Below are 288,358 nucleotides of genomic sequence, written 5' to 3' on the forward strand. Positions count from 1 at the left end.
GGGAAGGAGTAAAGAAAGAGAGCAGAGTCTGAACCAACCACAGCTCTATCCTTTCACTGTTTCCATTCCTTATAACTGGCACAGTGGATAGAACACTAGGTCTGGAGTCAGGTTACAAGCTGTGTGACACTAGGTAAGTCACTTAGCCTGTCTGCCTCAGTTTCCTCAACTGTAAAATGGGAATCATAAATAGCACCTGGCTTACAGAATTGCTGTAAGGATCAAAGAAGATTATATATGTGTGTGTGCATGTGTGTGTGTGTGTGTGCATGTGTGTACATATACATATATATATATATATATATATATCACTTAGAACAATGCCTGGCACATAGTAAATGCTTAATAAATGGTTATTCTTTCCCTATCCTCATCCCCTTCTTAACAAGTTCCTCTAATGAAATAGAAAGCCCATCATAATATTATGACATGAGTACAGCAATCATTGTCATCTTGGAATCCAAGTTGCCTGCAAATCTGACGTTCGATAACATCTCGGTTGAGGCTGCCAGTAGCACAGAAGAGCCCACAAGGTTCCAGGTCATAGCCCAAGTGTGCTCAAATGGCCAATGTGCTAAAGAAACATTTCTGTCCACAGCTATGCCAAAAAGTGGTATCAGAATGATTTAACCTTGAAGCCACTGAGGAATAATAGCAGATATATTTTTATCCTCATTAAATAACAACTTTATTCCTCCCCCACCTAACCCCCAATGACTTTTTTCCCAAAACAGAGTTTAGATCAGTTTCTTTGTTTTGTGGGTGGGTGTGAGCAGACTGCAACACATTAGCAATGAGAAGAGATATTTTTTTTTTGATGGCATCAAAAGAATGTACAGAAGGATTGAAAAAGAAGGGCTGGTCACATGGAAGGAATGATGGATAATAAAGAAGAGCCATGATGCTGTAAAGATAATAAAGGAAGGCCCTACACACATCAATTCTGCTCTTGCCCTCAACCTTCCTACCCTCCCATGGCAAATTTATAGGACTACATGGACAGGAGCTGAACAGGATCATCTGCAATCTACAGAGGGAATGCCCAAATCAAAGAGATCACAAATCCTTTAGAGTATAGAATTTAGTGAAGTTAAACTGCATCAATGTAGATGTCAGAGAAAAATTCACCAATCTTTGCTACCACGATAGATATCCGAAATAATCACTTAAGTCACCCAGTGATAATTTATTTCAGTGGTTTTTTTTGTAGAAATAATTATATACTATTATTCAATTCCACGAGAAAAGTATAAACTTTAACATTTATGAAAGTCTGAGATGTATGTGATAAGGACTGTTTTCATAGCATCCATTATGAACAGGAAACATTCATGGGGAGTATAGCATGTCTGTGGTTCACTGTGCCATTTAACTGGTAATATCAACTTGGTAGGACCAATTAAGAAGGGTAAATGGGGTGTTACACATTTTGAATAAAATTAGATTTACTCTTAGTGCTTAAATAAACTTTTTAAAATCTGCTTTTTTAATTTCCAAGGGAAAGTAGGAATGGAAATATTAAATTAAGTCCCAGAGAAAGATGACCCATCTTACCTGCTCCCAGTTAGCAAACAAGTAGAAGAGTGCTTTTGGACAAAGAGCTTACCTCTTATGTTAAGGAAGTTTTAAGACTAAAACATAACGTATAGTGTGTAGAGGTAATTTTGTCTGGAGAATGAAATGGAAACCAATGATCATGGATTATGTTTCCACTGATACTCATGAATTATTGCAATATTCGTGCAATTTGGTAAGATAGCACATAGTAGCAGACCTGCTTTACAAATGGGGAAATTACACAATAACTGGTAGGGTTTGAGCTAGGAGGAAAAACAAAGTGGAATCATTCTGTTTCCCTTGTCCATTGCTGCTCATGTTCATCAAAACCCATCCCTGGACTACATCACCACAGCTCTATTATACCAACAGCCTTATCCGTTTCAATTTGAGTCATACTGAACACTACACAAGAAAGTGGCACCACAGATTTATGCAACTTAATTTCAACTGGGCACTCACTGCTTCAAGGTGATCCTTTCACTCTTCCTCAGTTGAGTCTGTTGCATGCCCCAAAAAAGCTATATCAAATCTCTCACACTCTCCTCAACTGCTTTTCTATACCATTCTTTACTTGATCCTTCCCACCATAGAACCTTGTCTCCAATTTTACTGGGGAACAAAAGTCACCCATCATTACAAAACTGCTCTGTACAATCCCTGATTCTCTCATCCTTTGCTTCAGAGAATGCTCCGAAAAAGAGATGGACCTTCTGCTTACATAGGCCAACTACTCTACATGTGCCCTTGCCTCTCTTGACTTCTCTGTGAGCCTTTCCTCTTTGATGATCTTCTCTCACTCTCCTCTTCAGTCTCCTTTTATCTACAGCCCCATCCCTTTCTGCCTACAAACTTGTCAGGACTCCATCCTAGGCAACATAATGCTAGAATTGAGCCTCCTAGAAAAGAAGGGAAATTTACTGGGCAACCAGCTTTAAAAGTTGCTTTGTGAATAGCTTTAAATTCAAGAGTTCCTGAGTTCAAGAGTTTGGACACTGGAACTTTTAGAGAATATTCCTTGATGCATCTTCTTCCTTAGAGAAAGAAGAGCACAGTGCATATGATTCTCAGGCAGTGTCCAACTTGGAGAACAAAGACAGGGAGCAACTCAGACTGTGCAGGTCCAATGAAAAGGAGTTTGAGTGTTAGGCGACCTCCAAAGGATACAGTGTTTACCCTTTCAGGGGGTCTAAACCACCTGGTGGTACCATAAGTTTTAGGAGACTGCATTATGTTCTTGGAGAAAGAGAAACTCACCAGAAAGACAGAGGGTTGCCCTGACAACGAGCCCAAGTTCATTTTTCGTTTTTGATGGGGACCTGATGGGCTTTTCTCATGCTTTCCTTTTCTGTATTTGTCCATGTATTCCTGTGGATCCTTACTATCTTATGCCTTTTCAGTGGCATGAAATAAAGACTATCTTAAACCCGATAACCATATGGTACATTAAATGTCCTGACAGGTTTTATGGACCCTGCCATACACATTTAGGGCAACCTAGTATTGAGCTATATTTTAAGTTTTATTTTGGAGTCTTTTCTGGACTAAACCCAGGTGGAAGCAATGAGCCAAAAAAATAAAAATTGTCCCTTTAGGGTCAATTGTCCAGGATCAGACCTAGTTTTTGTAAACCTATAGAATTTGGGGGATTACAGAGGAAACCCTAACTCTGACTGGTAAGACCCAAGGAATCTGAGCATGTTAAAATTTATTACAATGAACTTACATACATCATATAAGGCAAATCACTTTAATCCATATTAATCCTACACAGACAATAAAGTCCAATACAGAATATGCCCTCAGACTTCTATTTATTTCTTATACATGACATTATATATTTCCTCCCTTTCTTTGTACACGTAGTTTCCCACATTTGGAATGCAACTCCTCTTCACCTCTGCATCATAGAATTACTTCCCTCTTTCAAGGCAGAGGTCCAACATGAGACTTTCTTGATCCTTCCAGCTATTACCATATTCATAATCTCTCTCTCTCTCTCTCTCTCTCTCTCTCTCTCTCTCCCTATCTCTCTCCTTACTTATATACATTTTATATCCCCTTCTAGCAGAATGTAAGCTCCTTGAGGGCAGATACATTTTTATTTGTGTCTTTGTATTCCCAATGTCCTTGGGATTAGAATTGGGACTGGACCTGTAACTTCACTGGTATAGGGAATGCTTGGATAAGAAAACTCCTGCCTGTGCATGCTGGCATCTTCTCTGCAGCTTAAGAGTTTCCTGGAGCACAGAGAGGTTACATGACTTGTTCAGAGTCACACAGTCAGTATGTGTCAGAGGCAAGACTTAAACCTGGTTCTTCCTGCCTCTGAGGTCAGTTTTCTATCCATTATTCCACAGTGTCTCTCACCTTAAACAGAGTAGGTGCTTAATAAATGTTTATTGAATTAAGAAATCTTGACCTGACCCTAAAATGTCCTCAAGTATTGGTCCTACATCCTTCTCTCTTTTCAAGCAGTCCTTAAATGTCTACTATGGTCTTGTGCTAGGCACTGTGCTTAGGTTCTGGGGATACAAAGACAAAACCAAAATAATCTCTGTCCTCAAGGGTCTTGCATTTTAATAGGGCAGTGAACATTGACATACATGGGTATATACAAAACATATACAAGGTAACTTTGGTGGGGGGAGTAGTTGGAGGGAGCAGAAAAGGACTCTTACAGAAGGTGGTCTCGAAGGAAATCTGGGGATTCCAAAAGGAAGAAAGAAGGAAGGAGAACTTTCTAGTCATGAGAAACAATGCAAAGGTGTGGAGATGGGAGATCAATGTCATGTGTGAAGAACAGCAAAAAGACCAGTATGACTGGACCAAAGAGTACAGAGGGGAGAGGAGTGTATAGTAAGGCTGGAAACTTTGGCTGGGGCTCACTCCACTCTGCATCTGCTGCTGTGTCTGATTTCAACTTCAAAAACAAGATGTTCCTCAGGTGGAACCCATCACCTCTAATCTCATCACCAGGTTGTTAACTCAAGCCTTGACTGATACTACTTTCCTCAGCTTCCTCTTTTCTCTGATTGGAGGGCTAGAGTAGAGTACCAAATTCCTCCCAATGCCTTTCTTTATAGAGGGGAGAAACTGGACTTTTGGTCTCGTCTCACTCTCCTTTGCATCTGCTGTTCTGACTGGTTTCAGCTCCATGGAACAACATGCCCCCATGCCATCCTCCCTTTACTGCCTCTTTTTGTGTATTGTCTGCCCCCCCCCCCCCCCCGGAGAATGTAAAGCTCTTTGAGGGCAAGAATTGCCTTTTTATTAATTTAATTGTATCCTCAGGGCTTAGCACAGTTCTTGGCACATAGTAGTTCCTAATAAATGATTTGGTCCAGGTTGCTATGAGCTTTAAAAATCAAAGAGAGGAATTTATATTTGATCCTGAGGTAATAAAAGTCACTGGAGTTCACTGGTTCCTTCTTTCCCCTCTTTCTTCCCTCCTATAGGGGGATGGCATGGTCAGATCTTTGCTCTGGGAAAATCACTTTGGCAGCAGTGTGGAGAATAGATTGGAAAGGTGAGAGACTTGAGGCAGGGGAGACCAATTAGGAAACTATAGCAACAATCCAGATGGAGGTGAAAAGCTGTGGTGCTAAGGGAGTCATAGCCTAACTCCTAGAAAAAGCCTTCCACACTTTGCCCAAGGGGTTAGAAAAATGTGCATACCCTTTGACCCAGCAGTACCACCTCTAGGGCTGCATCCCAAAGAGATCGTACAAGTGGGAAAAGGACCCTTATGTATAAAATGTTCATAGCAGCTCTTTTTGTAGTGGCAAAAAACTGGAAATCTAGGAGATGCCCATCAATTGGGGAATGGCTAAACAAGTTGTGGTATATGAATGTAATGGAATACTACTGTGCTATAAGAAATGAGGAGCAGACAGACTTCATAATAACCTCGAAAGACTTATATGAATTGATGCTGAGTGAGGGGAGCAGAACCAGGAGAACATTATACAAATTTACAGATACATTGTATCTGTGATGAATAACTTTGATAGACTTGGCTCTTCTCAGCAATGCAAGGTTCTAAGATAACTCCAAAAGACTCATGATGGAAAAAGCAATTTGTATCCAGAGAAAGAATTGCAGAGTGTGAATGCAGATTGAAGCAAACCATTGACTCTCTTTTGTTGTTGTTGTTTTTGCTTTTGTTTCTGTTTTGTTTCATCTTTCTCATGGTTCATTCCATTGGTTATAATTCTTCTTTACAACTTGACTATTGTGAAAATAAGTTTAGTGTGAAAGTCATATGTAGAACCTGTAGCCGATTGCATGCCTTCTTGGGAGGGGAGGGGGAAAGAGAGGGAGGGAGAGAAAATGTGAAACTCAAAAACTTGAGAAACTGAATGCTATACCTAAAAATAAATGAATAAAAAAATTTAAAAGGAAAAAAAAAAGAATGAGCCTTCCACACCAGTTTCTCCATTTCCTTACCTGTCACTTCGCAACTCCTTGTAATTTGGCTTCCTGTTCTACCACTCAAGTATTCCTTAATTATTAACTAGGAAATTATCAATAAATATGAACATTTTCATGTATTAAAAAGGTCAGGAAAAGAGTATTTGCAACCATGAATCTATTATTACATGAACCTTATTTTTAAAGTATATAAAATTTAATTTAGTAGTACCAACATTTCCTTATTTGTCTGTGTTTCCCTCTGAACTTTCTTCTGCTCTTTTCTGTGTATTTAAAGAAAATATTTCTTTCAAAGATCTTTTTACTCCTAAATCTTCACTCAGTTTTCATTCTGCTCCACCTTTCTGTAGCTTTTGCAAGCCTCCCCTCGTGGATATTTTTCTTCCATTAGTTTTTTTGACACTTTCCCCCTCTCCTGTTTATTCTCTGGTCTGTAGGACCATTTCTTCTTAGACTCATTTGTGGGATCTTCATCCATCTCTCATACAGTATTCACCCAGCAAGTGTGGGTATCTTCTGAGGCTTTGTAGGATACTCTTCACTCTTCTTTATTTTTACCCTTTAGATCAGGCCTGCACAGCATACAGCCTGTGGGCCGTTTGTGGCCCACCAAAGGATTTCAGGCAGTCAGAGAAAAATGTAGGGTTGCTGTTGCATACTCTCCTTTTTGTCGTGTGAAATAGTGACAACCAATCGTCATCAGTCTGTCTTTAGTCTAATCTATCTGCTGGCTGAAGAAATTTGCAAGTTGTGCAGGTCTGCTTTAGGTGATCTCATCAATCCGCTTGAGTTCAATTATTATCTCTATGCAGGTGATTTCCAAATCAATCCTGATCTTTAATCCCATATAACCAATTTCATGATGGCAATTTCCACTTAGTTATCCCACAACCACCCCAAATTCATTATATCTCTAAAAAGAACTGATTATCTTCTCTCTTAAACTCACATCTTGATGAGCAGGCAGATTTCAGAAAAACCTGGAAAGACTTATATGAACTGATACAAAGTGAAGTGAGCAGAACCAGGAGAACATTGTACACAGTAATAGTAACATTGTACAATAATCAGCTGTGAATGACTTAGCTATTCTCAGCAATACGATGGTCTAAGACAATTCCAAAGGACTCATAATTAAAAATGCTATCCTCCTATAAAGAAAGAACTAACGAAGTTTGAATTCAAATCGAAGTATATTATTTTTCACTTTCTATATTTTTTATGGCTTTTTTCCCTTTGAATCTGTGTCTTCTTTTACAACATGACTAATATAATAATGTTTTGCATGATTGAACATGCATAACCTATATAACAAATTGCTCACTGCCTCAGAGAGGGAGGAGGTGAAGGAGAGAGAAAGAAAATTTGAACTCAAAATTTTTTAAATGAATCTTAAAATACATGTAACTGAGGGGGAAATATAATATTATTAAAAAACAAGAACCTCAAATCTCTTCCAGATTTCATATTCTATTTAGGATATCACTTTTCTTCCAGTCACCAGGGTGATTTTGGAACCATCCTTGATTTTTCCTTCACTATATACATTTAGTTGACAAGTGTTGTTGATTTTACTTCCACAACTTCTCTTACTTCTGTCCCCTTCTTTCTTCATATAGGCCCCCACCTTAGTTCAGGCCTCTTGTCTGGACTGTTATTATAGGCCCCTAATTGGTCTTTCTGCTTCTGGTCTTTCATTTCTCCAATCTAGTTTCCGCACAGCTGCTGAAATAATCTTCCTAATGCACAGGTCTGTCTACATCATTCTCTTAGTGAGATTTTTTAGTGGCTTCCTATAGCCTTTCGCATAAAATGGAAACTTCTCAGCTTAGCATTTAAAGCCCTTCACAGTTTGGCTCCAATCTACCTTTGCAGACACTTCATATCACTCCCTTTCCCACGTGTTGCAATCCAGCTAAACTGGCCTACTTGCTGTTACCTAAACTCAGCATTCTCCTTCTGTGGCTTACCAGTGCGGGTGTCCTGTATGCCTGATTGTACTCCCTCCTCTTCCTACTCTTTGATTCTCTAGGTTTCTTCAAGATTCAGCTCAAGTCTCATTGGATCAGAAACCTCTTGGTATTTTCCTCCTCAAACTCTCTTGTATTTGCTTATCCCTTTATATGTACATTGTATCCCCTAGTAGAATGCAAGTTCCTTGAAAGCAATGACTGTTTTTTATTTTTGGTTTTTTATTCCTAGTGACAAGCAAGCTTTTTGTGCATAAAAGGAGCTTAATAAATGCTCTTTGAATAACTATGCTTCCTAAATAATGTAAAATGATTTTTATATGAAATTTGGGAGTTAGGCAAATGTAAGAATTTTGCTTTTGGTTATCCTAGGATTTAGAGCTGGAAGAGACCTAAGAGATCATCTGGTCCAACCCTTTCATTTTACAGATGAGGAAACAGAGGCCCAGAAGAGTTAAGTAGCAGGTAATAAGTAGCAGAGCTGGGATTTGAACCAAGTCCAATGTTCTTTCCACTACATTATGCTGCCTTTCATCATCTTCTATATCCCACAGATTAATGTCTGCACGGAAAAAGGAATATACATAGATAGCCCAATATGTATGGCCTTCCCTATGGCATGTTCTATATAGCTCTTTGGAATGATAAAATGGATATCAGGGTGACCTGAACTATGCCTTTTCTTTCTCATGAGACAAGAAAGTTAATTTATCTGTTAATAATGATCATGCAAGTGGTACTTTTCCTTTTGAAAGCATTTTTCAAATATTAAATTTTGTCTTTTTCATTCATCAGTGTAAATAGGGTCCTGTAGGGTGCATACATGGAGGTGGGAGTTTTATTCAATTGGACAGAAAATAAAGATTTCCTTTTCAGGGAGTATTTCCCAGCTGTTCTATGCATACAGCTTTTAAAAGGAGCCCCATTGAGCTGATTTGCTTTCAGGAAGAAACATCTAATCCTACCAAGGGAGGCAAAAAATAGTGATCAAGGAAAAATAAGAATTCAATATAGCCTTCTTTTTGCTCTAATAGGACATCTGCCTCCTACTTGCTCTAGATGTCTCCTCTCTTTATTGGTGCCAGCAGGGGAAGTGCTTATTACTGCAGGGTGAGATGGAGGGCAGTACACAATCTGGCAAACTGTTTAAAACAGCCTTTGGGAACAAGTGTTTTGGAGATTCGTATTTAGATAAGAATTGAAATGTTAGTTAGGAGTTAGGATAAACCCCCGTTCATGATGACTTGGTTCATTTCACTAATTTTTGTAAAAAGAGAAGAGTAGAATAAGGCATTTTTCCTTGATCCCTAAGTTTCCCTGTTAGATCACAGCATGGAAACCTCCGGAAAGAAATGTTGAAAGTTAAGAGGAGGGTGATCAAATTCACAACATGGGAAAAGTGGCTGTAGTGTAATTTCAGAAGGCTTTCCCAGAATACTTGTCAAAGGCACAAAATAAAATAATAATCCCACAATGGGTTTTATCATGGACCATCCAGCCATTGTTGTTTAAAAACTCAGAAACGACAAGAGATGTCTTTGATGCAGTGTGGTACGGTGGATAGGATTCTGAGCTTGGAGTCAGGAAGAGTCAAATTCCAATTCTAACTCTGATACTAGCTCTCTGACCTTGAGGAAATCGTCTAAACTCTCTGAGCTTCAGTATCCTCATTTACGAAAATGGAAATAGTGGTATTTGTGTTACCCACTTCATAGAGTTGTTGTGAGGATCAAATGAAATATTCTTTGAGAAATACTTTGCTAACCTTAGAGTACTATATAAAGCTCAGTTATTCTTAACATTATAAATAAAATGAGAGAAAGGATGAACCTTCAATTCTCACAAGGTTATACTCTGGACCTCTCTATCATTTTCTAGAAGCCTCTTGGAAGATCACTTCTCCTCAAGTACTCTCTACCCCTGAGGTCCTTCCCTTGGATGGTTCTTCCCAGAAGCTCCATTTAAGAAGGATGCTAAGGCCAACTACCTCTTCATTTCTCACCAGGCTGCTCTCCAGACTTCTCTAAGATGTTCCCATTACGGGTACCTTTGTGTCCTAGTCCCCTTCCCTTTAAGCTTCCCTTTGTATGTTATTTTCCCCCATTAGAACATAAGCTTTTTAAAAATGATATTCTATTTTTTCAATTACATGTAAAGACAATTTTCAACATTCATTTTTAAAATAAGATTTTGAGTTCCAAATTTTTCTCTCTTCCTCCTGTGTCCCCTCCCCAACACAGCAAGCAATCTGATATAGACTATACATGTGCAATCATATAAAGCGTATTTTCACATCAGTCATGTTGTGAAAGAAGAAATATAACAAAAGGAAAAAATCATGAAAAAATAAAACAAAGTGAAAATAGTATGCTTCAATTTGCATTCAGACTCTATCAGTTCTTTCTCTGGATGTAGATAGCATTTTCCCTCATTAGTCCTTTGGAATTGTCTTGGATCATTGTATTGCTGAGAAGAGCTAAGTCAATCATAGTGGATCATCACACAACATTGCTGTTAATGTGTACATTGTTCTCCTGGTTCTGCTCACTTCACTCAGCATCAAGAACATAAGCTTCTTGAGGGCAGGGGCTATCTTCATTTTTGCTTATGTTTATTTTTCTGATACTTAGCACAGTTCATTGAACATAAATAAGCTTATAAGTACTTTTTGATTGACCTGATTAAAATGTAGATCCTATTCGAACTGAAAGTGTGATTGGATCAAAATGTTGAGTTCTAATTTGTTTGGTTCCATGACAATTCTGTGAAATGGGACCTTATATGTATTAAATGCATCCTGTTAGGATGGTTTTGTGCAAATATCTAGTTGGTTTGGTGTTATTGTTGACTGTTCAGAAGTCGGGTATACGATTTGAGTATTTGTTTCCCCAAATTACAAAACACTCATGCCTGTTCAATAATTGGATGATTGAAACTATTCACATTAGTATATTGCAGACATATAACTAGATCACTTGGGAGTAATCATGAATTAAAGATATGAAAAGCCCGAGAGGTTAGAAAGAGCCTTTTCCTAAGGGAGAAGGGATGGATGTAAAGTAAGATGGAATAAGAAATACAGAAATCTGATGTGATGGGGACTTGATAAATGAAATTGTATTATAGAATGCTAGTATATAATAATAATAATAATAATGATAGCTCAGTTTTGCATGGCACTTTACAAAATGGCATTTTACAAAATGATTTACATGCATTGTCTTATTGGATCCTCATAATGACCCATGACTTAGCCACTATTATTATCCCCATTTTAAAGAGAAGGAAACTGAAGCTGAGAAAGATAAAGTGACTGCTTGTGGTCATACAGCTAGTAAATGTATTGATGCAACATTTGAACCTAGGTCCTCCTGACTTCAAGTCCAATGCTCTATCTATTTTGCCATTTCTAGCTACCCATTTTTAAAATTTATTTTTTATTATTTAATATTTTTAGTTTTCAACACTGATTTCCACAAGATTTTTAGTTACAAATTTTCTCCCCATTTCTACCCTTCCTCCACACCAAGATGGCATATATTCTGATCGCCCCTTTCCCCAGTCTGCCCTCCCTTCTGTCACTCCACTCCCCGCCCCACCTTATCCCTTTCCCCCTTACTTTCTTGTAGGGCAAGATAGATTTCTATACCCCATTGCCTGTATATCTTATTTCCCAGTTACATGTAAAAACAACATTTTTTTGAACATTTGTTCTCTCCTTTCTTCCCTTCCCACCCACCCTCCTTGAGAAGGCAAGCAATTCAACATAGGCCACGCATGTATTACTAGCTACCCATTTTTAAAAGTAAGAACTGGGTCTCGAATTCTTCATGATTCTGAGGACTACATTAAGTTTATCCTAAAGTGAGATGTCCCACAAACCTTAAATCATTAAGGAAAAGATTGTCCAAGAAAATGGAATAATGATGTTTAGAACATTTCTCCAACCTCCCTTCAGTTGAAATGGTCTCCATTCCAGATGTAACTATTAAGTAATATGGAAAATACTTCAGAATTATGTGATATAGTATACTGCCAAAGGAAGATGTGAACATTGGCTAAGGAAGTTATTTATAAGGCCTGACTTTGGGTGAAATCATGAAATAGTTATAATTTGTTTTAAACTTATTCCTCCCGTTCCTGTGCCTTTTCAATGCCCAGCACCCCTTTGTTCCCCCTCCCTTTAGACATCTAGTACATTCTTGCTCTAACTCAGTTCTTCTTAATGTCATCACAAGATCTAAATCAATACCTTGTCTATTTCAAAGCTCTTTGAATATCTAGCCTTATCTCTTTTTGTGGAATGAAAAGATTGTCTCCTATTAAAAGAATGTGAGAAATCATCAATGGGGGGAGGGATGGAGATTTGTAGTGGGAGTAGTGGAAGGGAAGCTTTCCACACCTCTTTACCAAGCCAGTCTTAAAGACTCCTTGTTACAACAAAAGTTTCTTTGGGGGACAAAATGCAGAATATCTATTGTCCCTGCTACTGAGGAAGCTGAGGCTAATGGATTGCTTGAGTTCAGGAGTTTATGAGTTGCAGTAGGGATAAAGCTGTTAGTTGTCCTCATTAAGTCCACACTAATATGATGGACCCTAAAGTAGAGTAGAGTAGTGGGGGTGTGTACAGCCTAAAGCAGTTCAATACCTAAGGAGGGGTGAACAAGAGTAGGTCAGATCAAAGATTACCCTAAGTAAGATAGGGAGACTGAGTCTCATAAAAAATCACTAGGTGAGTTTGATGTAACTTGGGTCTGAGTGTTAGCTCCATCACTTACTGAATAGTGTGATTTTATCAAATTGATTAACTTTTCCAAGTTTCAGTTTTCTCATCTGTCAAATAGAGATAATATTTACACTATCTACTTTACAGGATTGTCATGTTACAAAAATAACATTCTGGGCAGGGATTCAGATCAAGTCCAATTTGACTCTCTTTCTCAACCAGTAATTTCCTGGATCTTTTTTATTTAACCCATATGGTAAACAGATACAAATTTCTCAGAGAGGAGGATAGTTAATGAAGACTAGCAGGTACATGGACTGAAATTTCTGGCCCAAAATAAATATGCAAAATTTATCATATATAACATTTATGAATTGAGAATATAATTTTTAAAAATAATGCAAAAATACAGCTACACAAATGAGCCTGCAGAAAGGATGGAATTAGGTTATAAACCAGTAGCCCTTCCAGGCCCTACTAGGCTTACTTGACAGAAGTCATGCAGCCTGCTAGTTCCAAACTACAATTATAAAGAATCAAAGATGGAGGGAGAAAAAAAAGTAATAGAATTTGAAATGTGTGACTCATTGAATTAGCAGGGAGGGCGACAGAGAGAAACAGCTGAGGGTTCTTGCCCTGGTAGGGAAAGACAAAGTGATTGAAATGTGGTCTGACTACACCAGAGAGAGCAAGATAACAAGCAGAGCATCACTTCAGACAAGGTAAAAAGGCAGGAAGAAAGACTTGTGTACATTTCTCTTGCAGTCTTCCTGATATTTCTGGCGTAGTGAGATCATGCCTGACAAAAGTTACCTTCTTTGCTAAGGTCTGCTCTCTTCAAGAAATGGAGACAAAAGCACACCTTTTGTAGTCCTAACCCTTTGTCAGAACTGAGAGCTAGTGACTTCATTTTGGGGGTGCTGCCCCCCCTTTAAAGAAAATTTCAGCTGCAAATAGAAGTCGCTTTTGTTTAGCAAGAGAAAGTCATTGCTTCAATCCAGTTACATGAGCCACACTGCTCCCTCATTCTCTGAGCAAGACCTATTGTTCAGATGGGGCAGCAAGGGAAGGATGGGTGAGAGGAGGAGAGCACATTATTACTTCTCCATTCCAAAGAGCAAGAAAGTAATGAAATGTCAAGCAATAATTATGGCACCTAATTTTGCATAATTTTGACAGCTAATTTAAGCATTCTAGAATTTTTTTTTGAGGAGAGGAACTGGACCTGTGGTTTTAATGCTGTAGGGATTTCCCAGTGAGCCAAATCCCTTTATTAATGCAGGCAGGCAACTGTTCTGCATCTTGTAGTCTTAATTCTTAACCTGGGGTCTGTGAACTAAAAGAAAAAAAAATTTATAACTACTTCTTTTCTTGTTTGTTTAGTTTTTATTTCATAACCATAAACTTAACTGCGGTCTAGCCTGGCTTGTGGAAGAAAAAGGGAAATGTAATCCAAAGAAAAGTACAGCAAGTAAGAGCACAAAGATTATAGAGAAGGATTGGGGTTGGGGGGCAGTCCTCAGGTATAGAGAAATGGATTGGTGCCTAAAACAGTAAAATCCCCACCCAAATCAAAAAACTTGCCACAGTTATTCTCAGCAGCAAAGGTGTTCTTTTTGCTGGTCTTTGCCATTCCAAAACCTAAGGCATTTTCTGGCTTCTGTGATGTACATGCTTTCTGTCACCTGGATAAAGACTATATGAAGGACATTCTCTAACACAAGAGCAAATAAACACCGTTGGTGATCATACATCTTTCTATTATTGATAATCATAAGATTATTAAATAGTTATCTGTGTGATTGCATCCATCAAAGAATCTGAATGATGGTGACCTTGGTAGAGGAGAACCTTTATGACTGTGTTTGGCTCAATTATACCAAATGCCATTTTTTTGAATAGTATAAATATGGAACAATAAACACAATGGAATTCAGCTTTCAGTCAATTGTGTGTCCATGAAGATATGGTCTGCTATAGAAAATAATGGTCTATGAAGATTTGTCTGTTATTTTCTTATTTTTATTAAATTTAATCCCTATATACTTGTATAGATCTTTCTCATAAAGACTTTATAGAGATGAGAAAGTTAAGTACGTAGTCAGTAATTGTTCTTAATCTCCTTTTAAGGGAGGAGGTAATAATGCTTTCTGTGATTATTTTTGTAATTGTTAGGTATCTTTTTCTCCTTAAAATATATTGAAAATGGATCCCTGGGTACCCAAAAAACTGCATTACCTTAAGCATGGATTTTTTTTTCATGTATACTTGTACTGGGAATCAAAACAATAGCCCAAATTAGTAAAAACTATCATCTGTTAGTTCTGGTGGTCTGAGAGTAATGTATTTACAAGAGCATACCTCTGTACAGAGTTCAAGTAAGGCCAAAATGTTTGTGAATACACAAACACAAGCACATATATAACAATACATTTGCTTGCTTGTTGCATTCCTAACGGGGCTTCACCTTACAAGGCCTCTTGCCTTATAGAATTTTGAGATAACAAATGGGTATACTGGAGCTCAGACTTTCAAGAGTTGATTGTTAAAATTTCAGTGTGGGCCAGCTAGGTGGCGCAGTGAGTTGAGCATCGGCCCTGGAGTCAGGAGGACCTGAGTTCAAATCCAGCCTCAGACACTTGGCACATTTACTAGCTGTGCGACCTTGGGCAAGTCACTTAACCCCAATTGCCCTGCCTTCCCCCCCCTCCAAAACTAAAAACCAAAAAAAAAAAAACCAAAAACCAAAAACCAGACCTTTAGAGTAAGCACTTATACCCCCCCGCAAATGCTAAAAATCAAGACTTGTTGTTTGTCTAGACTTAAGAAAGTGATGGAGAAAATGTTAATTATGCAGATTAAACTTAAAAGTGTACCATGTATATATTTTTGGAGGGATGGGGAGGAGAAGATTGTTAAACATTTACCTGCACACCCCTGGATAACAATTATTTGGCAAGCTATGTAAAGCAATTATCTTCATACATGTGCTGTGTATGATTCAGCTTTAAGGCAGAACATAAGGTGGTATACTCCACTTTTTTGACCCTCAACAAACAGTTGTAATGCCCAAAGTTGGCAGAGTTCATTTTATTTTATGTCCCAAGGGAAGAAGAGACATTATTTTCTGCGATATCTGATCATCTCATATTGCACTACTCGTTATAGACATTTGCAGAATGACTACCATGAAAATAATTAGAATTTAGGCAATGACGTTGGTTGCTGAGGATGAAACAGAAATTTTACTAAAAACCTAACATAGCCCTCAAAATTAAATCAACATATACGCTTATACTCGGTGACTTCAATGCAAAGGTAGGAAATGGTGAAGATGATAAGAAATATACGGCAAAGTATAGTCCAGGAATAAAGAATGACTTAGAGGAGTTATAGTGAGTTATAAGTTAGAAAGCATTACAGATTACACAGAAGCTTCATACTTTTATAGTGGGAACACTTTCTTCTGTCTGACATTTAACATTCTTCATAACCTGGCCCCTTCTAACCTTTCCAGTCTTTTTACACTCAACTCTCCTCTGTGTATTCTATGATCCAGCAAGGCTAACCTGCTAATAGTTTCTCAAACACAAGATTCCATTGTCCGATTCCTACCTCCGTGGCTTTGAACTGGCAGTCCCCATGCTCGGTCTCCTCAGGTCCACTTCTTAATTTCTTTGGTTTCCTTCAAGACTCAGCTCTAATCAACGACCTTTGGAGGGAGACCTTTCCCGGTTCTACCAGTTGCCGATGCCTTCCTCTCTCAGATTGCCCTCCATGCACTCTACACTTTTCTTATATGTACCAAAATTATTTACATATCGCCTCTCTCACTAGAATGTGAGTATCTTCAGAGGAAGAGCTGCTTTTGCCTTTATTTGTATCCCTAGCACTTACCGCAGTGAATAGCACATAGTAAACACTTAACAAATGGCTGTTGACTGAAAAAAAAAGAATTGATAGGCACTGGAAATAGAGAATAGCAAATAATCTTGCAAAGGTGAAATATATTAGGAAATGCAGGATTGGCCAATGAGGGCCCAGTCAATAAGAGACACGGATTTTGGGGGAAATTTTAGACATGTTGAGTTAAGATGCCTCTATGACACTGTGGTAATGATATTCAATAGGCATTTGGTTACTTTGCACTGGCGTTTGGGATCAGGGGTGCCCTATGTAAATTTAGGAATCCTCAACAATGAAATGATAATTAAATGTTTGGTAATTGATGTGATGAACAAGAAAAAGTATAGAAAGACAATGAAAGAAAGCCCAGGAAAGAGACCAGGGAGACATTCATGCTTAGGTGTAACATGAATGCTGATCCAAAGGATCCGAAGTAGAACTGAGAGAGAGTAGCATAATAGAACCCAAGGGAGGAAAGTGTGTAGAGAAGAAGAGAATAGAGGTCAAAGCGTCAAAAGCCCAAGTGAGCTCAAGTAGAATAAGGACAGAGTAAAGGCCACTGGCTTTAACGTTAAGAAATTGTTGGCAACTTTTGAGAAAGTCAGTTTGGTCAAGTGGTAGAATTATAATAACAGACTGTGAGAGACTGAGAAGTAAGTGAGAGGAGGGGAATGAAGGTGATAAGTATAAACACCCTTCCAAATGATGATAATTATTATATTTGAACTACCTTCTTCATAGGGTTGTTATGATAGTGTTAGTGAGATATTTAGGCAGAACCTTGATCTCATCAGAGTAGGTAACAGCCTCCACAAATAGGGATTTCAACCCTTCTAGGTCTTCTCATTCTGTGTAATTCTTCTCTAAATCTTTCAATGAATCTTTCATTAAGAATCCATTCAGTGTGCTTTGTTTTGTTTTGTTCAGTAGTTTCAGGCATGTCCAAGTCCTTGGGGCCCCATTTTTGGGAGTTTTCTTGGCAAAGATACTGGAGTAGGTTACTATTTCCTCCTCTAGCTCTTTTTTTTAAACAGAAAAGGACCTGAGGCAAACAGAGTTAAATGACTTGCCCAGGGTCACATAACCTGTAAGTGTCTGAAGCCAGATTTGAACTCATGGAGATGAGTCTTCCTGATTCCAAGACTAGTGCTTTATCCACTGTGCCACCTAGCTGCCCTATTCAGTGTGCTGGAAGCCTTCAATTCATCAGATTAAATTCAATAAATATTTATTAAGGGCCTACCATATATATTTAATTCTGCTATTGTGGGGTTGAAAATACAAAAATGAAATAATTTTTACTATCATGGAGTTCATATGGGGCACCAGTGTAGTATTTAAGCTGTCATCTACCTCCTACCCATCATTCACCTCATGTTGGCTGACCTTTTCAAGACTCTTAATGATGTATACAACAGAACTAAATATTCCCAGTATGACTTGGGATAATCACTTAATCTCTGATCTCTCCTTTGCTGCTCCTTATTTATACTTGCCATGTTCCTTTCCCCTGCTCCTTGGGTCATCTCAGCTTTGATTCTTCTGAGGTCATGGTAGTCTGGGATTACTAGTCACATAGCATCACTAGGAGAATATTGATTCTAAGAGATGGGGCTTTCATGAAAGTGAGCAGAGCGGGATATTTGAAAACACTTTGCAATTTCCCCAGTATAATACAGCCTTATATACTCCTCCTAGTCAATTCTGGGTCCAGGTCATTTCTGTGCCTTTCTAAGATGTATACATATGCCTGAAAAACTGAATGACTGCCCATTGAATTGCATACTGCAATTTGCATTATATGTATTTCTATTAGTATTGTTTTTATGGTGTATTTTAATAGGCCATTCTTTTTCTGATGACAATGGATTTTTTTTTTTTGCATTTTGCTTTATGTTACAGGCATTGATAGCATCTGTATATTGTTATCTTCAAAGAAGCATTTAGATAACTTTGCCATGGATAAGGAAGACTTCCATTTGGATTGTATATAAGAAATTCTCTGGGACACTGCAGAATGCCTTAGGCAAGTACCTGTCATCTTGTTTTGTGCCTAATTTGATGTTGATATTCAATAGGTTGTTGAATAAAGTTACCTGTCATAGCATTGGATCCTGCAGGGAGATGATGGGAAAGCCTTTCCTGGGGCTGAGGAGTCTGGGTCACAGTCAGGATCAGAGCAGAAATAACCTGAAAATTGGGGTTATCACCAGAGTACCTGTGGAGTGGCAAAATCCAAGAGGATGACATTATAATAGGAGGCTGGTTATCAAGCTGAGCTTCAATCTAGTAACGGAATGGAAAGCAATGGAAAAGCATTTAGTAGGTGCTTAATATTTGCTAGATGCTATTAAGCATTAAGAATACAAATAGAAAATTGAGATCACCCCTGCTTTCAAGGAAGTCCCATTTTAATCAGGGAGACAACACGTAAAGGGATGACAAGCATTTATTAAGAAGCTACTACGTGCCAGGCACTGTGCTAATAGCTCTACAAATATTAGCTCTTTCGATCATCTCTTTTGACCCTGGGAGGTAGGTGCTACTATATATGTGTATATATGTACATACATATATCATATCATATCATATATCATATCACATCATATCACATTGTGTTATGTTATGTTATATTATAATTTACATTTGAGGAAACTGAAACACACAGGGATTAAGTGACTTTCCTAGGGTCACATAGCTAGTTTCTGAGGCTGGATCTGAACTCAGTCTTCCTGAATCCAAGCCCAGCACTCTACCCACTACATGGCAGTTAGAGAGACCAGTTATTACTTAGGTTTTGGCATGGAAAGTATCAGGGCAAATGGCAAAGATTAGAGGATCTTGGGGAGCAAAGGCCAGGCAAATGGTCCCCAACAAAGAGAATGGGGTTCCAAGGGTCAGAGTGGAGTAGGCTCTGGGATACTTCCATCAAGGCTTGCATCCAGCTGACAGTATGTATCTGCTGTTGGTCAGAAGAGCAAAAAGCTATGAGGGGTGGGTTGAGGAAAGGAAAGGTCCACAGTTCCTCCCAGTGGTAGCAGGTGGTATTGGCCAATCTTTGGGCTACCTGTTGGTGGTCTGGGATAGGGGAAGGGAAGACAATATCGGGATAGGAAAGCAAAATTCAGGGAATGCCATGGAGTTGATAATTTGGGCAAATCAACCTAAATGTCCACAACTTTTATCTTTTTGCTACATATGCATTCTTTCCCTGTCCCCAGATGCTTTTTAGGTGTCAGTGTGGCACTGGTTCAGGCAATCTCTTTATTTGGCCCATTCTGCTGGGGTCGTGAGCATGTATACTGTTCCTCCTGAAGAATGCTACTGTAGGAAAGACCATGTACTGTGGGATAGATATGGAATAAGGAACATAGCCTCAGTTGTCAGGTCACTGAACTGGTCACCAGAGAGACTGGAGAAAGGCCTTTACCTGAAGAACCATGGAAAGAGCAGTAGAAAGAACCCTAATTAAAAGTAATGTAGAGAATGTCAACGGAGAAAGATAATTTATTTCAGGAAGCCATGCATGGCCTTAGCCATGGTGGAAGGTCCAAGGAAGTAAATGAACCATCTTGGTCAAGATATCAACTACTATATGGGTGGCATTGTATCACTCATATGTGGACAAGTCAGGCATATGATCTGATGTTACTGCTACGCAGAGATTGCAAAGATTCCAGCAAGCCTGCTGGTCAGATCATTGGGTTTTGGCCTAGGTATATATTGTCCTTCAGCCTTTAATTCCATACCAACTTGTTCTACCATTATTCATACCCCGTCAATTTTTGACTCTATGTAACTCTTACCATCCACTAAAAATTCATAGTTTTCAATTTCAATTAGACCCTCAGAGCTATAGGAAAATCTATTTATTCTTATTATAAATCATAGGTTTAGAGTTGGGAAGGAACTTAGGAGTCATTTAATCCAAATCCTCATTTTACAGATGAGGAAATTGAGTCTGAGAGTGGTTAAGTGACTTATCTAAGGTCATATAACTAGTGTCAAAGGTAGGATTTGAACCCAGGTCCTCAGCTGCAAGTCCAGAACTATACCATGCTTCCCTTTATGTACTGATTCTGTAGATTGCTCTTGAGCAGTTGTTCCAAATCTCTTTCGTCTTCACATCCTATATGCTACCACCATCCTTCTCCATATCAAGAGAGCATTGTCTCCTGCTTTTGCTGAGAATATTATGATATTATGAACTCCCTCATCTCTCCTACTCTAAAATTCAAGACCCTTCCACTTTGTCACCCATGTTCACTTCCTTTACTCCAATATCTGAGAAAGAAGTACTCCTTACTTGCAATAAACCTCTACTCACATCTTCCTTTCTCCTCTAAAGGCTTTCCACATTAATCTCTCTCTCTCTCTCTCTCTCTGTCTCTCCCTCCCTCCCTCTCCCCCTTTCTCCCTCTCCTCTCCAACTCCAAACTTCTAGGGAAAAAAAACAACTACACTTGCTTTTCTGTCCTATCTTTTCTGTCCCTTGTAATTTGGGTTCTTTCCCTCTCTTGACTACTAAGTGTGAATGGTCTCTGGGGCTCTGTCCTGGGCCCTTTTTCCTATCTGTATCCTCTCTCTCAGTGATCACCTGAGTTCTTTTGGGTTTGATTGTAATCTCTTTGGAGAAGATTCCAATATGCATCCAATCATAATCTCCTGAATTTCTGTCTCTTACCATCAATTATTTGTTGAACATCTTCTGCTGTATGCCCTAACTAGTAATTTAATTCAATGTGTCCAAAACCTAACTGTCTTTTCCTCTAACCTTCCCTTCCCCCAAACTCTGCTGTTGTCTGTTCAGGATGCCACTGTCCTCCAGAGTCAACTTTTACCCTTCCTTCTCCCTTACCTCCATATCCCATCACTTGCCAAACCCTGTTGATTCTATCTCTATAATATCTCCTGGATCTGTTCCCCTTTCTCTACTTACATGACCACCTCCCTAGTGTAGGCCATCATCACCTCATTCAGATTGCTGTAATAGCCTCCCAATTATTCTACCTGCTTCCAGTCTCTCCTCTGCCTAATCCATTCTTCACACAGCTGCCAGAATAATCTTCTCTCTGGTGAGCCCTACATTCTCCAAGGACCTATGCAGTCTTCCAGATTTATAATACTGCCCTGTAGTTAATCCTCTTCTTCCCTCCACGCACATAAACAGCAAGTGGGGAAAAGAATCAGCATTCTTAGAGAGTTGATCTCTTTCCCTGTACTTGTGCTATTCACATATTTTAGTACCAGTGAAAGGCAAAGATCTACTCCACCTACTTGTAGCTCTACGCCTTGTTACCCATCTTGTCCTGACCCCCACTTGGTCCAGGAATTGGTTGATGTGCTCTAGAAACTCCTTGACTGGGCCCAGGAAGTACTCTGCTATTCAAAGATTCCTATAGCTCCCGACAGTGCAAGAACTAATTGCCACTTAATCCCTTCCTGCTATCTCTAGAGCTAGAGGAATACGTGGTTCTATGGAGGAATCATGTAGCTGTGAAGGCTTCCTTCTAGGGAAGCAGGTCCATGTATGTTCAGATGATTCTCTCTTCACAACCTCCCACATCTAGCTCCCGTTTTCTAGGTCCATGTCTCAGTGTCACAGCTTTTTCTTTTTAAGGTTAAGGCCAAGATTAAATGAATTGGCTATGAATCAGTCATCCTTAATATGATATCAAGGAAGCCAGGACAAGGCAAGTTCATAAACCAATTCTCTAAATTGTGAAAGATGTGATATCAATGCTAGAGCAAAGTTCTAGCATTGGACAATGCTAGACAGTGGACAATGGGGACCTTTATATGTTGGACAGGGAGATGTCATCAAGTGGTAGAACAAAGTCTTAACCAGGAGAAAATGAGGATCCAGGAAAATTCCTGGGTGCACCCAGTATTTTTTAAGTGCAAACGGTTAAAGTGATGTTTGTTGACACTCTAAAACCATGTGATTTTTAGTACCCATTCCCTGATTTTCTGCCACTCTGCCATCATCCCTGCTGAAGGGGAAGGGTGCTCACTGTTATAGGACTGAGGACCATATTCTGCTTTTATCTCACATCTTTTTTATAGGCTGCCATGGTCCCAAATTTTCATCATCTAATGACCACCCTTCTAGCTGGGAGCTTCTCCATGTTTTGTTAAGCTTGTCCTTAGATATCAGAAACAGTTTCTCACAGAATACATACCTTCCTAGGCTTGTTAGAACCAACACGAACTTGTAATTCTCATATCCATGACAATTTGAGGTATCCAAGAATGATTTCTATAGAAAACTATTTAAAATTTAAAGTGTGTGTGTGTGCGTGTGTGTGTGTGAACGTACGTGTGTGTGTGTGGGTGCATGTGTGAGAGGGAGGGAGGAGAGAGAGAGAGAGAGAGAGAGAGAGAGAGAGAGAGAGAGAGAGAGAGAGAGAGAATTATTATTAGGATTATTATCATAGTCTTAGAGTTGGAAGGTGCCTCAAGAAATCATCCAATTTTTTTTAGTTTTTTCAATTAACAAACATTTATCTTCTTTCCCTCCCACCCCTTCCCCATTTAAATTTTTTTTTAAAAAGGAAAGGAAAACAAAACCTGTAACAAATATTCACAATCAAGAAAAACAAATCCCCACATTGTCTATGTCCAAAATATATGATGTCTTTATCTACAGCTTTAATCCATCACCAGGTAGGTGGTACCATGAATAGAGTAGAGTGCTGGGTCTAAAGTTAGGAAGACCTGGGTTCAAATCCAGCCTCGGATACTTACTAGTTATGTGACTCTGGGCAAGTCACTTATATTCTATTTGCCTGAGTTTCCTCAACTGTATAGTGGATGTAATAACAGCATCTTCCTCACAGGGTTGTTGTGAGGATTAAATAAGATGATATTCATAAAGTACTTAGGATATTACATAGTAAGTGCCCAATATATGCTTGTTCCCTCCTTTCCTCCCTCCCTCCCCCTTTCTTCTTTTTTTCTTCCTTCCTTCCTTCCTTCTTTTCTTCCTTCCTTCCTTCCTTCCTTTCTTCCTTCCTTCCTTCCTTCCTTCCTGCCTTCCTGCCTTCCTGCCTTCCTTCCTTCCTTCCTTCTTTCCTGCCTTCCTGCCTTCCTTTCTTCCTTCCTCCCTCCCTCCCTTTCTCCTCTCCTTCCTTCTTTCTTTCATCTGTCAGAAGGTAGGTAGAATAGTTCAGCATTAGTCCCCTGGAAGCCTGGCTGGTCATAACTTCAATTGGAGATCCTAAGTCTTTTGAAGTTATCTATACAATGTTGGTATTGTATGCATTATCCTTCTGGTTCTGCTTAAGATGTTGTTTAGTTTAATACTTACTTGTAATACAGATCCTGCCTCCAACATCTCAAACATGTGGTCACATAACTTCCGTCTGAAAACTCACAGTGATGAGCAAGTCACCACTTACTAAGAGGGATCTAATAATTACTTTTTCCTTTCTGAGGCAAAGTCTGGTACCCTAGAATTTCAATCCATTGGTTCCAGCCCTCCCCTTAAGGGTCAAGTGGAACAAATTTTATTCCTCTTCCACTTAAGAACTATTTCAATATCTGAAGACTGTTTTTATATCTTCGTCTGTCTTCTCTTCTAGGCTATGTATCTCTCAGTTTCTTCAACTGATCTTTGTATGACATGGTCTTTAGTTTCTTGGCCACTCTGGTTACCCTCTTCCGTATGTGCTTTAGCTTTCCAAGGTTCTTTCTCACATAGAGGACGCAACGACTTCCTCATTGGTGGCTCTACCTCAAGTCCACCCCCACTCTAATCCATCCTTCCCATAGCTGCTGAAGAGATTTTCCTTGAGTGCATATGTCACTTCTGTTACTTCCCTACTCAATCAACTGCCATAGCTCCCTGTTGCCATTAGGATAAAATATAAACTCCCCTGTTTGGTGAAAGCCTTTCAAAACCTGGACGCATCCCATCTTTCTGGCTTTGTTACATTTGTTACTTCCTATCTATACTTTCTGTGGTCCAGACTAATTGGCCTTCTCTCTGTTCCTCACATAAGACACTGTATCTCCCATCTCCACACTTTTTCACTGACTATCCCCCATGCCTGGAAGTCACTCCCTCTTCACCTCTGGCTTGTAGAATCATGGTTTGCTTCAAGATAAAGTTTAAGCACTGCCTTTTACCTAAAGCCTTTCCTAGTCTGCCTCCCTTCTTAGTACCCTCTCTCCTTATTGTGTTTATTTTGTATTTTATATGCTTATATGTACATTTCTATTTATATATTTCTATGTATTATATGTATACATATGTGTCTTTACTTCCCCAATAGAATGTAAATTTTTTTGAGTAGTGATTGTTTCCTTTTTAAAAAATTATTATTATTAATTTTTTTGTTATCACTATCCCTACTTTTACCATAGTACCTATGATACAGGAAATACTTAATAAATACTTACTGAATGATTAATTTGAAAATGTGAGTCTCATAATTGAAGTAGTCCTCCATATATGATTGACTAGTATGTGTCAGTTACCTGCTTCATTCTGGATACTACTTATCTGGATTCTATTTACCCAGTCCCAGATTGAATTAGATTTTTTTCATGGTCACATTCCACTGTGGATTCATAATGAATTATCAGTAGTACACTTGATCCTCGTGGCCTTTTTTTTCTTGCCTTCTTAGTAATACTGGGGATCAGCGGACTGGCATAAAATCCATCTATCCTGTGAATCTCCTTTTGGTCTCACCCAAGTCTAGAGTTTTGTTGTTCCTCCCACTATATTTATGTTCAGTCAGCCTTTCCTTATGTTTGCTTTTGGTCCAGAGGTGTATACCCTTGAACTTGTCTTTCTTCATATTCGTTCTTCCATCTAGCAGTGTACCTTGCACATAGTGGGCACTTAATAAATGCTTGTTGAATTGAAATGAATTTCCTTTTAATACCATTTCCCCCTTCAATTTATCGAGTCATTTCAAGTTAATTTGTTATTAAAATATTAGCCATATACTTGTGACAAATATTTTAAAATTTTGGGTTATATCCCTGGAAGCAATTATTTGTGCTGAGAAAAAATTCCAAAGTCTGTTTTAAACTGTCCTCTGTGGTCCCCTCGTCCTTTTTTTATGGACCCTTCTTTTGACTTTTTTAGTAAAAGGAACTTCCAGTGGGACAGTTTCTTCTATTAATGCAGATGAATACCCACATGTAATTTATATTGTCAAAGAAGGCACTTATTAAGTACATGCTGATTATTACATTAGAGAGTTGCCTGGGGGCACTGAGAGGTTAAGTGACTTGAACAGCATCACATACTCAGTATGTATGAGAATCTGGATTTGAACCCACGTCTTTCTGACTCCCAGGTTAGTGTGCTTTCTACTAGGTTATGCTGCTTCTCATGTAATCCCTTCTGTGATCTATTATAGATAACCATTTAAAATATTTTTAGGCTTAAATATTCATAAATCACAATGCTGGTTGTGAAAGCTTCTCTAAAAACATTTAGTTTTAAAAATAGGGCCTCGCTTCCTTCCTGCATGGCACTACTGAGTAAAGATCTCAGTTAGTCAATAAGCATTTATTAAGTGCCTGCTATGTGCCAGGCACTGTGCTAAATACTGTATGATTGAGTCTATAGAGACTGGTTATTTGGAGTCTATGCAACACTGATAGGGTCTAAATCTTTTCATCTTGCATAATAGGAGGCTGTATCTTCTCAAATTGCTGGCTTAATCCTGCCATAGCCTGTTAAAAAGGAGCCTGATCTAGAGTTTAGAGGGCTTTTTGTTTGTTTCTTAAGTGTGGCATCTTCAAAATGAGAGAGCCGCATTTTTTAAAAAAAGAATCAAGTGTATATTATGTTCAACAAAAGATCTATAACAAACCAAGGGGTATACCTTAAAAATAATGACTTCTTCCTGCACCAGAGTCCACAAAACTACTGTATATTCCTATTGTTCAAGGTACATTGCCTAGCAACAAAATGCGGGTAATCCTTGAACAGATTATTCCTAACTGCAGGCCATAAGAAAGCCGTCTGATGACATGCTGATGTGTGTGCTGTGAGTGGGAAGCCAGCTTTATCACCTCTATTCTAGGCTAGACAGTATGTGCAAATGAAGCAGACAGTTTTGGAGTTGTTAGGCCTTAGGTTTCCACGCCACTAACAAAGGTTATGTAACCGGGACCTCTGTCTACTGGGCTTTGGGACAGGCAAGAAGAATGTGATATTTTCACCCTGGAAATGTTGAGAGAATCTCAGAGCTCATTACCAAAAATAAACTGACTCCCAATCAGTTTATAGCTATGTAACAAATTTAAATTTTTTATTTTTATTCCTTCTCAGCAAAACTAGATGATATTTGTTTAGAATTACATTGCATTTGACAGATCGAAGCATATTTTTTTAAACTTTATTTTTCTTGGAGTTTTTTTTTTGGTCTATGTTTTCTTTTATAACATGACTAATATGGAAATATGTTTTGCATGACTACATATGTATAACCTATACCAAATTGCTTGCATTCTCAATGGGTGGGAGGAAGGAGGGAGAGAATTTGGAACTCAGTATTTAAAAACAAATGCTAAAAATTGTTTTTACATGTGATTGGGGAAAAATAAAATACTAAGTAAATAATTTAAAATCCCCTCTGTAAAAAAATTATCTCACTTTTGGGAAAACCATAAACTATTCCTATGGCCAAGGTTTATTTTATGACCTATCAACTATCCTGGTTAAAATCTAACCACTACTTATTGTAATCCTGCTTAAGCCATTCTGGAAAAGCAACTTTTTGAAATTAAAAATTTTCAATCAACAGAAATTTATTTTCTTTTCCTTTTACCCTATCCCATTAGAAAAAAGAAAAAAACTGGCAACAAACCGACAAAAATAAGCAAAACATATCCTTTCATTGGCTATGCCCAAAATATGTCTTCTTCTGCACCCAAAGTCTATTAGCTTCACATCAAGAAGTGGCTAGCATGCTTCAAAAGCTGTTCTCTGAAAAGGAATTTGGAATTATATTAAGAAAGGACCTGCAATATCTATACCTTTCTATCCAGAAATCCCACTGCTAGGTATATAGCTCAAGAGGTCAAAGACAGAAAGATCCTATATACACTAAAATATCCTTAGTAGCACCTTTTTTTCGTTAATAGTGAAGAACTTGGAAACAAAGTAGACATGACTATCATTTGGGGAATGGCTGAATAAATCGTGGTACATGGATATAAAATGGCATATTGGTGCCCTGTAAAATGAGGAATGAGAAGAATTCAGAGAAATATGGGAAGGCATCTATGAAATAATGTAGGATGAAATAATCAGAACCAGGAAGGCAGTATACATATTGACTACAACAAAATCAATAACAATGCAACTGAATGCTGTGTAATTGTAATGACCAAGACTGGTCCTGAAGAAGAGATAGGAAATTCACATCCATCCCTTCCTTGAAGAGATGGAGGCCTATGGGTGTGGGGCATTTCATATCCTACCCCGCTTCATTGACTTCTTGGTTAGTTTTGCTAAAGATCTTTTTACCTCCTCTTTAAAAAAATTCTTTGTTATAAGTATTGCTCATTTAATGGATGGGAGGAGAGATGTGAGATATGTTTGGGAACAAAAGTGAAGGATGTAAAAATGAAAGATATCAATAAACTTAAAAAAATCACAAGAAAGAAAAGAATTGACCAAGAATACCGCATGTAAATCAGACAGGGTAAAAAATGTCAAAAGCCAAAAACCATGGTGAAGGACGTTGCACAAATGGTAGTGTGAATTGAACTCTCATAGGAAAGAAAAATCACAAATAAGCAGAAAATCTGACATTGAGTTAATAAATCCACACAGCAACATAAATCAAAATAACAACATGGTCTTCTGGTTTTCAAGAATTTAATTGCCCCAATAAAACCTGGAGCATAAAGGTCAGCACCAAGGTTTGAAGGAGGAAAAGTAAGGTGATGGTGTGTGTAAGCAGAAACAACACCCCTGGTTATAAGAAAATAAGCTGAAAAAAGCCAGGCAAGTTCTTAAATATTTGGAGATGCTGACATTTTTCAAAGGATCTCACAACCAGTCAGTCAGTCAGTCAACAAGCATTTATTAAATGCTTACTTTTGCTAAACAGTGTGTTAAGTGCTAGTAATACAAATAAAAGCAAAAAGAAAAATAGTCCCTGCCCTGAAGGAGCTTATATTCTACTGGAGACAATACATAAAGGGAAGACAAAAAGTGGGGTGGGGGGTGGAGTTAAAGAAGGTACCCAACCCTGGGGCAAAATGGATAAGTTGGGAGGATGAAAAAAATTTCTGCCAATCACTAACCATTTATTAAATACTTACTTTGTGGTCTGCACCAAGCTAAGCATTGGTGATTTAAAAAGTACAGTCCCTGATCTCAGGGAACTCTTAGTTTCATGGGGAGACAATATGAAAACAACTGCACAAACAAGATATAAACAGGATAAATTGGAGATAATCTACTGATTAACATTAAGGGGGACCAGGAAAGGCTTCTTGAAGAAGATGGGATTTTAGCTGGGACTTGAAGAAAGCCGGGGAAGGCAGGAGCTGGAGATGGAGGAAGAATATTCCAGACATGGTGAACAGCTGGTGAAAACATCTAGGAACTGATGATGCAGAGTCTTGTGCAAGGAATATCATGGAAGCTTGTGTCACTGGATTGCAGAGTACGTGGCAGGGGAGGGGAAGGGAGAGGAAGATTCAAAAAGACTGGAAAGGTAAGAAGGGCTTCAGTCAGTCAGGAATTTTGAATGCCAAACAGAAGATTTTATGTTTGATTCTGGAGGTGATATGGAGCTACTGAAGTTTATTGAATAATGTGTGTGTGTTGGGAGTGGGCAAGGGGTGACAGTGACATGGTCAGAGCTCCACTTTAGGAGGATTAATTTAACAGTTGAATGGAGGATGGACTGGAATGGAGAGAAACTGAAGGCAGAGAGAGCAACCAGAAAGCTATTATAATAGTCCAGGCATGAGGCTGCTGGCAGTGTTAGAAGAGAAAAGGGGACACGTACAAAAATATTACAAAAATAGTTCTTACACCCATTCCTGTTAAAAACACCAGAAAGCATAGGAATAAACAAAGCCTTCACTAAAATTATAAATAGCATCTACCTAAAACCATCAGCAAGCATTATATGTAATGGAGATAAGCTAGATGCATTCCCAATAAGATCAGGGGTGAAACAAGGATGTCCATTATCACACCTACTGTTCAATTTGGTACTAGAAATGTTAGCTGTAGCAGTAAGAGAAGAAAAAGAAATTGAAGGAATTAAAATAGGCAGAGTAGAAACTAAATTATCACTTTTTGCAGATGATATGATGATTTACTTAGAGAATCCTAGAGAATCAAGTAAAAAACTACTTGAAATAATGAAAAACTTTAGCAAAGTTGCAGGATATAAAATAAATCCACATAAATCCTCAGCAATCCTATATATTACTAACAAAGCCCAACAACAAGAGGTAGAAAGAGAAATTCCATTTAAAGTTACTGTAGACACTATAAAATATTTGGTAGTCTATCTGCCAAGACAAACCCAGGACCTACATGAACATAATTACAAAACACTTTTCACACAAACAAAGTCAGATCTAAATAAATGGAATAACTTCAGTTGCTCATGGTTAGGCCAAGCTAATATAATAAAAACGACAATTTTACCTAAATTTACTTATTCAGTGCCACACAAATCAAATTACCAAAAAATTATTTTACAGAGCTGGATAAAATAATAACAAAATTCATCTGGAAGAACAAAAGGTCCAGAATATCAAGGGAATTAATGAAAAGAAATGCTAGGGAAGGTGGCCTAGGCATGCCAGATGTCAACCTATACTATAAAGCAGCAGTCACCAAAACTACCAGGTACTGGCTAAGAAACAGAGCTGTGGATCAGTGGAATAGGTTAGATACGCAAGATGAAATAGTAAATGACTATAGCAATCTACCCTTTGATAAACCCAAAGAATCCAGCTTCTGGGCTAAGAATTCACTATTCTACAAAAACTGCTGGGGAAATTGGAAAATGGTATGGCAGAAACTGGACGTAGACCTGTATCTTACATCATATACCAAAATAAAGTCAAAATGGGTTCATGATTTAGAAATAAGGGCAGATACTATAAGCAATTTGGGAGACCATGGAATAGTTATCAGATTTATGGGAAAGGGAAGAATTCATGACCCAACAAGAGATAGAGACAGCATTACAAAATGCAAAATGGATAATTTTGATTATGTTAAATTGAAAAGATTTTGCATAAACAAAGCCAATGCAATAAAGATTAGGAGGGAAGAAGAAAATTGGGAGAAAAATCTTTATGACCAGTGTTTCTGATAAAGGCCTCATATCTAAAATATACAGGGAACTGAGCCAAATTTATAGGAATACAAGTCATTCCCCAATTGAGAAATGGTCAAAGGATATGAACAGGCAGTTTTCAGAGGAAGTAATTAAAGATATCTGTAAGCATATGAAAACATGCTCTAAGTCACTATTAATTAGAGAAATGCAAATCAAAACAACTCTTAGTTATCATATCTCTCCTATCAGATTAGCTAACATGACATAACAGGAAAATAATAAATGCTGGAGAGGTGGTGGGAAAATTGGAACATTAATACATTGTTGGTAGAGTTGTGAACAGACCCAACCATTCTGGAGAGCAATTTGGAACTATACCCAAAGGGCTTTAAAAATGTGCATACCCTTTGACCCAGCAATACCACTCCTAGGGCGATATCCCAAAGAGATCACACAAGTGGGAAAGGGACCTGTATGTACAAAAATATTTATAGCAGCTCTTTTTATGGTAGCAAAGAATTGGAAATCAAGGGGATGCCCATCAATTGGGGAATGTTTGAACAATTGTGATCTATGAATGTAATGGAATACCATTGTGCTATAAGAAATGGGGAAGATACGGACTTCATAATAACCTGGAAAGACCTACATAATCTGATGCTGAGTGAGAGGAGCAGAACCAGGAGAACATTGTCCACAACCACAGACATATTGATTCTGTGTTGACTAACTTTGATAGACTTGGCTCTTCTCAGCAACACAAGGCTCAAAGACAGCTCCACAGGACTCATGATGGAAAGAGCTATCTACATCCAGACAAAGAACTATGGAGTCTGAATGTAGATTGAGGCAAACAATTTGCTCTCTTTTTTTCTCTTGTTTTTTTGGTTTTATTTCTTCTCTCTCATGATTCATTCTATTGGTCATAATTCTTCTTTACAACTTGACTTGTGTAAATAAGTTTAATGCGAAGGTATATATAGAATCTATATCAGACTGCATGCCATCCTGGGTGGGGAGAGGGAAGGGGAGGAAAGGGAAGAAAATTTGAAACTCAAGAACATGTAGAACTGAGTGTTGTAAACTAAAAATAAAACATCTAACTAAAAAAAGTAACAAAAATATAGTTCTTAACCTTTTTCTATGTAACGGAGGCTTTTGGCAGTCTAATGAAGCCTATAGACTCCTTCTCAGAATAAAATTTTTCAGTGACAAGAACAAAATACAAAGGAAGCTAATTACATGCAGATTGTCATAAAGCATTTCTTAAAAGTCACAGACCATAGGCGAAGACTCCCTGTTCTGGGTAGATTGCCATTGGGCAAGGGATGGAGTCTATAATAAGCAAGATGTGTGCAGGGGACAAAGAATTATTCTTTTGAGACATGGAATTTAAGTAGAGGAAGAGAAGAAAGAGAGTTGAGATACGATAGACGGGACATAAGTTTATGGAATATTTTGAAGAATCACTCAAGGGCTCTACATTTGGTGTGTTAAATATTTTTAGGAGGGGAATAAGCTACTGAAGACATTTTAAAAAAAGAAGACGGTCACTATAGCATTTTAAAATAATTCACAGAAAAGAACAGAAGGAGATTCATAAGAAGATACAGAGAAGCTGAATGATTTTAAAACTAATGAGTGAAATTTATTATATTCTTTTTTTAAAAATGCAAGTTGTCATAAAGATTCATTGTTTCACGTGTGGGCTTCGTTTTCTGTTCTTCTGTATGTATGTGAATGCTCATGTTTATTGGTAATTGTGAGGTTCAGAATTAACAAAAAAGAAAAATGGAAATGGATGAAAAAGGGACTATTTAAGAATGATGATGAAAGCTTAAGTACATATAACCTGTTCAGATTTGCAAAGTGTTTAACATTCTCCATGCCATTTGAAGCTCACAACGACCCTGTGAGGTAGGTACTACAGGTATCTAGCTACATTTCAAAGATTAGGATCAAAAGACCATAGACTTCAGTCTCTCTCCCTTCAATTACTGGATCAGGTAGTAAAAATACTTGGAGCTTATTAGAGAACCCTAAATCATTTTAGAATTCCTATTCTTTTACTTCCTTTCATAGCTTTACTTCTTGAACAATGGTCAGCCACTAGTCTCCACATTTACTTACCCCACTACATTTTTGACTCATTGCAATCTAATTCTTCCCCTATCACTCCACCGAAATGGCTCTATTATTTATTACCTTCTGGACAAGTAGAATGTGGTCTTTTCTCAGTTTCTATCTTTCTTGAGCATTTTTAAAAAATTGGACATTAATCAGCCCACTGTGATTCTATACCATTATACTCTTCTGATTTCCCTTTTTGCTTTCTCTTCAATGATTCCATTTCTAGTGATCAGTCTGCTACAGTTCTGTACCTTTATATTCTCCTGATTTCCCTTCTTTCTTTCCCGTACATGGTTCCTTTTCTTCCGCCTATCCCATACTAATGAATACCCTTCAAAGTTTTGTCCTCCATCCCCCCCCTTAATATTCTTCCAGAGCCTATGTATTCTTTCTCAAATTTTCAATTCTGCAACTATATTGCCAGCTCTGACACCTCATCCTTATACTTCCAGGTATCTCTTTGGACATCATGATGTTACCTCAAACTCAGCATAAATATCCTAAAAATTCTAATTTGTCCAGGTTTGCCAATGGCACAGCCACTCATTCTACTATCTCTGGCTCCAACCTGAGACTTAGTTTATTTATCAAATCCCCCAGATTCTTTTTCTATGACTCTTAAATTTGAGACTTTCTCTACATTTTCACAAAATCTATCCTAGACCAGGCTCTCATTGATTTACTTTGACAACCCTTTAGGTGGTCCCTCAACATCTAATTTATCCCTACTTCAATGTACTCTGAACATTTCCTTTCATTACAGGACTACACTATCTTGTTCAATAACTTACATACCGATCTACATTCTTCAGTTAGTGTTTCAAGGACCAACATTAGCCAAACCAATCCAGCCTTCTTTTTTCACTACTCTGATACATGCTACTCTGCTGTAGCCAGTCTAGCCTCCTTACTGTGCCTTGCATAACTCCTGATTGTTTTGATCTTTGCTCAAACTACTTCTCTGACATGAAATGCTCTTCACCTTCCTTTCTGGCCAGCCAAATCCAATGCATGTCTTTCAAGGACTGACATATCAATTTCTCCAAGAAGTCTTTATTAAATAGCATACTCTACTTTGAATTGTCTCAGTATTTTAAAAATAAAATCTAGTACTTGCATTGTACATTTACATTGCCTTGTAATTCTTTGGTAGCTCTGAAATGTATTTTCCACCTTTCTAGCTAGACTTTTAAGCTACATGGGAGTTATGTTTTCCATTTTTTATTTTTGCATTTCCTACAGCAATTTGTTTAGTGCTGGGGACACTGTAATAGCTTAATAAATGTTTGTTGAATGAAAAATTAAAACAATTGAGGTTCCCACACCATAAGCACAACTGGTGTGTTGAAACTCCAGGATGAGAATGTGAGTACGTCTTTAACAATTTTTATCTAACTAATATAACTTATTCAAACCTCGAAAGAACAAAGAGAAATTTTCCTGACCAAGTCTTCTATACAGTACCTAGCTGATATTGAATTTAACTGTATTTTTTTCAAAAACAAAATATTGGAGATCTAAAAGATTATATTTAAAGTCCTGCAGTAGAGAGCAATTGTGGGGATCACTGTTGAAGAGAAAAGATATATATTTAAAAAGATAAGTAGTAATACCAGGTAACATTAATTCAGTCAACAAACTTTAAGTGCTTACTATGTGGTAGACACTATGCTAAGCACTGGAGACACAAGTCAAAAGTGAAAACAGTTCCTTCCCTCAAGATGCTTATATTTCAAAGGCAGAGATAACACATAAATGCATACATACATACACACGTGTGTGTGTGTGTATGTATGCAAGATATGTTCAGATAATCTGAATCTGGGGATGAGGACTGATTTGTCAATGTGTGATGGAGTTGGGATAGTCACCTCAACACATGTGCTGCATAGGTACAGTAGACAGCTAATGCACAGAATGGGATGGGAGGGATGGGAGATGAAACATGATATGTGAGGAACAAGAAGTATGCCAGTACTTCAATAATTCAAAACATCTGTGATTTTGTCCTTCTGCCAATGCAAGTTTCAATCTTCCCCTAGTTTAATAAATAGGGTGGTTATGGTCAACCTTTTGGTCTCTGAATTCAACTTCATTGTCCCTTAGATAACAGACACATTGTCCATCACTTGACCTATACTGGAAGTTTTTCCAGCTTGGTAGAACCAGCAAGAGCTTGCATCTACTTGGCTAAGTCTTCAAATATCCATGATCATCTCTGTTCCTGATGAGGTAAGTGTCTGAGTAGGACACTGGTTATGAAGGGAATTGGGCTGCACATCCCTATTCATTAATTAAAATTCCAAACTTAATAAACACCAAACAAAATAAGCACTTCCCATATTTGCAGTAGAACAGAAAAAAAGGATCAATATGAAATTATAAATCTCTACTATGCACAGCTTGCATTTTAAAAAAATATAGTACATATAAGCAATAATTATAAGAAAATAAAAGAGAAATACAATGAAATATTACATATTACCAACATTTTGTTGTAATAGATTATAATCATTTCTCTTTATATTCTTCTCTAAAAGTTCTTTCCATGCACTGCCTTATGTCAGTTGTATGTTCTATATATACACACGCACATAAACAAAATGTATGTGTATATGTATGTATATCCCTACTCTATCTAATGAAATCATGCGCCATCAGTATTTTTCAATTTCGTCAGCTCTGACTGATGGAAAGGCAGAATATGTATTTTTGAAGGGTATGGTAACATATGTGATAGTGTCAGCATAGTTTTTATTGTCCAAAATTACTAGATCCAGTCATGAAGCACGTCCATATCCTGGAAATTTCAAGTTTATCCACACCTCAATTGTCTCTGGCACTCTAATGGCTTTAACTAATCCATTTAAAATAGTATCATGCCATTGGGTAATAGCTCCACTCATTTGAGGACCACAATGGCAGTTGAGAATACCAGGAATGAGTTAACACAGCCAGTGAGTCTCATTAAAATCTGTACCACAGTGGTTAGTAAAAGCAGGTGACAGCAGATTAAAACTGGGGTTTCACACAAGTCATCACTCCTCAATATTTGTAGGTGGCTTGACGTATCAATTCAGAATCAGAAGCACACAAATAAAATTGGGAATCAATAAAACCAGGGCCATGTAAATACATAAAACACACACACACACACACACAAACATACACCTGCACATACACTCTTAATCTAAGCCAAAAGGCCTAAAAGCAAACAGCTTGCTTTCTTTTATAAACAAGTGTACAGCTTGCTTTTCTTTTAAAGTATATAACAAATTCAACAAGTAATTTTCAAAGCTATTTTGCTTATCTGTAATTCTTTTGCACCTTCTGTTCTGAGTATTTAAAAATGCTTCAGTGACCATCTTTTCTTTTTCTTTTTTTAAATTTGGCTACACTGGCCCCTTAATCCCTCCACAAAATGGAAAAAAATCCTTGTAGTAAATATACATACAAAACAACTTTTCACATTGGCCAGGTCAGAAATTGTAGGTCTTATTCTGCATCTGAAGTTCATCATCTTTCTACCAGAAGGTGAATAGCATGCTTCGTCATCAGTTCTCTGTTGAGCCATTGTACTGATAAGAGTGCTTAAGTCTTTCACAGATGGTTCCCTTTATAATGTTGTACAAATTATTTTCCTGGTTCTGTTCATTTCATTCTGTATCAGTACTTATAAATCTTCCCAGGTTTCTTATTCACAATAATATTCCATTATCATATATCACTACTATTCTGTCATATTCTATTATATTGATTACTTATAATATTCCATTATGCATAAGAGTAATATTCCATTACCATTCCATATCCCATAATTTATTTAGCCATTCCCTGGTTGATGGGCACTGCTTTAGTTTCCAGTTCTTTGCTATAACAAAAAGAAATACCATACATATTTCCCTCTCTCTTTGATCAATTTTGTAATATAGTAGTGGTATCACTAGGTCGAAGCAAACAAACAGTCTAGTTACTTCGGGGGCATACTTCCAAATTGCTTTCCCTATTGGGTAGACCAATTCATAGCTCCACTAACAGTATATTAATATATTTATTTTCCCTCAACCTCTCCAAAAATTGTTATTTTCTTTTTTCTTTTTGGTCAACTTTGCCAATCTAATGACTATGAGGTGGAGCCTCATAAAATTTATGTTCCATTAAATTTCTCTAATAATGGATTTCTCTAACTGAAATTCTCTAATAATTTTCCACATGCTTGTTGCATGTGCTGAAAGACAGGGATTTGCCATTTCCTTTGCCAGCTCATTTTACAGATGAGGAAACTGAGGCAAACAGGGATGAGTGACTCGCCCAGCTAGTAAGTGTCTGAGGCTGGATTTGAACTTCAAGTCTCCCAGACTCCAGTACCTCCACTGCACCACCTAGCTGCTCCAGGCTAGTATTTATCTAGTACTTAAAGGTTTGCAAACTACTTTATATGTTATCTCATTTGATTCTCACAATCATTGGACAGAGATTCTTGCAGGCCATGTAGTGACTTAGTTTTCAAATGCAATGTTATTTATGTTTCATTGTGTTTTTATTTTTATATTTTTAAATTCTCAATTACATTTTAATTGGGTTCAAATGGCATTTGGGAGTTGTTTGACACCTCTACTCTCAACAACCTTGTGAGGTAGGTACTGTTGTTATCCCAATTTTGCAGATGAAGAAACTGAGAAATTAAGTGACTTGTCCAGGGTCGTGCAACTAGCATGTATCTTCTGAGGTAGAATTTGAACTCAGATGTTCCTGATTCCAAATCTAATACTCCATCCACTGTGCCACCTAGCAATGAGCATATGTGAGCTTACAAAGTAAAAGATGAATAGCATTGGTTTAAAATTTTAATAACATAGTCTAGTAATTAAAGTGTCATAATGCTAATGTACTTGCACCTTACTCTGTAGAAACCTTTGTTTTCTTATGCTAAATATTTATTAAATACAGATTGCCAGGTGAGTATTCTTGACTGAGGTTCTTAAAAATGAATGACTTTTAATCACTACCCAAAAAGTTCAGTGTAGTTGGACCATATTAGTAAAATGAGTGGAAAATACCAGTATAAAACTATAAAACTAGCTATAAAATGAATTTTGAGAATTCAAATCTTAAGTCTGAGAAAGGTAAAGTTCTCTTTTAGTCCAGTAAAAATGATTTTGACCAACAGACATTTGAAGCAAGAATTTTCCAGAATACTTAGCCCATATTACAAGAAGGTATCAGTTTGCTGAATGGGTGCAAATGAGGGCTTTATGTATGCCAAATCAGCTTAATATGTACCAATATTCTGTTAAAATGGCCATTTATAAAGGTGATTTGAACTAAATGAAGCTGTTTCTATGCTGGTAAAATGAAAACATTTGCAAAACTACTACTAACATAATACTTTCTCCACAGAGAACATATTCTTTGAAAAAAATTAGAGAACATATTATATATGCAGAAGAAAAAGTCTCTGTAGGGAAAACATCATATACCATCAGGTACTTTCGCAAAAAAAAAAAATTTTTACTTTGTCAGCAGAGAACAAAGGACCATGGGGTTGCATATTCCATAACATTATGTGTCCCTAAACCTAGGAACATGTTTAGTAACTCTTTAACTGAAGTTAATACAAAACAACCTACAATGGATGGATTGGGAAGTCTATGGACACAGGCAGGAAATGCACATTCCTTCAGAAGCAGAAATATAACAGATGATCATGCTGCCACTGCATTCGACTGGATTATCCAACAAAAGGAATTACAGGCATTGAGAAAGGTAGCAATGTATTATAGAAAGATGGCTGAATTTTTCTATCCTGCTGCATATCCTACTCACAATTGAGGATCAATTGAAATAATATTTGTAAAGCACTTAGCACAGTGCCTGATAGATAGTAGGTGTTTAATAAGTACTTGGTCCCTCCCTACCCTATCTCAATCACTCTAAGCCTATTCTTCATCTCATACTCCCTTTGATTCAGCTCTAGTCTCCTGATTCATCTCTTCACACTGTCCCCCCCCTTTACTTTTCTCCATAGCTACCCTTGACCCAACATGTAGACCCTTTGTTTCACTGGCTACCAATCCTAGAATCCTTTTTCTTCCTGACTTTCTCTCATCCCAGATCTGTGAAACCTCATCCATGGTTAATATCTTTTCCTGCAATATCCTTTAGGACAAATGCTGGAGAAACTTGCAAAATCAAGTTCATTTTTCCTATTAGAAATTCATGGAACATAATAGATGGTACCCTTGTTGTTGCTCGGTAGTCCTTCTGCTCTTCCCTTACTGATCCCTCATCTCATTCAGCACAAAGACTGTCCCAACTTTTCTCCTCCCAATTCCCCATTGTACCCTCAACTCTCCACGCTCAAAAAGGATGTCTATCAAAGCTTCCTATTTCTATTAATTAGTATTAATTTATTAAGCACCTACTATGTGCCAGGTACTTTGTTAGGCACTGAGAATACAGTGACCAAAATGAAACGTTCTGCCCTCAAGGAACTTACATTTTACCAAGGTGGAAAACATAAATATATAAGTGTGTACAAGACATTCCTGGGGAAGGTACTAGCAGATAAGAGTTCAGTAAAGGTTTCTTGTAGAAAGTAAAATTTGACTTGTTTTAAAGGAAATAAGGTATTCTAATAGAGGTGAGGAGAGAGTACATTTCAGGCAGGAGAGATAGTTGGGGTGAAGGCATGGAAACAGGAAATAGAGGGCAGTGTGTGAGGAACAGTAAGAAGCCTATTCTGGAGAGCTCTCAGAATGTGTAGATGTTTTATTTTTCAAGGAATTTAATCAAGAAAAGGAGGAGAAATATAGAATAATAGCTTTTTTGTCTAGTAGGATGTAGTAAAGGTTTTTTTTTTATCAGAATGGGGGAGATATAGACCTATTTGTGGGGCAGCTAAGTGGCTCAGTTGATAAAGTGCCAGACCTGAAGTCAGGAAGACTCATCTTCATGAGTTTAAATCTAGCCTCAGACATTTACTAGCTATGTGACCCTGGGCAAGTCACTTAACCCTGTTTGCCTCAGTTTCATCATCTGTAAAATGAGCTGGAGAAGGAAATGGCAAATCACTCCAGCATCTTTGCCAAGAAAACCCCACATGCAGTCATGAAGAGTTGAACGTGATTGAATGAACAACAGTGACAACAGACCTATTTGTAGGCAGCAAAGAAGGAACCTTTAGATATGGTGAGATTGAAATATAAGGAAGGAGGGAGAGAGGAAGAAAGAGAGAGAGAGAAGAGAAGAGAAGAAGAGGATAGTGGGGGAATTTTGTTGGAGAAGATGGGAGAGGTTGGGAATCAAGAGAAGTCAGCCTTGGTAAGTTGAGGTTAGCCTAGGCAAGTTGAAGGGTTACTTCATCACCAGAGAGTAGAATGAAGGAGCAGATAATATTAGAGGGTTGTAAGGTATCAGGGAGTGGTAAGCTGAAGAGGTTCATTGAACAAGGTTATTTATGTAGTTAAATCTTTCAAGAGATATCATTTGATTTTGACAAAGAATGAAAGACACCTTACTGGAGGAGAACCTTTAAGGTAATTTTTTTACTGCAGCAAATGCTTTTTTTATAGTCAACAAACAATAAGTACAGTAGGATCTTGTATTCTCTCTACCTTTTAGCCTATCGTATAAAGACATAGTCTGCTATAGAATATCGCTTGCAAAAGCCTGCTTTAGCATTTTGCTTGGAATTCAAGTCCAACTCAGTCTCTGTCTTTGTCTCTCTGTCTGTCCCTGTCTCTTCTGCTCCCTCCTTAAATTGGTACATTTACCTCTAGTCCTGTGTAATCTCTTCTATTCTTCAGAGACTTTCAAGGATCACTGACAGTCAGAGTCACTGACATTCTTCAGGGACTTTCAAAGATCACTGATGGTCAGAAATCATATTCACCAGCTGTTTCTGTCCACTAGGATCTAGTTCATCTGTGCCAGGTGATTTGTATTTATCAAGGATATCAAGGACACATACACATAAATACATGTCCAACATGTGCGTATACATGAGAATTATTCTGAATGGAAAGAACTGGGAACAACCTAAATGTCCATCAGTCAGTGGCTCTCTTATGAGCTCCTCACTTATTTTGGGGATTGACTCCTATTAACACAGTCCTTTCCAGTCCAAAGGTCATTTCTCTTAGCGGAGAAAGCAGAAATATGATAATTGAGCAGCTCTGCTTTCTTTTTGCTTTAACAGAGCTTCTCAACCCTGAACAATGGCCCAATGCCCTCTTTTATCCTGTTGATTTCCTCAACATAGCTAAAGAAAACCTTGTCATTGGAAGCTTTCATCACCAGCCTTAGCTCATTCTGTCTGGGCTTTAGCATTCCTGACACAATCTTATAGTACTATAATGTTTTTGTATTCATCTCTTATCTACCCTTGTTTTTATATTCTGTATATTATTTTTAAAAATCTAAATTGGTGAATTTCCTATTGATCCACAAGTCTCTTTGGAGAATCATTTCCCTTTGAATTGTTTGAATTTATTTTTGATAGTTTCTCATTCTGCTTGGGCTGACTTCTCTGGTAGGATTTTAATCCGTGGGATCCTATTTATTCCTTCTCTCAAATTCTTAAGAACTGATTCCTCAGAATTCTCAAAATTGTGTTGCCACAAGCACCAGACCCCCCCTCCCCATTTAGTTAAGTTCAGCTGCTTTGCCTTGTTTTGCTTTCTTTGGCACTATTTCTACTTCCTCATGTAGCATATTCAGGACTTTGAGGTTAAATTCTAAATGTATTGCGTAGAGGCTAAATTACTTTCTTAGATTCATACAATCTATGTTATTTTCAGTTGTGTCTGACTCTTTGTGACTCCATTTGTGGTTTTCTTGGCAAAGATACTGGAGTGCTTTGCCACTTCCTTTTCCAGTATATTTTACACATGAGGAAACTGAGGCAAACAGGGTTAAGTGACTTGCCCAGGATCACAGAGCTAGTAAGTATCTGAGACCAGATTTGTATTCAGGAAAATGAGTCTTCCTGACTCTAGGCCAGGCACTCTATCCAATGTGCCACCTAGCTGCCCCTGGATCACACAATCAGTAAATGTCAAAATCAGGATTTGAGCCCAGGTCTCCCTAACTTCAACTCCAGGACTCTGTCCCTTATACCCTGCTGCTTCTTATTGGAAAGGATATTAAAAGTTAATTTGAAGAAAGAAAAGTGTATTAAAGTAGATTTGGTTTTCTAGAGTACAAAATATAGTTTTAATGTGAACTGCTTTATACTATCTGGTTCTGGGCAAAAACAGAAAAAATGATGGGGAAATAAATTCAAGGAAAAGAACTAAATACAAACAAAATATTAGTGTTTGATAAACCTATAGTTAACAACTAGGGAAACAATTCATTATTTAATAAATGTTATTGGAAAACTGATTAGCAACATTGCAAAAAATATATTGATTCATACCATATTCCATAATAAACTCCAAGTGGATCACAAAATTAAATATGAGAAAATGATCTATTAAAAATTGGGAAAAAAGATAAAACATTTATCTTAGCTGTGGAGAATTGCAAATTAGTAAAATCTTTTTGAAGAACAATCTGGCAGTCTACAAATAGTCAAGAATAGAATCATTCCCTCTGATTCAATTCAATCCTATTATTGGGAATGTACCCTAAGAGTGCCTCTATAAAGAAAATAGAGATATCTCTTCACACACACACAAACATGTCAGACATATATGCATATATATGAGTTGTTGTAAGTGGAAAGAACTGAGAACAACTTAAATGTCCAGCAGTTGGTGAATGACTAAATAAACTACAGTATATCAATGTAATGGAATTTACTACAATGCCATTAAAATGATAAATAGGAATATAAAGATATTTGGAAAGACATATGAAGTCATTTGAAGCAAAGAAAGCAGAGACCAGAAAAATAGCATGCATACTGACATTGACTAAAAACAAAGAACAAAGGACAAAACAAATAAACAGAGAAAAACCGAACAGAATGGAAAGGGATGCAGTGAGAGTAATTATATCATTGTGGATATATTACACATAGAAATTCATTTAAAGTACAAATAGTTGTAAATGTATGCTTTTTTCCTGTTAATGTTAAGTGCATAATAAATTGTTGCAGGTTTTTTTTTAAGGAAACAAAAATTGTGTTGCTCAAGAAAGTGGGTAATAATGGAAGGGTTGATCCCAGGAAGGGATACATGTTAACAGACTCTGAAGAGGTGGCAAGTGTCCCAAGACAAAGGTCTCCTTAGACTATAAGAGATCACGAGGACTTTCTCCTGATTCTCTTAATCAGTAGAATAGATGTGATAGAAAGTTAGTTGTATTCCCTGGACAGCTACTTGTCCTTCCCTGAGATTCTCAACTTTGTTTTTGGGCCAATAGACATGATTGTAGCATAAGTGATATTTAAACTCCTACGACTGATGTAATATAATCTTAACAATGAGTGGAGTTCAGGCCACTGTAGTTTTCACAGGCAAGATTTGACTGGATAGGACCCAGAAGATACTCCAGAACTTCCACTTTGATTGTGGTCCATTACCTTAATGGACAGTGGAAGGAATTTTTACTAAGTGCCAAGACCTATTGGCAAGCTTTAGTAATGACTACATCTGTAATGATTACCTCTGTACCATAATTACAGTGCCTAGATACATTCCCTCTCCACTGAATTTTATTCCAATTCCTCATTCTTGCATGGGTTAAGTTACAAGCTAAGTAAGTGGTACACAGAGGCATTAGTATAAGTGTATCTGAAGAACTGTTAGGTTTTTCAAGTGTCCTTTTGTTGTTTCAAACAAAGAAGGGAAGTTTGACCTCTGTATTGATTACTGAGGCATGAATGAGAGTACCACTGGAACCAAACGATTTTAGTTTCTTTTGGACATTTTGGCTAGAGCTCAGGAAACGAGGCTCTATTTCATGTTTCTCCTGTAAGAACCATACCTTTTAGAAGTTGTTTGGACATTTTAAAAAGATCATTTCTTTTATGTTAGTTCATTTAGAGCCATCCAATTAAATTTAACAAGAAGTCATTAAGTGCTTTGATGAGTATGGCAATAGTCAGTGTGCATATTGGACAGAGTGCCAGGCTTGGAGCCAGGAAAACCTGGCTTTGAGTCCTGCCTTTGACATATTTAAGGTGTGTGATCATGGACAAGACAGTTGATCTCTCAGGCATCGCCCAGGCCACTATCTAAGACTTTAAGTTGCAGAAATATTGCTGTTCTGCACAAGGGGACAAAGTTCCTATACTAGGAGTGCTCTGTAAGGTTAAAATTATAAGTCCTGTCTTCCCCTTACAAAAAAGGTTGGGGATACAAAGATAAAATATTATACAGACCTTGCCCTTATAGGCTTCTGGGGGCAGGGGATAAAACATGTTTAAAGATAAGTATAACAAAAAAAGGCATCTTGAAGGCAAAGGAGGTATTCAGAAAAAATGATCTAGGAATAATTGAAATGGGAGAGGGAGTACATTCCAACAGTTGATTAATGAGATTTTGGCAGATTTTCTTGATCAATATACTGTAGCCAGTTTGGACGAAATTCTGATTTTTTCTCAATAAGAGCAGGAACACATTATGCAGGTTTGAGAAGTACTCCCCCAGTCGCTTCTCAATGGTTCTCTTATAAGTCTATCTTCTACCAGAGCCAAGAAACCTTGTTCAAATTTTTCTTGAATCCAGAAGGATTATAAATCGTCCCAACAGGTACAGGTCATACAAGACTGGATTCTGCCAGCAGGAATTAAAGCCCTGTAGAGTTCCCTCAGGATGATGAAATTTTACACGGAGTTCATTCCAAAGTACTCAAGTTGACAGAACCCTTCACATAATTTACTGAGAAAGGAAATATTACTCAAGAGAAATGTGGGGCAGGAGGAGGGGATCTTTCTACACTTAAGAGAGCCTTCATGACTATGTTCTTGCTAAGACATCCTAAACCAGGTTGCTTTTTTGTGGTGACAGATACCACCAGGTGGCTATTGAGGTACTGCTGATTTACAATTTGCTGGAAAAGGAGAATGTTCAGAGACTGAGGCTTTAGACTTTCTAGTCACATATTGCTTTCATTAGTTGCCTCAGTAGAAAGGAAATAAACCTTGATGGACTAAGGACTGCTTGATATGAATCCTGCCTTGGAGATTTGGTGACATTATTTGGAGGGTGCTAAGCTTCTAGTTATGGTTCTAACAGTGCTGGCAGAAAGTGAGTGCTTAATAAATGTTTGTTCATTCGTTCACTCATTCACTTTGATTCATTTAGTAAGAAGTTGTAAAAGTTCAGCTTATTTCAGGGAGGCTTACCTCATCCAGTGGCATCATTGTTGTTGTTCGGTCTTTTCATTTGTGTCTGAGTCTTCATGATTCCATTGAGGTTTTTCTTGGCGAAGATAGTGGAGTGGTTTGCCATTTCCTTCTCCCGATTATTTTACAGATGAGAAAACTGAGGCAAGCAGGGTTAAGTGACTTGCCCAGGTTTATATAACTAGTAAGTGTCTGAAGCCAGATTTGTACTCAGGAAGATGAGACTTCCTGACTCCAAACCCCACGCTCTATCCTCTGAAACATCAAATGGCATCATACCCCATTGGTATCATTATTTTCAGCCTTTTTTCCTGGTTCATTCATGTGTCTGGAATGAGAAATGTCCTAGCTGATACACTGGTTCAAGATTTGGGACCTGAAGAGGAAGCAGCTTAGTATCAACTGTCATGTCTCCTGGATGTGTATATCATTAGTAAGGAAGCAGAAAGTGATCACACTGTGATTCTTCAGGGAATGAGTTGGAATTGTCACTACACTATCAAGAGAAGGCATTGTAGCCTCATCATGGTAATTTCTTGAATGGACATCTGAAAAACATGAGAACCCAAAATGGAACCCGATAGCATCAATGGTGCCCTAACTGGGCACAGGACATTTGACATAACGTCTGAATCTGTGATTGTCACAAATCTGTGAAGAGATTCTGGTAGAAACCATAGACATTCCTACACTCATAAGTAGTCCCTCCTTAATCATGATTTTATAACTGAATTACCACCATTGATGGAGGATTACTACCATCCTCAATGTAGTGGAGAACTTCTTCAAAATGCTCCCCTTGATCCTGTTTCCCAAGTTGCCCTCTGTGTCATAGCTGGTATGTTTTCCCTTTTCTTAAACAAGTTTTTATTGATGACTTCTGTTTCTTACATCATCAGTTATCCCAAGTATCCCTTCCATTCCCCTTCCAAGAGAGCCATCCCATATAGCAAAGTTGTATTTTTTTAAGAGAGGGGGAAAATCAGCATCATTGATCACTACATTGAAAAAGTCCCAAAACATGTGTGATGTGAAACACCTGTGTACCTCCCTCCTCCATGAAGGGTGGGGCTGGGGCTGTTTTCTCGTATCTCTTTGTTTGAGTCCTACTGGATCTTTGTAATTTTATTACATCGGCTTTTGATTCTTTTACTATGTAGTGGTTCTTTCTATTTATCTTGTAGCATGGTATTTTCTAAAGGTCATTTACCTATATGGGATCCTCATACATATTTTCTTAGAGTGGGAATCATGGTTCACATTCTGGGTAATACTTCAAAAAAAAGTTAAGCATTAATCTCCTGCTTACTACAGCTTAACATCGATAGAGCAGTGGGCACAAGAATATAATAATGACAACAATAATAGCTAAGATTTATGTAGAATTTTTGAGGTTTGTGAAGCACTTTACAAATATCTTATTTTATCTTTGCAATAACCCTGGGAGATAGGCGCTATCATTATCCCCATTTTTTACAGGAAACTGAGGCAGATAGAGGTTAAGTAATTTGCCCAGGGTCACATAAGTGCCTAATCCTTCTGACCCCAGGTCCAGCACTCTATCCGCTGCACCAGCTAGTATCTATGTTGTTACACTATACACTTATGGTAGTACTGGGCCTGATTCCTATTGACATAGAGTTTTCCAAGAATAATGCAATGCAGATGTCTTCAGTCTTTGGGAGCTCACCTTCTGGCCTATGGATTTTATCCATATATGCAATTTGCAGACATATGAGAGCCACAACAAATGCTAGACTTTATGAATTGGGAATGACATTTGAAAAGGAGATCTGGGCCACTCATCACACATTAAAGAGGAACAGAATCATGGAAGGCAGCAGGGGGATTCAACAAAGAACAAAGACTCCACTGTGGAAAAAACCCACGTCTGGCTCTATCACGTGCATTTCCCCGTATATCATCCATCCTGGCTCCAAAAGTCTTTATTCAGGCTCATTCACCACTTTTTTCAGATTGAATGAGGTAAATAATTGCTTAGGACTACCATGAACTTGACCTATTCACTCACAAATCTCACCTCAAAATCATACTCTCCAGCCCATCCTAGCACTTTGTGGGCAAGATTAGAAGATGAGTTTGGGGTTTGGGAAATTTTGGATTACTGACAGATATAGAAGTAGTGATGGTATTTTATTGTTTGGAAAGTGTATACCCAAGAGGAGTTGAAGCTATTCACATTCCTCACCTAGTTAGGTTTCCCTAGTGGAACTAGCTCAGACCACCTTCCTCAGGGGTAAGTAGAAAGGAGCTATGGGAGGAACATAATGACAAGACCATGACTAGGTCAAATGGTTGGGCTCTGGTTAAACTTGGTCAGTCTCACAGGATGGAAAAACAATGGAAGGGGCTGCAGTGCTTTCTGTGTTTAGAGTTCTAACATGGAGCTGAAGGGGATAAAATCTCAAGACATTTGCTATATCAAAAATGTTGCCTGGGGTTTCTCAGAAGATATTTTCATCATAGAATCATGGATACTTGAAGGCAGATGCTTAGCCAGTGGAGAAGTGGCAAGTTCAGTCAAACTCCAAAAGATGTCCAGGGATAGAGGAAGTACAAATGCCAAACATGGCTTTTCTAGGTCCCTGCCCTTTGCAAGAGAAAGAGGGAGAGGGAAGAGTAATGTTCATATTGGAGAAGGTTCCTGAGTATTGCAAAAAATGCAGGTGAGCCATTCCCAAACCTTTACATCAGGGGTTATTTACCTAGAGTCCATAAATGCCATAAGGGGTTTTTGGATAAATTTTAGAGATCCCAGGAACTTAGATGAGGAAAATTACATCTTTATTTTCATAAATCTGAATTTTATTTTGAGTCACTGAAATTTATCATTTCCCTCATTCATGACTATAGGCAATAAACTACAATAGCATTAGTAGTACATATGATTTTGTGACCAATAGAAATTACAGATAGTTTCATATGACATTACAAATGTTGCAGATATCTTGAAACCTTTTCTGTGCTGACCACTACTTCAAAATTACTGTCATTATTAGACTTGCTTCTAGATCACACGTGATTGTAGTCTGTCTACAGATGTACAAGCTATGTAGCTGGTCAACTGTTGAGGAGTTCTGAGCCTTGTAAGTTATTGAGCCACCAAACAGTGAAGTCCAATATTCTCATGGGAGAAGATCGAATATTGGTAACATGGACATCAGTGTTGTTTTCCAATATTCACCTGTTGTTTGCTAATTAATACATGGAAGGAGGTTTTTGTTGTTCAATCATTTCAGTCATGACCCCATTTGGGGTTTTCTCGGCAGATACTGAAGTGATTTGCCATTTCCTTCTCCAGGTCACTTTATAGATGAGGAAACTGAGGTAAGTAGGGTTAAGAGACTTGCCCAGTGTCAAATAGCTTTTAAATGTCTGAAGCTGGATTTGAATTCAGGAATATGAGTCTTCCTGACTCCAGGCCCAGTACACTATCCACCGTGCCACCTAGTTGTTCCAAAGGAGGTTAGTTGTTTTCATTTTTGCTAATGTTTTGTAAAAACCAGGCAGTTCAAATGAATTTATAGTAAAGGGGCATAGAATTTTGCATTATATGTACATAGGTTACAGTGTAGACCAGGCAAGTTCAGACACATCTGATAGTGAAAATAACTATTGAAATGTATTATTTAAAGTAAATTCTTATTTTTGCTAACAAATTTCATGATACAAATTGATACAAATCACAGATTTATAAGTTCTTTAAGTTGAATTGTTCTTTTGTTTTTTTCTCTTCGTATTGTTTTTGTACATTGTGTTATGGAGTAAAGGCATATGTTGTAAAACACAGTATGTTGTAAAAGTAATGTTTATGTATTAATATTTGATGAAAATGCCACAAATTTTAAAAATGACTTTACAAGGAAACTACAAACAATATTAGAAATGAGAACCATTATGTATTGTAGGGTACAGACAGTCACATGTAACAATAGCTGAATTCCAGGAAGGACATAACTCTTGAACTACCACTGTAAGCTACTTGTCTATACAAAAATTGTTGTTCAGTCAGTTCAATCATTTCAGTCACGTCACACCCTTCATGAGCCTGTTTGGGGCTTTCTTGGGAAAGATATTAGGGTGGTTTGCCATTTCCTTCTCCAGAGAGAAGAATTAAAAGCCAATAAAAGTGTTAGAACTTTGGATAAATTGTAACACCTGCCTTATTTTACCTACTTGTCATACACATTTCTTAATTTTACTTACTTACTACACTTTATTTAATTAACATATATAAATGTCTATTTTCTAAGCAGATTTATCAAAAATATTCTTTGAAAATATTAGTAGGATCAAACATTTTATTTTAGCTTTATTTTATTGGGTCTTTTTAAATTTGGTCTTATAAAATTGGGTCTTAGACCCAATTTAAAGTGGAATTTTGAAGAAAAGAAAATATGATGAAAATTATGTATCAATTGGATGCATTTACATTAACAAAAATGACAGGACACAAAAGCTACAGTGTTTTTTTATGCCAAAAATTTCTCGTGAATAGAAGTACAAAAAACTGAGAATACCTCATCTATCCATACCAAAAATAGTGATAACTACTATCTATATAGTGTTTTAAGGTTTGCAAAGCACTTTACAATTAGTATCTCATTTTTAATCCTTTCATCTACTTTGGGACATAGGTGATATTATTAGCTCCTTTTTACAGATGAAGAAATTTGAGTATGACAGGGGAGGGAATAAGCACTTATACAGCACCTAGTATATTCCAGACACTATACTAAGTACTTTTACAAATATTAGATCATTTGATCCTCACAATAACCTTAAAGAGTAGGTGCTATTATTATCCCCATTTTATAGATGGGGAAACTGAGGCAAACAGAAGTTCAGTGATTTGCCCAGGGTCACACAGCTATTAAGTATCTGAGAGGATTCCAACCCAGATCTAGATCTTTTCATGTGAAGAAAAGGTAATTTGAAAAAGCTAGGACACTTTCAAATTTGGATTTGCCTTAAAATAACCTTTTTCTTGAAGTATTCTGTAAAATCGCTTACTACAAAAGAAAGCCATTCACTATTGGGGAGACTTTAGTAAAGCCATATGCACTGGAAATCTGATCTGATTTGTGGACTGGAACAGAGGAAAAAACTGGAAGTGGTTCCACTGTTAATTGATGTGATTGATAAGTTCTAGAATAGTTATTTCTTTCAACATTATGAAAGAGGTCCTCAAGGAATCAGTAGCCTCACCATTCTCCTTTAGTATACAATTGAATGGAACTACAGATATCTTTCACTGTAGGTAGATCCTTATTTTTATTTACTTAGTGCCTGCTGATGCTATGAAAGAATTCTTATTTTGTGAGTCCTCTTTGGAGATTCAAAAGGCAGTTGAAATTTTGGAAACAGTGAACTTATTTTTTTTGAAACAAAACTTTGGGAAGAAGATTTCATACTCTATGTACAGATGGAGCTCCTCCTGTGACAATAATACATCACATTTTACTATTTTTTCTAGAAAATTAATTTTTAAATAATTTATCTGATAAATCACATAAATAATGCCTACTTCCATAGGAAATTTCTTCTAAACAAAATTTCCAATATTTCCTTACAGAATTGCTCTACACAATGGTTAGTATTACAATGTGTCTTATCTTTTCTATTAGACAGTTAGAATGACTTTGAATATAACAGGGATTCTATAAATGGCATATAATTGTACCCTCAAAGATATGTCACATATAAAGAGAAAAAGAGAAATTGAAAACAAGATTTTCAGTTTAGATTCTTATTTATGTAAGATAAATTATAAAAAAAGACCTCCTGAAGTTCCATTTCCTCAATGAATCATCATTCCTGAAACGGAAGTAAGACAACAATTTCTATGACCTCAAGCAGCAATGGACAATTTCCCTTTCCATCAAACAAAAAAGCAACATTAATGCCCATACTGTAAAGCTATTTAATGCTCTGGATAGCACAGGTATATTTCACCATACAACTGTTCCAGAAAAGTTATGTAAAAACCAAATTACACTTATTAGAAGCTACCATGCAATCTGAAAAATTTGGATTGGCAGTTGACAAGACCACAGTTATAATCCTGGTTCTGCTCCTTACTCTGTGGCTTGGGCTGAATCTGAGCCTTGGTTTCTGTAGCCATAAAACCTTCAGTTCTAATGGACTATGATTCCAAAAAATCTTTTGAGATATAATGTGTTAAAATTTATCTGCTAAAATTCAGATTTTTATATATATTGAGCTTTCTTAAAGGCATACCTGCATACCATCTCCTTGAATTTTTTGCATATGTTTGGTTTCCAATCCATATACCAATTTATATTCATGTAAAGAATCTGAGTTTATTTTTTCACATGTACAACGCTGAAATGTTTAGATTAGATAATTGGAAGTCATTCAAAGGAATTAGGATTATTTGGCCTCAGAAGACATTAGCTGATGACAATGGTGATAAGTTCTTCTCCACCTCTGAGAATCAAGACCAACAAAGTTCCTTTGGAGAACCTGATGCAAAGAATAAACACCCATCTGTGGGATGGCTTACAAACGTGTCTCTGCAGGAGCTTTTGAAGTTCACTTTAGAATTCTGCAATGCTAGCATAGTTTCATATGCTCCATTATTGCAAGTAAGATTATCTTCCAAGGTATCCACTCTCCAAAATAATTATCTGTCTGTCTATCTAACTATCTATCTATAAAAGGGAAGAAGAATGGAAATAGTCCAAGCCACATATATAAAAAATTTAAAATGTTATTTTCCAAATAATGTCAAAATGATTGTCCATTTAATATCAATATCCAAACTTCACAACTGATATGCTTTCTAAGAAGGACATCAGATTCAAAGAAACATAGGGATAAAAGAGACAATGAGCTGTGGGTAGTCTATGTTTATTCTCAGGAAGAATTTAAAGCAAAGCATTATAAGGCATTGTAAGACATTTGCCATCCTCAAAGCTTATTATTATCGTTGACATTCACCAAGCAGCTATGGGGGAAAATCCCCAATTTTCTAGAAAAGAGTATTTAGACAAACCATCACTTGTATTAGAATTAAATGTTTCTTGGCTGGTATAGATGTGTTTTCTTTGGGACACTTATGATCAACCTACTACCAAATAAATGTAATTATTTAAAAAAGAAATCTATGAAGATAATTTACGACCATAAATATATGTTACATGGATCTCAATTGCTAAACATTCATTACATGCTAGAAAAGTAATAATTTTGCTGTATGCAAAAATATTTCCCCAATAAAGTCCAACTGATGCCTTATCAATGCAAGTGATCCTGAGTCCTGCAAGGTTATGCCAGCTAGTTCAGGCAAGGCTTATTGACAGAGTATGCCTGTTCTGACCACCAGACTAACCATGCTTAGAAAGGTTCACTACTAGAAGGAAGCCACCAGAGGACAAAATTATTTTGGCCACAGTCATTCAAAAATACTGTTTACTCTGGCACAAAGAGGGGTGTTCAATATGAATTAATAGGGGATATATCCGTAGTGATGGTTTCATTAATACATTAAGTATTGATATGTTGACATACCACATTTCTTATATTTTTCTTAACTACGTATATTGTGACATTTCTTAAGAAAAACTGTTTTTTAAACAAAATAATATACAGTTTTTTAAAAAAGGTTGAAAAATATGGAGAGTTGACCCTCTAATCTGTTGTTTTGACTGCCCTAACATCAAATTTGGTTGGCTCCCTTTGAACAGTAAGATACCAACATTTTTCACTTTTTCAAGGACAAAGACCTAGTTATATGTAATCCCATGTTACTTTTGCTTTCCCAAGTCTTCTTTGTTTCAAGCCCCCATGCAAGTTTCTTCTTTTTTTAAAGCCCCCTGTGAAGTTTGAGCATCTTTTTTTTAGCTTCTACAAAGTTGCAGCAAGCAACAGCTTTGGCAATTTTTGCTCCAAGCTCCTGAGTAGCTAACCTTTTACTTAGTTCTTCAGCCTTCTCAATATCCCCTTCAGCCAAGATTTGTTGATGTGCACTTCAAGTCCTGACTTCAGAAGAGCCCTATTACTTATGAGGGGTTCAAACTCATCATTTATTCCAAAATACTGAGTAAGCTCCTTCCACGGGGCTTTATTTGAAGACTGTTGACTGTCAGACTCCTTTTTATTCTTCTGGGATGTTTTCTTTCACTCCCCCTTGCTTGTAGAAATTGTTAAGGCTTTTGGTTCAGAATGTTTTTTTATGTAATTCTTGAAACTTATTCCACATATTTAGGAGAACTCCAGATGGACACTTTGGCAGCATTTTTTTGCATTTGTCTCTGCCCATCAGTATGGAAAACAGAGAACCTGACTTCTTCAATCACACAACTCCCTTATCTTCCTTCGAACTAAGTTCTAAGATTTTCAGTGTGGTCTCATCCTCAGAATCAACTCAATATCGCTTTCATTCATCCCAGGAGGTAACAGTTCACTCCTCATCTTCTTTTCTGACCCTGTGATCCAGGCCATTTTTTTGCATTTTACTACTTTAATGAAGAAAAGAAGCTCCTTGCATTGTTGTCACTCATTGCTTTTTATGCAAACATGCAGCAGACCAAGACTCTTCCAACCACCCTGAAAGATTTTTCCCTCATCTTAAGAGTCATCTGATTTAACAGCAGCAGTTCTCTGAATCCACACATTTTTAGAAAATATTGTCAAGAAATGGGAACAGAATATAAAGCTCTTCATTACCACACAGAAGTTCACTGGCTTTCAAGAAGACAAATCTTGAAGCATTTGTTCAAACTAAGGACATAAGTTTCACTTTTTCTGAAAAAAAAAAGGAAAAAAGAAAAGAAAACTTGCTCTTGGAACACTTTGAAAGTAAAGATTTTATTCAGTGGTTGGCCTACCTGGCAGATGTTTTTAACCATATGAATGAAATGAAATTTTCAATTCAAGGTCTTACAGTCACTATTATGGATGCTACTGAAAAATTACAAGCCTTTTTTGGGCTGATATGGAAAAAGAGAGTAGAGGCCGATATACTTGTAGACTTTCAAATTTCAAATGTTAGAGGAAGTGCTTTCCCAAGGTAGAGTTCAGACAAAAAAATTCTCAGCTTCTTTGAAAAGATAAATTCATGAACTCCTGGAAACACTTCAGAATGCTTTAAAAAGGCATTTCTATCTTGATGCCAGGACCATGGATTTGGAATCCCTTTCTTTCTGATATGTTACACTAAAGATGTTGACCCAGTTGAAGATAAATTCATTGATTTTAGGGAAAAAATGGAGTCTAACTCAAAAAGCCTAAGTGAATTTTGGTATTCCTTGAAAGAAGCTATTCTTTGAAAGAAGTTAATCCTTTCTCTGTCAACGGGAGCTATGAAAGTTGTCATTCCATTTGTAACAACAAATCTCTGCAAATTGGGATTTCCAACACTTATAGCATCAATACAAACAAAAAAAAAACTCAAAATCAATTGGATGTTCAGAATGACGTGTGTTGCCTTTTCAAAGACAGTCTCACAATCTGATTTTTTTTCAAGCTAAGCAACAGTAGCCTTCACACAGCATATCTTTTAAAAATAAAATTGAACTTCAACTTGCCTATATTTAAAGCATAATATCTTGCTTTTAACATGTTAATAATGAAGTAATACATTACTATGTATTTTGATAACTACATTTCATTTCTCCTGTTATCCTAGGTATTTTATTTTATGCATTTGAAAGCATTTTTCTTAAAAGAGGTCGATAGGCTGCACCAAACTATTAAAGGAGAACTTGACACTAAAATGGTTAAAAATGCCTATCATATAGTGTTGCTTGGGTATTAATCACTGCAAAAAAGCAAATTTGCCACAGGGCTTCACAATGACTGTTCATTTTTTGCTAGCAGCGATAGTATTTATCCTTTCTTCTCCCTGATTATATGATACCCCAAACAATATGATAATGGCACAAAGCATCTCATTTATCCCTCTTCTTTGCTCAACTTTTTGCTTTCAACTTTGCTACTGCTCTAGAGGAAGACATTGATATTGAGCTCCATTACAATGAAGTTCTGATGTGTGTGGAGTTAGAAAATTTAAGTTGGATAGAGAGTAGCGGCTGCTCATAGAGGACAATTAGACTGGAGGTAGGAACAGGGTGTGTGTGTGTGTGTGTGTGTATGTCTATTTGATGGTTTGAGAGGGGAGATTCAGATATAGGTAAGAATTTTTTGTTATTGTGTTATTTCAGTCACGTTGGACTCTTTGTGTCCCCATTTAGGGTTTTTTTTTGGCAAAGATACTGGAGTGATTTACCAGTTCCTTCTCCAGTTCATTTAACAGATAAGGAAACTGAGGCAAGAAGGGGTAAGTGACTTGCCTAGGTCACACAGTGTCTGAGGCCGGTTTCACACTCAGGAAGATTCCAGGCCCAGTGTTCTGTCTACTACATGATGTCTTGAACTCAAAAAGGATATGACTTATATTGTCTGGTATTCCTGGGAGATTTCTCTTAGGTATGGTCATACTATGTATCTCTCCTTGTATACTGATCCTCAGGGAAGCAAACCTGAAAATAGGGTATTGTATTTCTGTATTTCCATCCCCCTCAAGCATCTTATGTGATGTGATTACCCTTTGCAATCTTGCTAAGAGTTGGGGTCAGCCACCAGAGTTTTATTCTACCAGGGAGGCTGGAATGAGTGGACTCGGGGCTGTTAGTCACAGTAGTCCAAGTATCCTGAGGCAACTCAGATTATCTGAGGTTCTCTGCAGCTTAGTCCATGGAGTGCTTCTATCCTAACTAAGGAGTATTGCCTGGCTTGGATAAAGAAAGCTTTCTTATTTCCATTTAGTCTGGGGTTGGGGAATACTGAAAACTAGGGCAAAAGGCAACATCTTGAATAAGACAGGTAATCAGCACAGCCTGTATTCCCCCAAATTTTCTCTTCTTAAGAGGGGAGTAATACAGCATTTTTTTTGTTTTTATTTTCCTGAGAATGAATGTACCATAGCATAAAGCTCTGGGTTTATATTTAAGAACATTTATCTTCAGTTTCTGTCTTTGACATGTACGGGCTGCATGACCCCAGGCAAATCATTTGTTCTCTATGTTTTTTGTCAGTCAACTTCCTAGGACTGTGATCTGCATGACGGAGAGCATTATCACAGTAAGAATTTCCTGCATTGACAGAATCATAGTTTCCTTAGTTTATTTGTATGTAGTTATTCTGGAATTTTTTTAATCCATCACAAAATAGTTTTGATAGTTAATGCTTTGTAGTATAATTTGAAGGCTCAAAACACAAGTCCCTTTCCTTCTATTATTTCTTTTCTTTTTATTATTAATTTGAAATTCATCAACAAATAAAAACATTTTAATATTTATAAGAGAAGAAAGAGTACAGAACTAAAATTGTGGATTTATTATGCACAGTTTTTAAAGTATATCTATTAAATTTAACTAGCTAGTAACAAAATTACTCTGTGATCTTTTCTGAGCTTTTTTTGGTTTTATTTTGAGCATATAAGATATTTTATTGATGCCTTTTTTGCATATATATCACCACCCACTAAGTTACTCCTTTCCCCTCAAATAGAATCCCTTTACTATATATGCCTCTACATAGTCTTATAGTCATGCAAAGCAAAGTAACCACATGGCATGTCTGAAAATTTATGTTTTGTTTTGCATCTCTAGACCACATCCTTTCTGAGATGGGGTGGGAAGTTTCACCATCAGTCTTCTGAAACCATGATAAGTTGCTACATTGATCAGTGTCGTAGTATTTTTCATATTGCTTTGTTTTAGATTATTATTGCCATCTTTTTGTAAGTCGTTTTCTTTTTCACAATTTCCTTAATGTTATAGACATTTTGTCCTTCCATATGAATTTTGTTATATTATGCCAAATTATGTAAATCATTAGAATTTTGATAAGTATAGCATAAATCTAAAGGTTAATTTGAGAAGTATTATAATACTATGTTATTACAGTATATAATATGACTTATAATATCATTATATATAATGCTATATTGTAGATGTTACATCATGAACAATGAAGATCTTTTTAAAAAAATGTTTCTTGACATGCCAATTATTTAATTCTCTATTTCTCAAAAATTGTGGTATAGTTAACCATAAAATTCCTACTTTTAGCATCATAGGTTAATTCCCAGATGTTTAATATATTTTGTCTTTATTTTAAATATTATTTTTCTATCATCTTTTCCTGCTTTATATTGGTGCTTTATAGAAATGTTGATGATTTGGGGCGCGAAGTCGTGGTGGTTGTCTCATACCCTGCTATTGTACTGAATTTACCTATTACTTAATGTAATATTTTAGTTTACTTTTTTTGGATTTTCTACATATAACATCATGCCACCTGAAAGTGGCAATATTCTAGCTATATCTTTACATATAGGAGGAGCAGTATGAGGAACTTGAAGATGAAAGAGACAGGGACATGATAGCAATGTGGAAAGGAATACTTAGTGTGCCTGATCCTGCAGCAAAGGAGTCAGGATACCTGTTCCTTTAATCTACAGTCATTCAGACATGATCAATACCCTTGCATGAACAGGGGAGGTGGGTGACTCTAACTAACCATACTTGGGAGGTGTGACTAGCTTAAGAACAAGGTAACTCAGGGTGCTCAGATTGTGATAACCAGTGCACACTATACTGTTCAGCAAGAATGAAAAGGTACTTTAAGTAGCAGAAACTGTTGATGAGAATAAATCAGAAATGCTCACTTTTTTCACTTAGGTTTTTTAAAAGAATATTTTGTTTTTCCCCCTACTACATGTAAAAACAATTTTTAACCTTTAAAAAAAGTTTTGAGTTCCAAATTTTATCCCTTCCTTCCTTCCTTCGTCTCCTTTCCCTGACATGATAAGCAATCTGATGTAGGTTATATTTGTGCAATCATGTAAAACATTTTGGTATTAGTCATTGTGTACAAGAAGACTCAAACAAAAAAGAAAGAAAATGAAAAATAGTGTACTTAAGTATCCAGACAACATCAGTTCTTTCTGTGGAGAAAGAACTCCACAAACTGCCAAGAACTTTTTTTTTATCATGAGTACTTTGGGATTGTCTTGAATCATCATATTGCTGAGAATAACTGTTATTCACAGTTCTTCATTGTATAATATTGCCATTACAGTGTATAATGTTCTTCTGATTTAGTTCATTTCACTCTGCATCAGTTCAGAAAAGTCTTTCCAGATTTTTTGGAATTCATCTTGCTTGTTATTTCTTATAGCACAATAATATTCCATTAAAATTACATACCACAACATATTCAACCATTTCCAAATTGATGGGTATCCTCTTAATTTCCAATTCTTAGCCACCACAAAAAGAGCTAATCATATATATCTTTATCACAAATAGGTCATTTTCCCTTTAAAAATCTCTTTGGGATACAGACCTAGCAGTGGTATTGCTGGATCAAAGAGTATGCACAGTTTTATAGCTCATTGGGCATAGTTCCAAATTGCTCTCCAAGATTGTTGGATCAATTCACAACTCCACCAATAGTGCATTAGCGCCCCACTTTCCCCACATCCCCTCCAACATTTGTCATTTTCCTTTTTTTGCCATCTTAGCCAATCTTATAGGTATGAGGTAGTACTTCAGAGTTGTTTTAATTTGTATTCCTCTAATAAATAGAGTTTTATATTCCATCTGATTATAGATAGTTTTGATTTCTCTGAAAACTGCCTGTTCATATCCTTTGACCTGACTTGTATCGTTATAAATTTGACTCAGTTCTCTACATATTTGAGAAATAAGGCATTTGTCAGAGATACTTGCTATAAAAATTTCCCCCCAGTTTTCTGCTTTCCTTCTAATTTTAGTTGCATTGGTTTTGTTTGTGCAAAAACTTTTTAATTTTATAAATTCAAAACTGTCCATTTTATATTTTGTAATGCTCTCTATATCTTGTTTGGTCTTAAATTCTTCTTCACTTATCCACAGATCTGACAGGTAAACTACTCCATCTTCTCCTAATTTTTGCTTATGGTATATTTCTTTATGTCTAAATCATGTACCCATTTTGACCTTATCTTAGAATACAGTGTGAGATGTTGGTCTATATCTAGTTTCTGTCATACTGTTTTCCAGTTTTCCCAGCAACTTTTGTCAAATAACAAGTTTTGTCCCAAAAGTCTGGATCTTTGGGTTTATCAAACACTAGATTACTATGATCATTTATTACAATGTATTGTGTACCTGATCTATTCCACTGATTTACCATTTACTTCTTAACCAGTACCAGATGGTTTTGATAATTACTGCTTTATGATACATTTTGAGATCTGGTACAGCTAGGCTACCTTCCTTCACATTTTTTAATATTCCCTTGATATTCTTGACTTTTTGTTCCAATAGATGAATTTTGTTATTATAATTTCTTGGTAGTTTGATTGGTTTGGCCCTGAATAAATAGATTAATTTAGGTGGAATTGTCATTTTTATTATATTGGCTTGGCCTACCCACGAGCAATTGATGTTTTTCCAATTGTTTAGATATGACTTTATTTGTTTGAAAAGTATTTTGTAATTGTGTTCATATAGTTCCTAGTTTTGTCTTAGCTGGTAGGCTTCCAAGTATTTTGTGTTGTCTAGTTATTTCAAAGGAAATTTCTCTTTCGATTTCTTGCTGCTGGACTTTGTTGATAATATATAGATTTGCTGATGATTTATATGGGTTTATTTGTATCCTGTAACTTTGCTAAAGTTGCTAATTATTTCAACTAATTAGTTGAATTAGTTCATTCTCTAGGATTCTCTAAGCATACCATAATTTCATCTGCAAAAAGTTATAATTTTGCTTCCTCATTGCCTATTCTAATTCCTTCCATTTTTCTTCTGTTATTGCTACAGTTAGCATTTCTGGTATAATATTGAATAATAGTGGTGATAGTGGACATCCTTGCTTCACCCCTCATTTTTCTGGGAAAGCTTCTAGCTTATCCCAATTACAGATAACACTTGCTTATGATTTTAGATCAATATTATTTATCATATCAAGGTAAGCTCCATTTATTGCTATGCTATCTAGTGTTTTCAATAGGCATGATTTTGTATTTTGTCAGAGGCTTTTTCTGCATCTCTTGAGATAATGAAATGATTTCTGTTGGTTTTGTTATTGATATTATTGCTGATAGTTTTCCTAATATCGAATCAGCCCTGCATTCCTGGTATAACTCCCACCAATGATCCTTGTGAAATACTGCTGTAATCTCCTTGCTAGTATTATATTTTAAAATTTTGCATCAATATTCATTAGGGAAATTGGTCTATCATTTTCCTTTTCTGTTTTCTTTCTTCCTGGTTTAGGTATTAGCACCACATTTGTGTCATAAAAGGAATTTGGTAGGACTCCTTAAACTATTTTTCCAAATAGTTTATATAGTATTGGGATTCATTATTCTTTAAATGTTTGGTAGAATTTGCTTGTGAGTCCATCTGGCCCTGGGAATTTTTCTTAGGGAGTTCATTGATAGCTTATTCAATTTCCTTTTCTAAGTATTCTATTTCCTCTTCTGTTATTCTAGGCAACTCACATTTTTGTAAATATTCATCCATTTCATTTAGATTGTCAGATTTGTTGGCATATGATTGCACAAACAGCTCCTAATAATTGTTTTAAATTCTTCTTCATTAGTGATGAATTCACCCCTTTCATTTTTTATATTGGTAATTTTATTTTATTCTTTCCTTTTAAAAAATCAAATTAGCCAATGATTTGTCTATTTTACTGGGTTTTTTTTTTTTTACGATAAAACCAACTTCTACTTTTATTTAACAGTTTAGTGGTTTCCTTACTTTTAATTTTATTCATGTCCTTTAATTTTCAAAATTTCCAATTTGTTGTTTAATTGGGGGATTTTTAATTTGTTCTTTTTCTAGTTATTTTTTACTTGCATGCCAAATTCATAAATTTGGCTTTTTTTCTATTTTATTGATGTAAGCATTTAAAGATATGAATTTTTCCCTTTTACTGCTTTGGCTGCATCCCATAAATTTTTTTATGTTGTCTCTTGTTGTCATTTTCTTTAATGCTATTATTGTTTCTATGATTTATTCTTTGATCTACTCATTCTTCAGGATTAGATTATTTAGTTTCCAATTAATTTTTAATCTATCTTTCCACTGCCATTTATTTAACATCGTTTTTATTGCATTATGATCTGAAGAGGATGCATTTAATATTTCTACTTTTCTGTATTTGGTTGTGAGGTTTTTATACCCTATGCTATATACTGCTGAGAAAAGGCATATTCCTTTCTATTCCCATTAAATTTTCTCCAGAGAGCTAGGATATCTGACTAGTATTGATATTACTTCATTGTCTATGATACCTTTTAGCAAGACATAATTTCCTCTCTTATCTCTTTTAATTCGATCTGTTTTTCCTTTTGCTTTATCTGAGATCAGGATTACTATCCCTGGTTGTTTTTTAACTTCAGCTGAAGCATAATATATTCTGCTCCAGCCCTTTGCTTTTACTCTCTGTGTATCTCTGTGCATCAAATGTGTTTCTTGTAAACAACATATTGTAGGATTCTGGTTTTTAATCCACTCTGCTATCTGCTTCCATTTTATGGGTGAGTTCATCCCATTCACATTTATAATTATGATAACTGTGTATTTCCTTCCATTCTATTTCCCCCCTTTTCCCTTCTCTCTTTTTTTACCTTTCACCCTGTCCATTCTCACAAATGTTTTACTACTGATCACCATCTCCCTGAATCTGACCTCCCTTCTATCAGCCCCACCCCCTATCCCCATTCCTTTTTACTTCCCTATAAAGATAGATTTCTATACCCAATTGAGTGTGTATGCTATTCCCTCTTTGAGCCAAGTAAGATTCACTGCTGCCCACTACCACCTTCCCCCCTTCCCCTCCACTGCAATAGCTCTTTCACAATTCTTTTATGTAGATAATTTATACCATTCTATCTCTCCCATCCTCTTCTCCCAGTGCATTCTTCTTTCTTACCCCTTAATTTGGGGTTCTTTTTGGATATAATTGCATCACAATCCTCTCATACCTGCACCCTCTGTCTATGTATACTCCCAATTGCCCTTATAGTGGTAAAGTTCTTAAGAGTTACAAATATCATCTTGCCCTGGAGGAATATAAAAAGTTTAACCTTATTGAATCTCTTATGTTTTCTCTTTCTTATTTCTTTTTTTACCTTTTTATGTTCCTCTTGAGTCTTGTATTTGAAAATCAAATTTTTTTAAGTCAGTTCTTTTAATTAGGACTACTTGAAAGTACTCTATTTCATTGAGTATCCATTCCCCCCTCCCCCCCCCCCGAGGGATTATACTCAGTTTTGCAAGGCAGGTGATTCTTGGATGTAATCCTAATTCCTTTGCTTTCCAGAATATCATATTCCAAACCCTTCAGTTCTTTAATGGAGGAACTGCAAAATTCTGTGTAACCCTGACTGTGGCTGCACAATATTTGAATTGTTTCCTTTACTGCTTGCAGTAGTTTCTTCTTGATCTGGGAGATCTGGAATTTGGCTATGATATTCCTGGGAGTTTTCATTTTGGGATCTCTCTCAGGCGGTGATTGGTAGATTCCTCCAATTTCTATTTTGCCCTCTGGTTCTAGAATATCAAGGCAGTTTTTCTTGATACTTTATCAAAATATGATGTCCAGGCTCTTTTTAAAAATCATGGTTTTAGGCAATCAGTTTTTAAGTAGTAATTCTTAAATTATCTCTCCTAGATCTATTTTCCAGGTCAGTTATTTTTCCAATGAGAAATATCACAATTTCTTCTTTTTTTAAAATTCTTTTCAATTTGCTTTATTGTTTCTTGATGTCTCATGGAGTCATTAGCTTCCACTTTCCCAATTCTAATTTTTGAACAATTACCTTCTTCAGTGAGCTTTTGTACCTCCTTTTCCATTTGGTCAATTCTATTTTTAAGGAGTTATTTTCTTTGGTGAATTTTTGTATCTCTTTTTCCATTTTTAATGTTTCTTCTACTAAACTGTTGACTTTTTCCCCATGATTCTCTCACATTACTCTTGTTTCTTTTCCCAATTGTCCTATTACTTATTTTATTTGCTTTTTAAAAGTTTTTGAAAGTTCTTCCAGGAGTTCTTTTGGGGTCTGAGACAAATTTACATTTTTGAGGCTTCTTAAGTATGCTTTTTGACACTGTTGTCCTCTTTTAAGTTTGTGCCTTGATCCTCCCTGTCACCATAGTAGGTTTCTATAATTAAGTTCTTTATTTGATCATATTTTCTCTCTATTTTATGACTTTGTACTTTTATATAAGAGTTGGGCTCTATTCCTGCAGTGTCCCAACCTTCTTGCATCAGGGGTGGGGTGGAGGTGGGGGCCTGGGGCTTTGTGGTTGACTTTCACTGGGCCTCAATGTCCAGAGCTGCTTGCCTTAAACCAATCAAAAAGTGAGAGCTGTCCCCTGATACAGAGCATGGGGGTGTCACTGTTTGACTCAAAGGAAGGCAGAAGAGATATCTCCAGTTCCCTTTTCCTCTGACCTTCTCAAATAGTGACTTGATAAGGGGAAGAGGCAAGAAGAAGGGGAAGCAGGAAGTGAAGGTCAGAAGTTTTGGCCATTCTGCTCTACTCTGAGAGAGGCGGTATTGGGATAGAATTACATCTGCTCTCTTAAATATTAATAGTCTAAGGGATATGATTTTCAGGTTCAAGCTAATTTCTGATCGCTATTTCATTACTGGGCTAAGTAGGACTTCAAACACTTTATACATCTGGCCAATAGGCATGAGTTTACGGCAGTTTGCCTGGGATAAAGTCAGAACCAACCCTGGGAGAAATTATCTACCTGGGACTTTAAATTTTGGATACTCTAGTTTTTGAGATTCTAGAGAAATTGGCAAAAAATAGTATACATTCTATTTGTATATTATAATTGTACAGACATTTTTTTCTGCTGTGTGATCTCTCACAAGTTGGTTCCATTGTTGTAATTTTGTAAGCTTTGCATTTTTTGAATGTTTAGACACTGATACTTATTCCATTATTGAATCCTGATAAGTATTGACTTTTTAGTCTAATGTGAGAAAAATGGAGATTAAATGACTAGAATGTTGCTGCCTAGTAGAAATGTTCATATTTTTCTTTTTGCATTTAAACAAATCAAGACTGCTTGCCAGATTGTGAGAGCAATATACCCTGCAACTTCATAGGGTAAGGTTTGCCTGTGCCTAGAAACTAAAAGTATCTGACTTTCTTTGCTACTTCTCTAAGTCTATTTGTCTTGTCAGATGAATTTGCAATTCTATATTGATTATCCATTCATCAGCAGATATCCACTGGGGGAAATTTTAGGTGCCCTTTGGAATAAGGAACCAGAAGAAATTTGCTTGACTTCTAAGGAGGTCCCTTGACCTGTAGAGAAATGTTGGTATATCCTATGTAGAAAGAGACATCTGACAATTTTATTCAGACCCCTATTGAATGGCTTTGTGAACTGAGTGAATTATGGAAAAGACAACTTTCTCATCTGAGTAAGGGGGTGATGCCTGATCATATTTAGGTCCCAAATCCCTGTTCTGGGAGTTCATTGTAGTTTATAAATCTCAGCACGGACTAATCTGAAACAGGAAGACAATTTTCCTTGCCTTTGTCTTTCTGTTTGCTTGTGGGTTAAAGAGGGTCATTAAATCAACCTTTTATCACTTGTTGAATACTAAAGAAGCAAGTAAATTTTATGAAATGTTCCTTGTTTATTGAATTGGAAAAACTTTGTAATTGGGGATAATTGGGATTATTGCCTGTACATGTGGGACTGCATAAAATCATGCCACATTAACTGTCTTGATGGTCTTTTATGTCTGGTACTAGGGAAGAAAGTGAAAGGATAATGCTTATGCCTCCTGGGAAACCCCCAGAGGACTGTTCTGGACTGGGTTCATGGAGAGTGTATTCAAAATGTAAGTCTGCCTATTTGCCAGGGGTAGGAGTTTTTCAAATGGGAGTGTGTATAAAGGGGGTTTGGCATGTGCTTAGGTCACCTAAGATAGAGTCAACAGCATAGAAGATACAAGGTACTTCCTAGGAGAACTGGCATGTGAGTGGACATTCTGACTTGGCCTACCACGTGTTTGGGAGTAGCCTTTTTTATTGGCTGTGTAACTGGAATTATCTGACTCTTTAAAATTACCAGCACAGTTGAGGCTCTTTTCCTTGAATTAGTAAAGGGTAAAGGACTCTTTGACTCATAGCATGTGACACTATTTGGTAAGGGATACACTCCCTCCTCCACATTAAGTCAAGTTGCTCTACGCTATGGACTTGGGATTTTGTTCTTCTTTCATTTGTTCTCTAGTTAGTAGGTAGTAGGTCTCTAGGCAGGTGGTAGAGTCTGCCACCTGGGAGCTCCAGTCATGGGAATCTAGGAGGCCAGGAATCCAGGCCAAGTATGGCAGCCAGTCCAACAGTGAAACTCTAAGGAGCAACATTGAGGTTTTAGTCCAAGTAGCAAAGTCCAGGACGGCTTTGGGCTTGTACTTGGTGTAATTACTACTGTGTAAGATCTGCGTTAAACTGTGAGTCGAACACTCTGAGGTGTTGGGAGTCCTACTTGTATGTCTGTTTTTACTATTCTTTTGAAGTAAAAGTTTTGTTGTTGTTCAGTCATTTCAGTCATGTCCAGCTCTTTGTGACCCCATTTAGGGTTCTCTTGGCAAAGATACTAGAGCGGTTTGCCATTTCCTTCTCCAGGTCATTTTACAGATGAGGAAAGTGAGGTGTACAGAATTAAGTGACTTGCCTAGAGTCACACAGATATTAGGTAGTTGAGGCCAAATCTAAACTCAAGAAGATGAGTCTTCATGGCTTCAGGCCTGGCACTCAATCCACTGTACCACCTAGCTTCACCGAAAAGGTTATCCAATATTAACTGTTAAGTGGAACCGGTGTGCTTGTCATTAGACCCTAAATAGAGGATAACCTAATCAGTGAGAGTTCTAGCTCATAGCAAAACAGAGACTCTTCAGCCCATTTAGGGTACCAGATGATCTTGGGCAGAGGGGTGGTAAAATGTAACAGACCTGCCCCTCAGAGAGTGGGGGCAGAGCAAATCCATGTTCCAGCTGAATGACCACTTCATTGGGTATGCTGTAGAGGGGATTTTTTTTGTTTATGTATGGGTTGGACTGGAAGGTCCTCACATCTTTTCTAAATCTGAGATTCTGTGATTCTTTATAAAACAATTTGCTGGACATACTCTTTAATACCTGACTTCTTATCCTGTCTATCTACAGTACAGCCATCACAAGGAGTAAGGTGTACTTATCCATTACATTTATTTCAGTGTTATAAGCACAGCTGTGAAGAAAACATCATAACAACTGAATAAATCTCAAACACATCTAGTTTACTCAACAATTCTATCCTTTGCTTATCATGCAATCAAATGAACAATATCATAGATATCACATTGTAAGTGCACAGTCTATAACAATGTACAAAATATATTACAAATGTAAGTTTACCCCATCATTTGAGACCACTAGAGATTACAATAATGACTCTGGATTTTTGCTCATGCTAAGTAATATTCATGATAATTCCCCCATGTAGTTCTTTACCCCATTCCTTAAGGAAAGTTTAGATCATAACATCCCCACCATTTCATAACTTTTATGTATGCTTAATCCTGAATAACTTTTATATGAATCCTCTTCTATTGATTTAATGAGTCAGAATTTCATCAGAAGTTCATCATTGATTTGCACATAAATTTTCCCCAAGTAGCATGGTCTTTACAGGAATTACCTGGAGGTTTGTTCTTGGGCTAATTTGCACATCAAAGGCTCCTACCAGGTTTTATTATTTTTTTTTCTGGTAAAAATACTTGGAAATGTTTTGGGAAATCAAAAATATATTTTTACCTTCATGTATTATTTCTAGTTTAGCTAGATAGAATATTTTGAGGGTGAAGTTCAATTTCCCTTGATGGTCTATAAATCATGTTTCAACTTTTTCCTGTGATGGGAGAATCATGTTATGTGGTTCTAACTGAGTGTCTTAATAGGCAACATTTCTTCTTAGCTGCTTGTACAATCCTTTATTGATAAAGTTGTGGAATTTGATGGCAATTGTCTGGGTGAGCTGAATATGACATTTCTCTCTAAAGGTGTTCAAAGATTTCTACAAATCTAGCAGTCTTAGTAGTTCTAGGAAAGTTTCTTTAGTGATTTCACTAAAATATAATGGTTAGAGGCTTGTTCTTTGAATTTCAAATGAGGCATTTACATCATCAAGCTGATGGTTATTAGATGACCTTTTTAAACTCTAGCCTCCAGTTCACTTAACAGTGGCATGGTAGCTAGATTAGAGCCAGGAAAATCTAGGGTCAAATCTTGCCTCTCACTGTGTGACTATGGAATATGACAATTTTTCTAAGTTTCTGCATCTGTAAAATGGGGATAATAATACATTTTGTACTTTCCTCAGGGGTTGTTATGAGGATCAAATGAGGTAATACATGTAAAGCACTTTTAAAAGCTTAAAGCACTGTGTAAATATTAGCTATTATTAGTTCCATTAATTTTGCTTACATTTTCTTCAAACCTTTTTCCAATTGAATCTTCTTTTGATCCTGTTTTGCTGCATTTTAAACTGCTTTTGTCAATTTGTCTTCCAGGCTGAACATTTCTATTTTATATTAATTCCATCCCTTTATTCAGACTTTCCATCATTTCCCTCATGTTGGTGACTTTTATAAATTTCTCCCATTCTTTGCTTACTAATGATCTGTCTTTTCCCCCTCTCCCCTGCACCTGGCCCCACATTAGTCTTGTTGTGAATGAAGAAACAGAACAAAAGGAGGAAACCACAAAAAACAAACAAAGAAACAAAGTGAAAGTAGTATGCTTCAATCTGCATTCAGACTCCATAGTTCTTTATCTGGATGTAGATAGCATTTTCCATCATGAGACTTTTGGAATTACCTTGCAGCATTGTATTGCTGAGGAGAGCTAAGTCTATCATAGTTGATCATTGCACAATGTTGCTGTTACTGTGTACAATGTTCTACCGTTTCTGTTCACTTCACTCAGAATAATGATAGGTCTTTAACTAGAGATTCCAGACCTTTCTTCAGTGACACTAACTCTGTCTTTCCTAATATCATTTCACTAAGGCTACAACAGCTCAATTACTGAACTGTAGTGGAAGAAGTGGGCAACGGGATTCCTTTTTATTACTCTATTGGAGTTAAGATTAATAAAATTGTTACTGACAGGCATATTTAATTAACTAATCACTTTTCCAAGCTAACTGTATTTTATATTTAAAATTTCATACAACAGTTGGAGGCAACATGGTGCAGTGAACAGGGTGAGGAAGATATGTTGAAATCCTACCTTCTTATACCAGCTAGGTGAACACAGACTAATTACCTACCTCCCCTGGGCAAAACTCCTTAACGCTGATCTACTAGGTTTTAGATAAGCTGCAGTTTATGTTGGTAGAGGGAGTCTTTTTCATACCATCAGGATCATAACCATATGGTATATTGAGTGACATACACCTCTCCAAAAAAGCCACTTCTCACTGAAGTATTAGAGATGACACTATTTTCCACTACTACACCAGTAAAGTGTGAACCTTAGCAGGTCCTACTAAAGTAGAAAGGTTTCGACTCTAGGGATGAACTATATCTTCATTGTCTAAGGACCAGCTTACCTAAATTCAGAGAGGCTCATCATCAGAAGATTAGGTAATCATGATAAATTTTACTGTCTACTAAGGTACCTTTGTCATTGTTTAGTTGTTTTCAGTCTTGTCTGACTCTTTGTGACCCCATTTGGGATTTTCTTGGCAAAGATACTGGAGTGGTTTGCCATTTCTTACTCCAGCTCATTTTACAGATGAAGAAACTGAAGCAAACAGGGTTAAATGACTTGCCCAGTCTTACAAAGCTAATAAATAGCTGAGGCCAGATTTGAAGTCAGAAAGATGAGTTTTCCTGGCTCCATGCCCACCACTCTATCCCCTATAGGGAGGCTATAATCTGTGTTGGTAGTTGGGGTTCTCACACTAGTGAAATAATAAATACAGTACCTGAAGTTTTTTTAAGTGAGTTATGTTAGGTAGGTTATTTTTTGTAGATTCAGAGGCATTTTTGAAGGGATTATTTAGTTGTTGAAAGCTCAAAGACCATTATTTCAAGTATTCTACATTATTATCAGGCAAAATTTCTCAATAAATTGACTTTTAAAAAGTAGAAATGCTATAGTCAAGCCTATTTAAACACAAAGATCTGTTTATCAGACCTTTTCTTTGATCATTAGATTTCAGTAGAGCAAACAGTACTATAGGAACTATGACTACAGAACTATTAAGTCATTTGCACAAAATTTGCAAGATAATTTGTATATTAATCTGGTTATGGCATTAACCCTGTGATTCAAGACTATGAATACCCTAAACACACAGAGGGAACATCACACAAGCTTAGCTGTGCTTTATGTGTTTAGGATTATTGCCTGATCTGGGTTTCCATTTCTCCTTTGCCAGTTAGTCAACATTGATTGAGTTTCCACTGTGTGCAGAGCAGATTTATATTTATTGAGAAGGGGTGAGTTACAAAGTAAAATCCAGAGACTGGAAGATAAGCCCCCTATTTATATTCCACTCCAGCTTTGCAAGAGAGTTGGGAGGTGACCCACCTGGGTCCTGATCTGTATCCTCATTTATGTCAAAGACGTTCAACATTCAAAGACTTTGTAGAATAGTTACTAAAGTCAGCCTTATGGAAGCAAACCTTCCATTTCAGTGTATTGGCTGACTGAGCTTGAAGAAGACCATGACAATGGATGAGATAAGGATCAGTAAACTACCTTGTGCTTTTCAAAGGGTATAGTAGGGGAATGTATGGTGTGGTTGGCTGAACACTGGCATTGAAATGGGAAGACTGGGGTGTGAATCCTGGTTCTACCACTACATGTGTGTCTTTGAACTTTACTGCTCAGGGCTTCAGTCTCTCCATCTGCAAAGTGAAAGTGTTGGACTTTGTGACCTTTAAGGTGCTTTCCAGTTCTAAAATCCTATAATCCTATGAGACATCTCTTATTATAAGTAAATGTAATATGAGGAATTTCAAATTCATAGAATCTATTAAATAGAAAACAAATTAGCTTTTTAACTCAGGCTTTTCCTGTTGTATAGCATGTATTGTTAGACAGGAGGACCCTGGCTGTTGTTTTTCAGTCATGTCCTACTCTTCATGACTCCATTTGGGGTTTTCTTGGCAGAGATACTGGAGTGATTTGCCATTTCCTTCTCCAGCCACAGTTCTGAACTCAGGGACATGAGTCTTCCTGACTCCAGGTCTAGTGCTCTACTCAGTGCTCCACATAGGGTTAAATTACACTATTGCTGCCTAGTTATAGTATGAGTCAGCTGTTGTTTGTCCTTTGTTCATGAAGAGGACCATGATATGCAAATGAATTGGATTTAAGTGAGGGAGAGCTGTGCAAAGCCACCAGCCTCACTATATCCTCTGGAGCCATTTGGGTCCAGTGACAAGATATAGATCAGGGCTGTCCAAAATGCGACCCGCAGGGTGATTTATGCGGCCTAACTACAAGCATAGAAATTTACATAAATGCTTTAGTAAAGGAAGTCGAGCTACCGCAGAGCTCTCACTAAAATGGCAAATCAAAATATATTGTCTATTGTTTCAATAAAAACCTAAGGCTGGACAGCCCTGATATAGATCATGATGGCTGGAGAGATGGCAGTGGGTGACCTTAGTCTTTTTAAGCTAAGGTCTTTCCCAGGTCTCAGTTTGACTGAGGCAACCCTCATTCAGTGATTAAGGCCGGGTAAGAAATGAGGCGGAAAATAGCCTTTTTTCCCTAGTTAAAAAAAAAAAAACAATCTGGGAGAGGAAGACCCTCATAGTTTCTGGCTAAAACAGAAACAATTGCTATTTATAGTTTCTCTGAGTCAATCAGGGCCCAAAAAATGACCAAGTGGTCTTGGGCTGGGACCTGTTGGAGTCTAATAGCCAACCCTTACAGAAGGAGAAGGAAACAAGCGAATTTCTACAACCTTGTGTGTGAAGCCTGATTTTATGAATGCCTTTCTCCATATCTGTTAAGTTTCTCTTGGTGTATCATTAGGAAGAGTCTCATGTCCTACCAGCTGCTAGGTATTTCAAGGCACAGGTCAAGTCAATATTTATTAAGTACCTACAACGTGCCAAGTACAAGCTCAGTGCTGTGGATACGAAGAAAGGCCGGAAAAGGGCCCCATATGCAAAGAGCTCATAGTCTAACGGGCATGACAACATGAAAACAACCATGTAAAAAGAAGATATTTACAATATAAACAGGAGGTAATCTGAGAGGGAAGATACTAGCGTTAAAAGGGATTGGGAAAGGATTCTTGAAGAAGGTCGGATGTTTTGCTGGGACTTGAAAGCTCTAGGGAACTCAGGAAGTGGAGACGAAGAGGTAGAGAATTCCAGGCATGGGGGATAGCCGGTGAAAATGCATGGAATTGGGAGATGGGGTGTTTTTAGTGAAAGACAGCAAGGAACAGTGTCATTAGACTATAGTAAAATAGTAAAGTATAAGAAGACTGGAAAGGTAGGAAAGTATCAGGATACGAAGAGGTCTTATAGTTGATCCTGGTTGTAATAAGGGAGTCACTAGAATTTACTGAATATGGAGGTGACATAATCAAACTTGTACTTTTAGAAGGTCAATTCGATGGCTGAGTGGAGGATAGACTGGAGACAGGAAGATTGATTGCAACCATTTTACCAATTGTTACACACAGATGCTCATCCTCTTTTAGAGAATGTTCAGGAGATTTTCATGGAGAGCTTTGGTGCACTCTGTGATCCCCAAATATGATCTAGCTATGTACCACAGTGGCTGGAGCCCTAGGCTTGGTGTCTAAAGACTAGAGGTTGAATCTTGATTCAGATGCTTCCTACCTGTGTGGGCCACACAGCTTCTCAGCCTCAGTTTTCTCATCTGTAGAGCGGGATAATAAATAGCACCTATCTCACAGAGTTGTTGTAAGGATCACATTAGATAAAAATGTAAGTTTTAAAGCACTGTTTAACTGTTAGCTATTTTTTATTATTATGAGCTTGGGACTCTATGGGGAAAGAAGGAGAAGGGATTTCCTATTAGGTTAGAAAAGGACATAGGAAGTATCTTAAATTCCTTAGGGAGTAATTAGGATTTCTAGCATATAGCCTCAAGAATTAGAGAAGGAATAGGAGAGGGGGAGGGTTGGAGTTGGAATGTTTTCCCTGGTATCCGATTGAGATAACAACTACTAATATTTATGTAGCACTTTAAGCTTTGCAAATCACTGTACCATATGTTACCTCATATGATACCTCATCTGAGATACTGAGTTTGATGCCCTGAAAAATGAAGAGTAGTATAGGTAATTGCAGTGGTGGGGATCTCTCGTTGTCCCCAGAATTATTTCAGATCTCTTTCCTTTGAAGGATCATCTGTCTGTAGGAGTGTGTGCAAAGGGCTGGGGATTGAGATAGGATTACTTCTCCGACACCTGTGTCCCATCCTTTGTATATACCAGAATGTAGTCAGAATTAATGAAGGGTTGTAAAATTCAGTTCTGTTTGGCACAATATGCCCAAATCATGGATGCCTGAGCTCCCCCTATTTTCCATTGTGGTAAGTACCGAGGTGACCCGCACCATAGGGCTGCTGAACTTATGGGAATGGGAGATAGGGAATGGGGTAACTAGCTGCCTTTTTCCATCTTCAAAGTGAGGGCAATCCCAGATGTAGAAGACTGCAATGTCTATGTCAGCTAGGTAGGGTGCATGTTCCCTGGGATGATTTGACTTGATAATAGACACATGGCTCCAAGATATCTAAGGGGGGCAGGAATAGCCTTTGGTAAGTAATTTCCACGGATACAGGCCCTGTCCTTCTACCTTAGACTGAATCATTTACTTTAAATCCCCAAGACTGAGGTATCTTCATCGGTACAGAACCTTTCATCTGTATTTCCCACTTATGTTGTAGCTCCCTTTATACAAGGTGGGGAAGGGGTGCTACATTTTCTATCCTGCAGTCCTCTTCTATTAGCAAATTCTTCATGTTTTTTTTTAGCTCTGTTGTTTACACCCAAGTGAGTAAAGTTTAAAGGCTAAGTAGCTTACATAACTTTTCTCAGACTGTAGCATGTCATCATTATATCACAAATTTGTGCTCTTGATTTCTCATGGCAGGGAAAGAGACATCCCTATATTCTTGTTTTTAATCTATTTACTTTTCTCCATCTTCTCGACCTTGTATATATTTCTCTTATTGTTTCTGCCTGGCTTTGAAAAAAAATAGTTATATGGCTGCCATTCAGAAATGCTCTTTTTCGTAATTTGCTTGCCAATTAATTTTGATTGTATAGAACATTATAGATTTTCTATTTTGTTTATTTTATATGTAAACATGAGTTGTTTGTTTAAAGAATAATTATAAAAAAGCTATGAATATATCATTCAAGGGCCAAAAGGCATAATGGAGGAAAGATATACATCCCAGGAATTATATCCTGTCAAATCTTGTAAATGGATGCAGCATGCATATTATTGCTAGGCCTAGTTCGTTTTAGCCTGAATTGAATCTTGGTTAGAATTCTGTCCTAACATCGCTAGCTTGGACAGTGTGGCCTGCATTTTTTAGTCTAGTCTCCTCTAAAGACCTTCAAATAAACAGTAATCTAGGCATCATTAAGTTTAAGGGTACACGTTATATGTAGCAAAGGTCTCCTCATGCTTTCTGTCAGTGCTTCCATTTTTCTACACTGGGGTCTTTCACTCCTATGACAATAAGCTTTAGCTAAGGTCCCACCCAATGTCTGCGGCCCTGGAACAGTTGCTATATTTTCAGAGAATATCCATAGATTCTTTTCTTAAAATATAATTTTTATCATTCTTAACTTGGCAAACATCAATGAACGTAACATTTCCTTAAATAAAGAATAGAAAAATAAGATTGCATGTAAAACTCTGTCTCCATTACATGGCACTTATCTTCCTCTGTTCCATTCTGTTAATGTGGTTATTTTATATTTCTGCAAATGTGCATCAATGTTACTTAAGTTATTTGGTTTATTGGCATATAATTCAGAATTTAAAAAAAAATTTAGTCAATTTGATGTGTATCATTTTTCATTTTTGATACTGGAAATTTGATTTTTTTCTATTTTTCTTAATCAGACTCAATGGTTTATCTATTTTGTTTTTTTCTCCCCCAAAAGACCAAATCCTAGCTTTATTTATACTTTATTGGGATTGTGGTTGTTGTTTACTTTTGATTTTGTTGATCTCATGTTTGTTTTTCAGAACACCTATTTTTGTGTTTACTTTAGGTTTTTTTAATTTGTGACTTCTCTAAGTTTCTATTTTGTTGCTAATTTATAAATCTGGTCTTTTTCCCTTTTGTTGATGAAAGTATTTGCAGATATAAATTTCCCTTTAAGCACTGTTTTAGCTACTTACTCTCTTGCATCATTAATGTCATTTTCTGTGATAGAATTATCTATTATTTTTATGATTTAATCTTGGGCTCACAAATTCTTTAGGACTAAATCAACTACTCTCTAGATTTTAATTTTTTGTCAATGGCTTTTTTATTACAACCTTAATTGTTTTATTTTTCTTAATTAAGAAGTATTTTCTAAAATTAATCTCTCCCTTTCACTATTTCCCTACCCTCATTGAGGAAATTTAAAAGCAAAACAGAAAGAACCTTGAAAAACCAGCCCTCTGTACATAGCTACATAAACTGGCAAAAGCAATTCCCACATTAACCATGTCCGAAAATGTGTTTCTTTCCACATTTAAAGTTTATCAGTTCTCTTTTAGGAGAGTAGCATGTTTCATCTTTATTCTTTTATCTTATCAATTTGTTGATCAGAGTTCTAAAGCCTTTCAAAATTGTTTTCTCTATAATATTGTTGCCATAATATAAAATGGTCTCCTAGTTCTGCTCACTTCTCTCTACTTCAGTTCATGTAGATCTTCTCAGTTTCCTTGGAAAATATCCACTTCATAGTTTCTTGCAGCATATTAAAATCCCATATATCATAATTTGTTTGGCCATTCCTTGGACAGAAGGAAGACCTTCCCTACTTTCTAATTTTTGTTTATTACAAAATAACTATGACTACTACTACTATTATTTTTATATAGAGATCCTTTTCTTTTTTTATTTCTTTGGGGTTTAGGCCTAATAGTGGGATTCAGTTTCTCCTACAGCTCCACATGCATGACATCAGCTTGAGAGAAATAAAGCATGCATACAACCTAATTATGTTTGTCTTTCTTAGACCAAACTCTGGGGTTGACAACATTTACCTTTATAGGTGTATCTTGACTCCTGTGTTTCAATTTCAAAGTTTCTACTCAGTTTTGGTCTTTTCTCCAGGAATGCTTCTATTATATTCCCCTAGTTTCCCTCCACAGGATTATGTTTAGTTTTCTAAGGTAAGTTATTTTTGATTATAAGTCTTTATCTTTCAACATTTAGAATAGTGTATTCTAAAATCTCTTTTCCTTAATAATACTAACTGCTAAGTCTTATGTGATGGAATTGCGGTTTCCTGATACTTGAATACTTTTTTGACCTAGAAGTTCTGAATTTTAGCTATTTATATTCCTAAGAGTTTTCATTTTGAGGTTTCTTTTAAGACGTGTTCTGTGGATTCTCTTGATTTTAATTTTGTCTTGTGGTTCTAGTGAATGTGGGCAGTTTTAATTTATGATTTTTTCAAAAATGGTATCCAGGTTTTTCTTTTGGTCATAGATCTTAGGTATTCCAATGGTTCTTAGATTATCTCTCTTTGATCTATTTCTAGGTCAGTTGTTGCTGTTTTAGGAGATACTTTATGTTTTCTTCTATTTTTTCAATTTTTTGATATTTAAAGCATTTCTTATTTCATGGAATTATTGATCTTTGTTAGATACATTTTTAGTTTTTAGGGAGTCCATTTCTTGTGTAAGGTTTCCTGCCTTCTGTTCAAAGCTATCAATTCTTCCAAGTCTTTCCTCCACAATTGTAATTTGCTCTCTAATTTCAGCTTCATTACTTTTCAGTTCTCTTGGCGTCCTTATGGTCAAGCTATTTTCTTCTATGAGGATATTTTTGTAGTTCTTGCCTACTTATTCTCCTCTTATGGGTTTTCCCGTTGGACAGTTCTTGATCCACAAAATTATAATGTTGGATGTCTTTTTTTTAAAGCACACATCAAGCCTTAGTTCTTAGATTTGGTATTTGGTGCCAGGTTCAGTGAATTCTACTCCATCCAGCATTCTTGGATGGAATGGTCAGATCCTATTGGTCTTTCCTAGGTTCTTTCTGCTGGCTTCTAGTGTCTTGAGTCAGAGCTCTGAGGTTAGCTGTCTCTGATCAGCTTACTGGGTTATCTTCTGTTCCATCGGAGGCTTTCTTGAACAGGGACTGGGTGGGTTCTATCTCTTTTAAAGTCTTCTTTTTTCTTTTCTACTTCTCCTCCTCCTTCTTCTTTCATCCATCCATCCATTTATCTCCTCCTCCTCCTCTTCATCCTCTTCATACTCATCCTCGTCATTTAATAGTACCAGTGTTTGGTGAGTAGACACACTGGAACTGGGAAGATGATTTGGGAAGGTCCATGTAGTGACACTAGGAGTTTATCTAGGTAGATGATTGGTTTTCTGTTCCATGTAGCCCTGCTTAGGATGAAGCATAGATAAAAGTTTCCAGGTAGAGAACTACCTGCCCACTGTGACAGAGCCATCTTGGGCATCAATAGGAACTAGTGTAGAGTACAGAGGTTCAGGAGCAAAATGCTTCTCCGTAAAAGGAAGCACAGTTAAAAGCAGCTACAGATCAACTAAATACTTGCAGATATCAACCAGACACTTGCAGTGTTGTTGTTCAGTCATTTCAGTCATGTCCAACTCTTTGTGACCCCATTTGGGGTTTTCTTCGTAAAGATATTTGAGTGGTTTGCCATTTCCTTCTGTAGCTCATTGGGGTCTGTAGCTCAAACAGGGTTAAGTGACTTGCCCAGGGTCACACAGCTACTAAGTGTCTGAGACCAGATTTGAACTGAGAAAGATGTGTTTTCCTGGCTCCAGGCCATGCACTCTATCCACTGTGCCACCCAGCTGCCCTAAGACAGAGAGGGGTCCAAACAAAATTAGGATATAATTTCAAGGTAACAGGTATTGTCATTATACACCTACACTCCCTCAAAATAGTTAAAATGATGACTTAAGCCACTTTTGGTGCCCTCCCTGCAATGTCTACACTGAAGAAGCCTGGCAAAATTCTCTCTCAAAAGCCCCTCCCACAGAGACTATGGATACTATAGCTGTATCTTTCAGAGAATAGAATCTTGAGAGACTGACAGTTTAACAGCTATTCCCTCAACATTCTATTCTCTATTAAAGATGCAGTAACAATATCTATAGTCTTTGCAGGGAAGGCCATTGAAACTGGTATTACACATACTTACATTCACTCACACAAATACAAGTTTGAATATGATTATCTGCCTGAGTATTTCACCCTGTGATTTGCTTGAGCTACCCCTCCCCACCACTAATTATCCAGGTAACCAAGGAGATCTTTATAAAGACTAGCTGTATTAACTAAGAAGCAGAAGGGCTTGACGTATCAACAATCCTTTGCAGTGGTCGAGAGTAAACCCAGGTAGATGTGTAGAAAATCAACAACTCTGAAGCCAATTATGATTATACCAGCTTTGAAGCAGATTCTGAGCTGTTTGGTGGTTTATGGACCTTCAAGAGACATCCTACATTCAAAGCTTTCCTGACTGCAGGTTATGAGACTATAGACATATCCTGTTTTATGCCTTTTGGAGACAATGTCATTTCTAGAGACTTCTCTAACTTTGGTTATGGGGATCTAGGAATACCCTATTTTTGGATACATCTCCTTATCAAGTCTTGAACTATGGACTGCTTATCACCAAGGTTGCCTTCTGATTTGTGTATCAAAGGGCCAAAGCTCTGACACCTCGAATTACCCTCTCTCCCTACCAACCCCTTGGGTGGTGAGACTCACTGACTCATTCTTTTCTAAGCCCACCTTTTCCCCCAAAGTCCTTACCTTCCTTTGTTTAAGATATATAAACTTCCCAACTATTACATGCTGTCCTGTTCACTACAGGCTAGACAGCACCCATGTGCATGCTTTTTTCTTCCCTGTTTAATAAAAACCTTTCTTTAATTTCACAGGCATTGTCTTTTTCTGGATTTTTTCCTTTTACGAAAGAGGGGGAATTTAAATCTTGAGAACTGGCCTTTGCGTTTTCTGGGCATCTTCCCTTTGGGGGAAAGAGAGATCTAAATTCCCTCAAGAGAGCATTTGCCTCAGTTTATAATCCCTTTAGGAAAATTCTTACCTATATATATATTAGGTTGATATAATTTGTTAAAAAAGTCAGTATTGGGCAGAGCCAAGATGGCGGCTAGAAAGCAGGGACTTGTGTGAGCTCCCCACCAGGTCCCTCCAAAAACCTATAAAAATGGCTCTGAACAAATTCTAGAACTGCAGAACCCACAAAATAGCAGAGGGAAGCAGGGATCCAGCCCAGGACAGCCTGGATGATCACTGGATGAGGTCTATCGCACACAGAGCTGGGATTGGAGGGGAGCAGAGCCCAGTGTGGGCAGCAGCAGCAGGACCAACCAGACCGGGAGCTGGGCGGAACAGACCCTAGCACCCTGAATCAGTGAGTTGTGGCAGTTACCAGACTTCTCAATCCACAAACACCAAAGACAACAGAGAAGGTTAGTGGGAAAAGCTGCAGGGACAGAGTGAAATGAGTTCGTGGTTTGGCCACCACCCTGGAGGGAGCGGGGGGGGGGGTGCAGCTACAGAACTACAGCTGCACTTGCTTCAGGCCCCAGGCCCACCTGGTGGGAGGAATTAAGTGGCGGATCAGAGCAGGAGTGCAGAGCCAGCTTAAGACCTGAGTTAGGTCCAGGCTGGTGGTTCTTGAGGAAGGAGGAGTGCTGGTGTGGCAGAGCTGGCTGTATAGAAATAGCTCTGAAATCAACGGTGCATCCCCTCGAGTTTGGAACAAAGTACTCTTTACTCTACAAGCAGTCATATCCCGACAAAAAACTCAAGGGTCAAGTAAGTTGGCTGGGAACATGGCCGGGCAGCGAAAATGCACTCAGATTCAGTCTCAGACTTTGGAATCTTTCTTTGGTGACAAAGAAGACCAAAACATATAGCCAGAAGAAGTCAACAAAGTCAAAGAGCCTACAACAAAAGTCTCCAAGAAAAACATGAACTGGTGTCAGGCCATGGAAGAGCTCAAAAAGGATTTGGAAAAGCAAGTTAGAGAAGTAGAGGAAAAATTGGGAAGAGAAATGAGAATGATATGAGAAAAACATGAAAAACAAGTCAATGACTTGCTAAAGGAGACCCAAAAAAATACTGAAAAAAATGTTGAAGAAAACAACACTTTAAAAAATAGACTAACTCAAATGGCAAAAGAGCTCCAAAAAGCCAATGAGGAAAAGAATGCCTTGAAGGGCAGAATTAGCCAAATGGAAATGGAGGTCCAAAAGACCACTGAAGAAAATACTACCTTAAAAGTTAGATTGGAGCAAGTGGAAGCTAGTGACTATATGAGAAATCAAAATATTATAAAACAGAACCAAAGGAATGAAAAAGTGGAAGACAATGTGAAATATCTCATTGGAAAAACCACTGACCTGCAAAATAGATCCAGGAGAGATAATCTAAAAATGATTGGACTACCTGAAAGCCATGATCAAAAAAAGAGCCTAGATATCATCTTTCAAGAAATTATCAAGGAGAACTGCCCTCACAGGAAAGAAGGAGGAAGAAGATAAAAAAGGGGGGACGTCAGAAGGGAGGGCAGACAGGGGGAGGAGGTATTCAAAACCAAATACTTTCGAAAAGGGACAGGGTCAAGGGAGATAATTCAATAAAGGGGGATAGGTTAGGAAGGAGCAAAACATAGTCTTTCACAACATGAGTATTGTGGAAGGGTTTTACATAATGATACGCGTGTGGCCAATGTTGAATTGCTTGCCTTCTTAGGGAGGGTAGAAGGGGTGGGAAGAGGGGAGAGAATTTGGAACTCAAAGTTTTAAAAACAGACATTCAAAAAACAAACAAACAAAAAGCTTTTGCATGCAACTGGGAAATAAGATACACAGGCAATGGGGCATAGAAATTTATCTTGCCCTACAAGAGAAGAAGGGAAAGGGGGATGGGAGGGGAGTGGGGTGACAGAAAGGAGGGCTGACTGAGGAACGGGGCAACCAGAATATACGCCATCTTGGAGTGGGCGGGAGGATAGAAATGGGGAGAAATTTGTAATTCAAACTCTTGTGAAAATCAATGCTGAAAACTAAGTATATTAAATAAATTTTAAAAAAGTCAGTATTGTAAAAAGCATACAGAATTTTATAGTCCCTGCTAACATAAGCTAAAGTGAAAAGTATAAACAGATGGGCAGCCAAAATACCATCAATATTAAAGGTTATATAATTTCCCAGAAAAATAACATGATATGACAGAAGAAGCAACATTTTAATTAATAGTAACATAACAACCGCATTTTACTCTAAGAACTTTGAGAATTAATAGATTGTTATATTTAAATAATCATATTCTTCAGCAAACATAGTCTTTAATGCTAAATAAAATTGCTACATGAAAGACAAAGGTCAGAACTAACTTTATATATATGTATAACCCTATGTGACATGAATACATATTGTAGGGCAAGGGATCACCTGGCTCTCCTCCCCTGCTTTCTCTCTCTCTTCTTTCTGTCTTCATTGTTCTATGTCTAGATGAAGCTTGCAAGGCCCAGGAGACACTGATTCTCATGAAAAAATCCAGGCTAAGTCACTCTTTATACTCAGTATTTAAAAGTCTGTTCCAAAGGTTTAATAATTTCTTGAGCAAATTACACACACACACACACACACACACACACACACACATAAAATCATAGAATTTTAGAGTTGGAAAGGTGTTCAAGGCCACCAAGTATGACCAGTTCCTCAATAAGTAACACTTTATGATATACAGTGAGGAGAAACCCATTACCTCCCCAGACAGTCCATTCCACTTTTGCAGAACTGTAATTGTTAGGAAGTTTTTCCTCACATCAATCTTACAATTTGCCTCTTAATAATTTCTAAGTGGGCAGCTAGGTGGCACAGTAGATAGAGTGCTGGTCCTGAAGATGGGCAGATTCATCTTCCTGAATTCAAATCTGGTCTCAGATACTTATTATTTGTGTGATTTTAGGCAAGTCACTTAACACTGATTGCCTCAGTTCCTCATGTATAAAATGAACTGGAGCAGGAAATGGCAAATCACTCCAGTATCTTTGACAAGAAAGCCCAAAATAAGGTCACAAAGAGTCAGATGCGACTGAAATGACCTACCAATAGCAACAACAAAACCTATATAGAAGGCACCTAGGTGGCTCAATGGATAAGGTGCTGGGTCTGGAGTCTGGAAGACCTGAGTTCAAATCCAGCCTCAGATACTCACTAGCTATGTGACCCTGGGCAAGTCACGTAAGCTCTGTTTTGGGCATCTAGTTGGCTCAGTGGATAGAATGACAGGCCTGGAATCAGGAAGATTCATCTTCTGAGTTCAAATATGACATCAACACAATGTCTATGTGACCCTGGGCAAATTGTTTAACCCTGTTTACCTCAGTTTCTTCACCTATAAAATGAGCTGGAGAAGAAAATGGCGAACCACTCTAGTATCTCTGCCAAGAAAACCCCAAATGGGGTCACAGAGAGTTAGAGATGACTGAAATGACTGAACAACAACAAAAATTCTAACCATTCCTTCTAATCACGGCCCCTGGGACCAAGCAAAATAGGTCTAATCCATCTTCTGTGTGATAGCCTTTCAGATATTTAAAAATAGCTATCATGTTTCATCATCATCATCATCATCATCATCAACAAGCATTTATTAAGCACTTATTGTGTTACTACTCATTATGCTAAGCACTGAGGATACCAAAAAAAGGCAAAAAAAGTTCCTCACCCTCAAGAGATCACATTTTAATGGGGAAGACAACATGCAAACATCTATTTATATGTGAGATATAAAGAGTAGATGATATTTCCGCTATGTCTTCTCTTCTTCTTCTTTTATTTTTTTTGCTTTTTGGCAGGGCAATTGGGGTTAAGTGACTTGCCCAAGGTCACACGGCCAGTACATGTGTCAAGTGTCTGAGGCTGCATTTGAACTCAGATCCTCCTGACTCCACGGCTGGTGCTCTACCCCTGTGTCTTCTCTTCTAAGCTAAGCTAAGCGTTTGCAGGTCTTTTTATGATATAACCTTGAGGCTCTTTATCATGCTTATCATGTTTGTTTTCCAGCTTATCATTGCATTTCCTAAAACGTGGTGCTCAGTACTGAACACAAAACTGTAGAGGTTGTCCGAGAAGGGAAGAATACAGTGGGATTGGAACCTCCTTAGCCCTAGAAACTGCCTCTCTTAATAAGATCTAGAATTTCATAAGCTTTTTTGGGTGCCATATTATGCTGTGGACTCACTTTGAGCTTGTAGTACACTAAAATCTCTGCCATCTCCACACCAAGCCACCACTCCAGCATTCATTGTTATCTCCTCCTCACCAGAAACTTAGACTCTGTCCCTTGGAATCTCACTGGGGCTCTGATAAATTGGTTTTTACTTTATATGATCAGATCTGGGTCTTTTCTTCACTCACTTACCGTACTGCTTTCCCTCAGACTCTATTCCTGGAACTACCCTGGGCTCTGAGAAGTGGGGTTTGGCTTTGTATTGCCCAGAACCTGGCCTTTGCTTCACATCCTAGACATCTCCAGATCACACTGCCTCCACTCTAGGCTTCATGGCAGTTCCCAGAAATTTGGAATCCACCTGTGAAACCACTTCCCACCCTTATTCCTCCTGGCTATCTCCAGACTATTCCTCCATAAGTGTACATTCTTTGCATCTAGCACCCCCTTGTTGTCTTCTTTAGGAACAGAGGTTCTTTTGTTTGTTTTTTGGCGAGGCAATCAGGGTTAAGTGGCTTGCCCGAGGTCACATAGCTAGTAAGTGTCAAGTGTCTGAGGCTAGATTTGAACTCAGGTCCTCCTGACTCCTGAGCCAGTACTCTATCCACCGTGCCACTTAGCTGCCCCTAGAACTGAGGTTTTTAACCTTTTCTTGTATTATAGACTCTGTTAGCAGTTTGGTGAAACTTAGGTTTTTAAATTCATAAAATAAACTACATAGGACTACAAGGGAAATCAATTTTATTGAAATATATTTATTAATTTTTTGAAAAGTTCTTAGGTCCTTGGTTAAGAATCCTTGATCCAAAAGGTAAGGTCCTTGAGGGCAGGGACTATCTTGATTTTTGTATTTGTATTACTAGAGCTTAGTCTGGTGTTTGAAAAACAGAATGAATGTATGAAGCAATAATCCAGTGTTTACTATGTGCAAAGCACTGTGCTAAATGCTGGGGATAAAAACACAAAAATAAAACAGTCTCTGTGCTCAAGGAGCTCAAATTTCAGTGGGGGAGACAATACCTAAGGCAGGTTTCAGCTACAAGTCATCTGGGAAAGGTCCCATTTATGGTTATTAGGGTTATTATTTGCAGCAACAAAGCAGAAGGTAATGCTTCTTCTTTAAAGTAATTTCCATTGATAAAGTTCTATCTATTTCTGATGTTGAACTGTTTGACAGTGTCAAAGACTTTGGTGATGAAACTTTCTTTTCTGAGTCTTCAGTAGCTGCTGGAGCAATTGTCAGGCTGCCATCTCCACAGGGCTTGCTTCCCAGAATGATGGTGGAGGGCACTGGGCTAGAAGCATTGTTATTCCCAGGTTCTTGGGTTTAGGGTCCTGGGCTTTATCAAGTTGGGTCTGGGGGGGATGGTGGTCAAGATGATGGTAGTAGTTTGACTTGTCTGGAACATTCTGCCTCTGCTCTCTTCCTTAGGGTGCCTTACTGCTTCAGCTAGGCTAGCTTGTTTGTTCAGTGCGTGGCAATTGGCTGGCAGTTATTGGGGATGGCTGGCTTCTCTCCACAGGATCTGCTTCCCTGGGTGATGACTGTGAGGGATGGGCTAGAAGCAGAGCTAATGGAGATGTTGCTGATTCCCACATCTCTTGTACCTGTCTGATTGCTGGTGACATTTGTTTAGAGTTGTTAATGGTCACGATGAGAAGGGCAGCCCCCTCCCCAGAAAGGTTTCTCCCTCAATGATGGCCTGGAAGAAGTGGTGGCTGGGGGGACATTGCTGTTCTCAAGCTCTTGGGATCAGGTTTTTGGGCTATCTCAAATCATGGATTAAAGGGGGGTGGACAAGACAGCAGTTGTAGTTTGACATGACTGACACATACTACCTCCTGTCTCTTCCTAGGCTAGGCTGGCTCACCTTTTTGCCTGTCATATAGTACTGAACAAATACTTTATCTAACTACTATATCTATCTATAATCTGTCTATCTATCTGTCTGTCTATCTATCTATCTATCTATCTATCTATCTATCTATCTATCTATCTATCTATCTATCTATCTATCTATCAAATACTCTGTAGAACAGGCCAGCACAACATACAGCCCACAGGCCACCTGTAGTCTGCTGAAGGATTTCAGGTGGCTGTCAAACGACCCGTGGCTACCAACCATCAAGCAGGCTGTATGCCTGCTCTAGAAGTATATTGCAGATTCATTCTATCTATCTATCTATCTATCTATCTATCTATCTATCTATCTATCTAGATATCTCTTTTGCAGAAAGTAATTATCTTGTCCTATCTTTCCAGCTTTTACTTACAAAGGATTCAAGTATAAGATTTTCCTTTTTAAAACTTTTTGTTGATATCATCACCTCCATTTTACAACATGCCCTCTTCCTTTCCCCTAGACTTTACTTTTATGTTTGAGACTGTAAAGATATTTCTGAAGTCTCACTTTATCATCTAATATATTAACCATTACTTCAGTTTTATGTCATATGCAAATTGGATAAGCATGTCTTCTGTGCCTTATCCAAGTCACCAATCAAAATATTTACCAGCACAGTCAAACACAGATCCCTGGGGCATATCACTAGAGATGTCTATCCAAGTAAACATCAAACCATCAACAACTGTTCTTTAGTTCCAGCTATAAATCCACCTAACTGAATTATTGTTCAGCCTGTTTCTCTCTTTTACAAAAGGAAAACATGAGACATTTTATCAAAAGTGATGCTAAAATCTAAATAAACTATCTTTATAGTGTTTTCCTTATCTACCTGGCTAGAAATCACATTAAAAAAAGAAATGAGATTAGTATGACAAAAAGCACTGCTCATTCACTAACCATCTCTTTAAAAATGCTCTCTAGAACAGGCCTGCACAACATATAGCACATGGGCCACCCGTGGTCTGCCAAAAAGGATTTTTAGGTGTCTGGCACGTGACCCGTGGCAACCAACCATCAAGCAGGCTTGTGCAGGCCTGCTCTAGAATTATATCATACATTCCATTCTACATTCTCTCCCTTTTAAAAATCAAACAATTACCCTTCTTCAGTCCTCAATTCAGGGACTGGGAAAGGGGAGGGAAGGGAGGGGAAGGGGAGGGGAGGGGAAGGGAGGGAAGGGAAGGGGATATTTGCTAGTTCATTTAATTTCTCCTACTTATATAGGAATCAATTCCCCGTTAGCCATTTTTGTTCTGTCTTTAGACCAAAAGATCAGTCTCCTTGCTAGAAAAATCAGAAACAAAATAAGAATTGAGCCCTCTGTCCTCTCTCTGAAACATTTTCATTACCCCATTCTTTACAAGCAGTAATCTCATCCTTTCTTCAGTCTGCACTTTCCCCAAATAGACCTGTAAAGACCTCTTTCTGTTGTTCTTCGCATTGTTCACCAACCTCAGTTTATTTCAAGATTTAACACTCCTGACACTATTCTTACGAGACCTCACCACACTATTTTTTCACCCTCTGTTACCTTATGCTACCTCTAACCTCTGTGCTTGACTTTTGAAAATCTAAGTTGGTCAGTGAGCTCCCTTTTCACTGACATTGGTTTCTTATATGGCCTCTCCTTTTCTTCCTCAACAGAATCATTCTTCTTTGGAGTGTCATACTTGAGTTTCCTGTTCTTCCTGGTTCCTAGTTGAAAAACACTGAACTGGGAATCAAGAAGACCTGGGTTCAAATTCCACCATTGATACTTATTAACTATATGAATTTGGGCAAGTCACTAAGCTTTTATGAGCCTGTTTCCTCCTCAATAAAATGGGTGGGATTGTTATGAGGCTTAAGTAGAATAATGAGCATAAAATGTTTTATAAAGTTCAACAGTGGTTACTCCCCCACCCACTGCCTAAATGCCAAGTATGTTGCATTTCACTCCTCCCCTGGGATCTTGGTACCCTTAGTGGAACTGGTGTCTCTCACCTCTGACATTAGCTCAAGTCACCAACAATTGTGTTCTCCTAATTTTAGAAGTCCCTAGTAGTCCCGGTCCATTTAACCACTTAACTATCTGACTAGCTTTTACAAAGAAATATTTACACATGTGATTCCCCAACTGATAAATGGTCAAAGGACATGAACAGGTAGTTTTCAGAGGAAGAAATTAAAGCTATCTACATAGTCATATGGAAAAATGCTCTAAATCACTATTTATTAGAGAAATTCAAATTAAAATAGCTCTGAGGTACCACCTCACACCTATCAGATTAGTTAATATAACAAAAAGGAAAATTATATATGTTGGAGAAGATGTGGGAAAATTGGGATACTAATGCATTGTTGGTGGAGTTGTGAACTGCTCCAACCATTCTGGAGAGCAATTTGGAACTATGCCCAAAGGGCTATAAAACTGTGTATATCCTTTGATCCAGCAATACCATTACTAGGTCTATTCCCCAAAAAGATCATAAAAAAGGGGAAAGGACCCACATGTACAAAAATATTTTATAGCAGCTCTTTTTGTGGTGGCAAAGATTTAGAAATTGCGGAGATGACCATCAATTGGGGAATGGCTGAACAAGTTGTGGTATATGAATGTAATGGAATACTATTGTTCCATAAGAAATGATGAACAGGCAGATTTCAGAAAAACCTGGAAAGACTTACATGAATTGATGATGAGTGAAGTGAGCAGAACTAGGAGAACATTGTATACTATAACAGCAACATTGTGCAGTGATCAACAGTATACTTAGCTCTTCTGAGCATTGAAATGATCTAAGAAAATTGCAAAAGACTCATGAAGGAAAATTCTATCCACATCCAGAGAAAGAACTATGGAGTCTGAATGAGGATCAAAGCATACTATTTTCTCTCTCTTTTTTCTTTCTTTGGTTTTCCCCTTTTGTTCTGATTCTTCTTTCACAACATGATTGATGTGGAAATATGTTTAATCTGATTATACATGTGTAGCCTATATCAGATTGCATGCTGACTTGGGGAAGGCGAAGGAAGAGGAAAAATTTAGAACTCAAAATCTTATAAAAGTGAATGTTGAAAATTAAAAATGAATAAATAATTTTTTAAAAGTAAAAAAAAAACCCAAAAGGAATATTTACTTTAAAAGTATAACAGTAATATGAAAACATCCCCCACCCCCAACACCTTAGAAAACAATTTCCTCTACAATCCTTTGGTCTCCAAGGGAGATTAGGTTCATTACTTAGTTCCTATATAGCATAAGTCCCACTAATTTCCAAGCCCAGAGTTACCCTGCGCTTATGTCCCAGGACTCTGGCGTCTCAGGGTTTCCCGGATGGGCTGACAGTAACATCCAATTTGGAATCTTGGCTCTAAGGTCATCATAGCTTCACTTTCCATGTATGGGACTGAAAAAATATCTCTGTTGAAAAAAGACCAACAAAATAGACCCAAACTTTGAGCCTGTTTCTTGGAGCCATGGGACCTAAGGGGGAAGGGACCCAGCTTACTTACTTCATTGCTATATTGTTCAGTCTTTTTTTTTTTGGTTGGGTCCAACTCTTCATGACCCTACTTGGGGTTTTCTTGGCAAAATTACTGGAGTGGTTTGCCATTTCCTCCTCCAGCTCATTTTCTAGATGAGGAAACTGAGTTAAACAGGGTTAAGTGACTTGTCCAGGGTCACACAGCTCAATTATCTGAAGGCAGATTTGAACTCAGGAAGATGAGTCTTCCTGGCTTCAGGCCTGACACTCTAACCTCTGTGCCACCTTGCTGCCCATGCTGTGGGTAAAAGAAACCTTCACTCCCAGATGCCACCAGATAGATCTATTGTGCCCTAAATTAGGTAGATTTAAAGATGAAGCTAGTTATGCCTATGCAGTCAATGGCAAGAGGCTTGTCTCACTCACATGGTAGGAGAACACTGAATATCTTCTCCCAGGGGCAGGTCCTTACTATCTCCCATGTGGGTGCTTTGCTCTCAGGTGTTCTAGCTCTGTTATAAAAGTTTAAAACACTACGTAAGGGTCAGTTATCATCATCACCCATCATCATCATCATCATCGTTGTTGTCACTGTTATCATCACCATATGATTTGGCAAGCTTTGGAAGGTCTTCTGTCACACTATATATGTCTTTAAATGGATTTTTTCTTCTTTCTTTGAGCTCTTTGAGCGTACATGTTTAGTAGTAATGCTATATCAAACGGTATGTACAGTTTAGTGAGTTTTGTGGGACAGTTCCAAACCGCTTTCCAAAATAGTTGGGTACTCATCTTCCTATAGATCCTGTAACAGCTGTCATTTTCCTTTCTTGTCATCTGTGCCCATATGACAGGTGTAAGTTGGAACTGCAGTGTTATTTTAATTTGAATTTCTTTTATTAGTAGTAAATTGGAACATTTTTTATATGGTTGTTGACAATTTGACTTTCTTCTTTTGAAAACTGCCTTGAGTATCTTCATCTGGGGAGAGAGGGAGGGAGGAAGAGAGAGGGGGGAAAGGGAGAAAGAGAGAGAAAGAAGTATGGGGGAGGGAGGGAAAGAAGGAGGGAGAGAGAAACTGCCTATTCATATCCTGTGAACATTAATTTACTGAGCAATGAATATTTGTTATCATATGTGCATCAGTTCACTATATATCTTGGATATCAGATGTTTATCAGGGAAATTGATGTCAAACATTTCTTCCCTAGTGAACTGTTTCCATTCTAATTCTCACTGCATTGATTTTATCTGTGCATGAGCTTTTCAATTTTATGCAATCAAAACTATCCATGATATCTTCTGTGACCTTCTGTTCCTCCTATGATCAAGAACTCTTCCACATTTATAGCCGTGAAAGATATTTCCTTTACTGTTCCTCTGATCTGTTTATGATGAGAAGTCTTATGCCTCAATCCTATATGCTTTTGGAGTTTGTTGTATTGTATGAGATGTTGGTTTAAACCAAGCCTGCACAACCTGCAGCCCACCAAAGGATTTCGGACTGACTGTGAAAAATGTAGAGGAAACATTTTTTTGTGGCCCACCTAAAATCCTTTGGTGGGCTGCAAGTTGTGCCGGCCTGGTCTAAACTCTGAATGCATTCTAGTTTTCCCAGACATCTTTGTTGAATAAACAAATCCTTATCTGAATATTTAGAGTTTTTGGATTTAGCAAACATTGCTATTATGTTCAATTCGTTCTGGTTCTTATATACCTAATCGGTTTCACTGATCAACTTTTCCATTTAAAAAAAAAACTAGTACAAGATAATTGATGATTGTTGCTTTGTGGTAAAGTTTGATATCTAGCACTACTTGCTTCCTTCCAGTTTTTCATTCGGTTTTCTTTTCTCATTTTTAAATCAGATTTTCCAACAGTTTTATCTTTATTTAAATATCTACTTGTTTTACTTGTCAATCATATATATAATATGTACATATATATATATATATATATTTAGTTTCTATATTCCTTATCTCTTCTTTCCTTTAGAGGATTTTGTTTTACTGCTCAATTGACTTTTTTTCATTTGTTGCTTTTCTAGGCCTTACATTTCAATGTCCAATTCATTAATTTTTTCTTTCTTTTTTGATTCAAGTACTTAGTACAATTCCCCTAGAAACTATTTGGCCACATTCCAAAAATTTTGCTAAATTATTGTCATTTTTTTGAATGAAATTGTGGTTTATTCTTTGTTCCATATCCTACTTATTTTGCCTGTATTTAGATTTGAATAATTTTTTCAGATTCTTTTTATTTATCATAATCTTCACATTTTGGTCAGTGAGTGATATGTTTAATTTTTCTGCCTTTCTGCATTGGTTTATGAAGTTTTATGCCCTAGTATATGGTCAAATTTGTAACAGTGCCATTCATACCTGAGAAATGTGTATATTTCTTTCTATTTGTATTCAGGAATCAGCATACTCCTGTTGATCAGATAGCTATTATATTTAACTTTTCAAAACTTCTTTTCAGGAGCTTACTTTTGATCTTGTTTATATTTTAACTAAATTTATCTAATTCTGTAAGGGGCATAGTAAATTCCCCAAATATTGTAATTTTGATAATTCTCATAATTTGATTAATTTTCCTTTAAGTATTTTAAAGTTACATCATTTGGTGCATCTATAAATAAATGCTGATATTTCATTATGGCATTTTAAATCATAATGTAGTTTCCTGGCTTATCTCTTTTAATCATATATGTTTTTTACTGTTGCATTAACTGAGAAATTGATTATTATCCCTGCTTTTAAAATGTCTCTGAAGCATAGTAAATTCTTCTCCATTCTCTTACTTTTACTCTGTGTAAACATTTATGTTCTAAGGGTGGTTTTTTTTGTGTAAACCGTTATTAGGATCTGCTTTCTAATCTATTCTGTTACCCTTTCCCACATTATGGATGAGTTCATTCCATTTATTTTCATGATTGTCATTGCTAATTGTGAACTTCCCTCCATCATCTCCTCATATATGTTTTCTTTTCTTTTCTTCTCCCTCTTTCTTTCCAAAGAAGGAGGTAGAGAAAGAGAAGGAATCTGATTAACACTAATAATCTATCATTGAAATTATCTATTCTTACTTCCCTTTTCCTGCTCTCTTTCACAAAAACCAAACCGGTCCCTTGTTCTTACACTCTCTTTCTCTTTTCTTAAATGTCCTTTTATATCAACCCTCTGTAGGTTTTTTTTCCTTGTGATTATTTTCTTACCTGTTCTTCACTCTTGAATTCTCTTCCCTCTGTTTGTTTATTGTATTTCTACACAAAACTCTTTGTGAATTTATGTCCATGTGTCTGTGTGCCAGTTATGCCCTTCTTTGTTTATTTTGGTTGTATGTGAAGTTCATGAGATGTCCACTCTCTCCATTTCTTTCTTTGTGTTCGTATACTTTTCTCAAACATCCCAATTAAGCAAAATAGTGGGTCCTGTTCTCTTCTTCTAGATGCTGCAAGATGGTACAATGGATTCACTGTTGGAATTGGTGTAAAGAAGACCCGAGTTAAAATCCTGCCTTATACAATTAACTAAAATTGTGAAAAATCAAGTAACCTCTCTGAACTTCATTTTCCTCATCTGCAAAATAACCATCATAACATCACTTTCCTCCCAGTATTGTTGTGAGAATCAAATGAGATAACATATGTAAAGAACTTCATAAACCTTAAAGCATTATGTAAGCACTTCTTATAATAGCACTAATATAATTGGAATTATTATTCCTCACCTCTTCTCTAGCATATTTCTTTTTCATTCCCTTTTCTTTCTTATGTTAATACCAAAAAAACCACTACCAAGAAATAAAACAAAAACAACAACAAAATCACACCCAGGCCATCTTTGCCTTATTTAACTCCCTCTGTGACTTTTAAAGACCTTAGGATTCAGAAGGGATATTTTTCTCTTCTCCTTCTATTACAAAATAACCACTTTATCATCATTTAGTTCTTTCCAATTTGGCTTAAGCATTTACCTCTCTAGGTTTCTCTTGATTTGGTTTGCATTTCAGAGTTTCTCCACAGCTTTGATCTTTTCATTCAGGAAAGGTTGAAAAACTTCTATTAAATATCCCTTTTCATCATGGTGGTATTGTTTTCAATTTTGCAAGGTAAATTATTCTTGCTTCTAAGTCTTTTTTGCCTTTGGAATATTGTATTCCCCTCCATAGGAATTCATAGAACCATAGATATAGAACTGCAATAGACATTAGAAGCCATCTAGTCCAACTGTAGCATATTCATATGTAATCTTGAGTATATTTCAATCTAGCTGTTTGTATTGCTTTTTCTTAGACTTGGAAACTCTAGATATTGGCTATGACCTTCATGGGTAATTTCAAATTGTGGGTTTTTTTCAGGTGATGATTAGTGGAGTCTTTCTATTTTCACATTGTCTTATAGTTCTAATATATCTCGGAAGATTTCTTTTATGATGTTTTGAAATGTGATATCCATTTTTTTTCCTTTTGGTCATTTTTCAGGTAGTCTGGTGATTTTTAAATTATCTCTTCTGTTACTCTCTTCCAGATATATTATCTGTCCTAATAAACACCTTTAGAGATCAGGTGATACAAGGAGGAAGGCTTTGGAATATGAAAAGGTTTTCTTGGGTTTTGGTTGACCAGTTGTCTCTTTTGCCTGGGTATAGAAAAGGGAAGCATGGAAAAGGTGCCTAAAGATAATCTTCTAGGGTTTTGCCTCACTAATTTTGGTGTCGGTGAGATGAAGAATAAATGGGAAAAGTGTTTTTAAAGGAAAGCCCCCAGGAGTAGCTTTACTACATTTGTGTGAGAACTCACTCTCACCAACAGGATAACTGAAGTAACTTATCTTCACCAACAGGGTAACTGAAGAAAATTTAGGGATCCTGGGAATGAATGAATAGCTCCATATGCTATACCACTTCTCATGACAGATACCTATCAAGTTGGGAATTATACCATGAAAAATGATCTTTATAAGAAAAATCAATTCTGGAATTATATAGAGCTAGATTGCAGAGATTTTGGCATGAAAATGATATGGGCCAGACTTGGTAGGATCCTGTGTATGTGTTGTAGAAACTTTTCAATGTATCTCTAGGGAACATGATCATCATCTGGAAAAGTCACTGACATTCAATAGTCCACACTTATACAGCCCACAATGATTATTCTTCCATAGATATAATCACAGAATTAGCTAGGATGGGCCTCAGTGGCTCAGAAATAGCTAGAATGGACCTCAGTGGCAATCTAGTACATCTTTAGGGCTAAACTAAAACATCTGAAGCACCATATTTGTCCCTGAGGAAGAAGAGATCACCAGAAAAGAATGGAGAGTTGCTGTTATTATTTAAGGGTTTGGTCATTGCATTTTTTTTTGGAATAACTAAATCCTGTCTTATAATGGATGTTATATTAGCCTGAAGACTAATGCATTGGAAATGTCACCCAAATAGTGGTTGTTGTTTTTGCTGTTGTTTTTTTTTAGCACATTGACTCTGCAAATGTACTTCTAATATTACTGTAATGACAAGTTTGATACTCTGTTGATGGCACTTCAGGAATTCCCATACAATGCAAGACAGGAAGGCATCTCTTTGGGAATTCCAACTTGATTCCAACCAAAAAGTCATGAGGCAAGTAAGATGAGCTGCAGGCTATGTTTTCTACTTGTTTAATATTTGATAAAAAGTGTGGAAACTGACAGATGGTCAACAGGCATTGCTTAAGTACCTATCATGTGCCAGGCACTGTAATGGTTAAACTGGCTAAAGTGTGAGGGAAATATGAAGAGGGGGTTAGTTTATGTTTAAATGTAAAGTTAAAGGTCCCTTAAGAGTATTACAATAACCTTGTTGGCTTTTGAAAAAGACTATCTTCATGCAAGCACTGTATTTCAGAGATGCACAAGAGGACAAACATAGGGAAAAATGGGGGAGGGATTCTTTATTCTTAGCAGCATGGATTCTTTAAGAACTAAGAGGAGGAAGCTATTTAGCTACAGTAAAATCACAGAAATGCATAGTCTGTGGAGAGACAGTCTTCAGGATGAACTGATTATCAATACATATGTGTAATAGGGCTATTGATATGCCCGATGATGTTGATGTGTGTCTGTGATATTGTAACAAGAGTAAACAGTAACAGAGGTAAGACATTTAGGATGAATGTTTGCATAGTGTTTGGAGGAGAGAGAGGAGGCAAGCGTCATTGATATGGGAGAAGAGTGGGATATGGCTTACCGAACAAGCAGTCCTATATCCAGAGGGGAATTGGCTAGGGACTACGTATGCACAGCAGAAATCATTCTTCATAGCTTTTACCTAGATTTGAGGCAGCAGTATTTAGGTAAATCCAGGTTTCTTTTATGTTACTCTCGACCCCAATAGCCATAGTGGAATGGAGGGTCAAGGAGCAACAATACTCTAGGAAATATATACACATATGCATACATATGTACATACACATATGTTTACATGAATGTATATATTTGAATAGATACGCTGGGATTTAAATTGGATAGGAACTAGAAAAAAGGAGAAAAAGATGTAAGGGGAGTTTCAAAGTAAAAAATGAAATCTATTGAAAGGTTGTCTCTGTTCAAATCCTTGATTATTATGAGGGTCTGGATCCTATGTCAATTAACTCAACTGCAATCAGTCTTTGACTCATTTTCTTCTTGAAAATGAGTATCAGTAATAAATTTCAGTAATTATCAGTAATAAATTTCATTTTTAGGTATATATGTATCTTCTTACACTTCAGAAAATTAAAAATAATTTTGTCATCAAAATAATTTTGTCATCAAAATACTTCAGTACTGAAGTATTTATGTGGTTGAAAATGATATTTTAAAATTAAATAATTAATATTTTATTGTTATCTCAGTCCGATGACTTGGTTTGCAAATGAAGTTCCTGATAAAATGACCTTTTTTAGATGCAAACATCCTTATGCATCAAAATTTGCACATATACGTGTGTGTGTGTAAAATTAATGGATTTTTTTCAATCCTTCACATCAAATATAATGTAGCAGACTAGTTTAAGTAGTAGATGACAAGATAAAGTAAATAAAGTAAACAGGACTTCAGTATATTGGCTTTCACTGTATATGATTTAATGTATTAAAATTAGTGAATGGAAAAAAAAGAATACTTAGCTGATACAAAGTTGGCTTAAAATATTTTATTGTAAAAACAGTTTCTTCAGGTTTCCAAGTTATCTATTTAATACACATACTGGGAGACCTCATCTTGTACAAGCTTAAGAGAAAGTTTAATACTATATACACACAGTGCTCTGGCTATATTTTAGGAAATATAATAATAATAATAATAGTTAGCACTTACATAGTACTTTAAGCATTGCAAATGTTTTATACATATTATCTCATTTGAGACCCACAACAACCCTATATGATAGTACTGTAATTATCCCTGTTTTACAGGTGAATAAACTGAGGCTGAGAGATCAAGTGACTTGCCCAGGGTCACATAGCTAAGTAAGCATCTAAGGCAAAATTTGGACTCAGAGATTCCTGACTCCAAGTCCAGTGCTCTATCCACTGTGCTGAAGAGCTTTTAAGAGCCTAGAGTAGCAAGAGGACCAAAGAATGAAGTTGAAAGACAAAAAATTATGTTGCATTTGTTATAAGCTAAAATCATAGAATAACCAACAACACTGAGGTTGTTGAAAAATTTCTGGAAACTAATTATGTATTCTAGTATCTTATCATAATCACATATACATTTCACCCTGGAAATTTTTCTTCTTAAATGACCTTTACATCAACAGATACAATCTTATCTATGAATCATTCTTTTAGCCAATAAGTTATTTTCTTTACTTGTTGGGCAGCTGTGTTTACTTTTTTATATTATAGGGATATAACTCAATAATTTACCTTGTCAGTATATTTACTCCCATAGATCTATCGATATGTACTAGAAAAATTTAGAACCACAGGTAAGTCACTTAGTGTCACAGTGCCATAGATAATTCTCTAAGACTATAACTTGCAGACATGTTTCAGATCTGCATCTATACAGGGAATTTCTGTCAGGAATTCTTTATGTCAATGAACTCACAGACTGGGACAAAACAAAATATCAAAGTCATATTCCCATTAAATTTGAGAAGAATGCTGTCTAGTGGATAATTTACTATGGTAGAAGTAAGGAGAATTGACCTGTTGATTAATGTCAGATGAGCAAGCCACAGGAATAAGTCTCTTCTCATTTTCCTTCTCTCCAAAATAGATATTTCCCATCTTTCTTCTCTGACATGTTAAAAAGATAATTGAGTTACAATTTTGTAAAGCACTTGAAAAATTTCATAAGAAAAGTGCCCAAGAAACCTGAGCCATTAGTTTCATAGAAGGTTTAAAATTTTATTATTAAAACATGTTCTGAGGGCAAGGGATAGCTGATTATTTAAAATTTTCTTAGTTATGTTAATCCATTTTGAATGTGAAATAGGAGTAATCTCTCATCTTCCATGCTCAAATCTGTAAAATCTTATTCCTCAGGGAATCCTATAAGTTATGGAATCTGTTAGAAGAACCTTGCCAAACTGGTTAGACAGTGCCATACTCAAAGAAAATTAAGTTTTATGAAGGATTAATGTGCCAAAATATCTTTTTAATAAAGATAGATTTTCTTAAAAGTTGATATTTTTGTCTTTAAACATTTTTAAAAGAAAATATTCAGAAATAAAAGTCTGGGAGATGTATTTGATAATGACTGAAGGGAGGTTGGAAAAAGAAAAAAGTGGAGATTTGTGAAGGCTGGATTCATCTATGATATCAATAGCTAATAATTTACAAAGTAGTATGCTCCACGCCTGAGAAGACACTATTTCATTAAAAGTCTAAAGGAGCATTCATTTCATATTAACCAGAATTATGTTTGCATATTTTCTAGTGCTTAATAATTTCTATCAGTTATGAACTATTATGTCTTTCAAGGTTTTTACTTGTCCCTTCCTTTATTCAAAGCATGTAAACTCTTCCACCAAAAAACATAAGGCAAAAATATTTTTTAGAAAAGTATGATTGGTTGAGTGCCTTTTGCTCAAAGAACAGAAAATAGACCAGATAACGCCCTTAAGGTCCACATGAATTATAATTAATTGATCTAGATTTTTTTTTATGGAGAGAAGCTATGTCCTGTGAACAAGTCACATTTGGAAACTGCATTAAGTCTTTTTAGGCCACTAGGATATCATTCAGAAAGTTCAGGTCGGTAAATGACCTCACTCCCAGGATCCACTAAGTTACTAAAGGATACTCTATTTTACTAAATTAGAATGGTAATTTACAAAATTGTACCAAAGTAGTAATTACTAAATGGCACCCTAGTGGCTTGAAAAAGCTATTACCTCTTCCAAAACTAACTTACATATAGGACATAGCTCATTCACCAAGGGAATCAGACTCTGTGATTTTCTTGTTTTGGCTTCCAAGACCACACAGTTTCTAGTTCTCCTCATATCTCTCTAGCAGTTCCTTCTCAATCTCCTTCTCTGACTTCTCATCCCTTCCCAAATCTTTAAGGTAGCTGTTCACCAAGGTCCCATCCTTAGGTTTCTTCCCCTCCCCTCCCCTTACCTCATCTTCCTTTCCTTCCTTTCCTTTTACCTCCCCTCCCTCTCATCCCTTCTCTTTCTCTTTTTAGAATGAGAAAGATGCTTTTTCTGACTTCATTTCTTTGTGCAATTAATTGTATTTAAGATACGTTTTATAAAAGACATGAAAACAGATCCAAAGATGTGTGTCTTAGGTTTGTGTCCAAATCATTTATTTGGTTTGGCTTCCCTTTGGTTACTTTCCCTTTCCTTCTTTCTCTCCTTTTCCACTCCCCTCCCTTGATTCCTTTCTCTCCCCTCCTTCTTCTCTCTCCCCTCTTGTCTGACTTTTAGACTCACATCCCAGGTCCAGATATGACTCTGGTAAGGTTACTTAACCTCTCCAGTCTCAGTTTCTGCATCTGCAAAATGAGAATGTTGGACTAGCTAGCTTTATACTCTTCCCATCAGCTGCAAGTCTAGGATTCCGTAATATCCAGCTCATTATAGAACAAGAAGCAGCTCAAAATCAGCACCACCAAAACAGAGCTCATTAGTTTTTCATCTTTTTTTGCTATACCCATTTCTCCTCTGACTTGACTATTTCTGTCAGTGGCAACACCATTTACTCATGCTAGAAACCTTGGTGTTATTTTCTCCTTCACTTGTCATACCAATCAATCACTTACCAAGTCCTGCCAATGAAGCTTTGGGTAATAGAAAGAGTACTATTGCACTTGGAGTCAAGAGAGACATAGTTTCAAATCCTGCCTTTGACACTTACTAGCTGGGCAAGTAACTTAAGCTCTCTGAACCTCAATTACTTTATTGATAAAGTGAAGACAACACAGTTTGCACTACCTCACCAGATTGTTGGAAGGATCAAATGTATTGTTGTTCCTGTTCAGTCGTGTCAGTTGTGTCTGATTCTTTGTGACCCTGTTTGGGGTTTTTCTGGCAAAGATACTGGAGTGATTTGCCATTTCCTTCTGCAGCTCATTTTACAGATAAGGAAACTAAGGCAAATGGGGTAAGTGACTTGCCCAGGGTTATACAACTAGTGTCTGAAGTCAGATTTGAACTCAGGAAGATGAATGTCCCTGACTTTAGGCCTTTTTACTTTATTCACCACGCCACCTAGCTGCCCGTATCAAATGTATAGCAAATTCTTTTCTGGAAAATTCTAGTTATCTCTATGTCAACTTCCCAATTCCTGTTCCCTTCTCTATTCCTTCTGTTTCTATTCTACTGCAACAGACTCCTAATAGATTTGCCTTTAATACATTCTTCATGTCACTGCCAAAATAATCTTCCTGCTATACAGACCTGGTCCTATCACTGCTCTGCTCAAAAATTCTGAAAAGCTAAATCACTTTTGCCTGATATTCAAAGCCCTCCACAATCTGTTACCGCCCTTACTTTTACATACTTCTTTACAGATTGTAAAGTGCTTTACATATACATATGTCTGTATCTACTTAGGATCCCCTATATGTTTTCACTATTATGATTTCACTCATTCTCTATCCTGTCCTTGGAATATTTCTCCTTCTCTCTTCATCTATTGAATTCTTTTATTTGAAGGGACAGCTAATAGTAATATGTGATTTCATTGGCATAGGTAACTCGCAGCCAGAATATCCATATCCATATCTATAGATCCATTGAAGAAATATTATATATTATATACACTTATTTACTAAACTAGACTGTAACCTCCATGAGGATAGGAATAATGCTTTATCTAAGTTTTTCTTTCTATAAATGGCCAGAAAATTGATCTCCCTAGAGAAGATACATGACTAACATTTGCCGTATTGAATTGACATCTACCAAGGGATTTTATAAGAAATTCATTGTCAATGGACTTGGAAAATGGGAGGCAGAAATCAAGTGACTTAAGTGTCAAAAACGTAGCGTATAGAGAAATACAAAGTTATAGTTACCCTGGTTCTGTTTTTTTTTTCCTACAAGACCAAACTGGAAATTTAAGACATATTTGGGGAGGAAAGGTACGTAGCTGACTGATGATGTTTGCTTTACAAGGAGTTGTACTTTTTCTTTCTATGAGCCCTTTTTGTAATTTGTTTTTTAAGGAAGAAGGTAAGATCATGGGCAGAATTATATTGCAACCTAACATGTTTTCAGAAACTGGATAATGGAAAGAAATTCTGTGAAAATTAGATGGATGATAATCTGAGGTTATATGATGAATAAGCAGTTCACTTCTAAAGAACTGTGTATCTCCAATGGCGGAGCTAGTAAATGTCAGTGTTTCAAAGGCTACAAATGTAGATGAGGGTCAAGTTGAAAGAGATCTTGATTTTCATAATTATGATTTCCTTCCATTAGATAATGGTCGGGCTCTGTTAAATACCGTGTGGAAGATAATGAGCAAACACCTCCATTAACGAAGGAAGATAAGGACAAGTATCTTCCATGAAAATGGCACCTAGGTGTTTGCTGCAGAGCTAGGGGTGACCAACTACAGATGATAAGCAGACAGAATTGTCCTGTCTGGAAACTTTTATTGATGTATTGGCACAAAGGTTGCAGCTAAAGTACCAGTTAGAATTTGGATGAGGGAGGGATGTTATTTTTCACCTGTAATTACAACTGAGCACCATTATTAAGAATCTACTTACTTGCATGAGAACAGTAGAAAAAGTACAGTCCAGTTCTTTGCCACCATAAAGAGAGCTGCTATAAATATTATAGAACATATAGGTTCTTTTCCTTTTTTTCCTAATCATCTTTGGAAATAGACCTAGTAGTGGTATTCCTAGGTCAAAGGGTATAGGCAGTTTAATAACCCTTTTGGCATAATTCCAGATTGCTCTCCAAAATCGTTGGAACAGTTCAAAATTCCACCAACAATGAATTAGTGTCTCAATTTTTCTACATCCCCTCCAACATGTCACTTTCCCATCCAATCATTTTAGCCAATATGATAGGTGTAAAATAATATCTCAAGGTTGTTTTAATTTGCATTTCCCTAATCAATAACAATTTAGAGCACATTTTCATATGGCTATAAATTGTTTTGATTTCTTCATTGGAAAACTGTCTGTTCATATCCTTTGACCATCTATCAACTGGGGAATGACTCTTATTATAGACTTGACAAAGTTCTTTACTTATTTGAGGTGTGAGACCTTTATCTGAGAAACTCTCTATACAATTCTCCCCACTCCCCAATTTTCTGCTTTCCTTCTGATCTTGGCTTCATTTATTTGTACAAAACCTCTTTGTTTATTCATAAATTGCTTATTTCCATAAGTCTGATAAGTAATGTTTCATGTTCTTCAAATTTTCTTATAATATCTCTCTTTATATTTAGGGTCATGCATTCATTTTGACTTTATCTTGGTAAGGGAAAAATTGGTCTATGCTCAGTTTCTGCCATACTGCTTTCCAGTTTTCCCAACAATTTTTTTAACCAAGTAATGAATTCTTATCCCAAATGTTTTTACACTTTTCAAATACAACGTTACTTTATTTGCTGCTGTAAATTGTATGTCTACTCTGTTCCATTGATTTATCTTTCTATTTCTTAGCCAGTACCAGATATTTTTGATAATTTCTGCCTTATAGTTAAAGATTTCGTAATGCTAAACTCCTTCCTATACATTTTTTAAAAAATTAATTCCTTTGATAGTCTTGACTTTTTGTTCTTCCAAAAGAATTCAGTTATTATTTTTTCTGATTTGGTAAAATAATTTTGGTAATTTAATTGGGATGGCATTGGATAAATTAGATTAGGTAACCTTGTCATTTTTAATATATTGGCCCTGCCTACCCATGAATTTCTCTAATTATTTAAATCTGATTTTGTTTTTATAAATTTTTAAAATAATTTTGCTTATATAGTTCTTGGGGTTGTTTTGGCAGTGTACTTCTTGGTATTTTATACAGTCTCGAGTTATTTTAAGTGGGGTATCTCTTCCTATCTCTTGTGATATATAGGAATGCTGATGGTTTATATGGATTTACTTCATATCTGCAGCTTTGCTAAAATTCTTAATCATTTCAACTAACATTTTAGTTGATTTTTTGGGATTTTCCAAATATATCATCATATCATTGCAAAAAGAGATAGTTTTATTACCTCATTCCCTATTCTGATTCCCTCTATTTCTTTTTCTTCTCTTATTGCCATTTCTAGGATTTCAAAGACAATATTGAATATTATTATTATAAGAATAAAATAATAACTCCATATTCTTTCAGCAAATTAAACAGGTATATGAAATACAAATACTAAAATAAAATTAACAAATATTTATTGTCTATGATGTGTATACAGGAATTGTAGGTGATACTTTCAAGAGGATTCAAAGATTTTTCAATGAAGTCAGGGAGACAAGATGCAAACATAAAAATTAAATAACAAAGATTCACACACATATGTATACACATACACACACACATATACGGACACATATATGTATGAATTCAAGACAACAACTGATGTCACAAGGCAGTAGTTAATTGGCAGGAATTAAGAGGAAGGAGAGAGAGAGATTCATGCTGAGATGGTCAATGTCAAACTACCTCTGTCTCTGGTCAGGTATGTTGTATACTTAGCCCTACCAATACAGATTCTATTTCTGGCTGTAAGAAAGTGATATACCTCTGAATCACTGGGTTGCTTTTAAAGCTGGTTCCTCAAAAGTCAGCCTATACACCTTGATCACACCTTGGCCTGACTTGGACTTCTGGACTAATCTTACTTCTTATCTCTCTATGACCTGGGAGGTTTTAATAGAGGTAGTGAGATTTGAGCTAGATCTTGAAATACGAGGGTTTAGGTAGAAAGGAGTTCCAGAGGATAGAACAGTGTAAGCCAAAGCACAGAACAGGAAAGGCACAAGGTATATTCATGGGACTGAGAAAAAAAAATCAACTTGGTTAGAATGGAGGGTTTGGAAAAATAACGGGAAATAAGACTAAGAAAATAAAATGGAGTCAGACTGTGAAGGGCCTTGGTCCACCACAAGAGGCAAACCTTTATGGGATCTTGATACTAGCTCACTTTTCATTACTTATGATGATTACTATTTACTGAAAGAATTTCATTTGTAAGTAATTTGCTATTAGGTAGAAATGATTGCAGTAACATTAACTCTGGATCATAGATTTTTAGAATTGTAATTTTAGACATTTAATATTTATATTGACAAAGACTTTTTGGAGGGACAGCCACTGTTTTAGTTTTTTCCTTAAAAAAGTTAGACAAGGAGTTCTGGTTGAAGGTGAACCTCATAATTCAAAAACCAAATGATAAATCTGGCTCCATTTTTCCTCTTAAACTGATGGATGAGAATAATGCACATCCCGTGTACATGATTCATAACTCTAGTACTTTTTCCCTAAAGGTAAAACATTTCTTTCATGTATTATTTTATTAGTATCATTGTGTATGCATATGAATAGCTGCTTATTTTTTATATCGAATCATTAAAATATGCAAGTCTGCAAAAATGCTGGTAGAATTAATGTAAGTAGATTTTTTCTCACACACTCATTGTCCTCCCTGAATAATCCAGAATGATTTGTTGGCTTTAATCAGGTGGTTCTCACAAATGTAAAATAATATTTATAAATGCTGATAAATAAGCCTCTTGAGAAAAGAGCCAAACAAGCAACTTTGGACCCCCTGAAATGAATTAATGGTCTAATATAAACTCATTCTAAGTGACAGAAATATCTTTCACAGTTATTTTAAAATACCGAGGCCTACATGGTCTTTTCTTAATTACTTTCAAAATGTTTGATATGAATAACTATTTGAACTTCATCTTCCTAAATTTGCTATATTTTTATTATGTAATCAACATTATTCCAAGAATTTATAAATATGTCCTTAGTTATTAAGTTAGTTCATACACTGTTACTTTCTACTAGATTATATAACTTTGAGGATAGAGACCATGTATTATTTATCTTTGGCCTTCCCTAGGAAATAGTCAAAAATCATTTATTAAGCACTTACTATATACCACACATTATGTAAAGCATTAAGGATAGACAAAAATAAATGGGGAAAAAAGTCCCTGCCCTTAAGGAACTCATTCTAATAGATAATGCAACATGTAAATATCTAAGCATATACACAATATCTATATCGATCTATCTATCCATCCACGCATGTATCTAGAGAGTATATGGAAGGCAATCTCAGAGGGAAATGCACTAGCAGCTGGGGAAGACTAGGAAGTCTAGGAAGCTGTAGTTAAGATTTGAGTATACTGAAGATATTCAACAAATCTTCAATGAATCAATTTTCCAATATAGGTAATAAACTGGTGAAAGTTTCAATTGTGGATAAAGTTCTTCTTCTACTCTTCAGTTCCTAAAACAAAATTTCACAATTTCACAAATTTAGAGTGGGCCCTCTAACATAGAATCACCCCAACCACTTTTCCTATGAAGCAAAAGCCTCTTGTTTCATTAGCTCTCAAATACTCACTGCAGAACTGCTGTCTGAGTAATAGGCCTGTGGGTGGCAAGTAATAACAGGAAGTTCTCTTTCCTTCCGTCCCTCTGAGAAGGATAGATACTGTATTTATAAACAACTCATAAAGTTGTTTCCTGAACTGGTTGAAAGCCAGAAAAAAAAGTGACACTAATGAAGTAATTTCCATCGAAGAGGGATCTTTACTATTCTGATTTCCAAGTCTTAGAGCTCTCTAAGAATAGGATAAGGAGGTTCAAGAGACAGTGTTCCTTTGCTCACCTGCTGGAAATAATTAGTGAGGTTTTAAATTTATTTGAAATATAACTAACAATAACGATACATTTATATGGTATTTTAAGGTTTGTAGAGCACTTCACTGACTATCCCTATGAGTTTATGAAAGTATTAGATCCATTTTACAGATGAAGAAATCAAGGCTCTGAAAGACTCCTATGTGTTGGAGAGGAAGCCTGATTACAAATACAGAGTCCGAATTCAAAACAGAAGTTCAGATCTAGAGATTTCTGAAGGAGAGGCCACAGCCTTCTTTGGAATTCCAGTACAGTGGACCCTATCTGGAAATTCTTTCTTACACTTATATCTGGTAGTTCAAGCTAGTTTTCTATTATTTTGATCTCAATGAAGATAAGCCAAGAGATAATGATAGCTTATATTTAGATAGTGCTTGGTGGTTTACAAAGTGAGTTTGGATACAACTTCCTTCTTTCTTGTGCCCTCAAATTCTATAGTAGTTGCCTATTCCATTTACACTTAAAGGTGGTCCTTATTAATGGCCATGGAACACTGTTTGGTAGACTATCTTTACTTTCTATATACTTCCACTATCCCATGGTGACCTTTGTATTTAAAGGTAAGGTCAAATCAGTAATGTAGTCTTGCAAGTACAATAATTTATTTATATAACACTTTACAAAGTGCCTTCCTGATGAACTTGTAAATGCAAATAATATCCCCACTTTATAGAGGATGAAAATGAATTTTGGGAAGTGTCTTACCTATACTAACACAGCTTGCATAGATTTCAATATAATATTTTGAAAAGTCATGTTCAATTATTTTTATATGCACAGGCCTACAAAATACATCCCAAGCTCCCCCAAAAGAAGATTCTAAAATATATACCTTAACCTAAGGTAACTATAATCTCTTTTAAAAAGATATGCTGACAGTAGAGTAGATGACTTGGTGTTCTTATCAGAGCATTACGATTTTATTTATTTTAATACTCTTGACACTGTTAGAAGGCGAACTTTTTATTTCAAGTAAAAGCCCTGCTTGTGAAAGTCATATAAACAGATGTCTTATACCTCAAGGGGCATACTGAAAAAAAAAAAATTAATACACATACTCTCAGAGAGGAGCTCTGGTGAGGCTGTCTGCGAAATTCTGAACCAGTCGAATAAATATCTTGCATTTTATAAGATTACCCTTCTAAGAAATGAGTAATTTGGGGGAGGAAGCTTTAGCACGTAGTTCTCTGCTTGTCTAGATTGCTAATTAAAATTACTCCATGGACCAGAGTTTTCCTCAAATCTGCCGTATTACATTAAATATAGCCCACCATTTGACATTTAACACTGGTCTGAGTCAGGGCATAAGAAATGTTGTATCTCTTACCTTCCTAATTTAATTCTCTTATTAAAAAAAAAACCGAAAACTCTTCTCTCCTTGATCGTTTGCTCTTTTCTTACTCCTACCCCGAGGGATCTCCCCTCCCCCACCCGTTTTTATCCATGTTTGCTTTACCCCAGTCAAAGCAGCTTCTTCCCTTTCCACAGTTTCAAACAGGGCTTAACTAAAAAGCCTCTTTGGCGAGGAGACTCCAGTCAAGCCCAGCTTGGAAGTCACCTCGTCCACCTTTCAGAAGAGGATCCATTGTGAGCTCGGGAACCAGAGCGCAGAGCGCACCGCCTACCCGGGCCTCCGGGCCAGCTCGGAAAGGAGACAGTCCAACCCGCTTTAGAGCTCGGGACGGCTCCGAAAGCTCAGCCGCAGCCCCCAACCCCTAGTCCGCAAAGCCACCCCCAGCCTGGGCTACGGAGTTTCAGGGGCCTGTTTGGTCACCCTACTTGCTCCTGTCTTGTGGAGACGGATTCCCGGCCCAGTGTTAGTCAACATAGTCTAGAAGGAATCGGGTCACTGCCGAGACCCAGACGCCTTCCGCGTCCCCAGGGCTCCCATCTCGCCCCCGTCTCTCAGCGGGAGCCGCTGCCCTTGATTTTTCTTGCTCGTGGAGGCTGCTCGTTCTCCCCCTGGAGGCGGCGGTGGCTCTTCCTGCAGCCTCCCGCCCCTTCTCCTGTAAACACCCTCGTCCACCCCCTACTCCCCAAACCAGACTCTCGCTCCCGAGGGGCCGGCGCCTCCGCAGCTTCACCGAAGCGCGAGCGAGCGTGGAGGAGACTCCGGCTCTGCTCTCCTCTCTTCTCCCCGGCGGTACCGCAGCTTATCCTGCGGAGCTAGCCCCGGACTGGCCCGGCCGCAGCACCTGTGCCACCACCAGCGCCTGCTGCCTTTCTCCTTCCCTCCTCTGCCCCCAGCCCCTCCTCGAGCCTGGGGCCGCCGAGTGCACATCCGGGCGGCGGCTCGCGCACGCGAGCGTCTGGCTGGCTGGCCCGGGTGCGGGGGGCGCGGGGCTGCTCGCGCCCGTGCCCGAGTGTGCGGAGCCGGCTCTGGAGGCGCCGCGCACCGGCGGGGGGCGGGGGAAGCGGTGGAGCTGAGTGTGTGCGTATGTGCGAGTGTGTGTGTGAGGGAAAGGGAGAGGAGAGAAAGCGAGAGGGAAAGAGGGAGATCTAGAGCGCATCCGTGATGCACGAGGCTGTGTAACCCGCCCTCCACTGGAGCCGCGGCAGCGGCCGCGGCGGCTCCCGCCAGCCTGCGGGATGGGGTTGCCCACGCTTGCTTCTCTTCTTCACCTTCTTGCCCGCGGGCGGCGTGCAGCGCCAGGGGACCCACCTGCCCTAGCATCCCCCACCAGAGGACATCCCCGACTGAAGCTCAACTTGCCGCGGACTCTCTTGAAGGAGCGGGGGAGCAAAGCGCCCTGAGCTGCGTGCCTGGGGGCCGGAGTCCCCTCTTCGGCCGCAGAGGCACCGGGGCAACCGCCGCTCTTGCCCGAGCTCCAGCCGCTGCGGACGCGGAGACGCAGGGACCGAGGGACTGTTTGCGTCCAGGCAGAAGCGGCACTGGGTTCCCGAGCTGAAGGTCCCAGCTGCGCATCAGCAGAGGACGAAGACGAAGCGGTGTCAGCGCCTGAGGAGCTGCGGCCCCGCCCGGAGCCCGCAGAGCGCCCGGGATGCCGCCGGCCGTGGCCGGGGGTGGCTCGGGCTTGGCGGTGGCGGGCCCCCGCTCGCTGAGCCCCGCCGCCCTGTCCCGCAGCCTATCCCGCCTGCGCGAGTACCGGACCCGCTCCCGGATCATGCTGGCTCTCGGGGTCACGCAGATGGTGCTCGGATGCCTCATCGTGGCGGTCAGCTTCGCGGCGCTGGCCCTGACCACCTCAGCGAGGGTCCGACACTCCTGCCCCTTCTGGGCTGGCTTCTCGGTAAGTGTTATCAATCTCCTTTCCCTTCTCTTAGCCTTTTCATCCCTGGTCCTTGCTTCTCCCCCGGTGGCACCTCGGACACTGAGCACCCAGAAAGTTGGCAGCTGAAACTTGCGACATGCATAAGTGAGGATGGGGGTTCAAAGTATGGGAGCAGATGGACTTGCGAATAGCGCCTGGCCCCGTGGTGATCTTCTGGAGGTGTCGGGCCATGCTCAGCAAGACACACACTTGGGAAAGATGCGCCCGCTCTTGGTCATTCTTAATAAGGGGCAATTACTATAGAACCCCAGGAACTTCATAGCCCCTAAATTCAGTGGAAAGGATACCGATGTCTGCTTTTTCTTGGGGGGGGCGGGGGGGGCGGCTAGTGCATTAGAAAGACCTAGGGGAAATTGCTGCTAAACTGCAAAACTGGGAATTTTAAAAAGAATTGCCGTTTTCATATTCCAACACTAGCTATAATTACACTCTTCTAAAACAAACACCTAATCTGTATTGATTGGGCAAGCTATTGAACAACATAACCTTGTTAGTTATCTTACAGATGCCAGTCAGCCAAACATTCGGGCTTTCTGCCAGTTACCTGTAGAAATCACAATGTGATGAAGATTGTAATGGCATGTTAGTTGTTCGTAGGAAATTGGTCCTGAAAAATTTAGCTGTAGTTATGCAATAGGTGATTTATCTGTGCCCTTGTCCATGCAGAATTTTCAGAAGTTGGGTCCCAAATCCCACAGATGGGTGTTTAATTATATCCATGAATAGAACAGTTTGTCTTGGATTTTCAGCTGAAAGCTTTCCTTGGTCAATTGACTAAACTCTTCCCCATAAGGGTGGTTATTGCTAAGTTTTAATGTGACTTTTTCGAAATGATTTGCTTTCATGCATGGAACTTTGTCTTACAAAACCGAGTAGACTCATATGCTTCATAGGTCCTTGAGATGAGATTAGGATTTTGGTACAAATTTAATTACCAGACAGGTTGTGTTGGAGGTAATAAAATGAGATTAGAACAGTAGGCACAGATTGCAATGCACACATGCAAAGCAAAAATCCTCACAATTGCAGAGAGCAACAAATGGGACTGCTCCATTGGGAGATATATGCTTCTTTGCTCTTAGCTCGCCACCACATTTGCTGAGTGAGGAGATTTGTGACAGTTAACTGCCATAGTTTTCAATATGAAAATTGAAAAGCCTGTGAATAGGTATGCTTGATCTAAGCCTTTCGCCCTCTAAATAATATTTTTTTTTCTTTACACAGGATGATGTGGAATTAGCCTTCATTTGACTCCACTTTTGCCTATCATGTACACATATATTTCCATTTCCACACGTGGTGGTATGCCATATTTATTTTTGGGAAAATATTATATGGACATGTAACATATTTGTAGCATGTTCTTCCTGAATTCCCGAATTGGGTGGACAGGTTTTAAAGTTTGTGTGTGTGTGTGTGTGTGTGTGTATTTTCCCATGGACTGAAACAGGAGATGTTTCCAGGGTAACATCACAGAGGGTTCTGTGAGGAGGTCTTGCTTCCTTTAATAGATTGTTGCTGAGAGTTAATTTTTGGAATTTTCTATAATGTCTTTTTAAAAATGAAAATATAATGCACCTGTAGCTATTAAAAATTAGAGAATGAAAAATCTATTTAGAATTGATACATGTATAGACCAAACAGAGGACTCAGTTGAACTGACTTGTGAACTTCATTTTGCTGCATCTGGAGTAAAAATGGTATAATAATTCCACATACAAAAACTAGTTTTAGGTTCTTTTAACCTTTGCTTTTTCCCTTGAATTTATAGACAAAAATTCACCTCCTTCCTTCCCCCCAAAAACCTATGTTTTTTCTTTCCTGGTAATGGCCTTTGTTCTCTAAATCTAGCATGGAGCTATTTTAATGAGATCAAAGCAAAACTGACTCTTGAAACCCCATAATTGATACAGGTGTGGTCATTAATCTTGATTGGGGTATTAATTTCAAAGCTTATTACAGACTAAAGCTGAGTCTTGTAGAGGTGATCTGTGACAACCATTGTAGAAGACCCTCAGCCCAATATGCTTGTGAAGAAAAGAGTGAGGTTTTGAGACTATAACTTTGGAGCTATGATTCAAAGCTTTTACTATATATAGCCACACATCTGTTGCTCAGTTTTACCTCTACTTAATACATATATTACATTGATTTGGAAGTTTTAGTCAGTCTATTAGAAATTGTCTTTTGGGTGATACACTTGTACATTAACTGATTTTCTCCTTTCTTACCCCCATCCCCAAAGAAATATAGCTTTGGATTATGGATAGTAGAGATTTCCCAGGGCATTATGAAAAAGATTTAAATTTTAGCATCAAATTACCTAAAATGGAAAAAACCCTCTTTTTTATTGTACATAACAAAGACACTTATTTAGATAAAGCAGACTGAGCTTGTTCTTCATTTGGTATAGTGGAAAGAACACTGGATTTGGAGTAAGAGGACCTCAGTTCAAATCCCGGCTCTTCATCTTACTATGACACCAAAAATGGGTTGAAATATAATAAAATTAAAAATTAGGTTACATTTGCAGGCTTATTATTTCTAGGAATATATTGCTATTTACTATTATAGTACAGTAATTTCCTCTAGTTTTGGATATAGTGTTTCCCTCTATTTCTACTTCTATTTCCATATATGTGTGTCTTTTTGTTTTTTAGTTTTCTCTTTCAACTTAGCCTTTCGTAGACACATACCCTTTTTCTCCACAAATGTCTTTGTCACCCAGTCTGGTAAACAGTCTAGACTCTAGATTGAGGGCAGTTTTATGTGTTAATATATACACTGACACCTATCTACAAATACCCTCTGGCCCATTCCATGGGACCACCTTGTATTGAAGTTCTTTGTGTAACTAGAAGACCTCCACAGTAGCCAAGATGAACTCATCTTATATTGAAGATCATTCTCTGGAGAATATTGAGTATTGTTATTATAGCAAAGTGCTAGTGTAGTTTATGAAGGTAAAACCAGGTGATATTATTGAAGTGATCTACCTTTCTCTTGGAGATTTTATATACTTTAAATTTTTACATATTAAAAAGCTATTGTGTCATAAGTATTACATTTCTGCCTTCTTTATGTGACGTGACTTGAATGCAATTAACAATCTAAAACATTTTAAAATTAGTTTCTTAGAACTTGATTAAATCTTTTATAATGGAGATTAAAATACTCCATTTAGCTGTGAGATTTTTGTGATTATTTTTCTAATTTTTCAAAAACACATTTAGAAGTATATACTGGATGTTAGGCTCAGGTTATTAGTGTATCTTGTGACCGACAGCCTGGTATAGAGTCATGAGTTCTGGGACAGAACTTGGGAGATTCAGAATCTAATTCTTAATTTTCCATCAATTTGCTCTGTGACATAGGGCAAATTGCTTGGTCTTTCTGAGCCCAAATTTCCCCATCTGTAAAATGGTCAATTTGAATTAGATCTTGCCAAAGCCCCTTCCAGGGCATCGATTCTAAGAATCTGTCAACTTGTGACCAATATACTCCTGACTAGCTGCTAATTACAGTAAAATCTAGTTTGCAGAGAATGTGGACAGGAATCATAAAGGACAGCAATATATGGCTTGGGTGTGATCTGCAAGGATGGAGGGGACACCTATATCAATGAGATCACATATCTATTGAAGTACTGACTAATTTCTGAAAAAAAATTGTTTCCTTTCAATAGTTGCCGTGTCCTGAATTTCTACTGGCAAGATAGAATTAAATTTTGAGATTATTAGAAAGGAGAGTTTCTCTTGCGTATGCAGGCAGCCTCTTCTCATATTCCTAGAAAGCAGAGGCTTTGGGAATATAGACACAATGTAGGTTTGCCAAGAAAGTAATGCTAGATCTCTGCATTTGCCACTTGGCCATGTCCAGACAGGACTCACTATCTTTTCCCTCAAACTTCCCTTCTAAGCTTCTCTTTCACTGTCAATGGGGTTATCATTCTCTCAGTTATCCAAGCTTGAAATCTTGGTGTTGTCTTTGACCTTCCTATTTGCCTTAATCCCATATGCAATCTGTTGTCAAGTCTTGTCATTTCTACCTTCACAGACTCTTTTGTATATGATCCCTTTTCTCCATTCACAACTATCATGTTCTTATTAAGTTCTTATTATCTTCTTCTGATTGGTCTCCCTGCCTCAAGTCTTTCTCTGCTCCAATCCTTCATCCTTTAGTTTTTCAAAGTGATCTTCCAAAAGTGCACATCTGACAATATCATTTCCAGTTGAATGGGGAAGACAAGTACCTACCTAAGTATAAGGTACTATTGAGTTTAGTTACTATGTTCTTTTATATGAAGCAGTTTAGTACTAAAAGGTACTTTTGCATAAATAAGAAATTGATTGATAAATTGTGTAAAGTGTTACCACTTTCATAGGTGAACTGTTTATCCCTGAAAGTAGTAGATTTAATAAATCAGCCCCCTTTTAGTTTCTTATAGCACAGTAGTACTCCATCACAATTATTTGCCAAAACTTGTTTAGCCATTCCTGAGTTGAGGAACATCCCCTCAATTTCCAATTCTTTGCCACTACAAAAAGAGCTGCTATAAATATTTTTGTACATATAGGTCCTTTTCCTTATTCTTTGTTCTCTTTGGAGTACAGACCTAGTAGTGATATTGCTGGGTTAAAGGGTATTCACATTTTTATAGCCATTTGGGCACAGTTCCAAATTGTTCACCAGAATGGTTGAATCAGTTCACAACTCCACCAACAGTTTTTAATTTACCTATGTTTCCTCATATCCTCCAGCATTTGTCATTTCTGATAGGTGTGAGGTGGAACATCAGAGTTGTTTTAATCTGTGTTTCTCTAATCAATAGTGATTTTGAGCATTTTTATATGACTATAAATAGCTTTGATTTCTTCTGAAAACTGTTCTTATCTTTTAATTATTTATCAATTGGGGAATAGCTTGTATTTTTTTTTATAAATTTGACTCAGTTCGCTATATGTTCACAAAATGAGGCCTTTATCAGAGAAACTTGCTACATTTTTTTGGATGTTACTCCATTGCCTATGGTGCCTTTTTAGCAAAATGTTATTTTCCTTGATAATTTCTTTTAATTAGGTCTGTTTTTGATTTTATTTTGTCTGAGATTATGATTGCTATCCCTGTCTGTTTTGCCTCAGCTGACGCATAGTAGATGGTGCTCCAGCCCTTCAACTCTGTGTCTTTCTCTTTCAAGTGTGTCTTGTAAACAATATATTCTGGTTTCCAATCCATTCTTCTATCTGCTTCTATTTTATGGGTGAGCCCATTCTGTTCACATTCACAGTTATGATTAGTAACTGTGTATTTCCTTCCATTCTGTTTTCTTCTGTTTATCCTTCTCTCTCTCTGTTTTTATCCTGTCTTTCGTCAATATCTGTTTTGTTTCTGACCACTGCTTCCCTTAATATGCCTTACCTTTTATCACCCCCTCCATGTTTTACCCCTTTCCCCTCTTATTTTCCTATTGGCTTAGATGGATTTCTGTATCCAATTGAGTATGTATATATAGTCTTCCCTCTTTGAACCAGTTCTGATGAGAGAGAGGTTTAAGCATTGCCAATACCTCCCTCCTCATTATCCTCTCCAGTATAAAAGCTCTTCCTTGCAAGCCTCTTTTATGTGGAAAAAAATTTCCTCATTCCACCTCTCCCCACCCCCTTTATCTAGTACATGGATGAAGGGGTGATACCCTTCATTTTTTTTTTGAGATCATCCAAACATATTCAACTCATTCATGTTCTCTGTCTACGTAGACTTCTAACTGCTCTAATAATCATGAAGTTCTTAGGAGTTACATGTATCATTTTCCCATATAAAAATGTAAACAATAAACTTTATTGAGTGTCTTATGATTACTCTTTCATGTCAATCATTTTGTACTTCTCTTGAGTCTTGTGTTTAAATGTCAAATTTTCTATTCAGTTCTGGTCAGGAATGCTTAAGAATCCTGTATTTCATTAAGTATCCAGTTTCCCTTGAAGGATTATACTTAATTTTGCTGGCTAGGTTATTCTTGGTTGTAATCCTTTGCTTTCTGGAATATCATATTCCAAGATCTTCATTCCTTTAATGTGGAAGTTGATAAATCTTGTGTGATGCTGACTATGGTTCTAGCATATTTGAATTGTTTTTTTCTGTCTGTTTGCAATATTTTCTCCTTGATATGGGAGCTCTGGAATTTGGCTATAATATTCCTGGGAATTTTCATTTTGGAATCTCTATTAGGAGGTGGCTGGTGGATTCTTTCAATTTCTATTTTATCCTCTGGATTTAAGATACTGGGGCAGCTTTCCTTGATAATTTCTTGTTTAAGTTCTTTTTTAAAATGTGACTTTTAGGTAGTCTGATAATTCTTAAAGAATCTCTCCTTGATCAATTTCCAGGTCAACACTTTTTCCAATAATGTATTTCACATTTTCTTCTATTTTTCAGTCTCTTGGAGTCATTAGCTTCCACTTACCCACTTTTACTTTTTAAAGAGTTATTTTCTTCAGTGAGTTTTTGTACCTCTTTTCCATTTGGCTAATTCTGCTTTTTAAGGAGTTCTTTTCTTCAGCAAATTTTTGTGCCTCCTTTTACCATTAGGCCAATTCTTTTTTTTTTAAGGTGTTACTTTCTTCAGCAATTTTTAAACCAAACTAAGTTTATTCTCTTTTCACATTTGTCTCACACAATTCTCATTTCTTTCCCCATTTTTTTTCATTTACCACTTTTATCTTTCTTTGATACTTCTAGGGATTCTTGTTAGGTGTGGGTCCAATTAGTATTTTTCTTTGATGTTTTGCTTGTAGCTGTTTTCACGTTTCTGCCTTCTGAGTTTATGTCTTGGTCTTCCCTTCCATGTAGTAGCTTTTTGTAGTCAAGTGTTATTTGTTTGTTTGTGTATGTGTGTGTTTTGCCCATTTTCCAGCCTATTCCTTAGCTTTGAACTTTATGTTAATGTTGGGCTCTGCTCACCTGGGATGTGAAGACACTGTCTCAAGCTTCAGGCTTTTTTTTGCACTGCTGTTTTCACAGTTACTTCTGGAGGTCTGCAAGTTTTTGGTGCTTCCAAGGTGATGTGATCTGGGGAGAGACATGGTCCCTGCTGTCTTAGTATGTGCTCTGGTCTTTACCTAGGAAATGCCCCTGCTCCTCTGCAGCCATATGCACTAGTGCTCTTCTTGGCCCTGCAACTGTGTTCAGAGCCCTCGCACCTTTTTGACCAACCTCAAGAGCTCCTCTCTACCCTGGAACTGTGATCAAGAACTGTGTATGGGTAATAGATTTGGCAGTCAGCACCAGCTGCACCCAGTGCCAGTAAAGAGTACCTCGTAATATCTTCCTGACCTCTTGTTCAAGCCCCTTCCTGTTTCTGGGATGAGAGCTTCTGAAGCTGCTGCTTTGGTTGTGGCCACTGCTAGCACTCTTGCCATGCCCCGAGTTAGTTCTTATGCGAGTGTCACAGACATTTCCTTCCAACTGCTCAAGTTGTTTTAGGCTGGAAAAAATGTCTCACTGACAGAATGTCTCACTTTGACCTTTTGTTGGTTCTGCCGTTACACAATTTTATTTGAGATGTTATTTAAAGTTGTTTGGAGAGTAATGTTGGGAAAAGTTCAGGTGGGTTCCTGCCTGTATTCCACCAGCTTGGCTCTGCACCCTTTGATCACTTTCTTAAGGATGTATGGTGATTCCTCTTTTTGCATGTGAACAGTTTAATGTTTTACTGGAGGCAGGGAGAGAAATTTTATTTATTAAACACTGATAAAGTATGAAGAAACACTTTTAAAAGACAGATCGTGGAAGAGGTTCCTAAGAGACCTGATAAATGACAGTAGCTGTTAGGCTATTGTGGTCTTTATCTACATGCAACAGTTTTAAATCTAAGAGTTTAAAACTCATAAAAATGAAAAAAACAGCATAACTGCTTGGAGGCTAAGAGGTGATTAAGTGAGGACTGTGGAAGTCCAGGATAGATATGGTAAGTTTTTACTTCGTAAGTGAAAGGTGAGTCACTGAATGAAGAAGTTGATTGCTTTTGGAGTGCTTCCTAGAGTTTGAGACAAATGAAGCCTCACTTTAGCTTGAGAGCTAAAGTGGTCAGTAGGGGGAGTGTGTTCCATTCATAACGGAGTTACAGGCATGGGGGAGAGACGTTGAAAAGGAGACAGGGTATAAGAAAAAAGGGAAAACCAGTTTGACTAGATCATAGGCTGAGAGGGGGAGTAATGTCTATTGAGGCTAGAAAGGTTGGTGAGGCCAAGGTGTGTAGGGCTTAAAATGCTAAATAAAAGTCTTTATATTTTGTCCTAAAAGCAATAGAGAGCTACTGGAGTTAATTGAGTAGTGGAGTGACATGGTCACATCTGCTCTTTAGAAAAATTACTTTGGCAGCTATGTGTAGGATAGAGTAAAACAGTGAGAGCCTTTAGGTAGAGAAAGCAACTATGAGGCTCTTGCAATAATCTAGGTGAGAGAACCTGGTAGCCTTGGTGATTTGGGAGGAGTAGAATGGAAGAGATGCAGCGGAGGTAGATATAGTAAGGTTTGACAACTGATTTGGATATGTAGGGCAAGGCAGAATGAAGGAGGCTAGCACACTGCCACAGTTCCAAATTTGGAAGATTAAAAGGATGGTGTTGCCTTTAGCAGAAATGGTGAAGTTTGAAAGAGAGGAGGGTTTTTGGGGGAAAAGACAATAATTCAAGTTTTGGACATGCTGAATTTGAGTTGAGATATCCAGTTTGAAATGCTCAATAGGTGATTCAGGACTGAAGCTCAGGAGAGAAACTGGAGTGCTCTCTCTACTCTCTCTCTCTACTCTCTCTCTCTCTCTCTACTCTCTCTCTCTCTCTGTCTCTCTCCCTCTCTCCCCCCCCCTCTCTCTCATCTGTATTGAGATGATAGTTAAACCCATGAGAGTGGATGGGATTTCTGAGAGGGAGAATATAGAGGGAGAAGTTCTAGGGATGAAACCTTGGGGAACAGCCACATTTAGGGGCTGTTATATGGATGTTGACAACAGTGGAGATGTAGGAGTTATCATGAAGCTTGGAGAAGGACAAGGAAAGAGAAGTATCATGAAAACCCAGAGAAGGGAGAATATTCAGGAAAAAAGAGTGGTTAACAGTGAGCTCCATTTATATACACAATAAGCTCTTAGAAGTAAAAGATTTACACCAGGGTGCCTGTGACAGAAAGACCCTCTGCTAATCAAAATTTTCTTGACTTCAGATTTTTTGAAACAAGTCTCCTAATTATACCTAGTCCCCACTTGCAAATGCACATTTCTTAATATTGCAGAAGATTTTATTGAAGAAAGAAAAATAGGAAGTCATGTGTATATATATGTTTATATATATGTGTGTATGTATACATATGTCATTATAGATTCTGGGAATCCTCATCACAATATCTGTGACATATGGTAATGCCTAACTGTTCTTAGCTCACCAAATCCCACAGTGAAATCTCCTAATACTTATTATAGTCTCAAGTAAGATGAGGATTCCTTGGTTGAGACCCTTCATGGCGTGATCTTTTCTGCTCTCTGCTGGTGCTTCTGCAGCATTGTTCTCTCTGTGGTTCCCTGCAGGTAGCCCTTTGGGGGGTCAAGGATTGTCTTTTGCCTCCTTTTGCTTCTCCAGACCACAATGGCTGGCACAGAGTCATTACTTAATAAATGTTGATTGATTGATTAATAGAAAGTCATGGGAAACTTTCCTGTGTCATTCTGTACTTTCTCTTGTGCCTTTGCAAGGGGTAGGTCAGGAAATTGAAGGTGGAGTGGCTTCAGAACATAGTAGTGGTCAAAGACGACAATTCCAAAAGTATTGTGGGCTGAAGGAACATGGCAGCTAGACATACAACAAGATAGGAACTAGTGGCAGGAAAGATAAAGAAGGCAGAATGGAAGATGGTAGCCTTTTGCCAAGTCAGAAAATGTTTTAGTCAATTTGTATGACCAAGTGGTGAGGACACTTCTCCATCTGCAAGAGACTGAGAATGGCTGTTAAATGTGAATGGCTGAAAATCTGAGCATAAATGCCAATTCTGTCTTTGCCAAGGTTTCCAATCTCACTGCCTCTTCACCAGGAAGAGATTTTGCTCAGACTTTTCCTAATTGGAATTGTGAGGAAATCAAGACCAAAACTGCGCTGTGAGGTGGAATGAGATTGTAGTCACTGGGGATGTGACTACATAGGTTGTTTTGCTGCTGCGAAAAAATATTTTTACATTTCAGTTTTATTTGTAGATTTGATTTGCTAATAGACAAGTCAGTTGACTCATTTATAGAAGTTTGGAAACTAGATAAGTTTCCTGGGGCCTTTAAATCTGAGTGGGGACAAAATAAGTAAAATAGAGTATTAGCAGAGAACTTTGTATTTTGAATCCTGTTCAACTCTCAGAGACTAGAGCCCTATGCCTAGGTTATAAGTCTTTGTGACAATATCCTTTGATATAATAGTCTTTGCACTTATATAGACCTAATACCAGAGCAAGATTTTGTTACCAGTGTCCATCTTTATGAGAGTCTCTTTTACAAAGTTCCAATTCAGACAGGATGTCAAATCCATTTCACTTTTCATTCTTAAGGTGGAGATATCCTTTGGCAAAAGAACCATTTTTCACTTGGTTGCCAATATATACCAATTGCTTTCCAATCTATTCTTTTCAGGTACTTGGGTGGAATTATCCAGATCATCCAAAGCAATCAGCTGATTACTCCAGGTAGAGCCTTTTCTTCTGTAGCTCTTAAGGCATGTTTGCCTTTAGGAAGTAAGAAAGACCCCATTACATTTAGATAGCTAAGTTTGTTAAGTAAAGAACACTATAGTTGTGAAGGAGAAATATGCATTAGTAGATATAATTTTAAGTTCTTAGAGAGATCGGTATGTTTCTTAATCATTTTGTTAACACTAACATTTTTGTTTACTTAATACAGAAAGTCTTAAAGTCAAAGCAGCTATTTCTTTGCCCCAGAGAATGTGTGAAGCTACAAATTTAGAGCAAGAAAAGTGTTCTCAGGCAGAGAACCTTGCTTTGGACAATGGCACCATTGCACAAAAACTGTTTTACCCCATTGCTTGTAGGTTAAAATAAACTTTTTTGCGCCCCCCCCCCCCCGTTTACGGTCCTTTAGAAAAAACTTTCTTTTCTTTGTTATTAATAGTAAGTATCCCTTCCTAAAGGAACTACTTCCTATCTCTCCTATGATTTATAACACACTCTAATCCTTCCTTAATTTACTGTTATTGTCAGAATAGAGCTGAAAGGTAACTAACACATCTCAGATTTCTTTCATCTGAAACAATTTCTTCAATAATAAATACTGTATTACAAGCATGCAAGTTCTCAACAAATTAGTTATTGAGAGTATACTTATAGCCCATCTTTTCCCTTCCCTTTTTTGATAATTTTTAGAACTGAGTACTAGTGTTCTATCTTAACAGTATTATTTTACGCTATTTCTTTTCATCATTTATTTTTGTCAAAGAGTATATTCCTTTATTTCATCTTGCCCTTTATTTCCTTCTTACATCTGTGGAGACTGACCACCATGTCTAGACTGTACCTCTTCTACATTTCCAACTTGTGAAATAAGAAGTTGTGGAGTATATTGCAACAAGTTGGGAGTCAGGAGAAACAGATTTGAATCCTGCCTCTGACATTAGCTATGACATCATAGGCAAGTTGCAGAACCTTTCTCTAAAGTAGGGATAACAACTCTTTGTGGTACTTACCTCACAAGGTTGTTATGAGAAGCGAAGGAGATCATGTGTGTGTTCCCATACATATATATGTATGTGTGAGTGTGTGTGTGTGTGTGTGTGTGTGTGTGTGTGTGTGTGTGAGAGAGAGAGAGAGAGAGAGAGAGAGAGAGAGAGAGAGAGAGAGACTCTGAGAGAATATATATAGGTTAAGAATTGTGAGTCCTTATTCCAATTCCCATGACACTGGCAGATCAGGTCACTAGAGCATGTGCTCTCAGGGCTCTTGGGGTAACTCTGAAGGGTTTGGATTTGCGTTTCTAAAGTTATATAGTTCTTGAGCCCCTACCTGTGTACTTCATGCTATGATTATCAGTTGATATTAGTCAGTCAGCTAGACTTAGCTTTTAGCGAGGGGGTATGTACTAATTTGGTATGTACTTGGTGTTTTCTCTCTGAAAGAATGTTCAAGCTGAGAGAGCACATTGGCAGAAGGGTAATGTGCAGCTCCTAGAAGTCCTTTTGCAATATTCCTGAAGATGGTCCTCTGAGGTATGGCATAAATTGTCTGCTTAGCTCTTTGTAGAATCTTGAACCTGCTTTTCTCATTGAGTCCAGTTTGTCTTTGGTTCATGATATAGATACCACTGTCAGCCATTTCAGGAATATTGCTTCGATGTGGAAAAATCCTTTGGACCCTTCAAATTTCACAAGATTCTTCCAGCAAAAGGTGGAACAGTTCTACTAAACTAATTTAGTAGTTTACTATATAAATAGTAACATATAATATTTTTGTCATTTCAATGTTGTTTGAAATTTTAGAAGGAAATTATTTAAAACCTTATAAGTATATAAGTTATTAACAATCTATCTAATCAAGAGTATAATTATAACTTCACTTTATTTCCCTTTTTTGGCCCTCTCTTCATCTAGGTTTGAATGCTGGCTCCACTATTTACTAACAATGTGACCTCAAGCAAGTCATTTAACCCCTCTCAGGCTCTTTCCTCAAACCTCAATGGGGATGATAATAATTTTCTATGGTAATGCACAGGTCTGTTGTGTGGATTTGCGAAGTACTTTGTAAACTATGAAGGGACATATATGTGTGTTTACATATATGTACAGACATGTACAAACATATCCCAGTACATGCTAGTAATATTGTTAATACTATCTTCAGGAAAGCATAGAGACAAGAAGAATAAAAAAACCAAGATTCAAAGTAGGTTAATTATTCATCTATGTTAAAAGGCGATTTCACCAAGACGTTCGAGCTCTTGGCTGAACTGAAGTTTTTGTTTTAATTGTAGATTTAAGTTTTCTGTGCTATTCTTGTTCTCCAATAGTGCAGAACATTTTAAGTGACATCAGTACATTACTTGATAGGGTCACACATACCAACTGTGTTTCTCTTGATATAAACTAACCCCCCATGGCTTTTTACATTACCTCCTTTTCCATTAACATTCATGGTAGTTAAGACTTAATGCAGATTCCTTCCTTCTGGCTCTAACTCTGTATTTTTTATGCTGTAATCATAAAATTGGTATAAAATTAGACTTCTAAATTATAACTTTATTGGGGTTCTGAAAATCTGGAATGCTGTACTCCTAAAAACTGCAAACCATTTTTCATGACCTTTAGAAAAGATTTTTAAAAAGTAAAAAAAATGTACAAGGAATTAGAGATTTGTTGAATAAATTGCAGTATAGAAAATAGATGTACCTAAAGGACATTTCTTAGAAGAGAATTGTGTGCTTACCAGCCATACAAATTAGTGTGTGCTCACATTCAAAATGCCTAAAACAACTAGGTTACTCATCCATTCCAAATAATTTTTATTTCTCTACCTAGTAGCAGCCTGTTTTTCTTTCTATCATTCCTTTTCTTCTGAATAAAGTGTTGAACCAGAATTGTAAAGGACCTCAGTGGTCATTTAGTCTAGTCTCTTTGTTTTTCAGATGAAATAAATGAGGCCTAAGGAAATTAAATTACTTACTCAAGGTCACACAGCTAATAAGTGTCAGATTTTGAATCCAGATCCTTTGTGTCCTAAGCCAGTGCCCTTGTCAACCATTTTACACTGATTTGCCCCTAGAAGATTTTGTCAGAGGCACATATTCAACCTAGGTCTTCCTCCCAACATGGCTGGGTCTTTATTGATTAGATGGACAGATGTTGGGAATCTCATGAAGGCTCTATAGACGCTTTCTTAGAATCTTTGTTTTCTATATTCATAATTGAAGGAAGTGCTAAATTTCAGTTAGAGGTTAGTGACAATAAAGTTGTATTTTTCCCATCCAAATTCACAGATCCCCTGAAATCTATCTGTGGACTCCTTGGGTATCTCTGGGCCCCAGGTTAAGAACATCAGGATTTCAGCCTGTTGGTTTTCTCATTCTTTTTTAAAAAGTATCTCCTAAGTTTGATAGACAAATTCCAACCCTTTAACTTTTGACATTTATTCATTATATTACTTTTCATATCATGTTCAAGCATATATTTTACATTCTAGTCTACTTTAATGCCTAACCTGGCTGAAGAAATAGCAGTTTTTGAAGACTAAGGGCAGGGGGCAAGTCCTGGCAGAGGCTACCAAACTAGAGGGGTTTTGAATATGGACATGGTTGTGTCTGTAAACATGTCACATGAGAAGCAGACTGTTGTAGTGGAGAGAGTCTCAAAGTCAGAAAGCTCTGGGTTCAAATTCTCCCTCTGACACATACCATGAGTGGTATGTTTTTCAATATTAAGCTTCAAGCCAGCTTTTATACTCTGTTCTCTCACCTTCATCAAGGGGCTTCCTAATTCCTCTTTGCTTTTTGTCATCAAAATGGTATTGTCTGCATATCTGAAATTGTTAATATTTCTCCTGGCAACCTTAATTCCCACTTTTGGTTCATCCATCCTGGCATTTCACACGATATACTCTGCATTTAAGTTAAATAAGGTAACAGTATACATCCTTATCATACTTCTTTTCCCATCTTAAAACAATCAGCTGTTCTATGTTTGGTTCTAACTGCTGCTTCTTGGCCTGCATACAGGTTCCTCGGGAGACAAGTAAGGTGATCTTGTACTCCCATCTCTTTGAGGACTTGCCATATTTTGTTGTGATCTACACAGTCAAAGGCTTTAGCATGATCAATGACACAGAAATAGATATTTTTTCCCCTGCAACTCTCCCTTTCTTTCTCCATAATCCAGCGTATGTTGGCAATTTGGTTTCTAGTTCATCTGCCTCTTAGAAAACCAGCTTACTCTTCTGGTAATTCTTGGTTTACATATTGTTGAAGCCTAGCTTGCAGAATCTTAAGCATAACCTTGCTGGTGTGTGAAATGAGTACAATTATTTGGTAATTTGAACATTCTTTGGCATTGTCCTTCTTTAAGATTGGGATGTAAACTGATCTTTTCCAATCCAGCGGCTCCTGTTGTCTTTTGCAAATTCAGTGCTGGCATACTGAATACAGCACTTCGACAGCGTAATCTTTTAGTATTTAAAATAGCTCACCTGGAATTCTGTCACCTCCGGCTTTATTGTTAGTAGTGCTTCCCAATGCCCACTTGACTTCGTTCTCTAGGATGTTCGGAGCTAGATCAGTAACCACATCATCAGGGTCATGGGGATATTAAGATCTTTTTTGCATAGTTCTTTTGTGTATTCTTTCCACCTCTTCTTAATCTCTTCTGCTTCTGTTAAATCCCTACCATTTTTGTCTTTTATCATGCCTAGTTTTGCATGAAACATTCCCCTTTCTATCTCTAATTTTCTTGAAGAGATCTTGTCTTTCCCATTCTTTTGTTTTCTTCTATTTCCTTGTGTTGCTCAAGAGAACCTTCTTATCTCTCTTTGTTATTCTCCAGAGTTCTGCATTCAGTTGGGAATAACTTTCCCTTTCCCTTTCCTTTTTCCTTTCCTTCTTTCCCCAGCTATTTTTAAAGCCTCATCTGATGGGTATTTTACTTTCGTGCTCTTCTCTTTCTTTGGAATGTTTTTGTTGCTGCCACCTATATAGTATTGCCAACCTCTGTCCATATTTTGTCAAGTACTCTATCTACCAGATCTAATCCCTTAAATCTATCCGTAACCTCCACTTCATATTCATAAAGGATGTTATTTGGGTCATGCCTATATGGTCTGATGGTTTTCTCTACTTTATTTAATTTAAATCTGAATTTTGCAAAAAAAAAAAAAAAGCTCTTGGTCTGAGCTACAGCAGACTCCAGGTCTTGTTTGAACTGTGTTGAGTTTCTCCACCTCTGGCTGCAAAGTCTTTTTTCAATGGGAGGTTGCTGATAAAGACCTGAATAACTGTAAAAGTAAATTAATTTATTTACTTAAGATAAAACTATCAATCATATATTTATTTGCTTTAATCATTAAGAACAAGGAACAATAATGATAGCTGGCATAAACTTTAAGGCCTATGGAGTGCTTTAGCTATATGTCCATTTGATAAGGCCTACTGAGTGCTTTAGCTATATTTCCATTTGATTTTCTCAACAACTCTGTGAGGTAGGTACTATAGGTATCATTTCCATTTTGCAAATGAGGAAATTGAACCCTAGAGAGATTAATGACTTATCCAGAGTCAGTCAGCTACATGTGACTGGCAAAGCCAGGTTTTGAACCAGGTCATCTGGCTCCAAATCCAACAAAGTTGCTATGTTACCACAACTTGCTCATAGTCACCAAGCTAGTGTCAGTGGGGGGATTTGAACTCAGGTCTCTCCTGCCTCCAAATCTAGCAATCTATTACACATAAGCACTAAATGGTAACATATAAAAATAATTTTGTTCTTGATAATAAAATAGATACCTATAGGTTGGGAAATGGCCAAACAGGTTGTGGTACATGAATGATAGTATTACTATATGGTAAGAAATGAAATAACTGATAACTAGAAATATGAATTGTGTGTGTGTGTGTGTGTGTGTGTGTGTGTGAGAGAGAGAGAGAGAGAGAGAAATAGAGGACTCCTCTAGTGCTGGGTGGGGAGGGAGGGAGAGAGACAGTTTGGAACTTAACATGTAACAAAAATAAAATTAAAAATCAGAAAAGATTAATATGACTAATGCAGAGAAAAGTGGGAAGACTTAAATGGATTGATGTCAAATGAAATAAATAGAACAAAGAAAACAATATAGACATTGATTATAACAATGTAAATGAAAAGAGCAAAAAAGCAATGGAAACTTAAGGTCTATGAGATTATAATGACCAAGCATGGTCCCAAAGAAGATATGAAAAGACATCTACCTACCTTATTTGTAGAAGCAGAGAGATTATGGGTATGGATATTGCATGTTACATTGACTTTTTGTCATATTAGTATGGCTTAATCCCCCCCCACCCCTTTTTTTATTTCAAAGGATGGTTCTCTGGGAAGCAGAAGGGAAGGGTGGTATTGAGAAATGCAGGTGATATAAAAAACCAAAAATAACACTTCATCTCTATCTTATAATATGACCTTTTAGGTAGGAAGAAAGAGAGGGAGAAAATAAAGTAAGGGAAAAATTGACAATTCTTCCAGTTTTAGGAAGAAACAGTTGTATAGAGACATATACAGATGGACATTCATAGAGGAAATATGTAGAATAAATGGAACAGTATCCCTATTTGAATGTCTAAAAATGCTACTAATTTTGACTATTTAAAGCCATGGTATATTTTTGAAATTATAGAAATACATAGGGCTATTACCCTATTGCTTATCTTAAGGACCATAGGATCCAGAGGCCTAATTCAAGCTTTTGAATTTTAGAGCTTGCCCAGTTTTTCATATTTTTATATGTTTAGGTTCATAGAATTATAGATTGAGAGACAGAAGAGATCGTAAAGGTTATTTAGTCCAACTCTTCAATAAGGTTGAAGGAGCTGAAGACCAGGGAAGCTAAATGATTTGCCAAAGGTCATATAGGAAGTCAAGTGGAAGAGCTGGGATTTAAATTCATGTTCCCTGATCCCAAATTGTTCACTTTCCATTGCATGAAATTTTGGTCAATACTCAGACTTCACTTGCCTTCGTTTCCTCATTTATCTCATCATTGCCTGAACCTTGGGTTCAGAGTCAGTGATCATAGGAGTAGCAATAAGTATTGTGCTTTTGATACCATAATGGTAGAAATATGAGAACTTAATGTATTATCATTAAATAGCTTTGATTTTGTCAGGGTAATTGACTTATTTAACAAGACTGGAATGATAAGGGAGTCAGATTATGAAGGCCTTTGAACACCAGACAGAATTTTGTATTTGATCCAGAAGGTGCTAGGGAGCCACTGGAGTTTACTGAGTAGGGGGTGATATGGTTGGACTAGAACTTCAGGAAAATCATGTTTGGCAGCTGAGTGGAGAATAGATTGGAATGAGGAGAGAGTTGTGTCAGGGACATCAACCAGGAGGCTAGTGTAATAATCCAAGTGTCAGGTGATGGGAACGTGCACCAGGGAGGTAGCAGTATCAGAGGAGAGAAGAGAGTATATACAAGAGATGTTATGCAGGTAAAATCAACAAGCCTTAGGAACACATTGGACATGTGAAGGTGAGAGAGTGGAGTTAAGGATGACACTTAGGCTATGAGGCTGAGTGATTGGGAGGAGGATGATAGCATTCTCCGCAACAGCAGGGAAATTAGGAAAAGGGGAGTTTTTTTGAGCAAATATTGAGTTCGGTTTTGGACATATTGAGATTTAAGATGCTTATAGGACATCCAATTTGAGATGTCCGCTAGGCATTTGGAGAATTGAGTCTGAAGGTCAGCTGAGAGGTTAGGACTGGATAAGGAGATTTGAGAATTATCAGCATAGAGATAATAATAGAGAAAAGAGAGTATCAAGGAAAAAAGATTGTTAATAGTGTCAAAGACTGAAAAGAAACCAAGAAAGATGAGGAAAAGACCATTAGTTTTGGCAATTAAGAGTTTGTTAGTAACTTTGGAGTAATGAGTTTTGGTTAAATGATGAAGTTGGAAGCTAGATTATAGAGTAAGAAGAAAGAAGTGGAATCACCTATTTTGAGGAATTTCTTAAGGAGTTTAGCCACAAAAGGGAGGAAAGATATGGGATAATAGTGGGGATGGATGGGTCAAGTGAGGGTTTTTTTTGAGGATGGAGAATGAGGGCATGTTTGTAGGTAGAACAGAGGGATCTAGTAGACAAGGCTCTCCTTGTCTACTAGATAGGCAAGAGTGGAGATGTAGAAGGGGACAGTCTGCTGGAGAAGATGGGATAGAATGGCATCATTTCTACATGTAGAGGGAGTGGCCTTGGCAAGCGTAAGGGCTATCTTGTTGTGTGAGACAAGGGTGAAGGCAGAGATAGTGGCAGCAAGCATCTGGTAGGCATGAGCTGAGGAGATTCTTAATGTCTTCAGTTCAGCAAAATATGTGGCAAGGTTCTCAGATGAGAGGATAGTGGAGCTATGAGAGGTTTGAGGAGGAAGGATGAAACATTTTGGAAAAGCTGCAGTGGCAAATGGGATAGTGGGTCAAGTGTTGCCTTATGGCAGTGAGGGCCTAGTCAAGATTACATAACATGAACTTGTAGTGTTTACAGTTAGCATGTTTTAATGATTTTCTCTGGCTTCTGGTGAAGATAGCAGGTGTTGGGAGTAATCTGGAACTGAGGTTTGGCAGGGTAAGATTGTTGATAACATAAGGTGGTAAGGGATTCAAGAGAAGAGGAAGTGTAGAAATGAATTCGTTCACCCAAAGGTTAAGATGGGGAGGGGAAGAGAGTTTAGCCAGTTTAGGGGTGACAGCTTGGGAAAGAACCAAGGGGTCAGTGGATTGTAAAACAAACTGAGGGTGGAGAACAGAAGTTGGGGTTGTAGGACAAAGGGAGAGGTGGAATGACAACAGATTGTATTCAGTTAATGGAATTTTAGAATTCATCAACATGGAAGTGGAATATTTGTTGGTGATGTCAAGATCACAGGTATGACCATTGCTTTGTGTAGCTAAAGTGGGGGCGGGGGGAAGAGCAGGTCATGAGAAATCAGCAAGTTGAGGAACTGGGAGTTAAGGGTGTTTGATAGAATATCCATATGTATTTTTGAACACTCCTAGCATGAGGGCTGGAATTTGAAAAGAAAGAATTGAGCCAGGCATTGAACTCATTGAGGCAAAAAGGGGAATGTCTTGGAGGTCAGTGGACAATAGCTACTAGAATTTTGATTGGGTAGTATGTTTGAGTGAGCCTCAAAGGAGGAGAGGTTACTAAGTGATGGAGGGTAAGAGAGTCTAGAAGTGGCAGTAGGGAACAAGGAGCATTCCAACTCCCTCACCACAACCAGTGAATGGTGTGGGGGGAATGAGTGAAAGTACAGTCAGTGCTGGGAATGTGGGGTAGGGAGGCCGGATCATCAAGAGGGAGCCCTGTCTCAGTGTGAATCAGAAAATGAATGGAGTAGGAAAGGATTTCGGATGAAAGCAAGTTTATTAGGTACTGAGGACACTTTCCAGAGGGTGCAGTGGAAGGGGTGGGTAGCTTTAAAGTGGAACATTGGAGAAGAGGGGAGGAAGGATTGAGAAGGATGGGAATAAGGGAGTCGACAATGGGGGATAGAAAACGAGGTTGCTCTAATCATGGCCACAAGTTAGAATCACTGGGATGGGGAGAGTATGTGTGGGAGTTTGTTAATCATTGCTGAATGAGTTCAGGAATGTTATTAACATCACTAAGGGTTTTTTAGCCTCTGGATGGTGTCCTCTCAGGGTGTTATGTAGCTCAAGCAGGGGACTAGGGAAGGAGCTGATGCAATCACACTTCTCTGTTATTGCTGCAGGCAGGCTAGGCCAGGAGACAGGTTGAAAGAGCAAGAAGAAATGGCATCTCTTTGTCCCCTGAAGACTGGAAGGGTCCTTGCAAATGGGGAGAGGTCAATCCAGGAGAGTGGCACTCAATGAAATGGTGTTTCCCTGAATCCCTGCTCATTTCTGATCTCTTTTCTTTCCAAACCATCCTCCACATGGTTGCTAGTCATATTCTTGAGACACAGGGTTGATCATGTCACTTCCCTGATTTAAAACAAAACCAAACAAACAAAATAGACTTTGGTGGTTCTCAATTGCTTCTAGAATAAAATGAAAACTCCTCAGCTTGGCATTTAAAGTCTATCACAATCTGGCTTCAGCCTACCTTTCCAGATTTATTTTATATTACTCCTTTTCTCACAGTCATCATACTAGCCTAACTGAATTACTAGCTGTTCCCTGAACACAATATTACATTTCTTGTCATGTCTTTGCATAGGGTTGCCCTATTTTGCCTGGAATGCAGTGCTTCCTCATCTTGCTTTTAAGAAGTCTTATATTCTTTTAAGACTTAGCTTTGGTGCCCCTTCCTCAGCACCTCTTGTTCCCCTACTTTGTAAGTGCTCTTTACCTCCTCAAATTGCCATGTGTTTAATTATCTGCATATGCATTGTATTTCTCCAGCAAGGAGTAATAAACTCCTTGAGGAAGTCTTTGTTTTTGTATCATCATCTTACATAATGCCTTTATACATAGTAGTTGTTATTAATAAATGCTTATTGAATTAAATCCCATGGCCTTGTCTTGATAGCCCTTTTCTTCTCTTTATTATGTTGTAACACAGGTGGGTGAGTCAGTCAGCTAGCATTTATTAAACCTGGATGCCAGACACTCTGATAAGCTCCGGGGATGCAAAGAAAGGCAAAAGACAGTCCCTGCTCTCATTCTAATGGGGGAGTGAACATGAAAACAACTATGTACAAATAAACCATGCACAGATTAAATTGGAAATAATGAACAGAAAGGACTAGAATTAAGGAGGATCAGGAAAGACTTTCTGGAGGTAGAGATGAGGAAGGAGAGCATTCCAGGAATAGGGAACAGCAAATGAAAATACTTGGGAGTCGGGAGATAGAGCGTCTTGTTCAAGGAACAACAAGGAAACTATTGTCATTGAATCACAGAGTACTTGGAGGGGGAAGTGTAAGATGTAAGAAGGTTGAAAACTCTGTGTGTGTGTGTGTGTGTGTGTGTGTGTGTGTGTGTGTGTGTGTTTGGGTAAGGAAGGGCTTTAAATGCCAGAGAATTTTTTTATTTGATCTTGGAGGAGATATGGAGCCACTGGAGTTTATTGAGTGATATGTTCAGACTTAGACTTTAGGAAGATCACTTTAGCAGCTGAATGGAAGATAGACTGGGCTGGGGAGAGTGTTGTGGCAGACCAACTAGCAGGCCATCACATTAGTCCAGATATGAGGTGATCAGGGCCTGCATCAGGATGCTGGCAGTGTCAAAGGAGAGAAGAGGGCATATTTGAGTGAGGTTGCAAGGCGGAAATAGAGAGGCTTTGGCAACGTATTGGATATGTGGGGGTGAGAGAGAGAGAGGAGTTAATTATGATGCCTAGGTTTCAAACCTAGGTAACTGGGAGAATGATAGTACCTTCCGTAGTAATAGAGAACTTAGGAAGAATGGAGAGTTTATTTTATATTTTTAACATTTTTGTAAAGTTCCGAGTTCCAAATTCTATCCCTCCCTCCTTCCCTTCCCCCTTCCCTGAGATGGTAAGCAATCCCATATAGGTTATACATGTACAATCATATAAAACATTTCCCTATTAGTCATTTTGAATGAGAATACTTGAATGAAAAAGAATAAAAGAAAGAAAGAATGTGAAAAATAGCAGACAATATCAATTTTGTCTCTGGAGGCAGATAGCGTGCTTCATCATGAATTCTCTGGGGTTGTCTTGGATCATTCTATTGCTGAGATTAGCTTAAGTCATTCACAGTTCTTCATCATATAATACTGTTGTTACTATGTATAATTTTATCCTGGTTCTGCTCACTTCACTTTGCATAAGTTCATGTAAGCCTTTCCATGTTTTTCTCAAAATATCCTGCTTGTCATTTCTTACAGCACAATAATATTCTATCACAATGACATACCACAGCTTGTTCAGCCATTCCCCAATTGAGGGGGAAAGATTTATGGGGGAAGTTCTGAGGAGGGATGGGATAGCAATTTGAAGAGGATGACAGCACTAATAAGGTGGGTAGTGAGCCAAGGGGGGCAGAGGAGGAGGGTACCTAAGTTAAATATTAAAGAAAAATAAGAATTCTTTGAGGCAAGATAAGGAAGAACTGGAGTTTTGGACATGTTGAGTTTGACTTCCATGAGGACATCATTTGGAGTCTAGAGTTCAGAGGAGAGGTTAGATCTGGATAAATAGACATCAACATAGAGATGATAATTGAGTCCATGGCAGCTGGTGAGATCACGAAGTGAAATAGGGAGAAGAGAAGGGTACCTAGGACAGACAAATGTAAGACAAGTATAACAGGAGATTATCAGACCACTATGTTATTAGTGAGATCATTAAATGAGTAAAAAAGCCACATTAAAAGCCAGAAAAATTAGCTAGGAAGCCAATAGGGTGTAGCAACAATGCTGCTTGCAGCTGCTGTGGAGGTATAAGGCCAATAACACCAACACACAGGAGGGCTGCTAGCATAGGTTCTTTGATCTGATTTTCTAAGGAAGGTAACTTTAAGGGGTTTACACTCTCACTTTAATTAAATACACATATATCATTTACTTAGTTCAGGAGAAAAAGTTAGCACCCTGAACTTCAGAGAAAACACAAACAGAAATTACAAGCAGAAATTAAATAAACAGAGCAAATAACACAAATCAGCAGACAGGCTTCTAGCTGTATGACCAAGGCATTACATACACAGTTACCAGAGAGAGAAGCACTAACATCTGGGTTTTTCAAAGCCAGGGGGACTCCTTAATGACTACCCAGAGTCTGGGCTACCCAGAGTCTCCTCTGGTCAAATCACATGATCCTCTTGTAGTGAGTGAGCCCCAAGCAAAATGCTAACCTCAGAATATACATATATATATATATTTTCAGGGCTCAAGGGCCTCACACCTCTTGGGGTCTTCACACATCTCATGACCTAATTAGCAAAAAGGTGTGGGCCTTCCTACAAACAAAGGCAAGACTCAATCAAAGACACTTGATTGCCTTAGTGCTGAGAAGCACTCCAAAAGAAAAAACAGTAAAATGTCCCACTTTGCTTGTCCTTACATAGGGAAAACTTGAGCCAAAGTTCAGCCAAGTATAAACCAAGTACTAGAGAGATTCATTTTCAGAAGTCTTGTGCTGAAGGTCAAGAAGTGATTTAATTGAAATGAGCAGGAATAGAAAACAACATAGAAGGTAGCCCAACATCCATAATGATTTGCTTCACTCAAGGAGTGGCATGCTATTTCCTTCAATTTTATTCTGTACCACCCATTAGCTGATGTTGATGGCTTCACATGCTCCTGCTGTACAGCTTACCCCTACAGCATTCCTTTTTTTTTTTTGCAATGGAATCATAATGACTGGCCATTTAATTGGCAACTACTATTTTATTTCAGAATAGAAGAAGGATGTTTGGAGCACAGTGTTCAGACTAGGTAAGTTGTACAGGTACACTATCAGATATGGCATAAGAGCCTGAGAATGGCGGCACCTCCACTGATCCTGCTTTAGCTCAGTCCTCATAGCCATCATTCAGGGAACTAAATCCTGTGGAGAAGAGGCCATCCCCACAGGCTTCTACACACGGGGTGGGCAAGTCTGTCTAGATGAGGGAGTGAGGCACCCTGAGGAATAGACATGAGGCAGCATGTGGTAGACAAGTCAAACTACCACCAGCATCACCACCACTACTCCTTTGACCACCATCTCTCCTCAGATTCTTATTGAGATAGCACAGGACTCTGAGTCTAAGAGCCTTGGAAATAGCAATGCCTGTAACCTAGTGCCCTCAGCCATCTTCCTGGGAAACAACTCCTATGGTGATGCAACCAGGCAACTGCTCCTGTAGGAGTTATAACTGCAGCTACTGAAGACTCAGAAAATAAGGTTTTTGTCACCAAAATTCTTGGCACCATAAAATGGTTCAACATCAGAAAATGATATCATTTTATCTGTGGAAATGACATTAAAGAAGCATTACCATCTGCTTTGTTGCTACATCTTCAGTTCTGTGGGACCTTTCCATCTGACTTGCAGCTGAAAAATTCCATATGTGTTGTCTTTCTCATTAGAATGTGAATTTTTTGACTGAGGACTGTTTTACTTTTCTATGTGTGTATCCTTTTAGTGCTGTGTTTTGCACATTATAAGCACTTAATAAATGCTTCATTTATTTGTTCTTTCAATGAATTGATCTTGGTCATATCAACATTAGGAACACTAAGCTATATGTTCCTATCAACTTCTGTCCTTTTAAGTGAATCAATAAATATTTATCAGATGGTTATATCATTTGGAAGGCAGAATGTTAGGTACTATGGGGAGAGTACAAAGAAAATTAAGATTTTATATCTGAACTCGGTTTATAATCAGTCTCAATCAATAAATTTTTGTCAATCTAGTTGGGGAAAATAATACATAATTAGTTATGTTTTTATAACTCATGATTTAAGTTGGTGTATCTAATATACCAAATTATTGGTACTGTTATAAATAAAACTAGTGTTCTTGGACCTTTGGGAAGATGCTGTCCACATCCTCCTCCAACTCAAATTGAATGAGAAGATGGGAGAAGATATTAAATGAACTCTATGCCTTCATTTTCCATGACTTCTTATTGAGCCTATCATATTCAAATGTGTTGAAGACCAGTACTCTCAGAATCATCTAGACACTGATCAGTAGAATGCTTGGAAGTTGAACCCACTAATTAAATAGATCATTTTGTTTAAGATCAGAAGGATATATTTTTTAAACATAATTTTTTATTAATTAATTTCTAGTTTTCAGCATCACTTTTATAAGATTTTGAGTTCTAAACTTTCCCCCTCCCTCCCTTCCTCCTTTTCCAAGACAGCATGCAATCTGATATAGGCTATGTATGTAGTCATATTAAACATATTTCCATGTTAGTCGAAGTGTGAAAGAAGAATCAGAACAAAAGGAGAAAAACCACAAGAAAGAAAAAAAAATGACAAAAAGAGAAAATAGACCTGCATTCAAACTCCATAGTTCTTTCTCTGGATGTGGATAGCATTTTCCATCATGAGTCTCTTGGAACTGTCCAGAAGGATATATTTAATGAGAATTATTAGACCCATGGACTATCAGGGAAAATTCCTAAAACATAAATTCATTAAAAAGACTCCTACCTAATGATACTTTTAATCCTTAAAAATAATCTTTAAAAATATAAGACATATAATTATTCCATAAAATGGATTATCAGTATATATTTGTTATAAGGTTAGTGGGGTCTACTGTGTGCCAACTGAGGATGAAGAAAGAGACATGGAGTGTTCATTAGCTTGCTAGGAAGAGGAGAGATAGGAAGAGATAGAAGGAGAGAGAAGGGAGAGTGAAATGGGAAAAAGAAAGAGGGGAAGTAGAAGCAAGAGAGAAGGAAAGATAAGAGGAAGAGATAAAAGAGGAGAGAGAACACTAAGCCTCTGCTCTTCTCCTGAACTGGAGAGAAAAGAGAACAAGGTCAAGAGAGAGATCATAAAAGCAATATTCTCCCTCCTATTCAGCTAGAGGGAAATAGAGGAAGGTCAAGAGAAGGATCCTGGAAGACCTGTATTTTGAAGGCCTATTATTTTTTTGTCATCAGGTCACATGCTACAATCTAATCCCATTCTCAAACTTGTTAGGGATGACAGTTTTGAATCAAGGAAATCATGCTTCCTATATCAGTGTGATCTTTTGGGAACCATTCTTTCCTGAAACACATTGTCTTGGCTAGGACAATAGAATCCAGCGAAGGGGAGGGGACATTTCCCCTGGAATCATCGTCTTCCCATTTCCAAAAGGAAAGTAGTTAGTTGTTACCTATGTAGCTGAGCAGGCAGGCTTCTAATGGAAAATCATTTGAAGGAGTCAGGGATTATTGAAGGATGTGAGTGCTCAGAGAAAGTTTCACAGATAAAGTAACTCTTAATGAGTAGTGATGGCATTCAAAATGGAAAGAATGGAGTGATCACAGGCAGTAAGGCAGAAAAATATAATATTTATTAGAAAAATGATATGGAACAAAAGATTTCTTTAGGGAATTATATAGTTTGGAAATAAGGTTGAAGATGTATGTTGAGCTAAGATTGTGGAGGACCTTGAATGCTAGGCTTAGGAGTTTCAATTTTATTTTATAGACGGTCTTTGAAGGTTTTTGATTAGGGTTATGACATGATTAAAGTGGTATTTCATGGTGATTACTCTTAATAAGTTAAGTTCTTAAGTCACTGACTACTCACCGGATTTTATTTTTAATCTTAGAATCCTAATACTTATACTTGAATGATATTTCTTTATTAGTTTATATTGAAGCTCTTGAGCAGTAATGTAATTGTAGAGATGATTGTAGTAAAAAGCATAGAATTTCTATTAAATAAAGAGGATTTATTTAAAATAATCAGATTTCCAAAGCCTTTATCCATAAGCAGAGACTAGAAAAACTTCTGCAGGCTCTTATGATAGTTCTGTCCCTATTAATTTGCCCAAATTAAGTTGCATCTAAAAATTGTCTTTCTGTCATTTTTACAACCTTGCTAGTGAAGAGTAGGTGCGATGGACCCTCCAAGTTGGATTTAGCTCTACTGCTCTGTGTCCTGTATTTACCCAGTCAGTGTGTAATGATAATTTACCAGAGTGACTTGAATTTTAAGTTACTTGTTGGAGTTCTGTGGATTCTTTCTCTTTATGTGGTGTTACCTATTTTTTAAATGGTTCCGGGAACTTTTACTGAAAAACTTCCTAAAAGAGTGAGTCTCCTCTTCTTCCTCCCCCCTCTTTCTTTTTCATTCTTTCTTCTTCTCTCTTCTTTTTCCTCATTTCTCAGATTTCCTTTCCTTGATCTATCCACCAAATATGTTACTTTCTCTAGGACTACTTCCAAATCCTTTCTCAGTTTAAAAAAAAAACTTGCTTTTTTAAAAGCCTGAATTACTTTATTTACCATTCATTCTTATACTGCCTTATTTTTATTTTGACTGTGTTCAACAAATATTTTCATGTTGATTTGTTAGTTTTAATTTTTATAATTTTGTCACTATTTCCTACCGAGATTCCTTGGCTACATTCATTTTTTCTTTAGTGCTTCTCGATTTTTTAAAAAGTGTTTGAGAGCTTCTTTAATGTCTTGATTTTTCTGTTATCCATTTGAGCATGATAATATTTGATATCTGATAATATTTCAATGTGTATTGGTTCTGAATTTTTACTCATTTAAACATATGTGTTAAACACATGTGTATGTATGATCCATTTATGTGGGCTGGTGATTTTATTAGTATAGGGATTGCATGTATAGTTTATTCTTGTCATTTGAGGTAGTTAGGTTCTATAAAATTGCCATGAATACTGAACCCTTGGTACTAGAGGAAATACAGAAATAGATTTCCTGTGAGCCACTGGCTACATTTACTTAGTAATTGCCAGAGAAGCCTTATGTATAGATAAGTAAATTTCTTCCTTTTTCTGGATGTACGTTTTGTTGACTCATTAACATTGAACTCATGGCCAACTCTAATTTACAGAGCAGCTCCTAACTCTCCTAACTCATGCCTGAATGAAGCTTATCTAACGTGTATATTTTCTTTGTAATGTACACCTCAGCCTTCTTGTATTTAGGAATAAAAGACAGAACTTCAGTGCTACACTTGGGGAGTATTTTAAACAGTGAAATTATGAACAAAAAGCACAAAAATATGACTTCTAAAAGAACTCTTTATACCTTATTCGATCTCAGCTGGGAACATATGTGTCAGGCGACTCAGATTTTTCTCCACTTTGTACATGTTCACAAATGCCCACAAAATCACTGTGAGTATTGACTTGGGGATTACACATAATTTTTAGTGAGTAGACAAATTTAAAATATGGAATCCATGAATAATGAAGATTGACCATGTATTTACGTATATCAGTATAGTCACAGAATCTCAGAGTCAGGAGGGACCTCAGAGGTGATAGAACTTGATCTGTATCTGGAGGAGAATCTTCTCTACAACATGAGAAAAGTGGCCATCTAGTCTTTGCCCCAGGACCTTTAGTAAGAGGGAACTTACCACTTCCCCAGAGGCCCATTCTACTTTTAGATTGCTCTAATTCTTAAGAAGTTTTTCCTTCCTTCAAAACACTACAAGTTGAGGATAGCCTCTTTGTTTACTTTAAAAGAAAACTACCCTTATGTAAAATAAAAAAACTGTTCTTACTCTATCCCAACCTTTGGTGGTAGGTTCTAATATCTTTTCTAGGCATCCTTCCACCACTAAAATGATATTTAAACAATAATTGATTTTGGATTCACTCTATCCCTGCCCTGCTCGTTATGGAAATATACTTGCCCCTGCAGCCTCTTCCTCTGATTGGTTAGTACCTTCCAGAACCTCCATTTTAGGGAACATGCCTAAGCCTTGTTTTCATCCCTTTTTTGGTTCTGCTCCTAACTATCTGTACTTTCTACACCATGGACCTATATTCTCTTCCCACCCTCCCACTTTTCAGTTTCCTTTTATATGTTGTCTTTCCCTATAGAATGTAAGAGCCTTAAGGGCAGAGATTGTTTCTTTCTGCTTTTATTACCAAGGTTTAGCACAGTGTTTCACATACAGTAAGTGCTTAATAAATGCTTTTTCACGTGACTTGAAAGCTAGAGTGAGCAACACAGAAGCAGGAGTGTAACCTAAATAAGAAACAAACAAACAAACAAAACCACTTCTAAAAATACTGTTTATACAGTGTGAAAAATATCAGGGACAGTGATATCAGTAGATCCGCTGTAAAAATGGTAGTGACCAAAAAAAGCAGTGCCAGAAACAACAAACCTGCAGCACAGATTATGACACCTAAACCATCACCAGTCTCTATTACAGGTCCTGATTATTTGTAGCAAGTTACCTTAGAGCTCATAATCCTAATAGATGGAATCTAACCTGTGGATTGATATAATGATATGGTACTTACCCCTTGATACTTTACCATGGTATACCATCATCATGATACTGTCACCCACTCAATGTTTTTTGGCCCACAAGGCAATATCTCTCATTCCCATGAAGGAAAAAAAAGCAAAATTTGACCCCTTCTTCTGTGGAGTTTGGTTGAATACTGCCTTTTGCCTTCCTTCAGGGACTCAAGGTTGTCACAAAGTCAGCTAAAAGATTATATTACCATGCATTACCATGATCATAAAAAGATGTCCTCCATGTCATTAAAAAGCAAAGCATCTCCCAATAATTATAACACTTGGTCTCCAGAATTTTTTCTAGGAAGAAATTGTTCAAAACATTCCGGAGCAAGAGAGACCTGGTAATTATGGGGGACCTTAACCATTTCACAGAGTTGTATAGAATCTTTTGACAGGGACAGATACTTCAAGACCCAGGTGACACAGGGAATGGAATAACAAAGGGCTAGAAAATGTTTATCTGAGACTTTGTGTAAAAATAGTCCATCTTTTTCAGATGAGTTTTCCTAAAGGCTAGATCCAAGAAATTATTGTACCAGGGAACTCTTCCCCTTGGGAATAGCAATGATTTGTCAAGGACAAATCTTCTAGGAGATGGGACACCAGGATCCAATAATCAAATGTTGAGAAGCTATTATTTTAAAAGTTCATTTTTTTCATTTGAAAGTTCACTACCTGTTGCCTAAGAAAGATAGATAACCCAGAAAATATAATGATGAAAGGTTTGATCTAGGAGCTTTTTACATGATAAAATGGGTGCTCTGATCAGAGGCAATCTTACCAGGGAGCTCATAAGGAAGAATGATAGGCTCTGTAAGAATTTCGATGGTGGCTACTGCAGTGGCAGATTTAACTGGCATTTTAGTCCTTTATTCTGCTTAACCATGTTCTACCGTAAGGACTAACCTCTTGCCATGATACCGGTGAGGAGGTTAAGTATATAATTAGTTTACTAGGCAGAGACAGGTAGATAGTATTATTTCATACTGATCTTTCAAAGGCAGATTCTCTGAGAAAAGGAGCATCATTGAGCAGAAGTAGTGGCATCATCCTTATTTTTAGGGGATTATATGGTTCCATATTCCATACAATACAGCATCATGACCCCAGTGTTCGGATGGACCTATTCTCAAACTTTTTCTTTTCTCATAAGGGCATCAGCCTCATTATTTAGTTCATCAGAAAATGTGTTGTCTCTGATGGACACTGGCATGCTCCACAAACACTTATAGGCATATCTGATCCCCTCAAAAGAACCTTGAATTGTCTATTCCTATTATCTCCAGGCCCCAGAACACTCAGCCAGATCTAAGGTCACTGCCTAGGAGTCACTATAAATAAAAATCTTATCTACCCCATCCTGCAAATCTCATTCACTCACGAGCCGCGTAGCTCAAAGCTTAGCACACTGGAGGACTTGTTGGAATCCCATCCCTCTCGATATCCCACTGTGCCATTAACGGCTTAAGGGCCACCGAGATCCAATTGATTATATTTTTCTCAAAATGGAGCCATTAGTGAATCAAATAAAAAGATATTCCTCAAGATCTAAGTCCTTATAGGTGTGGCCCTTTGGGAAAGCAAAGGTAGCAGAGAATTGAAGCTGAGACTGGAGCCCTCCAGTAACAAGTTTGTTCATGAAGGACACTAACTTCTGTCAAACCCTGAAAATAAATGACCAAAGAGCCATAGGGGTTATACAACAAAGGCTTTTAACTCTGGAAAAAAAAACAACCAGAGAGCTCACGGAAGTAATCACAAGAACTGAACTCTGAAAAATAAAATAAAATAAAACCAAAGAGCTAACAGTGGTTATGAGTAAAAAGCTTTCATTATTCCATTGGAGGAGGGAAACTAAACATGTGTGTTGGGTCTCCTCTAGGAGGAGACCTGCTTTAGCAAGGCCAAACCTTGGTACACATAGCAGTGACTATGCAGTGAGCTGTAGCCATGACAATAAAGGGTAACAGCAACAATGAGACACGTTTGATTCATAGCAAGGCTTCATGACTGGAACATGGAAATGGCAGGTGATTGTCCCAGCTCAGGGACCACCTGGGGCTGGTGTGAAACAGTTCTAGGATTTTGCTGCAGCAGAGTTTATCCAGAGGGTAAGTGCAAAGGATTGTTGTTGTGCCAAACTCAGGACACAGCTTGCTTGCTGGGCCTTAGCTCTGGAAAAACAGGGTGTCTTCTAATAGTAAAAAGAGAAGAATAAAAAGAAAGGGGGTGTTCTTGGCATGTGGATCCTGACACACCCTAGGGGCCCAGGTGAGCATGATCTTGAATATGCTAATTTTATCTAACAATGGAAGTTTCCTGTCCCTTTTCCCTTCTTGTTAGAAGACTATCTTGCATTACCCTACTTCTAATGGACAATTTGGACCAAAGATAATGGCATGACCCTATATCATCCATTCATCAGTCACTAGGGTTCAATAAGAGGTAAACACATGCTTTAAAAAAGTTATACATTAAGATGCTACTTCAAGGAACTTATGACTCCAGAAGGCGTTTAGTCTGGCTGCATTTTGGCATTTGCCAAAGACTTTGCTCAGCTTGGTCCTTACGGATAGAGACCTCTAAAAACATAGGCCCCATAGAATAATAAGGACTCAAGGGGTAAGATCATTGGACACAATACTTTAACTTTTCCAGGGCTGTAGCCTCTTCTGGGACCAACTCAAAAGAACCTGACTTAGGAGACTTGATATATAGAGGCCATTAGAATACCCAGGTAGGGAATGTGGGTTCTCCAGAGCCTGAAGAGTCCAATAATCCCTTGTTCCTTTTAGACTGTGGTAAAGTAAATGTTAGTATCTTAGCAAGTGTTACTATATCTATAATTATTTGTGCCCTCCCCATCCAGAGAATCCTCTAAAGCTTAACTGAGAGGGTTGACCCTAAATTTTCTTTCAGTTCATCTCATGCGCCTTACTGTTCATATGAGCCACCATCTGATCTAGGGCCTCTACCACTATTCCCATATAGCCCTAATCTTAGTGGGATCCACCTGAAATTTCTAGGTCAGAGACCATGCTTCTCACATGTAGCCTATCAGTATCCATTACAATTAGAGTTTTCACTAATGCAACTAAATCCATAAGCTGCTCCTATCCCTTGCAGACATGGTACTTAAAAATGAAAAGCACATTCATATCTGTCTCTGATTGCTGAATGAGCAAAGAAATTTTATTTTCATTTCCCTTGGGTTGAGGATCCAGCTCTTCTGAACTGTTTACTAAGTGCTAGGGGATATTGAATCTCCAATATTTTTACTGTCATTTTCAAGCTCTTTAATCACTCGTGGGGCTAATCCTATATAGTTTGTGGGGGGTTCATTCTTTATTCCATTTAGATAGTTCTCCATGTAGGATTAAAATCCTTGTGGCCACAGGATGCCATATTCCTGTATCTGGCCATCAAATAACCCTCCTTTCTGCCCTTCAGTAATGAAATTAACTATGAAGTAATTGCTATCAGTCTTTGTTGACTAATGCCAAATACTCTAGGCCAGTCCTAATTCAGGCCAGTCCAGTGATGTAGGTTTGGTATAAACATGCAGTGTGACATTCATGGACCATAAAATGCAATAGAAATTATTTTATTTATAGCAAAGAATTAAAAGGATATAATTACTAGAGACAGATGTTACTCCCCTCTGCCTCTGCATCTGCCAGGACAGCAATGCTGGATCAAATAGGCATAGATTAGGGCAAAGGGAACCAAATCTCAGGAAGACTAGCTCCTCATTGGCTGGCCCTTGTTTTTGCCCCTGGTCCTCCTGACCACTGAAAACTAAGAGTGGCCTCCTTAATTCCTTAAAGGGAAATCACTCCAGCATACCTAAAATAAAAACTGTTTATATTGTAACATTAAACAATTATGTATACACATACATACATATACAAACCGTAAAAGCTTAGTTAATAAGAACATACAAAATAGTTTAATACAGTGTACTATGGGAGGGAGAGCACTAGCAGTTTGGATTGGAAAAGGCTTCATGAAGATAATGGTGAGTAGATTTCATCTTAAAGGAAAAGAGCGACTATATGTAGTGGAGGTAAGGAAGGAGTATATTCTGCATATATGAGATGGTTAAAGGTGGGAGAATGGAGTGTTGACAGTGAGCAACAGAAAAGGACAGTTTGGCTGGATCACAGAGTGTGGCAACATCCACTGAAGTTGAAAAGATAAGCTGGGTCCAGGTTGTGTAGGTCTATAAATCTAAAAAGAGGATTTCATAGAGGCATTATGAAAAAGCCAATGGAGTTGGTTGAGTAGGTGAATGGCATGGTTAGATCTGTACTTAAGGAAAACTGTAAAATCATGTTGGCAGTAGAGTGAGGAGAGATTTCAGCCAGAGGGACCAATTATGAAGCTATTGCAATAATTTAGGTGAGTGGGGAGGGATAGAACTATGGTGATGATAGAAGCAGTAAGATTTGGCAACTGATTGGATATGTAGGGTGAGGAGTAGAGTGAGGTGTCCAAGATAATGTTAAAGTAATGATCCTGGGAGCCTGGAAGTATGGCGGTACCTTTGACAGAAATAGGGAAGTTTTAGAATGCACAAGGTTTTAGAGAGAAAGGTAATGAGTTCATTTTAGAGCTGCTGAGCTTTAGATATTTCCAGGACATCCACTTTGAAATGTCCCAAAAGCATTTGTGATCTAGGACTGATACCCGGGGGATAAACTAGATTTGGGTGTTATCTGCATAGAAATGATATATTTTTTTCTTTGTCTAAGCTTATTACCTTGGTTCTTTTTTTTGGGATTGTTACTACAGCAAGCATTTCTAGAGCTATATAAAATAGTAGTGGTGGTAAGAGACATCCATGCTTTATCTTTGATTTTATTGGAAAAGCATCTATCATTTTTCTACTACATGTAACACTAGCTCCTGGTTTTTAAGTAGATGCTATTTATCATATTAATAAAACATCCATTTATTTCTATACTTTAACATTTTTTAAAAACAGAAATGGGTATTGTATTTTGACAAAAGCTTTTTCTGAAGTCATTGACAGTCATGTAATTTTTATTGTTTTTGTGATTAATATGGTCTACTATATAATTCTCCCAATATTATACTGTCATATTTTAGTATGGTTCCAGTAATTTTGTATAAATATTTTAATGTAACAAGTCATAAATGAACTTAACAATAAAAACAACAATCCTACAGGACTAGGTGGATTTATAAGTAAATTCTACCAAGTATTCAGAACAATTAATTTTAATACTACATAAACTATTTGCAATAATAAGTAAAGACATCCTTCAAATTTCTTTCTACTATACAAATATGATCTTGATACCTAAACCAAGAGGAGTCAAAGTGGAGAAAGAAAACTACAGGCCAATATGCCCAACAAACATTGACACAAAAATTTTGCATAAAATATTAGTGAATAGGCTTAACAATATACACTATGACAAGATTACTTTTTACTAGTACATTAGGGGTAGTTCAATATAAAGAGGATTGTAAATATAATAAACCATGTTAATAATATGAATAATAAAAGTGTGATCATATTAATAGATGCTAAAAAAGGCATTTGAGAATCTGCCACCTGTTTCTACTAAAAACTCCAGAAATCATAGCAATAAATAGACTTTTCTCTAATGTAGTAAATGGTCTAAGGTCTAAGAGCAGACATCATAAGAGTGAGTTGGAGATCTTTCTAAGAAGATTGGGATGCCCTTTATCCCCACTCCTATTTAACAGTGCTAGAAATGCTAGCAATAGCAATAAAATAAGAAAAACAAGTGGAGGGAATGTACATATGTAAAGAGGAAACGAAATTATCACATTTGTAGGTTATATAATAAATATACTTCGTTATGTCTAGGGTACAATTGTTGTTCAGTTGTTCAGTCATGTCGAACTCTTCATGACCCTGTGGACAACTGTCCATGGTGTTTTCTTGGCAAAGATACTGGAGTGGTTTGACATTTCTTTCTCCAGTTTTATGCAGGCAGAGGTTAAGTGACTTGCCTAGTGTCACACAGCTAGAAAGTGTCTAAGGTCAAATTTGAACCCTGATCTTTCTGACTCTAGGCCCAGTGCTCTATCTGCTGTGCCACCCAGCTGCCCCTAGGGTGTGCTAGAGCATCAACTAAAATTAAATAATTAATAACCAGAAAAATTGTGGGATATAAAGTGATATAAAAGAAATCCACATAAATCATCGACATACCTTTATATAATCAACAGAATTCAGCAGGAAGAGCTAGAAAGAAATTTTATGAAAAATAAATACGAAATTTATAAAATATTTTGGAATATATCTACTAAGGTTATATGAATCCTACTAAAAACACTCTGTGCAGAAATAGACCTAAATAATTGGAAAAATTTTAATTGCTCATAGATAGATAGTTTATGGGTATGATAAAGTGACAGTCCTACCTAAATTATCAGTTATAATCACAAAAGAATATCTTATAGACCAAGAAAAAAATGATAACAGATTTCACATGTATAAACAAAAGGTCAAGAATCTCAGTAGTAAAGATGGCAGAAAGTGGGATGGAAGAAAGTCTCTAAGTTGTTCAAGTCATTCACTTGTACCTGACTTTTCGTGACCCCGTGGAGTGTAGGCCCTTCTATCCTCTACTATCTCTCTAAGTCTGCCCAAGTTCATGTTCCTTGTTTCCATGATACTATCTATCCTTCTCATCCTATGCAGTCCCCTTTTCCTTTTGCCTTCAATTTTTCCCAACACAAGGGTCTTTTCCAGTGAGTCTTGTATTTTCATCATGTGGCCAAAGTATTTAGCTTCAGTATTTGACCTTCCAGTGAATATCCTGAATTAATTTCTTTAAGTATTGACTGACTTGACCTCCTTGTTGTCCAAAGGAGTCTCAAAAATCTTCTCTAGCACCACAATTTGGAAGTGTCAATTCTGGGGCACTCAGCTTTCCTCATGGTCTAACTCTTATTGCTGTAAGTAGCTGCTGGAAAAAATCATAGCTTTGATTATATGGATCTTTGTCATCAAAGTGATGTCTGCTTTTTATTATGCTGTCTATATTTGCCATAGCTTCTGTCCAAGAAGCAGGTGTCTTTTAATTTCATGGCTGCAGTTGCTGTCTGTAGTAATCTTTGAGCCGACAAATATAAAATCTGACATTGTTTCCATTTCTTTTCCTCCATTTGCCAGGAAGAGATGGGACCAGTTGCCAAGAGCCTAGTTTTATTTGATGTTAAGCTTCAAGCCAGCTTTCACACTCTGCTCTTTCACCTTCATCAAGGGGATTCCTAATTCCTCATCACTTTCTGCCATGAAAATGATATTGTCTGCATGTCTGAAATTGTTAATATTTCTCCTGGTAACCTTAGTCCCCGCTTTTGATTCATCCAGCCTGGCATTCCACATGATGTACTCTGCATATAAGTTAAATAAATAAGGTGAAGATATACAGCCTTGTCATACTCTTTTCCAATTTTAAACAAATCAGTTGTTCTGTATTTGGTTCTAACTGTTGCTTCTTGGCCTGCACTCAGGGTCCTCAGGCAGTGAGTAAAGTGATCTGGTACTCCCATTTCTTTGAGGATTTGCCACATTTTGTTTTGATCCTACACAGTCAAAGGCGTTAGTGTAGTTAATGAAGCAGAAGCAGATGTTTTTCAGAAACTCAGAGTCTTCTAGTACAAGATTCTAAACTCTATTATAAGTTAGTAATCATTCAAATGATTTGGTACTAATTAAATATTTTGATGTCACCTCTTTACCCATTTTATTCATTTTTTTGCCTCGATATTAGACAGTATTTTAGTTTCCTTCCTTCCTTCCTTCCTTCCTTCCTTCCTTCCTTCCTTCCTTCCTTCCTTCCTCCCTCCCTCCCTCCCTCCCTCCCTCCCTCCCTCCCTCCCTCCCTTCCTTCCTTCCTTCCTTCCTTCCTTCCTTCCTTCCTTCCTTCCTTTCCTTCTCTTTCTTTCTCATTAGTTTAGTTTCTGTTATATTAGAGCTAATTGTTCTTGAATTGTTTAATAAAAATCTCTAGGATTCCATCTATTTTTTCTTTGTGAATTCATTTATAGATAGTTCAGTTTCTTTTTCTTGAGATTGAGTTATTCATCGTTCTGTTAATCTGGTAACATTTTTGTAAATATGAATGAATTTCATTTATCAGTTTTTTGGTATATATTTGGGCAGATTTTCCCTAATAAATTACCCTCATTTCCTCCTCATTTGTACTGAATCCTCCATTTTCAATTTTGTTACTGGTAATATGTTTTTTTTCTGAATTAAAAAATTCACATTAGTTAATTTTTTTAGTGTTCTCTCCATTTTCATTGATTAATTCAATTTTCTTTTGCTTTCAAATATGTTAAACTTACCTTTGATTTTCAGAGTTTCTTTCTTTTGTATTTAGTTTTTTTTGTTTTTTTCTAGTTGCATATCCAATTCATTGATATATTTTTTCTTTCTATTACTGATGAAAGTATTTAGAGATATTAATTAAAAACATTTATTCTAAACTTAAACACCCAAAACGAGTATTTCCATACACATAGAAGAACACAAAGAGGATTGTATGTGGGTCTTTGAATCTCCATCTTGCTTTTAAAAAAGTGTATAATAAATTCAGCACATTACTTTCAACACTATCTTGCTTGACTATGCTTCCTTCTGAATTTTATTCTCTTCTGTACATTTAAAAATGTTTCATGGCTCTCTTTTTTTGGCATCTCTATAGCTGCTTTCCTTCCTCCACTCTTCTCCAAATATCTCCTTCCATTAGAAGCAGAGAAATACAGCTTGTAAGAAATGAACATATTCGAGCCAACAAAATAAATCCACGCTTTGGCCACTAAAAGAAGTAAATCTCTTTCTGCATCTTTAATCTATCACCTGTTAGGAGGCAGGTAATATGCTTCATCATTGGTCCTCTGGAGTCATATGGTTGATTATTACTTTGATCGGTGTTAAGTGTTTCAAACTTATTTTTCTTTTAACTGTTTTTATCTGTGTGTTAAATTGTGCTTCTGGTTCTTCTTACTTCACTCTGCATCATTTTATACTTTCCAGGGCTCTCTGAGTTATCTTTGTCCTAATTTTATATGGAATAAAAATTCTACTGTATTTATATACTACAATTTATTCAGCAATTTTCTAATTGATGGTCATTGTCATAGTTTCCAGTTATTTGCTATTCCTTTCCTTCCCTTTAAATCCCTCTTCCATCTTTAATGCCACTGGAGCATCTGGAACTAAGGAATTTACAATCTTCTGGCCAGTTTACCTGAGCCTCCCACTAGCTTTTTTTGGTTACTTCCCTCCATGGTCTTCAGGTTTTTTTGGCTTAAAATTTCTTGTGTGTGTGCAGTCCTGGGCTTCATTGAAGGTCTTACTATTGTTTCTCTTTGGATTTCTTGATCATTATTTGATCTCATTCTCTTTTTAAATCTTTTTTGTAGTACATATGGGAGAGCAGGGCTTTTTCTTTGTTTAAACAACCTTTCATGTTGCACTCAACCAGAATTCTTATGAATTTAAATTTCATTCTTTTAGATTCAACCCAGTCTTCTATGTTGTTGAGCTCTTTTTGAATCTTGACTGTCTTACACTGTATTATATACGCCCAACTCTGAGTCATTTGCAAATATGGCAAATATGCCACCTATGCCTTATTAAAGATGTTGGTCAAATAATATCAAACAGATCCCTTGGGTACTCCATTAGAAATCTCCTTTTTAAATTGACATCAAATGACTAATGATCATTCAAACCATTAGTCACTACTCCTTGAGTTGGGTTATTGAACAAGTTACAAATCTATCTGAGCATAATGCCATATAACCTAGATATTTCCTCTTTGTCCACAAAAATAGTATGAAAGACTTTGTTAAATGCTTTGCTGAAAGCTAGGTAAGCTATATCTGCAGTCTTTCCCCAATTTACCAATTGAGTAACTTTATAAAAAAGAAATGAGGTTAATTTGGAATGATTTTTTTTTTGATGAAGCAGTGCTTCTTTTTCTAAATACTCATTAACAGTCCCTTTAATAGTACTTTTCGGTATTTTGCCAGGAATTGAAGTCACTTGTCCCTGGTACAGTTTATACTTTTAGTATCTCTCTCACTCCTTATAAAATAAGGACATTTATCTTTCTTTAGTTTCATGGTAGCTACCTTGCTTATTTTCCATGATTTCATCAGGGAATGCTCACAAAAATCACTTACAAAACAACCAATAATTTGTTCAGTAGTTCGGGACATAGTTCATCTGGGCCTACTAGGGTGAACTAATTAAGGTCAGCTAAGTTATCTTTTATTATATCCTTATTTATATTGACTATCACCTTCCCTATTAATCATTCTTATTTGTTCCCCTTGGCAGAAAAAACAGAAGGAAAGAATCATTTGAGCAGTCCTTCCTTTTGTCCAGCATTCACTTTCATTGTTTTACTTTACCTGCATATTAGTTTTTATCTCTTCTTTAGACCTTTTCATTTTCCCAGTAGAACCAAAAAGAAAGCAACTCTTTTGTTGTCCTTAACCTTCACCCCCCAATTGCCTATTTATACAGTAGAATTAATGTCCTAGGTTTCTAGATGGAGACTTAAGCTAATAGATATTTTCAGATATCTTAAAGCGGGTTTTTTAAACCATTTTTGTGTCTTGGTAGTCCAGTGAAGGCTAGGGACCCGCTCTCAGAATATGGTTTAAAATGCGTAAAATAAGATACATAACATTACAAAGGAAACCAGTTATGTTGAAGTCCAGTTAACAAAAGATAGAGTCAGGCAAGTTTCCTTGTAATAACTTTTACTTGTTTGAATGCTTATATACTGATATTGGTTGCATTACTTTATCCCAGTATGAGTATTATAGCTAATGTGAAAAGTATAGATTTTGCAATCCTAAAATAATAGTGCATAACATTTCACCTAGTGCACACTGTATAATAGGTCATAAATATTCATTTTTCTCCTTTTTTCCCTTTTAAGCAGAACTAGAATGCTTGCCTTAATGTGACATGTCCAGACTGCTTGTCCGGGATTCTTTTGAGATTTCAGGTCCATAGGATAAAGTATGCTTGCCTAGAAAACCTGAACCGTAAGTGCTTAATTAACTCTTTGTGAGCATATTAGGGGTTTACATAATCCTATTTTCTCTTGACCTGAATGTTGAATGAGTTTGGAATTCCATTAGGAATTGACCTAGTAACCTCTGCTCTGGAGGGTGGTACCATCTCAAGGTCAAGAGTTGCATGGATTTATATAATAAGAATGCAGCTCTTGAGATCCTACACAGTGGTGAAATCCCTCTTTGGTCTTGAATTTGCTCTATTGCAGGGAGCCCAAGACATATGACCTTGGGATAATGGAATTGACACCACAAAAATAGACAATCATGTTTGGATACCATGTACCATTATTTTTATTCAGAATAGAATTGGTTAGCAAAATAATGGTACATACTAACAAAAGATCAGTGTGCAAAGTCACTGTGATCCCACTACTTATCTAGCCCCTACCAGATACAGGTTCAATCAGAACTCAAAAGTTCTAAGAAATGTGTAGTTTAAATCCTCTCTCCAGCCAGCAAAGAAGTATTAACAATAGTTTACACAGGAGGTTCAACTCATGTACCCGGCAGGACTCATAATCACTTTGAGATACAGAAATTCTCAATTTGGTATTCAAGTTTATTTAGCTCAGGATATGAAACTTAAGAAGATGTTAGTATTGTGGCTTCCCAGTCTTGGCTGTGTTGAGTATGGCTGGCTGGCTCGTTGACTGCTTCTTACCCATCGTGGAGCAAGATGAGTGGTCTTAGTGGTCAGCTCTGACATGGAGTGGACATCAGCTGCCATTGCCATTCTGGTGGTCCTCTATGACTGTGGCCTGTCATTACTCCCACATCTGTATGTCTAGTTACTTCCTATCCTCACTCCTCAGTCATACCAAGTCCCCCAAATAGAGGAAAAGCACACAGATAAAAAGGGGTGCTTATGTATTGGGATGTGGTAATCACTGTGGCAGTCATTTGTGATTTACAAAGGGAAAACACAGATACATGAAATACAAACAATGACTAATCATTTTTAGAGAAAATAGGATGTTGAAAACACATTTGTGTAAACTTGTTAAAAGATACGCTACTGGTATCTGAGGAAATGTTCCTTCTTGTAGTCTTATCATTACTTTCAACAACATTTCCTCCTGTTTTTAGAGTACTTCATTAGTAAATGATGTTTAAAAAAGGACATATTTAGTAGTAGGTTGTAATTGTTTTGTTTTATTATTTTTGTTTTAATGCTTATTCTTGGTACTATCTATCTTTGTGGTCAGTTTTGGCACATGGTGCTGCTTAAAGTTAAGACAGCTGCTTCTCTGGTGTAGCTTAAGTTAATGCTTGGTCTTATTTTCTACAGTCTCCATCTTATCATGCTACTAGAGCATCTGATGATGGTTTTGGTTTTGGATAGTTATGCTTGAAGTGAGGTTAGTGTTTCCAGTTATAGGTACTTGTAAATACAGAAATGGAATGCCTGGGAGAAGAAAAGTCGTCTGCCTCTGTGTTGAGGTGATTGTTGAAACTATATGAGTGAATAAACACACCGAAGGAGTAGAGAGAGAAAAAAGCAAAGATGCTAGGATAAAGCCTCAGATGTCTGTTCAGAGTAAGTGAATATAATGAAGAGGAGAAACATGAAACATAGATGGAGAGAGGAGAATCTGAAAAATAGGAAGAGAACCAGGAAAGAATAGTGTCAGGAATTTTAAGGAGATGGTGGTTATTGTTATCAGATATTCCAGAAAGGTTAAGGAGGATGAAATACCATATTGGATTTTTCAAGAAGGAAGTTAATGCAGATTGTCACCATTGTGAGCCTCTGGAAAAAGGTTACCTATAGAAATCTAAATTGTAAAGGAAATAATGACTATTAGTGTAGGAAACATTTTTAATTCTTTCTGTAAATTGAAATTATAATTCTTAAATGAACCTGACCCAGCCTTGTGGGGCTAGAAAGCAGGTTGTCATAAACCTTCAAAGAGATATCCTCTAACAATTTATTTGACTGAACTGGAGACAGAGATAACTAATAAAGTATTGTGATGGAAGGATGGTTTTTCTTTTCTCTTCCAAGGTGTATGTGTTGCTTCTGTAGGAATTGCAGAACACTAAGAAAGTATGGGAAAAGGTAAAAATAGTACATGGTGAAAAAAAAAGTCCTGAAACAAATATTGGAAATAGGGAGGTGCTGACTTTACATCTTTCATCCTACAGACTCCTAGATATTTCTTTTGCTTTATTATGTTATCTGGGAATTGAGATTGCATGATTTTGGTATATTTGAGGTAAAGTAAATATGGAAAAGTGATTACTGCTTCATATAGGATAACAATTTTGAATAGTATGGCAATCACTACAGTGCAAATGCCTCAAATCAATTACATTCATTTTTTGAATGACTACTGTATAGGTTGTAACCAGATCATACAGCCTTTATAAGAATACTGAAGGTGCAAATAGTTTTATTAAGTACTGTTCTTCTTTGTAGAGGTGTTCAGTACAATGAGATTTTACAGGGTGTTCCTAAAGTCTGGACACAGAGGCAAAAATGCATATTTTCAAGAAATGAAATAATTGAAAATTTCAACAATATTTTATTTAATTGGAATATTAACAAATAACATCTTCAACATGATTTCCATCATTTGTGATGCAAAGGTTGATGCACTTTGCAAGATTCAGGTGAACTCGATGAAATAACTCAGTAACTCCACATTGCCATCAATTTTAGCACATTCACTCTTAGAATATGAATATGAAATCGTATGATGTTATTTGAAGTTGAAGATGTTATTTGTTAATATTCCAATTAAATAAAATGTTGTTGAAAATTTCAGTTATTTCATTTCTTGAAAATATGCATTTCTGCCCATGTATCCAGACTTTAGGAACACCGTGTATAGCATATTTCATATAACAACACTAGACAGGAAAATATTTTAATTCTTTTAAAAATGTAGTCTATCACAGCTCTAGACTTTTTTTAAAGTAAGGAAACATCTGACAACTCTATAAATATTTATGTTAGTGTATTCAACATATATTTCTTTGTTTTAAATCAAAAGTTTGGGTATAAAATAAGTTGAGACCATTATTGTTATATGATAAATGTGGAGGCTTCATGCTTAATTTAAAATCTGTTTAACTTAAAATAAAACTTATATGCCACAGCTTAGCCTGCTAGCTATTGTAGTCAAGGATACAAGTCAGAGTGATCCCAACTCTACTCATAGCTCCATCCGAAAATTTGTTCACATTGTTGATAGGGAAGGGAACATGAGTGAGAGCTACTGAAAGAATGGGAAATGCAGGGAATTCACCAGTTCAATTCAGAGACTTGTTTGGGTTTAGTTCCATGTGGTGAGGCAGAGGAGCATGGGTATAAAGGGATAAACTCTCTGGACCTCAGTTTTCTAATCTGTGTAATGAGGTAGTTGGACTAGTTGATTTTCAAAGTCCCTTTAAATTCTTTTTTTGTTTTGTTTTTGGCAGGTCAATTGGGGTTAAGTGACTTGCCCAAGGTCACACAGCTAGTACATGTGTCAAGTGTCTCAGGCCGGATTTGAACTCAAGTCCTCCTGACTCCAGGGCCTGTGCTTTACTCACTGTGCCACCTAGCTGCCCCTTCCTTTAAATTCTTAAATCCTATGATCTCAAGGATAAAGAAATAAATGTTAAATAACTAGGTAATAAAAAGAAATACCAGTATCTAGGAATTTGTTATTGGCCTTGTGCTGTTTAACATGTCTGTCAATGACATGGGTAATGACATAGACATGGCAAGCTTATCAATTTTGAAATGACACAAAACTGAGAGGGAGAGCTGACAGAATGGATAGCATTCAAAAAGATTGCAACAGTCTAAAATATTGTATCAAGTGAAATTTAATAGGAACACAATCTTGTACTTAGGTTAAAAGAAAACAACTTCCCTAGTACAAGATGAGCATGGCTAGGTAGCAGTTCGTCTGAAAAAGATCTGGGGGTTTCCATGGACTGCAAGGCAAATTGTGAATCAAGAGTGTGATACAGGAGCCAAGAAAACTAAATTGACCTTTGCTTCTTTAGGAAATGAATAGGGATTTCTTTGCCTAGGAGTAAGGTAGTGATAGGGTTGTTGCACTCTCTGTAGTTTTCAGTTTTGAATGCCATGTTTCAGCAAGACATTGAAAAGCTGGAGAGTGTCCAGGGGAGAGCAACCAGGATGGTGAAGTCCTTGAAATCTTACCATATGAGGATCAATTGGTTGAAAGAATTAGGGATACTTATCCATGAAAGAGAAGACTTGGAGTGGTGAGGAGGAGGAAGAAGAAAAGGAGGGCTGGTATTTCAAATATTTAAAATATATTTTAAATTTTTTAATTTTTTAAAATATTTTAATTTAATTTAATATTTTAAAATATTTAAAGGGTTGTCATGTGGAATTAGACTTGTTTTGATTGGCCACAGTGGACAGAATTTAGAACATGCATGCCATTTGCAGAGACAGATTAAATCTTGCTCTAAGTATTACTGGCCAATGGAAGCATGGTTCATTGAGCTTAGATTGTGTACTCTGTCATATATCAACTCATAGAGACTTGGTGATCCTGTTTTTGGGAATGTGTAATGTGATGGAAGGGATCTTCCTATTTTGGATCTGGTGTCCTATGACTGTTTGCTTACAGAATCATGATGAAGTAGCTTTTAATTGGTTGCTGGGCTGGAATTGAGTGTGTATACAAAACACATGGACAGAAGAAAGCTCTCTCTTCCCTAGTCATGGGCCTCTATCTGGGGAGAGAGGTAGCATTAGCTGCCTTGTCTCCCTTCATGATATGCTGTGGCTGTGGATACATGGCCCTTTCTTTCATTATTCCTTGTGTTTATTCTTTCCTGATATTAGGTGAGTGAATATTGAAGTCAGATTAGACTAGGTATTACCTTGTTAGCTTCAGTAGATCAGAACAGATAGTCCTTCAGGTTATCTTTAGAATCCTGGGAGGAGGGGAGTAGCTAGCTGAATTCTGAGGACCTGACCCATCAGTATGAGTAGGGATTAGTAGGGCAAGTTTCAGCTTATATGTGCCTATGCGTTTGACCTTTTGTGGGATAAAAATGGGGACTTTTGCTTTTCTGGGGACCACTGCAATGATCTTTCACCTAAGATCCTTTTTATTAAATTCTCTGTTTTTATGGATCCACTAGAGAAAAATTGGCCATTTCCCCCTCTTACTTTAGGTTGTAATTGTAGTCGTTTTTTTTCTGATGTTTTTGCCTTCTAAGTCAAACCAGTGTTTTTGGTGATTTGAACGATTATATGCTTATCTCTGTTTTTATTCAATATGAATCTTGTAGTGAATATGGGAAAAGTAAATGAAGGAACAGCTAAAAAGTAGAAAGACTTCATTGGGTAGGTGATGGTTTTCTTTCCACGGGGTATCTTTGAACAAAGGCTACTTTTTTGATATGTTATAGAGAAGATTCTTTTTCAGATATAGGTTGGCTTGATGACTACTGAAGTCCCTTCATTTCCTCAGATTTTGTGAATTGGATGTCTAATTTATGGAATAGGTTTTAGAAGAACTATGGGATTGTTGATATAGGGCTGTGAGTCTAATTTTTTTTTAGTGGTTACAGGGATTTTTTTCAGTCATGGAAATCTTCTGGTTCTGTTGATTTGCAATAATTTGGAAAGACATGAACGCATTAAAGATCTTGAATTTTTTCTTGTTGCCTTTCTAATTAATGAGACAAATGGCATTGCTATCTCCAGTTTCTGTTAGCCTTTTAAGGAAGTTAAGGTCTTCTGGAAACATTGGAGCAGTAATTATTACTCAATAGATTCATTAGGTCAATGATGATAGAATATATTTTAATGATTTTCTTTATGTTATAAGATGAAAATCTCTATTTCCAATAAAAATACAGTAGATAGTGGAAGGCATGAAGCTTATGTACAAAAGTTTGCCCACCAGATAAATTTTTTTCAGCTATAGTACTCACAACTATCTGCTAACTTAGTGAGGTCGCAACATGTGTTATCAGAGGGAGTACCTTCATATATTAATGAAATCATGGATATTTGATGTATTTAAAAAGTAGAAGATACCATCTGTAAGATGAATCAAGCTATTTCTATTCCTTACCATCTGTGAATAAATTTAGTGTTTCTAACAGTGACTTAGTTCTACTATGGAGGGAGTACATGGATGTTTAGTGAGCACTCATTGGTGTCAGCCTTACTCTTGGTGATAACATAGATTTCTTTCGTCTCACTTTTCTTGGTAAGATGAGTAGGTTTGAGATGAAATGTCTTATTTACAATTCATGTTTACTTCAGGGTTATTGTGAAGATTGATCGAATCTCTAAAGAACCATAAATTTCTTATATGAAACATAGCACACACATGCAAGATTACATGAGTAGGGATCATTTCATTGATTGTATTTGCATAATAAAAACCTAGCACAGTGCCCAGCAGATAGTAGGTGCTTAATAAATGCTTTTTGATTCATTGATAACATGAAATTTAAAAACAAATAAGGGCAATGTTTAAGTAACTCCAATGAAGTGAGTGCATGTAGCCTTATTGTTTGATGGAGATGACTTGGGTTTTTGATGGCTATCAGTGGAGTATAAACAGGGGTGTGCTGGCGACAGCTTGCACTGGCTACAGAGAGCCAATTATTAAATTTTCAGCATAGCCATTTCCATCTCAGATAGCAACAAAAACTATGCATCAGGGCTTGGTTTATTGTTTTATTGATTGCCTAGTTTTAAGAAAATGATAGAAAAATAATAATGTAGATTAAACTTAAAAGTGTATCTGGTAATACTATTTCCCCCCCTCCCACCAGAGAGCTGGTTGTAAAACATTTACCAGCACATCCACGAGTATAAACTAACAGGTCCTACTTACCAAGGTAGGAAGGCTTTCGGTATGCAGTGTGGTCTAAACATCCTTGCTAAATTTGGATATGTTAATTGAAGTAAGTTTGATAATCAGGTAAAGATTTTTGGCCACAGCAATCAATAAAGACTATCTACTTTTCTCAGCCAGTCACTCAATAAACATTTTAAAAAAAGACTATCTATTTAGTCATTAAGGGGTGTTAGTGTGTTCATCATATGTGTTCGTGAAAGGAGTACCAAAACTGATGACATTATGGACTAAAGATTTTATGAATGAATGTTTTGAACTACCAAAATAAGAAGTAGAGTAGACAAGATATATTCTACACTATCACTTCTCTAAGCACACTATATAGGTGATGTTTTAGAGATTTTCAGAGCATTGTGGCAGTTAGGTCATTTACTCTATAGAGCTCTGGATCTAGAGTTAGGAACACCTGAGTTCAAAAGCAACCTTAGACACTTAATAGCTATATGACCCTAGGCAAGTAATTTAATTTGTGTCTGCCTCAAATTTTTCATCTGTAAAACAGGAATAATAGTAATAATAGTATCCAAGCCTCTCTCAATGTTGTGAGGGTCATTTGAGATAACATATTAAGCTCTTTACAAGCCTTAAAGTGCTATATAAGTGATACTATCATTTTTATTATTGTGTTGTTTTTTTCCCCTAAGTACTATCTAAAGTTATAATTTAGACAGTCCACTAAGTAGTATTTCTCAAGTAGAAGGTTTTCTGAATGCTTCATGAGGGTTATAAAAACTCCTGCCTTGAATAGCCATGTGTGGTAGTTTCAATAGTACTCAGAAATTAAGTCCTGGGGAAATGTGGTTTTCAGGATTAAATAGTGGCAACATAGATGACTGTTTGGAAGTAGCAAAAATAGCTGACTTTTTATGTAAGCTTAAACAAATAAAAATGCATTTCTACATAAAGCAATCACTTATTTTCCAGTAATAGTTGCCATATTATAACAGATGACCCTTTTAAAAATGAATTCTTGACTCCTTGGTGATTTTTTGAAGATATCAGAACTGCCCCCACCACTTTGTTAACATTCTGCTTGTTTTTCTTATTCTTAAACCTGGAGACCTTTCACTATTGCCATTTGCTCTTTCCTTTTGGGGGCTTCTAAAAGGTAACTAAACAGAGAGCCAACTTCAGTGGATAAGTTTTACATCTCCCTCCAATTTTCTCTTTTAGCTTAGACAGCTTCTCAGTATTATAACTTTATCATCTCCGAAAGCATAATGATTAGCAATTATTTATAAGCTACTTCATTGAGTTTTAATCACATTGAAGTTTATTTTGAAATTCTTGTAACACATTTGTAAAGGGAGAAGAATAACCATTATGTATATTTTCTATATACTTTCAAAACATCAATAAATTACTTTATGATTCTAGAACATTTAATGACCAATGTATTATATCCTTAGTATCACTTATTATTTTTTGATGGTTGGAGAGAAAATATAAAATTACCTAATTTACCTCATATTTTGCTGTAGGTACAAGCTGGTATCAGGTCTTTGGTAAGTGAAAAAGTGTGAAAGTAAGTGAAAACTGAAAAGTGTGGCAGCCTCAGAGTTGTGCACATGTAGATTCAGAGAGAACTTAAATAAGAACTTTGGAACCTTAGGATTTATTAACAAGCTATAAAATTATAGCAATTTATAAACAACTAAGCATAAGTAAATATAACAAAAGTGAATAAATTACAGTTGTATAAATTTAATAATAAATTGCCATTTTCTGTTTACTTTTGAGATCTCAATCAGTTAGCAAATATGTATTAGAAGTGTTCACTGGCTTGTCGACTTGGATGCTCTAGTATGACTTGTAATTGAAGTACTTTCAGGATTTTAAACCTTAGTGAGCTTAGGTCAGTTTTGTTGAGCGTTAGTTTTGATGCTGACTTCAAATTATTTCCTTAAGCTTATCCCCTTACCTAACTGATTTAGTGGTGTCCATACCCTAAAATCTCTATCTGGCTTAGAAATATTTATACAAACTGTGATTATCCCCTGTCAGTAAACCATATCTTCCCTGTACCTTCAAGTGGAATACTTCATGACGTTTTATAAAGTAAAATAACATTATACATTTATAAATCCCTTCAAGTAGTAGGCTTATATTTCTCTTAACTTATTTTATAGTTCATAATATTTGTCTAACCTCCTCATTTTGCAAAAGCATAAGCTTTTATAAAGGTTCAGTGAGGTTAAATGAATTGTTCTAGGCCAGTGTACATAGGAAAAAACCTTTATTTTTTTAAAAATGCAGTGACCTTTTACAAAATTCCGGTTTTGTGATAGCTTGTGAGTGTGTGTGTGTGTTTGTGTGCGTGCATGCTTGCATGCACATTTGTGGGGGGATTCTCCTGCAGCACATATTTTAGGTAACTTGATCAGTGGCTTAAAAAAATACAGTATTGTTTGTGTAATGGCACCATGGCAATTTCCTTGGTTGTCTGGATTTTTGCATGCTTCATTATCAAGTTTGAAAGCATAGCAATTGCTGAAAGATTGTAGGTATTGGAAATATACTTCTATTAATATTTAAACTTTCTCACTGAATCCAGATACCAAATTCTTCTAAAATGTCAAACACTAACATTTGGCTACTGAGTAACTTTGAAGGAAAAAAATGGCTGATATATTTTCATAAAGTTCCCGAGACCTAACAGCATCTAGAAAAAGATTTTTGTTTATAGCTTTGAGAGGCCCTGTAGGTATATTTCCCTAGTGAACAATTGTCTACTTATACATTAACAGTAGAAATCCTCTAGTGTTTAGCCTTAATGGATAAAATTATGATTCACCGAGCCTGCTTTTGATTTCTTTTAAAACATGTATGGCTAAAGAATAAAGAACATCCTTAAAAGCAGTAAGATGGAAAAAAATAGGTGAAATAAAAATATAACAAAACCTCACTAATTTCAACCAACTCAGGCATATGCCAATGGGAATAAATGAAAAAAATATGAAAATGAGAAAAATAAGTAAGGAAACTGTCTGCCCCATGGTATTTTTTAAGGGAGGCTATTATGAATAGACAGGATTCATTTGTAATGAGTAGCAACCCATTTGCCATGGTTAAATATTTAATCTTGTTTCTTATATTTCTCCATATTAACCTTCTCTTGTAGTCAGACTATTCTCCACATTAGCCATTAATTCAGTAGACATTTATTACGCATCTCTTATGTACAGAGTACCCGGCTAGGGTGTATAGGATATAAAGCTTATCTAAGTCATAGTCCTTCAAACGATCAAAGCTGGAGGGAGTAGAGGGAAGAACAATGGATTTACAAGCAGGCTAGCTATGTTCAAACTTCACATCTGTTCTTAGCTTCATGTGTGACCTTGGCCAAGTCTCTTTGGACTTCAGTGTTCTTCTCATCTGTAAAATGAGTCCTAGTAAGTGAAATCTGTGGTCCTTTGCAGCTTTAAATCAATGATCTGCATTTGATCCTGTGCATTAGTCAGCAGTAGCATGGCATGAAATAGAATGATAGGTTTGAAGTCAGGAAAACCTAGGTTCAAAACTCCCTTTGATTCTTATTAGCTATGTGATCATTAGCAAATCACTTAACCTCTCTTCAGCCGGAACTGGGAGATAACAGAACCTGCAGTGCCTAGCTCACAGGTAGAAACTCAAATGAGATAACGTATGTGCAGTGAGACTGAATTCGCTCTACCAGAGTGAAGTTACCTATACCACCACCTAGGGGTATCCCTGAGGTTTTGGGGAAGTCTTTCTCTAATGATACCAGCTTGGTCTTTCATTCTGAAGTGTTCCCTGCACTGTTACCTGCTAGTTCCACTTCACCAATTAACATCAATTAGTTTTCACAAAATTAGTTTTTACTGTGATTATATTACAAAAACCAAAGTAGAAGCATTTCCTCCCAATACTTGAGGGAGGTCACATTCTTTTCTGTACCACTTAGGTATCTGGAGAGATTAAGTTAAAACTTAATAAAGTTTCTACATAGCATTTCCCCACCAGATTGACTTTCTAAATGGCATATAGCTTCTGGATGAGTTCCTGTCTCAGCTACTGCTGGGATAGATCCCTCAGGGCATTCCACAGGGCTTAGCTTCTGGACTGGTCAACCATAAACTGGCTGCTCAGCTTTAAACTTGTGAGCCATTCTGGTGAGCCACCAGAGAGATTCAAGAACCAGAATACATGCAAAGTTTTGTGGGCTTTTGAACCTCAAGTGGTTTACCATTCTGACCTTTCAAGGCTCATGAGTTTACAGCTATCTCCAATAATACTTTGCATAGAAGCAGGGCAGATAGGTGGCTCTGTGGATAGAGTGCTGGGCCTGAAGTCAGGAAGAGTCATCTTCTTGAGTTCAAATCCAGCCTCAGACACTTAGTAGCTGTGTCACCCTGGACAAATCACTTAACCATGTTTGACCCAGTTTCCTTGTCTGGCAAACCACTCCAGTATCTTTGACAAGAGAACCCCAGAGTGTCACAAATAGTCAAACACGAGTGAAAAATGACTAAACAACAACCAAAGCAGGAAGAACAAATGCAGAGGCAAAGAACGGGGGCTTGCTTTTGTAGGCCACATTTTGGCCTTGAATCAGGAGGACCTGAGATATCTCCTCTCACATCATTGCATCTCTCATGTGAATTACGCTTACATGGGAGAAAGAGCCAGAACAAAGAAAAACATTGCTGGGGAAAGTTTTTTGAGCCTCAGCTCTACTTATGCAGCCAACCAGTAGTCCACCTCTTTCGTTACATAGTAAGCAGGCTGGGCACAGTTACAGACTGTATGTGCATGCTTCAGAGCAGGGAGTATCCCATTACATGACATCATACCTTTTCCAGAAGCAAGCTCTCCAGTCTTCTCCATGTGGGGATTATGCACTGTGCCTGCTCGCTACAACCCCTCCCCTAAGCCCCATTACATATTTAAATCACCTTGTAAACTTTAAAGTACTGTGTTCATATCAATTACTATTTGCCCAGTCTTATTTTAAAGAGGAAAAAAATGGTCCAGAGAAGCCAATGGCAAACAGCAGGCTCTGATTTTGAATTTGAGTATGCTGAGTACAGATCCAGGGCTCTTTCTGCTATATTATGTCATTCTCATGGCATTTATAATTTATAATAAAGACAGAAACACATAACTATAATATACAATATTGCCAAAATGCATTAGAGAGTTGTCAAGCAGAATGCTATGTGAATTTGTCCAAGAGGGAAGGTTGTTATTCACTGGAGAAATCAGAAGGGATTCATACAGGAGGCAACATTTAAACTAGACTTTAAATGATGGACAAAGGGGCTTTGATACTCTTGTTGAAAAATTGGAATGATAGCAAAGAATGGGTGGAGAGTTAGTACCATAAAGCAGGTACTAAAGTCATTAAGAGGGTTAATACCATGAGCCAGGTTCAAAGGTCAGTGAAAAAGTTGGGAAAATTAGGCATTCTAATATAACAATAACAAGAATGGGACAGTTCTATAAACAGATTGTACATGCTTCCAAAGATGGTATATTGCATAAAGGTGGTGCTATAATAATGGCTAGGAACTGGGAATGGGAAGCACAGAATAAGCCACTTATGTCCTCTTGGAGACAGTTGAAAAAGATGCAATTTCTTCAGAAGAGACCCCTGTTTCAGTTAAAGCAAGGAAGCAGAATTCAAGTGAAGTCAACAAGTCAACAGGCCTTTATTAAGTGCTTACAACATAGGAGGAATGCAATCCCTGTCCTCAAGGAGCTTACCTTCTAATGGGAGAAGACATAACATAAAAGGGAGCTGGAAAGAAGAGAGAAGTGAAGGTACCTGGCATAGGCACACAGTAGACAAAGTCTTGTGGAGAGAGTCAGGAGCGCAGCCTGAAGAGGAATGAAGAATTGGTTGACCTGGGCCTTCTCCTTAAAATGAAAGTTGTGGGAGGAGTCAGCCAATCAGAGGGAGAGGCACACAGGCAAAGAGTGCTTTCAGTGTGGAGAAGCAGTCCAGGTGTGCAGTGAGCTTCCAGATTTCTATGGCATGACAGAGTTCTCTGGAGAGTCAGGAATAAAGTCTTGAGAAGAAAGAAGACATAGTTGACCTGGGCTTCCTCCTTAAAATAGATGGAGTATAGGTGCAGCATTTGTCTTAAAAAATGTGACAATGTGGTAGAAGTCATTGAGAACATAATAGATATTTTAAAGAGCAGAGTGGAGTCAGCATGGTATAGTTGAAATAATGTTGACCTTGGCTTTTGGTTTAAATTCTACCTTTGACAAATTACTTACCATGATTAAATCACTTAACTCTTCTAAACCTTAATTTCCTATCTGTAAAGTGGAGATAATAATAGCTTTTCTCCCTACTTCACATGGTTGTTGTTAAGTTTAAAATGAAATAATATATGCAAAGCACTTTGTAAAGTTAATGTGCTAAATGAATGTCAGTTATTATCGTTCATAATAACAATAGCAATATTTTTGTTATAAGTGAAATCAGAAATCAAAAGTAAATCGTGACCAAATAAAAGGAAGGCTCACAGCTCCTCCTTGGAAAGGCTAGGGAAGAAGTTGGTAGAGTTGTTTTTATTTTGCCTTTAATGGCAACAAGAAATCTCACTTTCATGGGATGGTTGGGGATCTCCTATTGCAGGGCTTTATTGGATGTGTTTCCAAGACAGATATCATGTCTTTCACTTCTGCGAGATGTTCATTAATCATCTCTTTAATAATTCATTCTAGAATTTCCCCAGGAATAAAAATGAAGTTTACTAGCCTATAGTTTGCAGATTCTAATAAATTCCCTTTTCTGAATATTGGGATATTTGACCTTTTTGAGGTGATTTCTTATGGAGCAATAGCATTCTATTACATTTATACACCATAAATTCTTTAGCCATTTCCCAATAGATGGGCATCCTCTTAATTTCTAGTTTTTTTTGTTTCTATAAGAGCACTTATAAATATTTTTGTACATATATATCCTTTTTTTCTTTGATCTCTTCAGGCTGTAGGCCTACTGGTGATATTACTGGGTCAAAAAGTATGTAGAGTTTAATATCTTTTGGGGCATAGTTCTGGAATGGCTGGAGTAATTCATAGTTTCACCAACAGTGCATTAATATGCCAGTTTTCCCATCCCCTCCAATAATTGTCACTTTCTCTTTTTCTGTTATCTTGTCTAATTTAGGGATGTGAGTTGGAACCTCAGCATTCATTTAATTTTCATTTCTCTAATTAGTAGTGATTTGGAGCATTTTTCATATATTTTTATTGCTAGCTTGGACTTTTTTCCTTTGAAAACTGCCAATTTCACTTGAGGATAACTGCCACAGTGGCAGACTGAACTGGTACTACAATCCCATATATTGAATAAATATCAACTGCAATGAGAACAAACCTCTTGCCTTAGGATGGAGGAAAATCAAAATAGTAAATTTTCCAGGGGCATGTCAAGAACCACATGGTATCATGATATATTGATCATGCAAAGGTGATCACCCTTCCATTTGCCAGTAGATAAGTGGCCAAAGGTTCAGTATCATTTTTGCCCTTTGTGTCTTCAGAATTTCATTCTTGAGTTTTTTTTTCCTTTTTGGCTTACATCCAGGCAGTTCTGCCCTAGGGTGAATCCAAAAGCTCAGTAGATAAATTTCTGTTCTTTTCCCTTTCCTGAATAAAGAAGCAGTCTTTGGAAGTTTGGGTCCTGAAGGTCACTGATGTTAATGGGGGCAAGTATTGCATCACAGCAAGGCAAAAAACAAGATACCTATATTGGCTAGGCCCAGGTATTAGAAGGGATAGATGGAAGAGACAAAGCGTGACTACCTGGTAGCAGGAAACTTAGTGGTATTAATTAATGTGGATGATAAAGTGCTATGTTAGCTTTTGCAGTTCTGAATTTAGCTGATCATATATGGAAATTTGCATGTATTTTATGCATATATATGCATATATTTCTATTGTCTTTATATCATAGGCAAGAGTTTGCTCCTGGTTCTATACTCATAATTATGCAAGGCTAAATTTTTTTCATTATTTTCTGATTTATATCCATTTTCAAGAAATGGTTCTTTTTTTGTCTAGTGCAGTAAATGTTTAATATCAAGATGTATACCATAGTCCTCTTTGATCCAGAGGACGTTTTTTAAGCCTTCTTAGCCCTGAGTGACCTACAGATGACCCTAACAGTTTCCAAGGTCCCACAATTTTAGGAGAATAAGTATGGTTTTTAATAGTGACACATAATTTGATAAAAAAAAGTCTCTGGTCTTATAGGCATGTGAATTGTTTTAAGTTACTGTTACAGCATAACAAAGGCTTAATTTTATAGCATTTTAACATACTTTACTAGTTATGAGTAATAAAATAGGCCTTTGTTCTCATCTTTGGAGGGATTTTTGCCCCTGTGGATACACTAGTTATTATTTGGATAAATGTGTTGTGCTGAAATAATTTTTTTATCTAGACTGAAAAGGTATGCATTATGTCTTATTTTCTTTCCTTCTCCTGTATCTTCTTTGTATTCTTTCCACTTATCTAGACTTTGAAGATTTTGAACAAAACTTCCAAAGGTTCTGGTGATGGAAACTGCTGAGATACTACTTTAAGGACATGTGGTCATGTGGTAATTAAAGGGAAGGCAGGTCTTGTGAAGGACTAGTTTGATGTAATGTAGTGGGAAGAGCACTGCATTTGGAGTCAGAAGACCCTGCTATTTCCTTTGTGAACTTATGAATGTTATTTAGCTTTCCTTGTTCTCAGTTTAATCATCTGCAAAATTAAGGGATTTGGCTAGAATGATAATCTGTAAGGTTCTTTCTAGTGTTAAATCATATGATCCTTAGGAAGGCTGAGGGAAGATAGAGTGGAGGCTGAGCGAGGGACGGGAACAAAGTTTGGGAGTGAACAGTGAGAAAAGGAAAAGCAGTGGGGATTGTTTTAGGGCCTGTGGTTCTGAATTTCCTTGTTTTCTAAATAATGAGCAAAAACACATTTCTTTCCTACTATTACATATACCTGTTCACTCCTAATAATGAGTAGTAAATAAAGGTTTATCAACGTATCTAACTTCCTTTGGTAATGTAGTGTTTTACTTTATTTTAACCACTTATTCCACTAAATTGTTTAGATTTGTTTAAAAAATTACAGTTGTTTAAGAGAAATGTAATATCAGTTTAAGGTAGAATTTTTTCCCAAGATTTTTAAATACATCTCTCTTATTTTGCATCTGAAAGTCTTCTATGATTGTGAGAGGACATTTATCGTGTATATTCTGGGGTCCTTTAAAGTGCTAATTATAGCTAATAGATGATCATAGGGCTTTTCTCCCTGCTCACCTTGTAGCCAACTGTTATAGTTAGTGCCTTGCAAATTAACTATTGATGTTTCTGTCTTCCTGCTAATTGCACACGTTTATTTAGTTAGGCCTTTAAGGTGATGAATGGCATACATTTGATCAGCTGTGGCTAAGGGTACATACAGTATGTGGTTACAGAAGAGAGCTAATTTGCTCAGAAACAAATATTACTCTCCATCATTCATTCTATGTTCCAGCCAAAGTGGCCTATTTTGATGTTTCATGTATATGACATTCCACCCCTCGCCTCTTTGTGTATGCTGTATCTTTTGCTTGGAATGTGCCCTTCTCACCTTGGCCTCTTAGAATCCTTAGCTCTTCCTGGGTTCAGCTTGTGTTACTTATGTGAAACATTACCTGATCACCTCTCTCCTCCATTGTTGGTGTTTACCCTCTGAAGTTACTTTGTCTTTATTTTGTGTGTGTGTGCATATACACATACAGGGTATATATGTATATATACACACATATGTATGTACATATATATGCATGTATGTATGCATTTACTTATCTGTATTCATGTTGTATGCTCCTGGTAGAATGCCAATCCCTTAAAGGCAAGGACTGTTTCATTTTATGTTGTTGTTTCCCCGGTGCCTAACACAGGGGTGGGGAACCTGCAGCCTTGAGGCTACATGTGGCTTCCTAGGTCCTTGAGTGGGGCCTTTTGACTGAGTCCAAGTTTTACAGAAGAGATTCTTTTATAAAGGGTATTCTGTGAAGTTTGGATTCAATCAAAGGACTGCACTTGAGGACGTAGAGGGCCACATGTGGCCTCGAGGCCGCAGGTTCCCCATCCCTGGCCTAACATGTAGTAGATGTTCAATACAGGCTTGTTGAGTTGAATTTAATAGAAGGTGTTGGATTGGACCTTAGACTTTTCTAATGTCATGGGACTTTTGGTGAAGCCTACGGACCCCTTCTCAGAATAGTGTTTTTAAATGCACAAAATAAAACATTTGGCATTCCAAAGAATGTCAATCACATTGAAATAAAGATGTAATTTTTTTCCATCCAAATCTATCATAGTCCTCAGTTGAAGAGCTCCTGGACTGGATAATCTCTAAGATCCCATCCAGCTGTAAATCTGTATCCTTGATTGTATCTATCTAGTCAATCAACTTTGCTATTTATGTCTATTTATGACCTAAGTAAATTTTTGCTATTCATTTCTGTTTCTCCATCTTTAAAGTTGTGTTGGTAGTTCTTCAAGATAAGGATACTGAGAGTCTTCAGTTAATGTGAGGATATTATTTTGAGACCTTTGTGAAAATTTAGGTTTAAAAATTTTGCCAGAATTTGTTGGTAGCATGAGAAAAATCTACTGACAGCTTCTACACATTAGATAAAATATAATAAATTAATTTTATTTCAAAAAGCACATGTGAAGGACTTTTAAAACATCAATTAAAAAAGGCAACAATGTCTATGGATTCAGACCTCCATATAAATAAATTGTTTGAACACTCATTTATTTATTTTATTCATGGTTTGGGTGAGAAAATGGTATTGCTGAGTACCTCAGAATCTAAGGCTCTGTGACTGAAAATTTCACAGTGGTAGGTATAATAGCAATTGTTAGCTTTACTAAAACAAGTGTGTAGGATGGAATACATTTTTATATTTGCTAATAGGAAGTACCACTTATGTTTTCCACCTACAATTCTGAGCAAATGCCTGCATTGAAAGAAATGAACTTTTGGTTTTTGTTAGGGCTTTTGCGAAAGCCACGTTTTAGCTGTGAATACTACAAATCATATATTTGAAAGGATTATTTCCCTCCATGAACGAACTAACTTTTTCTATGCCCTAGTCTATCATAACAATTGCCTTGGAAGGTTGTGGTAAACATACTTCACTTCTTAAACACTTCAATCAACCAGTGTTTTCCAAGTAAATATTTCTCTGATGTCACTAGAGCAGTGAACTAAATTTATATATTTCATTAAATGTAGAGTATAAGTTTGGAAATAGGTTTCAAATTATGTTTGATTAAAAACTAACTAGTGATTGTGATCATTAGGGCAGCTTTGTTTTCTTTTGGCCCAAGACATGTAGGATCTTTTTTTTCCCATGTTGTACCCTTAACACTTGACTTTGTCTATTAGATAAAAGATGGAGGCTGCTTCATAATAGTTTACTTTCTAAATTCTTGAAGCTGCCATGGTAAGAAAATGAATTTTGTTTATTTTAATAATAATCACATAATAATTATGGTTCACAAAACACAGACATCATTTCATTTGATCTGTGTTACCTGTATTTTTTTAAAATCTTCATTAATAGATGAGGAAACTGATGTCCAAAGAGGTTGGAATTTGTCATGGTCATAAAACTAGTTATCATTTGTTTTACATTTCTCATGATTCCATGGTCAGTGCCATTTCCACCACATTGCTAACTTTTATTTATGATTATTGGGGTCGAAGGCTAGTTTCATAGGATTTAAAGATGGAAGGGACTTTAGATGATTCATTCCAACCCTCTTTAGGTGAAACAACTGAGGCACAAGGAGGCAGCAGTATTGGAAGTACAATAGTTTAAAAAGCAGTGAAATAAGATTTAGTTGTGACTGTTACATATGTCTGTGTCCTTGGACAAGTCAAGTAACTGTGATTAATCTCAGTTTCCTAATCTGGATTATATTGCTTTGCCAATCAGAGGGGATTATTCTAAGAATCATCAAAAAAGATAAGAAGGTAGGTAGGTCATAGTACTTTAGAAACTACAAAGTATTATGTAAATGGAAGGTGTGTCATTGCCATTGTGGTTAAGTGAATTCTCCAAGCTCATTAATTGCAATCTAGACTAGAACCCATGTCTCTGGACAAGTAGTCTAGTGATTTTTTTCACTACATCATGATATATAGATTATCTCTTTCACATTAGGGATGTTTCTGTAAACTGGAATCAAAGGCATTTAACTGTACTTACTTCATATAATTAGTCAGTATGACTGTCTTCTGGAAAGATAACAAGGATATATTCCTTTATTCTACCCAGAATATGACATTTATTAGCTTGGTAACCACAGACACATCTCTTAACATTTCTGAACCTTAGCTTCCTTATGTATAAAATAGTGATAATAATACCTGCACTATCTCATGCATGTACTTGCCAAAGTGATTTTCCTGAAGTGCAGATCTGACCAGGTCACTCCTCTACTCAATTGTCCACAGGTCAGCAACCATTTCTTAAAAACCTACCACCTGCCAGGCACTATGCTAACTAAGAACAGAGGATACAAAGGAGGCACCCCCACCCATGAAAACCACCAAACCAAAAAACAAAACCGTCTATCAGGAGTACATAATATAATGAGAGAAATAACATGCAAAAAACTATGCACTATTAAGAAATATACGGGATAAATTGAAGATAATCTCAGAGAGAAGGTACTAGGGAGATCTGGAAAGGCTTCTTATGGAAAGTGGGATTTTAAGTGGGTAGTCGGGAGGCAGAGGTGCAGAGGGAGAGAATTCTAGGCATGGGGGCTAGGTTTAAATGTCATTCAGAGAATTTTATATTTTATACTACATCATCAGTAGGAAGCCACTAAAACTTCTTGAGCAGGAGAGAGTTGGTCTAGTGCGTTTTTATGCTTGGATATACTTGGCTATTCCTGTCCTCCATCTTTCTTCAAAATTACTTCAACCTGTCTTGCCACTGACATCATCATTGTTCTCCTTGCTAATTGTTATTTCTGAATAATAGTGGACACCAAGTTATTAGTATGAGATACTCACATAATTTTAGCATCTGAAGACAAAAAGGTCTTTAGAAATCTGTGCTGTTAAGTCCAAATGCAGCTAATATTAGAAGGGAAACAACTGGGAAGAGTCTTTATAGCAAGTTTCTTAATAAAATTGTTATTTCCAAGCTATATAAGGAACTGATTCAAATTTATTAGAATAAGATCCATCAGAGGTTATCAATAGGCAAGCTCTCAAGGGAAGAAATCCAAGATATCTATAGCTGTATGAAAGATACCTCAAATCAATAATAAGTAGAGAAAGGGACTCTAAAGTTGTATCTCATAAACATCAGATAGGCAAAGTTAATCAAAAAGAAAATGACAGATATTGGAGAGGATGCAGGAAAATATGCACACTAATGCACTCTTGGTGAAACTGAATTGGTTAAGCCATTTTGGAAAGCAATTTAGAACCAAAGATGAAACCATGCACACCCTTTGATTCAGTAGTACCACTACTAGGCCTATATCTCAAGTCAGCAAGGCAAGTCAAAAAGCATTTATAAAGGGCCTACTATGTTCCAGACACTATGCTGGGGATACAAAGAAAGGTAAAAGATAGTCCCTTGCTCCCAAGAAGCTCACAGTATAATGGACGGACAACATGCAATGTAAGATGATACATACATAGGATAAAATTGGAGATAACCCAATTCAATGACTTTACTATTTTGTTGTAAGAAATGATGAAAGAAAAGATTTCAGAGAAACATGGGAAGACTTCTATAAATGGATGCAGAGTAGAGTGAACAGAAACAGGAAAATAATTTAAAAATTAACATTGTAAAAAAAATTCAAAAGTCTTAAGAACTGTGATCAATACAATGATCAATCATGATTTCAGAGGACTAATGATGAAGAATGCTACTCTTGAAAGAGAAATGACAGCCTGAAAATACAGAATGAGAAATACATTTTTGGTCATGGTCAATATGCAAATTTGTTTTTGTTTATTTTTGCTTTTGGAGGCAATCAGGGTTAAATGACCTATCCAGGGTCACACAGGTAGTGTCTGAAGTCTGATTAGAACTCAGGTCTTCTTGGCTCCAAGGCTGGTATTCTATCCACTGTGCTACCTAGCTACCTTATGCAAATTTGTTTTGCATGATTTTACATACTTCTTACAAGGGTTTTGTCTTTTTTTTTCTCTTCCATAGGGGCAGTGGGAGGGAGAGAAAATAAATGATGGTTAATAGAAAAAAATTAAATTTAAAAAAGAAAGCAATGTCATATGTTGAAGCCTTCAAGTAGGAGGCCAGGTATGGTGTGTGAGAAAGACTGGCTATCAATCAGCATTGGTTAGGGTGGACAGTGATGCTATGTATTATATGGCAGGAGTTCAGTTTCTAAAAACTCAAGGAGATGAGTGGAATGTGAAAAGATGTTGAATTTGTTAATGATTTATTTGGGTTTGCAGAGGACAGAGAGGAGAGGTAGGGCAGAGGAAAAAGGTAGGAAGTGGTAGGACTGAGTTAGATAGGGACAGGTATGCAAGGACAGGGTAAGAAAAGGGGAGGGTGTTTTTCTCCTAGAAAATAGAGACTGAAAACCTGGGATTAGAGGAGAATGGAGATAGAAATTTGCTAACCCAAATAAAGCTTTGTTGGGATCTTTATCTCCCATGATTCTGTGATAGTAAAAGATAGCATTGATAGAATATTTATTCTCCAGGTGTTGGGGAGTCAGGGGTAGTGGTGGCAGTATTTGGGTTCAAGATCTTGCTCTCTGATGACTGATCTGAACTGACACATGGCACTATTTCAGGAATTATTTCCCAGAATGGCAGGAGATTAGGCACCAAAAAGGTATACTATATATGAAGCATGCACTCAGATCTATGTCAAATCTAGTGTTCAATGCCTTTATTCTTTGGTGTTTGGTTTGGTGTCTGAGGCCCTGGTCTTGGAATACTAGGCCATCCACTGAAGGTCCAGCATTTTAGAATTTCTGGCTTTAGGCATTGTATCTATTTCTCCTATGATGTGCTGCCAAGAATTGAACATAATTTTCCAGATGTGGGATGACTAAAGTACAATAGGACTGTCATGCCCCTACTCAATGATATTCCTCTTTTATAAAAGCCTAAAGAGTATATTATTAGTTGCTGTAAAATGACTTACGGTGATTCTGCCATTTGGGGCCAAGGCATCATGTTCTGGTTGTCTGACAAACACTATCTAACCATCTCTTTGATATAGTTGAATTTTTGGAGGAACCCATGTAAGATTTTGCATCTATCCTTATTAAATGTTATTTTCATCTCAATATAGCACGTTTTAGATTATCTTTCTGCCGTATCTATCTACCTATCTTTCTATCACTTTAGGCTTAAGCCATTGACATATTTGATAAGTATACCATCATCCCTGCCTTTATACAAGTCATTGATCCATATTAAATGGTGCAGAGTCCTGAAGCTTTGCATCAAAAACTTTCTTCCAAACTGGTGTTAAAACATTTGTCAACTGCACTGCCTTCTGGGTCTAGTCATTTAGACTAGTCATTTGTTTCAAATTCATCCAACTATACCATCATCATTCCTCCAACTTTTCCAAAACAATGGCATGAGACACTAGTGGATTGTGGGGAGAAGGCAGAACCTAGCTCCTATTTTGATTTTATGTTATTTATGAAGAATATTGATTTTCAGGCTCGATTATAGAACAAAAATGGTAAGCAGAAAATTGAATTTCAAGATAAGTAAGAAAATGATAAGAGAGTTCCTATCTGTTGTCAATGTTTTGATTACCTGGCTCAAACTGCCTAAATGTAAAGATAACACTAATTATAACAACTCACTGTAATATAGTAGTTTAAAGTTTACAAAACACTTTCCTTACATTAGTCCTATGAGGTAAGGAATAAATTAATAGCTTCATTTTACAAATGAGAAGAAGGAGGCACAGAGATATTAAAAGACTTGTTCTGAATCAAATAGCTAGTAAACATTAGGGCCATGACTTGAACTTGCATTTTCTGTCTGAAAGAGCAGTGTTTTTCCACCATTCCATGATGACTTGGCACCAAGTAACAGAACCAGGAGCAGTGGGTGGAAGTTATAGAGAGGGATATATTGCCTCAACATAAGGAAAGACTCCCTCAAATTGTATGTATTCAAAAGCAGATTGGGTTGTCTTAGTGGGTGATGAGTACCATATCGTGGAAGCTTTCCAGTAGAGGTTAGATGACTAGTTATGGGGGATGTTGTAGATTGTGTTTGGGCAGATATCAGACTCAGGGACTTTTGAGATCCCTTCTAACTCTGTCTTATGTTTTGGGGAATATATTATCCTTGCCCTTAAATAGTTTATCATCTAGGGATCTGGTTTGCTTAGACTACAAGAACACTTTTTTATGAAAAATTTTATTGAAGATTTTAATAATCTTTGAACACAAAGAAAACACAGACTCTCAGTGGGGTTTTCCCTTGGCTTATCACAAAGGCATAGTCCTTTCTCCTTTTGGTCTAGATTTTCCTTTTCCCATTTGTATATAATTTTAAAATCAGCCTAGTCTTAGTTTATAGAGGATATTATTCTGTTTGTGAGATTCCAGTTTTGTTGTCAATTAGAGACAGTGATTACTTTTACCGTATTATAGTATGAGTTTAGAGTGAGGCTTTGAGGACAGAATTATAAGTGACATGTTTTAGAATTTGTTTGTACACTTTATGCATTTAATAGAAAGAGTCAAATACATTTCAAGAAGTTCTTAGTCTACTGAAGGATTTTCAAGTTTGCAAGGTGGTGGCATGCAGCATCGGGGCAGATGTTGCTGTTGTCATACTGTGTCCATCTTGCCAGCCCTGCCCCTCCATCACCCACCTCTCAGTGCCAGGGATGAGAGGAGGGAGTGTCAGGAGCCCTGTGGAGCTGATTACAAGAATACTTTTGCAAATAACTAACAGGAATATTCAGTTCAATTTCTGTCTGCTAGTTATGTTATATTGATCCCTCTCGTGATAAATTAGTCTAGTCAAGGTGGAGGAAAGAGGGCGAAAGATTTAGTTATTAGCTATTGGAGGCTTACGCTGTTTCTATTTGACTGACTATTCTATGTGAAAAAAATTGACATGAAAGAGCTGAAAGTAAAAACTAGTTACCCTAAATTATGAAGGTTAAAATGAATGATTTTGTTTGAATTGATACAATATGGATACTTTGTCACTGGTTATTCATGTGGTACAAAAAGCAAATAGATTAGTGGTTTGATTATGGTAATACTGTAAAAAATTAAGGTGGTATTGTTAATATATTTGTCTTCTGATTGGTTTCTTTAAAATTAGCATGTGTGTATGGAAGTATATGTTACTATGTATTCTCCCTATAAAGCACAACATAGGACTTAAAGTACTCCATTAAATAAGACCTTTTTAAATAAGATATTTATATTAAATATCCTATAATAACTACATGAATAACAATACATGTTACAAAATAATTATACGATTCTGTTTGTGAAATTTTATTATGTTAAAATGTAGATACTCAAATAAAATTAAAATAGGCTTTGGCAAAATAATTATCTTTTGTGTATGATGTACCTAATAACAAACTACCATGTAAGAAAGAGTGAGTATCCTACAAGATTTCTGACCATTTGTCTTTGATACTTTGTACTTAGGCAAACATAGTTCTTTTTCTAGTAACTGGTTCATTGTAACCTACCAAATTGGAAGTCATTCTTTTAACTTTGTAAATCAGTTGACCCCCTGATATTTTTAGTAGGCAGCTCGAAGACACAATTCAAAGCTAGTAAGAAAAATAGTAATAGAGTTATGTTCCTCACAAATACATATACCATCATTGGGAACAGTAGGCATACCTAAGAAAAAGATGTATATCACATACATGGCAAATGTGTAGCCAGAACACATGTAGGAGGATACATACGTATGGATCATGTTGGGCCAGAGTACAGGTGTAGAGGGGTGCACAAGAGGGAACATATAGATGGGGCACACATGTGGAAGGATGTACATGTGTGGTCAGGGCACACTCGTAGAAGGACAGTTGATACCTCTAATACAATAGGGCCACTGATGGTTTCTTGTAATGTTGTTGAGTTGTTCCTGTTGGGCCTTCTACTTGTTTGTTTTGTGTGATCTGCAGTCAGGGAAAAATATCCTGAATAGTCTCATGTGGCTGCTGCTTGATGGTCCTCTGCTTGGCAAGTGTTTGGGGAACTTTTATGCTTCCAAATTCTGGCTTTAACTTGAGTCTGTGGCTGTGGCATTATATCTTACAAGAGTAGGCTCTGCAATCTTTTTTACCTTAGAACTGAGAAATTTAAATAAAGCTGGGGCTCTCTTCCACCCAGTCATTGGACCAGAATAAATTATTTGTTTTTTCTTTCCTGTAAGGAAAGTCTGTCAGTCCTCAAAACTGTGGTCATAAGGAGCTTAATCTCTAGGGGCAAAGCCTAAAAACACAGTGCTGCTATCCAGGTAAGTAGTTCCTGCAAGCTCTTAGTCTTTTAAATTCTGCATTCATTGTTCATTTAGTCCAGTATCTTTGTTGATAGCTTTGTTTATAGTTGACTTAGGTTTATAAAGTCCTTATAACTTCCTTCTTAATTTCCAGTTGTTACACTGTACCCTTTTAGCAACATCTTAGGGGAAACCCTTCCACGAGTCTTTAAGAGCTTTCTCCCTTTGGTCTCTCCACCCCAAGATCGAGATTTTGGTCTCCTACTCAGATGAAAGGAGACAGAAAAGCAAATGAGGAAAATTCTCTAGGTAGAGCCACCTGGAATGACTGGCCTTCCCCTCAGTTCTTTGTTTTAAACCTCTTATTTTATTGTGTTTATGTGGCTGGCCTCAGATGCCTTGAATTTAATTTGAGAAAATCTAAATGTATACCTTTGAAAGGCAGAAATCTAAACTTAAGCAGATTATAAAATAGTTGTAGAATATGGACTTTATTTGATGCTCCGCTGATCTCTACACTTTTGATTATGTGATTTCTCATACTTGGTATGGCTTGTCTGCCCTGCGCTTTACTTATTGAATTCCTATCCATTCTTTTATATTTCTTTTATAAAATGCCTCTGGCATTTAAAACCCTTCGTAATTTCACTGCTGCTGTTCAATGTTTCAATCCTGCGACTCTTCATGACCCCATTTGGGGTTTTATTGGTAAAGATACCAGAGTGATTTGCCATTTCCTTCTCCAGCTCATTTTACAGATGAGGAAACTGAGGCAAATAGGGTTAAGTGACTTGCCCAGGGTCACACAGCTAGTAAAGTCTCTAAGGCTGGATTTGAAATCAGGTCTTCCTGTTTCCAGGCCTGGCACTTTATCCAATGTGCCAACCTAGTTGCCCTCAAATCTGGTTACCACTACTTTTTTTTGGACTTATCCCACATTATTCCCGTTGATGTACTCTATGTTTCAACCAAACTGGCGTCCTTATTGTTTCTCATGCATGACATTCCATCTCCTATGTTTGTGTATTTGTATAGTCTGTGCCCCATGCCTGGCATGAACTCCTTTCTTCTTACTTCTACCTCTTAGAAAACCATAACTTTCTTAAGTCCTCAGATCCAAGTGCTGCTTCTTTCATAAACCTTTTCTTGATTCTCTGATATACTAATGCCTCTCTCCTGAAATTACCTTATGTTTATTTCAGTATTTACTTATATGTGTACATGTTATTTCTTCCTGATTGACTATAAACTTCTTGAGAGCAAGTCGTTCCTCACTCCTGTACCCTCCCCTCCCCCTGCCTTTTTGTCTTTCTGTGCTTAGTACAGTGTATAACAGATTGTAGTTATTTAGAAACAGCATGGTGATTGATCAAGTATTTCTGGTCACCTCAGTTGGTAATTATGTTTTTCTCCCAGACCCCCCATAGTGTTATTTAAAGAATTTTTTCTCATCTTTTTGCACCTCTGATGTATTTTGTGTTACTTTATATTTCAATTCTCTATGTCTCTTCCCCTTACTATTCCCTAGGACCATGTTTTGTATAATTTAAACTGCATATTTTCCTCAGCACACACCATCCCCTTTCTCAATAAATATTTGCTTATTTTTCCCCTTAATGTTGCTACATTTGTCAATCCTGTGCATAAAAAAACACATTGTGTTGTAGCGGATAAGGCTGACCTTGAGTCAGGAAGATTCGAATTTAGATTTGCCCTGATAACTAATAGTTTGTGACCATGGGCAAACCACTTTATAATATCCTGGGCAACTCTTTTAAGCCTCTAGATTGCTCATCTGCTTTGACTGAAAAGCATTTCCATAATGGTGAGGGTGTTAGTTTGACCTCCTCAAAGATCCCCTCTCCCAATTAATAGCCATACTCTGTAAGTGAAGTGTTGGGGTTTTATTTTAAAATGGGTTTGTTGTGCCATCAAAATATGAAGTAGCAGAGGAAATTCACCAATTTTATATACTATTTTTCTAAATTCATTTTATTTTTGGGTTTTGATGCCTGGTTAAAAGTGGCTTACCATCATATAAGTAGGCATAAGGCCACCATGACAGATGGTGTTGGATATAGGCATGCCAGAAAGGGGTATGAATTTAGTTTGAGTGTTAGAGGCCAAGTTCCTGCATAGGAATAGTGGTGTGGGAATGTGAGTTTCAATTCATTAGTTAAAAGGAATGTGTTGTTGACTTCTGAGTAAATCCCTGCCTACCCCCAGTAGCACTTTCCATCCATTGACATATTTGCTTAGACTAAACAATCTCTTCCATCTCTTCTATCTCTAAATCTTGTGATCTTAAAGGATTTCAAAGTGCTTTTAAAACTATGGAGGGATTTTCACTGAAATAAAATGTGAATACTGAAAATGATGAAATGTCTTTTTACATGTTATTTAGTGATATATTATCAATTAGTTAACTAGCATTTAGTAAGCACCTACTATGTGCCAGGTACTGTGGTAGGTACTGCATATACCTGTACAAAGAATAAAGCATCTCTACTTGCTAGGAGTTCATATTTTAATGAGGGAGACAACAAATAAATATGTAAGTGTATAGAGCATAAAGATAAAGTGAATACATGCAAATAAATATCAGGTAGTTTGGAAAGGGAGAATAATAGCATTCTAGGGGGTCAAGAAAGACTTCATGTAGATGTTACTTGAGCTTCATCTTAAAGACCTCTTAAAGAGAGACTCTATGAGATAGAAGTAAGCAAGAAGTACATACCAGATATATGGGATGGCTAGTGCAAAAGCACCAAGAGAGGGGTGGAGAGTCTTGTGTAAAGAAGAGAGGGAAGACCAGTTTGACTGGAGTGTGCTTGGAATGGAACTAATGGCCAATTTACCCAGAAAGATAGTTTGGGGTGTTGTTGTGAAGGACTTTAAAAGCTAAACAGAAGAACTTATATTTTAACCAAGTGACAATATGGAGCCACTGGAGTTAATTGATTGGGAAATCACATGGTCAGATCTGTGCTTAAGGAAAATTAGTAGTATATAGTGTGGACTAGAATATCGAAGGACTTGAGGGAAGGAGACCAGTCAGGAGGCTGTTCCAATAATTTAGGTGAAAGGTGATGAGGGTCTGACATATGGTTTTAGTAGCAGTAGATATAGTGGATAGTAGGGGTTGGATGCAACAGATGTTGTGGAGAAAGAAACAAGAAATGGCAATGCTTTGGAAAGGTGGGATGAGAAAGAAGAATTGAGGGTAATGCTGAAGTTATGAATATAGGAGACAGGAAAGAATGTTGGCAGATTTGACAAAAATAGGGAATTTTGGAAGGGTGAAAGTTTGGGGTCTGGGGGAGAAAGTAGTGAGTTCAGTTTTTGACATGTTGAGTTTGAGATACTCATGTGATGGGATGTCCAGTTTGAAATGTCTAACAGACAGTTGGACTGTAGCTAAGGGGGAGACTAGGGCTGGATGTACACACAAATGTTCCATTGTTTCTCTCTCTGTCTCTCTGTCTCTCTGTCTCTCTCTCTCACTCTTTCTCTCTCTCTCTCTCTCTCTCTCTCTCTCTCTCTCTCTCTCTCTCTGTCTCTGTCTCTGTCTCTCTCTCTCTCTCTCTCTCTCTCTCTCCTGCATAGAGCTTATCCCCTTTAAACCTTGTATTATGTGATAATGAAGTAAACCTACTCATCCTACACATTCTAATTGGAATCTAACTATATATACCCAAAAGTACCCAGATGGTTAGTGAATTCACTCACTGCCTGAGAGAACCAAATATTTTACTTCTCTTTTAACTGAGGAAGAAATTCTTTACCAGATTCATTGGAACCTTGGAAATGAGAATGTAAAATGAAGTTGTTCTTCTGTGAGCTTTTAAAAAAATCCTTATGGAATGAAGGGATAAACAACACTTCCTACTCCTGTCTGCTGCACTTAGGGAACACCCCATGGAGTGCTGAGCTTAAACCTAGACACTTTGGGGAAATATGGCTTGATGCTGAAAGGATTTGGTACTTTCGTATGATACAGAAAACTTTCTATTTTCTTGTGGTCGTCCATGATGGTAGTAAGAGGGTAGGGTGCAGTGTCAGTTAAAAAGTGTGTACAGCTTCTCGTCCTGTCCTTTACTTTGACTGTTTTGTGTGGCAAGAACTTTGCTAGACTTCCTATGAGTGAGTAGGGCAGGGGTAGCACTCTTTGTTTCAATCCAGTGCTGTGGTAGCTGTGGGCATATGGCTGTTAAATTCAGGGCTCAGCAAAGGGAGCTGAGCTTTAGCCTAGAGACCCATCCATCTTTTTGCTTTTTATTTCTTTCCTGAGCATAAGTAACCAAATGGTGGTACTGAGATAGGTATTTCCAGCCTTGGAAATAGCCTCTTGAATTTGAGAGGCTGAAGATCCAGGTTCTCTCAGTCAGAGTTGACTTGCAGCAGGAGCTTCTGCAGTGGAGATGAAGACCATAAGCAGGAGGATGAGCCTAATCTTCAGTGTAGTTTGACAGAAGACATGGACCTGGAGAGAACTGCTTGGCCAAGGTGACATATGAAATGCCAGTTCAGCAGTCCTACAAACAGCTTCATATTGTAATGACAATTTGACACCTGCAGCATCTGTGACACCTGCAAAGATGGCAGAGGAGGAAGAAGCAATGAAACCTATAGCTGTGAGCTAGAGTAAAAATAAATAGCAGATCCAGGAATGGGGTTTGATGCTTCATACTTTGAAGGGAGTAAGAAAAGCCAGTCAAAATTTTGTCTCCAAATTTTTACAGCAAGTATCTCTGATAAAGGGCTCATTTCTCAAATATATAGGGAACTAAGTCAAATTTATATGAATAAATCCATCCCCCAAATGATAAGTGATTAAAAGATATGAATAGGCAGTTTTCAGACAAAGAAATCAAGGCCATCTATAGTCATGAAAAAATGCTCTAAATTACAGTTGATTAGGGAAATGCAAATTAAAACAACTCTGAGGTACCACTTTACAACTATCAGATTAGCTAATAAGACAAAAAAGGGAAAACAATAAATGTTGGAGGGGATGTGGGAAAACTGGGACACACTGATGCACTGTTGGTGGAGTTGTGAACTGATCCAACCATTATGGAGAGCAATTTGGAACTATATCCAAAGGGCTATAAAACTGCATATGCTTTGATCCAGCAATGCCACTGCTAGATCTATATCCCAAAGAGATTTTTTAAAAAGGAAAAGGTCTTATTTATAAAAAATATATATATCAGCTCTTTTTGTGATGGCTAAGAATTGGAAATCAAGGGGATATCCTTCAATTGGGGAATGACTGAACAAGTTGTGGTATACGATTACAATGTAATATTATTGTGCTATAAGAAATGATAAGCAGGATGATTTTAGAAAAACCTGGAAAGATTTGCATGAATTGATGCAAAGTGAGGTGAGCAGAACCAGGAGAATGTTGTATACTTTAACAGCAATATTGTATAATGAAAAACTATGAATGACTTATAGCTCTTCGCAGAAATACAATAATCCAAGATAATCCCAAAGGACTCATGATAAAATATGCTATCCACCCCCAGAGAAAGAACTGATATTGTTAAATACTGATTGAAACAGACTATTTTTCTCTCCCTCCCTCCTTCCCTCCTTTCTTTCCTTTGTTCCTTCATTCCTTCCTTCCTGTACAGAATGACTAATACGAAAATCCTTTACATGATTGCAAATGTCTAACCTATGTTGGACTGCTTACCATCTCAGGGAAGAGGGAGGGGGAAGAGAGAGGGAGAGAGGGAAAGAATTTGAAACTCACAACTTTAAAAAAACCAAATGTTAAAAATTGTTTTTAACATTTGTTAATATATTTTTTACATATATTTAACATATCAATATATGTTTTAACATATAACATATTTAACATATATTTGGGGGAAAATATTATTTTAACAAGACCAGTTTTCCCTCAGACCCTGGAGCTGTGTCATGGATGTAGTGTAGACTGCATACTGTGTGTGTAGGAGATTTTCAGTAAGAAATGGGGTCACAGTTCAGACCTGTGGCTGTGCACCATGCCAAGGAGTGGTCAAGCTGACCTGGCCTAATGCTGTGAAAAGGGCATTAAAAGTGAGCAATAGTTGTATGACTCTAACCCCGAGCACAACCCATGCTGAAGCTTGCAGCTGAATATCCAAGTCTGGGATTAAGACAGGGGAGGTCCTGCTATTTTCTCACTTTCTTACCACATTTGGAAACTTGAAAAACTCAGACTAAAAGGACAGTGATCAGACTTTGCCATAGGTCAGACCACTTAGGGCACATGGAAAGTTTGCAGGTTGTGAGTGTTGAAGTACACAACACTCAATATTAAGAAAAGGCAGCAGCTGGATTCACAAATAAACTTGAATACACATTCACATAATGATTCCAATATTAGGTAAACTATTTTTAAAAATTAGAAAAGAAAAAATACTACCAAATTCATTTTTCTGATACAAAGCTTTTATGCTTATACTGGGGAGAAGTGAAATGGAGAAAGGAAGACTATACACCAGAGATTTTTAACCTGGGGTTCATGAACTTATTTTAAAATAATTTGAAAAATATTTCAATATAATTATTTTTTCTAATTCTATGTATATTTTCCATCTAAAATAATCAAAGGAGCCTATAGACTTCAAAAGGAGTACATGACACAATATTGAATAAAAAAATTTTAGGTAAAATATTAGTAAAGATGCTTTAGCAATATTTTTAAAAGATTATATAAAAACTATGACCAACTTAAATTTATATCGGAAATGCAGTGTTGACTCAGCATTAGGAAAACTATAAACACAATAGACCATATTTATAAGAAGAACAACCAAAATCATGTCAGGTCAACAAGCTATATTGTGCCATGTACTGACAAAACACACCACCTATTTCTGTTAAAAAAATAGGAAACATGAAATAGGAAACAAATATTGACAATATACCAATGAGAAGGCAGGAGGAATAGCATGACCATATCTCAAAATATACTGCAATCATCACAAAAGTTTGGTACTGGTTAAAAAATTGAGAGGGTGATAATGGGAACAGATTAGGTACATTAATATATCAAAACAAGAAAACCTGGTAGACCGGTATTCAGTAAACCCAAAGACACCAGCTATTCAGGGAAGGAGTCACTGTTTGACAAAAACTGCTAGAAAGATTGGAATGCATTCTGAAAGAAATTAGATTTGGAACTACACCTCATACTATATACCAAGATAAGATAGATATATGACATAGACATACAATGTTACATCATAAACAAATTGGAGGAGCAAGGAAGAAATTGCTTTTCGGTTAAGTAGGCAGGAAGGAAACAAGCATTTATTAACCACCTACTATGTGCCAGGTACTGTGCTAAGTGCTTTACAAATATGATTTGACTTGATCCTCATAATAACCCTGAAAGGTAGGTGCTTTTATTATTCATATTTTGTAGCTGAGAAAACTGAGACAGATAGAGGTTAAGTGACTTGCCCAAGGCCACATACTAGGAAGAGTCTGATGCTAGATTTTAACTTGGGTTTTAACCCCAGGCTCAACATTCTATTTTTGGTGTCACCCAGCTGCCTTCTTACATCGCCTAGCTGCCTCTTAGAAGAAGGGTTATATTTGTGAAAATTGTGTTTCACTTGTAATTGGACATATTTTAGTAGTAGAATGAGGATGTGGAGAAATTTTAGAAATGTTTTGCTAAAATGGTAGAATAAGGTCTGGTTTAGAAACTAGAATGAAAAACATAGTTTTACAAAGGGAAAAATAACTAGCAATATTCCCTCTAATTTAATTTATGAATGGATCCTATGCTATGTGATTAATAAATTATTAGGGATATAGGTTCATGAATATAGTTTAATACTATAGTTAAATCATAGAAATGTAGAATATTATAGTTGGGAGATGCCTTTAAATGTCATCTGTTCTAGCCTTCTAGGGATAAATATAAGGTTCTATACTTTATTTAAAAAATAAACTGCATATGTGCAAGTTGAGGAAAATGTGTCCACATCACCATTTCTGTAAAAAAAAATCTGGGCAAATTAAAATGCTACAGTTTTACTTCACATCCATTAGAATGACAAAAATGACAAAGAGTGAAACTGGTAAATATTATAAAGAATGTGGGAAGATAATACATACTAAGGCACTGTTGGTGGAATTGTCAGTTATTCAAATTTGGAATTAGTGTTTAAAAAAACTTATTAAACTGTACTTACCTTTTGATGAGTAAATAACACTGCTAGGCTGATAACTTGAATAAGTTTAGAGAAACAAGTCCCATGTATATGAAAGTATGTATGTCAGATTTTTTTTTCCATAGTAGTAGTAGCATAGAACTGGAAAGACAACAGTTGCCCTTGGATTAAGGAATGGTTGAACAAATTGTGATATCTGAATGTACTAGAATATTATTGTATTATGAGGAGAGTAAATATGAAGAATTCACAGAAACATGGGAAAATTTTTATGAACTGATGAGTGAAGTTGAACTAGGAGACCTGTTTTTATCATGGCCACGATATGTAAAGGAAAGGCCTTAGAACACCAATCAATGCAGTGTCCAGTCTTGAATTGAGAAGAATGGTAGTGAAGCATACCTTCCTCCTCTCAGCAGAGAGGTGGTGGACTAATAATGTTACATTTTGAGACATGGAAAATGTGTTAATTTGTTTTACATCTCTTAGTAACAGAGGAATGTTCTATTTGTATGGGCGCAGATGGGAATGAGGAATGTACTGGGAAGTGACAGTCCTTTTAAAAAGACTTTAAAAAGTAAAACATTTAAAAAGAAAAAAACATATGGGGTTTTATTGGACTGCAAGCTCAGCATGTCAATAATATGCTATATATAGTGATAAAAAAGCTGATGCAATCCTAGACCTACATTAACAGGCCATGGTGACCAGAGTGAAGGTGGTGATGGGATCCTAGATATGTCAATACAGAATATTATATTGAGGTTGGGGCATTACATTTTAGGAAGGATGTTGATGAACTGGAATGTATCTAAAAGAGAGTAACCAGAGTAGTGAAACAATTGAAGATCATGACACTTGAAGATTAGTTGAAGAAACTGGGGATGTTTAGCCTGAAGAAAAGACTTGGGGGGAGGGACATGATAATAGTGTTTGAAAGATTGTTGTAGGCCTTCACTGCAGAAGTTGTAAATAGAGATGACCCCTTTTCTGATGTAGATCTGCTTATTTTGTGATTTACAAGAAAGGCCCAGCGACACATTCATGAAACTTAAGGCATTTGTTGAAAGATGATTCCATTTTTACTTCCCAATCTTGTAGATAAGACAGAGATCTCCTATAAAATACAAAAAAGGATTCGAATAGAAAAATCTCATTGATAAATGAGAAGAGGGGAATTTTCAAATAATGTTGGGAAAAATGGAAGAAATTTCTCTGAGTGAGAATGTGTGTGTGTCTACTATATACCTAGCTTCGAGAGTTGCATGTATAAAAGTTTTAGCAGTAAACTGATGGAAGGAAATGAATCTACAGATATATTGGGGTGGGGAAGATGAATTGTGACACAGATTTCTTAAGGCATAGGATAGAAAACAAGTTGGGTAAGAAATTTTTTTAAAAAAACTTAAATTATGGAAGGATAAAGATCATATTTTTCCTAAAATCATGATGATCTGGATTTTTTTCCTCTTCAACCTGATTACAAACCTTTTGAGGAGAGGGACCATAAAGTTATTTTGTATTCCCACATACTTAACAAAGTTTTTGGTTCACATTAGGCCTTTAATACACACCCATACACTCACATACACACTTGTTCATTTAATCTGATTTAATTTTTGTGGTAAAAATATATATGGATGAAACATTATACTAAGACATTAGTTATCTAAGTAATTTTTAGTGAAAATTGCAATTACAACTCTAAAGAAAGTGTGTGGATTTAGCTTCTGATTCTGATCAGTCATAGATGGAAGGTAATATTTTAGTTTATTTATTAATTCCGGCAAGTGTGGTCACAGTCTGGCAAAATGACTATGAACTGAGTGTTGAATAACTCATTTTATTATTAGAGTCAGATGTGAATCTGTAATTTTGCTACTAAAAGATCTCCATATGTTATTGAACTTCTATGTATATCTGTTAGTGGTATGGACCAATTAGCAAATTCATTAATTAGAGTTCTGTTCACACATTTATTGTCAACTTTATTTGAGCTAAAAATCTGGTTTCCTTATATTGCTATCTTAGTAGAAAATAATATTTGAATTTGCTGAATTATGTTAGAATTGCACATCTTGTATAACCTGGCATGTTTCCTTGTTTAATATAATGGAAACAGTATTGTTTTGGAAGTCCCAACTAGAGTTTTGAATTCTCCCTCTGCCACCTCCTACATCTTTGACCTTGGGCAGGTCACCTTATGTTTCAGAACTCCAGTTTCCTTATCCTTAAAAGGGAAGGATGAGATAGATGGTTGTTGAATTATTTTCCAGCTCAAAAACTCTAAGATTTGATGATTTTTGTATATTGACACTCATAAATCAAGGCATGTGTTCTTTGGCTAACAAAGGATTGCCATTTAAAGTTCCTCTGGGGTTTCTGTGTCTCTGCAACTGTAGTATAAGATTTTGAGGTCATGTTTTACTCCTTAAATGTTTTAATCCCAAAAGTGCCTGAAAGCATGCTTTGCTGAGAGTAGCAGATCAAACTCCTCAAAGTAATAGGACAATAAATAAAACCTATATTCATGTATTTGTTTTGTGTTCTTTGCTCTAACAGACATTATCCTAGCCCCTCTTGGGCCATTGAATATTACGTATTTTAAATAAATTTTTCTATGTCATAGAACAATTAAATAAAATTTAAAGCATGGAACATCATTTTGTTGCCTATACTCATGTAGACAATAATTTAATCTGTTCATGGACTTAAAAATTATGGCATGGAAAGTTTATAAGAATTACAATGTGATATCTTAGAAGATAAAATATAATTTAAATGGAATACAATGGAATTTTATATTGTAGACTCATAGAACACTTAAAAAATCCTGGTCCAGCCTTTTGCTGCAAAGGTACATTCACTTCTAGATGAGTTTTGAAATAACTTCAAACTCCAAGGATTACTTTTATCACCATACCTTATGAAAAAGGTTGTCACTAGAATCACAGAGTAAGAAAAAAGAAACCCAACCAACTCCAAAGTATATGTGTGTGTTTTTTAAAATTCAGTTTTAGTATATTTTCAGGTCAAAATTGCCTCCCACTTCCCTCTCTTCCTCCACTCATAGAGAAGGCAAGAAATATGAAACCCATTATATAAATAAAATCATGCAAAACAAGTTTCTGCATTAGTCGTATTCCCAGACCCTCCAAAAAAATAAGAAAAAGGAGGAAAATTATACTCCAGTCTGTACTCTTAGTTCATCAGTCCTCAAGCTGGAGCTGAATATGAATAGAATTTTTCATTATGAGTCTTTTCGAATTGTGATGGGTCATTGTATTGATCAGTTACTAAGTTTTTCCACAGTGGATTATCTTTACAATATTGCTGTTACTGTGTAGATTGTTCTCTTGGTTCTTCTTGCTTCACTTCATAGCATTTTCACATAGATCTTCTTAGGTTTTCCTGAAACCCTCTGTGTGTGTTTGTGGAAGCTGAGATGACAACTAACATTTTTTTGCATTATAGTTTTTTTAACTTCACAAATGTAATTTTTCTGCTAACACTACTTGGAATACCAGGCTACCATGATACTACCAAATGTTTTGTTTTTTAATAATTCAGTTTTTCTGACTTTCCTCCTTAGGAGCCAATATAAGAAAGTAGCAATGATGTAGTCAGGAATAATAGCTGGTTCTGCATAGGAAGATCTTTCACCAAAGGCATATGGCTTCTTGTTCAGTCTTTAATCTTTTATATGGTTTATACTTAAATACAGAGTTTAATGTAATTTCATGGTCCTGATAGAGGTAAGTAAATTTTAAGGATGTAATTATAGCTCAAAAATTTTATATGTGCTATCATATACTTTATTACATTGCGTCTGTAGATTATAATGTTATATTTCTCCATAGCTGTCTGACTGCTCCTGTTTCCTTTGCTAATTTCTTTATCCCTGTCACTTTCACTAACTGTGGCTGTCCTCCTAGGCTTTGTCCTGAGATCCCCTTTTCTGTTTCCATACACACACACACACACACACACACACAAGCACACACACACAAGCACACACACACACACACACACACAAGCATACACACACACACACAAGCACACACACACACACACACATACACATTATCCCGTCCCTTTTGGTAATCTTATCAGATTTCTTGGGTTCAATGATCATTTCTATAGAGATAATTCTCAGATTGATATATCCAGCTTTCAGTCTTTTTCCAATTGCAGGCCTACATTACCAATTGCTCTTAGGACACCTTAAACTGCATGTCATGGAGCTGTTTCAAATTCAGCATATATAAAACAACTCATTATTTCTTTCTCCTTCCCCTTCCCTCCTCCCTTCCCAAACCTTTCCCTCTTCTTAACTTCCCTATTACTATCAAGGGCTCTGCTGTCCTCCAGGTCACCCAGACTCACAAACTCAGTGTTGTCCTTTACTCTTCACTTTCATTCACCCCATATATCTTGCCCTTCTTATCTCTACTTTCACGGCATTTCTAGCATGCATCCTTTTCTCTCTACTTATATGTGATCATAGATCAGACCCTTAGCATCTCTCTCCCAGTCCATTGCAATAGCCTTCCACTTGGTCTCCTTGCCTTTTTCCCCGTCATTCCAACACATCCTACATTAAGCTGCCAAAGTGATTTTACTAAAGCATAGGTCAATCCAGGTCACCCCACCCTTACTTAATAAATTTTGGTGGTTGCCCATAAACTCCAGTATTAAATATAAAGCCATCTGGTTGGCATTTGTAGCTGTTTTCTGCATTTCTAGTAAAAATCCATTTTTCTTCATCCACTCTGTGATCTAACTTCACTGGCTTTCTTGATGTTCCTGGTATATGTCACTCCTTCTCCTGTCTCTGTGCCTTTGAATTGTCTGGCCCCCATGCCAGAAATACTTTATCTCTTCACCTCTGCTTCTTAGTTTCCATGACTTTTGCCATGTCTCAGCTGATATTCCACCTTCTGCAGGAATCTTTTCCTGGTCCTCCTAGTTGCTCATCCCTTCTGATATGAGATTGCTTTCCCTATAGTCTATGTGTGTGTGTGCGTGCATGTGTGTGTGTGTGTGTACACACATATCATTTTCTGTATATAATTTTCTATATTTGTGAGCTTAAAAACTGTAATGTAAAAATGTTAGTTGTGAGTGATCTCAGTTTCTACAAATACAGATGCATAGATGGTTTCAGAAAAACCTAGGAAGACCTAAATGAACTGATGCAAAATGACATGAGCATAATAAGGAAAACAATATACATACATATGTTATATATACATACACACATATATCTTATATGTACCTAGTTATTTACATGTTATCTTTCCCCATTAGAATATGAACTCCTTGAGAGCACAGACCATTTTTAAAAACTTTTTTTCATATCCCTAGTCATTAGCACAAGGTGAGTCTTGCACATAACAGATGTTTAAATGCTTTTTTGTTGGATTGATTGCTTGAAATTATCTTGATTTTTAATATAGTTATTTGTAAATATATGCATATAGAAGAAAAATGTTATATTTGGAACTATAAAAGAAGGTTTTGAATTCTCTCTTTTACACAATTACTTGTGTGACTTTGAGCAATTCCCTTTACTTTTCTTACTCAGTCTTTTGATCTTTAAAAAGAGGAGCTTAGACTAGTCAGGGTGGGGAACTTGTGGCCTCGGGGCCACATGTGGCCCTCTAGGCCCTCAAGTGCAGCCCCAGACTGTTTTCCCTGCACTTGAGGATGTAGAAGGTCACGTGTGGTCTTAAGGCTGCAGGTTCCCCACCCCTGGACTAACTTGATGTTTAAGGTCCTGCTTGAAATTTTATGTGTTCTCTCTATGTGCCAAATAGAGATTATTATTATTAGTATGAGAACACCCACATGAACTCAATCACTGCTTAAATAAAAATAATTTCAAAAATAATTCTAACAGTAAATACTTTTCTAGTATTAAGTAACATAACTTAGAAAATGATTATTTGTATTTCCTATCCCTAGAACGCACTGACCTCCTTATGGTATAAATATTTACTTTCCATTTTAAATGGACTTAATCCACTCATCTTGTATATATTATGCCTGTATCTCTCGTTTTTATAATATTGCAAGTTTCTATGGGAAAAGAGATTTCTTCAGAAGTGTTCTCACAGAGTAGTTAGTTTAATGTCAGGTTAAATTAAGGACTTAAATGAATTTTTGGATGAGGATTGTAATCAGTGTTTAGACTTTATAGAAAGGTATACATTATTGATGCAAAAAATACACTTAAATTCCAAAGGGCTCTTGCAATGTAAAATTGGTTTAAAATAATAAAATGGTGAAGATATCTGAAACTTTGGAGGTTTTATTGATATTGAGGCAGTGTGGTATAATGGCTAGAGAGCTTTCTCCAAAACTAGGAAGGCCTAGGTTCAAATTCTACATCAGACATATACTGGCTGTGTGGCCTTGGGCAAGTCACAACCTCTCTCAGTGTTCAGGAATCTCTCCAAGACTGTAAGTTACAGTTAAGGTACTCATTTGCACTGGTAGAAAGTTTCCTCAACTGGGAGTTCTCTGTATCAATCACAGGTCCAATAACTACACTCTATTATTTAATTGATGCTGTTTTATGTCCAGTAATATAATCTACAGGGATGCACATGTCTGGCACCTCCGCCTGTCTAGATGGTAGTGCCTATCAGGATTTGTGCTGTGTTGATCTATCCTTGAAAGCCCAGGGCCATCCCTATATAATGATACGGCAATTGAATAATAGAGGACATGTGTTTGCGTATTATCTCCTTCATTAGACTATTAATTTCTTGAGAGCAAGGACTGTTTTTGCCTTTCTTTGTATCCTGTGTTTAGCACAGTGCCTGACATATGTGTTCAGTCATTTTCAGTCATGTCCAAATCTTTGTGACCCCATTTGGATTTTTCTTGGCAAAGATACTGGAGCGATTACCCGTTTCCTTCTTCAGCTGTAACAACAATGCTGCTTGCCCCTGCTGTGGCTGCGTAAGGCCAATAACACCAGCACACAGGAGTGCTGCTAGCACAGGCTCTTTGATCTGCTTTTCTAAGGAAAGCAACTTAAAGGGGTTTACAATCTCACTTTAATCAAACATACATATATCATTTACTTAGTTCAGGGGAAAAAAGTCAGCACAAACAGAGAAAATATAAACAGAGCAAATCACACAAATCAACAGACAGGCTTCTAGCTGTCTGACCAAAGCTATACATACTAGTTACCAGAGAGAGAAGCACCAAGATCTGGGTTTTCAAAGCCAGGGGGCTCCTTAATGACTACCCAGAGTCTCCACACCAACACTCTTCCAATGAGTGAGCCCTAAAGCAAAACCTCTGCTCCCACAGTTCTGAGAGTTCTCTATTCTCAATTCTCCATTCTGAGTTTAATGGCTATCCTCTGGGTATATGTACCGTTTTTCAGGGCCTGAGTGCTTCACACCTCTTGAGGTTTTCATACCTCTCAAGGGTTTCAGACCTTTTGAGGTTTTCACACCTCTTGTGACCTAACTAGCAAAAAGGGTGTGGGCCTTCCTACAAACAAAGTTAAGACTCAGGCAAAGGCACTTGATTGCCTTAGTGCTGAGAAGCACTCCAAAACAAAATACAACAAAAAGTCCCACTTTACTTGCCCTTACACCAGCTCATTTTACAGATGAGGAACTGAGGCAAAAAGGGTTAAGTGACTTGTCCAGGGTCATATAGTTAGTAAGCATCTGAGGGCCGATTTGAACTCAGGAAGATGAATTTTTCTGATTCCAAGCCTGGTGCTCTTTCCACTGCACCATCTACCTGCTGCACCTCATATATATGTATATACATACATACATACATATATATATATATATATATATATATATATATATATATTAATAAGTGCTGTTGACTTGACTATGAATGGTTACTTGCTAGAGAGTGGCAGGACCACTAGATTAGAGCCCAGTTCTCTAAAATTCTACTTATTCTCTAAAATTCCTTATTTCAATTTTTATGTCTGTCTACATTTTGAATGTGTATTTATATGTTGTAGGAAGGGCAAATAGTCGTATTGAGCATTGCAAACTAACTACTGAATTGATTTCCCTTTTATTAATACTTAAGAACATTCTTTTTGTACATTTCTTATTCTTATGCACAGTCTTTTCGTTTGTTAGTCACAGAATAATATACTCTGTATTCTCCCAGATGATCTGCCTTCCTGGATCCTTTTTTCTCTTTTCTGGCAAATCCATTTTGTTGAGTGCAAATCTTCCCAGCTTTGCTAAATGGCACAGAGAGGAAGGCATCTTGTCTCAGACTTAATATACTCAAATACTGACATTCCTTAAATGGGATAACCTTCCCTGAGTTGCAGAAAGAAAAACTTTATGGGAGACAAAATTTGTGAAAGACTTTCTGTAGAAAGGCAGGTTGAGCAAAGGATCTGTCTTGGTTCCAGCTATAGTATGGATCTCTGTCTAAACTTGATCAGTAGAATTCCCTTATTTGTAACAACTATATGACTCTTTAGAGTACATGTCCAAAGGCAGTCTAAACAAAAGAGACTACCCTGGTTGGATTGGTGAAGCCCCCATACAGATTGAATCTGTCTTGAAGCACCTGTCTTCAGAGGGCTGTATTTTATTTCAGTAACAAAAGGAAATGTTATTAAAAGAAAATATATCAGTAACAGGTATTATTAAAAAATTCTCAATGGTAAAGAGCCCCCAAAATAGCATTCCTTAATGTCGCAGGCTCTCAAGAAGGTTTGATTTATTAGAGATGCTGTTATATATCATCTAGCTCTGGGATAGTATAAGCAATTTTAGCAAAAACCACTTTGCTGCTTTTTGCTGATTAATATATTGTCAAGTAGAGCTGCTATAATGATGTCTACCACATTGCTGTCTGCCGGCAGAAAGCCTGTCTGCGGATGCTAGGTCTCCAAATATGGGTGTCTTTCTGGTTCATTCCTGTCTTCTAGTGTAGTAAAGTTTCAGAATCACAGAGTTTCAGTCATAAAAAGGACTAGCATGAGGTTTGGTGATATAGGGAGAAGAGCGTTGGATTGAAGTCAGAGGCAATGGCTTCACAACTGATCTCTGTCTCTATGATGTTTAGTGAGATGTGTTACCAATTTCTGGGCTTCAGTTTCCTCATGTGTAAAGTGTGAGGTTGAATGACCTCTAAATTCCATTACATTTCAAAATCTACAATCCTTTGAACTCACAGATGATTTATTCTACCCCATATTTGAATAAGAATTTCCAGTATATCATACCTAACAAACGGCCATCCAACCTTCGTTTGAACTCTTCTAGAATTGGGGGTCTTTCTCTTTAGGACCTCATCAGCTTTTATGAATTCAGCTATCATTTCTGTGTAGATTACTTCAAAATCAACATATTTAACCCTCAGCTCTCTCCTGAGCTATAGTCCTTCATATCTAATTGCCTGTTGTACAGCTCTACCTAGATGTCCCACAGGCAATCCAAACTGAGTATTTTCTGAACTGAATGTCTTGATACCCCCAAAGCCTCACTCCATCCTAATTACCTGTTTCTGTTGAGGGCACCAACTTCTAGTCATCCAGATTTACAAACTCAGAGCTATTACAGACTCTTCACTTTCACACATCCCACTTACGTCCACTCAATTGTCACATCTTGAGGATTCTACTTGCACAACATATCTGGTACACCTCGTCTTCCCTCTACTTACGTGGCAATCGTCTTAGTTCAGGCCCTCTCACCTAGTCTATTGTGTGAATGAAAGATCGTTTGTTTAGTGCTTAAAATATGCAGTGCATTGTACTAAGTGATGGGAATACAAATAGAAAACTGACACAGGCCTTGCTCTAGAGGAGGTCTGGTGGTGGAGACAAAACACATTGGAGGTTCCAGTCGCAGGTCACATGGCAATGGCCCCTGGTAGTCTGTAACGTACAACAGTTAGGTAGTAATTCATCTGTTTTTGGTGTTGTTTCCATTGACAAAACCATGCTCATTGAATCATTTCATGGCAACAAGGACTTTGTAGTAAATCTCCTAACTGATCCCTTGGTAGCCAGCTTCTCCCATTCTCAGTCCGTCTTCCACACAGTTGTCAGATTGATTTTCCTAAACCCAAGTCTGGCTGCCTCACTCTCCTGACCAAGAAGATTCACTGTCTCCCTATTGCCTCTGGAATAAAATATAAACTTTTGCTTGGAATGTAAAGCCTTTTACAGTATGGTTGGTAACAATCCAGATTATCTTTCCAGAGTGATTACACATCGTTTCCCCTCACATGCACAACATTCCAATAAATGCATTCTCATTTCACTTCCACATTATATACTACACAGCTGCTTTCAAGGATCAATTTAAATGCCATCTCCTATAAATTTTTTCAGTCATATCTGACTCTTTGTGACCCGCTTGGGGTTTTCTTGGCAAAGATATTGGAGTGGTTTGCTGTTTCCTTCTCTGGCTCACTTTGCAGATAAGGAGGCAAACAGGGTTAAGTGATTTGCCCAGGGTTATATAGCTAGTAAGTTTCTGAGGACAAATTTGAACTCAAGTCCTTCTGACTCTAGAGCCAGTGCCACCTAGCTGCCCTATCTCCTTTAAGAGACCTTGCCTAATTTCTCTTAGTGCCTCCTCTGATGAAATACTGGCATGTATTTTGAGTTTACTTATCTGTCTGCGTGTATTCCTGCGGTAAAACGTAAGCTTTAGGACAGAGAGATAATTCCTTCCTTCCTTCCTTCCTTCCTTCCTTCCTTCCTTCCTTCCTTCCTTCCTTCCTTCCTTCCTTCCTTCCTTCCTTCCTTCCTTCCTTCCTCTTTCTTTCCTTTCCTCTTCCTCCTCCTCCTTTTGGTATAACTAGCACCTTGCACTTAGTAGCCACTTAATGAATGCTCCTTGAATTGAAATTAAAGTACTATCCCTTGAGACAGTCCATTCTGCTTTTCAATTATAATTACTGGGATGTTTTTCCTTGTGTCAAACCCAAATTAGCCTCTTTCCAGCTTTCACTCATTGCATCTAGCCCTACTATCTGGGACCAAGTAAAACAAGTTTGCCTCCTGACCCAATGACAGTCCTTTGTATATTTAAAGACAGCTGTCATTTCACTCCTTGATCTTCTCTTCTCCACACTGCCTTGCAGGAGCACTGCTTGGTATTTATAGGAAGCATTAGGACCTTACTGCTTGCTTGCTTTTGGGAGCGATTAGCTCTTTCAGCAAAGTCTCCACTCCTTACTGAGCTACAAAGCAAAGTTCTTGTGGGACTTTTTCATCTGATTATAACTTGGTCATCTTTGGTTCTTTTGGTTCCCCAGGTGGAGATAGGATTCCCTCTTGTGATCCAATTTGCAGTGGTTTTTGAAAGAATAATCACATGGTAAAATATAGTTATTAAGATATTCCTACTATTTCATTGGGCAGCTAAGAGACATAGTGAAGAGAGGGCCTAGAGTCAAGAAGACAAATCTTCCTGAGTTCAAATCTGGCCTCAGACATTAATTAGCTGTGTAACCCTGGCCAAGTCACTTTGTCCTGGTTGCCTCAGTTTCTTCATCTGTAAAATGAGCTGGAGAAGGAAATGGCAAACCATTCCAATGTCTTTGCCAAGAAAACCCTAAATGGGGTCACCAAGAGTTGACATGTATCAAAGGAATGAACAATAATTCATTATGTTGAAGATTCATGATGTAGATAATCTTTTACTAACAAAAACCACAGTTTTGTTATGGCCTTAATAGTCTTTATGAATTGTGGCAAAAATTCATTACCCTTTGCCCAATTTGGTGATAAACTTCTCCCAACTTTGCTCAGCTGCTATTCAGGCAATAGGTATGCAAGCTGTCTTTGGGTCTACTCTTGAATTTTTTCTAGAGCTCATACTCTATTAGCAATAATCTTCAAGATTTTAAGAGTCTCTAACACACAAAGACTTTAAGATGGATTATGTTCATAAATTTTACTTTTTTGTTTATATCTTCTTTTGCTTCAAAATACTTTTTTCAGGACAGTGAAATAATTTTTAGTTGGAAATGATTAGGTGGTACATTCCAGTCATTTTGGACATAACAGTCCACTGGAGGGAAAAGTGAGTGGACTCTATAAAACTAAAGCCTCATTTTAATAATATGATTTATCTTTGAGAGATATTTAAGTAAATATATATATATATATAAATATATATGCGTGTATATAGTCGGAATTTTATTAGCTTGAAGTATATCTGAAGCACAAACATCTTTGGGTCCATTTAATGGCTTGACATTTGTAGATATACATTTTTATGCCTCTTGTTTTTAGTCCTACCACTTTTTAAAAATATAATGAAAATATCTCTGAATATCTCTTAATTGCCTACTAATTGCATTGATAGGTATTAATGTGAATAGGATTAAATGCTAACAGCTTGGGTAGAGTGCTGTATTGACATGAAAAAATAAGACAGATGTAACCATGGTATCAATTAATGTGCATTTGAGCCTTTTTTTAAAAAAATCATAAATCAAGACAATTTTAGAAGCTTGAATGTTTATTAGGGTCACTGATGTGATAAATGCTAACCAGTCAGGGATTTATTTTTCTGTCCATCTCAGTTGGTAATCAGTGTTGCGAATTTTTTCTTAGACTTTTTCTAAATTAAATGTTTTTCACACAGTTCTGAGTAAGGCAAAAGTATAAATATAAATTTATATTCTTTGTATCTTCTAGCCAGTGTTTGGGACTGGATGACTCTGTTGAGGAGGCTAGGAAACAGCAACATTTTAAATGGCACTTCCGGGCAAGGAAAATAATCTTTGTATTTTAGAAAATAATATACTTGGGCAGGATTTCATGCCAATTTATTACATTTAGGATATTTAAATGCCAGAATTTATTTTGAATTATATAAAACTAGGACCAGGTTTAAGCTTTAAGTAATAATTGACACACTTATATGTTTCAGAGGATCTAAACATGTATTGTGCTAAGCTTTCTAGCTAGCAGACAAAAGAAGAAACTTGGATTCTGAAATTTTAAATGACTTGCCTAATGCCATATCATGTGTGGGTGGTAGAACTAAGAAGAAAATTCTCAGTGTTGGCCATATGTTTGGAAGAGCGCTTGTTTTTTTGTTCTGTATTTTCTAACCTTCAAGATGGAAAGATACTGCTGGTAAATTTCAAAAATGATAGGATGATATATTTAGAGCTGGAAGGGCATGTAAGGTCATCTAATCCAATCCTCATATTTTACAGAGAAGAAATTGAGGCCAGAGAGATTATATAACTTTTCAGAGTCAAACAGGAAATGATAGAGCTGGGAACTGAGCCCAAATCCTCTGACTCCACATTGAATGCTCTTTCCATAGCATATCCTGGCATGTATGATTAAATTCAAGTCTACAAGGTTTTCATTGAGTGTGTGGGTTCAAATATTTTAGAGATATATCTTTATTAGGATGTGAAAGCAACTCAGGATTCTTAAAGGTTTATATCTACAGATTGCCTTACTATGAAGGAAGACCTTGGAGTACAACAGCAGACTGTCTGTTTTCTGGAGAGTAGCTTAGTTGAGAAGCTTGTCACCAGTAGACTTACCACTTGGTGACCAGCTCTTTGGCCTTGGCAACTCCTAAAATGTAGAAAAATATTAAATAATCTATACTGTTTTGCATCCCCTTTCTGCATCTGTAGTAATAGTGGCAGACTTATTAAAAGGAACAGAAGATGTTTAGAATCACTATTTTTAAACCATTTATAAATATTATGTTTTGGTACTCTGACTATAATGCCATTGTCCATTGACCACCCAGTGAATATGTTACCAAAAAAAATAAATCATATTAATCTTAATTCTTAAGAGTGGTAGCCAGAACAAGGCCACCGTGATACTTCCTGGATATTTCTAAAACTTGCTGCTATGTGTGTTTTCCTTTTCTCTCATAAGTTGTACTTTCCCATTAGGATGTAAGCTCATTGAGGTCAAGGATTATTTTGCTTGTTTGCATTTATGATGCATTATGAGGGCTTAATAAATGCTTTTTCAGTTATTTAGTGGAATAAAGGAATTGGAAGAATAATTAGTTTTATGGTCCCTCCAAAAGACAATAAGAAACATCATTTCATGTTGTCCTATAGAGTTTATGATAAGTATTAATGAAAGCACTATCATTATTTACTACCTTTGTTTGTTGATGAAATGTTCTAGAGATGTTAGATGAAATGTTAGAGAAATTTTGTGAAGAATTCAATATGATCTTTCAAATTGAATCGTCTTGTGGCTTGATACTTGGCAACTTTAATGCAAAAGTGGGCATGGGTAATGATGGTGAAAATATTTTGAAAAAAAAAAGGTTCTATGATTAAGGAATTTGGCCACAAAATGGTAGATGACACAGATGTCTTACACTTAAATATAATCAATTCTTTCTTTAAGAAAAGAATCAGAAGTGGAGCCAAGAAAGCAGATTAGAGGCAGCAACCCAGCTGAATTCTCCCAACATCTCCTCTAAACAACTTTAAAATAACTCCTCAAATTAAATTTTGTATTGGCAGAACCAAGAAAAGGTCAGAATGAAATATTTTTTCCAGCTTGAGACAACGTACAAGGTCGAAGGAGAGTTCTGTGACACTGGGGTGGGGGCAATCTGGAGAGTGCTTGGCTGCAGCATGAATGGGGGCCTTGGTGGTGGAGCCGTAGCAACTTTGGGAGCTCTCAGCTCAGAGATAATAAGGGAGTCAGACAACTGGTCAGAAAGAGGTTACAGATGAACCTTTGCTGGGACTGTGTAGCTGGCACTGATTGGCAATTCTATTGCCTGTTTGTAGTTTTGGGTCAAAGTTTTAGGGCAGATAAGAGCACTAGTGAGCAGTTGTAGTTCCAAGGCAGAGAGGAGCAATAATGCTTGCAGCTATGGGAAGGAAGGGGACCAACCTGGTCACAGTTCCAGGGCCAAGAGAAGTGCTAATGTTTGCTGCTACAGGGGAGGAGGGGCCCTTCCTGCGTAAAGGCTAGAGCTCAGACCAGGAGAGCAGTGACTACACCTTTCCCTAGATCACACCACCTTGAAAACAGCAAAAAGTTTCAGACTTTCAGTATTAGCTCTGAAAACAGCAGGATAAAAAAGACTAAAGCTTGGGACAATGCCACCCTCCCCTCAGGTGAACAGAGCCCAACTTTAACAAAAAGTCCCAAGTTAAGAAGAGATTGGAAAAATGAGCAAACCACCCATACACCTACACACCCAAAAGAACTTAGCCATAAAACGCTACCACTGTGGCAGGGAAGATCAAGACATAAACTCAGAAGAAGACAACAGTGTGGAAACAGCTACAAGAAAATGGTGTCAGAGAAAAGTGATAATTGGATCCAAGCTCAATAAGAATTCCTGGAAGAGTTAAAGAAAGACATAAGAATGGTAGAGGAAAAATTGGGAGAAGAAATGAGAGTGATGCGAGACAATTATAAAAAGAGAATTAACAGCTTTGTAAAAGAGACACAAAAATATTTAAGAAAATGACATCTTAAAAAACAAAATTGGCTTAATGGTAAGAGAGGCACAAAAGTTAACTGAAGAAAAGAACTTCTTAGAAAGAATAGCTTAAATGAAAAAAAGAAGTACTAAAATTCACTGAAGGAAAGAACTCCCAAAAACCAGAATTGGCCAAATGGAATAGAGGTACAAAAGCTTGCTTAAGAAAATAGTTGCTTAAAAAGTAGAATTGGGCAAGTGGAAGCTAATGACTCTATGAGACATCAAGAAACAATAAAATAAAGTCAAAAGAATGAAAAAAGAAGAAAATGGGGAATATCTAATAAGAAAAACAACTGACTTGGAAAACAGATCAAGGAGAGATAATTTAAGAATTATGGACTACCTTAATGTCATGATCAAAAAAGAGCCTAGACATCATATTTCAAGAAATTATTAAGAAAACTCCCCCAATATCCTAGAACCAGAGAGAAAAATAGAAATTGAAATAATCCACCAATCTCCTCCTAAAAGAGATCCTAAAATGAAACTCCAAGGAATATTATAGCCAAATTCTAGAGCTCCATATCAAGGAGAAAATGTTGCAAGGAGCCATAAAGAAAAATTCAAATATCACGAAGCCACAGTCAGAATCACACAAAATTTCACAGTTTCCATATTAAAGGAGTAGAGGTCTTGGAATAATATGATACTCCAGAAGGCAAAGGAGCTTGGATAACAACCAAGAATGACCCACCCAGCAGAACTGAGCATGATTCTTCAGGGGAAAAATGAATATTTAATGAAACAGAGAACTTTTAAGCATTTCTGATGAAAAGATCAGAGCTGAACAGAAAATCTGACATTCAAACATAAGAATCAAGAGAAGCATGAAAAAAGTAAATGTGAAAGATTACTCATAAGGGTCTCAATAAAGTTAAACTGTTTACTTTCCTATGTATGAAGATAATACATGTAACTCTTAAGAACTTTATCATTATTAGGGCAGTTAGAAGGAGTCCACATAGACAGAAGCTATGAGTATGAGTTGATTATGTTGGGATGATTTAAAAAAAATGAAGGATTGAGAAAGAAGTATGCACTCCCAGGGGGAAAAGAAGGGGGAATGAAGATATAGAATGGGGACCGTTTTCTCACATAAAAGAAGCATGTAAGGAAGTGCTTTTAGACTGGAGGGGAAAATGGGAAGAGTGGTAGGCAATGCTTGAACCTAATTCTCATCAGAATTGGTTCAAAAAGAGAAGAATACATACACATGTAGGTACACACACACACACATACACACGCACACACACACACACATGCTCAGTTGGGCTTAGAAATCTACCCAATAGTGAAATAGGAGGGTAAGGGGTTAGGAGATATTGGGAGGGATAGTAAAAGGGAGTATGAGTTAAGGTAAGGCAGGAAGTGGTCAGAAACAAAACAGAGTTTTGAAGAGGGACAGGATGAAAAGAGAGAGAAGTATAAACAGAAGAAATTGGATAGAAGGAAAAACACAGTAATCATAACTGTGAATGTGAATATGATGAGCTCACTCATAAAATGGAAGTGAATAGAAGAGTGGATTAGAAACTAGAATCCATCAGTATATTGTTTACCAGAGATACATTTGAAACAGGAAGACATACAGAGTTAAAATAAGGCTTAGAGTAGAATCTGTTGTTTCAGCTGAAGTAAAAAAAAAGGTAGAGGTAGAAATGATCCCAGACAAAGCAAAACCAAAATTAAATCTAATTAAAGGAGATAATCAGGGAAACTACAATTTGCTATAAGGTTGTGTGTGTTCACTGCTATAAGGTACCATAGGCAATGAAGTAATACATTTTTTTTTACAGCCAGTTTCTCTGATAAATACCTCATTTCTCAAATATATAGAGAGAGCTGAGTCAAATATAAGTCATTCCCTGATTGATAAATAATCAAAAGATATGAACAGGCAGTTTTCAGAAGAAGTCAAAGTTATCTACAGTCATATGAAAAGATGCTCTAAATCACTATTGCTTAGAGAAATGAAAATTAACTCTGAAGTACCACTGTGCAGCTATCAGAAATGATAAATGATGGAAATGAGGGAAAATAGGTACACTAATAAACTGTTGGTGGAGCAGTAAACTGGTCCAGCCATTCTGGACCAGTTTGGAATTTGGAACTATGCCCAGAGGTCTACAAAAGTGTGAATACCTATTGACCCAGCAATACCACTACTAGGTCTGTATCCCAAAGAGATAAAAGAAAAAGGAAAAGGACTTACGTGTATAAAAATAATTATAGCAGCTCTTTTTGTGGTGGCAAAGAACTGGAAATTGAGGGGCTACTCATCTTTTGGGGAATGGCTGAATAAGTTTGGTATATGATTGTGAAGGAGTACAATTGTGCTTTTAGAAATGACAAGCGGGATGGTTTCAGGAAAAAACCAAACAAATAAACAAACATGGCAAGATCCATATGAACTGATGCACTGTGAAGTGAGAAGAACTGGCCAATGATTGGGAACAGTATAGCAGTGTTGTAATGATACTCAACTATGAGAGACTCGGTTACTCTGAGCAATACAGTGATCCAAGATCCAAAGGCCTAATGATGAAAAAATACTATCCACCTCCGGAGAGTGAACTCATGAAATCATAGGGCAACTGAAGTATGTTTCTAACTTCCTACGTTTCTTTCTAATATGGCTAATATAGAAATATATTTCTCATTATTTCACAGATATAATTGATACTGTTTTGCTTGTCTTATCTACTAGTGGAGGAGGGGAGGGAGGCAGAGAATTTGGAACTCAAAATTGAAAAAGAAAAGAATTTTAAAATAAATAAATAATAATTTTTTAAAAAAGCAAAAAAAGACTCAGAACACAGTGGACATTGTAAGCCTCAGATAACATCAGTCACTCAGGAGCATTTATTAAGTAGCTCCTATGTTTTGGGAACTGTGGTAAATTCTGGATATATGAAGATAAAACTGAAACAGCCCTTTCCCTCAAGGAACTTACATTCTACAGGGGGAGACAACATTTATCCAAACAATTTTATGCAAGACATGTACAAACAAAATTCAAGTGCTAGGAAAAAAAAATAAGGGTGGAGGAGAGAGCAAATGAAAGGATTAACAAAGGTTTCATGTAGAAAATGTCACTGGAGCAGAATTTTCAAGAAAGCACAGAATCTTGAGAGGCAGACAGTGAAGTGGAGTGCTTTCTAAGAATGTGGAATGGCCAGTTAAAAAATATGAAGATGGGAGGTAGAGTATTGTCAGTGAGGAACCAAAGTAAAGCTAACTAGACTACAGTTTGAAGACTATTTTCTTCCCTTTTCTGGGGAAAGATGGAAAACATTTACCCTTCTCTAACCTTGTGGTTCCACTACCTTTTACATAACATTGATAGTGGCCCTGTAATCACATCTTCCATTTCATTCAGTACCTGAAGATGTGATTTATCTGGTCAGGTGACATGAATGCATCAAAGGCAATTAAGTGCTATTTTTACTGTCTCCTTTCTTACCTGGGATGCCAACTCTCTATTAGTCATTTTTGTTCTATCATTTCCTCTGCAAAAGTCATTGTTATTGGTAGACAAAATAGAATCATAATAAAAAGTCAGTCTGTCATATAGTAACCCCCATAATGATAGGCACCCTGCTAATTAGGTGCTGGAATTAAGTAACTCCATTTTGTCTCTTGGCACTTATCATTATCCCATCACCCCAAGTAAAGGTCCTATCCTTTCTTTGATAATCCTTTTTAAGAAACACGTTTTTGTTCTACTTAGCTTCCTTCATTGGCCTAGTTTACTATGAGCTTTAACACTCCTAATTATTTTTGCAAGACTATGCTATACTCTTAAATTCATCTTTTGTTACCTGCCTTTTATTCTACTTTTTGGACTTTGCTTTAAAAATCTAATTTGTGGAAGAGAGGAAAGATGATGTGTTAGGACATAGAAGAGCCCAAATCACTCCAGTAAAGTTCTAGAAATACACCAGAAGGATCATTGATAAAGAATCCAAAGAGAAAGAGCTATAAACTCTTTTGGCCAGTCTAGGTCTACACAAAACCAATTTCAGAATCTTATGGAAGCTCTGAGAAGAGAAAATCCAGTGTTCAAGCAATGAGGACAGAGGGTAGGAGACAGAGGTAAAATATTACCCGAACCACAGAGGAAGACAGGTTCAGACCAATGCCTAGGCCCAGGAAGCACAGGGCCAAGTTAGCTGCCCACCCCGAAGAATAGAAGGATGCAAAGCCAAACCAGCACCTAGGCAGCTCTGTATCCAGGCAGTCCCACCTGAGGGACAGCAAGACACACTGGAGGAGAAAAGACTAGGTAAATATCTTGGAAGCAGAGCAGCTATAGTCTTGCAGGTGACCTGCTACCAGCACAAAGGGCAACATCTGGTTAGTGCCTACTGTGCAAGGAGGAGACAAGGACAAAACCTAAATGGAGTCAGAAGATTGAGCCCAAACCCATAAATTTCTTCAGAAAATTGGATCTAGTCTTAACCACAACATCCTGGACCAATGACAGCCTACCCACACCATCCAAGAATATGGGAAGGGGGAAAAGGTATGGCAGAGTCTGACCCAAGCATGATGCTGAGTACGATAAAGAAATACTGTAGACTGAAAGAAAACTAAAAAGTAAAATCCACAAGAAGAGAATAGTTTTACAAAACTTCCAAGTAGAATCTCAGAGAAAATAATGTCTTGGCCACAAGGACTACAGGAGTGCCCCAAAGAAATGAAGCAAGAGATACAAAATATAATGTTAAATGGAATCAGAGATAGGGAAGAAAGAATGGCAAGAGAATTAATAGCTTAGAACAAATGGTGGTTATCTCTACCCAAGAATTAATCTCCCTGAAAATTAGACTGAGCCAAACAGAAAGCAGTGACTATATGAGATAAAAGACATTAAAACAAAAAGAAAGGATCGAAAAAGAATATAATCAGATGTAATGTATAGCCTATCATAAACACCTGATCCAGAAAACAGGTCAAGGAGAGAAAATCTTAACGAAAAAGGCCTGGATATCATAATCAAGAAATTGCAATTGAAAGCTGACCAAATCTCTTAGAACCAGATGGCAAAATAAAAATAAGATTGAATCCACCAGTCATCTCCCAAAAGGAACCCACAAATGAAAATTCTCTGAAACATTATAGTAGAAATTCAGAACTTTTAGTTCTAATAAAAAAATACTGTGAATATCCAAAAGGAGAGAGTTAAAGAGTCTCAGACAGGATCGTAAAATTCTTGGTAGCTGGCACTTTTGCAAAGGAGAGGGTAGAAAATTTGGAATACAATATTCCAAAAGGGAAAAAAGTAAAGGCTTATGACCAAGAATAACCTATAGGGCAAAGTAATAAATTCTTACAGGGAGAAAAATGATCCTTCAAGTAAAATAGGGAACTTCAAAGCATTACTAATGGAGATGGCTAGAACCAAGTAGAAACTTTGAATACCAGCACATCAAAGAGAAATGTTGAAAGGTAAATTTAGGAACATATATTTGAACAATTAGAAGGGCATATACGATGGGGCCTTGTTTACTTTCTAAGAGGGAAAAAAGAAACTAGTGTCCTTTCAGAATCCTAAAGTCTTAAGGGGTTATGGAAAAAGTTAAACAAGATGGCAGGGGGTCTTGGGTATGACAGTTTTGTTCGCTTTTGATGGTATTTGGAGAAGAGGTAAGTGGGAGGGAAAGATCAATATTGTAGGGGAGAAAGGAGGAGGAAGGGAAAGGCACTTATTATTTCCTGTAATAGAGGCACATGAGTTAGTATACAGGGTATATACATACGTAAGAAGGGATTAGACACAGGGGTGGGGAGCCTGCAGCCTCGAGGCCACATGTAGCCCCCTCAAATGCAGCCCTTTGAATGAATCCAAGCTGCACAAAACAAATCCCCTCAATAAAGGGATTTGTTCTGTAAAACTTGGACTCAGTCAAAAGGCCACACCCAAGGACCTAGAAGGCCACATCTGGTCTCAGAGGCTTCAGGTTCCTCACCCTCTGGACTGTAACTGTAACTCCTTGAAGGTACTTTCCATCTGAACCTAGCAAAGAAATGTTGAAAGCTATTGAATTGATTTTTTTTTGGGGGGGGTGAATCTTATAAAACATATTAGTTAGCTACACTGATTTTAAAAAGAGAGAAGAAAGCTAAACAGTTTGATTGTATCAAAAATGAACGAGGAAAACTCAATTGAAAATGAAATAAAGATAACCAGCGGAAGCTATTTTGCTCAATTATATGTCAAGAAAACTATTAAATTAGATGAAATGGATGAATATTTATAAAAATACAAAATACTGAGATGAACAGAACAAGAAATAGTTTATTTAAATGACTAAGCATTGCAAAAAAGAAATTGAACAAGCCATCAATGAACTCCTAAAAAAAATAATCCAGGGCCAGATTGAGTTATAATTTACACATTAAAAGAACAATTAACTCCAACGTCACATAATTGTTCCTATCCTGTTCCATTTGAATAAGTTAGACTAACTCATAGCTGTAGTTCAGTCATGGATTTATTCCTATAAAGTCTCAGTGATACCCTTATGATCAATTTTGCTGCCCTTCTCTCTCCCCCAACATACCCCCACCCTCAGCCAAAGCTAGAACCTCCTCTCATTTGTTGCCCAAACTTTTGAGTATTTTTCTATGAATTCATAGGTTTTACTTCTGGCTCCTTTCTTGGATTTTGTGTCTGGTGAACTTCTGTGTATCTTTGTTGCTGTTCTTCATTATAAGCGACTCTCTACAGCAATGGTATCAAATTCAAATAGAAATACACCACTAAATGGTATATAAGGATCCCCATGAGCTGCATATTGACTTGGAAAACCACATATTCACATTATCTAGGTTTATTTTATTTTTATTTCATTAAATATTTTCTAATTATATTTCAATCTGGTATGGTAACTATGTTCATTTCCTTATGTTTTTTAGTTTTGTTTTTTTTTTTAATTTAAATTTATTTATTTAACATATTTGGTTTTCAGCATTGATTTTCACAACAGTTTGAATTACAAATTTTCTCCCATTTCTACCCTCCCCCCCACTCCAAGATGGCTTATATTCTGGTTGCCCTGTTCCCCAGTCAGCCCTCCCCTCTATCACCCCCCTCCCCTCTCATCCCCTTTTCCCTTCCTTTCTTGTAGGGCAAGATAAATTTCTACGCCCCATTGCCTGTGTATCTTATTTTTTTAGTTGCATGCAAAAACTTTTTTTTTGAACATCTGATTTTAAAACTTTGAGTTCCAAATTCTTTCCCCTCTTCCCTTCCTACCCACCCTCCCTAAGAAGTCGAGCAATTCAACCTAGGCCACACATGTATCATTATGTATAACCCTTCCACAATACTCATGTTGTGAAAGGCTAACTATATTTTGCTCCTTTTCAACCCATCCCACTTTATTGAATTTTCTCCCTTGACCCTGTCCCCTTTCCAAAGTGTTTGTTTTGATTACCTCCACCCCCATCTGCCCTCCCCTCCATCATCCCCCCCCTTTTATTTTTTTTTTATCTTCCTCCCTCTTCTTTCCTGTGGCGTAAGATACCCAACTGAGTATGTATGGTATTCCCCCTCAGGCCAAATCTGATGAGAGCAAGGTTCACTCATTCCCCCCTCACCTGCCCTCTCCCCTCCTCCCACAGAACTGCTTCCTCTTGCCACCTTTACGTGAGATAATCCACCTCATTCTATCTCTCCCTATTTCCCTCTCTCAGTATGTTGCTCTCTCATCCCTTAATTTCATTTTATTTCTTTTAGATATCTTCCCTTCATCTTCAACTCACCTTGTGTCTGCTCTCTCTCTTTTACATATATATATATATATATATACACATATATAAACAGACATATATATATATACACATACATACACATACATACATATACACATAGATATATACATACATACACATTCTCTTATATATATACATGAACATATATATATATATCTATGCATATTCCCTTCAACTACCCTAATACTGAGGTCTCATGAATCATACACACCATCTTTCCATGTAGGAATGTAAACAAAACAGTTCAACTTTAGTAAGTCCCTTGCAATTTCCATTTCTTGATTACCTTTTCATGCTTCTCTTGATTCTTGTGTTTGAAAGTCAAATTTTCTATTCAGTTCTGGTCTTTTCATTGAGAAAGCTTGAAAGTCCTCTATTTTATTGAAAGTCAATATTTTGCCTTGAAACATGATACTCAGTTTTGCTGGGTAGGTGATTCTAGGTTTTAATCCTATCTCCATTGACCTCCGGAATATCGCATTCCAAGCCCTTCGATCTCTTAATGTAGAAGCTGCCAGGTCTTGGGTTATTCTGATTGGGTTTCCACAATACTCAAATTGTTTCTTTCTGGCTGCTTGCAGTATTTTCTCCTTGACCTGGGAGCTCTGGAATTTGGCAACAATATTCCTAGGAGATTTCTTTTTGGGATCTATTTGAGGAGGCGATCGATGGATTCTTTCAATTTCTATTTTGCCCTGTGGCTCTAGAATATCAGGGCAGTTCTCTTTGATAATTTCTTGAAAGATGGTGTCTAGGCTCTTTTTTTGATCATGGCTTTCAGGTAGTCCAATAATTTTTAAATTATCTCTCCTGGATCTATTTTCCAGGTCAGTGGTTTTTCCAATGAGATATTTCACATTGTCTTCCATTTTTTCATTCCTTTGGTTCTGTTTTATAATATCCTGATTCCTCATAAAGTCACTAGCTTCCACTTGCTCCAATCTAATTTTTAAAGTAGTATTTTCTTCAGTGGTCTTTTGGACCTCCTTTTCTATTTGGCTAATTCTGCCTTTCAAGGCATTCTTCTCCTCATTGGCTTTTTGGAGCTCTTTTGCCATTTGAGTTAGTCTGTTTTTTAAGGTGTTGTTTTCTTCAGTGTATTTTTCAGTATTTTTTTGGGTCTCCTTTAGCAAGTCATTGACTTGTTTTTCATGGTTTTCTCACATCCTTCTCATTTCTCTTCCCAATTTTTCCTGTACTTCTCTAACTTGGTTTTCCAAATCCTTTTTGAGTTCTTCTATGGCCTGGGGCCAGTTCATGTTTTTCTTAGAGGCTTTTGTTGTAGGCTCTATGACTTTGTTGTCTTCTTTAGGCTGTATGTTTTGGTCTTCTTTGTCACCAAAGAAAGAATCCAAAGTCTGAGACTGAATCTGGGCGCGTTTTCGCTGCCTGGCCATATTCCCAACCAACTAACTTGACCCTTGAGTTTTTCAGTGGGGTATGACTGCTTGTAGACTAACGAGTTCTATGTTCCACGTTTGGGGGGGAGGTGCCAGCTCTGTCAGACCCGCACTACTCCTTCCCCAAGACCTCCAGTCCAGACTGGGCTTAGATCTTCAGCAGGCTGTTGCACTCCTGCTCTGATCCGCCACTTAATTCCTCCCACCAGGTGGTCCTGGAGCCGGAAGTAACAACAGCTGTAGCTGCCCCACCTCTGCTGCCCCCGGGGCTGGAAGCCGAACCTCGAACTCCTTCCACTCCCGCAGCTTTTCCCACTAACCTTCTCCGCAGTCTTTGGTGTTTGTGGGTTGAGGGGTCTGGTAACTGCCGCAGCTCACATATTCAGGGTGCTAGGGCCCCCTCCGCCCGGCTTCTGGTCTGGATGGTCCACGCCGCTCAGGCTGGGCTCTGCTCCACTCCGTTCCCAGTTCCCAGCTCCCAGCTCCCAGCTCCGTGTGGAATAGACCTCACCCAGAGACCATCCAGGCTGTCCTGGGCTGGAGCCCTGCTTCCCTCTGCTGTTCTGTGGGTTCTGCCGTTCTAGAATTGGTTCAGAGCCATTTTTATAGGTTTTTGGAGGGACTCGGTAATGGAGCTCACTCTAGTCCCTGCTTACCAGCCGCCATCTTGGCTCCGCCCCCGTGTTTTTTAGTTTTAATAAGCTTTTTGATTAGATATGTCAGACAGTTAGCAAATAAAGTCTTGTCAGATTTTGTTGGTTGTATTCATTTCTGGACAGAAATTTCACATTCCTATGTTAAAAGTGATAGTGCAAAATCCAAATCCTATTGTTAGACTCTACTTCTTTAATTGGCTATTTACTTCTCAAATTAAATTTTCTTTTAAAATTTTTTTACCTTCATTAAACAACATTGAGGAAAACACAGCCTGTGCTCCTATGGCCTATTGCTTCTTGTGCAAAAATTCATAATTGTGGGTAACAGTTTTAAGGTGCTTAATGGTAGTGTTATTTGTGTCCCTGTGGATCACAAGAATTTGGTGGTATTTATGATTTTCTATGTGCTTTTATAGATATGTTTCTGGAAGATTATAGATGTCTTTATTGTTGTTATCAGGTTGATGGAGTAGCCAACTTTTACTGCTAATATCTTCTTCCTACTCCTAGTGGATTGAAAAATCTGCCCTTCCCTTTGTAAAGAATAGATCTTGAACTTTTTCTGGGACTCCCACTGACTTCTCTAAATTCCATTTCATTATGCCACTGAACACTTAGCACCCATTTGCTCCAAATTCAGAGATTGGAACATGACTCCCTTTTGATTTACTGAGAGCAAGGTCTCGCTTATGAATACTTTGAGGATTGTCTTTTGGCTTATGATTATATTAATTAATGTTTTCTATTGTAGAAATCTGGGGACATTTTATTATTGGAATGTAAAGTGGTCACATAAGAGCCTGCCCTATTGTCTAGTGAAATTGTTTTTGAGAGTAATGAAGAAGAAATTAGCAGGGAAATTTAAAAAAAAAGTTTACTATCCAGATGACTTAGTATGGCACTTGAGAGCTTCTATAACATGGCTCCATTACTTTACAGCACTGTCCTTTGTACCCTATACTCTGTCACACTCATCATTTCTCCTATGAAATCTTTCTTGATCTCAATCAACAAACAAACATTTATTAAGCACCTGTATTCTGTGAGGCACTCTGCTAGTCCGAGGATAGAAAGAAATTAAAGTCCCTACCTTCAAGAAACTTACAATCAAGTGATTTTTTCCTCTTTTGATTCTATAATCATACTTTGTTCCTTTTCTCCTAAATTATCTTCTGTGTGTTTTGTATATACCAATCTATACACGTATTACCTCTAAACTCCTTGAGAGAAGGTACTGTTTTATCTTTGTCTTTATTTCCCTAGTATCTAGCAGAATGTCTGAAAAATAGTAGGTGCTTAAATGTTCATATCTCTTTTGTGGCACTTACCATATTCTACCTTGTATTATAGTTATTTGTGTACAGTTCTTATCTTCTATAGTAGATACTTAACTCCTTGATAGCAGGGATAATATCCTAATAGTCAGAAGTCCTGAAGCACCTAATAATACCTCTTAAAAAATGTTGGGTGGATGGATGATGATGAATTGATGTTGAATTGTGATTTTAATTGTGATGTTTTAGTCTTGTAAGGTGGGAGTATTTGGTAGTCCTTACATGGATATAGAGTTAACTATTGATTATTGTCAATCAGATTACCAGGAGTAAAATATTGTTTTTAATTTTTTCTTATTGACATATAGGGGATGTGGTGTGTGTGCTGTACCGTTTTGTACATGTAGGATATGTGCCCACATGGGTCTGTCTAAATGTGGCTTGCGGGGGGGTGAAGAATAGAGATCTCTAATTTTCCCCACTGCCTTTCTTCAAGGCAGTCTTTGATTCCTACTAGGAGTGAAAATAGGAGGTTGGATGGCCAGTCTGCTTTCTTCAGAGAGAGAGGGTATGAGACTAGAATAATATCTATTTGGTCTCTTGAATATTGCTACTCTAGGGGAAATAATTTTTAGGTTCAAACTGCACTCCTTGACAGGGAAGGAGGGCCCCAAGTTATATTTCCAAGACTTAGCTGTATTCCCACCAAATGCTAGTTCCACAATGAACATACATAGATGATAAACCCATTTAGCCAAACAAATAGCAGACAGAAATCAGAGAATGTATACATATGAAAATATACACCAAATAATAAAAGGAGTGAATGAGCTCTCAACAATGGGACATAATCCAAGATCTCATCCAAGGAAAAACTCCCTGAAGTCTGTGGTGTATTACTGGAATAGGGACATAATCAAAGTGCTGGCTACTCTGCATGTCAGCTTCTTTCCAGAGTTCTTCTCCCTCCAGAAGTCTGAAAGGAGTCTCAAATGGTATGACTTCTGTCAAAGCTGAAAAGTAGAAGATCAGAAGGAAGAGAAAATCTCATTTCTTTTGCTCTCAGCAATTCTACTCACACAGGTATGGGGCATCATGTAATCAGTCTCCTCTTAATAATGAGAGAGTCCCACATATCAATGAGCTTTGAGGTTACAGATGTAAAACAAATGTTTGGTAAATCCTTTTAAATACTATTCATTAATCATTTACTTACACTCTTTCATGTAGCCAGAAGTGTTGCAGGAAAATTTTTAGTTCAAAGTCCTTAGTTATCCCTCTCTATTTTAGTCTATGCAATATGAAGAACAAATGTAAGGTGAGAGAACTGATTTCTGCTTCGGGTTGATTCTTTATATCATCCTCACAAGTAAAGTTGTCTTTGAGTGAAGCAGATGAAATATTTAGTAGAAAGGAAATACTTGTTTTCAATATTTTTCTTGTTCTTTTTAAGTTTCTTTAAAATTTTTTTCCCCACAATATGGCCATTTCAACTTCCATATTTTTTTGAAGTATTATGAATTCAAGGAACATCAGATTCACCCACATGTGAATCTTAATACAGAATAAATATCTAAAAGTCATATATAAATTTTTTGGTATTACCTGCTCACCTATATTAATATGGCTAATGGTAGTTTGATTGCATAATTTCAAACTAACTGAAATTAAATGCTATGTAAATTGAGATTTCATTGCACAGGATGAGAAAGCTTTGGTGGTTTGTCTACCAATACCATTTTAATTACAACTTCATCATTGCATTTTGGATTTATCCCTATTGTATAAGTTAGAGTAATCTGATTTTAACAAATTATAACCATTTAGCAGGGGTGGGGAACCTGCAGCCTTGAGGCCACAAAAGGCCTTCTGGGTCTTTGGGGTGCGGCCTTTTGACTGAGTCCAAGTTTTACAGAACAAATCTTTTTATTAAGGGGATTTGTTCTGTGCAGTTTGGATTCAGTCAAAGGCTCTCACTTGAGGACTGAGAGGGCCACATGTGCCATTATTCAAGTGTTTGATAACCAATAAAACATAAAGTTGGCCTTTGTTTGGTATCTAGCATTGTCTACTTTGATTCCCAGGTTCCTTCAGATATTTAACTCCTCTAATCATTGGGATAATTGGGATTTATTTTGTTGTCTCTCTGTCTCTATATCTTCTGATTTGTTATCAACAGAGGCTTATGTCATCTACTTTTTTGCTGAGGGCTAGTTATTCAGAAACTTTCTCTGATGGCATTAATTTCATTTTCTTTAAGCTAGTTTCTCATCAGGATGACCCACTTTCCATCTGTGCATTTCATTCTTTTTGCTTAGCTCTATATTTTGAATATCATATGATGAAATGCCTGCTATACTTTACTGTCTATGGACTGTTGTTACATTTTATAGTTGTGTGATTGCAAATTAAGCACCTATTTTGCTGTTTAATCCTATAATTTAATACACCAAACTGGGTAATTCTGCTGACTTTAATCAGTCAAAATTGTCACATTAAGTTACCTCTGAATGTTCTTTGTTGCTTGTGATTTTTTATTATTGTTTTATGTTAAAATAATCATCACTTTTTTGTTCTCCAGAAATAGCTACTTTAGTAGTCAGTTATTTAGCAGCTCTGATATTTAAAGTTTTGTGAATAATTCTGGCTATGTGTAGATGATAGCAGTCTAAGCACTTTGTCAATTTTGATGAATGTGATTTTATTTTTAAAATTCCTGCTTTTGGCAACTTTGCCCTGCTTGATTTGTATTGGATAATGTGTAAAGTTTCATTGACTTAAGAGAGTGACAAAAAACCAGTTCATCTTAACTAATATTGATTATGTGCCATAAAACAAGTAGAAATCAAAATAAGTGGTTGGGTTTTTATATTATTTAGAGCACATATTTTATAGCAAAGTTTACTGGAATATTTTTAGGCTGCCTGAATAAGTTCAGAGTAGATGGAAATTACTTATATGATTAGTGGATTGATCCATAAGTTCATAGTCATGATTCTTAGTAGTTGTTTTGCCCTGTAGGAAGTGTAAGTATTTTAATATGTCCATGGTTAGTTCTCTTTAAAACCAAATAATAGGTGACATTTTATGATTGAATAAGGCATGCATAAGGACACCTATTTGGAATCTTAGCAGTAAGCCTGAATTTTATTGTATGGAAAATTCTCATTTATGTTCAAAATCTATAAAAATGATCTATTAATTTTACATTACAGATTTTCATAAGACTTTAGTTTGCCTTTCCTCCATATTGTATCATATGAAGTACTTTATATGTCTTCCTTGAAACCAACTTGAGATTCACAGGCAGTAGTTTTTAGAGCTTGCAACATGACTGAATTAATGTGTATGTGCTATTCAATTGATTTGAACAGATAAAGGAAAATCATCTTTGATATGTCCTATATGTAATTGTATATCCCTCCGTTTATGTATCTTTATCTTTCCTTATTTTCAAAAGAAAGTTTTTTCTACATCTGCATAACCGTCCTTACCACTTCCTTACTGACTTTATTTTTGTTTTAAACTTTCAATTGTGCTGCTTCAGAGTACTTTGTGCCCAGAAATCCTGTCAACTCTGTGCTGCCAGGTTTTCCCTTCTTCCCCTTTTCCTTTTTGTGGCTGGGTAGAATTAGTGTTTGCTGTTTCTTTTAAAAAAAAAACATTTAAACATTTTTCTATTAACAAGCATTTCTTTTTTTTACTCTCCCACCTTCCCCCCTATCACTGGTAAAAGAAAAAGAAAAACTTCTTGTAAAAACATGTATAATCAAGCAAAACAAATTCCCATGCTGATCATGTCCAAAAAAGTGTGTTTCATTCTGCATCTTCAGATCATCTTCTCTTTTTCAGGAAGTGGGTAGCATTATTTATCATCAATCCTCTGGAATCATGGTTGATAATTTTGTTGTTCAGAGCTCTTAAGTCTTATGAGTTGAGGGACAGAGTTTAACCAACATGGGCATACTGAGTAGGGGTCATTATAGCCATGCCCTGTATTTTAAATCTTCACAGTTGCTTTTTCTGGCTTCTCTGAGTATATACTGTTGCCCTAAAGTGGGCATGGTTATTTCTTGAGGTTTTTACCTTCTGTGGTGTTTGTTTTTATCTTGTAGATTCAGCTTGAATACCTCTTTATCTGGTACTTCACTGCATTTCAACAGATATGTAATGCAGAAAGGCATTTACCTTCTGAGGCCTGACTTATGTTACATGAACATATATGAGGTTTGATATAATCAGTACCTATGCTGCTTGTAAAGTAATGGAATTCACAGTCCATACCCTTTGATCTAGCAATCCCACTACTAGGTCTGTATCCCAAAGAGATCATAAAAGGGAAAAAGACCCATGTGTACAAAAATATTTATAGCAGCTCTTTTTGTGGTGGCAAAGAATTAGAAATTGAGTGGATGCCCATCAATTGGGATGGCTGAACAATTTGTGGTGTATGAATGTAATAGAATACTGTTGTTCTATAAGAAATGAGCAAGCAGACTTCAGAAAAACCTGGAAAGACTTAGATGAACTGATGCTGAATAAAGTGAGCAGAAACAGGAGAACATTGTGCATAGTAACAGCAACATTGTGCAAGGATCAACTCTGATAGATTTAGCTTTTTTCAGCAATAAAATGATCTAAGACAGTTCCAAAAGACTCATGATGGAGCATGCTATCCACATCCAGAGAAAGAACTATGGAGTCTGAATGCAGATTGAAGCATATTGTTTTCACTTTTTTGTTTTTTTTCCTTCTCATGGTTTTTCCCTTTTGTTCTGATTCTTCTTTCACAACATGACTAATGTGGAAATATGTTTAACATGATTATGCATATATAATCTAAATCAGATTGCTTGGTGTCTTGGGGAGGGGGGAGAGAAGGGAGGAAGGGATTTCAATTTGCAACTCAAAATCTTACAAAAATGAATGTTGATAACTATCTTTATATGTAGTTGGAAAAAATAAAATACTATTAAGTGAAAAAATGTCTTGGGGCTGTGAGAAAAAAAAGAAAAGGAATTCACAAATCCTAATGGTGTCCTCCACCCCTGATTTCTGCAGAGCCCTGCAAGGAGTAGAGAAGTTTACAGTGTCCAGGGTATTGGAGTATGTGCAAAACATGGAAACTGTTCCAAAATTTGAGTCAAGTTCACAATTCCTTTTTGATCAATCTCTTTGTGTACTGTATCATATAGAGTAAGTTCCATCTTATGTCATTTCCAAAGCATTTATAATACTGGCTTTAGGTGGGACTAGTGAGCGAGAGTACTCAACAATAAAATGTGTGCAAGGCAGCTGTGAACTGAACAAGATGTGAATTTAACAAAGTATCACCATAAGATGGAAGAGTCTGGATTGGTACTGAAAAGTTTAGGGTTTTCAAACAAAATTCATTTGGTGATTTGACCCTACTTTGACACAGTGAAAGAAACAGGGAGGGCACTCATAGGCTAGTATACTGCCTTTGATATACACAGCTTTTTAAAGGTAAAGAATAAATTCATTACTAGTATTTTTTTAGCGTGTTAGTCGTAGGAGGTCAACAGAAAGCAAAATAAGCTAATTAGAATCATTTATTTGCTGAAAATTCTTAAGAATTCTGGGCCAGTGCTTATTTACAAGCCTGATTCATACCTAGGTTAGAAAGCAAAGTGTTTCAGAACTTACTAATGAGCCATGAATACATTTTGATATGTGGATTATAATTATGACTTTAATAATAAATTGAACTATATTCTTATAGTATGAATGCATATTTCTTAAAAAGTATGAATAGTAAATTCTGTGACTTTTATATGTATTAATTAACTGAAAAGACTCTACCAGAAGATCTACCAGTTTTGGCAAAACAAAGTAGTCCAATTGTGTTGTTAAATAAAACTACACCACTGTTCAGAAAATTATTACATTTTCTCTCCCCTAGAACATTCCCCAAACCCATATATTACATTAAAGTTATTATGATTAAAATTATTTTTCCCACTGTTCCTCTCAATACAACACAGATGTTATTCATAAATCAGGAAATTTCTGATCCTATCCTTTTAATAATGGAAGGCTATGTTTGCATAGTTACCTAAGGGTAGTTGTAGAAGTAGTGAAAGGTGCTAAGTATTTCCCTTTGATGTTAGTTTATTTTTTTGCTCTTAACTTTCTGATTTAATTTGCTTTGTTACTTATAAGGTTTAGATTTGATCTCTGCTTTATATTTTCTGTTGTTAGGCCAGCAAAGTGAAGGCTCTCATGCTGTTGCCTCTTTTATCCTTTTAACTCTGCCTTCTCTGTTGTTAAGATTATTATGCCTTAAATATCCATTGGTCTTTGTTTGCTTCTGACCTCCCCTTCATGCTGATTTTGATAGTTTTAGGGGATGACAGTTATAGTTTGCCTAAAATATTTTTGTGTCTTAGCATGAATGATTCTCATAAAGTCTTGGGAAAGGCTGGCACTCTTGTGGATCCTTGGAATCCTAGAAAAAAGAGGTTGGACTAATAGTGTGACAGTGGGCATCAGAGAATAATTTGGGTGGCTAGATCAACCTTACCTTTGCAAACTCTCTGTGACAAAAGTAAGTTATGGGAAAAACATTAAATATTCATCTATATTATACATGTATGTATATGTCTCTCTATGTAGCATGTATGTGTGTGTATATATATATGTATATATATAAATGTTTAACTTTAGACAGTGTCTACATAAAGCAGCACATATATTTCTGTATATACATAAATCATGGAAAATCAAAATATGTATATATTTCTTTACATTAACTATGGTAATTAAAATAAGAAGGTTGTTTTCTGTGGTTTCTTCTGATTCTGAAAATGTGTGATTCTCTGGTAGTTGAAGATACATGGTAACGGCTAGCACTTATATAATGTTTTAAGGTTTGCGAAGTGTTTTCTTATTTGATCCTTGAAACAATGAAGGTAGGTACTATTATTTTACCCATTTTACAGATGAGGAAACTGAGGCAAAGGTTAAGTGACTTATCTAGGGTCATACTGCTAGTAAGTCCTTGAGGCAGAATTTGAACTCGGATCTTCTTTTTTGAATTGGAATTGACTATTATTTTGTAAATGTGAATTTTACAAAGTGTTTTATATGATCATGTATAGTAATCATATATAGTGATCATATCCACCTTCATGGATTTTGCATCTGATGGAGACAGCTATGAGCATACTTCAAACTCTTGAGGTCTTCTTGGTTGGCTATTCAGTGTCATTTTAGTTACTGATATAATGTATCAGCCATGGCTAAAAAGTAACACTTGTAACTATACCGAGTAACAAGAGCTCAGATCTTAACTCCAAGTCCAACCTCTATGCACTTTGTGACCTAGCTGCTTATAGTGTGAGAGACCCCAGGCTTAAAATCTAATAAAAAAAGATTAGACATTTCGGAGACCCATTTACAAGGTTGGAGTATGATGGCATGTATGTGTCTTAGTGCTACACTCCATTGTACTGCAGAATTGGTATTGGATTAATCGATGAAGTTTTTTGTCCAGCAATATAATTAAATTTAGTTTGTGGCATTAAGGTAACTAAATATAATACTTTAAGTATAGAAAAATTTTGTTTTGTTTTGTTTTGCTTTGCATTTTGGCTATTAATGCCTTTTTCTAGAAGTAGACATTTAAAATTCAGTAATATTATTGTTACTTAGAAACAAGTTTACTGTAACTCTTAGTTAAGTAGAGTTGTTTGCTTCACTGTTTTTAGTAACAAAAAACAGTTCATCTCTCTGACCCCCTGCCTCCCAAATTGAAGCTAGAATCCTTGGGACTATACACTTTTCACCACATAAAGCTATTTCTGTATCACTCAGTACAGATCCTGGTGGCTCTTATCTGTCAATCCCCAGGATATTCTCTCTCCTTTCTCGTTGGGTCCTTTCCCCAGTTCAACAATTGTCCTTATACTAGCAGTCTTCAACAAACATGTTGATGTTCTTCAAATACTTTAACTTCCCAATTCCATAATCTACTTATTTCCCTTTACCTGCTCTTCCATTCAACCTCAGCTATGCACAAGGATAGCCATACCCTTAACATTCCTGTCACCTATCAGTATTGCATTTCTATGTTTTAGAACTCTGAAATTGCTTTATCCAATCATAATCTTTTATCATTCCATCACTCTCAGTGTCTTACTATCACAACCCTAATTTTTATGCTCACTGTGACCTCTCATTCCTTCACCCATCAATATTTTCCCCTGGCTATCAGCTCTGCTCTAGATATCCTCTCCTTTCTTCCCTATCTCAACCCCTTTGAAGAGATCACACTGTCCATCCACCTCTTTGCTGCTGAAAGTCAGCCCTTCTAGTCTTCCCTAATTTATTCTCTACCCACTTACCACAGTAGATATTCCTAACCTTCACTTTTCTCAAATCTCTCACAACTCCTGTTGCCCCACGCTTTCATCTGAGCACCTTGTCTCATGCTCCAACTGAAAAATTGAGGCTGACAGCTCCTCCTGCTTGTCTCATATTTTTTGATGTCATCTTTCATTATCTCCTTCTTTTTTCGAGGTGGCCCATCTCTTGATCTCATCTACTCCTATCTTCTCCAATACATTGTCTTGCTATGGGGTGGGGGCGGGGCCAAAATGGCAGCTGGAAAGCAGGGACTTGCTTAAGTTCCCCCCCCCCCAAGTCCCTCCAAACACCTATAAAAATGGCTCTGAACAAATTCTAGAGCTGCAGAACCCACAAAATAGCAAAGGAAAGCAGGGCTCCAGCCCAGGACAGCCTGGATGGTCTCTGGGAAGGGTCTATCATGTGGAGCTGGGATGGGAGCAGAGCAGAGCCCAGCATGGGCTGTGCCAGGACCAACCAGACTGGGAGCCAGGCAGAATAGGCGTAGTACCCTGAAATCAGTGAGCTGCGGCAGTTACCAGACTTCTCAACCCTCAAACACCAAAGACAACAGAGAAGGTTAGTGGGAAAAGCTGGTGGGACAGAGTGAAAGGAGTTTGCCGTTGGCCACTGCCCCCAGATCAAGGAGAAAATACTGCAAGCAGCCAGAAAGAAACAATTTGAGTATTGTGGAAACACAATCAGTATAATACAAGATCTAGCAGCTTCCACATTAAGGGATCAAAGGGCTTGGGATATGATATTCCAGAGGTCAATGGAGCTAGGATTAAAACCAAGAATCCCCACCCAGCAAAACTGACTATCATGCTCTAAGGCAAAATATGGATTTTCAATGAAATAGAGGACTTTCAAGCTTTCTCAATGAAAAGACCAGAGCTGAATAGAACATTTGACTTTCAAACACAAGAATCAAGAGAAGCATGAAAAGTTAAACAGGAAAGAGAAATCATAAGAGACTTACTAAAGATGAACGGTTTTGTTTACATTCCTACATAGAAAGATGATGTGTGTAATTCATGAGACCTCAGTATTAGGGTAGCTGAAGGGAACATATATGTGTGTGTATGTGTGTGTGTGTGTGTGTGTGTGTGTGTGTGTGTGTGTGTGTGTATACAGAGGGCACAGGTGAGTTGAATATGAAGGGATAATATCTAAAAAAATAAAATCAAGATAAGGGATGAGAGAGTAATATATTGAGAGAGGGAGAAAAGGAGAGACATAATGGGGTAAATTATCTCACATAAAAGTGGGAAGAAAAAGCAGTTCTGTTGGAAGGGAAGAGGGGGCAGGTGAGGGGTAATGAGTGAATCTTGCTCTCATGGGATTTGACTTGAGGAGGGAATAACATACACACTCAATTGGGTATCTTACCCCACAGGAAAGAAGGAGGAAGGGGATAAAAAAGGGGGGATGATCGAAGGGAGGGAAGATGGGGGAGGAGGTAGTCAAAAGCAAATAGTTTTGAAAAGGGACAGGATCAAGGGAGAAAATTGAATAAAGGGGGACTGGATAGGAGGGAGCAAAATATAGTTAGTCTTTTACAACATGAGTATTGTGGAAGGGTTTTGCATAATGATACATATGTGACCTATGTCGAATTGCTTGCCTCCTTAGGGAGGGTGGGTGGGAAGGGAAGAGGGGAGAGAATTTGGAACTCAAAGTTTTAAAAGCAGATGTTCCAAAAAAAGTTGTTTTTGCATGCAACTAGGAAATAATGTCTTCAGGCAATGGGGCATAGAAATCTATCTTGCCCTACAAGAAAGGAAGGGAAAAGAGGATGTGGGCAGAGTGGGGTGACAGAAGGGAGGACTGACTTGGAAATGGGGCAATCAGAATATATGCCATCTTGGATTGGGGGGAGGGTAGAAATGGGGAGAAAATTCGTAATTCAAAATCTTGTGGAAATCAATGCTGAAAACTAAAAATATTAAATAAAAAAGAATGTCTTGCTATCATTTCTGTTCTTTTTATAATCTTCAATCACTCCTTTTATAATGGTTCTTTCCCTACTCCTCTCCTTAAAAAATTCTCACTTGATCGTATCATCACCACTGGTTATTGTCTTATATCTTTCTCCCTCCTCAGCTTAACTTTTTGAAAAAGCTGTCTACATTAAGTACCTCCATTTCCTCTCCACTTGTTTTCTTATAAATCTTCTGCAATCCAACTTCATCCTTCAACTGAACCTGCTCTCTCTAAAGTTACAAGTGATTTCTTATTGCCAAATAAAACGGCCTTTCCTTTTTGCTTATCTTTTTTATTTTTACCTTTCTACAGCATTTGATGTAGTGGACCACCTCTTGGATATGCACTCCTCTTTGTTTTTTTTTTTTTTTGTGTGTGTGTGTGTGATACTTTTCCTTCCTGGTTTTCTACCTACGTGTATGATTGTTCCTTCTCAGTCTTCTTTTATGTAACTCATCTTCATCGTGTCTCACTGAGGGTATATCTGAAGGCTCTGTGCTCTAACAGTCTGCCTTTTCTATCCACCTTTAGCAAGAGGACCTTCCCAGTCTCTCTTCCTTAGTCCCTCTCACTTGGGAGTACATTCTCTAGTCTAAAGCTATTTGAATGTACTGTGGATGTATCTTGTGTATTCCTACTTGTGTGCAAGTTGCTTTCCCCTTTAGAATGCAAGCTCCTTGAGGGCAAGTACTATCTTTAATTTTTTTCTTTGTAATACTAGTTTTTAATTAAGGAGAGGTATTTAATGATTGCTTATTGATGGATTACTTTCACAGTGATGGTAGTGAAGTGATGAAACGTGGGTGCTGAAAATCATAGAAAATTAAGCATTAACTTTTAGTGAAGTGCTGGAAAGAATGTAAGGGGAACTGAAAAATCACAGAAATAAATTATGACTAATGGCAGTTTATGCTGGGATCTGAATTACTTCAGATAAGCAGTAACTTTGATTTCCTTTTGATAGCAGTGGTCTTGCATATGTACTTCTACTGGTCCTAGGCTGAATCAAAATGTTTGACTTTGCCCAGCTGAAACTGGATTGAGTTGATTTCTCAAACTTTAATTAGTTCTCTATCAGTTGAGCTATACTCATACTATTTCATTGTTATCCTTTGTTGTGTTTTTAATTCTTTTTTTAAAGAATAGATATTACTCCAAGGAAACATGCAAAGCTGTATTTCTTAAAGAACACACTGTAATGCAGCTGTTGGCATAAGTTGAGTCAAATATTTCAAGGAACATTAAAGCCCATAATGAAACGGGATCACTTGCACCAAAACACAAAGGGATGTGAAGTAAAAAACAAAAAACAATGCCAAGAACTCACAAATTTATTGCTGAATAACAACCTAATTAATTCTTTAAAATGATCAAAGACTGTCAGAGGGACCTGGAAGCTGGAGGAGCTATTACTGATTTTTCTAAAGTGTGGCATAGTCTTCTTGAAATTGGAAGAACAAGTCCAGTTTAAAAAAGGCACAGCAGTTAGCCATTGTTATGAAGTAAAAAAAAAACTTGTAATGAGTAAAACAACAGAAAGACAAGTAAAATAATCTAGATAGTACTGCTATATTTATTGGTTTGGTTCAGCCTACCCATAGCAATTGATATTTAGATCTGTCTTCATCTGTGTAAAGAACGTTTTAAAGAAAGATTCATATGGTCCCTGGGTGAAACTTGGAAGATGTACTCCCAAGTATTCTGTAGCTGCTTAATAAATGTTTGATAAGAAGAAATTAACTGATAAGAGTGAACTTCAGTGAAGATAACATTAAAAAACCGGAGTCATAAAATGAAAGATCAACAACAACAACAAAATACTAGAAAACATAAGAATAAGTGGACCTTTTCTTAATATGGAATTCCTTAGCTTAGTAGCTATCTAAAACCAGGAGCCAAAATCATATGTAATGAGAATTAACAAGAGGCTTTCCCAGTACGATCAGGGTTAAAGCAAGGATATCCATTATCACCACTTCTATTTGATAAAGTGCCTAGAAATGCTAGCTATAACAATAAGACAAGAACGTGAAATTGAATACAGAAAAAACTAAAATTATTGCTTTTTTGCAGGTGATATCATGGTTATTTAGAGAAACCTAGAGTCATCTAAAAATTAATTTAAGCAATAACTTCAGCAAAGTTGCTGGATACAAAATAAATAGATCCACATAAATCATTAGCATTTCTGTATATTAAAAAAACCATCAGTAAGAACTAGAAAGAGAAATTCCATTTAAAATAACTACAGAAGCTACAGAATACTTGGGAGTACATCTTCCAAGTTTCACCCAGGGACCATATGAATCTTTCTTTAAAACGTTCTTTACACAGATGAAGACAGATCTAAATATCAATTGCTATGGGTAGGCTGAACCAAACCAATAAATATAGCAGTACTATCTAGATTATTTTACTAATAAGTAAATACCATTGCCATATTAATCAAAATACCAAAGGATTCCTTTATAGATCTAGGAAAATAGTAGCAAAATTTATCTGGAGGAACAAAAGGTCAGCAATCTCAAGGGAAATAATGAAAAAAAATGAAAAGGAAGGAGGTCTAACAGCTCTATATCTCTATTCTATTACAAAGCAGTAATGATTAAAAATAGAGAGGCTTATCAGGGGAAAAGACAAGGTAGACAATGCAATAAAGCAAATGAACACAGGAACCTCATGTTCAGTAAAGTCAAAGATGCTAGCGACTTTGGTAAGGACTCCTTTGACAAAAAAAACTGCCAAGAAAAAAAAAACAATCTGAAAGCAGCCTGGTAAAAATTAGATTTAGATCGATGACTCATATAGCATATCATGATAAGCTCCGTATGAGTATATGACTTAAATATGAAAGGTCATATGATAAACAACTTAATGGAGAAAGGGAAGCATTGCCTTTAGGATCTATGGGTAGAGATTCAGAGGATAATTTTGAAAGTTTTTACACAGAAAACTAAAGAAGCTAAGATTAAATGGAAAATAATTAACTGGGGAAAATCTTTCCAGCAAGTTTCTTTGATAAATGTCTCATTTCTATGATATATAGGGAATTGATTTAAATTTATAAGAATAAGAACCATTTCCAGTTGATAAATAGTAAAAGGATATGAACAGGTAGTTTTCAAGTAAAAAATCCAAGTTATGGACAATCACATGGAAATGTTCCCATGAACTAATAGATAAATGCCTATTAAAGTAATTTTTCATACCTATTCAATCATCAAATTTGAAAAAAGGAAAATGTTGGGGAGACTTTTAGAAAACAGGAATATTAATAATAGCACTGCTGGTAGATCTGTGAATTGTTCCAACCTAGCCATTCCAAAAATCAGTATGATACTATATCCCCCAAATTACTAAATGATGCCTATTCCAATATATTCAGCAAGACTGCTGCTAGGCCTATACCCCAAAGAGAACATAGAAAGAGGAAAAATACCTGTTACAGCTCTTTTTATGGTGAAAAAACCCCCTTGAAAAGTAAGGGATTTCACATCATTTGGGCAGTGACTGAACAAATTATGGCATATAAATGTAATGGAATAAGATTACACTATAAGATATGATGAGATGAGGGAAGCCTGGGAAGATTTGTATGAGCTGATGCAGAGTGAAATGAGTAGAACAATTTGTACAATAACAATATTGTATATAATGTTGCAAAAACAAACACTTTTGAAAGACCTAAGAACTTCTATCAATCATAGTTCCAAAAGATCAGTGATGAAACATGCTTTCTGCCTCTTGAAAGGGCAATGATGGAGTACAGATGCAGACCGAGATGTACGTTTTTGGACATTGTCAGTATGGTAACTTGTTTGCTTGACTATGCATATTTGTTACAAGAGGGTTTTTTTTCGGAGGGGGGAGTGGAGTTGAGTCGAGGTAAGGAAAATGCTTGCTAATTGAAAAAAAATTAATAAGTAATTCAGTGAGGGTCATCAGCTGTCTAATAAGATCATCAGAGGTTCCATAGATACTGACCATAAAGTCCAGTTCTCTCATTTTACATGTAAGGAAACTTATGCACAAAATGGTAAATTGACATATATAAGATTATACATTTATAAGTGTATGGGGCAGTATTTGATCTTGTATTTTCTCAACTCCAAGTCCAATTCTATACACTGCCACCTAATTGCTTAGCTAAGTAAGCTTGGACTCTGAGTTCATGCCTTTTGGATCACATGGAAGTCTTACTTTGCATAATATTGCTTGCTTTGTATCACATGTGAGCCACTCGCTTTTTTCCACCTAATTCTACTCTTCACATTGATATCATTATTTTTATACCTTAGTAAACATAATATTTACAGTCAGAGATATTTAGGAGGGTGTTGGTAAATTTCAAACAACTGAGTTTCTTTAAAAAATGTATTTTGGACACGTGAAAGGTTTAATGTGCATTATTAACAATTTAACACTTTCCTAAGTCTAGACAATTGACATAACAACAAATGTCTACTATTTAAGGGACATCAATTTCCTTATTCCCTTTGCTTTGTAAGAGATTTTGTCAAATTTCATCTTGATATTTTTAAGACATTAGTGTTCCTCTTGGAGACCACTACCTTTCCCTTTTCTCTTTCCTCCAGCCATTAAATGACTACAGCCTAAAATTTCCAAAGGTCTTTCTAGCTACCATTACTTCTATAGGGAATTTGCCATTCCCAGAGACACAAATTATTATGGCAACCAATAATCCAAAATTTCACCTCCAAGATGGTTCCTCCTTTGCATTTGAATTAGAATAATCCATTCCCTAGGTTATTTCTCAGACCTATTTTAATTTTGGGAATGAAATTTTTTGTACTTTAAATGTGTATAAAATTGTAACTGGCAGCTAGGTGGTACTGTACCCTGAAGAGTGCTGGACCTGAAGTCTGGAAGACTCATCTTCCAGAGTTCAAATCCAGGCTTAGACACTTATTAGCTGTATGACCTTGGGCAAGTCACTTAACCCTGTTTTCCTTAATTCCTTATCTGCACAATGAGCTGGGGAAGGAAATGGCAAACCACTCCAGTATCTTTGCCAAGAAAACACCAAATGACCAGGTCATGAAGACTTGGACACTACTAAAAATAACTGAACAACCATTCAACTGTACACTTTGGTTTAACTCACTTGAGAAATGTTCTCAACTTTTCATTTTAAGATTGTAGTCCTAAACTCTGTTATACCATTTTTCATAAGTGATTCTTATTCAATTGGTTTTTTGATTTCATTATCTTTTGTTATGAAAAGGTCAGATTATAGATGTTCCAAAAAAAAAAAATAAAAGACTATTTAGTGTTAAGATCACTAAAATGTGACACTGGCCTTCTTGTTGTTCTTTTGCACATGACACTCCTTCTTCCCTCTTCATGCCTTTTCACTGGCCATCCCTCATTCTTGGAATGCCTTCATTCCTCACCTCTGTCTCCTGGTTTCCTTCAAGACTTAGCTCATAACTCGTCTTCTGCAAGAGACCTATCCTGCTCTCCTCAAACTCTCCTATCCTGCTCCAGTGTCTTTCCTCTGAAATTACCCCCCTGTTTACACCATGTATGTCTTCTATGTACATAGTTGTTTCTGTGTTTTCTCTCCCATTAGAATGTGAGCTCCTTGAGGGGAGGGATCAATTTTTTGCCTTTCTTTGTCTCCCTAGCACTTAGCACGGTGCCTGACAATTAGTAACCACTTCATAAATGTTTGTTGTTATTAATGATGATGATTTTCAATTTACATGTGTACCAGGAAGGTATACAATGACGACTCACTACATATCAAGAACTTGAATTCTATTTAGTTAAGTGATCTTCCATTAGGAAGTGTTTTTTTCAATCAGAAAAAAGGCTGACAAATATTGCAAAAAATTATTTGTTCTTTCACATTAATCCAGTTTCTTTTAGACCACCCCATCAGCCAACAAACATTTATTGAGTATGTGCCAGGCACTGTTTTAAACCCTGGGGTCTCTGCACTCACAAAGCTTACATTCTAATGGGGGAGATAATATGTATAAACAAGTATATGTTGAATACTTGTTATTTTTTTTCTTTTTCATTCATACTCCATATTTCTTTTTCTGGGTGTGGATGGCATTTTCCATCATTGGAATTGTTTTAGGTCCTTGTGCTGCTGAGAAGATCTAAGTCTATCAAAGTCAGTCATAGAACACTGTGGCTGTTACTGTGTACCATGTTCTCCTGGTTCTGCTCACTTAACTCACCATCAGTTCATATATGTCTTTCCAGGTTTTTCTGAAGTCTGCCTGTTCATCATTTCTTATAGCATGATAGTATTCCATTACATTCATATACCACAACTTGTTCAGACCCCAATTAATGGGCATCCCCTCAATTTCTAGTTCTTATCCACCACAAAAAGAGCTGCTATAAATATTTTTGTACACGTGGGTCCTCTTCCCATTTTTATGATCTCTTTGGGATACAGCCCTAGAAATGGTATTGCTGGGCCAAAGGGTATGCACATTTTTATTGCCCTTTGGGCATAGTTCCAAATTGCTCTCTAGGAACACTCGTTATTTTCAAAGTACTGTTGACTAAGACATAGATACTGTCTTCAGTGAACTTACATAGGGATAAACTGCATAAATGACTATAATAACATCTGGATTATTATAAAGTATACACTAACAAAATGATATAGAAGTTCTGAGAAAGGAGAGATCACTTCTGGTTTGTATGGAAGAGTATCATTGGAACTTAGCTTGAAGAATGGACAGGATTTTGAAAGTCATTTCACATAAAGGTAATGGCCTAATCTTAGAATTATGCAGAAAATCAAGAACAGATCATCCTTTTGGGGTATAGCTGGAAGGGATGAGAAATAGTCAAGTATGATTGGAATTAGAGAATTAAAGCTATAAATGGGAAGAGCCCTGGGAGATAAGACTAAAAATTTAGTTTGAGGCCAAATTTCAAGGGGCTTTGAAAGTCAGACTGGGGTTTGGATTTCATTTGTTAGGTAATCATTGATGGCTGAAGACTGCAGTGTTGTACTGAATGTATTAGACCAGAGAACGGCTATAGGCAAGGTAGTGGGAGTGGAAAAGAGGGGATAAATTGGAGAGATTTTGAAAGGTAATATCCCTTTTGTTAGATATAACAAAAACTCCTGTTAGGTAGAGCCACAAATTATAAATTAAATGTGCAACTGCTTTGTAAAATCTGACATTGTTTCTGGCTTTAAGTGCATCTCAGCTATACTTCAGCATCTGAAGGTGAATGCTAATCATGGAAAGGAGACTGGTTGTGACATTTGCTAACCACTTAACCTTGGACATTTCACTTAAGGTCTTATTGTCTTATTTTCATAAATGTGGTAGGAATTATACTGAATTTATGTAGGCTGGACTGTTTTTCCTTTGAAAGGGTTGAGATTTTGTGGCTTATTGTTGGTTTGGTTTTCTTATTGCCTCAGGCACAAAAGAGCTGGTATGTGGAGAATTGGTGTTAGCAGTTTTAGCAGAATTCCCATTGCCCTGTGGGGATGCTATCCTGACCTAGTGTGGCTAGTTACAATGATGAACATGAATGTGGAGGGGATTAGCCATGTAATCTGAATTATTGTCTTTTTTAACCTTTGGAATAGTATGCACTTTATACTTTTTTATAAGTAAAGTTATTTTTATTGTATTTTATGCTCCATGAATCTCTCATTTCATTCTTTTTGCTCATTTAATTTCATTTTTAAAAATTAACAAGCATTTTTTCTCTCCTTCATCTTCCCTTTGCCCCTTCCCCATTGAACAACAAGAACAAAAAAAAAATCATAAAACTATGGCATAGTCAAGTAAAGCAAATTCCTTTATTGGCAATGTTTAAAATGTATGTCTTAGTCTGTGTCTTGAGTCCATCACTTCTTTGGCAAGTAGGTAGCTTAGTTTATCTTTGGGCTTTTGAGATCATGGTTTGTCTTGGTACTGATCAGAATTCTTAAATCTTTCAAAGTTCTTTTTCTTTAAAATGTTGTTATGATACTGTTTTCTTGGTTATGCTCACCTCACTTTGTATCAGTTCATTCAAGTCCTCCCAGGTTTCTTTGAAACTACCTTTTTTGGTCATTTCTTATGGCATGATAATATTCTATAACATATATTCATCTAGCATAATATGGTCATCCACTTCCCAATTGATGGGAACCCTCTTAGTTTCAATTTTTTTTTGCCGCCACATAAAGAGGCATTATAAATATTTTTGTTTGTATGAGTCTTTGTCCTTTTTCCTTGAACTTGTCAACCTGAAATTTTAATGAAAACAATAAGTACAACAAAATGAAGGTCTTTAATGGAGGCAGAGTAGTTGTAGCTCATGATACCCACAGCAAGTGCTGGAGTACCCCAGGAAGGGGGCTGGGAACAGGGTTTATATAGCGTACCAAGGGGGAGAGAAGAACTAGGTTGCAAATAGGAGCAGTTAGGCATCTCAGTTTCACCAGATAATTTGGTTTACATGCCATGCAAAAGTCCATAAAGAAAGCTTAGGGATCTGGGGAGGGGAGAGTTTGGGTGATTTACAAAATAATCAGAAACCAAAGTGACAATATCTGGTCAGTCCCAGGCAATTCATCGGCCTGGGAACCCAAACCATTAGCGTACATATTTCCCCAGAGGCTTGCCAGTCATCGTTTTCTTTCCTTCTCTTTTGTCAGCCTCACCAGTCTGATGTTTGTGAAGTGGAATCTCAAAGTACTTTACATTTTCATTTCTCTACTTATTAGTAATTAAGAGAATTCTCATTTATTTTTGATAACTTGGATTTCTTCCATTGAAAATTGCCTCTTCACATCATTTGACTCTCATTGCATTTTAACCCTAAGCCTGAATCACAAGACTAGCCTAAAATAGGCTTGAGCTAGGATACTTAATTTGCAATTGCAGATAATACTTTACTATCTACCTCATGAGATGGTTGTCAAGATAAAAAGAGATGAGGTATTATATATTGAAGTGATTTTTAAACTATCACAAATTATATGAATGTAAAATAGTAATTAATATTCTCCTTAATTTTCTATCCTGAATTTCTGTAGTTTATATTTACTTCTACAAATCTTATACTTTGTCCCACTTAACAGAGTTTGTTAAAGTGGTACTGAAAACAAAACAAAATTTCTTTGCCACTACACTGTTTTAAAAACTACTGAATTACATTCTAGTATCTCTAATTTCGTTGGTGGGGTAACCTTTCCACCACTCCATTAAATGGATTTGAAGAGTAGCAGCTGGAAAACTCTTCACTTGTACCACCAGCCTTGTCATTATTCTCTCTTAACTGAACTAGGTTGCACTTTAGTCAAGGGACTATGCCTCTTGTTTGGCTCATCTTTTTAGCCTGAATGAACCTGCCAGATCTTGTGCTCCACTGGCCATAACCTTCAAGTATCCAAGGTAGCTTTTGAACCACAAGAATTGGATGTGAGCAAAGGAACATTTAGCAATGTTGTAGTTAAAATTCTGTGTGTTTTTAAATTATCTGTCCCTGGACCAGCTTTCCTGCAACTACCACTATTTCCTTTTCTCCCAAGAAATATGATGGCCTGATTCCATACCAAGAATTGGACATGAAGTGAGTTTACCTCAGAAAAGGAACAGTGAATAAAAGTAGATGGACCACGTTTCTCTCTATGATCTTGTTGAGTGGTAATTGTTAGCAACTGCAATATGTTGATGTTGGCAATAACCCTAAGAAAGGCAAACGACCCTTGATTGCAAAGTTTACCTAATTCTCAAGTTATATGAGGCTGGCACTTTCTTATTCTGAATCCATTTTATGTTTGAAGTATTTCTTCCCATCTTTCATCCAACAAAACTTAAGATAGAATTTGCATCATATCTCAAGACTGTTTTCATGTATTATGCCTTTCTTTTCCATATATTCTTTGAATAGGCATCATCATTTTACATTCCATCCCATTTGATTTTTTCTAGGCTTCATTTATCTTCACATTAATTTTAATAGGGAGAATGAAAGCCATTTAGTGCGTTATTAGAGTCTGAAGAAATGTGAATATAAAGAAATCACTGCTTGTAGATCAGCATTGTTATGCATAGTCTTATTTTGAAAAAAAAGTTTAAAAGCTGTAAAGAAAATAGTTATAAAGGAAACAAATAAAAATACTTTTTCTTGCCTTCAGAAAATAAAACAAAACTTTCTTTTGCCTCAGGTGAATAAAAAGTTTAACTTTAAGTAGCATTTGAAGTTTTACTCAGTTACATTTGATGTAGTTTGAGTCGTGATAGGGTGTTTTGGGAGGCAGTAACGAAAGCTAATGTACTATAACATACTAACAGCCAACTTTAGACCAAAGAGCTGTCTGATTTTCAGTGTAAACCTGATATCTAGAAACGATGCCTGAATGAGGTTTAAGCATTTTAAAGTTCCTATTTTGTGTCACACACTGCCCTGGGATACAAAGAATGGCAAAAGTAATACCTGCTCTCAGGGAGCTCACATTCTATTGGGGGAGGCAAAATGCAGGCAGCTGTGTTCAAACAAAGTATTTATGGCATATATTGGAGATAATCAGCAGAGGGAAGGCACCAGCATTAAAGGGGATCAGGAAAGGCTTCTTGTGGAACAGTTTTCCAAACTTATTTGGCCCACCAAACCCTTTTTGAAAAAAAAAAGTTACTCAGTGCCCCCCCCCACCGAAATTGTATTTCCTTTAACCCTTTAATATATTTTTAAATTTGCATATTTCTATATATATATATATATATATATATATATTTCTATATCTTTTTAAAATGATGCATCGTAAATTTAATAATTTATTGTAAATTTGTTTTTTTCCTGCATTGAAATATTGATGATGCGACATTGCATTATGTAACTATATAGTATCATATTGTGAACAAGTCATTACACATACATATTCCTGCCAGTGTATGCTGGACTTCCCAACTCTACAGCCAACACTTGCTTATCAAGACCTGTTGGTGGATTTGACCACTGATAGATTATAATTTGCATTTTATATGTTTATTTGGAAAATAATGTAATCACTACAGCTATAACTCTTACTCAAAAGATGAAACATGTATGAAAGGTTTTTCAAAATTTTCTTATCTTCTTTCCTTATGCTTCCATTGCCCCCTTATTTTTGTTTGATGCCCGCCCCCCCCAATCGCACCTGAGGTAAACATCACCCTCTCTGGATCATTTCAAGCCCTTCCCGGAGGGTGGTGTCACCTACTTTGGGAACTTATTTTCTACAGAAGATGGGATTTTAGCTGGGACTTAAAGCCAGGGAAGACAGGAGGTGGGGATGAAGAGAGAGAATTCTACACATTGTGTACAGCTAGTGAAAACACCCAGTTTGGAGATAGAGTGTCTAGTGCAGGAAACATCAAGATGGCTAAATTACAAACTACATGGCTGGTAGTAAGGTAAGTAAGGTAAAGTAAGAAGACTGCGAAAGTAGAAGGGGGTCAGGTTGTGAAGGACTTGGGAAAGCAGAGGATTTTATATTTGATTCTAGAGGTGATGTACAAATATAATGAAAGAAATAGTATGTACTTACAAGAAGCTTCATTTGTTATTGAGGCAGATCAGTATAAACATATAAAAATAAATATGAAGAGAATTAATAAAAATAAATATATTGTACTTAAATACAAGGTACCAAGAACTGTTGTTTACTTCTAAATCTGAAACAAGATTACTGATATCACACTAATTCAAAGAAATCCCAATACTAAACTGTATGAGGTCCAGAGATGGGATTATTTCTCTAAGGGTAGTAACCAGATCAAGATTTGAATGTAGGATTATGACTCCAAATCCAGTGCTCTTCATGATAGGCAATGCCATCTCTCAGTTGGACTGACCAGAGGCATGCTTTCTTCTACTGAACTGTCCATGGAAAATACTTTAGGGAATCTTAATGGCTTTTATTTTTGAGATGTGTCTGGATAAGTCAAATATTTCTGATGTCATAACAGATTGATGTTATTAAATTTCTCTAAATTTTGTTAGACATAATTTTTTTTTGGAGAAAGCCTATATGTAAACAGTTGCTGCTTGTGGAAGGAACATAGGATTGAGAATTTACATTGTTGCCAGTTTAAGTTAGTGTTTTGCTGTGTACTTTCCACTTTTCTGTACAGATAAAAAATGTGGAATTTATAGAACAAGTCACCATTATATTACAATCTGACCAATTTCACGTATCATTCTAGGCTATAAAGCTATAAGAGTAAAAAAAAACTAAACAAATAAAGAAACTGAGACCCAGTGAAGCCAAAGAATTTGTTCAGGCTCACACATAGCCAGTATTTTAAGTCTAAGTCCAATGTTCTTTCTACTATGCTACACTGCCAGTTGCATAAAATAATACAGTATAAACAACAAGATAAGATTCTATCACAGGTCTAGTCATCATGTTACTCCTTGGCTCAAGAAGCTTTAGTGGCTCTCCATTTGCCAAAAGAATAATTTCCTCTGGCATTTAAAGCCCCTTATTGTATGGCTCCAGTCTGCCTTTCCAGACTGATTACACATTACTCTCCACCATATTCTAAGTTCCAGCAAAATTGGCCTGCTTTCTGTTTCCACATATATTATTCCTTCTTCCGCCTCCATGCATTTGTACAAGCTGTCCTCTATGCCTAGAATGCTTTCCCGTCTCAACTCTGCCTCTTTAAACTCTTGTTTCCCTTCAAGGCTCAATTTAAGTGCTACCTTCTTCAAAAGACATTTTGCGATACCCTTGATATTAGTCTATCCTTTTCTCCCCCATCACAATGTTTTAATCTGTGAACTTGTAAATGTAAGCTCCTTGAAGGCAGGGACTTTTTAAAAAAAAATTTATACCCTCAGCATCTATCACAGTTTGGGACAATATTAGACCCTTAATAAATTTTTCATTATTGATCATGTCTTCTTGTAGTTTAATGGTTTGTATTATTTTATATTGCTAGATACATATCTCTTAAATAGTCAACCTTATCTATGGCTTTATTTGTCTCATTTTTTTTCTACATTAACTTTCTTAAAATGAATTTCAAAGAAAATGCTTGATACAGAGCAAATTAGAAAAAGGGGAAAACCTCGTAAATCTGATTTGTCTGATTGAGCAGCCTTATCTTCACTTCAATAATAGGTACTATACTATGGCAGTTATTACGTTGAAGATTTTTGCAAAAGCTTATTTATAAATTATTTTATTATAATCTAAATAAAAACTTTTGCATTGTTAGCCAAAATCTGTACTTTTAAAATTAGCGTTGTACATTGTTGTTGATTTTTATTTACTTCCCAAATTTTAGTTTAGTTTTAGTTTTTAGTTTGGTTTGATTTAATTATAGTTCGAGAAAAAAATAATTTCATGAAGCTTTCAATTTTAGTATTATGTCAGTCTGGTTTGAATAGTAACTCTATACCACTTAGATGTAGGAAGTAGAGTGCTGATTTTAAGATCTAAGAGGTTTTAAAATCTCAGAGAATTAAAGGTCTAAGATGAATTCAAACCAGCAACAGATGTAATATGCTTGCTTTAGGATTCTGGAGCAGTTGAATTTGATGGCAGAAATGGTACATAAGACGTTGGCTGGGATGCAGACAATTCTAATTGGTTCTCAGACTTTTTGGTCTCATAGTCCTAAAAATTATTGAGGACCATACAAGGAGTAGTTGTTTGTGAGGGTTATATCTGTTGATATTAATGAAAACATTATTAAGTATTATTCTGAAAACAGTTTTGTCCCCACATATCCCCTGCAAAGCAAAGAACTTGGAAGATCCCCAGAGTCCTCCAGATTGTACTTTGAGAACCTTTGGGGTAGATGATGGCCAGTCAAATTTTTGGCATTCTATGGTAACTCTTCAATTTAAGGTTTTCATTGACCTAACTTTGAGAAAGGGGAAGAAGCCTACTTACATTTCCTAAGTACCATACCCTTGTAGTTAGAGCTGACTGTTGTAATTATGAAGAAGTGTTTCTTTAGTGTGTCTACATGTGGAAAGCTTTGATAACAGTTTAGAGTTTTTAATGAAAAAAGAGCAGGCTCCAGGTGAATTTTTGTGAAATTTTTTTCATAGTATGAATAACATGAATTACAAGTAAACTACTCCGTAGATTAAAATACTTTGGATTCATGAACCTGGATATTTTTGTAATAAGACTGAAGCACTGTCTTAGAGGGAGGCAAAAGCAGAGGATCTTAGCCCTGACAAATTCAAGCTCATCAAAATTTGTGAAGTGGTACTTAAGGCAAATAATTACACACCTTTGGATAAGAAGCACTTGATGGAAAAGCAGTCCAAGTTTCCAGAAGTAGTTTGCCAGTTATATCCTATCTAATAGTATAGTCCAGCCAAAATAGAACTTTGATTTCTGCACTGAGGAATACCAGTGAGGCCTCACTAGGTTCCTTGGACTGTAGCTTTTATTTTTTCTTAAGTGAACCATATTCCCTATATTAAAAAAATAAAGTTCGACTTATAACTGCTATCATAGACCTAAAAAAATCAGAGGTAATATCGACCAGAGATATTGTGGGGAACCATGGCAACTGTCAGAAAAAAACCCCAGTGGATTTATTTTGCATTGTATTTTGCTCAAAGGAAATTAGAAGTTCCAAAAAGATCACTGATTAGGCTACTGCATACATTTTTAGTAGTTTTAAAAATATTTTATACTTGATCATCTATTTAACTGTATCTGATAAAATATTAGAAAATAAGTTTAATTATGCAGTATTAAAATGTGTAGACCAAAGGAGAAATCTTTTCTTGATGGGTATAAAATACCCTTTCAAGCCTACTTTAGGACGTGAAATCAAGTTTAGATCACTTAAATTTTAATTTTTTTGAAAGTATCTAAATGATTCTGTCCTTGTGCATAGTTTTTTTTAAATGTATTTGCTTTGGGTGAATATTCTCATTATATAATTACCTTTTGGGGACAAGAAGATTATAAAATTTAAAATTTCAGATTACAAAATTAATATATTTAGGAAAAATAATTAAGAACCTGCTTTTGTAATATATCTGCCAAACCTCCCAAATGAATAATAGATGCTTTACTTTCGCATTTCGTATGAATTAAAAACAACAACATTAAAACCATCTTCTAGTCCCCATTGGCCATTATTACTTTTGCTCTTTGTCCAAAGTCTAATACCTTTATCGCATTGCTATAGCTATTTTTTGCTCCATTTACCTAACAAAATCCCTAGTTCAAATTCGTTTCTCACTACTGCATCCTTTCTTTAGTGGCTGCCCTAATTCTTCTTGCTCCTGGTGGTCATTTATTTATGCTGTTTAGAATTATCAGCAAATATACATTCATCTCTGATACTAGCCATGTGAGATGGGTTTAGACATGTGAATTTATTTGTTTTGGGGATAACCAGTGAAGATATTACTTTTGCCAATGCGTATTGGCAACAGCTCTGAAATTTATAGTCTCAGAGATTTGAAGGGCACCAAGAGGCTGTGTGTGTGTGTGTGTGTGTGTGTGTGTGTGTGTGTGTGGGGTGAGACTTGAAGCCAGGTCTTGACACATTCTCTATCCAATATATCATGTTATTTCTCATGACCATGTGTAAAATCTGAGCCTCAGTTTCCTCATCTGTAAAACAAGGATAATAATAATACGGCCTATATCACAGAATTGATGAAAAGAAAACACTTCAGTAAACTTTATAGAGCTACATTAAGGTGAACTATTATTGTTATTATGTGCAAGCATTATATCAGGTGCTTTCATGGTGGGGTCATCCCTCTTCTCGCTGGCTTCTTAACATTCTCGCCATCAAGTTAAGACCCTTAGTTAGGGTCATATATCCAGTGATAGGACACTATCTCATAGACTCTCAGAATGATTAAGGAGGTAGCATAGGTCTATTGACATCCAGGAACAGGCTGCTTCCAAAACTGTAGATGGTAGAGGAGCCCTTTGCTGATGCTCTTTCGTGTGGGAGAGAGGGAGAAGCAGGAACATTTCCTTGTGGACATTGTTAGTCAGACTCAGTGACTGACTGGGACATTCAGTTAGAACCCCAGTATTCTGCTTGTTAGAGTGAATTAAATCAGAAAATGTCATTTGACTCACGTGTGTGGATAAAGGCCAGGGTCATAACCAACAAGTGTCAGCATTGTAGTTTCTGGTTCTGAATGAGAATGGAAGAGAAAAGTTTTCCTTGGTTCAGAGTAAACTTCTCCCTTGGCTAGTCTGTTTCTGCCATGGACAGGAAAAGTTATAGGTGCAGCACTGGCATAGAAAAAACAGGGAATCCATGAGTTCTGCAGATTTCTTATGCTTTATACTGGTGAATATTATGTTGATAATTATGAGGCCTCATCTATAGTGAACTAACATTTGCTATGAAGAGTGTGGTATGGTGTTTTGACATGCCTCAGGTGTGGGCAGGATTATACAAATTCAAAGGGCATTATGGAAACCTATCATCCTAAGAGTGTTTCTTTAAGAACCAAAAGATTAAGTGACTTTGCCCTCATCTTTTGTGACTCCAAGAGTAGTCCTTTGCCTGCTTCCCTTGTTGTATCTCTTTCCTCCTTGCTTAGCATAAATAAAAGAAAATCTTGCACAAAAAATACAGCACAAATATTGTTGACTGCCTTTGAGAACTCTTTGTAACAGTGATCTATAAATTTATGCAAAAACTAGTTACATACAGCCTAATGCTGTTCTGTTCCTGTTTGTTTTTTGAAGTTCTCTGACATGTTGAAATTTGGGGGGGGGGCAAATTTTAAGACCTAGTTTCTAGGGCTTTGCAATGTGATATGGCACATAACTCCAATTTTATTATATTCTATTTTAAACTTTTCTCAATAATCAAAGAATAGCAATTTGAAAGACGTGTCCAGTAAGAATGGCCATCAGAACTTAAAACGTTTTCTCTTTTAGCCACTGGAGAGACTCTTCACTCAAGCATTTCTTAAAGTAGATAATGTTATTGGCTATAAGGTTGTGTTAGGCACCATCAAACTTGTCAGACCACATGTAACTTTTGTAGTTAGAAACAACTGGTCCTTTGTATTGTAGCTCACATAATAACATCTGATATTTATGTAATGCATTAATGTTTATGTATATTATATATGTCATATTGTAATCTCATTGGTCAATATAGTGACATTTTGAGTATAGCTCCAAGGTGCTTTCCAGAATGCCTTGAATCCAGGGGTGGGGAACTTGTAGCCTTGAGGTCACATGTGGCCTTCTAGGTCCTCACATGCGGCCCTTTGAGTCCCAATTTTACAAAACAAATTCTTTTATTAAGGGGATTTGTTCTGTGAAGTTTGGATTCAGTCAAAGGACACATGTGGCCTCGAGGCTGAAGGTTCATCACCTGTGGCCTTGACCATAGCTCTACCAATGAGAATTAGTGTATCTGTTTTTCCCTTTCTTTTTGTCTTCACCAATCTCATAGATGGAAACTCAGAATTGTTTTAATTTTCATTTCTCTAATTATTAATGATCTGAAGTACTGTTTTTATATTTGTTGGTAGCTTAAATTTCTTCCCCTAAGAACTGTTCATATCCTTTGACTATTTATCTATTGGAGAATAGCTCTTATTCTTATATATTTGAAAATCAGAACTTTATTAGAGAAAGTCATTGTGAAGTTTCTCCCAAATAATGGTTTCATTTCTAATTTTATCTGCATTGATTTTGTTTGTGCAAAACTTGTTAATTTTTGTAATTAATACCTTCTTTTTTGTCTTGTGTGATTGTATCTCCTTTCCCCCTACCCATAGTTGTGAATGATATGTCCTCGCTTGTTCTTCTAATTTGTTAGGCCATATTTCCATTTGAAGACTGTCGTAGTATAGGATGTGAGATGTTGGTTTAAACCTAGTTTGTACCAGATTGTTCTTCAACTTTAGTGGCAGTTTTTGTTAGATTGTTCTTACTTTTTAGTTGTGTCCAGCTCTTCATGACCTCATTTGGAAGTTTTCTTTGCAAAGATACTGGAGTAGTTTGCCTTTTCCTTCTCCAGCACATTTTAAAGATGAGGAAATTGAAGCAAACCTGGTTGAGTGACTTGCCCAGGATCATACTGCTACCAAGTCTCTGAGGCTGGCTTTGAACTCAGGTCTTCCTGGTGCTCTATCCACTGTACAACCTAGCTGACCCTTTTGTTCAATAGTAAGGCTTTATCCCAGTAGTTGAGGTCTTTGGCTTTAGGGAATGCTAAACCTACTATGTTTGTTTTCCTCTGTATGTTGTGTGCCCAATCTATTCCACTGATTAACTTTTGTAGCTTTTTAAAGCCACTAAGTAGTGTTGATGATTACTGCTTTGTAGTATAGTTTGAAATATGGTACTTCTAAGCTACCCCCTTTGTTTCCACATTTTCATTATTTCCTTAGAGATTCTTGACCTTTTGTTTCTCCAGATGGATTCTGTTTTTCATTTTCTAGGTTTTTAAAGTAATTCATTGGTAGTTTGATTGTTTTGTCACAGAATAAATTAGTTTAGGAAGTATTATCATTTTTATTATATTGGTATGGTTCAACCATGGGAAATTAATCTCTCTCTCTAATTATTAAGATATGTTTATTTTTATGAGTCCTTTGTAGTTGTATTCATATAATTCCTATGTAAGTGTTTGTAGGTTTATTCTCCAATATTTTATACATCTCATAGTATGGAATGGATTTTTTTTGCCCTCATCCTGCTGGGTTTTATTGGCAATATATAGGAAAACTGATTATTTTTTGTGGGTTTATCTTTTATTCTGCTACTTTGCTGGCTGTAATTATTCTAATTAATTTTAGTTGAGTCTCTAGAGTTTTCTGAGTTAACTATCATATCAGCTAGGAAAAAACATTATTTTTCTTCTTTGGCTATGTTTATTCCAGGAATTGCTCTTCTTGTCATTACAATATCCAGCATTTTAAAAATAATAGTAAAAATAATAGAATCCTTCCTTTACCACTGATCTTATTTGAATGGCTTTCAATCTTTTAGGGTTTTAAATAGCTCCATTGGAATTCCATCATCTCTGGTCTTATTGTAAGCAGTGCTTCCCACTTGACTTCATTCTCCAGAATATCTGGTTCTAGATCAGTAACCACATCATCTTGGTTACTGGGGTTATTGCTGATGTTAAGATCTTGCTTTTACAGTTTTTTCGATTATTCTTGCTACCTCTTCTTAATCTCTTCTGCTTTTGTTAAATCTTACCATTTTTTTTTGTCTTTTATCATGCCCATTTTTGCATGAAACTTTCCCTTGATCTCTCTAATTTTCCTGAAGAGATATTTGTCTATTCCATTCTATCATTTTATTTTTTGGTTCTCATTTAATAAAACCTTATCTTGCCTTGCTATCTCTGGAATTCTACATTCAGTTGGGTATATCCTTTCCTTTCTACTTTTTTTTCACTTTCTTTCTTAAGCTGTTTGTAAAGTCTCATCAGACAGTCATTTTGCTTTCTTACTCTTCTTTTTGTTTGGAATGTTTTTTCTTGCTGCCTCCTGTACAACATTGCAAACTTCTTTCCATAGTTCTTCAGGCACTCTCTTTACCAGATGTAATCCCTCAAATCTCTTCATCACCTCCACTTCGTATTCATAAAGGATGTTATTTAGGTCATATCTTTATGGTCTGATAGTTTTTCCTACTTCCTTCAATTTGTCTTAATTTTGCAATAAGAAGCTCATGTTTTGAGCCAGAGTCAGTTTCAGGTCTGGTTTTAACTGATTGTATAGAGCTTCCCCACCTTTGGCTGCAAAGTATATCCTCAATCTGATTTCTGTGTTGACTGTCTGGTGATATCCATATGTAGGGTTACTTCTTGAGTTGTTGAAAAAGAGTGGTATGTCCAGTGAATTATTGTAACAGAACTATTAATCTTTGCCCTGCTTTATTTTGTACTCCAAGACCAAACTTGCCTGTTATTCCAATTATCTTTTGATTTCCTGATTTAGCATTCTAATCCCTTATGGTAAATGTGACGTCTTTTTTGGGTGTTAGTTTTAGAAGATATTGTAGGTCTTCATAGAACTCATTGACTTTGTCCTCTTCCACATTAGTGACTGGAGCACAGACTTGTAGTACTGTGGTGTTGACTGGTTTGCCTTGGATTTGAGCAGATATCATTCTGTTGATTTTAAGATTATACCCGGTACTGCCTTTCTCACCCTTTTTATTAACTATTGATGGCTACTCCATTTTTCGAAGAGATTCTTGGCCACGGTAGTACATGTAGTGATCTCTGAATTTAATTTACCTTTTTCCTGTCCATTTAAGTTCACTGACATCAGATATCAGTGTTTAATCTTTCCATCTCATGTTTAGACACATCTAGCTTATCTTGGTTCATAGATCCTACATTCCAGGCTCCTATGCAATATTGCTCTCTATAGCATTGGGCTTTCCTTTTATCAGCAGATGCATCCACAGCTGAGATTCCTTTGGGTTTTGGCCCAGCTGCTTTGTTAGTACTGGAGCTACTTTTAGCTGTCCTCCACTCTTCCCCAATAGTGATACCTTCTGACCTGAGGAGGCTCGTTTCTTTTATCATTTTAGTACTGCCCATGGGGTTTTCTTGGAAAAGATACTGGAGTGGTTTGCCATCTCTTTCTCCAGTGGTTTGTCCTTCCTTCTCCAGCTCATTTTACAGATGAGGAACTGAGGTAAACAGAGTTAAATGACTTAACCATGGTCACAGAGCTAGTAAGTGTCTGAGGCTGGATTTGAACTCATGAAGATGAGTCTTCCTAATTCCAAACCTAGTGCTCTATCCACTGTGCCATGTAGCTACCCTGAGCAACAAATTAGGTGCACAATATATGGATACATGGAGTTCAGTAAACCCTAGTTTACTGTTACAGTAAACCCTAGTTACTAAGGCAAGGACTCACTATTTGGAAAAAAATATGCTGGGAAAATTGAAAAACAGTTTAGCATAAATTAGGTATAGACCAACACCTCACAATGTATCTCTAGATAAACTCCAAATAGATAAATAATGTACTTTGGACCCGAAAAGGTGACATCATAAGCAAATATGTGGGAAGGGTTCATAACTAAACAAGGGATAGAAAAGATCATAAGAGATAATATGATCAATTGTAATTACGTAAAATTAATTTTTTTCACCAACAAAATCAATGAAACTAAGATTAAAATGAACATATATAATTTGGGGAAAACTCTTTGCCATAAATTTCCCTGATAAAGGAATTGGTTAAATTTATAAGAATGCCAACTATGCCTTCATAGATAAATGGTTAAAGGATATGAACAGGAAGTTTTCAAAGGTAGAAATCCAATCAAAACCCATATGAAAAATGCTCCAAATGACTAATTATTAGAGAAATGCAAATTAAAGCAACTTTGAGGTTCCACCTCATGTCGATCACATCTGCAAAGAAGATAAAGGAGGAATATTGGTGGAACTATGAATTGGTCTAGTCATTCTAGAAAGCAGTTTGGAAATATGCCTTGAAACTTACTATTATACCTTATAATCCAGCAATACAGCTACCATGCCTATATCCCAAAGAAATTGAAGAAAAAAAGAAATGGACTAATATATGCAAACACATTTGTAACTTAGTAATAAAAACTATGTAAAAATAAGAGCTGTTCATCTTTTGGAGAATGATTAAAAACTTAAGGCATAAAAATGCAATAGAACCTTATTGTGCCACAATAAATAATAAAATGTATATATAGTATTAGAGAAAACTGGGGAGCATTCATAAAGTGTTAATGCAGAATGAAGTGAACAGAGATAGAACAATTTATACAGTGCCAAAAACATTATAAAGAAAAACCACTTTAAAAGATGGTAAGAGTTCTGATGACTGCAATGATAAACCACAATTCCAGAGGGAAAAGTACACTACTACCTTCTATTAGAAATGAGATACAAAATCCAACATATGTTTTTGAATGTGGGCAATGTGGGACTTTATTTTGTTTGATTATTCATATTTGTCATGAGGGTTTTTTTTTAAATTCTTTAATTCAAGAGAGAAGTGGGGTAGAAATGAAAATCAATGCTTATTTATCAGAAAAAATAGTAAAATCAAGTTTGAGGAGAAAGAATTTAGAGATATAAAATTTTCCCTAAGGATTAATTTGGCTTTGTTGTTGTTCAGTCCTTCCAGTTTTGACCAACTCTTTGTGACCCCATTTGGGGTCTTCTTGGCAAAGATAGTAGAGTGGTTTGTCATTTCCTTCTCCAGGTCATTTTACAGATGAGGAAACTGAGGAAAACAGAGCTAAGTGACTTTCCCAGGTTCACATAAATAGTAAGGGTCTGAGGCCAGATTTGAACACAAGAAGATGAGTCCTCCTTTCTGCAGGCCAGAAGCTCCATCCGCTGTGCCACCTAGCTGCCCTAATACTTTGGCCATGTGCTTATAGTTTTGGTATGTTGTCTTATTGTTGTCATTTTCCTTGGTGAAATTATCTTTCATTTCTCTTATTTGTTCTTTGACTCATGAATTCTACTGTTTAAATAGTTTTTTTCAAAGGCCCTTTGCTGATTATAGTTTTTATTTTATTAGGTCATAAGGGATATGTTTAATATTTCTGTTTTTATGCATTGTTTGTGAGGGGCTTTTATGCCCTAGCACATGTTCATTTTTTGAAAAGGTGTCATGTACAGCTTAGAAAAATGTATATTCTTTTGATTACTATTACTATTCAGCAAATGCTAGAGGGTGATCATATCAAACTTTTCTGAACTTCTGTTCAGGTCTTCAACTTTTTATTTTTTCAGATTTTTTTTCCTTTTTTCAGATTTGTCTAATCCAAAATGAGGTACATTGAGGGCCACAATTATAGTTTCCTGTCTATTTGATTAATTTTTCCTTTAAATATTAAATGCTATGCCAATCAGTACATATTATATTGAGTATTGATATTATTTTATTGTCTAAGCTCCTGTGTTTCCCTATTTATCTCTTTTTACTCAGCCTATATTTACTATTGCCTTATGTGAAATTTCTACACCTTCTTTTTGAGTTCACCTAAGGTATACTAAATAGTATTCTTGCCCTTGATTTTAATTCTTTGTGAATCTTTGCTTCAATAATATTTATTATAAACAACATGTTGTTGAGTTTTGTTTTCTAATTTTTCTATTCTCTTCCAATTTACATATCGTACAAGATTGTTTAAAATTATTTTTTACCTAATTCTTTGTTAAATAATTTAACATAAATAATAATAAATACCATATATATATATAGGTCTATTCAAATGACATTTTGTTAGAAGTTTTAAAAGGGATTTCATGTCACAATCTCTAAATTCCTTCCTTACCATGAACCCAAACTCAGATTTGCCCTCCCTCATTGGATTTAGACCTAGTGGGAAATTTAGATATCATCCAGCCCAGCCCTTTCATTTTAGAGATGATGAATTTGAGTTCCCAAAGTCATATGGGATTCAAACACATGGGACTCAAACTTAGGTCCATTGACTCCAAAGTCAATGTTCCTCTCACAGAGAGAGGCACTACACTGTCTCTCAAACAATGCTGTTGAGTGTGGAAAGTTGACCACATTCATTAATTAGGATTCTGATTGTTGCTTTGTGAAAGACAATTATATTCTGAACGTGACATTTTTGTCTGCTTAAGAGCCTGTGCCTTGGCTGCAACCTTTATTTAAAAGAAACATCCTTTATTTTAAAATGGTTCACTTGAATTTTTGCTATAGTGTATGTGAATTTCAGACATAATTTAGAAACTCAAATATATTATGTTTTACTGACAGAAACTAATGATTGTAATGAATCAAGGAAACTTCAGTTCAAATAAGTGATTATAGTTGACAACGTAAACTTGACCCTGATTAATGGTAATCAGAATAAATTGATAGGAATGATTTTATTAATTATTTGAACTCCAAAGCCTGTCCTATGATAGTGAATAATAATAGAAATTAGAAATGCAATCATCTAATTAATCCCTTTGTGAATAATTTGCCCTAGTGTACTATATTTTCATTACTATCTTTTGAGTTATAGTTCTAAATCAACATTTTTTAATCTTTTCAGAAATTATTTGATAAGATTATTTTGGATTTTTATTCTTTTATATCCAAAATTCATTACAAGAGAAATGTTGTAAGTGTACATTTACCTTTTTTAAGACCATTTGGCTATGCACCAAAGAAAAGCACTTTTACAGGTATATCTGTATTTGTTTGCATATCACATTAGAGTACCCTGAAACATTTATTTTCTGGAAGAACATGTCTACAATTGAAATTTCAATTACATGATACATTCAGTATCTCCATTCATTTAAATATTGAAAGATAATAGCAGTAAAAATCTGATAAATTTCTCAACCCTAACTGGTAATGCTATTGCTGGAACACTTTCAGGTACTAGGTCTCAGTGATGCAAAGGAGAAATTAGTGTGAAAATAGATTAGGAGCTGTCTTAAGAAATTTATCTAAACAACATTTTTATTTGTCATGGAAGCATGTGATATGTTGCAATTGTTTTTTTTTTGATAAATTAAAAATTATCTATAAGAGAAATTGTATTGACAATATTTCTATAAAACTACACTTTGGCAGCCAGTTTGAATTTTGAATTTGTATTACAACTCCATTCAATTAAAAAATTTAGAAAACATACTTTTCATTTTCATACAAATATCTTGAAGAAGATATAGGCAATATTTTAAAAGGAAAACACATTTTTATATAACTTTATGTCAATATATAAAATAATTTTTGACTCATGAAAGGTAAACATATAGAGAGTTTTAAATTGAATAGGCATTTATTTTGGTTCTGTTTTACTTGAAAAGTATCCTAGAGGTATGGCCTCTGCTATCTCGAAGTTTTGCACATTCCTTTTGACCCCAAAATTTTGCAGTTAATTAACTAAAGAAACAATTTCATCTCACAACAAAAATGGGATTTTTTTTTTGTTTTTCACTTTCCTGCTTTCATGCCTTTATTAATGCTGTTATCTGTATCTGTAATGTCTTCATTTGTCGTCTTAACCCATTGGATTTCTTTCTCAGTTTTAAAGCCAAATTCAGATACTACATGATCCCTTCCTAGATTCTTCCCTCCCACTGCTTTCCTAAGCCTCAGGAAATATGACTTTTATTATGCATAATATCTCAGAAAATTATATTCCAAAGTATTGCTTAATATATTTGTTGGAGTGGTGCAAAACAGAGAATTCTGTATAATGGAAAGGGGAAAAGGTAATAACTGATTTGGGAGATCTGAGTTTATGAGGGAGGGCAAATCTGAGTTTGGGTTCGTGGTAAGGAAGGAATTTAACAGGTAAATAGGAATGAATACATTCTTGGCATAGGTGAATATAAGTTCAAAAGCATGAGAGAAAAAAATAAAATGTCCTTAGTGAAATAATATTTTGTATGTTTGGAATTCTTTCCTTAATAAAATATTGTGTTTTGTATGTTTAGGGTCCTCTAATGAACAAATTACAAATATTTGAGTCAGTAAAGGAAATGGTCTAGACTTTGTTTGAATTGTTAGAGCTATTTCTATTAAAATGAAAGTTGTACCCATTATTTCTTGCGTCTATAACATTCCAGAAGCTACATTCTTGTAATTACCTGCAGCTTATTTCAGAATGACATGATTATGATTTTACATCTAGATAAAAACTTTCTTGTCATTTTCCAGATGGCAGACAAAATGCTTGCATAATATTATAGACCTGGTAACTGTTGCATGAGTATATAATAATGTGTACGTGTTCTTTGTAGTTAATGTAATTTTGGTTGATATATACTAAAGACTGAAAGTGGTTGTCTGTAGCAGAGGGTATTAATTAGCGTACTGTTTCCTTTGTTATATTGTCAAATTGGTTTTATAAAATTTTTATTGATTTCTTTAGTTATACGTTATGTTCAGTTCCCAATATATTCCTCCCTTCTTCCAAACTCAGAGAGCTATTCCTTATAACAAAGGACAAAAAGGAGAAGACATGGACTAGACTTGTTTACCTCCCTCTATCAATGCAGTTCCAACACTTTCTTTGCAACTTATAGTCTTAGAGAGATGATCAGAGCTTGGAGAGGTTAAGTGGCTTGCCCAAGACAATAGAAGTTAATAGGAATTACTGGTGAAACTTGTCAGATTATCCTGAATTTGAGGCCAGATTTCTATTCACTATATGTACCAGCATGCACGTGTGGGTGCACATCTGTGTGTATGTGTGTGTGTGTGTGTGTGTGTGTGTGAGAGAGAGAGAGAGAGAGAGAGAGAGAGAGAGCGAGAGAAACAGACAAGAACAGAGACACAGAAATAGACATATAAAGAGAGATACAGAGACATAAGCAAAACAAACTAATATGTAAATCAAATCTGACAGAAAATGCAGTGTTACAATCTGTAGTCCCCCCCCGCCCTTTCACCACAATTTAGGGAGATGCATTCTCATATCTCTCTTCTTTGGGCTGAAGTTTGGTAATTTATATTTCACAGTGTTAAATTTCGATGGTTTTATTGTTGTTCTTTCCATTTATGTTGTTGTAGTCGATGTACATATTGTTTTCCTGGTTCTGCTTCCTTAATCTTCTGTCAGTTCTTTCTTATGCTTTCTTATGCTTCTCCATATTTTTCATATTGACCAGTTCTTATGGCACAGCAGTATTCCATCACATTCATGTACTACATTTTTTCTACTTAATCCCAAACTAATACTACTCGGTTTTCAGTTCTTTGCTAGTACCATCCATCCTAAGTCTTCTATGAAATTGGATAATTGATTTTTTTCATCCATGTGGTCAAAATCCATGTTCCATATATTTAACCAATATTTGAAAGTAGGCCTGTAATGATTAGCTGAGACCTATAATCTTATTGTTTAATTGGGTGACTCATGATTGATGAGTTTTGATTACCTCTTTAAAATTATAAAGGTATAATCCATCTTGGAATTATGCTAAGACTCATCAGTGCTAAGACAGAATGCTTCAAAAAAGTACAGCAGCATAAGATAATAATCTTTAGACCTTTATAAGGTTAAAAATTTTTTATCACAATGTTGCAAAACCAGTCAATATTGCATTTTAAAATAATTCTTCATGCTTGGTAGCCATAGGAAAAATATAGTTATGGTGATTTATATCATTATTAAGACTGACATTGACTTGCGCATAGATGACCATATAAGGAATATAAATCGTGAAGACTGTGCACACATATGCAGAGTTTAGCATTATAATCAAATTTAGGGAATGAAGAGGCTGAGGTATAGTAGAAAGTGTTGGACTTGGAATATGGAGAGACCTGGCATTGAATACTGATTTTTGACACTAATTGTGTGACATTGAGTACTTCGTGTCTCATAGTCTCATTTTCCTCATCAATAAAATGTTGATGTTGGTAGTTCTGCTCCCTGCTTGAAAAGATTGTGATAAGGAAAGTGCTTTGTAAGCTTTAAAGTGCTATATAAATATGAATTGTTTTTGTTAAAGAATTATAGCATCTCAGTAGTAGAAGGTACCTTAGAAATTATCCAACCTAACCCCTACTTAATTTGCCATACTTAGTCTGACCTATGTTGTTTTGCATAATTTTTTAGCTATATAGTAATTAAAATTAACAAAAGCTGTTGAAGTTACTATACATCGTGTTACAAAAATAAGCATTTCTATTGATCATCTTTTGGGAGGGGAAGAAAGAACTGGGTAGAAGAGTAATATGTTTGTTTGCTCTTTTGAAGAGCTGAGGATCTGTAAGATGGGAGGACCCAAATGTTTGGACTTTTCCATTTCTCAGGTTTGATGTTCATGGGCTTAGGTCTTTTGGGAAGGTGAACAGCAATGAATTCATCTCTAGTAGAGGACTATAAATACATTTCCTTTACCCTGTAAGACTGTACCTAAACAAAGTGATGTAAGTGAAAATTCTTATATCAATTATATTTTTATTTCATTAAATTAAATTTACATTCATTAGATTTTTTTGAGTTACAAATTCTCTTTCTCCTGCCCATTCCCCACTCACTGAGAAGGCAACCAATATGATATCAATTATACAAGTGAAGTCACGCAGGACATTTTCACATTAGCCATTTTGCAAAACACATATACACACAAAAGCAAGAAAAAGAAAGTGAAAAAAATATGATTCAATCTGTACTCAAAGTCATCAAGTTTTCTCTCTGGAAGTGAAAATTCTTTTAAAAAAATCTGTTGTGAGCAACAGTTTTGTCCATGAAAATTCAGTCCAGTGTAGATTATTCACTGAATTCTCAAGAGTAGCTTGAAGTCTGTATTTGTAATGCAGGAATAATGATGATAATGATGATTACTTCAGCATCATCATCATCACTAGTAGTAGTAATTTTTGAGACTTCTTTTCCTTCTGTGACCCTTGGTATTTGGCTATGAAGCATCCTAGGACTATGAATTTAACATATTCTTGATTGATGTTGCTTATTTTTTAAGCACTAAAAACAAAACAAAAAGTTTAAAAGGCCAAGCCAAGGAACATGAAAGCTCCAAGGAGAAAACCATATCATATATCATATATCAACTTGAGTGTGTCACTTAGGCAGAATCAAGAATATTAGAGGGTGAGAAAAAAAAACAGCAGCAGATGAATTTGGCTGAACAATCTAAAGTCTAATGATTGAGAAAGGAAGGGTAAGATGACTTAATTTGATTGACTAGCACCATTTAGAGTAGTAATATATAAATTTATTTTGGACTTAAGTTGCCTGAGGAATGACTCAGACTAAACTTTTCGCCTGTTTATTTGGTATCTTATAGATGTAGCTTGAGTGCATTTGAGAATTAAATAATTTGCAACAAACCGCTTTGTATTCAACTTTAGAAAAATATTTATGAAATCATGCAGTGATCAGTGATTTCATTTGACTGGGGACTCCTTGGACAATGATTCAGATCACAGCCCTTTCCTCTCCTACCCTCCTGGCCTTCTCAATCTGTGTTATTATTTTTCCATGTTTTTTCATTAATGTCCCCTCCCACCCCAGAAGATGTATTTGATGTATTGAAAGCCTTTCTTTTGGCCCCAGAATAACACTTTTGGATAGCTGTTCCTTTTCCTTCTCATTACATGACCATCCAGCTCCTTTTCAAATTGTGTATTTCCTTTAAAATATCTTTTAGGCTGTTTCTCACATGCAAACTGTCATTGTTAGTGTTCTTTAGCCTGTTTATGCCTGTGTATTGCCTTTTGTTATTTTCATTCTTTCTGAGACTGTGGTGTTCCAGGATTCGTAGCACCAGTGACATATGAAAAAGTTTGGTAGGATTAGAGTAGAACAAAGAGCAGCTGAAGGGAGACTGATGCAATCACAAGAATGTTTTAGAAAACACTCAAGTGTTTACTGATGATAAAAGTTTTAAATGTGGTGCTTATTACAGAGGGCTAGAGAATGCAATACATACTTTAGACCTATAAGCCAAAGAAAACAAATCTTTTTAAAAGCCTTGAAATGAATAACAGACCTAAAACAGATCACTCACCTTTTAGTATGGAGAGTTCCCAAAGCAAAAACTGCATAATGCTTATAGGTATTTGCTTTGAGCATATTAAATTCAGTGTTTAGAGTATGCTATAAATCTCTTCTGGAAGCAGGCAGGAAGTTCTGGAATGAATAGAAGTCAAGGTATTTGATAAACATAGTCAAATAGCTGGAGCCATGGTAGTAAACCATAGAAAAATGGGTTTTACTCGCTTCTTACAATTTTCAGTTTTTTAAAAAATGTTTCTCAAGTAATCAGTGTAGTCAACAGTTTAGTCCAGGCAAGGAGAAGCTCTGATTTTTTAGCTTTTGTCATATATGAAGGAAATTAGACAATACTTCAGAACAGGGGATCCCCAGTTTTTCCTAATGAAGACTTACTTTTGATTTCTCTGAAGTTTTTATGATCACTGAGTCAGGGTCACCGTGTGCGCAGAAAGTATAAGTTGCTGGAGAAAAGTACTCTCCTCTCTTTTCCTGAGAATCCTCCTGAGCCAAGGGTGGCAGCAGAGACCATTTTGGGAATCAGGCAACTAAGACTCTGTGATACACTGAATGATTACAATATCCTTCAGATGGTTGAAGATCCTGTATAATATTGCAAATTTAAATACCAGTAAGATTACGGTATGGCACGATTGTGGGTTCAGTAGTTTGCTAGGATTTTAATTAGATGAATATGAACAATGGAAGAGTTTTACAGTTAACTACATTTACTCAAAATATTTAGGTTATTTGTTGACAATTGATTTTTTAGGATTCATCAAAAAGAAAAGAAAATTTATATTAGTCAAGGCTGAAGTTTAGGATTTGTGAATACAAGATTTAAAAACTTACATAAGCTAGTTATGTTCATTGATTTAAGAGAGGGAGAAACCTTTACACCTTCAATATTTCAAGTCTTCAGAAATAGATGTGGTTACTTCAAGAAGTTCCAGGTTTTTGGTAATTCCAGTAACATAGGCATAAACATATTTTTTCTTTGCCTCTTAGGACTATCTTTCTGAGTTCCTAAGTTTTTCCCTTAAAATAAAAGGGAAGGGACTGGTGTTCTGGTGCACACTTTTAATCCCTGCTGCTGGTAGGCTGAGGCTGATGAACCTCTTGAGCTGGGGAGCTCTGAGGTACAGAGGATTAGGCCAGTAACTTGTGTGCATTGTTTATTATCAGTATGCTGAACCAACAGGAGTGAAAAGCCACCAGGTTGTTCCAAGGAAGGGTGCATAAATCCTTTTGGGAATTAGAGCAGGTCAAAGCTCCTCTGCCAGTAAGTAATGGTGTTGGGACCCATGCATTTCTAGCCTGGGCAAGAAAGGAAGACTAAAGCACAGTTTTTTGAAGGATAGTTTATCAAATTCTTTTACCCATTTTAATGCCTACATTTGATGGTAAGTAACTTTCCATCTGAGTGATTTCATGATAAATCAGTGTCCAAGCTAGTAATGAAAAAGGAGAATCTATGACCAAAACTTATCTATCCAAATGAGATTTATTGAAGAATATAGTTTACAACCAACTGAAGCCTCGGAAGGATTGGAGATGGAGGAATGCTGCAACTCTTTAAATCTTCATCAAATCAATTCCCCTGAAGGTGGGTGAAAGCTAAGAGAGGTAGGAAGGGAGTGTAGCTACAAAGATGGCTTCTCTCAATATCTGTTCAGAAAAGCTCTCGTCTTTTCTGTATGTTAGTGATGTTTCATTAGTTTCTTCATTTAGGAATTACAGATTGGTGAGGAAACAAAGTGTTCTCTGTTATCACAATTCCCAGATAGATCTTTGTCATTGATTGAAGGGGTGAAGAGGGAAGAGAGTTCAACTTAGAGCTAACTTTCATGGTTCTTTTGTCATAGAAATAGACTCATGGCCTTGTTTGGGCTTTGAGACACTTTCCTAGACATTGAGGATGCTTCTGCATAGGTGATCATGAGCTCAGAAGTATCTCCATTAAAAAAAGGAAAAAGGTAACAAAGTTCATTCATGGCTTGAATTTCTGATTTAACTCAGCTTAAGTGAATCTCAAGATTCTAAAACCTGCTTTAGGTGTAATGAATATGATAATATTCATCCAGGGCTGTTTGAGCACTTCACTCGTTGGGGTGTCTTGCAGTTACCAATGTATATGCAAAGGTATACATTTTTTAGCAAGCAATGGCAGTTTTTACCATTCACAAAAGAAGAATGCCATCGGCAGTTAAAAATATTATACTAAATAGCCAAAATGTCCTCATGTATTTTGGGAACAGTCATAGCCACAAACCTGATATTATAAATGAATTGTCATTGATTGGTGTTCAATGCTACATATTTATACATGCATATATTTGGAGGAACCTAATCAATAACAATTACTGACAAATTAACAGAGCTAATATACTGATAATTTAGTGTGTATGTATTATTCTGTATCAATCTTTATGTATTTCTATTTAAAATGACCCATGTTTTGCAATTAAAATAGCTTATTACAACTAGAGATACATTAAGAGCTAACAAAGGAATGTAACTGTTGTATAATTCCTCATGGCTTTTATAACTATCAAACTATTCTGTTCACAGTGAAAGCAAATGCAAATGCATTTGTGATTCCATTACTTCAGATCTGCTAATCAGTGGTCTTGTTTTCATTTCATTAATCTAAAGAAGAGAAAATAAGGATGCTTAGATGTAATGTGAAAAGAAAATGGATTGATCTCTTTGGTTTTACCTCCTAATCCTTGCCTTTACGTTGATTGTTATTTTACGTTTTTGTTTTATTAGGTGTATAAAATTCATTTCAATTTAAGATCCCATTTATATCATAGTATCTGTTCCTTCCTGCCTTCCCCCATGCTGCCATGTATAGTTTCTGCTTAGAAATACCAATGATGATAATTGGAATGTTAGCACTAAAATGAGTTTAATCCAAAATCTTTTAATACAGTTTAGAAGAGATGCTTATTTGGCTTACATTTTTGTTAAAAACATGCCTGAAAACAGCTTTGGGCTACAAGTTGTACAATCAGAATGTTAACAAAAAGCTATAAACATAGTCCATTAGCAAAGAAAATAGCTTTGTATAGTTTATGGGTCCAACTCACTTTAAGATAAATTCATACTCACACAAAAGATAAATTTAGGGTGATTTATTTTAGAAAAAGAGTTCCTTATTGTAAAAAAATGATCTGCAGTAAAAAAACAGACTATCCTGAACTTTTAGGGGAATGAATAATTCTGGAGAACCAAAGACGTACCCTTTTTTAAGTACTCAAAACTGAAAAACTGAAAAAATCATTCTGGATTCTGGATTGAGAGCTATCTAAATGTATATGACCCACTTCTTGCCTTCTTGAAATCTGCCTTTCTTGCCACTGTACTCTCTGAAACCTCAGACCTTCCCCTCTCTCCTGTTTTTGAACTGAGATATAATACCCTAGGGAGACTTAACCTTTTCAGTGCTGGAGATGTGGTATTCTGATTGGTGAGTGAATCACATGTCCCACTATATTTGGCAGGCCCTAACCATGCTTAACATTCTACCCCAGCCACCTCCTGGTCATTTGCCCTGTTGCCATGGATATGTCCCTCCTCCTTCTGCCCTACTTTCCAGCTCTGGAACCATAATTAAATCAATAAGGTCATTGCTATGACAAAGGGAATATCAATCAGTTCCCTTCTGGCTCCCTATGACTTATCCAACCAAAACACTTGTCCTTGGCCATCACTACCCCATTTGTACTGTTTTCATCCTGTTAGAATGTAAGCTCCTTAAGGGGAGGTGCTGACTTGGTTTTGCATTTGAACTTCTAAGCTAATAAATAATAAATTAATAACAAATAATAAATTATTTTTTTCTATTTTACCAGTCTATTCTATAGTTTATTAAATTCATATTGAGTATAATTTAAGCTTCTATTAATGCTTTAGGACCACCATTACAAACACAAATTACTTGTTGTAATATCTTCAAGGCTTATTAAAATGTTATCTCTATTGAAAATGGTTTCAAATTATTGTGTCCAAATAAAAATAAGTAGGCTATGTGTGAGGGCCTCAGTAATGACGATTAATGATAATGAAAATAATAATAGCCAGCATTTATATAGTAATTTAAGATTTACAGAGTGCTTTACAAGTAGTATCACATTTTATCCTCAAAGCAATCCTGAGAGGGACTATTATTATCTTCATTTTATGGATGAGGATCACATACCAAATAACTTTGTGAGTCTGGATTTGAACTCTGGTCTTCCTAGCTCTGGATAGAGTGGATAGAGTGCTGGGCTTGGAGTCAGGAAGACTCATCTTCCTGTGTTCAAATCTGGCCTAAGACACTTACTAGCTATGTGACCCTGGACAAGTCACTCAACCCTGTTTGCCTCAGTTTCCTCATCTGTAAAATGAACTGGAGGAGGAAATGGCAACCTACTCCAATATTTTTGCCAAGAAAACCCCAAATGGGGTCACAAAGAGTTGGGCATAACTAAAAACAGCTGAACAACTGTCTAACTCTAGGCCTAGCACTCTCTCCACTGCCCCACCTAGACCTCCACATGAACTCCTCCTCCCATGAGGAGTTCTTTATTTCATGGACTTAGTGCTGTTTGTTTTGGCTCCTGAAAGGCCTTTTCTGAGCATATTTCTTGGTTCTCAGTTTTGTTCTCAATAGATGAGGTTGCTGGATAAATGAGGTATTAAAAGATGTCATCAAATTAGTTAAGAGGTGCGTTGCCAACCTCAAAGTACTATATAAATGCCATGTTTTTATTATTATTATCATTATTATATTGTAAATTTCAGCTTAATGATTAAGTTTATAAAAGTCTTACTTGTATGCAACTGTTCAGATGAATTCAAGAAACTCGTAAGTACTTTTTTGTAGGAGAAGTAAAAATATGATGTACAGTTTTTGTTTACAATTGAGTAGGAGTGATAAAATATATACCCACGTCTATGATACAAATTATAATACAATACATGCAGAGGAAAAGTTTAAGTACTGTGCAGAGCCTTGAAGAATATGTAAGATTTTAGTAGAAACATCTTTAATGTACAGTAAGCTACTCTTACATAGAGATGTCAACTTTAAGGCATTTCTCTATGAGCAAAGATCATTCTAAAAAAGTTGTCTTGAGCCATGCTTCAGAGAGCTGCAAATTGAGATCAGTTTTAAGTAGAGACTAAGAATGTCCTTTTATGGGAAACATAGTGTTTATAGTAATCCAATTTTCTATAACTTGAGTTTGGAAATTACCTCCAGACTGTTTTCATTTAGGCTAATTCTAGTGGGTAAAGAGAGGGGGTAGTTTTGAAGCTAACAGAGGCGCACATTGTTATCGCTAATTTTCAGTTATCCAGAAATAGATTATAGAGTTTGTCACCTGGGGAAAGAGGACAGGAAATCATGTGTAACTGAAGTCGTCCATTTGATCATGTCTTACTGATTCTTGATATAATGTAAATGACTGATGAGAAAGAAGACTGAAATCAACAACTAAAAATTTAAATCATTTATTTGTACCTTTTTATTAGCATATATGTAAAAGAGGGAGCTATAGGATTTTATATTAGAAAGTACAAGTTTTAAATTTCACTTCAAAACATAGTGCTAATTTGTGCTTTGGGAAATACTGGATTGAGGTGCTATTCATGTCTCCATAACTTGACAGCCAAGTTATTGAGATGTGCTTTCAGAATTTTCACAAATTAGCCTTTTGTTATAATAATGCAACCTGGGTACCAAAAGGCATGAATGATAATGGAAGGCTTACATTTGAGAGAAGAGCTAAGATACATTTAGATACAAATGTCTATGTAATTTTTTTCAGGACCAAGTAGAGATTGTCAGTAGAGTGTTAGTAGAGTCACAGTCCACTGAATTTATTTTTCATCATTGGACATTAGCTGTCAGAGAGATTAAATATTTTGCATCTTTCACATTGTTGTTGAATACTGCATGTGTAAAATGACATTTAGAGGGAAAATATTATACAGCCTTATTTTCAGGAAAAATTCTCCCCTCCCCCCAGTTCTGAGAAAAAACAAACAAACATGTTCTTTTATGAACTCTATAATGTAGTGAATTATGGTGTACATGTTGTAAAACCACAAATTGGATAAGAAACATATATTTTCTATAAACAATTCATGTTATGGAAATACTGTGTTTCTAGGATTTGTCTTCTAGGTTTACAGTAGCTCTAGGATACAGGCATAAATCAAGTACAGATGTGACACAAGCATCTTCTTGAACCTGAAAGGCACAGACTGCAATACATATATAGAAGGAAGGGCATATACATATATAATAATTGTTATTTTATTTCAATGCATTCTGGCAGCTATGTGGACTTTCAAGTGATTGGACTCCCTTGTTCACATGAAGTTTTGGGGGACTTTACATTTTTCTACTCCTGTTTCCATGGCAATTAGTGTTAGATTAGTTTTAAACTCACATTGAGTAAATGAGAGACCAAGTTATGGTAGAGTACTCATTAGGTTAGTTAAGCAAAACAAATTCCTTTGGTGGCTTTATACAAAAATACATACAGCCAATTTTGCACTCTCCATCTATTACCTTTCTCTAATGTATGACATCTACTATAGATCCAGTTCTATTCATAAATTGATAATTTCATCATTATTGCTCTGGAATCATCACTGGTTATGTGTTGATCATGATTCTTGCTGCGTTTTTATTTTGTTTAGTTTTTTAGAGAGCTATGTAGTACAGTGGATAGGGTGCTATGCTTTCAGTTAAGAGACTTGAGTTCAAATGTGGCCTCAGATACTAGATGTGACCCTGGACAAGTCTCTTTTTGCCTCAGTTTTCTCAATTGTCAAATGGAAAAAACAGCACTTGGCACATAATGGGTGATATCTATGCTTATTGCCTTTCTACTGTATTGTTATTGTGTTAAATTGCTCTTCTGGTTCTACTAATTTCATTCTTCATTCATATATAAAAGTCCTCAAATTTGCTCATTTTAATGATATTGATGTTATAAGATTTATTATGCTAGAAATTTAAAATAGTAATGGGGTCTTGCTCCAGGACAGGGAATTGGTCAATGGGAGGAATTCTCCCAAGGTGTGATATTAAGAGGGGCAGCTAGGTGGTATAGTGGATAAAGTAGGATCTGGAAGACCTGAATTCAAATGTGACCACAGACACTTACCAGCTGTGTCACCCTGGGTGAGTCACTTAACCTTCTTTGCCTCTGTTTCTTCATCTATAAAATGAGCTAGAGAAGAAAATGGCAAACCACTCCAGTATTTTTGCCAAGAAAACCCCAGATGGGGTCACAAAGAATCAGACATGAGTGAAATGACTGAACAGCAGATATTTAAGAACTGATAAATCATTGTATTCTCTGAGGAAGAAGGTTTGGTGCTGAGACAGGGTTGAAAGTATGGCTGCAGATACAGCCAGTGACAGGATCAGGAGGAGAAGGCTCCAGTTGGAGGAGCAGTTTCATTGTCTTGCTGTTAGCTTGCTCAGCAAGTGCCAAGGCTGGTGGGTCCCAAGTTCTCCCAAGGCCTAAAAGTCAGGAGGGGCGGCATGGTCCTGGCTCAGACCTAGCAAGCCAGCCCTCTCAGTGGAGGCAATGTTTGATTCTTCAGAGTCTGTCCCATGCTACCAGTGGCAACCTGCCTACATCATCCTCCCTTGGCTCAACTAGCTTGAGGACAGTGGGTCACTTCATATGGGGTGGGGGTCAGAAGTAAAAGTGACTTTTCTCCCTCCCCCTCTCATCCTCTGGAAAGTTTTCTTTTCCTTGGAATTTTGACCTTTTTGGGGGGTGGATTTTATTTTTCCTCTGAGGGGTTCTGCATGCTTGAGATGATAATTAAACCCACGGGGGAGTAGATTCACCAAGTCATAGAAGTAGAGAGCTCAGGAAAGAGCTGTGGAACACACCTACAGTTAAGTGGTGGGAGATGAATTAAGATCCAGTTAAAGCTATTGAAAAAGAATGGTCTGACAGGTAAGAGTGAAGCATCATAAGAGCTGTCTTGAAGACCCAGGGAAATGAGAATCTCCAAAAAAAGAGGATGGTTAACAGCATTAAAAGCTATATTGTAGGTTGGTAGAGAGACAGAGTTTAAGGAGGATGAAAAATGCGGTTACCACATTGATAATATTGGAGATCATAGTTTTAGTTAAGTGGTGAGGTTATTAATCATATTGGTGAGGATTGAAAAGTAAAGGATGAGGCAATCTTAGAGGACTTCTTTGAGGAGTTAGGGTATATGTGGGAGAATTGTTGGTTGATTATTTCTGGTTTAGTGAAGGTTTTGGGGGGCAACAAGGAAGGAGTCAATAAAAAGGGAGAGGTTTGAGGATTAGAAACAGAGAGGGAATGAATAAAGGGGCAGTTTCCCAAGAGATAAGATAGAACAAGAACAGAGACTGATCTCCCTTTGGTACATGACTTGTGATTTCATTGCTACAGGGAGCTCCTAAGGAGTAACCTTCCTCTCCTAATGCAGTTAGGTCACTTTTCTCCAAATTCCCCATTACTATTTTAAACCCTGAGAAGTTAAGACAAGTTGTCAAGGGTGAAAGAGCCAGTATTTGTCAGAGGTCAAACCTGAACGCAGATTTCCATGACTCCTATACCTGCTCTCTATATACTATATTATGCTACTTCTCAGAAACTCCCATATAAGAAAACAAAATGGTTAAATCCCACTGATCCACATGTTACTCCTGGGAGCATAGGCAGCATTCTACTCCTAGTCAGACTGAGGGGAGAGTAGTGTATTTCATTATCTGCAGCTTGGAGACAAGAATAGTCTTTGGATTTAATCTGCATTCTAATTCTTTTAATGTTGTTATCATTTACAGAATTGAAATCATTGTGTGTGTAGCATCGAGAATACCTTCTTACCTGCATAGTTCACAAGAAAACTGCTTCAGGTTCAAGGTTCTCTGTGGGTTGTCCACATTCACGCAAAACCATATCTCTCTATCCCCTAGGGATGAGCTTATTCTCTAGTCAGCTAGAGGACGTAGTGCAAAGCATCAGAACAAGAAAAGTTAAAGTAGAACTTTCTCCCCGTAAACTTAGGACACACTCTCCCACAAATGCATGTACTGTTAGTGACAAGACTGAATGAGTACAAGACAACAAGCATTTATGAAGGGCCTATGTTCCAGGCACAGTGCTTCATGTTGCAGATATCAAAAAAAAAAAAAGCAACCAAAAACAAGGCAAAAAGAGTTCCTATTCTCAATGGGATCACACTTTAATGAAGAAGACAATATGCAAATAACTACACACAAACAAGATATACACAAGATGAATTGCAGATAATCTCAGGAAAGGCACAGACTTTGAAGGGCATAAGGAAAGCCTTCTTGCAGAAGGTGGAATTCTAGCAGAAACTCAAAGGAAGCCAGGGAAACTAAGAGGCAGAGATGAGGAGGGAGAAAATTCCAGGTCTGGGGGACAGTCAGTGAAAATTTCCAGTGTTAGGACATGGCGTATCCTGTGCAAGAAATAGTAAAGGGGTCAATGTTGTTGGATCCAATATTATGTGATGGGGAATAAAATGTAAGAAGACTAGCAAGGTAGAAAAGGGTGAGGATTTGAAAGGCTTTCAGTGTCAAAAAGAGGATTTTATGTTTGATTCTGGAGGTGATAGGGAGCTATTGGAGTTTATTAGATTGGAGTATTTATATGAGATATGGTCAGATCTATGCTTAGGAAGATCTTTTTGACAGCTGAGTAGAGGATGGACTGGAGTGAGAATGAGGGTCGAGACAGGCTGACCCACTAGCTATTGAAATAATCTGAGCAGGAAGTGATGAGGGCCTGTTGCACTAGGATGTTGGCAGTGTCAAAGGGGATAGGGGGAGTATATAAAAAGTGCTGTTAAGGTAGGACCTACAGGACTAAGCAGCAGATTGGAGAAGGGGGTGTGAGAGTAAATATAGAATGACACTTATTTGAAAGGCTGGGTGACTTAAAGTGATATTGGTGTCCTCAGTAGTAATTGGGAAGTTAGGAATGCATAAGAGGGGCATATATATATATAGGGAACACATCTGGCCACAGTATTTGCTTGATGTGGTAATGGATGCCTCTGATGTGGTAGGACCTCTTATAATTCTTGGTGATATCATGTTGCTTTCATTGTTCCTTTTCTCCCTAGGTGTGACATCTCCACTGAGTGCTTTGTTTCTCTGGTCCCCATTGCTTTTACGGTAGTTGCTGGACATAGTACTTTGGTGTTGCATCATTGGTACCAGATGGCAAATGGTGGATATATCGTCTCAGCTGAGTGTTACTCCTTGCTACTAGCTTCTGGACTCAGGTCTTCAGGGCCACCTTCCTGCAGCTCTGGTATGCTGGGGAATAGTGTCTAGCCCCTCTCCCTCATGGAGGGCAAACTTATGGCCCTTTAGTCATAGCTATGACACCCAGATAACAAAAGTCAGTCAGAGGGCTCTTTAGGCTAAGAATACATTTTCTTTTTTCCTGTGTCTGTGCCAGCATCACAGTTCTCTACTACAAAATGGCTGTCTAATTTAAGATGAGACTTTTCTAAGATCCTTTCTGGCTTATCATGCAACAGCATTTAAGTTAGAACAAATGGTAGGCTAAGGAAATAGAATCAGTGCTCTCTACCCACCTAGCCCATCCATATCCCTCTGTTTATTATGAATTCCCGTCAACCATAAAACATCATTGCTTTGGTGTTGTCTTTTTGCCAGAGAAAAAACTCAGATCTCCTTATGTGTACATTATTTTTCCAGTTCCACATTCTTCACTCTGCATTAGTATAAATCCACCCATGTTTCTTTGGATTTCTCATATTTATTGTTTTCTATGGTGTAATATTCCATGGTACTCATATATTATGACTTTAAGGACATTCCTTAATAAATGGGCACCAATTATATTTTCACTAGTGCTGCAAGTATTCTCATATATATATGGGACTTTCTTGGGATTTAACAGCTCTAGTTCTGTAGTTGTTCTTGCTGTTGTGTGTGTTTTGTTCTTGAAGAGGACCAATGGCATCATGAGGGTAATGTCTTGACTTGCACAAGGAAAATTGTTAAAGACCGACAGGAAATACACTGCCTCAATTTCCTATGCAGGATTTATTGGAAGACCAAAATGATATAAATGAAGATGGGCTTGGGATGCACCATTGGAGAAATATACACATCAGTGAGATTATGGATCTGTTGTGGAGATGACAAAAAGAGGTGGAATTAAATTCTTCTTCAAGCCTAATTTCTAGGCATAGTTTCATTGTCTTGGTGTATGTGAGCATTTGAAATAGTATTGCACTTAGCACTGTGCCTGGCACATAGTAGGTGCTTAATAAATGTTTACTGAGTATTAAAATATTTATATGAACCAAATTTAGTTTGAAAAACAAATGTTGGATGCTAGTTCTTTACTGTAGTTTGTATGCTATTTGAATATTTTTAAACCTTATTTGATAATGATTTGACTGACAATTGTATTTCTTTACTTTTTGGCATTTAAATGTGATGGCTTTTCTTGATGTTTCCATGGTATTAACTTTCATCTTACCACCATAGCATAAAAAGAACTATAGTTATAAAATCTGTCAAATCTTTATGCTTAAAAGAATGTAAATAGCATTTAAGCAGCTATGCTTGTTTTCAGTAAAACATATGAAAGATGGACATTTGTTGTGAATTTTGCAATTACAGATATGCTTCTGTGAGCATATCTGTAATTGTTCAGACATCTGGCTTTCTGTCCCCTTCAACTTGATTTTTTAAAAAAATGCTTCAAGGAAAACATAGGCTTACCTCAAATATTGTTTTGTATGCCCTTACAAATTTAATATAAAATACCAATATAGAAATTATATTTTAATTAGAAACATGTAAATTTGATTATTTGAGAGTTCAGTTGCTCCAAAAGTCCATTAGAGTAGAGCTTATGAGGCAACAATCATTGTATAGCCAAAGGGCCTTTAATTTCCCAGGTGTAGGATGCATGTTTTTAATGATGTTGTGAAGACTATGATTTTTTTTCTATAGTCATTCTGTATTTTTTCTAGAGTAATTTCCTTTTCTTATAGGATTACTATGCTTGTAGATCAGGGTAATTTTTTGAGTAGTTTACCTAGATTTTAGTAAAACTAATAGGTGCTATTGCTATTCCAGCAGACAGGATTGAGAGATGTGGGCTGGGATGAGATGTGGTTGGCTGTATTTGGAGCCACTTCAATGCCCAGACTCAAAAGGGTAATTAATAGTTTGATGTCAACTTGGAATGAAGTTTTTAGTGTAGGGCCCAAAGAATCTCTGCTTGATCCTGTGCTGTTTAATATTTTTGTTGATGACTTGCAAAAGTTGTGGCTTATGAAATTTGTAGATGTCACAAAAGCTGTAAGGATAGCTGACAGATCAAGTGACAGAGTGAGGATCCAAAAGTATCTATCTACTGGATGGAATAAAATAAAATTTATTTTTCTTATTTTGTATTGATACCTATTGTTTTTACATCACATTCATTTCCAAGTATATACCTCCATTCCTCTACCTGGTAATCTGTACTTTGTATAGTATTTTGTATCTTGTATAGTACTTTGTGGTATAGAGGAGAAAATCAGTTTGGGAAATCCAAACAAGACATCAGATGTTACTTGACAGTATATGCAATATCTCACATTGATAGATCTCCACCTTTGCAGAGAAGTAAGCGTGGGGAGTGCATTTTCTTATCTCTTCTGTAGATTGAGTTTGGTCATTGCCAAATCAACCTCTTGATCAAGCACACTTGATCCTGTCTCATCTTCTCTATCAGATTGCATCCTCAGTCATCCCCCATTTCTGTTAAATATTCCACCCCTTCTTTTCAACTGACTGGTTCCTTCACCACATCCTTCAAACATGTCTAAGTCTCCCTTATCTTTATAAAACCTTCAATAGAGCCTATCTCAAACTTTTATTCTATATATCTCTTCTCTTTCTCAGCCAAGTGCTTTGAAGGAATTGTACACACTTACCGTTTCCACTTCTTTCACTCTTCAAACCCTTGCGATCTGGCTTTTGGCCACTTAGCTGAAGCTTTCTTCTACAGTGATTTCTTAATTATCAAATATCTTCTCTTTAATCCTATATCTGTCTTCTGTATGTGATGGCAGAGACCACTCTTTCTTTCTAGATACTCTCCTCTTTGGGTTTTAGTGCTACTGCTCTTAACTGGTACTTTTTCTACCTATTTATTTGATCCTTTTCAGTCTCCTTTGCTAGCTCATTATCCATATCATAGCCTGTAACTATGTCTTCCCTAAAATTCTGCCCTCAGCCCTTTTTTCTAGTCTCTCCTCTTTCCCATGATAACCTCATCAGTCCACGTGGGTTTAACTATCACCTCTATACAGATGACTCCTGGATTTCCTTATCCAGCTCATGTCTCACCCTGAGTTTTAGTTCCAAATCACCGGTTAGCTTGTGAACATTTTGAACTGATTATCCTAGAGATATCACAAACCTAACAAATAAAAGATGGAAACTTTTAACTTTCCCTCTAAACTCTCCTCTTTCAAAAATTCCAATTGGTATCAAAAACACCACCATGTTTCTAGTGTCTCAGGTACATAAACTTGGCTTTATCCTTGACTCCTCACACTTCCTCAGTTATTTTGTGTGTGTTGTTTGTATGTATATATACTTTATGTTGTGTACAATTTTATCGTGCTTATTATTTCCCTCCTTAGAATACATGTAAACTCATTGTGAGTAGGGATTATTTCATTCTTTGTACTGGTATATCCAATGCCTACCTAAGTTCCTGGGACATAGTAGATGTTGAATAAATTTGTTGATTGATTGATATAGGTAGCTTCTGTTCTGATAAGTGAAATGGAAATTAATATAAAAGAATTAATTTATTAACAAAACCTTTTTCATCTCTTTTGTGAAACAGACACTTATAATACAAGTATAATAAGTAACAGGGCTATAATATTAGGAAATGGGCCCTCATACTTGAAAAATTAAGAATCACTGGTTTCAGGAGTATACTAAAGAGTTGTTTAATTATCCCTAAGGACTATGCAAGCTCCATCTATGCAAAGAATATGAAGCTTTTCTTTCCAATCTCAGTTTTATTTGACAATAACTATAGTAACAATAAAAATCTAAAAACTTTTTTTATCATTTCCAAAATGTTTATAGTTTTTCTAGTTTTGAGAAAGGACTCACAAAAACTAATTCTTTTTTTAATGGCATAAGCATACATATAGTGAACAAAAACAAGGAGCTGAATACATTGAAAGTTATTTATGGATTCATTCGGTTTCATACTGAAAGGAAATGACAAGGCTACCAATTCCTCAGTTATTTTCTTTTAAATGCTAAATGAAATATCAGCTATTCCAAACCTGTAATATCATTTGGCTATGCAACCAGCCCCAGTTTTTTTATCTTTGTTCCAGGCTACAGAACAGGTCAAACATTCCTTGTGCATGTGGCTTTACTAAAATCTTTCTGATAGTGTGGGGCTTATTTTGTTTGGATATCTTTAAACAACTTTATAGAATGCTTCAGGAAAGGGTTTTTATGACATGGAAAATCTAAGTTTTGGAAATGTCTAATTTTTTTGTCTCAACATCATTTCTCTGACAAGAGTGTGTAGCATGTTCCATCATGAGTCCTCTAATATCATGGTTCCTCATTTCATTGATCAGACTTCGTAAGTTTTTCAAAGTTGTTTGTTTTGACATTGTTGTCATATAAATATTTCTCCTGGTTCTGTCTCACTTCTCTCTGAATCAGTTCATTTTGTTACTCAGAAACTATCTGTTTATCATTTCTTTTGAAACGTTAGTGTTTCGTTGCATTCATATACCATAATTTGTTAATCAGTTCCGCAGTTGATGGGTACTCCCTTAGTTTCCAGTTTTTTGCCACCATAAAAAGACCTGCTCTAATGAAGAGGTTCCTTTCCTCTTTCTTTGATATTTGAGGATGACACCTAGTAATATTAGTATCTCTACAAAGAACATGCACAGTTTAATAACTCTTCAGACAGTTTTAAATTGTTTTCCAGAATGGCTAAACCAATTAATTCACAACTCCATTATGAGTTTATTAATGTAACTGCTTTCCCACTGCCCTTTCAATATTTGTATTTTCCTCTTTTTGTCACCTTTGCCAATCTGAGGGATGTGAGATGGAGCCTCAGAGGTGCTTTAATTTGCATTTCTCTAATTATTGGCTATTTGGAGCAATTTTTTTTATATGACCATTCACTGCTTGGATTTCTTCCTTTCAAAACTATTCATAGCCTTTCACCATTTATCATTTGGGCAATGGATTTTATTCTTATAAATTTGAATCAGTTTCTTATATACATTGGATAAGAGACCTTTATCAATGAAATTAACTGCAAAGTTTCACCCCCAACCACTCTCTCCAATTAACTGTCTCTTATAACTTTAACTGAATTTGCTTTGTTTGTGCAAAGAATTTTTATATTTTATGTGATCAAAACTGCCCATTTTATCTTAATTTTTAAAATTGTTTTTTTTTATTTTTTAGGGGGAAGGCAGGGCAATTGGGGTTAAGTGACTTGCCCAAGGTCACACAGCTAGTAAGTGTGTCAAGTGTCTAAGGCCAGATTTGAACTCAGGTCCTCCTGACTCCAGGACCAATGCTCTACTCACTGTGCCACCTAGCTGCCTCTACCCACTTTATCTTAAGTAATCTTCTTTATCCTTCATTTTTGGTTTTATACACACACACACATTCTTCCCCAATGCATAATTATAAAAGGTAATTTCTCCCTTGCTCTTTTAGTTTATTATGATGTGTCTTCTTCAAGTCACTCATTAACTTAGCCTATGGTTTGAAGTGTTTGTATAAACATAATTTCTCTTATATTGCTGTGTAATTTTCCCAACAGTTTTTGGCAGATAGTGAGTCCTTACCTGAATGACTAGTTTCTTTGGGATTCTTCAACATTAGGCTACAAAGTTTGTTTGTTTCTATAAATTGTGTACTTTCAATCTCTTCCACTGATATACATATACATGTGTATATATACATATATTTATATATATATATATAAATATATATATATATGAAATATACTCACACATATATATTTTAAACAAGTACTGAAGTGTTTTGATGATTATTCTTTTGTAGTATAGTTAGAGCTCTGGCAATGCTAGGGTCCTTTCCTTCCTATTTTTTGATTATTTCCCTTAAGATTCTTGATTACTGTTCCTCTAAGTGATTTTTTTTCTTTTTTCTACACATATAAGGAGTCATTTGGTAGTTTAATTGGCACAGCACTGAATAAATAAACTTAGTCAATGTTGTCATTTTATGATATTGTTTCAGCCTACCCATGCATAATTAACATTTCTCCAATTGTTTGTCTATTTTTATAGTGTGTTTTATAGTTGTCATATAGTTCCTATGTGTGTTTTGATAATTAAATTCTCCCAAGTTTTATTCTGTAGTAATCTTAAATGGAATTTCCCTTTTTATCTTTTCCTGCTGGGGTTTGTTTGTAGTATACAAAAATGCTAATGATATTTGTGGATTTTTTTTATATCCCACAATTTTGTTGAAGTTATTAACTGTTTCAGTTAATTTTGTTTTCTACGGAAATCATATAATGGTTTAAAAATGTGGTAATTTTGTTTTTTGCCTATACTTATTAACTTAATTTTTTTCTTATAGGTATAACTAATATTTCTTGAATTGTATCAAATAATAATGTTAGGCACACTTCCTTTACCCCTGATTTTATTGGAAAGTCTTCAAGTTTATATTCTGTTACAGATAGTACTGGCTTTCAGAATTAGATTGGTACTACTTATGACATTAAGTAAAAGTCCATTTGTTACTATGTTTTAATTTAAAAAAAATTCCTCTTGTATCCTGTAAGAAGTTTTTTTCTGCATTTTTTGATATAATCTTATGAATTTCTCTTGATCTTGTTAATCTGGTCTATTATGTTAATAGCTTATCTGTCATTCAACCATTGCATTCGTAGGATAAATCCAATTTGGTCATATTGTATAACCCTTTTAATATGTTGCCGTAGCTTTCTTGCCAATATTTTATTTAAAATTTTCATGTCAATATTTATAAGGGACATGGATCTACAATTTTATTTTTCTCTTTTGTTTTCCCCAGGTTTGGTTATCAATACCAGATTATCATGAAGGGAAATTTATAGGATCATTTATTTTCCCATTTTTGCAAACAGTTTAGATCACTTTGGAATTCATATCTTCAAATCCATCTACTGCTGCTTTTTTTCTTTAAGAGTTCATTTATGGTTTTTTTTTAATTTAGAGCTCTGGCAATGCTAGGGCTCCCTGTAACAAGCTTAACTTTCCCTTTCTGTATTTAGATACTCTTCCATTTAGGGAATATATGCTAAGTATTGGCATTAATTAATTTTTATGGTATCTTTAAGCACAATTTTTTCATTAGTTATCTTTTTTAACCAAATCTATTTGATATTTCCTTGTCTCAGATCATGCTTTTTTAGCTTAACTTTTGAAGTTCAGCTAAAGCCTAATACATTTTTATCTAGCTCTTATTTTAACTCAATATGAATATTTATGTTTCAAGTGTATTTCTTGCAAGTAACATATTACTGGATTCTACTTTCATCTTCCAGCTTTCATATTCCATTTTGTGGGTGAATTCATAACATTCACATTGAGTTATAATAGTTAATTATGTGTTATGTATACTCTGAAGGAGTATACTTAGCATTAGTGATCTATGCTTGACTGAAGTCAGCTTCCACTCTGCTGTCCCTCTTTCCTTCCCAATCCCTAAATCCCCAAGCACAGTCCCCAGTCACACTATACTTTCCACTCCCTAATCACAGGGCTTTACCCATTATTTCTTTCCTTTTAATATTCTCATCTCACAATTTATTCTTTAAAATTGGAGGATTTTTAAAAAGATGAATTCCTTTGCATCTTACCTCCCTTTTATTCTTTCCTTTTCCTCTCCCAGTTTACTTCTGTTTCCCTATTCAGTTGAGAATATTTCCATACTAAATTCATTGTCTCTTTCTTCAAACCTTCTCTTAGTGGTTCATTTAAAAGTGAGGCTCATTCCCTCTATACCTTTCTCTTTGTATCTACTCACACATTATGAGATAGTAAATTTCTGTCTTCTTTCTCCTTTCCTTGTCATCTGTTCCTTTTCCCTTCAATATCTTTTTTTGAGATAATAAAAACATAACAACCCTTCACTGTGAGATCCTGTGTTTAACTTACCTTTCTCTATGACCTTTGATGACATTAGAGTCCTTAGGGGACTCTTCTACTGCCCCAATTACAGTGTATATACTCCATCCTTGTATTGTCCATTCCAGTTACTCAAAAACCTGCAATTCTCATCTCCCTCAGCTTCCCTTTCTGGCTTCCCTGGATTTCCTCAGTTCTGAGCTAAAATCCCACATCCCCTGAAATAACATTTCTCCATCCTCCTCAATGCTAGGAAAATATTCATTATCTTCAATTTATCCTGTTTATAGTTTTTATTTGTACACAGTTGTTTGCATATTGTCTTCTCCATTAGACTGAGCTCCAAGATAGCAGGGGCTATTTTTTGCTTTTATGTGTATCTTTATTGCTTAACACAGTAGCATTTAGTGGGGGCTAAATAAATATTTGTTCATTCCACTATTTACTTTTTTGTATTTTTCTTGATTCCAATGTTCATATATCTATGTTTCTACTAATTTCTCATCTTTTCATCAGGATACTTGAAAGCCCTCTATTTCATTAAAGGCTTGTTTTCTCCCTGTAGGATTATACTGAACATTTTCTTAGCAAGATATCCTTGATTTTTGTTATATCTTTTGCCTTTTAGAGTATTGTATTCTAAGATTTCCTCACTTTTAGAATACTTGCCAAATATTTTATGATCTTGACAATATCTCTTTGGTATTTGATCTATTTCTGGATCTTCGAGGTATTCTTTCTCTGAATTGGAAGCTCTGGATTTAGGCTATGATATTCCTGGGAGTTTTCATTTTGGCATTTCTTTGAGGAGGTAAGCAACCTTTGCCTCAACCTCCAGAATCACATCTACAAATGACTGTTAGACATCTCAAACTGGATATACTGTAGACATCTTAAACTTAGTATGTCTAAGACTGAACTAATTATCTTTTCTGCAATACCCTCCCCTCCTCCAAACTTCTCTATTACTGTAGGCATGCCACCATCCTCCATGTCATCCAGGATCCCTAGGTATTATCCTTGATTGTTATTTTTCTCTAACCCCCTGCCTTTGATATGCAGTCTTTTACAAAGATCCGTATATTTTGTGTCTATAACATCTCTTGTATGTGCTCCCTTCTCTCCTCTGACACTACCACCACCTTGTTGTGAGCACTCATTACTGGACTATTTCAATAGTCTGTGGGTTGGCCTCCCTTTTCCAAGTCTCTTCACTCCAGTCTATCCTCTACTCAGCTGTTAAATTAACCTTCTCTAAGTGCAAATCTGACCATGTCACACCTCCCCTGACTCAATAAACTCCAATGGCTCTCTATCACCTCTAGGATCAAATTTAAAATACACTGACATTCAAAGTCCTTCAGACACAGCCTGGCCTCCTTTTACTTTTCTAGTCTTATTTCACTGTATTCTTCCCACATACTCTTTAATCCACTGATACTGGCGTCCTTGCTGTATTTTTTTTTTGCACAAAACACTGATTCTCTAGATTCTGGAAATTTTCTCTGGCATTTTCCCATCCCTGGAATGTTCTCCTTCTTCATCTTTTACTTCTGGCCTCTTTAAAGTGCCAGCCAAAATCCCATTTTTGACAAAAAGCCTTTCCTTATACCCCTTAATGCTGGTATACTGTCTGTGCTGATTATTCTCTCTCTCTCTCTCTCTCTCTCTCTCTCTCTCTCTCTCTCTCTCTCTCTCCCTCCCTCTCTCTCTCCCTCCCTCCTTCCCTCCCCCCCAATGTATTTCTTGTATGTACATAATCATTTGCATCCTATTTCCCCTTTCGACCTTAAGCTTCTTAAGAGAAGGGACTTTTACCTTCCTATGTATCTCTAGTGTTTAACGCAGTATCCAGCATATAATAAGCACTTAATAAATGCATATTTATTGATTGATTGGATTATTCTTATTTTCACTTTGCCATTTGATTATAATAAGTCTAGATTATTTTCATTCATGATTTCTTGCAATATGGCATCCAGGTTTTTTTTAGGGAGGGAGGAATATTTTTTCAGGCAGTCTAATTATTTTTAGTCTTTTTTTTCTCCTTGGCTTATTTTCCAGAAAAAAAAATTTTAATAAGACAAACTGTATTTTCTTCTGTCTTTTCAGTTTTTTGAGCTTAATATTTCTTGCTGTATGGACTAATTAATTTCTGTTTGGTCTCTTATAATTTTCCAGGAGTCTCTTACTTGGGTAAGGCTTTGTACTACTTAATTCTCATCAGTCTTTTTTTCTCTAGAATTCTCCTTTCATTTCCAATTCTTTCCTCTTAAGCCCAAGTTCTTAACATTTTCTGTATCATAAACCCCTTTGGAAGTCTAGTGAATGCTTTGGTCATCCTAGAAAAATATTTCTAAATACATAGAATAAAATACACAGGATTACAGAGGCATCTATTTATAAGGTAAGGAGGTAATTATTTTCATGTAGAAATTTGAGAACTTATCTGAAGTCCAAGTAATCCGTGAATCATATATTAAAAACTTCTGCTGTAGAGTTCTCATTTCATTTTAAAACATATCATTTTAAAAGTCTTCCTTCATTTCTTCCTAGAATCCTAGTTGACCTAGTGGCCAAGTGTGTTTTTGTTTGAAGATTTCCTTGTTCGTGTTGTGGAGCTATTGCTTTCTTTTTTATTGTGTCTTGGCATTCTGGCTCCATAATATTTCTTTATAGTGAGAGTGTTTTTTAACCCATTCTTTTATCTCTAATTCCTACTTTCTTCTACAGCCAATCTCTATATATTTATAGAGGGAACCCTGGGTCCTTTTTTGGTGCTGATCTGTATTCCTTAGGGTGATGCTATTGCTTTATCTGGGTATTCAGTGCTGTATCCTTTAATGATCTCAGTGAGAGCTTATTCTAGGCACCTGCAAACTTTCAGTGAGCTTTAAGCAGTCTGATCAGCAGTAGAGTGCGATTGTTGCTCTCCCTGTCTGGCCTTTGCAACCTCAGTTTAGGTATGAACAACACAGCTGACACTTATTAGAGCTTCAGTTGATTCCTGCTCACCTTAGGTACTGGAGGGCTTTATGGTTCCAGGGAGACAGAACAAGGTTCATCCTTGATCTGAGCTCCTTGCTTTGGTTACTCTGTTGTAGGCTCCAGACTATCAGTGGGCTAAACCTATGACCCCACTCCAGGGTCAGAGTTGACAGTTTTCCTTCCTTTTGTTTTCATTCCTTGTACAATACGAAGTCTCAGGGCCAATGTGTTGTTGATGTGCAGTCCCTTGTAGCCAGGGTATCATAGGCCTCAGATTTAGTGCACATGTCTGTGACCTAGCTTCAGTATTAGAAAAATACAGCTGCTGGTTGGCTCTTGATTTTGCTCCCTACACAGCATACAGCCTAAGGTCATGTATGAACTATTTTCATGAACCTGTTCCTTTGTCCTGGTATGTAGTTGTATACCTGGTATATAGGTATAAGGTTCACATACTGAAAGACTTTGTTTGGGCCTTCTTACCTAGACCCTGGATCCAGGGCCTACAGGGTTCTGCTTGTTTTTCTCTGTTGATCTGGGGTGGAAGAATTACCTACTGTTGTTTTTCCTTGTATTTCCCAGTCTCTCCTCTGTCTACTACTGGGCCACCCTGCTTTTTCCTACTTCTCTCCATTTTCTGGTTTTAATCAAATATTCTAAAATTCTACTGGTGAAGTCAGATCAGGAAGAATGGGAAGCTCTCAGGAAAGAAATTCTGAAGACAGAAAGAGAAATTTCTGATGAGGATAAAAAAAGCGTGCTTGAAGAGATAACTAGCTCCTTCCAGGTGGTTACAAACAATGCTTAATCTCCCTAGAGCTTAAAATATCCACACTTGACTCTTCCATCTCCCTTTCACTGTCAAACTTTTTCTAAGTTAGTGCCTCCACTTCACTCTCTTTTCAACCCTTTATAATTTGAGTTCTGTCCCCACACTCAACTGAACTTGCTTTCTTCATGTTACCAATGAACAATTGATTGCTAAACTCTGATTTTATATTTGACCTTAGAGGTAATAGGAAGAAATGAGATTATTGAGTAGGGGAAGGGCCTAAGTGATGAGAACTGTACTATTAAAAAAACACCATCAGCTGTGTATTAATTGGAGTTGGGTGAAGGGGAGGAGAGAGTAGAGGCTGGGTGGCCAATCAGGAAGTTAGTGCCGTAATTCAGGTGAAAGGTGATGAGACCGTGAACTAGAGTTATGGCTTGTCTGAATGGAGAAAAGAGGATGTTGTTGTCCAAGGAATTATGCGGAGAAAGAAATTACAAGATTTGGAACTGTGAGTGAGAATGAGGAGTCAAGGTGTTAGTAAGGTGAATTTTAGTGTGTGTAAGGTGGATTTTTGTTATTATTTCTTAGAGTTCAGTTTCCCAGGATCCATGACTATAACAATTTCGGTTTCCCAGGCTCATGGTTCAAAACATCTCCACCACTCTTGAGCACCATTTTATAATGGTGAGTAATGTACGTGCTTGAATTGTAAACATCTACTGTGACTGTGCAGTGAGATATAGGGATGAGGTGACATAAACTTGTGAGGCTATTGCTGGCAATATGCCTTCTTTGTCTGATGCCCTATAAAACAGGTGGGCATTCGTCTGTGAGTTGGGGAACTTTTATGGTTGAATGCACAGGCTGGAATGCTGTGTGCCTTAATTGGCCCCCATCAAGGCTTGGGAGGGGGAAATCTGTGTTTGCCTCAACCGGCCCCCATTGAGGCTTGAGGAGATTTAAGGGATGCACAAGTTATGTCAGTCTCGGTTGACCCCATCAAGACAGAGGGGTAGTTGTCTACACCTTCTTGCTGGCCCTTGTGAGAAGGGTGATTAGGGAATGCTGTGGGAGTTTGTGGTGCTTCCATTATCAGCAATACTGTGTTAGAGAAGCCTAGACTAGAATAAGGCTTATTATTAACCCCTTTGAAACTGTTTTCCTGTCTGACCAGATCAAGAGTGAACCTGTTAGAGGCTGGAGTCTGAAACCTTTAGTGCCTCCTGTGTATTATCTAACACAAGGAAAATACCAAGGTTGTGAGTCTGGGGGACAGGAAGAATGTTAATGCTTTTGACAAAAACAGCAGAGCTTGGAAGAGGATGGGTTTGGGAGGAGAGATAGTGAGCTTGGTTTTGAATATGTTGAGCTTGACATGCCTATCAGGCATCCAGTTCAAAATGTCCTATAGGTGGTATAGGGATAAAAAGAGAACCTAGGACTGGATGCGTATGTGGGAATCATTTGCATAGAGAGGATAATTGAAACCATGGAAGTAAATAAGATTGCTAAGTGAGAAAGTATGGAGAGAAAAGGTAAGAGGGTTCAGGATAGAACTTTAGGGTACATTTAGTCTGTGGGAGATGATATCACAATTTTGTTTGAAGTGATATGAATTTCTAGAACATTTTGCTTTCTTCTGTCCACACTGCACCTGCTATTGAACTGGTGACAAGAGATGATTGGTAATTTTTTTTTACTTCACAGGTTCTTCTGATTCTTTCATTTCTGTGTTATCACATGTGAAGAGGTTCTAGTCTGATAGCTGCCTTTTAACGTTCTTGTATACATGACCAAGTTGATTTAACTTCTGTTAATTTTTGTGTTTTTAAAGTCAGTTGGTAACCCACACTTAGGAGATTGTTCGAAACTTAGATCCGCAAATTTCCTGATTTTTTTGTGTGTGTATGTGGAGAACAAATCACACAAATGAGATATTCTCCAAAGTGGAAATAGATTCTTCACTTTAGAGCAATTTTTTAGTTCAAGGATAAGTTTCCCAACATTCCTGGTGCCTCTTCCTAATCAATTAGATAGTTATTCAAAGTTCTTGGGATGGTTTCTTGAAACATAAAAAAAAAAAAACAACAAAAAACAAGGTAAAGGGGAAGAAGAGCCTTTTTCTTGGTGCCACCAGTGAAATATAAAGATTTATAATCTCTATTACAAATATAACCAAGTGGTAAATTATGTGTTAAAATCATGTTGTATTTTCAGAATTCAGAAAAGTTTCATTGAGAGATAAAGTTAGTTAGCCAGGACCTAAGATGGGAAAAATGTAGTATTTGCATTGCTAAAAAGAGCATCTGAGATGAGGGAGAACAGGATGAACAAAGATGCTTACTTGTATTGTTGAACTTTGTGTAAATAATACACTGTTCATAACACCAGAACAGTGTGGTTTTATGCACAGTTTGGAAATGAAGAAGGAACAATTTGTCTATTAGACAAGTTCAGTGCATATTATAGTTCCAGTAATTTTAAGCTGATGTAGTTCTATAAATTAGTTTGTGTAATTATACTTTGATAGCTTTTCATTACATTTAATGTGAATTTAATGGGATTAATGTTCTGTATCAACAAATGTGTTGTTTTTATTGTTATACAAAGAGGAAATTTTTGAAAGAAAAGAATCTGGAGTTGATAAGCCACATGTTTTAAGTCAGGAATGCCATAAATAAAATAGTGTGTAAAATCTACTCACAAAAATTGTCTTTATCTCTTCTAGCCATATTTTTTCAGTCTAGAACTGGGCGTGGGAAAAGGATTACGTTTCTGTGTTCTGATCGGGCACCAGTCTTCTAAAACTTCATTAATTCTTACATCCCTCATCCTCACTTACTAAGAAACTATAGCACGGATAGGGAGCCTATGGCCTTCTAAGTCCTTGGGTGCAGCCTTTTGACTGAGTCCAAGTTTTACGGAACACATCTTTTTATTAAGGGGATTTGTTCTGTGAAGTTTGCATTCAGTCAAAGAGCCGCACTTATGGACCTAGAGGGCCACTTGTGCCCTTGAGGCCACAGGTTCCCCACCCCTGATATACTCTCATTCAGGATTATAAAGTGATCAGTAATACAGTTAATTAAAACCTTGATCTAATTTTATTTTTTTTAGCAATTCCTTGATAATTTGAATGAAATATTATTTTCAGTGAGAATACATTCTTTGTGAGAGATAGGGAAATACTTTGGGAGGGACTAAAAGGGTGATGTTTTTGCTTAGGTTAGGATTTCTTTTTTTCCCTTTAAGTTTCAGGTTGGGAGCTTTAATCATCCTTGGTCCAAAGGAAGGACTAGACCACAATTTAGACTAGACCATTCTTCAAGCTTACTGCTCATATCTCCTCTAAAGATTGCTGGTTAATTGTAGGGCCAACAGTTATATACTAAAGCAGGTAAATCAGAAAGTGAAAATTAGATGCAGCTAGGTCTTAGATAAAATCAAAATAGTAAGGGTGGGACTTTAAGCCCTGAAATGAAGAGTAATGCTAAAAACAATTGTGGACATTTGATTTTTTTAAAAAAATTAACTTTTTTCCTTTAATAATAAAATGTTTCTCCTTTTAGGGATTTTTTGTCTGTTGGCTGCAGCCATTGCAACTTCAAAGATGAAAGGAAAATAGTTATGGCAAGTGGAAATTTTATTGACTTTTTCTTCAAGTATGAGGAGTAGAAGGAATATATAAAAGCAGAGAGGAATATATGAGTATTAAATATTATTTACTCTGTTACATGAAAAAATACTATTACTGTTATATGAAATGTCATTATTATAGCTTCTTGGGATTCAAGAAGAACCAATTTAAACATTTATGAGAGCTTCTAATTTTGATTATTATATAGTTCTCACACCCACTGTTTTCGCTCTCAATTCTTTTGTAATGATTTCCCTTCTTATTGACCGTGTGCTTCTTTTCTTTTGCTGGGCAGGACATTCTTTGCTCCTACATATCATCTGAAGCCAGTTATTGCTCCTGAAATAGCCTTCATGACATCTTGTGGGGGTATTTTATGGGAGTCCCTTGCAGTTATGCTACAACTAGCTCCACTGATCTCTAGCACCCTGGGAGTTTTGCAGAATATCTATGAAATTTGTGCATTGTACCTTTTCCCTTATGCTGTCCCACCCTTTTGTTTTGCCAATTTGCACCAAAGCGGCTGTTTGTTGAAGCCCAGGAAATATTTTAATTAAAGAAGCATTTCCTGAAGACTAGTGTTATCTAAATGTAGAACATGTACCTCAGAATATTAAGTTCTTCTTTGAAAGAGGTCCCTCTGGAAACAGGGAGAGGTTTTTCAGGGCCTGGTTACATGAGTTTGTAGGAGATGTTGTTTCATGGAGACAGCATTGTCTTCTTTCTGCCCTAGAAGAGGTTCGGAGACTGTCTTGGGGGTGGTGCTCTAAGACAGGGTCTCAGTAATCAAGGAATTTTGATTTGAATCCTGCAGTTGTGACAGCATACGTAACTGGAGAGAGGAGTTCTGAGAGCAAGATACTGAGTATGGAGATGAATGCAACTGAGTGTGTGTTTGCAAGGAGAGGAATTGGAAGCCATTTAGAAGGACTCAGAACTAGGTGTTGAGAGCAACTTGGTTCTAAAGGTCACTGCCTCCACCTTTTTGAACTCTGAGAGGCCTATTCAACTGCTTCTCTCAAGGAGATCTGAAAGGGATGGTGATGTGACTTAACCCTCTCTTCTCAGTTCTCTCCTGCTCAGGAAGACAGAGATTTACTGCAAGGTTTCTCTGTCCTCTTAGTCAACCATAATTCCTGTTACACTTCATACCTAGATGTAATATTATGATTAGCCGTAACTTGTTCATGAATAAGCAGTTAGCACAAAAAAAGATATAGATGGTAGCTGAGATTGGCACAGAGAGAAAAGGCCTTTTTAAAATGCTGGGGTTCTTTCTTTTTAATCCTAGCTGGACATGCCAAGCCAAATGAGAGAGTATCTTAGGGAATTTTATTTGTTGATAATTTTTATAAGCTTCCCAACAGCAGAGAAAGATTAAGCCATGTAAATTCAGAACATTATCTCTAGGCTGACTAAGCTAGGAGTACACAGATTGAAGTGATTGGAGGCCAGCTTCTGTCTTAAGCCTTGGGACTTCCCAGGGAACCCTGTACCAGCTTCACATCCAGACCACGTGATTTAGCCTATGGCCTCTTTTCTTCTGAAATTTCCCAGGAAACCTAACCTCAGCCTCCCACCTATGATTCTTTCATTCCTAAGGAATCCTAATTATTAACATTTTATTGACACATTTTGTTTTTACCTGCAAACATATATAGATTACCACTACTTCATGAGAGGTCTCCCTCACCAAAATAAAACAATTAAGCAAACTTAAGAGTAATATCATCTAAAAGTATATTTGATATGTCTAATACCCCGACCTCTCTAAGAAAAAAAAATGAACAAATCTTTTTTTCTTTCCCTACAACCTCCTATTCCACTAAAAAAAGAAAAATAATTTTCTTGAAACAAAATAGTCAACTAAAACAAATTCCATAAATGGCATTATGTGTGTGTGAATTTGTGTGTTTATAGTATGTGTGTGTATATCCTACTGTGCACCCTAATTCTTCCACGCCTCTATAATGGATAGCATATTTCATTGTTGATTTCCCTGGTATCATGAATGGCCGTTGTATTTATCATAGTTTTTGGAGCTTTCTTTTGTTTTCTTTTTTTCTTAGAGCTTTTAAAATTGGTTGTTTTTAAAAGTGTTGTTATTGTGTAAATTATTTTCCTGGTTCTGCTTATTTCATTCTTCATCAGTTTATAGAGATCATCAAATTTGCTCATTTCTGTATTTTTAATGTTATGGTAGAATTTGTCTTTCCGGTTTTGCTTGCCTTACTCTGGATCACTTCTAATACATTTTCCCACATCTTTTAAAAATATCTTTTCTCTCATTTCTTCAGAGTACTCAATCACATTCATATACCACAACTTATTCATCTGTTCCTCAATTTTTGGATATTCTCTTAGTTTCAAGTTTTGTGCCCCTACAAAAAGGGCTGTATAAATATTTGCATACATAAATGACTTTTACTTGTTTCTTTGATTTCTTTTAGATGTAAGCTTAGTGTCGGTATAACTGGCCCAAAGACTACATAATGTTTAGTAGCTTTTTGTATATAATTCCAACTCACTTCCCAGAATAGATGTACCCATTCACAGATCCACCAGCAGACCACAGCCCCTCCAACATGTATCATTTTTCTTTTTTTTTGTCATCTTTGCCACTCTGAAAGGTGTGAGGTAGAATTTCAGAATTGCCTTAATTTGCATTTCTCCAATTAGAAGTCACTGGCAGCATTTTTTTAAAGTGTGAAAATTGTCTGGGTTTCTTCTTTTGAGAACTTTCTGTTTATATCCTTAGATCATTTATTGATTGAGGAATGGCTCTTTTTCTTATAAATTTAAGTCTGTTCCTTACATGTTTTAGAAATGAGAACTTTTTCAGGAAAAAAACTTGCTGCAAAAATTTTTTCCCAGTTATTTCTCTTTTAGTCTTAGCTTTGATAGATTTCTTTATGCAAAACTTTTGAAATTTTCTGTAATTAAAATTTTTCCATTTTATCTGCTATGATCCTCTCTTTTCCGTATTTGGTAATTAACTTTTCTTCCATCCATTGGTCTAATGGGTAATTTTCCCCATTTCTCTAATCTGTTTAGGATATAACCTTTTATACATAGATTGCGTACCTATTTGGAACTTATCTTGGTATAAGGGTTGAGATGTTGGTCAAATCTAATTTTTTCCATACTGCTATCTAATTTTCACTATAGTTTTTTTCCAAATAGTAAGTCTTTGTGTTTTTTGAATCCTTGGCCACTAGGATAACATTTGCTTCTGTGTATTGTGTACCTAATCCATTTGATCTATGCTTTTAACCAATACAAAATTATTTTAAAATATTTACATCGTTTGAGGCATGAGACTGCTAGGCTCCCTTCATTCTCATTTCTTTTCATTATTTCTCTTGAGATTCTTGACTTTTTTCTTTCATGTGAATTTCATTATTATTATTTTTGTTCTATAATGTAACCCATCCTGATTAAATCAACTCTGCCAGTGTTCCTGGATGGAGTGTATGAATCTATTCTCCTATGATCCCTGTTTTTATCCATTTAATTTTTCTGGTTGCAAGTTTCCCTTTCTGGCCAACACTTTTATATGTATGTTGTTTTCTGTCTTTGAAAGCAGGGAATATCTTTGCTTTTTATTGGTATCCCCTGTGCTTTAGCATAGTGCTTGGCACATAGTAATAGCATACAACAAATATTTATTCATTCATTTTCCTTGGGTTCCTTCCCCTGTTATAAAAATCATTACTTCAATGCATTGTAGATTCACAGCTTCTCAGTATCTTCAAATTCAAACTATATTCCTTGCTTCCTTCCCAATCTCTCATTGTGACCCCACTTTCCATGCATGACAAATATGGATCAAACCTTGGAGACCTTACCTACATTCACAGGAAGGATATTTTACTGCCTCTTGCAAAGATTTTTTTTTAGATGAAGTAGTTATCTAAGAATAATCTATTCACCCCAGAGATGGAGACAGACTGATAATAACTAGAATAGCTAGAATCCTTCTCTCTAAAATGAGAAAATTGGACTAGATTATTACTAAGGAACTTCCTTTTTCCTTCAAGGGAAGACTATCCTTCTTAATTCACAAGAGTGGTTGAGCTATCCTTAGAAGCTTTTTAAAAGGTAAAATCGACATTAGAGCTTTATTGGTACAGTAAAGTTATATGGAAAACTACTTGCATCTTGTTGTCCCTTCTTATTTTGTTCTTTTACACCTTGTTTTTTATTTACTATGTGATCTCTACCACATCTTCCTAGTATGTCTATACCGGCTCCATGACCTGTTCATGATTAGCTATAGCTTCATGTTGTCTCTAGCTTGAATTCTAAGTTCTGGCTCCACCTGCTCAATTGTCAGTGTCTTGCCCATAGGCCTCTTGCCCATCTACTATTACAGCTCTCACTTACCTTGGTCTGTAACCTTCAGTGTTCTTCCTGGAAGGTTGGCAGCTCTTGCTTACCTCCCTCCCCACCCCTTAACATTAAGTAAAAGGTGTAACACCAAAGGCCCATTAGCCTTGCTTGTTGACCAAGAGGTACCCATTCAAGATGGCTTCATTCATCCACTTTTTCCTACATAGAGCAGAATTGAGGAAGAGTGAAGAATCTAAAATGACTACAGGGTTTTGAGCCTGTGGTCTAGGTTCAAAGCGCAATTACTGACTAGTCACTTAGAAGTAAATTGGTATTCGGTGAAGATGGCTGGATACACATTCCATATATTTTATGAATATGTGTTAATTGCCTACAGATATTATGCACTGGGAAGAACTGATTAGCTATAAATTTTTTAAACTGCTGCATAACTTTTGACTGCCCTTGGGTAAGTAAATATATGAATTATGAGAGTTTAGAGAAAGTCTTTTATACTGTATTAAGTGAGACATTATTAGGAATAGATATAAATGTCACAGACCTGTGATTTCTTTAGTAGAATGGGTTTTTTGGGTGAGGAAACTCCACCTACCAATTCAAGTGGGTACCTTTTCTGCAATTGGAAATCTTAGGGAGTTGACTGCAGTCATGAGAAGTTGCAATTTGCCCAGGGTCGTGCAACCAGTATCTGTCAAAGGAGGGACTTAAACCTATTTCTTCCTTGCTTTGAGGATGGCTCCCTATCAATTGCGCTGCTTTGCCATTTATTTAGGAGAAAAGACTTCAAGAAGTTATTTAGTTCAGACTTCTCTGTTCATGCAATAGTATTTCTAATTTAAAATGTATAGGAGATTGCCTGTCTTTATGTGTAATATTATTAGAAATGGAGATATTACTATTTCCTTTATTAGCATTTTATATTGCTTAATCACCCTTGGCAGGGGGTTCTTTATTTTTTATAATTTCATGTTTCTTGATACTAATATAAATCTTTTTTTTAAGAATTGTAGTTGGACTTGTAGACTTAGAATAAGGTTTAATCGGAATTATCTTTTTTTTTTTGGAGGGGGGAAGGCAGGGCAATTGGGGTTAAGTGACTTGCCCAAGGTCACATAGCTAGTAAGTGTGTCAAGTGTCTGATGCCGGTTTTGAATTCAGGTCCTCCTGACTCCAGGGCTGGTGCTCTACTAACTCTGCCACCTAGCTGCCCCTGAATAAGGTTTAATTGGAAATGGGTGTTTAAAGGTTCACTGCGAAGAGCAGATACAAACAGAATTTTCTAGGCTTTTAGGAATTAACAAAAAGGGGAGTTAACTAAACCCACTCATTTGAAAATTTTATTCATAATACTTCTCCAAAGTTAATTTGCAGTACACATACATTCCATTAATAGGCAGAGATTTAAGAAAGTACGCCTGCAAAATTATTCAAGTCAGAGTAAAATGAGAGAAGTTATCAGTTTTAGTGGCACAACTTATTAGGCGAATGACAGACTAAATTAACTTCACAAGAGTCTATGTCAGCTTTTGTTCAGAATTGAGGCATTTTATAAATACTGTATATAGTAGTTTTACCATTTGATGACAGAATTAGGATATTCTTTGATATTTATTCCTAGATTTCCTTAGATTATTGCTATGTGAATACAGAACTGACTTATTTGTCTAAATCATTGTTTGTTGGAAGTAGAAGTATTTTACCTCTGGTTCTATATTTGAGGAAGTATGTATTATAGGGCAACATTTGAGTAATAAGATGAAATCCAATATAATTCACTGAACTCATATGAGGACTCATGGGAAATAATGATACCTTCCAAGATTTCCTATCTCAAATTACCTTTCATCTACTTTTGTATATATCTTGTGTATAAACCAGTTATTTATATGTTGTCTGCTTCATTAAAATATATGTTTCTTGAAGGCAGGAGCTGTGTTTTTGCCTTTAATCTCACTTTCTACAAAAAACCTGTCACCTTAATTCTAGTGCTTTTCCTCTGAGATTTTTTCCAATTTATCCTGTATTTATCTTTTTTTTTGTACATGGTTCTTTGCATTTTGTGTCCCTCTTTAGATTGTAAGTTTCTTGAGGGAAGGGGCTGTTTTTATCTTTCATTGTTCCCCAGCACAGCATTTTGCCTGGCATATATCAGACCCTTAATAATTGCCTATTGTCCTAATCGACATATAATAAAAGCTTAATAAATACTCGTTGACTGAGTAGATTGAGGAATAGGAAGATTAGCATATTTTGAGGAACTTAAGTTCTATAGTAAAGGGTCAGATAAACATTGAGAACGTGAACTACCTGAAGAAAGACTTCATGTTTGACAAGAGCTCCTGGGAAAACTAGAGAATAGTTAGGCAGAAAACAGATTTAGACCAATATCTCAAACCATTATGATGCAAATGGATTAGTGGCCTAAATTTAAAAGGTAATAACATAACACAGTTGAATGAAGATAGAAAGAAGTATGTTTCACTGGTATGGCTGGGGGAAAATTCATGATGATACAAGGAATGAAGAGATCACAAAAGATCATCACAAAAAAAGATAATTTTGACTGCATGAAATTAATCAAGGAACAGTTAAAGCTAGAAGGGACCTTAGTAGTCATTTCATACATCCTACACCTGAATTGAAAATTTTGTGAATAAATAAAATAAATGCAACTAGGATGATAAGGCAAATTGTTGACTGGGAGAAAAATCTATAAAAATTCTAAAGTTCTGCTGTCCAAGTTATGTAGTAATTTAATGCAAATGTATAACCAAGGATCATTCTCTAATTGACAAGCAATCAAAAAACATGCAAAATGGTTCTCAAAAGAAGACTTGCAGATTAACCATGAGAAACATTACTTTATTCACCTTATGCACTGCAAATTGGCAACAATTGCTGTAGAAAGACTGTTGGTAGAGCTATGAACTGGTCTACCAATTCTGGATAATATGCAAAAAAAAAACCGCACAGAAGACTGAAAAGGCAATTATCTGACCTAGAATATGTGCTGAGCATATACTCTTTAGATCAATAACACCAAAATGTCATGAATATTAGATTATTCATAGCAGGACTTTGATGTTAGCAAAGAATTAGTCACAAAATGGATGCCATCAATTGGGGAATATCTGAACAAATTGTGGTACAAGAGTGTAATAAAATAGTGTGCCATAAAATTAAAACATGAGAAATTAAGAGAAATATAGGAAGACTTCTATGAGTTGATGCAGAGTGCAGTAAGCAGAACCAGGGAAACAATATATTCATAGTGATTATAATAATGTAATTGAAGAAAAACCCTGGTAAAATGAAACTGTATCAAGCTTAAAAAAGATAAGATCATTCATCTCCTTGCTTTGGTTGCACATGTGGCTAACTATGAGTGTGAAACAGGCATATTGTCAGAATTGGTTATCCTGAACTACTTTAAAAGATATTCGTCAAAGAGGAAAATTTGCTGGTTAAGGAAAGGTTGAGGGAAGTATTCAGAGATGAATGTCTTGTAAAACCAAAGGCATCAAAAAATCTTAAGCAACTATTGTAGGTATTATCTGTGAGGATGTAATTTCCCTACGTGTCTTAAATGGGAGTGACTACATGCCAAGCCTTTATCTAACTCAAACTCATGAGTTACATGCTTTTATCAGTCATATTAATTGCTAGCATATTACTTAAAATCATGGATTTTAAGTATTTTTGTGTATATTTATGTATAATGTTACATGCATGTATATATTCAGTTAACACATTTTATTGAACACCCACTGCGTGGTAAGTCTTGTCTGGTAGGTACCTTGTAGGGCATAAAGGAATCGAGCACACTCCCTAGCAATTGAAGAGAGGTTTTGCACACTAGTCTCTTTAATTTTTAATGAGCTATTCTAATCAATGATTTGATTATAAGCTGGCATACCTCAGCACTTGGACTTTTATTTATATACCTGTTTAATTAGTTTCATAAAAACATGATATTATGCAAAATCATGATGCAGGGAACATTTAGTTCCGTTGAGAATAATATTGTCAGTGTGATACGCATTACTGCTTAGCCAGATTTGGGAGAATAAAAGTTTAAATGACATTTTCCTGGGTTTAACAGAGGGAAAGATAGGCAAGATTGAGGAGGAGAGAGGAAAGGAAAGGCTCAAGCTGAGTAGGACCTTCTCTCTCCTCTCCTTTCATCTTCTCGTTTCTTCTCAGCTATTGTCCTACTGAAGGGAGCAGGTATTATTCTTAGCTTCTACCAAACTGGTCAGAGTAATCACTTCCAACTCTCCCTGAAGATTGTATTGTACTGAAATTGTGCTCCTCTTGGCATGGAAATAGCATTGCATACCTCCATGTCATTGCTTTTCCTTTTATTCAACAAGACAATGGGTATCTACCCTCTACAGCTGTCTGGTACTGATTAGGGTGAGGTCTGGCTGCTTTGGGCCCTGATTCATATTTGATTTAGTTTTCCCCAAAGAGCCTGTCTCCTGGGCCTGTGGTTTGCAATCTTATTCAGCTGGAACTGCTGTCTCCACAGTTACCAGTGATCTCTTAATTCTCGAATGTAATGTACTTTCTTCAGTATTCTTTATTTTTGCCTTCTCTGCATCCTTTGACACTGTTGATCATGATCACCCTCTTCTCTTTAAAACTTTCTGTAGGTTCACGCTGTGTTCCCTTCGTTCTCCTATATAACTGCTCCGTTACTGGATCTTTATCTGTATTGTGTCTGATAACCATGAGTTTTCCCCAAGGCTCTGTCCAGGGCCTTCTTTTCTTCTCTTCTATGCTATTTCACTGGGTTTTTCAGCTCCACGGATTAAATTATCATCTCTATGTGATTGATTCTTAGAATTTTTTGTGTAACTCTAACCTCTGTTCTGATATCTAGTCTCATATCTCTAACTGCCTGTTGTTCATTTTGAACTGGATGTCTTATTGTCTTAAACTCAACATGTCCGAAACTGAACTCATCTTTCCCCCAACCCTTTTCTTTTTCTTAAATTCCTTGTTACTGTTGAGAGTACTGCTATCCTCTCTAGGTGTCATTTTCTGTTCTTTACTCACCCCCGACTCCATATCTAATCAGTTGATAAATCCTGATCATTTTACCATTATCACATCTCTTGGATGTATCTACTTTTTATACCTGACACTGCTACCACTCTGGTGCAGGCCCTGATCATCTCATCACCACTCAAACGTTTTTCTACACTTCCTTAAGACTGCCCTAGATTAAAACAAAGCCTTTCTCTTTTCCAAGGCTAAATCCTTTATCAGTGGTGTCCAGCTGAAAGAGGGGCCATTAATGCACAAATAAGGATTCATGTGGGCTGCATATTGACTTAGTTGTAAAATGTAATGTTTTCTATGTGTTACTGTTTTATGTGTTTTGTTCAGTTTTCTCAGTTACTTTTTTAATCTGGTTCAGGGCCCATTTCAGAGTGTTGTGCACCATATGGCCCCTTGGCAGTGTGTTTAACACCTGTACTATATACATATTCTTGATTTTGTGTGCTCTCATCTTCTCCAGCAGATTGGCCCTACTATTATTCCCGTACTGTCTTATCTTCAGCTCCTCCCTGTCTACTGTCTCTTTCTCTGCTGCATACAAGCATATCCTTGTTTTCCTCATCTTTAAACAACCTTCTCCATCCATGCTATCATCCTATATCTCTATCTTTTTTCATTAAACTTTGTGAAAAAGCCATCTAAACTCAATACTACTATTCCCTTTCTTATTATTCTCTTCTAAACCCTATGCAAGTCTTTCTGACCTCATCATTCAACTGAAACTGCTCTGTCCAAAGTTGCCAATAATTTCTTGAATGACAAATCTAATGGCTTTCCCTAGTCCTACTTAAATTTTGTGTAGCATTAAACACTGCTGTTTACCTTTTCCTTTTAGATACTCTCTTTTCTTTGGGTTTTTCTGACACTGCCTTCTCTTGGTTCTCCCCTGATGTGTCTGATGCCTCCTTCATCTATTTTGTTGGTTCTTCATCCATATTATGCCCACTATCTGTGGATGTCTCCCAAAGCTCTGTCTTGAGTACCCTTTTCTTTTTGCTTTATACAACAATCTCATTTGGTGGTTTTATTATTTCTCATAGGCTCAATCACCAATTCTATGCATAGGATACCAAGATCTATCTGTCTGTCTCTCTCTGTTTATCTCCAGCTCTAGTCATTCTTCTTAGCTACAGTTCTACATGGCTGACTCTACCTTTTGGAAATTTAGGATGATACTAAAGTTATGAGCCTGGAAGGCTAAGAGGATGGTAATGTACTTGACAGTGATGGAGGATTTGGGGTGGGGGAGTTGAATCCTCTTTATATGTGTTACAGCAATCTGTAACAGTGCGTCTGCATGCTGTTCCACCTACAGGACATTCCATGCCTTTGCACTCATTGTCCCCAAGGCCTGAAATGCTCTCCCTCTTGACCCTTGTCTCTTAGATTCCCTGACTTTCTTCAAGGCTATGCTTATATCACCTTCTATAATACACCTTTCCCATGCACCCTGGGATGTGCTGGAGGCAGTTATAACAGCTTGTGAACAAGTTAGAACAAAACCTATTTTAGAATCTTTATCACTGTATCTTACATATATATATATATATACATATATATGACATAGATATAAATATAGATATACTTTCTCTATATACACACATATGTGTGATGTGTCATGTTAATGTAAAGATAGGTTAATTATATATATATACACATGTGATATATATGCATATATATCAAGAAGTTTACATTAACTATTTAGATTTGTTTAAAATTCTAAGATATTGTTATTCAGTTATTTCTCACAAATGTTAATTTAATAGGCATCGCTGTTATTTTTTAGCTAAAAAGCCTGATAAGGAAATCCAAAGTGCATAATTAACCTTGATATAAACAAAGGTGGGTGGTATATGATCTTTTTCCAATTACAAGGGTACTATTTATGAGCAATTTTCTTAATAGCACCCTTATATTTTCAAAAGCATTAAATAACCCTCATAAGTTTATGCCTACCAATATTGTTTCATAATATCATTCTTTTATTTAAGCCCCACCTTAAGGTAGCAAGCACTTGGTATAATAGAATTTGATTTCTGATACTTTAAATCCTCTCCATATTCATTGTCAGACAGTGGAGAGAGTAGTTTAAGTGGCCTACTTAGAATTCTTTGATATTTGGGACAATCAGGAAATGGTCACTGAGTGAGCCCTTGAAGGCACTAGTGAACCAATTACAAAGGAACCAATATGCCACTGTATTTTTCTCTTTCAGTCCACCTGAACTACTTGTCCATATCCAAAAATACATTTTTTTCTAGGTGCCTGTGCTGTACAGGTTACTACATTAGGAACCAGGTATACAAAAAGAAAATGACAAACAATCCCTTCCTCCAAGAGTCTTTCATTCTATGAAAGGGAAGGGGATTCAACAGCCCACATCAACAAACTAATGAACATATATGTGATCATTCAAGGAAAAAGATATTAGTGACTAGGGGATTCAGGAGGGGCTCCCCACGGGAGATTACACAGAAAAAGAAACTTGAAGGAAGGTATGGATTTTGATAGATAAGAGGAGGGAGTGTAAAGGCTTGAAGTCAGGAGATGAGATGCTAAGTATTAGAAGAGCAAACAAGCCAGTTTTTCTAGAATATAAAAGGGAGTAATATGAAATGAACTTGGAAAGGTAGAGTCAAGCCAGGTTTTGAAAGACTTTAAATTCTAAGCTTAGGAACCTACTTTTTCATCCTACAGTCATCTGTATAGTGAAGATACAAGTGTGAAAGATATTATAAAGATAAAATTTATAAAACTTGGTAACCAATTGGATATGATGGGGTGAAAAGAGGAAGAGTTGAGGTGTTAAAGTTGTTTTTCAGGTTGCGTATCTGGTTGCCTGGAAGTATAATGTCTCTTCCTCCCAGTGGGGATGTTTGGAGGAGGGAGTGGGTTTTAAATTGTTGACTTTTTCTTCTGTGGATAGTCAGAAGCATAGTAGGAAAATTTAAAGTTATTCTAAGGACCAGCATAACATCAAGGAAGTCTGCATTACCAACACCTCATGTCTCTGGGCCCATCATATATGTTGTTACTTCATCCTTGCTCTTACCTCAAATTCCATGGGAGCAATCTCAGGTATCTGAGGTAGAGAAAAGTTGTAGGGAAGAGAGAACTGAAGTAACTGTCCTAAAAGTTTGTCACAGGTCTTTGTAAAGACCTAATTTAATTTAGAGTGTAAACTTTTTCTATTCATAACTTTGTTTTATAAAAATAAATAATAAAAATAAAGCAATTTGTAAAATATCAAATCATATAAATTACAGTTTTATTACCATCTTGTGCTTATCTTTTTTTGGGGGGGTGAGATTCATATAGAAATAATGCAAGGAAGTCTCTATCCTGCTGTTACTCTTTTATGTTTAATGTTCTATGTACTGTACAGATGGATAAAATCACTGCTTTTTGTGTTTGATTATAAGTATTAAGATGTAAGCTTATCTTCTGTACATTCGCTGAAAGCAACCTTGATATAGTTCCATTGGCAGATAGATATGTGCCTCATCATGTTCCTAAACAATCTTGATTTCCTTTGCTAAATGTCAACAGTTTGAAAACTTTTTATTCTCAGTGATTATGAGTATTTAATATAGTTACATCTATTAAAATGTTATTCCTAACTCTTTATGGCTCAAAATTGCATTTGGGCAATTGTGAATAACAGATCTGTGAGAAGGGTCTGCTTCCAATATTGCTTATTTCTTGAATTCTTCAGGATATTTTGAGGTCTGTATTTGTAGTATGGGGATTTGTCATAAGTAGTCGATGAAAAATAGTGAACTTCTAGTGTATATTGCTAGCCACTAGGTCCTGTTTTGCTAGGTAATCAGTAGACAAAAAGGTTAATTACTAATTTTTTACTATTATTACCACTAGCACTATTAGTACTGCTACTTTTTTAGAGCTAGGCATCCCCTGTAATATAATTTTATAGAGCCTAACATTTTGTTACATTTTTGTGGAGTATACCTATATTCGGTGGGGAAGATCATTGCTCATTGTTATGCTTATATTTTTCAATTAAATTCAGCAAACATTTATAAAGTATCTACATAGGATACATTTTATCTTCTTAATGAACTCCTAATCTGTTGAGAAAAAAGTATTTTTAGGTTTACTTTATTTTTAGATTTATTAATAATTATACCTTACAAAAATGTTTATATTTGATTTCAGGTGCTCTTGTCAGGACTGATTGGTGTTGTTTCTTGGAAAAGGCCCTTATCCCTTGTGGTAAGTAATAATTCTGATCTGATTAAATTGAACAGTTTAGGTCTGTCAATATAGAAGGCTTGTGTGTCAGAGAGCCAGCCTCGAAATTATGAGGATGTAGGTTCAAATCCTATTTCTGACACATTGGTTCTGTTAGCCTGGGCAAGGCATTAAATTTCTCAGTGTCCCAGGCAACTCTCTGCCACTGAGAACTTTAGAACTTTTGTAGCTCTGTATTGGTATAGTTTCCTCACAGTGAATTTTCTACACCAATGAAATTGCAAGTCTGAAAAAAAGGTAAAAATATTAACAATAACTATCAAAATATGAATGATTGAATAAACAAATGCAAGTCAAATGAAATTATTTAACTGAAAATGTTTTCATTTTGATAAAAATATTAACTTTAACAAAATAATAGGATGTTAATATTTTAAAGCTAATATAGATTTCTTTTCTTTGTGGAATCTGAGTAGCAGAAATGTATAAAATGTTATTTGAATGATGCTAAGCTTAT

At 36.6% G+C, this 288,358-nt stretch overlaps 1 pseudogene; it reads right to left on the minus strand.

The window, feature by feature from the left end:
- Nucleotides 1-53,059: 53,059 nt before the first annotated feature.
- On the minus strand, nt 53,060-53,769 carry LOC118829633 (annotated as a pseudogene).
- Nucleotides 53,770-288,358: the final 234,589 nt, after the last annotated feature.

This window comes from Trichosurus vulpecula, chromosome 8 (genome assembly GCF_011100635.1).
Source record: "Trichosurus vulpecula isolate mTriVul1 chromosome 8, mTriVul1.pri, whole genome shotgun sequence".
Classification (NCBI taxonomy): Eukaryota; Metazoa; Chordata; class Mammalia; order Diprotodontia; family Phalangeridae; genus Trichosurus; species Trichosurus vulpecula.